This window comes from Stenella coeruleoalba, assembly GCF_951394435.1.
Source record: "Stenella coeruleoalba genome assembly, chromosome: 5".
NCBI lineage: Eukaryota > Metazoa > Chordata > Mammalia > Artiodactyla > Delphinidae > Stenella > Stenella coeruleoalba.
The window spans coordinates 63,169,928-63,458,285 of record NC_137150.1 but is presented as its reverse complement, the minus strand read 5'-3'; the positions used below and the strand labels follow the sequence as shown (position 1 = coordinate 63,458,285).

Sequence of the window (288,358 nt, the reverse complement as noted above, 5' to 3'; positions counted from 1 at the left end):
TGAGACCATATATGTAAAGAACATTGCCTCATGCCCAGCAGATGGTAAGCCACCAAGAAGTGGGAGGATTACCTCACAGTTATATAGTGGTTGGGTCAGGATTCAAACTGAGGACTGTCCTACTTCAAATTATGGCGTATGGGAAGTGGGGCGGGGCTGAGCATGCAAGTAGGGGCTGAGTTGTTGAAAGCTGTGAGGTAGGTAAGATGGAGATGGGGAACTAGAGTAACTGTGTCCTTTATAAGAGAAAGGAAACTCTAAAAGAGGCCACAGGCTATGGGCCAAGGTCAGAAGTTGGGCAGGAAAAGATCTGTTACCAAAGCCAGGATTATGGAGTAACACAGGCAGGCAGGACTGGCAAGAACAATTTAACACTCAGCAATTCTATTCTTAGGTATATATCCAAAAGAATTAAAAATATGCATCATCATAAAATCTTATACACGAAAGTTCATAACAGCATTATTCTTCATAGCTCCCAAAATCGAAACAATCCTGTCCGTCAACTGAGGAATGGATAAATAAAATGTGATATATCCATATGATGGAATATTGTTCATCAATAAAAAGGAATGAAGTACTGACACGTTATAATACATGGATGAGCCTTGAAAACATTATTCTAGGTGAAAGAAGTTGGACAAAAAACACCATACATTATATGGTTCCAAATTTACAAAATAGCCAAATCTGTAAAGACAGAAAGTAGATTTGCAGTTGCTTAGGGATGGAGGAGAATGGAAGAATTAGGAGTTATGGATAAAAGATGTGGGATTGGGACTTCCCTGGTGGCACAGTGGTTAAGAACCCGCCTGCCAATGCAGGGGACACGGGTTCGAGCCCTGGTCCAGGGAGATCCCACATGCCGCGGAGCAACTAAGCCTGTGCACCACAACTACTGAGCCTGTGCTCTAAAGCTTGTGAGCCACAACTACTGAGCCCATGTGCCACAATTACTGAAGCCCACACACCTAGAGCCCGTGCTCCGCAACAAGAGAAGCCCCTGCAATGAGAAGTCCGCGCAACGTGCGCAGCAACGAAGCCCCAGTGCAGCCAAAGATTAATTAATTAATTAAAACAAAAAAATCCACCATATTAAAAAAAAAAAAGGTGTGCGATTTCTTTCTGGGATGATGGAAATATTCTCAAATTGACTGTGTTTGGTTAAGACTCTAGTTGCAACTAACCAAAACCCAACTCCAGTTAGCTTAACCAAGTGTATGGGAGTTTATTATAACTCTATAGGGACATCTCACATAACCCAGAGACATTTAGAAATAAGCCACAGTTTTGATCATTTATGGAAGTCTTATTCTGAATTTTCTCTTAAATTATTCTCAAAGAGGTTATTTTTTACCTTTTTAAAGAATTTTTATTGGAGTATAGCTGATTTACAATGTTGTGTTAGTTTCAGGTGTTATTTTTCATCTTTTGAGTTAGATTTGAACTTTGGAAATGACCAAAATTTCTCAGAGTCCAGTCTGAGCCAAGGTGAATGAATGGTGTAGGAGTTAACCTCCTGTTTAAAACAAGATAAAGGAATGACACTGGAGCTGATTTCTGGAGAGGCATGAAGAAGAGAATCCTCTCAGCCATGATGTCCTGGGAGTGAAGGTGTTGTCCTAACTTGGGTCTGGCCCATTTACAGTGGAACAGGAAAGGCTACAAAAGACAGGGCACACTTGATTGCCTAAAGGATTTCTTTTTTTTTTCTTTCTTTCAGTTATATACATTCAAAGCAATATAACATGATTGTCTCTACTTCTTTAAAAGACAAAATGGATCATCTTGTAACACCAATCCTTCGCACACTTTTCCAAAAAAATTGAACTGGGGGGAACACTTCCAAACTTATCAGGCCAGAATTATCCTGACACCAAAGTCAGAGAAAGACCCTGCAAGAAAAAAAATACAGACCAAAGACCCTACGAGAAAAGAACTACAGACCTTACAAGCATTAATCCTCAACAAAGTACTACCAAACTGAATCCAGCAGCATATTAAAAGGATTATACTTCACAACCAAGTGGTATTTATTCTTGGAATACAAGGATGGTTCAACATGTGAAATGGACCAATGTAATATACCACATTAATAGAGTGAAGGGAAAAACCCATATGATCATCTTAATTGATGCAGAAAAAGCATTTGAGAAAATTCAACACAATGAATACTCAATGATAAAAACACTCAATGAGCTATGACTAGAAGGAAATTACCTCAACATAATAAAAGCCATATATGAAAAATACAAAGCAGATGTCATACTCAATGGTGAAAAGCTGAAAACAAAATTATGGTTGTTGTTTTACACGAATAAGTTTTGGGTGATTTGTTATATAATAATATATAACCAAAACAGAGTGAATAAATTGAAGATTCACCCCAGGGCTTATTACAGCACGTGACATGAGGTAGAAATCCAAGCTACTTCTTTCCCACAGTGACTCCAATGTCTCAATCCTTGTAAATTTCTTAAGACAGATGATGTTGTCTCATTTATATTTTGTTTCAGCATCAAATATAATGATTAATATATAAGAGGTATTAAAAATGCTTGTTGAATTGAATCTATATATTTACTTTGAAAATGTGTCACCTTCACTATACTGACCCTTCTCAAGCAAGATTTATCTCTTTCTATATTCATGCCTACCTTCATTTATCCCATTAGAGTTTTGTTGTTTTATTTGAATAAATCTCTTTGATTCCAAGTCAAGTCAATAAAAATTGTATTACTAATGTAAAAAGAAGATATTTATACTGTATTTCTACTATATGAAAACAGACCAGAGAAATATAATGAATTTTTATCTAATACTGTAAAATTCTCCTTCCATTTAAAATTTAAATACCTCTAGTAATTTAGGTTGACTTCCAATAGTATTAAAAGGTATCATTAAGAAAATTAAAAAAAAACAAGCTATGGAATGGGAGAAAATATTTACATTTACCTGATAAATGACTTGTATCCAGAATATATAAAGAGCTCTTACATTTCAGTATAAAAAGACACTCAATTTGCAAAATGGGCAGAAAACTTGAATAAATATTTCAAAAAAGGCAACTAAATTCCTAATAGGCAAATGAAAATATGTTCAACACAATTAGTTATTAGGGAAATGCAAATTAAAACCACAATGAGACACCACTTCACACCCACTAGAATGGCCATAATTATGAAGACAGACAGTAACAAGTGTTAGTGAGGAAGTGGAAAAACTAGAACCCTCATACATTGCTGTCAGGTATGTAAAATGGTTACAGTCACTTTGGAAAACAGTTGAACAGTTTCTTAAAAACATGAATTTGCTATACAACTCAGCCACTCCACTCCTATGAATCTACCCAAAAGAAATGAAAACAGGGATTTCCCTGGCGGTCCAGTGGTTAGGACTTGGCGCTTTCACTGCCGTGGCCCTGGGTTCAATCCCTGGTCAGGGAACTAAGATCGCGCAAGCTGTGCAGCATGGCCAAAAAAAAAAAAAAAAAAAAAGGAAAAAATAAATTAAATTAAACAGAGACAGTGTTTTAAAAAAAGAGAGAAAGAGAAATGAAAACACACGTCCACACACAAAAAAACATGTACGCAAATGATCATAGCAGCATTCTTCATACTAGCCAAAAGCTGGAAACCACCTAAATGTTCATCACGTGATGACTGAATAAGCAAAATAATATATATCCATACAATCAAATACTATTTGGTAAAAAAGGAATGTAATTCTAATACATGCTTCAACATGACAAACCTCAAAAACATTATGCTAAGCCGGATACAAACACTATATATAATATAACCCCATTTAAATGAAATGTCCAGAAAACACACATTTATAGAAACAGATGGAAAACCAGTGGTAGCCTGAGGCTAGGGGTGGGAGGAGAGATTAACTGCAAATGGGCATGAGGTTATTTTTTGGTGTAATGAAAATATTCTAAAACTGGAGTGTGGTGATAGTTGTACAACTCTATAAATTTATTAAAAACAAAAACAACAAAACACAGATACCTAATTATGTTAGGGTTTTAATCAAGAAAGGACGCTAAATTGTAATCAGTGCTAGCTAGCATGGCAGAAATCCCCATTTAGTCAGAGGATATGGCTTTTTAGAGAGAGAAGCAATTGTCCCCAGAGTAATCTATTCAGGAAATTCTGAGCCACCTTGTTAAAAAGGAATGTTCGATTATATATCTTATTGATGCCAACTGTGTCTTTGGAAGCAATTCTGGCTGTTAACTCCATTTATCCATTCAGCAAAAGTCATAGAATGCTTACTTATTTGCCAAGTATTATTTGTCAAGCTGGAGGGGGATAATAAAAAATGAAAAGGCATGGCTTGGCCTTTAACCTGCCAGCATTTCAAAACTTGCGGCTCCGTTAGGAGTTTGGCCCTTCTTCCTTTTCTAGCTACTATCCTCTCTCTTTGACTTCAGAGCCAAGATCCTTACTGTTTCCACTTTCTCAACTCCCTAATTCATTATTTTTTCTTTTCAGCAAAATTTCAAGCATAGAGAAGAGTATAGAGAAAAATATAATAAATATTCGTGTGCCTGGTTAACTCTTAATCTTTCAGATTTTTAGGTTTTAATCTTAGGTCTTTAAACAAAATAAAATATTACAGATGCATTTGAAGCCCCCTGTGTTCATTTCTTTTTTCACAGAGGTAACTGGTATCCTGAAATTGGTATCCATCATTTCCACACATATCTATATACTATTATTTGATGTGTATATGTATTCATAAACAATGCAATTTATAAACTTCAAATAAATGATGTGATACTTTATATTTTCCTTACAATTTGTGTTCTTCATGCAACATGTTTTCTGAGGTTGATTCATATTTTAACTTCAATTTCGTGTTCCATTATATGAATAAAGCACAATTTATTTTCCTATTCTCCTATTGTTGGACATTTAGGTTCCCATTTTTTTTTTCTCCATTGCAAACAGTGTTACAAAAACACTCTTATACATGTTTCTTTATGCAAATATCCAAGGTTTTATGGGCTGTACACCTAGAAGGGGAATTGTTAGACCATGGGGTATGTACTCATTTTCAGCTTTGGTAGACATTTCCAAATTTCTCTTCAACAACTGTTCAATTTACATTCTCACTAGAGGTACCTAAGAATTCTCATTAGTCTACATCTTTGCCAACATACGGTTTTATCACATTCAATTTTGTCTATATGAAAGATATAGAATGGTATCTCACTGTGGTCTTAATTTGCTTGTTCTGATTACCAGAGAGGTGAACATGTTTTTATATGTTTGATGGTACTTTAAAATTTCCTCCTCTGTAAGTTATCTGTTATTCTTTGACCATTTTCCTATTGGATTGTTTGCCTTTTTCTTATTGATTTGGGGTGTGTGTGTGTGTGGGGGGGGTGTGTGTGTTTTGTTTTTGTTTTTGTTTTTTTGGCCGTGCCATGCAGCATGCAGGATCCTGGTTCCCCAACCAGGGATCAAACCTGTGTCCCCTGCATTGGGAGCACAGAGTCTAACCATTGGACCACCAGGGAAGTTCCCTTGTTGTGGCTCTTTAATCTTTGTCCATTACATGTGTTTATCTTTTCTCAGTCTATTTTTTCCCTTCCTTGTGATGATCTTTGTTAAGCAGAATTTTAAAATCTTAAATGTTAAGAAACATAAAAACTTGCTCTTTGTGATTTGTGTGCTTTTTTATATGTTGTTAAGAAATCCTTCCTTAAATTATTTTTAATTTTGTTAGGTGTGCTAATGGTTTTATGTTAATTAGAAAAAGGTCCTTACCAAGTAGAAATGAATACTGGATTATTTACAAGTGAAATTAAATTATATCTAGAATTTCCTTTAAATTGGTTCATCAAAAAATGGTGAAGAATTGCAGATGAAACAACATTGGCAAAATGTTGACGATTATTTAAGTTGTAATAGGTACATGGAGGTTCATTATTCTACCCTCACTTTACTTTATTCTTGGTTTGTAATTTTCCATAATGGTAAATGTAGAAAGAGAGAGGGAGTGAAAAATTCCCTGCTAATTCCAAGGCATATTCTAAATCATTCGCTTTTTAACCTGCGGCAAACTGTCTTCTGTCCTCACTATTCCATTGAAACTGTTCTGAAAAAGCCACCAATGACACCAATGACCACAATGAATGGAATCTTCTTAGTTTACATATTGAGTTCTCTGTGGAATTTTAGAATGTTGCAATTCCTCTTTTTTCTTTTAGCTTTTTATTAATGGGAAATTTTTAAAACTATATAAATGGAGACACAATAGTATGATGAACTCCCGAGAGTTCATTATTGTCTTTAAGAATAATTAACTCATAGCCATGCTTATGTCATCTGTTCTTCCAGCTACTTGCTCTTTTCCCATATTATTTTAAAGAAAATCCAAAATATTTTATTTATAACTATTTAGTATGCATTACTAAATTTTGAGGACTTAAAAAAATTTTAAACAATGCTATGTTTTTTCAAGTAAAAAGCAAAATGGCTAGGAATATGAACAATAATTCCTTAATTCTATCAAATATTCAATCAGTGTTCAGTTTGCAATCATCTCAAATGTTGTGTGTATGTGTATGCTTTACAATTTGCTCGAATCATGATCCAAAAAAGTCCTCTACCTTGTGATTTGTTGATGTACTCAATTCTCTTTTACTCTAGGAGTTCTTCCTCTATCTCTCATTTCTCCTTGAAATTTATTTATTTAAGAAAATGGCTGCGGAATTCCTTGGTAGTCCAGTGGTTAGGATTCCATGCTTCCACTGAAAGAGGCACAGGTTCAATCTCTGGTTGGGGAACTAAGATCCTGCATGCTGCATGGTGCGGCCAAAAAAAAAAGGGCTCATTTGTCCACAATCTGTATTTTGCTGACAATATTCCCATGGTGCCATTTAACATGTTTCTCTATCCTCTGATTTTTATTTTCCCCTGTAAATTAGTAATTGGATAGAGAGGCCTGATCATGTTCAAGTTAAATTTTTTTGGCAAGACAACTTCATGGGTGGTATTGTGATCTTCCATTACAAGCACAAGATGTCTGGGTGTCTCCATTTGTGATGTTAGCAGCTTTTGAATATCAATAACTAGATCCATTAATTCATTAGGATTTCCAATTGGTGACATTCAAAGTCTATCATGCCTTTTTCATTCATTAGCTGGACTACTTTTATAAAGAAACCCTCTACTATATTATTTGGCTACCCAATGGTATAGTTCATAAAGGAAAAACAATAATAAATAATGTCTTTCCCTTTATTTAGCAGTTCTCAAAATAATAAATTGTGCACTTAAATCTTCCTGTGGTGACCAATCAGTTTTTAGTATTATCATGAACTGGGGTTGACAAACACATTGATGTGATGCACAAATTACCCCACCTTTGGCCAGTGGGAGGCCTGTTAAGTTGACTTCTAAGCCCTTCTGACAAGAACTTAGCTGTCTTTTTTATTTTTATTTTTTAATTTTATTGGAGCATAGTTGCTTTACAATGTTGTGTTAGTTTCTACTGTACAGCAAAGTGAATCAGCTATACGTATACATATATCCCCTCTTTTTTGGATTTCCTTCCCATTTAGGTCACCACAGAACATTGAGTAGAGTTCCCTGTGCTATACAGTAGGTCTTAGCAGTCTTTGCTAACTCTTTTTCTACTTGGAAATAGTATTTTAAGATCACAATCTGGGTATCAGTGTGCTCATTTTTACTTCTTGGTCATTGTTTTTAGGTCTTTAAAATGGAAAGAACTAGAAAATACTTTTTTTTTTTCGGCGGCACCCCGAGGCTTGCTGGATCCTAGTTCTGCCACAGGGATCAAACCCGCACCTTCAGCAGTGAAAGCATGGAGTCCTAACCACTGGTCCACTAGGGAATTCCCCAGAAAATAGTTTTTTCTAAGATAAATTCATCGTGAGTTTATGATGATATTTCCAATTCAGATTCAGGGTTTATATCTAACTTCTATCTTAATCTGTATTTTCTTTTTCCCACGCTAAAAATCCTGGTTCTCAGTAACACTGGGAATGATGCTAGACTATCACATAATTACTCGCTTTCTTCACCCCATAATACACATCTAACAGTCTCAGAATAACAACATCAACACTACTACCAACAATATGACCGCCATAAACAGTTTAAAACTCTTGAAGCAGTTCTTTTTGTCCTAAGGGTATAACCCACTGGGATAAGCAGTCATATTAACTATGTTTTAAACTCACTTGAAATAGATCCCCTCTGTGTGACTTCCCCACTATTTGGTTTACAGTTAAGTTCATTTGTTTTATTTTTCTTTCAATTTTTAAGAGATTTTTTTTTTTTTTTTTTTTGCAGTATGCGGGCCTCTCACTGTTGTGGCCTCTCCCGTTGCGGAGCACAGGCTCCGGATGCACAGGCTCAGCGGCCATGGCTCACGGGCCCAGCTGCTCCGCGGCATGTGGGATCCTCCCGGACCAGGGCACGAACCCGTGTCCCGTACATCGGCAGGCGGACTCTCAACCACTGCGCCACCAGGGAAGCCCAAGAGATTGTTTTTAAATCTTAATGTTGTTTTCTAATTATGTAAGATATTTACATAGTTGCTAAGTCAAATCTACAAACATTACCTTTCACTCCTCTCCTCTCCACTCTATTGCCCCCTCCTTCTACAGATAACCTTTCAAAACATGTTATGGCTTACCCTTCCATATTTTAAAAATATAAGCAGTTCTTTTACATAAATAGTTTTCACTCTGAGATCCATTTATTTGCTCTCTCCCGTATTTCTCTCTCAGTATTTTTTTGGTATTCAGGAAAACCACACCCACAACCCACCTTGGATCCCCTTGCAAAGAATGATGATCTAACTGGGAGAAGAATCAGGTGAAATTCTTGGGACCAATCAGGACCTCCTGCCAGAAAGGATGGGTCTGGGGTCAGTTGTCAGCACCTTGTGTATGGCTGGCTGAAGTGGAAAGGTAGCTAGAGATACTCCTCTTACAAATGGTCCATCTACCCCTGCCAGACAATTAACCGGAGGTTCCTCTAGACGGGTTTTGTGTTTTGTTTTGTTTTCCTCTGAAGATTTGCCTATTTGTAGAAACATAAGATCAGATTTCTGAAGAGATGCAAGAAATCACGTTTTTGGATTCTTGGCGGGTGGGCGATAAGGGACACTGGGTGTTCCCCTAACCCAACCCACTACTGCCCAGGAACTACTTTGGCTCCTATCTGTTTAATGGTTCCACCTGCCAAGTGGCAGTCTTGGGCGACCCCTGCAGCCTCCATGTGTATGAGGGTGGGCCATGGCCTGCTACACCCTGTGTTTTTGCTTCTTGCTGGGAGCTGGAATGGAAAGAAACCTAACTGTGTGGTCTCAGTTCTTGGAGGACCTCAAGGACTACACTATAAATAGACCAGATACTCTAGATTGCCTGCAGGGTTATGACCCTGGTTTCTAGCCCTTCACCCCATGATATAAAATCACATCAACTTTCATATTCCTACTGACTCCTCCAGGCATGTCTTCTCCTACCTTGTTCCAGTTCCTGTTCTACCCGGCCCTTGAAGACACCACCTCCTCTCTATACCCAGAAACCAACTCCACTGACCCTAAACAATGGATCTAAGTATTATGTGAGTTAGACACTAGATTCCTGGTGATGCCATTTCCAGCACCTGTTTGCTTGTGAGGGGCACAGGCTGGCAGACAGCCATGGGAACTGGATTACTGCCCCAAGCCCTTTGTTATCTCTAAGAGCTGGCTAGCCCTGGAAGGAGCAGTCTCTCCAGCGTCAACAAGGCCCTAGATGTCAAAACACCAGAAATACAGCAAATAAAAAGGCATGATCCAAAAAAAAAAAAAAAAAAAAAAGGCATGATCAATACACCCCACAGGCCAAGAACCAGATAGTTGGGATGCAAAGTAACAGATGGTAAAAAGAGAGAGCAATGGTGGATGCTCTATCAGGATTCTCCTTCTGCTCCCTTGTAAATGTGAGGCCCCTCGGGGTTCTATCCCAGGCCACTTTTCCCTTCTCACTGTACACTCTTTCCTGACACAAGCTTGTGTGTGACCATAGCTCCCTTTGTCATAATAAGCAGATAACTCCCTTCTCTGAATCCTTAACTCCAGGTCCATGTACCCAGGTGGCCACAGGACTTATATTCCTGGATGTCACCCTGGCATTTAAAACTAAATACCAATACCAGTTTCTTCCCCAAACTGGCTCCTCCTCCCACATTCTATTTCAGTTTGTGTCACCCTCATCCTCCCACATGTTTTACCTGGAAACCTGGAGGGCATCCTTCATTCCTGCTCTCCCTCACCTCCCTTTTCTTATCAGTCATTTAGCTCTATGATTCCATCTTCTAAATACCCAGCGAATGGGTCTGTTTTACCATCTCCACTGCCAATCCCCTGTACAAACTGCCATCCCCTCTCACTTGGATACAAAGTAACAACCTCCTAATTGGTCTCACTGCCTTCAGCCTTCTTTGCAATACAGATATACTTTCATTTGGGTCATGGAATCTGGGCTTATTTCAACCCAGATCAATCTTTAGATTTCAAAATATTAAAAATTTTAGTAGTTTTAGAATCCTAAATTAGCTCTAAATATAGAAAAGGATATAGTTGGCTCTTTCTTTGTACACTTCCCTGCTTATTGACTTGTTTCAGTGAGCATATATTCTTATGGTAATTTGAATGGAAGTTCCAATAAGGTATATTAAATGGGGGGCACATTGTATTTAAGTGGCATGAAAAGAAGACTGAGAAAGAATTGCCAGAGAAAAGGAGAATGTTATTACAGAAGCCAAGAGAGAGGTTCAAAGAAGAGGGGTGGTTAACAATGCCAGGACGTGGCCAAGATGCTGGCGTGGGAAGACCCTCCTCCCATGGGCACAGCAAAATTAAAACTATTTACAGAGCAGCTATGGATGAGAAAAACCAGAAGACTAGCAGAAAAGATGTACAGCTAAAGATATAAAGAAGGAACAACAATGAGACGGGTAGGAGGGGTGGAAAATAGCAAAAGGAAAACATGAAAATTGCAAAAAGAAAAATCTCATTGGTTAAGGCAAATATACAGTAAAGGAGGTAAATGAGCTAGGTATAAAGCTAGTAGGAAGGTTAAAAGACAAAAGTAGTAAAATCGGGGGGAGGGATAAATTAGGAATTTGGGAGTAATATATACACACTACTCTATATAAAATAGATATAACAACAAGGACCTACTGTACAGAACAGGGAATTATACTCAATATTTTGTAATAAGCTGTATGAAAAAGAATCTGAAATATATATATATATATATATATATATATATATATGAATCACTTTGCTGAATGCCTGAAACTAACAAAACATTGTAAATCAGCTATACTTCAATTTTTAAAAAAAGGTGAATAATAATCCAACAAGTAGATTGGAGGAATGGTATGAATAAAAGCATGTATCTTAAAAAAAAAGTAGTACAATCATTTATATTTGCAATAAGTAGTTAAGGGATACACAAAACAAAAAGATGTACAATATGATGTCAAAAACAGTAAATGTGAGCAGGGAGTAATAATGCAGGATTGTTAAAATTTGTTTGAACTTAAGAGATAAGCATCTTAAAATAATCATCCATACATATATAGCTATATATAGTATGGGGACTATAATTAATAACTATGTAATATCTTTGTATGGTGACGTATCATAACTAGACTTACCAAGGTGATCATTTTGAAATGTATAGAAATACCAAATCACTGTGTTCTGTAACAGGAACTAACATAGTGGTGTAGGTCCATTATACTTCAAAAACAAACTCAGAAAAAGAGACCAGATTTGTGGTTACCACAGGTGGTGAGTAGGGGAGGGGGAATTGGATGAAGGCAGTCAAAAGGTACAAACTTCCAATTATAAGTTAAATAAGTACTAGGGATGTAACATACAGCATGAAAAATATAATTAACACTGCTGTATGTTATGTATGAAAACTGTTAACAGAGTAAATCCTAAGTGTTCTCATCATAAGGAAAAAAATTTTCTTTTCTTTTTTCTGTGGTTTGGCTGGAAGTTGGCTGATCTAGTCTGGACTCACTTGGGTTTGGTTCCTACTTCAGGTTGAGTCCAGGTCTGCTCTACATGTCTCTCATCCTCCTTGTACCAGCAGGTAGGACCTGGAGCATGTTGTCTGAAGCAAAAAGTACTGGAGTAACACCTCTCTGTGTATTTTTAAATTTTTGTTTCTATATGAGATGATGGATGTTCAGTAAACTTATTGTGATAATCATTTCATGATGTATGTAAGTCAAATCATTATGCTGTATCCCTTAAACAGTGCTGTATGTCAATTATATCTCAATAAAACTGGAAGAAAAATTTTTTTAAAAGATTTTAGGTAAAAATAAATAAATAAAAATTGAAAAATTAAAAATAAACAATGCCATGGACTTCCCTGGTGGTACAGTGGTTAAGAATCTGCCTGCCAATGCAGGGGACACGGGTTCGAGCCCTGGTCCAGGAAGATCCCACATGCCATGTTGCAACTAAGCCCATGTGCCACAACTACTGAGCCTGTGCTCTAGAGCCTGCGAGCCACAACTACTGAGCCCACGTGCCACACCTACTGAAGCCTGCAGGCCTAGAGCCCATGCTCCACAACAAGAGAAGCCACCACAATGAGAAGCCTGCGCACTGCAACGGAGAGTAGCCCCTGCTCATCACAACTAGAGAAAGCCTGCTTGCAGCAACAAAAACACAACGCAGCCAAAAATAAATAAATAAATAAATAAAATCCCAAACCCTTTCTTTAAAAAATTAAAAAATAATAAAAATAAACAATGCCATATGTTGCAGACAGCATTCAAGTTGGATGACAACTGGAAAGCACTGTAGTTTGCCAGCTATGAAGTCTTTGGTGACCATGGCAAGTGTTCGTTCAGGTGGAACGGTAGAAGCAGAAGAAACTGCAGTGGGCTGTCAAATCCATGGGATGTGAGGAGGTGGAGATAATAACATTTGGCTATGAAGGGCAAGAAAAAGATTCGGTGATAGCTAGTGGAGAATGTCTTTGACAGAGAACATTTTTAAGGGTAGGCGAGATGAATGGTTTAATGAAGTGTTATAACCAGAAACAAAGCGGTGAGACTGTGGGGTCTTACCATCCCTTCAAAAGATTTTAAACCTTGTGGGACAGGGCCTTCCTCTACTTCATCAGCTACAGAGATGACTAGATGAAATGGATGGCAAGAGTAGTGATGTCAAGAGGCTGCAACAGCCAGGCTATCAGAGCCCAAGGTAGGGAGAAGTGCATGAGACTGGGAAGGCTGACATCAGCGCACCCAGCCTGGAGCCAAAGCAGAGGACAAGATCTCTTGCAGTGTGAAGGCTGGTGTCTCTAGCTTCAGAAAAGCTGGGGCTGAGGAATTTTTTAAAAACCCTCAATTATCAATACTAATGTATAATCCATCCTCTTTTGATTACATGCCTTTTTTGCCTGTGATTCACAGTAAGAAAAACATTTTTACACTGTGATCTAATACAAATGTATATAAGAAACAAAAATTGCATATATTCTTGCTATGAATAATAAAGAAAGAGTATCAATATAACAGCTTATATTAATTATTATTAATATTTAAATATAATATGGAGAAGTGACAAATAAATAGTATAAAAACAAAAATTGGGAAAGACTGGGACTTGAAAAATGTAAATCTTGTTTCTAGGTTCATATAACATGCTTAGTACTTTCCCTGATGACAACCAACAAACCTGGGTATGGGTAGTTCAAATATTTAAACAAAATACTTTTAAAGGTCAATTATTTAATTATTTATAATAACAAAAAACTAGAAATAACCCAGATATCCATTAAGAGGGAACTGGTGGAATTAGAGTATATACATACAATGGAACACCACGCAAATGTAAAAAGAGATGAAGACTACATTTACTATTGCTATGCAGTAACACCCAGGACATATTAATAAACAAAAAAGCAACCAAAAAAAGTGTGCATGGTATTTTAGAGGGACGAAAAGGACAAAGGAAGCAGGGATAGAAGCTAAACCTTTCTGACTATATCTTGTTTGATAAATTTGCCTATGAGATCATGTAAGCATTTTACATAATTAGAAAATATATAATTTAAAAAAGCAAATCCTAAAAACAAAAGCAAAATGAAATAAATAAACCTAACTGTATATTGAGTTGGTGGTACAACCACACAGATATGAATTGTTTCAAATGAGTTTAACACGTTGTAATCTGAGTGTATATTCTTAATGGGATATACCCTTAGGACAAAAAAGAAAAAGAAAAAAAAAAACCTTAAACTGTTTCCATTAATCATAATGTTTGTGTTAGTGTCAGTACTGTTATTCTAAGACGGTTGCATGTGTGTTGTGGGATAAAGCAAAAGAGTGATTATGTTGGTTTTTCAATGTGAGAAAAAGGAGAAATAGATTAAGGTAGACAAGGTTATATAAAAATCCTGTAGTCCTGAATTTGAATTGGAAGTATCACTATAAACTCACGATGTATTTTATCATTAAAAAAAGTATCTCTGGGACTTCCCTGGTGGCGCAGTGGTTAACAATCTGCCTGCCAATGCAGGGGACACAGGTTCAAGCCCTGGTCCAGGAAGATCCCACATGCCACGGAGCAACTAAGCCCGTGCGCCACAACTACTGAGACCACGTGCCACAGCTACTGAAGCCCGCCTGCCTAGAACCCGTGCTCCACAACAAGAGAAGCCACCGCAATGAGAAGCCCGCACACCGCAACCAAGAGTAGCCCCTGCTTGCCGCAACTAGAGAAAACCTGCGAGCAGCAACGAGGACCCACGCAGCCAAAAAAAAAAAAAGTATCTTCTTGGGAATTCCCTGGCAGTGGTTAGGACCCCACGCTTTCACTGCCGAGGCCCAGGTTCAATCCCTGGATGGCGAACTAAGATCCTGCAAGCCTCGCGGCAAGGCCAAAAAAAATAAAAGTATCTCCTAGGTATATCCATTGGAAAGGCCTAATCAAGCATTAGTGAGCACCCTACCCAGACTGTGGTATCCAAAATCCATTTCACACTTAAAGAAACCAGAGCTCTTTGGAGAAATGATTGATTCCATATCTGGGGCAGGAAATATGTGAATTGAGCCTGAAACATGTCAGGAAATCAGAAAGCCATCAAAGGCACCACTGTCCCAAAATGGGACAGTTTCCCAATTGCCCAAATTGTCCATGAGAATAGTAAATGCAGTTATTTGAAATACCCCAAATATGTTCACGAGTTCATAATAATCCTTAAAAAAACAAAACAAAACTCATTGGTCACCTTTGGAAGATGCTAGGGAACCAATTCATTATTTTTAAATCTCGTAATTAAAAAGGGAAAAAAGAGAAAGCATTTATCCCTACTTTTCCTACACAAATTGTACCTCAGTGTAAATAAACAGCTGATAAGTTTCTTTATAGATGTAACTCCAGCTAATAAATAAAGAAGAATGATATAATATTGCCATTTTGCAGACAACGATGTAATGGATCTTGGTATTGCTCACCAATGACTGCTAACACCACAGGAAGAAAGAAAACCAGCTATTATATACCTCCCGATAGAAATATACAACTGCTATTTACATCTTGCTCCTCCCCTTAAAAAAACTGAACCTTAATCTGATCAAGCCTCCAGAACTACCAATTTACGGGAAATAAAGGGGACAGAGAAAGGGTAAACAACACTACAAGGGCACAATCAACAAAATCCAAAATCCAGACGGAGGAAAATTCTGCAGAATAACTGAATTGCTAGGGAAAAAAAGAAAAGAAACAGGGGAGGGATATCTGTTAGGGTTCAATTAGAAAATCAAAATGACTTTGTGTGATATAAGGGATTTATTATAGGACTTAGACTTGACATAACTGGAAGGGCTGGTTAAGCACTCTGTGTAAGTCAGTTGCCCCTTCATCTGGTGCTGGGCCTGACATCAGGGAGGCTGATGGTTAGGAAGAGCAAAAACAACCTGGAACCTTTGTCTATGTCTCCAGGGAACCTGTGTTGGTCTCTCACCCACTCCAAGCCTCCAACTTTGATGATGTGGATGATCTACAGAAAAACTAGTGCAATTCTTAAGAGAGCTGCACGTAATCCTGATCCACTGACCATTATGTCCATCAGTTAAACTTGAATTTGCCTCTATATTTTTCATTTCATCATTTTTTACTATTAATCAATTTTATAGCATTTTATACAAGTTCAGTTAAAATGTTACAGTTGTCACAAACTTCAAATATGTTGCATTGATAATGATGCCTTTTTCTGAAAGACACACAAAAGTTTTACCTAAAATTCACTAAAAAGTATAAACAATTTTGCCAACAGCAATAAAATTATACTAAACTTTGCTTCAACCATACCTGCAACTGTATGTTAATCCTCCCATTATGATGATAGTCAAATTGGCCATTGTATACCATGGAACAAAAGAGCAAACGACCTGGTCCTAACCGGTTCATATGTTCGTCACACCCCTCTCTCTATGCCCACTCATTGCAACTGGGCAGAAGACTGGTGCAATATGCACAGTTTTTGCTAAGCGCCCGTATGATGAACTCCGATGTTTTCTATTCCATTATATTCTAGTATATTCTATTTCATTTAAAAATAAAGAGCTGGTTGAGAGCCACTAACTTGATTTCATAACCTGCTAATGGATTGTGGCTGGCAATTTGAAAAACACTGCCTTAGGCTGGGTTATATTTACATTATTAAAGTCCCCTCACCCTGCTTCTTAATGTTTAAATTCAGTTAACTCCTGAGTCTCTGTATCTTTGTCTTTATTCTCCATGTCTGTGGTTTTTGATTGCCACCACCTTACAGTGATTTTTACAGTTCAGGGATAGGATGGAAATTCTGAGTGTGGGTGATTTTGTAGATCATGACACGGTTTTCTTCTTCCTTCAAAAAGAAAAGTCAACATGACTAGGCAATAACTTAGTTCTGCTAGATTTCCTCTTATTCAGCATCTCAGGGACAGGTTTTTGGTTTTTTTTTAAAGAATCAATTTTATTTATTTATTTATGGCTGTGTTGGGTCTTCATTACTCGGTGCAGGCTTTCCCTAGTTGTGTCAAGTGGGGGTTACTCTTCACTGAGCTGCACGGGCTTCTCATTGCAGTGGCTTCTCTTGTTGGGCTCTAGGCATGTGAGCTTCAGTAGTTGTGGCATGTGGGCTCAGTAGTTGTTGAGCACGGGCTCTAGAGAGCAGGCTCAGTAGTTGTGATGCACAGGCTTAGTTGCTCTGCGGCATGTGGGATCTTCCTGGACCAGGAATTGAACCCGTGTCCCCTGCACTGGCAGGCGGATTCTTAACCACTATGCCACCAGGGAAGTCCTCAGGGACAGGTCTTAAAGTCATTCTTATCATTTGGTCTCTAAAAATTATTTCTCCTTTTCTGCTTGCAACTCATAAAACCCTATCTTTTTTTTTTCTTTAAACACCTGACAAAGAGATATCTTGAAAAGGTGTGGATGGATATTGTTCTGATTATTCAATTGCTGCATGAAACTGCAATTATTTTATTATGCTTATGGATTCTGTGGGTCAGTAATTCAGAGAGGGCCCAGCAGAGATGGCTTGTCTGCTTCACAATGTCTGGGGCTGCAGTGAGAGGAGACTCACATGGCTGGAAGATGAATCATCTGTGGGTTTCTGTACTCGTATGTCTGGTACCTGGCTGGGATGACTTGGGGCTGGGCTCAATGGGATCTGTCAGCTGGAGTGATTACATGTGGCCTCTCCATATAGCATGGGTTCCTCACAGCATGATGACTGGGCTCTGAGAGGGAGCACACAGAGAGTGAGCATTCTAGGATAACCTCTGTCAATTTCATGACCTGGCCTTAGAAGTTACCCAGTGTCACTTCTGTCAGACTCTGTGACTGAAGGACTTACAAACCCTCCCCAGATTCAAGAGCATAAATGCTGCCTCTTGGGGCAATATTTCAGAACCACCACAGGTGGCTGTCTCTGATGATTTCTGAATGGGATTTTATGTCTTCTCATTATTCATGCTCAGCTTTCTTTTATTCATTCAACAAACGACTGAGCACCAACCTTACATCAAGCACTGTTTTAAGCACTGAAGATACGAGAAACAAGAGAGATATGATTCCTACCCTCATGGAGCTGATTAAAAGTGGAGAGAGAGAGAGTAAACAAATACTCACACAAAGAATGCCACAATATTCATCTATTCAGCTACATTTTCTTACTTATTCCCTGATGATGATTTCCACATTGTTAGCCTTCTCTATTTCCTATAGACTCCATATTGTCTTTACTTAAACCTTTCTCACCTATGTTCTAGGTCTTTTAGTTTTTCTTGCATTGTTTTTTGTGTTGTTTCCTTTTTTATTTTTTTTTTGTGTGTAAACGCCCTGGGATAGAGGTTTCTGGGTTGGTCTTCCTTCTTTTTTTTAAAAATTAATTAATTAATTTTTGGCTGCGTTGGGTCTTCATTGCAGTGTGTGGGCTTTCTCTAGTTGTGGCAAGTGGGGGCTACTCTTTGTTGCAGTGCATGGGCTTCTCATTGCGGTGGCTTCTCTTGTTGCAGAGCACGGGCCCTAGGCATGCGGGCTTCAGTAGTTGTGGCATGTGGGCTCAGTAGTTGTGGCTAGCAGGCTTAGTTGCTCCATGGCATGTGGGATCTTCCCAGACCAGGGATCGAACCTGTGTCCCCTGCATTGGCAGGCAGATTTTTAAATTAATTAATTAATTAATTTTTGGCTGCCTTGGGTCTTCGTTGCAGCACATGGGCTTTCTCTAGTTGTGGAGAGCAGGGACTACTCTTGGTTGCAATGTGTGAGCTTCTCATTGCGGTGGCTTGTCTTGTTGCAGAGCACAGGCTCTAGGCACGCAGGCTTCAGTAGTCGTGGCACACGGGCTCAGTAGTTGTGGCACGCAGGCTTAGTTGCTCTGCAGCATGTGGGATCTTCCCGGACCAGGTCTCAAACCCATGTCCCCTGCATTGGCAGGTGGATTCTTAACCACTGCACCGCCAGGGAAGTCCTGGTCTTCTTTCTTGATCACTTATTTGCTCAGTGACATTCCCATTTGCATTTTTATTACTTTTCTTGATGTCTTTGGCTCATTTGTTCACCCCCTCCCCCCCAAATATTATAGGCCTACTGGTTTCAGGCACTGTTCTGAGCACATGGACACAGAACTCAGACACAGCTTTGCCTCAGACAGGAAACGCACTTTAGTGAAGGAGCATAGGCTCTGCTGTCAGGCACATCACACCTAGAATTGTAGCTTTATCACTTACTAGTTGGAACCTTACTTGATAAATTATATAGCCCCTTGTCCTCTTTTTCCTCCTAAGGATGATAATACTCCTCATATAACTAAGACAGTGCCTGGAACTTGGTAGAGCCTCAATATGTATTTACTGCCTCTAAATACAGGACTCAGTGGAAAACTCACAGTTAAATCAACACTTTCAATATAGTGTGAAAGGGTTAATACAAAGGGGGTATATTTAAGATACTTTGTGAACAGAGAGGTGCCACCTAGCCTAAGCTGGCATCTTGAAAAATTTCCCATAGAATAGTAATTCCCATCTTGGGGTGGGTAGGAGGAAGGAGTACAGAAGCTGCTGAGGGGAATTTCTGAATTGAAGAGCAAAGTCTGAAAAAATATATTCAATATTATAAGGCTATTTTATATTTAGAAAAGTGAAAAAAACTATTGTTTTCATAATTCAAACTACAAGAAGTAAATATAAAATCACCACAGATGGTAGAGATATTCAGAAGATAGATTATATATTCTGCATATCAGCAACTCTCAAAGGGGAATCATCAGAGTGTCAGGGAAGGCTGGTATGGGATGTTTATAGGATGTTTATATATATCACATAGGGGTATTTTTTTTTTTTTTTTTTTTTGGCTGTGCCGGGTCTTTGTTGCTGAGTGCAGGCTTTCTCTGGTTGCAGCCAGCAGGGGCTACTCTTTGTTGCAGTGCGTGGGCTTCTCATCGTGGTGGCTTCTCTTGTTGTGGAGCATGGGTTCTAAGCGCACGGGCGTAGTTGTAGCACGCGGGCCCCCGAGCGTGCGGGCTTCAGTAGTTGTGGCATGTGGGCTCAGTCGTTGTGGTGCACAGGCTCAGTAGTTATGGTGCATAGACTTACTTGACCCACGGTACGTGGGAGCTTACCAGACCAGGGATTGAACCCATGTGCCCTACATAGGGAGGTGGATTCTTAACCAATGGACCACCAGGGAAGTCCAGGGGTATGGTTTTTTAAAAGTTTGAGAAACTTTACTATAAGAGCTAGTGACTGAGCCTTGAATAATGAGTAGGAATTAGCCAGGTGGAAAAGAGAATTCTAGGCTGTAGGAACAGCCCTCATAAATGGTCAGGGGTGTGACAGAGCTGGGCTAGTTTGAGGACTACAAGTGGTTTTACATGGCTGTGAGTGAGCGGTAGAAGTGAGCACGGAGAAGTTGGCAGGGCCAAATCTTAAAGTACTTGTATGCTCTACAAAAAAAAATAACACTGGAGAGTTTCCTGGTGGTTCAGTGGTTAGGACTCTGTGCTCTTACTGCCGAGGGCATGCGTGGGAGACGCAGATTCCACAAGCTGCACGGTGAGTCCAGAAAACAAACAAACAAAAGAATAATACTGAAGGCAACTGGGAATCACTGAAGGATTCTGAGGGAGGGAGTGACAAAAGCAGATTTGCTTTTCTAATAGCATCTATAAATTTCCTTCCATAGTCATGATTTCTTCTTTAATCTCGCAGAAAGTAGTATGTGCAGGCTTATTGACAGTGGCCTGAGTCTTAGCTAGTAACAGTGCTCCTACCATCGTAGATGCCCTCTGTCCCATGCTGACTTTCTCTTTCTCTTAGACATTTCAGTACTTACTGATTGCAGAACTGGATCCAGATAGTTGTGCTGTTTTGAAGCTGATCTTAGTGAATTGTTACCTTTGAAGTGTCACTATTTTACATTTTTGGTGAGTTTACCTAGGAAGTTTCCAGTGCTGAGTTTACTGGGAGGTAGCGAGAGGATGTGAACATAATCTTAGGCTTACAGGTCCAGTACTTGATTCTGTACCTTGCCCTGTATGACTTTAAGCCACAACCGCTCTGAGCTTCAGTTTCTTCACCTGAAACATGGAACTAATGATAATCCCTGTGTAAACTTGTTCTGTGGATTAGAGAAAATGTTCTCTAAGTGCCTGAATCATAGTAGGTACTCAATTAATAGTCAACTTTGTAAATGTTGTCGTGCCCTACCCGTGTGTCTTCAGCACTCATTGTTCCCATGCAACCAACAGCTTCTCACTGCAAGCACTTGTGACTCTCTACCTGAGGGCTTTCTCTTGCCAACTCTTGCTTGGGGCAGGCTGGAAATGCCAAGAAGTTCATGCCCCCAGAAGCAGGCCTTTCAACCAACGATCAATAGGAATTGATATATTAAAACTTCTTTCTTTTTCCCTAGGACAAACTGAAGCCTATATTATATATTCTCCTAGAGGTCCCCCATGGACTGTGACTCAGTTGTTCTCGGTGGTACCTTCTTATTAAAGCACCCTATATTGGCTTCTTTCCCTTCTCAGTCTCACTTCTCTATGCCCCTCCCAGTGATCACCTCCCATATAAACTACTTGGCACTCAAATCCTTGTCTCATGATCTGCTACTGGGGAACCAAAGTGAAGACAATGGTAGCTATTATTCATTCATTCATTAGTTATTGAGTGCAATGTGTCAGGCACTGTTTCTTATTACTGCTCCATCCTCCTATAAACTGCTACACCTAGGATTCCTGTTTTTTTGAATTTTTAACAATTATATTATTAAAAAATTAAAGGAAAAATTTAAGGGAAATTATTTCCCATAAACTCACCAGCAGAGCACAAAAGCTCTTTTTATTTCTTCCTATTTGCTTCCATTTTTAATACATGTGTGCACATTTATTATAGTCGCAATTGTAGGTGCAATCTAGTATTCTGTGTTTTACTTTTCCATTTAGCTTCCTACCATATTCACTTTCTCTAGGCTTCAAAATTTACACTTTAATTGCTGCATTATATTCCACTACCCTATTGTAGGACATTGTGATGGTTAATTTTATGTGTCAACTTGACGGGGCCATAGAGTGCCCAGATACTTGCTCAAATATCATTTTGAGTGTTAATGTGCTTGGATGAGATTAACATTTCAATTGGTCAACAGACTAAAACAGACTGCCCTCTCTAATGTACGTGGGCCTCATCCAATCTGTTGAAGGCCTGAATAGAACAAAAAGGCTGACCCTACCCTAAGTAAGAGAGTATTCCATCTGCCTGACTGCCTTTGAACTAGGACTTTGCCTTTTTCCTGCCTTCAGACTCAAACTGAAACTTCAGCTCTTCCTGGGTCTACAGCTTGCCAACTCGCTCTGCAGATTTTGGGACGTGTCAGCTTCCATAACTGCATGAGCCAATTCCTTATAATAAATCTCTTTACACACACACACACACACACACACACACACACACACACACACACATTCTCTCTCTCTGTCTCTCCCTCTCCCTCCCCGCCCCCTTTCTCTCTCAGTTCTAGTTCTCTGGAGAATTCCAATAGAGGCATGGAGATTCTTTTTTATTTTTTCCAAATGTGGCTAGTACTACACATAAAGTCTTTATGCCATAATCTATTTTTTGTTTTTGATTTTATGAACAATACATGAACATTGTACAAACCGAAAAGATTTTCCTTCTTCCACAATGAAACTCACTGTTACAGACTTCTTGTACATCCCTTCAAGAAGTACACTATGCCTATATGACACAAACGACAGCATACTCCCCACACTGTTCTGTGCTTTTTCCATTCAATAATACACCTTGGTCTTCTTTCATGCCAGGAAATGCTGCTTCAGTGCTTCTGACCGGCTTGTTCCCTCAGCTCCCCTTGCTGCAATATTTTTGTGATAGCATCTCCCCAGCATAGGAACTCTCTCCCTCTCAGTATCTTCCTTCTCTACTCATTCATTTAGTCACTCTTTTAGCCACTTGTCAAATGTTTACTAAGCATTTACTCTGTGCTGGCACTAAGCCAGGCCATGGATAGAATGGTGAGCAAAACAGGCCATGTCCCTGCCCTCATGGAGTTCAGTCTAGGGAAACAGAAGTAATGGACCAAAAATTTCAGAGAAGCTAGGTGAGTGAATTAATGAAGGATGTTTGGAGTGCAAGGGACCACCACACAGGAGGGAGAACCTGGCCCAGAAAGGCTTTCTGAAGGAAGTGTCACCTTGCTGAGACCTGAAGAATGAGAAGGAGTTAGCCTAGTGAAGGACTGTGGGAAAGGTATCCCTGGCAGATGACAAGAGAGGGAGATGGCAGGAGAGGGAGCAAGAAGGGAAGAGGAGAAAGCTAAATATGGAGAATGCTAGTGGGCTGGAGAAATAAGTCTAGCAAAGTTGGCAGGTCCAGGCCATGGAGGTCTCATGGATTTTGTGCTGGAGCAAAGGGAAACCAAGGAAGGGTCTACTTTTTGTTAATTCCTTCAGTTTGATGTTTCTCTGTTCCTCCTTTTCTTTTAGATATTTGAACACTTTTAACCTACTGACTTTTTCACTATATTTTCTGCATCATTTATTAGTGCTTGTTCTGGGGATTACTGAAGGCACCCTTAAGAATTGAAGAAGACATAAATAAATGGAAAGATATTCCATTCTCATGAATTAGAGGAATTAAGATTGTTAAAATGTTCACACTACCCAAAGTAATCTACAGATTTAATGCAATCCCTATCAAAATTCCAATGGCAGTTTTTACAGAAATAGAAGAAATAATCCTAATATTTGTATGGAACCACAAAAGACTCTGAACAGCCAAAGCAATCTTGAGAAAGAAGATCAAAGCTGGAGGCACCACATTCCAGATTTCAAATTATATTACAAAGCTATAGTAATCAAAACAGTATGACGTTGGCATAAAAACAGATCCCATTGATCAACGGAAAGAATAGAGAGCCCAGAAATACATGGTAAATTAATTTACAACAAAAGAAGTAAAAATACACATTGGAGAAAGGGTAGTTCCTCAACAAATGGTGTTGGGAAAACTAGACAGTCACATGTCAAAGAATAAAACTGAACCCCTATCTTACACCCCACCCAAAAATCAACTCAAAATGGATTTAAAAGGTTCTATACAGTGAAGGAAACCATTAACAAAATGAAAAGGTAACCTATGTAATGGGAGAAAATTTTTGAAAATCATATATCTGATAAAGGGTTAATATCCAAAATACATAAAGAACTCATACAGCTCAATAGCAAAAAGACTATCTGATTTTAAAATGGGCAGAGGAGCTGAATAGACATTTTTCCAGAGAAGATATACAAATGGCCAACAGGTACATGAAAAGGTGCTCAACATCACTAATCATCAGGGAAATGCAAATCAAAACCACATAAGATATCATCTCATACCTATTAGTATAGCTATTATCAAAAAGACAAGAAATAACAAGTGTTGGCAAGGATGTGAATAAAAGGGAACCCTTGTGCACTGTTGATAAGAATGTAAATTGGTGTAGCCACTATGTAAAACAGTATGCAGGATCCTCAAAATGTTAAAAATAGAACTACCATATGATCCAATGAACTACCATATGATCCAATTCTACTTCTGGGTATTTATCTGAAGGAAACTAAGTCACTATCTTGAAAAGATACCTGCACCCCATTTTCCTTGCAGCATTATGTATAATAGCCAATACATGGAAACAACCTAAATATCCATTGATGGATGAATGGATAAAGAAAAAGTGTGCATGTATACACACACACACACACACACACACACACACGCACTCACTCACTCATTCGCACACACAAAGGGGAATATTATTCAGCCATAAAAAGAATGCAATCTTGCCATTTGCAACAACATGGATAGACCTTGAGGGCATTATGCTAAATGAAATAGGTCAGACATATTTTTGTCTTTTAAAGATAAAATTTCCCCTTTATCTTTTTTCAGCAGTTTGACTACAATGTTTCTAAGCATGGTTTTCTTTATGTCTACACTATTTCATTTCACTGACTTTCCTTCATCTGTAAATGTATATCTTTCACCAAATATAGGAATATATTAATACATTAAAAGGATTATATGCAATGATTAATATAGGAATACATTAAAACATTAAAAGGATCATACACCATGATCAAGTGGGACTTATCCCAGGGATGCAAGGATTTTTCAATATCTGCAAATCAATCAATGTGATACACCAGATAAACAAATTAAAGAATAAAAACCGTATGATCATCTCAATAGATGCAGAAAGAGCTTCTGATAAAATTCAACATCCACTTATGATAAAAACTCTCCAGAAAGCAGGCATAGAGGGAACATACTTCAACATAAAAAAAGGCCATTTATGACAAACCCACAGCTAACATCAGACTCAATGGTGAAAATCTGAAAGCATTTCTGCTAAGATCAGGTACAAGACAAGGATGCCCACTGTCACCACTTTTAGTCAACATAGTTTTGGAAGTCCTAGCCACAGCAATCAGTGAGGATAAAAAGAAATAAAACGAATCCAAATTAGAAGGGAAGAAGTAAAACTGTCACTGATTGCAGATGACACAATACTATACGTAGAAAATTTTTTAAATGCCACCAGAAAACTACTAAAGCTCATCAATGAATGTGGTAAAGTTGCAGGATAAAAATTAATATACAGAAACCTGTTACATTTCTATACACTAACAATGAAGTATCAGAAAGAGAAATTAAGGAAACAATCCCATTTACCAACACATCAAAAAGAATAAAATACCTAGGAGTAAACCTACCTAAAGAGGCAAAAGACCTGTACTCCAAAAACTGTAAGACACTGGTGAAAGAAACTGAAGATGACATAAACAGATGTAAAGATATACCATGTTCTTGGATTGGAAGAATAAATATTGTTAAGATGACCATACTACCCAAGACAATCTACAAATTCAATGTAACCCCTATCAAATTACCAATGGCATTTTTCACAGAACTAAAACAAAAATTTTTTAAATTTGTCTAGAAACACAAAAGACCCTGAATAGCCAAAACAATCTTGTACTTTTTTTTTTTTGGCCATGCTGCATGGCTTGTGGGATCTTAGTTCCCTAACCAGGGATTTAACTTGGGCCCACGGCAGTGAAAGTGTCACATCCTAACCACTGAACTACCAGGGAATTCCCAACAAAACAATCTTGAGAAAGAAGAACAGAGCTCGAGGAATCATGCGCCCTGATTTCAGACTATACTATAAAGCTACAATAATCAAAAGAGTATGGTACTGGCACAAAAGCAGACACATAGATCAATGGAACTGGATAAAGAGCCCAGAATTAAACTGATACATTTATGATCAATTAATCTATGACAAAGGAGGAAAGAATATACAATGGAGAAAAAACAGTCTCTTCAATAAGTGGTACTAGGAAAATCATACAGCTACATGTAAAAGAATAAAATTAGAACATTCTCTAACACCACATACAAAAATAAACTCAAAATGGATTAAAGACCTAAATGTAAGGCTGGACACTATAAAACTCCTAGAGAAAAACATAGGTAGAACACTCTGACATAAATCAAAGCAATTTATTTTTGGATCCATCTCCTAAAGCAAGAGAAATAAAAACAAAAAGAAACAAATGGGACCTAATTAAACTTAAAAGCTTTTGCACAGCAAAGGAAACCATCACCAAAACAAAAAGTCAGCCTATTGAATGGGAGAAAATATTTGCAAATGATATGACCAATAAGGGGTTAAAATCCAACACATATAAACAGCTCATACAACTCAAATCGAACAAACCAAACAACCCAATTAACAAATGGGCAGAAGAATTGAATAGACATTTTTCCAAGGAGGAAATACAGATGGCCAACAGGCACATGAAAAGATGTTCAACATGGCTAATCATCAGAAAAATGCAAATCAAGACAACAATGAGGGAGGGGCGATATTGCAGTAGCAGATTAAGAGGTACAAACTATTATGTATAAAATAAGCTACAAAAAAAAAGACCACAATGAGGTTATCACTTCACACCTGTCAGAATCGCTATTATCAAAAAGAACACAAGTAACGGGCTTCCCTGGTGGCGCAGTGGTTGAGAGTCCACCTGCCGATGCAGGGGACACGGCTTCGTGCCCTGGTCTGGAAGGATCCCACATGCCGTGGAGCGGCTGGGCCCGTGAGCCATGGCCTCTGGGCCTGCGCGTCCGGAGCCTGTGCTCTGCAACAGGAGAGGTCACAACATTGAGAGGCCCGTGTACCAAAAAAAAAAAAAAAAAAAGAACACAAGTAACAAATGTTGGCAAGGATGTGGAGAAAAGGGAACCCTCATACACTGTTGGTAGGAATTTGAGTTGGTGCAGCCACTGTGGAAAACAGTATGGCAGTCTCGCAAAAAACTAAAAATAGAACTACCATATGACCCAGCAATTCCACTTCTGGGTATATATCCGAAAAAAACCAAAAACACTAATTCAAAAAGATACATGCGCCCCAAAGTTAATGGCAGCATTATTCCAAGCATATTATTGCCACTATATGGAAGCAACCTGGGCCCATCCACAGATGAATGGATATAGAAGACATGATATAGGACTTCCTTGGTGGTCCAGTGGTTAAGACTCCGTGCTTCCAATGCAGGGGGCATGGATTCAATCCCTGGTTGGGGAAGTTCTGCATGCCGTGTGGCATGGCCAAAAAAATTAAAAAATTAAAAGGTAAGAAGGCATTTTTTATACACACACACACACACACACACACACACACACACACACACACAATGTAATACTACTCAGCCATTAAAAAAGAATGAAATTTTGCCATCTGCAGCAACATGGATGGATATGGAGGGCATTATGCTAAGTGAAATAAGTCAGACAGAGAAAGACAAACACTGTATGATATCACTTATATGTGGAATCCAAAAAATACAACAAAGTAGTGAATAAAACAAAAAAGAAACAGACATACATAGACAACAAATTAGTGGTTAACAGTGGGGAGAGGGAAGGGGGAGGAGCAACATAAGCATAGGGGAGAAAAAAAGGGTTATTATGGGAATATATAAAATCATGTGTGTGAAACTTTTGAAAATGGTAAAGCACTACAGAATTTAAAGAATCTTTCATTCAATAACAAATGAAATGGGCTTCCCTGGTGGCACAGTGGTTAAGAATCCGCCTGCCAATGCAGGGGACACGGGTCCAATCCCTGGTCCAGGAAGATCCCACATGCCGCGGAGCAACTAAGCCCGTGCGCCATAACTACTAAGCCTGCACTCTAGAGCCCATAAGCCACAACTACTGAGCCCACGTGCCGCAACTACTGAAGCCCACGTGCCTAGAGCCCATGCTCCGCAACAAGAGAAGCCACTACAATGAGAAGCCCATGCACATTGCAACGAAGCGTAGCCCCCACTCGCCACAACTAGAGAAACACCGCACGCAGCAACGAAGACCCAACACAGCCATAAAAAAAAAAAAAAAAAAAAATTATCTTCACTGGATATGGAAAAAATACGTTGTTTACTCATTCTCTCTTCCCTCTGATACACACACATTGGACTTTTTGTATTGTCCCATAAGTCCTTGGAGCTCTAAATTATTTATTTTTCAGTATTTTTTTCTCTTTGTTCTTCAGATTGGATATTCAAGCTCACTGGGTCTTTCCTCTGTTATCCAAAATTTACTGTCAAATCCACCCAGTGAATTTTTTATTTCAGATATTGTATGTTTCAGTTCTAGAATTTCCATTTAGTTATAGTCCTTATTGTTTTACTCATTGTGAGCATATTTTCTTTACTTCCTTGAACGTAATTATAATAGTTTTGAATTCCTGTATGCTAATTTCAACATTTGCGTCTTCTCACCATTGGTCTCTGTTGATTCTTTTCCCTTGAGAATGGATCTTCAAACTGTATCCTGGACCTTGTAAATGCTATGTTGTAGAGATTCTAGATTTTGTTATATTTTGAGAGACAGTGTGTGTGTTTTAACCAGCAACTAATTTGACTGAACTTGAACTGTAAATGCTATCTCTTGAATGGTTGCTCAAATGTCAATTCAATTCTTTTGTTCTTAGCTCAAGTCTGTCCGATGCATATGTATGTGGTTCAGGAGTCGACCAGAGATTTGGCCAGAGTTTATACACAGAATTAAGAGTACTCCCTCTGTGACTCTCTCCCTCCTGAGATTCCACTCTCCCCTCTACAGCACCTGGGATTTCCTTCAACTTTATCCTGTGGTGCTTTACACCAGAAAGGCAGCAAACCTCCCTCCGTTTTAGTTACTCCATGCAGTACTGACTGAGTCTTCTCTTAATTCAAAAAGCTTTGAAAATAAATAACTTACCCTGATGTCCCTTTTTTTCTTGAGTGTTGACTCCTCTCCAAAATCTCTGTGCTTTTGTATTTTGTCCAGTTTATAGTAATCTGTGGGAAGATTGAGTCTGTTAGGAGTTACTCAACCAAACACTTATGGACTATTCTTTTTTTTTTTGCGGTACGCGGGCCTCTCACTGTTGTGGCCTCTCCTGTTGCAGAGCACAGGCTCCGGACGCACAGGCTCAGCAGCCATGGCTCACGGGCCCAGCCGCTCCGCATCATGTGGGATCCTCCCGGACCGGGGCACAAACCCATGTCCCCTGCATCGGCAGGCGGACACTCAACCACTGTGTCACCAGGGAAGCCCTGGACTATTCTTATTTTGAATCATATGCTTAGGATAATTATCAGGATTGTGACTTATGAAAAAAAAAGTAAAATTTTCATGTTTCATATTTTTCTTGTTCATAAATATTTCTTATTAAATATTAATGAATATTTAGAGAGACTCCTTTAAATTTGTTTCTTTTTTCATTGCTTTGGCTGAAATAGTTTACCTAATATTTTATTTTCTTTGATTTTTCTCTCCTACAATTAATTTACTTTCTGGAAGTTTCATTTAGCATATGCTTGCTTTAAATAAAGATTCATATTTTAAAAAAGACATAGTGTTAACATTTATTTTAAATTGTGGAGGACAGAACATGGGAGAAGACATTTCTATCTGTCTGAATTCTCATCCTAAGTAAGCAGATGCCCTAGGATGCTGGGCCATAGAAAAGAACATTCTATACTTATTAAAAACTGAATTATAGAAGAATATTTAGTGATTTGGAAAACAGTTCATGGTATACTGCAAAATACAGCTGATTAAAAGAAGTATGATCTCATTTCTGTTAAAAAAAAAAAAAAGGTGGGGAGGGTATAAATGTGGGATCAGTGGTTGGACTCCACAGGTACAGTCCACAGACTAAGTCATAGTTCTCTAAAGCTCACACAAGGTGCCCATGGTGACTTGGTCTCAGAGCCTTCCAGCTCCATCCTCAAAGGTTGTTGAGCCTAGAACCCTCTACCCTTTACATCCACACACTTGCTGTGGCCTCATGATGGGCAGAATGTGTTTCCATGTCCCAAAAGAAAAGAACTTCCTTCTAAATTCTGGAGATAAGAATTTCTTCTCTTTTCTTCCTTGTTCATGCCTACTCTGGCCTGGCCCACATCAATTGTTTTTCCCAACCCTAGACTTGAGAGGTTTGGGGTTTGTGTTCCTTTTTTCCTCAGAATGCCATGCATTTCTATGTGAACTTCTCCCTCCTCATTTGACACTAGCTCTCATACCAAGTGATGAGGCAGTTTGCATTAAATAAAAGGCCTTTTTATACCCTTTAACCAGGTGGTGAGAACCTGTAGACCCTACCTTTGCATCACCAAATTTGGACTTATACTGACATATCAAGAGATTCAGTTTTGTTACTTAATACAAACATCCTTATGTTTCATATCAATCAGCCATAATAATTCTACATAAAATATAACAATCCACAATCCAATAACCTAAAACCATAATCATTTATTTTTCACTATGTATTTTCAGATTGGCTGAAATGTAAGCTTTAATCAGAAGGTTGGGTCTATGTTTGTCTACTGTTTCTCATCCTCCTTGGACCAGAGCTTACTCAAAATATACTATTCACATGGCAAAAGGTAGCAGTACAAAGAGAAAAGGCCCAATTTTTCCAGCCCATTTTAAGCCTTCCCTTTCATTATTTTCACCCTCAACCCACTGGCCAAAGCAAGTCATATGCCTAAGCCCAAAATCAAGGTGCTCAGAATACATTCTATCCATCATAAGGCCATAGCAAGGGGTGAATGTAAAATACTCCTACAGGACAGTGAATAATTGGGACCAATAACTCAATCTATCACACTTAGAGTACCATATTTGTGGGTTTTTTACACATGGTTTTCCAATTTAAGTAAGAGTCACTAGCTATTAGAGCAGACTTTATGAGCAAATAGCCTTGGGTTTGGATCTTTACTCCAGCACTTTGCTGGCTACGAGAACCTGAGAAAATTACCTCATCTCTCTGAATCATGGTTCCCCATAAATCATACTCAATTCCATCACCCAGATTTAAACCCTGTAAATATTTTGGTGTGTTAATTTTTTCTAAGCATATATTAATTTTCCCCACAAATTTGGAATAATATAATGTTTAAAAAAATTCTACTTCAAAATAGCGCTTTGCCAGACCATAAAAATTTTTTGAAAGAACAAATTTTTTCTCCTCCCCTCCTCAATTCCGGTCAGAGCTCAGGTCCTGGTGGTGGTAGAGGAGGGGATGTCTCAGCCTGTGCTCATGTCAGAACCACGTGGAAACCTTGGTAAAAATATGGATTATAAAGTCCGCCAGGCTTGCAAAGACAGAAACTGTGGAGCTGGGCCTCTGGGGTAAGACCCTTCCCCATTCTGGGCTTATTTTCATAGGCAATGGACAGGGTTAAATTCCTAAAGGGACCCAAGCCATTCTGGCTTTCCATCTTGGAAGTCACGGACACTCAGAATGATTATCCAAATGTTTTAAACTGACTGCTAGTTCAGGAAAAAGCATACTTTTTTAAATGCTGCATAATTTTTATCATATGGATGTCACAATTTATTTTCCTTTTGCTGGGCATTCAGGTTGTTTTCAATCTGTCAGTATCTCAGGTTGTTTTCAATCTGTCACTATCTCAAATAAGTAATGTTGTAATAAACATGCATAAATCTTTGACCACGTTTATGATTATTTCCAGTGGAAAGATTCCTAGAAATGTGATCCCTGAGGCAAAGGGTAGAAACATTTTGAAGGCTCTTGACAAGTACTATATTGCCAAATTTCTTGACAGACAGGTTATACTAATTTATTCTCACACTAGCATAATCTTTAGAAGGAGTTAGTGCTTTTAGATGAAACTCCAAAGTGATTGTTTTCACTTAGAGTGAGAATGTGAAACTGTCACAGAATAGAACAAATGTGGAACACTTAAATATAAATTTCTTTTAAAAAGTGAAGTTGAAGGAAGCAACGAAATTTTTGGATATGAAAGATGATCTAATTTTCTTTAAATATGCTAAAAATTGATGTCCTATAGAATAGCGCTCACAGAAAGTAAACCGCAAGGCTAAGGAAACCTTGCAAATAATCTTCAGAGATTTCCAGGTAAAGAAAAATCTGAATGACAAATGGAAGATAAAACAGGAAATAAAGCAGAATTTCTGCCAATTCACTTCTAAGAGAGGAAAAGAAACACAAAGACAAAATGAGTTCAAGCTAGAAAATAACATAAGAACAATATAGAGGGGTTTAAGAAACATATTGAAGGGAGAAATATTAGGGGGAAATGCCTGTGTTCTAATCAAAATACTGGAGACACACAGAGGTGATCCTACAAGACTTTGAAATCACCCCTTAAACTGACACTGATGTAGAGGGTGAAAACGCTGAAGATGAAGCTAGCAGTGGTGCTCAGAGAGCAGCCTATAGACACCCCCCCACCCCCCCAATCAGCTAACCCAAATGTCACCTGGGCTTTGCGAGCCCTGTCATCTCTAGATCAGATGGGCTTAAGCTCCACTGTGCCCAGCCAAGGTCCATAGCTCTACCAAGCCTTCTGCTGATTTATGAGGGTATGCTGTTCGGAGGGCCTTTCTGCCTCCCAGCTCTGGCTGGCTTTTCTAAGACCATCTCTGTTCCCCAATGTGGCCATATGGTTCCTTACTCCTCTTCCAACAAACCTCCACTCACGCAGACCATTAGTGTGTTCAAGTTCTCTAAGACATGTGGGTCTTGGGGAAGGGTCACATTGCCCATTAAGCCACAAAGCACTTAAAATTACATTTTAGGCTTCCTGGTTCATAAATGTCCTTTTGATCATTCCTTACTGGAGGTTTCTCACTGGCTTTTACCCCATGCAGGGCCTTTACTCTGGCAATCTCCTAGCCAACCCCTCCTCTTCTCACTCCTCCACCCTATAAAGAGCACCTTCTCCCCAACCCAGCCCCCAAGAAAAATTAATTTCCTGCTTCTGCAAGTGCAGCCTTTTGGTTCTTTTTGGTTGCCTGAGCCCTAGCCAGCCCTTATGCCCTAGGGGCCTATGATGGTATTTCCTGAAACAAAGACAGCTACTTTCCCAAGAATAATTCTGCTAATAGATCTTACCACTGAAAGACACCCTTACAAGGTGATTAGAACCAGTATTCTGCCTTCAGCAGGTAATTGAGAGTCAGAGATTAAGTGAATTGCCCCAAATTCATTAAAGTGAAGTAGTAAGGAGGACTAGACTCCAGGTTTTCTATTTCTAAAGCTGTGCCTTTTCCACGTCAAATTTACGTTAACCCCGTGATGGTGGTCATTCTTTTGTTTCTGATACGAGTTAATAACTTACTTCAGAAAGCCTGCTTTGGTCTCTTATCAAAAGCAGCATCTTTGTCACTGTTCTTTGTGCCTTTTGTTTGGGGCAACAGTTTTTAGGAGTAACTGAGTTGGACAATTCAAAATTCTTTACTGCTGGATTAAGAAAGTCAGAGAACTGTTAGAGTGAATAGTATCATTAACCTGTGGATACAGTAACTACCCCCTCAACCTTACCTCCTTCCTTTCTCTCAGAAAAGACAGACCAGATGAAAAATCTTAAATAGAACTGGGTATAATGCTAGTTTTAAAACTGAATCAGATTTCCCACTGACTTCCATTATTAATTTGATCGTGTCTTATCACAGAAAAAAGTTTTGCCTGTAAGACAAATAACATTTAAGACAGCAATAAGATTTCATAAACTAGTCTTTTAAAAAATAATTCAAGGGACTTCTCTGGTGGCACAGTGGTTAAGGATCCGCCTGCCAATGCAGGGGATACGGGTTCAAGCCCTGGTCCGGGAAGATCCCACATGCCTCAGAGCAACTAAGACCTTGTGCCACAACTACTGAGCCTGTGCTCTAGAGCCTGTGAGCCACAACTACTGAGCCCGTGTGCTGCAACTACTGAAGCCCACGTGCCTAGAGCCCGTGCTCCGCAACAAGAGAAGCCACCGCAATGAGAAGCCCATGCCCCGCAACGCAGAGTAGCCCCCGCTCACCGCAGCTAGAGAAAGCCTGTGTGCAGCAACGAAGACCCAATGCAGCCAAAAATAAATAATTAATTAAAAAAATAATAATTCAAACTAAACCACAAAGTACAGTTACTTTACTGAACCAAAACCAAATTGGTACTTTATGAAGCTTCACAAACTCTCCCTCTTCAGACTGAAGCACAGTAAAAAAGATGCTCCCTGCATCCCTGCAGGATGTCATCCTGCCTGTTGCATTCAGTCATCTGAGTGCAGCATGAGTCCAGGATAAATTCCCTTGGAGACTGTGGCAGGAGTTAGCTGTTTATTTCATTGACCTGGTGGAGGCTGCTAATAGCTGTTATTTGTTTTTTTAAAACAGCAACAAAGATAAAAAAATTTTATAAGCAGCTGCATGTGTGTTATTTAAAACTGTCCATCTGAATAATGGCAAACTTCTGACAAAAGCCACAGTTTTTGTTTTGGCATGGTACTTATATAGCTGTTCTTTTTGACAGTAATCAGGTAATCAGATCAGCTGCTTCTGAAGACCACTTCTGGTCTTGTGAAAAATGTCTTTCATGTAAAGGAGGGTGATTTTTTTAAAAAAAGATGATCCAGGAGGGTATATATCCAATTTGTCTAAAACAGGGAAAAGACTACATAGGTAAGTGAAAAAATTAGAGGTGCCTAGGATATAAAAATAGATATCTCCCATTAAAACCAGAATTGAATGTACCCATTATAATATCAGTGGTCACTGCTTTTTTAAGATTTAGAAAAAAAAAATCTCAAAAACCAATTAGCAGGGCTTCCCTGGTGGCACAGTGGTTGAGGGTCCGCCTGCCGATGCAGGGGACACAGGTTCGTGTCCCGGTCCGGGAAGATCCCACATGCCGCGGAGCGGCTGGGCCCGTGAGCCATGGCCGCTGGGCCTGTACGTCCGGAGCCTGTGCTCCGCAACGGGAGAGGCCACACCAGTGAGAGGCCCACGTACCGCAAAGAAAAAAAAAAACCAAAACCAATTACCACATGTGGTAATGATCCTAAAACAAATTATTGTGGCAAATGGCATCTTGTTCAATATGGTGGTGACTATAGGAATTTCACAAAAACATATAACTTCTCTGAGGATTATTCAGTTGCACAATACAGTAATATTTTCAGCCATGCCTCCTTCCTCTTCTCAGAAATATTGTAAGAACCAGAGGTAATTTCTCTGGCTTTGAACAAAAGGACTCACCAGTTTTATTTTACCTTGTACTAGGCAGTTATCTATTGTGCCTTCTCTATCAACATTACCAGAAAATACCAACAATGCTGGACTTCTAGAAATTCTGCTTAGGTTTATTTTAAAGTCATGTGATAAGTTTAGTACTTTATTTGGGCAAAACTGCTAATTAACAACTCTGGTTTGGGGATAATAGGTCTATTTCTTCCTTTGACACTCTCCCCTATCTCCACTTCCCCCCTTGCTTTTTGTGTATTTGGTAGAGAAAAGGTTAAAATTAAATCTATATTGGTACAACCACTATGGAGAACAGTATGGAGGTTCCTTAAAAAACTAAAAATAGAACTACCATATGATTCAGCAATCCAACTCCTGGGCATATATCCAGAGAAAACCATAATTCGAAAAGATCCATGCATCCCAATGTTCATTGCAGCACTATTTACAATAGCCAAGACATGGAAGCAACCGAAATGTCCACCAACAGAGGAATGGATAAAGAAGATGTGGTACATATATACAATGGGATACTACTCAGCCATAAAAAACACCAAAATAATGCTATTTGCAGCAAGATGGATGGACCTAGAGATTATCATACTAAGTGAAGTAAGTCAGACAAAGACAAATATCATATGATATCACTCATTTGTAGAATCTAATTTTAAAATGATATAAATGAACTTATTTACAAAATAGAAACAGACTCACAGATTTCAAAAACAAACTTATGGTTACCAAAGGGGAAATGTGGCGGGGAGGGATAAATTAGGAGCGTGGGATTAACATACACACACTACTATATATAAAATAGATAACCAACAAGGACCTACTGTATAGCACAGGGAACTCTACTCAATATTCTGTAATAACCTATATGGGATAAGAATCTGAAAAAAAGAATATATGTGTATATATAACTGAATCACTTTGCTGTACATCTGAAACTAATACAACATTGTAAATCAACTATACTCCAATAAAATAAAGAATATGAACTTATGTTCTTTGATATAGAAAGATGTCTACAAAATATAAAGAAAAAGGATGCTACAAAAGGATGTTATAAAATAACAGGCATGTATGTTGTACAAAATTGGCTTGTATAAAATTGTGTGTGTGTTTCCGATACATTTATGACTTATGTATCTGGTTGGCCAAAAAATGCCTTTGGCTTTTAAGTAAAAATAAAAGACATTTTTCATTTTCACCAAGAACTTTATTGAACGTTATTTATCCTTTTGTTCCACTACCTTCTGCCATTTTTCAGGCAACTTCATAATTCAATCTTCCCGAAACATCTTATCTTTTTGAGCAAAGAACTGTTCCAGGTGCCTTTTACAGTCTTCCAGGGAATTGAAATTTTTTCCATTAAGATAATTTTGTAAAGACCTAAATAAATGGAAATCCAAAGGTGCAACATCTGGTGAATACGGCGAATGAATCAGAACTTCCCAGCCAAGCTGTAACAGTTTTTGCCTGGTCATCAAAGAAACATGCAGTCTTGCATTATCCTGATGGAAGATTATGTGTTTTCTGTTGACTAATTCTGGATGCTTTTTGTCAAGTGCTGCTTTCAGTTGGTCTAACTGGAGGCAGTACTTGTTGGAATTAATCATTTGGCTTTCTGGAAGGAGCTCATAATAGAGGACTCCCTTCCAATCCTACCACATACACAACACCTTCTTTGGATAAAGACCACTCCTTGGTGTGGTTGGTGGTCGTTAACTTCGCTTGCCCCACGATCTCTTCCATCCCACATTATTGTACAGTATCCACTTTTCATTGTCCGTCAAAATTTGTTTTAAACACAGAATGTTTTCGTTACATTTAAGTAGAGAATCGCACGCAGAAATACGGTCAAGGTTTTTTTCACTTAATTTATATGGAACCCAAACATCAAAGCGATGAACATAACCAAGCTAGTACAAATGATTTTCAGCGCTTGATTTGGATATTTTGAGTATGTCAGCTATCTCTGCGTGGTATAACGTTGATTGTTCTCAGTTAATGTCTTGATTTGATCGCTATCAACTTCAACTGGTCTATCTGACTGTAGAGCATCGTCCAGCGAGGAATCTCCAGCGTGAAACTTCGCAAACCACTTTTGACATGTTCAATCAGTCACAGCACCTTCTCCATATACTGCACAAATCTTTTTTTTGTGTGTTTCAGTTGCATTTTTACCTTTCTTGAAATAATAAAGCATAATATGCCAAAAACGTTGCATTTTTCTTCCATCTTCAATATTAAAATGGCTACACAAAAATTCACCCATTTTGATAATTCTTTTTTTAAATGCATGCTGATAGGACAGTTGTCACAAAGACTCTAACAAAATTGTTTCAAATGAAGTCAAAGACAATTAAGTGCTACTAGAGCCATCTTATGGAAAAAACAGAGTGAACCTTTTGGCCAATCCAATATACATGTGTGTATGGATAAAGAGATGCCTAGAAGAATGTTAATCAAAATATTTTTCCTCTATCATAATGTTAAATAATAAAGTCATTCTCCTTTTGATAAAATAATAAATAAATAAATCTATATTAATATTCCTAAGCACCTTCTTTGGAGCTGGCACAGACGTTTCAGAAGCACACAGGCAAATTTTAAGTGTCCAGTGAAGGGGGCCTAATAGAACTGAGCAACCACAACCAACTTCGTTTCTCTAAATGACCTGCTGGTTTTGTCTAAGTCCAGTTCTTGGCCTTTCTAGGTCTAACGGCCATCCGTTGCCTGGGATCTCAGATAGTCTCATTTCACTCTGCTAGGACCAGATCACACTAAGAATCAGATTTAGTTCTGGGCATCACACACTTGCATATGCAATGGTGAGTGATCAGAGTGGTAAAGTGGGGGGCATGTTGAATGATTGGGGGAGAGGCTCTGAAAGAACTGGGAGGCCTGCTGGTTGATAACACTGAAGGGCAGGGGAGGAGACGGTTCTGTGTAGCTCCACAAACCATTACCACGAAGAATAGCGTTGCCTTGCCTCCCTGAGCCTCAGATTCTTCATTCACAATATAAGTTGGTGCGCTTGAAGATCCTGAAGATTTCTTTTAGCTCTAGATTGTTTTGAGCCTCTAGTTAGTGGGGAAAGTGATTTCAGCTCAATTCAAGGAAAAGCTTTCTTCCAATCAACCAATCTTCTGTTAACAGGCAGCTTCAGAACTCAATGGTGTTGAGCTCTCTTGTTAATGTGGATAGAGTCAGGGTGGTCATCCACCCTGAAGCCTGTGGCAGAATCTCCTGCATTTGCTGGCAAGATGGACCAGATTACTACTAAGGTCCTTTCCAACTCTGTCCAGAAACTGTCGTTTCAAGTAGCTGCCAGGAGAGCAACTCCCACTGGAGTGACTCTAAAGGGCTCAAAGTCAAGAAACTAGTGGGAAAATGGAGAGCCTGCAGTCTGCAGTAACACCCTAACCTGCTATCTACTGAGTGACAGGCCTCATGCCAGGTACTTGACATATAGCATCTTTAACTCACAGCAATTCCATGAGGTAGGTATTATTCTCGTAGGTATTATCCTTCTTTTGCAAAGTGGAATTGAGGCTCAGAGATGCTAAGTAACTTTATCAAGGTCACACAGCTAGTAAGTGAAAGTTAGGAAATTCAATTCTAGGTCTACTGATTTCAATATAGCACTTCCCACAATGCCTTCCTGTCTCAGAGGAGCAGGGTGCAATTCAAGGAGGCAAAGAGCATAGAGAAGGGGTATAACATCAAGGAAGCCAAACGCAGTATAAATTAGAAACCATGAACTAAAGACTTCCATTGCCTCTAGGCAGGAAGGGAGTGTTCACTTACAGGATGAGTTTGAGAGGCCACTGTACCAATAGTGATATTCAACTGTAAAACAAGAGGCTCATGGTGTTTCTACTGACATGACTGTTTTGAACTGAACGTTTATGTCCCCCTCTAGAGAATCTTCCAGGATTTTTTTTTTTTAATTTTATTTATTTTTGGCTGCCTTGGGTCTTTGTTGCTGTGTGCGGGCTTTCTCTAGTTGTGGTGAGCTGGGGCTACTCTTCATTGCGGTGCGTGGGCTTCTCATTGCGTGGGCTTCTCTTGTGGCGGATCACAGGCTCTAGGCGTACAGCACGCAGGCTCAGTAGTTGTGGCACGCAGGCTCTAGGGCGTGCAGGCTTCAGTAGCTATGGCACGCGGGCTCAGTAGTTATGGCTCGCAGGCTCTAGAGCGCAAGCTCAGTAGTTGTGGTACATGGGCTTAGTTGCTCTGCGGCATGTGGGATCTTCCCAGACCAGGGATTGAACCCGGGTCCCCTGCATTGGCAGGCGGATTCTTAACCACTGCACCACCAGGGAAGTCCCCTTCCAGGATTCCCTTACTAGGAATATTCTTGATCCCTCTTCAGGCATTTATCACTTTTCAACCTTTATTATAATTATTTGAATCATGTTCCCTTAGACCATAGATTCATTGACTAAAGTTGTTTTTTATTATTATTTTATTGTTTTATTATATGCCTTTGCCCTCTGCCTTCTGCTTTGGTTCAGCTATTAGAAAGCACTGGGAAGAGTGGGAGAAGAGTAAGATGATAATTATTCCCTCCTTGTCATGCTCTCAACCTGTCATGCTGCAGTGAGCAGTAACTATGTTCAACTCAAGTCCAAGGTTCTATTGGGCTGTCCTCTCCTACAGTTCACTCGGTTCCTTTAAATTGTCCCTTCCTCCTGTCACTCTTTAGGCCAAGCGTGGTAATGGCTCCCTGTTGCTGCTAGTGGCAGGGTGCTGCACCAGGCCTTGTTTATATCCTTTTACCCACCCACACCTCTAAACAGCACTTTTACTAATATTCACAATCACTCTGATTGAGTGTGCCATCTGTTTCCTACCAGGACCCTGACTAATATATGTACTAAAAGCCTCCTTAAAAAAAAAGGGGGGGGGGCTTCCCTGGTGGCGCAGTGGTTGAGAGTCCGTCTGCCAATGCAGGGGACACGGGTTCGTGCCCCAGTCCGGGAAGATCCCACATGCTGCAGAGCGGCTGGGCCCATGAGCCATGGCCGCTGAGCCTGCGCGTCTGGAGCCTGTGCTCCACAACAGGAGAGGCCACAGCAGTGAGAGGGCGTACAGCAAAAAAAAAAAAATTAAAAAAAGAAAAATCCTCTCACTCTTGTAGCTCTTTCCCTTGGCATTTATCTATGTATTTCTAACTAATCTGCCTGTACCATTCCTTGCCTTACCAATTTTAGCCGTTATCTATTGACTTCCCATTAAGGTCAATGACCTTTGGCTCTTCCCCATCTCTCTCCAACATAGTTAGAACCCAGTTTTTTAAAATTAAATTAGATTGGTGAGTGGAAAGATAGCCTTTGTTCTTAGATAGGATGATTTAACATCATAAAGATGCCTGTTATCTCTAAGTTAATTTATAATGTAATGTGATCTGAATGAAATACCAACAACTTTTTATGGAGCTTGACAAGCTGATACCAAACTTCATTTGGAAAAACAAACAAGAATAGACAGGAAAACAGAAAAATTTTTAAAAACTAAAAAAAGAAAGAAAGAAAGGAAGAAAAAAGCTACAAGGGGGACTAGGCATACTGGACATGAAACATACTATAAAGCCTTTATAATTAAACAGTGGGGTATGGACACATGAATAGATAGACCAGTAGAAAAGAAAGTCCAGAAATAGAACCAAATACATATGAAACTTTAGTGTGTGATAAAGGTGGCATATCAAAATACCTGGGCTGAAGGACTTTTAAATAAATACTACTGGAAAAACTAGTTAGCTCTTTAAGGGGAAAAAAGGTAAAATTAGACCCATACCTCATACCACACACAAGAATAAATTCCAAATGGATCAGGGATCTAAATTAAAAAATGAAACCACACAAGTCCTATTTAAAAAACAAAAAAATGAATGAATTCCTCTTTAACCTGGGTGTAGAGAAAAGCTTTCTAACTATAACTCAAAATCAAATGGAATGAAAGAAAATATTGATAAACTCGATTGCATAAAACTTTGCATGGGAAAAGTAACATCATAAACAAAGTCAAAAGACAATTAAAACCTGGGAGAAAATATTTATAACATGTATCACAGATAAAGGGCTTATATCCTTAATATTTAAGTAACTCATAAAAATTAGGCAAAAAATAGATCAAAATCCAATAGAAGAATGGACAAAAGACATGAGCAGAAAATGTACCAAAAAAGGAAATAAAGATGATCCTTAAACATATGAAAAGAAGTTTCTTCTCATTCATAATAAGAGAAATACAAATTAAAACTACACTGATATATCATCTCTCACCAATCAGGTTGGAAAAAATTAAGAATATAATCACACACCTTGTTGGCAGGCTGTATACACTGCATACACTGCTAGTGGGAATGCAAATTGGTATAATCTTTATGGAGGAGAATTTCACAAAATATATTTCAAACATACATGTGTATGCACGCATACTCTTTTAACCTAACAATCCCATTCCTAAGAATTTACCCTGAAGATAAACCTCCAACAGTACAAAAACACACACATAAAAGTTATTCACAGCATCATCGTTTACAAAATTAAAAAATATTGGAGGCCACTGACATGCATATATATGAGACATATGAGTAATATGGTGCTGTTAAAAGAAGAAAAAAAATAAGAAGATCTCTATGAACTGATATGATTGCCACGATATATTGTTAAGTGAAGATATCAAAGTGCAAAAGATTATCTGCAGTATGCTATTTTTTTTGTATGAAAAAGGGGGAATAAGAAATCATATATGTGTATGTTCATTTGTGCAAAAGGAAACAAAGGAAAGATAAACTAGAGACTAAAAAGATTGGTTACCCTCAGAGGATGTGTGGGGATGGGTTGGATAGAATACAAGGAAGGGGGAGGGATGGAAATCATTTGACTATACCTTCTGTGTTTTGGAACCATGTTAATGTTTTATATATTCAACAACAAAAAAAAAAAGAAAAAGAAAATCAACAAAGATGGAGGGAAAAACTAAAATGTACAAAAACAAACTAACCAAATTCCAAATGAATAAGAGAACCAACACTGAAGTGGGAAATAAAACTCAAGCGACTTTTGAACACTGTATTTGGACTGGACACTCTCAGGCTAAACAGAAAAGAACTCTAAACTAATAATAGTTAGAACCCTAGTTAATAGCCTTCTTTTTTCTCAGAAGTGTGGGTTAGCAATTCTGTGTATTCTATGACTGATCAAATAAGTAAATACATTGTGGTTAATGAGAGCCAGGTTTCTCACAGTTAAAGGAGAGTTACAAATAAGAAAAGTGGGAAGGAGGAGAAAATGAACCCTGCAGTGTTTCACTGGAATCAGAGGTATCAGTGTGAACTTGTGATTTTTAATACACATAGTAATAGATAGGTAAAGATAGACAGGTAAATATAGACTGGTATAGATCAGCTTGTGTGTGTATTTACATACATAATCTATTTCCTAGCTCTTTTGGCTGTCAGGGTCTAGAATCAACAATATTTGTGTAGCAATGATCATATCTGGCATGTAGATCTTGGGTTCTAAATACTGTTCTTTGCTAAAGGAGTACCAGGGCTCCTTGGTAAGTGGCTGATTATAGGACTGAGCAGAGAGAGTACAAACATGGAACAATGTCGTAAGTTTCCATGAGCCAGCTTGAAGAGGCTCTCACTGGTCAAATCTGGGACAGTCTGAGCATCAAAATACTTAATGACAGTAACAGTCTATAACACTTTGAATAAAACAGGAATCCATTAGTCTACACTGATATAATATATACAGAGGGAGGGGAAAGGAAAGCTCTTCCTTACGGAAGAAGGCCAACTAATAAATATAAAAGGAACGATGAAATTAGAATCACCATTTGGCAACTATAATGATAATAATTAATCTAGCCAAGAAACGATATAAAATTTTAAGTAACAGAGTATTTATATAGTTTCAAGGTATTGTCCCAAGAGATATTAGTAACTTTGCAACAGAGAAACCTGGGTGCACATACACCACCTTCAGAAAATGAACAAAGCTAACATCACCAAAGTTAGTAATGGGACAAATCAGCATCGTGCTCATCTCGATACAATATACAATATCACTCCTGCCGTATTCCTGCAAGAAAACCTATAACTTGAACCTAATCAAGAGGAAACATCAGAAAAACTCAAATTAAGGGGCACTGCACAAAATAAGAAGCCTCTTTCTCTACTCTCAATGACCCTCGTTGTCATTGACATGACAATGTCAATGTCATGAAAAACAAGGAACGACTGAGGAACTGTTCAGATTAAAGGAGAGTAAAGAGACAAAACAGCCAAATGCAACAAATGATTTGGATTTTCTTTTGCTATAACAAACATCATTGACACAACTGGTGAAATCAGAATCAGGTTTGTAGATAACAGTATTGTTTATTTTTGATCATTACACTGGGGTTATAAACAGACTTTTTTTTTTTTTTTAAAGTAGATATAAGCTGAAGTTATTTAGACACAAAGGGACATCCCGTCTGCAGTTTACTCTCAAATGGTTCAGAGAAAAAGATAAAAGAAATACGGTAGAACATCAACATTTGAGGAATCTGCATAAATGCTATATAGAACTACTTTGTACTATTCTTGCAAACTTCCTATCAGTCCAACATTTTATATATGTTATATATGTATCTATATATATTTGTATATATATAGATACATATAAGTATGTATATGTATAAACCAGAAAAACTTTTAGTTTTAAAAAATGTAGATCCCTGGGCCCCAGCTTTGAAATTTTCATCCAGGAGTTCGAGGGATGGGTGTTGGGAATCGGTATTTTAAAAGTTCTTCTGGTGATTACCACCATGCTTAATTTAGTTTGAGAATCATTCTGGGCCAGATAGAGTGATAAAAATTTTGTTACTGAAGAGGTAAAAAAAGATAACAAACATCCATTTACCTAGCTTTAAAAACAAAAACCAGTTACAATGAAAATTCCATGTGTGCCCCTCCATCTCCTAGTCCCTTTTCTATCCTCCAAGAGGTAACTATTATTCCAAGTTTGGAGCTTCCCTAGAGATCATCATTATGCCAAATTTGAAGTTTGTCATTCCCATGCATATTTTTATACATTTATACTATACAAATATATCCATATCAGCGATAGAACTGGTTTTGCATGTTTTCAAACTTTAGAAATATCATAAATATTCAATACATCCTTCTGAAATATAACTTTTCATTCAGCATGATATGGTCTGGTTTTTAACTGAAACATGTAGCCTATTTCATTTATTTCATCCAGAAGAGGGAAAAACCAATGATTCCAGAGAAAACAAATAACATGCATACCCTTTGACCTGATGTGTAATATTCAATTTATGACTATACCCTGATTTAGTTTTAAATCCATTTCCTTACTGGTGGACATTTGGGTTCCAGTTTTTCACTATCCCAGTGCTACTGTGAACCTTGTATGTTTCCCTGTGCACATGTAGCTCTTCAGAGGAGAAACTGCTAGGTCAGAGGGTGTGCACGTTTGTTCATTTTCTCTGCACTCACCAGTTTTTCCCTCTTCTGGATCCTGCATAGTCAGTCATCTATAGTAACAGGAGGGAAGGCAGAATCTATGGGCACAGGTGCAGGTATGTGGGCAGACATAGTGGGGATTCGTTGGAGTGCCCTTCTGATTGCTTCTATTTTCTCAGTGAAATAGAAAGCAAGGTTACCTGCTGAGACTGAGACCTAGAGTGGATGAAGAGCAACTGGAGAGTGTGAAGAGAGATGATATAAGAAAAGGCCATCTAGGAGAATGATTGCCAGGGAGTGCTAAGGGCCTGTATTTTCAGTTTTACTAGACGTTGACGTATTGTTCTTCAGAGTAATTGTATCAACGTATACTCTTGCCAGCAGTGGATGGTTGTTTCTGATGCTCCTAACCTTCACCAATACCTTGCCTCATCATAACTTTACAACTTTTGTCAATTTGATATTTGTGAATAGTTTTAATTTCCCATTACTCATGAGTTGAGTTTACTGTTCATTTGAGCTTCTTCTGTGAATTAGCCCATTCATATTCTCTCCCATTTTCTTAATGGTTGTCTTTTTCTGATTGATTTGTAAGTTCTCTTTTGCAGTTTGGATAATACATCTGTGTTTAAATTATGACTGCACAAATATTTTCACTGTTGAGCCTATGACCATTGCTCCTTTCTAGTATGACCATGTGTTTTTCCTAGAGTTAATGATTTCTTTGTTTTTCCATTTGCCTATTTTCCATATACCTGTGATTAATTTTTTCCAAATGCTCCAACATGCCTGCCATTCTATCAGAAATAATTACTATGCACTCATACATGAGTTCCATTCTTTTGTTCCTTGAAGTCCTCACTTTTCAAGCCATATATTCTCTTGTTCCAGCCTGTGCTGATTGCTCTCTGAAAGGCTGCATTGCTGGCATTCTGAATCTTCTATTCAGTCTCTTGGGCTGGATTCATTTCCCAAATCCCATGTCTTCTTCTTTCATGGTGTTGCTGGCACTTGTCCTCCAGTAGCTTCCCCCCAAATGGAGGCATGTCTGAATCCTTGCAACTATTTTTAAATTGATGGTCTAACTAGGTTTAGAATTCTAGACTGGAAATCATTTCCATTTGGTTGTGAAGGCATTGCTCTACTGCCTCCTAGAGTCCTTTGTTTTAGAAATACATTTCCATTCTCTTTCTAAATCCTTTTTATGTGACCTCTTTTCTCCCAGATGCTGGGTTTGTTTGGGTTTTAAGTTTTACAGTGCGTTTTTTGTTTTTTTTTTTTGCGGTACACGGGCCTCTCAAGGTTGTGGGCTCTCCCGTTGCAGAGCACAGGCTCTGGACGTGCAGGCTCAGTGGCCATGGCTCATGGGCCTAGCCGCTCCGTGGCATGTGGGATCTTCCCGGACCGGGGCACAAACCCATGTCCCCTGCGTCGGCAGGCGGACTCTAAACCACTGCGCCACCAGGGAAGCCCTACAGTGTGTTTTTGCTCTGGATCTTTTGTGTTGAGCCTTCAGTAAACCCCTTCAGTCTGGAGATCCATGTCTTTAATACTGGAAGGTTCTTGTTTTTGTTGTTGTTTTTCTGGCATTATTTTCTCTGTTCTCTTTTTCTCAAACTTATTCTAAAACAATATTTGGATTTAATTTTAGGTGTGAAGCAGATGCTTTTTTGTGTCTCTGTGCCTTTGCATACGCGATTCCTTCTACCTAGGACGCATTTCCTCTCCCATTCCTTCTCCTATCGTAGAAAATCCCTACTTATCTTTCAAAGTACATTTCCAGTTTCAGTTCTATGGTGATCCCCTCTCTGATCTTAGGCTGAATAAGACATCCTCTCCTCCTGTATGCTCACAAAGTCTTTTCTGGCGCCTCTAATGCCAAACTATAATCTGTTTATACACCTGCCTCCTCCATGATCATAAACTCCTTGAGCAGGATGATGTTTATCCATTTCTGGATCCTCAGTGCCTAACACTGTGTAATGCCATGAATGAATGAATTCAACAAGAGGTGAAAAATGAACATTTCTTCCTCCTGTATGTTAAGCGCCATGCAAGGTAGGTACCATCTCATACATTTTCACTTAATCCTTAGAGCAAACCTCAGATAATAATGGTTTATGCAACAAATATTACCTGGGTTCCTAGTACATGCCAGGTTTGATATTGGTGAAAGGATGAAAAAGCCAAGACCTCAAAAAGACTTTTTTTCTCATACAGTTTTTTTAAATTGACATGCAATTCACATATCATAAAATCCATCTGTTCAAAATGTACACCTCAGGGGTATCACCACTAGACAAGATATTTTTTTATCTGTATAAAGGAAATGCTGTATGTATCCTGGGGTCAAGTCAGAAGAGAAAACAGTTTACCAGGGGAAGAAATGCATTCCAGGGAAAGGGAGCAGTATGTGTAAAGGAGTACAGCTCTGAGATGGCCCAGTATTTGGAAAATATGAAAAGTGGAGGGGAGCTGGAGTTTATAGTGAGCAAGTAGGTTGGGCTATTTTATAAACGAGGAATCTGAAGTTCAGAGAGGTGAATTAACTCAACTAAGGTCAAACAATTTCTCTTCTGCCAACTTGGGAAAAAGTATCTAAACAGTTACCCCACCACCAATCATTCCCAACAAGCAGGCAGGTGCTGACACCACCAAATACTGTATTATCAAATACTGAATTGCCTCCAAACCCTTTAGCCTTCCAGGAAATAGGCTTCATTTTCTCTCCCAGCTCCTTGTATTACCTAGAACCATTGGCCACAATGACCACCATAATTAGTTGAACAAAAACATTTCCACTGTGGTTTTTTAGACTCCAAAGGTTAAGGCCATCACAGTGATACTGTCAGTAGGTGCTCTGTCCATGGACAAAATATTGGTCATGAAAGTCAAGATGAAGCCTTAATACTTCATGAGCTCTTTGTTAGGCTAACATGTGTTTGCCAATTATATTTCAAGCCCTCTGTATGACCATGAAAGAAGTCTATTTTTCTGGGCTTGTTTTCCTACTTACAAAGTGACATTACCCAGTCACCTCACCACCATCCTGCCCAAAAGAACCATTGGAAAACCATGAGGATCTGTACTGTTTTGAAATTCTTGAGGAAAAGGTTAATATATGCTTTTAAAAGTAATATGCCTAATATAAGAATTTTCCCAAATTTCTGACCTCAGTGCAACATTCATAAAATTTTTGCTTATTAACCTTAAATTCAGCCCGGATCAATCTCTATTTCATCTCTCTGGGAAGGGAGGAGGTAGGGGAACTCAGGAGAAAACACATAGAAAATAAAGTTTTGTCAAGCAGTGGCAATGACTTCCGGATTTCTGTTTTGCATTCGGAGGCTGTTCCATTCTCTATCATGTGAAAGAGCAACTAACTTTGCCTTCTAAGATAATGAACTGTGGGTGCTACAAATCAGAGGTGTGGTGGAAACACATCCCCCATCAGTTACCTATCAAGCTCTTCTCCAGCACTATGTTTACAAACCACCAGCAGGACAGAAGACACAAATTACAGCAAAGACCAGTTATTTTTCAGAAAAGAAATATGAAAGTGACCTGGTGAAGCAGGGTAGAAGAGTTCACCAGAAGCCAACTCTGCCAAGAATCTTTAGATGCTTGCTACCCACTAGAGAATCCATGCTAAAGTGTTTGCAGTAGGACCAAGGAATTGACATGTCTGAAAATATTATACACAAAAGTTTTACTAACCTTTCAGAGACCAATTATCCCTGCCACTCTTGTTTCTCTTTTAGAATGTGCAGTTTTGAAATACTGGAAGTAAAATAAAGCAAATAGTATGACGGTGACCATACCAATTATCTTTCCCCACAAGGAAATATTTTAAAGCTCATGAGTTCCTGGGGGAAAGAAAAGAAACAAGCATTAAGTGTGTGTCCACTGTCTCAACACACTACTCAGTTATCCTTTGTGTAGCCTTCACAACAGCCAAGAGTTGGTCACTTTAGCCTCTCTTTATGGATGAAGAAACTGAGGCTCAGAGATGCTGGAACACTTCATGCCACAACCCTGAGGTCTGAATCCTAATCCGAAAGACCTTCCACCGGCCAGTGTTTCCTAGACAAGGATCACCTGGGAGTACTTACAGAAAATACAAAATCCAGGCTCACAGTCAGTCTTCAAAGGAAGGGGCCAAGGAACGTGTATTTTTTAAATTATTTTTAAGAAGCCGTGCTCCCTCCACCCACTTGGTCAACAGGAGAGCTTGAGAAAGAGAGTACTTCACAACCCAGCCAGGAGACCATCCCTACATTTGTGGCTTCTCCAGCAAGAGACCCTCAACGCCCTCAAAATACATAAATAAATAACCAACCCACACTTCTCCCGTCAAACTATCACCTCTCCTAAGGCCCCCAGAAGTGCAGACCTTGGAATCTTCTTCTGCCCCTTCGCCTCTGAATCCTGCCCATTTTTCTCTTCCCTGTAGAACTTCATTTCCTGGCTGGGACCAGGCTCTAACCACCAGACTTCCAGCCGAGCCCCGGAACTCGCAACCGGTCTCCAGCCTGTCTGGCTCCTTCCCTAGCCCCTCGGCTCGGGCTGCTCTCATCCCAACCCTGCCTCTTCCGTCGGTCACGTTGTTTCCTCCGCTTGGAAGGACCTCTTTCCTCTCCGGGCCCTTCCCAATGCTCGGGGAACTCCTACACCGCCTGAGCGCCTCCACTTCCAGTTACCCTCGCCTCCCACCACCCCGGCGGGGGTACTGAACCCGGCCTCGAAGCCTAGCAGCAAGCGTCGGTCCTCCCGGCCGCAGTCCTTGCCCCCTCCTCGCTCGCCTCCCCACCCGCCACCTGGCTTCGCAGCGGTGGCTCGGGAAGCCCTAGGCACTTCCCAGAATAGAGAGCAGCTGCCAACGTCAGGCTGCCGCCGGCCGCGAGGTTCCGGGCGCACGCGGTGCGGGCGGAGGGGACGTTGCTCCGCTCTGGCCTTCCTTCTCCCCTCGCGGGCCGGGAAACTGAGGCCCAGGGCCGGAGCAACTTCCCCGGGGTGCAAGGTCCGTGAAGGCCCGGTCGGTCCTGGGCCCCAAGCGTCCCGACCCCCGTCCGCGCTCCCTCGACCACACGCGCCGCCCGGTTACCCGGGAGAGTGGGGCGGGGAGCGGGTCTCTGAGCGAGCGCTCAGCCCGGGAACGCGCAGGGAGCCGGACTCGGCCAACTCGCCGCGAAAGTTGTGGTCTCCCAGCCTGCCCTCGCTTCTCACCTCCGAGACACACCTTCCCGCCGGCCCTGCAGCCGCGCCCTCACATCCGGTCCACCTTGCGCACACCCCTTTCCACGCTCTCCCACAGCCCCTCGCCCTCCTACGCCTGCGGCTCCCAGCCGCTCCCCCTCGCGCATTCCCACCCGCGCCCGGGGCGCGCCTTCCCCTCCCCGCCGCTCGCCCGGCCTCCGCGCCGCGCCTGCCCGGGGTTCTGGCTCCCGGGAGCCCCAGCCCCAGGCCGCGACCCGCTTCCGCCCGCCCGGCGCGGGGCAGAAGTCCCGGTAGCCGCGCGGAGCGCTCGGAGCGCGGGGGGCGCGAGGCGAGGGGCGCAGCGGCGCGGGGCGGGGAGGGGGCGCTCGCTCGCTCACTCTCGGCTGCGCACACGCCCGTACAAACTCTCACACAGACACACGCGGGGTGCGCTGCCGCCGCCCGCCGCTGCTCCTCCTCCCGCCACCGCCTTGAGAGGGAGAGAGGGAGGCAGAGAGAGCGCTTTGTCCGCGCGCCGCCGCCCGGCCCGGGACTCTGCCCCGAGGAGGCAGCCGCGCCGAGTCCCCGCCTCCGCCTCTGCCCCCGGGCGGGCCGGGCCGGCCGCGGTGGGGGGAGCCAGGCTGAGGGTGGGGGTGGGTGGCGGGCGGGCGGAGGGCGGGGAGGGGGGGCGGAGGAGGAGGAGGGGAGACGAGGGCAGCGGAGGAGGCGAGGAGCGCCGGGTACCGGGCCGGGGGAGCCGCGGGCTCTCGGGGAAGAGACGGATGATGAACAAGCTTTACATCGGGAACCTGAGCCCCGCCGTCACTGCCGACGACCTCCGGCAGCTCTTCGGGGACAGGAAGCTGCCCCTGGCGGGACAGGTCCTGCTCAAGTCCGGCTACGCCTTCGTGGACTACCCCGACCAGAACTGGGCCATCCGCGCCATCGAGACCCTCTCGGGTGAGCAGTCGGCGCTGTCCCCCTCCCCCCGCCTCGCCCAGCTCAGGCCGGGACGGCGCCCGGAGGGAGGCCGAGCCCTGCGGGCGGCGCCCGGCGGGGGCTTTAGCGCCCGCACGTTCACTTCCACGCACCAGACCTTCAACTCTCACCGCCGGCCCGCTCTTGGGACGGCCCGCTCCCCTCCCCCCACGGCTCCGGACTCACCCCTTGCCCTCCCAGCCGCAGCCCTGGGGCGACCCCCGAGCCTCCCCTAGGGTTCCCGAGGCTCTCTCGCTCTCCCGGGGCACCCCTTGTTCCTCCGGCTCCCCGAGTTGCTTTCCAGAGTTCCCCACCCCCATCCTTAGAGAGCCCCAGTCTCCCCTTCTTCCCTGACCTTCCCGTCACCCCTTTTGTCAGGGACCCCCCTAAACCCTGAATGTCCTTCTCTCTTGACCGGACCTTACCCCTTCCCGTGCCTCGTGCCCAGGACCTCTCGCCCTCTGGCGTCCCCTGAGCCGCACTCTCCTTTCGAGCCCCCTCCCCAGCTCGCCCCGCGGTCCCCCACTTTTAGCACCCCCTCGGCGCCACCCTGACGATCCCCTCCGAGGTTTCGGGGCTCCCCCCACCCCGCCTTTGCACGACGGCACATCTCTCTCGGTCCTCTCCCGAACCTCAGTCCCTTCTCGCTTGTCTCTCAAGCGCTCCTATTTTTCTCTGAATTTTTTGTCCGATTTTATTGAGAAGAACTCGGGGCTGGGGGCTTTCCGCCGTCTGTCCCCCCGCCTCCCGCTCGGCCAGAAGCACCTTTTTACGAGGTGCCCTGTCTCAACTCGGTGGGGGCCCGGACTGAGAACCGAGAAAGAGGCGACCGGGGGGCCCGCGAGAGCGCTGGAGCCCAGACGGGAGACGGAGAGCGACACACACACACACTCGCGCGCGCGCGCACTCACCAACTCTCCCTCCCGCACACGCACCGCTCGGAGCCGCGCTCGCCCCCAGGCCACGAGCCTGCGCCCCCCGAACCTCGGCCCGGCCGGAGCCCCTTCCCCACTGGCGCGCGGGGTGGGGGCGGGGCAGCGGCGAGGCCAAGGTGACCAGAAGCAGGCGGGGACCCGGCTCTCGCGGAAGCGGCCCCCGGGGGGCTTCGGCGTGTCTCACCAGGGCCACCGGGAGGAGAGGGCAGGGAGGGGAGAGCAGCGGAGCCTTCGGAGCCCGGATTAGCGCAATGGAGAGGTGGGGGCCCGGAGAGGAGCGGGGCCGCGCCAGCCCTGCAGCTTGAGTTTCAAATGAGCTCATCCTTTCAAATTGGCGCCGCTCTTTATTAAATTTGTTTTTCCGGTAATGCCACCCACAGCTATACCTGGGGTCGGGATCCGGGCTCGCACCCTTGCCACCTCGTCCCGGGGAACAAGGCGACATGGGGCGCCCACCTTTTTTCTCCACTGGGAACCAAGTTTGCCCAGCTCGAGCAGGGTAGGAGACCCCTTGAGGGCGCCCGAAGGCGGAGCCGGAGCGTGGAGTTCTGTGCGTGCCCCTCCTAGCCCCCCGCCGGTTTGATCGCAGGAAGGTTCTGAGTGCTTTAATTTCTGTTTTAAAGGTAAAGTGGAATTGCATGGGAAAATCATGGAAGTTGATTACTCAGTCTCCAAAAAGCTCAGGTAAATAATATTTTGCTTAGTTTTTTTGTGTGATTGGTCTTACGTCTAAATAAAAAAAATACACTCAGTTTTTAAAAATGTGCTTGTATAGTTTTTTTTAAAAGGCGTTTGTTTGTTTTTGTAGTGGAGTTAAAATAGTTTAGAAAGCTACATTTTTTACTTTCATTATATAAGGTGTTTACTGTACTTGGAAAGTATCTGGTGCCTTATTGGGGGTGGGTGGCGAACACTAGCTGTGTTAAATTCGCTGGGACCGTTTAACTTGTTTATGAAAACTTGCCTCCCACCCGCCACTCCCACCCCTGCCCCCCAGCACAATGGCAACAAATGCTTGTCAAGACTTCCTGTGAGATGTTAAGAGTAAATATTTACTGTGTCAGCTAAATTGCTTAACTAAACTTCGCGATTATTGCGATTAATTAGTTTTCTTTTTTAGATACCTTAGTGTTGGATAATAAAATAATTCAGCAAGGGGTCGATATTTTTGCATAGTGCTTTAAACAAGTAGGTTGTTTGGATTAGGTGGCAGTTAAAAGCCAGACTTTTTTAGTCACAGAGACTACTGAATATTGCTTCTGAGCGTTTTCTTGTTGTTGTTGCTTTTAAGATATGTTTGAGGCTAAACAAATATCACTGTGAAATCTATAATTATATTTAAGTGCACTGTTGTTAATGAAGGACTAAAAAGTTTTGTGGAGGTTGGATTTCTCCACAGTGATTTGCTTACATGAGAATGTCTATGAGGAGAGAATGAGGGAGAACATCTTTGTTTAAAGTTTATTGTGGACTTTAAATTTGGGCCCTTTATTACTCATTCTAGATTTTTTTTCTGTGTGTCGTAACTTAGTTTATATCCCATTCACATACATTTCTTCACCATTAGTCATTAAGTAGCTGAATTGGAGACTCTAAGTGAAGTCTTTGACTTACCACCTTTACAGTTTGTGATTCTCAATAGTGTAACCATTTACTTGATTTTTGCCAGGATTGAATAGATTTTAAAACAAACTATCCCAATTGTTAAATACATAGATGTTTTGCTTAAAGGGTTTCTAAAAATGTGTGCACATTTCCAGATATGTTTTAACTAAGCAACAGAATATCTTTTGTTTGCCAATGATTCCAGTGGCATATCAGAAAACTAATTAATAACTTAAAAAAAAGAGGTAAAAATTATGATTTGCAGTTTCATGTGTAATATTAAGCTAGTTCTTCTCTAGGAAGAAATGTAATGTGCAACTGATTAATTTTTAAATTAAGTATTTTAAGTTTGTATGCTTTTCTTAAAAAATTTTTTTTGCTTGAGAAATCGAAGTTGAAGCTTTTTGATACATTAACTATTTACTGTAAGTTGAAATTACTCATCTTATAACACTTGAATATTGGATGAACATATTGAACAAGGTTTGAAAGAAGCACCCAAAATATTTGATGGGTTATGTTTCTATAAATATCTAATTCTGTTGGCTGTATAATTGTTTTGAGGGTTTTTTTTGGTTATAATTAGTAAAAATCGGTAGAATTTTATCTTTGGTTAGTTGGTGTCTCATTTCATGTTGCAAAGTATATTATTTAATGTTGCAATGTAAGTGAAATACTAGTTTATCTAAAGTTATTAACATCTCTTGAAACTTCTCACAAATATATTATGTTTTAACTTTTTTCTTTCAAAATACAGAGGTTATTTGCTGTTAGCTGGTGGGTCATTTAGATGATTTTGCTGTGTTTATAAGAGTTCAGAATTAAAAGCTTGTCCCAAATTTTTAGTATTAATTAAATAAAGAGCAATCTAGGACTTATACAGCTCTACTGGTACATGATTTCTTTGAACACTGTGGGTAATATGAAATACCTAGGAGGTAGATTGAAATGCGCTGTGTATGATTCACTACTCTGAAGATGTCTGACATGCCAAATGTATGCATAAGCTGCTGCTGTAGAGGGCTGCTTCATTTCTGATTGGATAGCTTTGATCTTTCTTCCTTTCCTTTATTAGTTTAAAATGCAGAAATTAGTTACTGGTACTGCAGGCTAAGGGAGAGAGAGCTGATGCCTGGTGTTGTGTACTGAGCTCAGACTCCTGGGAGGAGGCAGCTGTGTGTTCTCATGTACAGGGCTCCACCACGGAGGGGACTCTCAAAAACAGGGTACTGTGACATTTGAAACCAAAGCTTTTATGTTATATGGTGACTATTTTGGTGTTCTTTTATTGCACTTCCATGAAAATTAACAAGTTAAAAGTACATTTGTTGGCCTTCAGTCAGTTCTATATGTGGTTTTTGTGTTAGTAGAAGTGAAAATGTGAAGAAAACAATTCATCCTCATTGCTTGCTTACTTAAAAAACCATTCCACAAGTGAGTGCTCATTTTCTTTATATTGTTCTGATTTCTTTCTGTTCTCAAGAATCAGTTTTAATATCTATATTCCAAATAGATTTTTTTTAACCTAATGATACTTGGGAGGAGATGTTTTTTATCTTAAGTTATGAAAATATTGGCATGCCATTTGCTTACCAATTGGATCTTTTGTTAAATATCATTCTAGCATTATTTTATATGTGCTGTTTTTGTAGACAGACTAGATAATATTATTTTCTCAGGGTCACTTAAAAGTAGAAAACTCTTTTTTCTTTTGCCACATGTGCTTCATTCTTATTAAATGCAAATTATTGTAATGTAAACCATGTACAAACCATCTATTCTTCTTACTTTCTAAGTTGTCTTCAGGCTCTGTTGAATAAAAATCTTTGATTCTTTTTTCTGTATTCGCATTTCTTGGTAGCATATATGACTCAAAGATTTCTTAAGGAAGAAAAAACAGACAAAGGGCTGTAAAAGTTGTGGGAACTTCCTTGATAGAAATTTCATTTTTGATGTTGATGAGAGTTTAGTTTAAAAAAAATTTATATACTATATGTATCTACACACATGCACACACACACACATTACATAAATTGTTTTGAGCTAAGACATACGCTAACCTGAATGTGCTTTGTAACTAAAGTTGAATGATTCTGTGAGAAACAAAACTTTGAAAAATGCAATTTCTGCCCACTTCTAGGAAGTAACTAAGTGGTGCTAGACATGCTTTCACTGAGATGGTGAGAATACTATGAGGTAGTGTAGGGAAAAGCTATGAATTTGTCTTTCATGAGTTAAAAATCAGTAATTGTGTTCTCTCCAATGCAAATGAATTTGGTCTCCTATAGGAATGTTAAAGAAAACAGTATCTCAATTGTGTTTTGCTTGTATGTACTACATTGTGTATAGTTGAATTAAATACCAAAAAGAAAAAAAAAAAACCCAACCACCCAACCTCAAGCCCTCCCTGCAACAAAGGCTTTTGATGGATCAATTTTTAATTTTGTAACAACAGAAAAGACTTTATTAGGTTAAAATCATATGGTACCCTATTTCAAGAATTTGTTGAATTAGAAATTAAGGCCTGGATTTAATTGTATAGATTCCATGTGTGGATATTTTACATATATATATATGTACACACACATACACACACATATATATATTACTGTAAGGTTAGTTTTGATTTGACTTTGAGTTGGACATTTAGTTTCCCATTTTAAAAAAAGGCTAGTAATTTTTTTATGCCGTTCTAGGTAATGCCATAGAAAATTACACATTTTCGTGACCTTTAAGAGATAAGTGTTGGGATTAAAATAGAAGCAATAAAGAAAAAAGTTACTTGGTAATTCAGGTTTAAAATTCTAGTTTGTGTTTTTAAAAGACTGGTCATTGTTTTTTACGTTATTTGGTTAAATATTAAAAGCCATTGAAATCTACAAAGCGAAATAGATGTTATATGGGGCTTGATTTTCCAATTTGACAAATTCATAACAATTTTAAATTATATTGTAGTGATTTATAAAAGTACTAGATGGCTAAACACATGAACGTTAATTCTAAAAGGTGATTTGGTGATATGTAATACATTTGTCAAATTGTGTTTTTTTAAATAATGTTTCTTTGTAATTATGGCTGGGTATAAGATGACCAGTAAGGGATGATCTCAGAGTTTTGTTTTTTATTATGTTAGCCTGAGATTATCATTTATATAGAGAAGATGAGAGAAGATTAATAATATTTGTAGAACACCTTTTATACATAATGATCTAAAGCACAATATATTTTCTTTAAGAAGAAAAATTTTAAAGGATGTTATAAGATTTAGAACTAATACATATCAAAATCAACATTTCACTATTATTTTGAGTAAATGCTTTTTATTTTACAGAGGTTGTTCCAGTTTTTTAGATGGGGGGAATGTAAATGACATTGAAATGTGCATAAAAGGGTGGTAATTTGGGCACATTTATTAAAAGTCAGAAAGTTATGAAAATCAGATTTCTGTAAGAACTATTTATACATATTTGATACTTTCAGCTTTCTAAATATTTGCTGTCTCCTGCTGAATCACTCTTCCAAGTCTGCTAATGAAATCCTCAAAAGTAGATGAGCAATTGGTCAGTTGTTAGAGGACATAATTTGAGTTTAAGTGCATCAATCTCTGTGGTTCAGCGGGGTGTGTGCACATGGGGGTGTGTGTGTGTGTGCACACGTGCGTGTGTGTTTTATGGGAGACAGTAGTTTCAGACAGATGGTATCAAGAGGGAAGAGGAGGATATCTTTAAATTAAACAACAAATGTTCTGGATTTTAGTCCTGACAAGGCAAATGAAAATTACTAGGTGTTTGAACCTTGTGGTAAATAAAGGGAGTCAAGTGCAATAATATGTGCCTTGAGTGATGCATAACTCTTGCAGGTGTTTAACCTTGTGGGAGCCAGGGCACAGACACCTGTAGTGGCTTCTTCAGTGAGCATGCTACTGGAAGGACCATTCTGTGGGAAATTTACTCTCCTTCACTTTTGCTTGGATGTCCCCTCTCACTAAGAGAATTGGCAAATGATTCTGTGTAGGCTTTGATTTTCTATAGAAGATTTAAGATTTGAATATGGATTTTCATTTAGAAATTCTATACTGTGGAAGACAGTGTATTATTTTGCATAACAAAAGTACTCTGAGAGAATCAGTTTCATTAGAAGAAGCATAGTATTGAGCTGGTTTCTTTGGAGGCTGTTAAAAAAGTTGAATAATAAATTTCAAAAATATATTTTAAAAAATTATATTTAAATGCCACCAAAATGTCTTCAGTGTTCTTATTGGTGTTGAAGAAGAAAGTGGTGGGGTTTGGCTAAACCAATTTTTTAAACCAGCTTTCTAAAAATTTTAGTCAAAAGCATAATTTCCAAAAGTTATGATTAACTTCTTAATTTGAAGAATGGGAGAGTTCTGTTTAACAAAATTTGCCCAAGTAATTTGTTAGTCAAGGTTTGTCCTTTTTACACTCAAATTAAAGTTCAAGTTAGTTTGGATAGTCATTCAAAACACTATCACTGAAGAAAACATAATAGCAAATAAACAACAAACACCTACCAGTAAAGATAACAGTCTTTCCTTTCATTTATCACCATTAAAATATTTTTTTAAATCTTTTACTTTATAATTTGACTTCATGCTTACAAACTTGTAATTTTCATTTGGTGGCATGGACTGTAGGGGTTCTATTTTGGGCAGCAAAATTGCAGAGTGCTCAGAGCATTATTTTTAAGGTTTTTCTTTTCCTGTTTTGATCATGTACTTTAGTCTGGTCTTTCCATAAAATAGTGAAGAAAAATTATTTTCTTTTACAGCAAAATTCAGATTTTGTTACTTTGGCTTCCAAAGAGGAGGGAGAATATAATTACTGTTTCTTTAATTTGGTTTAGTGTTTGATGGCATGTTGAGGTGTTGAATAAGTAGACCAGAGAAAATGGATACTTTTGAATTAATAGCAGGCAATCAAGTCCAAAATGATGTCCATCATTTAATAGATATGTTTCTTCCCCAAGCCTCTGGTTCTCACTAAATAATAAGCTTACATTTTAGACACATGTTTTGTTTATTCTTGGATTTCCTATTTATTTATCTGTTCTATACTTTATTTCTTAAAATGTGAAGATTTAGTTAGAATTTTCCCATTCTGTTTATTATCAAGAATATTTCATAAAATAGGTATTTCAGTAAGTCCATTAAATGAAAATTAAGAGTTTTGATGCATGTTTTAGACTTTCTTCTATCTATCTATATCAAGGAAAATGTTGTACCTAATGACCAGGATAATCTGTATGGGACGATTGCAATGAGAATGATATTTTCAGTTTTTCTTATTATCATACAATTAATGTGTACCAACATGTGAGGATTTGCCCTATGGGGGAAGGTTGGACTTTTAATTTTTGTTTTAAATGTGATCAGAAAGGTAATATCATGATTCCATGTGTTGACATGTAAATAATACTAGATAAATGTATATTTATGTGCCTGCATCTCATATTCACATAGTACTGATAATATCTCAGCTTCTTCAACACATTATTTCATTTATTCTAAATAATAATTATGTGAAGAAGAAAGGACAGTTAATATTATTCCTTTTTTTAGATGAGAAAACTCAGTCTCAGAGAAATTTAATAATTTACCTAAGGTCACATTACTATTAAATAGTAAAGCTAGGGTTAGAACTTCTGATTCTCAGTCCAGCGTACTTCACCTACATTTACTTTGTTTATTAATTAAAGAAGTTATCTGAAAGTGTTGTACAGTTCAAAGGTTGCCATTCAAGAATGATGGAAAGATATAAATATAGATTTGTTTGTGAATCACCCTTTGCAATGATCTTATTCTTAATCAATCCAAATGATCTGTACTTTGTTATAGTTTTTAAGAAAAAAATTAGAAACAGAGGTCATTTTTAAATTACTGGCAGTATCACTGTGCTTGCCCATAGACAGAAGTGGGGTATGCCTAACCAAGAAGGTTGGATCTTGATGTTGTTGTTACATTGCTTTTTTTAGTGTTTGCATTCCTTGTATTATGACATAGGACATTGCCGAGAAAGATGTTTCAACAGCTGAGCCACACAGATTACACAGGTAGCCCTGGTCAAGACCGTGTGCCACATGGTAAAGGAAAGTCAAGCTCAAGGAATCACTTGGGTGGGTTTGTTCCAGGTTTCAGCCAATCCATTGCCAGAGGGCAGGACTGTTTCGTTTTAAGTGTTTTGCTGGTAGCTGCCAAGTCTTTCCTGAGATTTGGTGTCTCTCTCTGATTCACTTTCTGTACAGAATATGGCCTTTGGCCTCTCCTGTGGGAGTGAAATGAATGTTAATAGGATAGCATCCCTAAAGTTCTCTGAGTTCCTTATTAATGATATAGTCACTCAAAAGCATATACTAAATAACTAAGCATGTGAAGAACAGTCCATTTCCCCTTAATTGTGAACTTTGCCTACATTTATCCTCGTTTCCTTTAACTTTTGTGTAGTATCATATTTATGGTGGTGGTGGAAGGGAGGAAGGAATTATCAAGAAAAAGGTAAGTGAAAGAAGATTATTTCCAACTCCCTAGGCATTTCATTTCTTTAACTTAGTAGAGCCCAGAGTAGGGTATTGCATGTTCTGTGGAATTCTGACTCAGAAGATGGGGAAAAGGAAGAAAGGTAACTAATACTTGCTGAGTAGTTAATGTGCTAGGCATTGGACTAGGCCTTCTCCATATTTTTTTGTATACAGCCGAGAGAGATCTGAATTTCATCCCTTTCACAGATAGGGCTGTAAAGCTTTGGACTCCAAAGCAACTCCTTCTATTGACCAAACCTGCTTCAAAGAAGCAGTGGGCGTCTTACCCTTGCTTACCATCTAATTTGTATACAGTAACAGCACCCTAGCAATAAAGTAGGAAGTTGTGATAATGTGTACATAGGTAATAGAGTAACTTTGTATGTTTTTCCTAACTCAGAATTAGAGCTAAAGTTTACATGTATACAACAGATATGCTGAGGAAGATAAAGGACTGACTAACTGAAGTTAGTATATTTTTAATTTAGTGTAATTGAGAAACAACTGAAAGTGTTAGTCATAATTTGAAGAAACTTTCTTGAAGTAGACCTATAGTAGAGGCATTAGTAATTACTTAAAGATAAAAAGATTAAAAAAAAATCATTGTGGTTGAAAGTTAAGTGTAAAAAACATATGTATGCAGTGGGGTGGGGTGGGTAGGGAGGGTCTGTATTTTTGCCTTTGGCCCAGATACTTTTTTTAAATCCTGGAAAAAAACACCTCAGACTTTTTTGTGTAGGACCTAGAGTGTTGCACAAAGTGTGGCATGCTTTCATTTTTATCTGTATATTTTAAAAGTGTCTATGATTTGGAGATGGAAATACGGGATTCTTGAAAATTATCTTCTATAGAGTGGTTCATCTTATTAACATTAGAAAATTTTAAACCTTTTAATTAATTAATTAATTAATGGCTGTGTTGGGTCTTCGTTGCTGTGCACGGGCTTCTCATTGTGGTGGCTTCTCTTGTTGTGGAGCACGGGCTCTAGGCACATGGGCTTCAGTAGCTGTGGCTCGAAGGCTCTAGAGAACAGGCTCAGTAGTTGTGGCACACGGGCTTAGTTGCTCTGTGGCATGTGGGATCTTCCCGGATCAGGGCTTGAACCCATGTCCCCTGCACTGGCAGGCGGATTCTTAACCACTGTGCCACCAGGGAAGCCCTTAAACCTTTTTGACAATGAAAGATTCTGAAAGCACAGGGAGTAGAAAGATTTGTATATTCTTTTTGATACACTGCTTAAGCATATTATGCATTCATAACTTTTTTGTTTTTTTTTTAGTAAATAGGACTTGAGATACAATTATGCTACCAATGGAATGAGATATACAAGAATTTTGCTTCGTAGATATAGAGGTGGTGCTTTTTTGATAAGGTAATTTTATGAAAAACATTTTATTATAAGATGAAAAATAATGGCTTTTCTCAGTCAAGAGTATTATCAGAAAAGATTTTTATTGCCACATTTATATATTCTTTTTTACTCTTTCTCTTTGAAAGTAAAGCAAAAAACTGTTTCATTGAATGGTGGTTCTGTGGACAGGTTAACCTCAAACCAACTCACGAAATAGAGGCTATTTCTAAAACGCTTACGTGAGGACAGGCTGTATAGTTTTTGGTACGTGGAGACCTTTTACTTTAGTCCCTCTTGATCTTTGTGATTTTAACAATGCATATTTGAAAAATGGATGTTTTGTCTCTTCATTGTGTAGATAAGGTTTTGGAGTAAAAGTGTTTGTGCATCATTATATGAGAGAGTCGGAGATAGATGATGAAAGAGTTTAACGCTGAAAAACTGGAGTTTAACCTCTTCAATTATTAAGAACAGAGGGAGGAGAGAAGCAAGGAAGGAGGAAGAAAGGAGGAAAGGAAGGAAGGAGAGAAAGAGGAATGGAGGAAGGGAGAAAGGATACAGGTAGCCGTAGAAGCATAGGTGGCTGAACTTTGTTGTGCAGCTTGTACGGTCTGTAATTCCAGAGCATGTGAGAAAGACTGGTACTCACTGGTGGTGGGTGGGAGACAGTAAGTGATTCCATTGGTGGTAGCAGGACCAGGAGGCTCACACAAGTTGTTCTTTGACTTTTAAAAACCCTTAGAGTATGTGGTTGGCCTACCCCACAAACGGTCTTATATTTCTTTCTTTGAGGCCCTGCACTGGCCAGTTCCTCTCTCTTATTCTCCTTCCCCTTTGTACTTCTGCAGGGATGGCTGGGCAGGACTGGTGCCTGGTGTGTGGGGCCTGCCTCCAGCCTGGTGCCCCCTCGCTGGCGGAGTCTGGGGAAGTGGGGAGGCATGTGTGTGCTTGCTCAGTGTGCTGGAATGTATGGGCTCTGTGGCTCACGCTTCCTCGGAACGTGCCACAGACACGCTCCTCCATGGTCTCCACGGTCCTGGGGGTCAACCCTCATAAGCTTTTGTGAGTAGTTGAAAACTTGGGATGGAATTTCCCAGTGCTGAAAGTTTAGGCTACTGTTTTTCCCCCCTGAAGTGGATTTGTGTTTATTCTTTGTAAAGGAAAAATATCTACTAACAACAACCATTGAAGAACAGAAAAAAATTTGTGGGTGCGTAAATAACCTGGCTTTTCTCCTGGATCCAGCTGTACTCTTTTTTTCCCCTCTCTTCAGACTGATAGTGATGTCTTCAAATCATGGACACTGAATTTGTAAACTAAGCTCTTTAAAACTCCCCGAGTTGTGTCGCTGCTAAAGATGATGAAATCAAGGATCTTTAGAAACTAGGTTTTGTGTTTTTTTAAATAAATTTTATTTATTTATTTTTGGCTGCGTTGGGTCTTCCTTGCTGCGCATGGGCTTTCTCTAGTTGCGGTGAGCGGGGGGCTACTCTTCACTGCGGTACGTCGGCCTCTCACTGCGGTGGCTTCTCTTGTTGCAGAGCACGGGCTCTAGGTGCGCAGGCTTCAGTAGTTGTGGCACACGGGCTCAGTAGTTGTGGAGCACGGACTCTAGGTGCGCAGGCTTCAGTAGTTGAGGTGCACGGGCTTAGTTGCTCCGCGGCATGTGGGATCTTCCTGGACCAGGGCTTGAACCCGTGTCCCCTGCAATAGCAGGCGGATTCTTAACCGCTGCGCCACCAGGGAAGCCTGAGAAACTAGGTTTTAAGCTCAGATTTTTTAAAATATAGGATTTAATCTCCTTTCTAAGGAATAAAAAACAAACTGCTGGTTGGTTAATATTCTTTAAATTTTTTAGTTGCTTAATATTTTTTTAAAATTTAGATTTTATTTATTTTATTCTTCACTAAAGATTTGCAATGACAAAGGCGCTGGTGGCTCCATTATTTGAAATAAAGACAGGGATTTAGGTTTATGAAGTAGGTAAGTTAAAAAGGAATTTTGTTGTAAGGGTTATAAAAGAATTGAGAACAGGTGGCTGGTTCTGATGTAATTCTTTATACATCTTAAGAGGTTTGCCAGGGAAGAGTTAGCTCTTTGGTTCATTGATTTTTGTATTAATGGTTTGCCATATGTGTCTATTTCAATAGTGATTTCAAAACAGTAATTCTGATATTGAAAATGATTTGTGGCTTTAGTTCACCTATAACAATCATGGTCAAGGTGTTAATACCTGCCTTAAAAATTTCCAGGCCAGAGTCACATGTTTTATTCCCCACACTAGTGCTTTTAACAGAGTGTTCCACGGAGCCTTAGGATTCTGAGGAGATGCCAAATTTATGGGAAGAGGGAGTGGACATATGTACCTGGGGGATCCTGTCTTCTTACCAACCTTTCAGTTGGAAGACAGCTGCATTCGTTGTTGTTTTATATATTGGAGTTTGGTCTAGAATTTGGATTAGCAGAGGGGCTTGCTGCTTTGAAAAAACAGTTTGGAAGTATCTGTCCTATAGTGTGTAATTCTGGGCCTTGAGTCCATCCCTTCCTTGATCAGGTATTCTAGCAGATGCAAACCTCTTTCCTGAGGAAAGTTTAGACCCTGCCTCCCTTACTTGTGAATCCTGTGGAATGGCCTTCCATCTTCTGTCACTTTCGCTTTAGTAACAACTGTTTGCTTTGCCAACTGCATGCCAGACTACTAAATCTATGGATTTTTCTACAATCAACAGCACAGATTGTTTGCCCTTCAGGAACTTTCCAGGGAGCTCCTTGGGCAATAATTGTACTCTAGCTCTTGGCAGAGCCATTAGAGTCAACTGACTTTGTACAGTGATGGGTCTGGTGACATGGGACCCTCTCATTCATCAAGAACAAGTTTTTGCTTTAGGAGGTGCAAGCAGGATGGCCTTCCTACCCCTTCTTCAAGCAGAGCAGCCCTACTTTTATCTGGTGTGTGTGTTGGGCTTCCATGAACAGAGGTGATCTTCAAAATATTTTCACCTGGGTAGAGTGGATGCCCAACACATCAGAAGGGACCTGAGCCATTATACTCTAACGTGCGCTTTTTCAGTATCAGTCCTGCATGTATGATTCTTGTTCAAAACCAGGATATTACTTCCAAAAATATTATTTTTTCGATGATTTCTTAACTTATGGCCAAAGACTCTTGGGGGGAGTCCTTATAGTCCTGAGGGAGAGAGGGAGAGGGAGAGGGAGACTGGGACACTGCCCTTTGAGCTCTCCTCCATGCCCCTATGCTTTACCACTCTAACTTCCTGCAGATTGGTCTTCAAAGATTAATGATTTCATAATATGCACTCAAGTTTTATTTTATAGTAAGACTGTTCTAATAGACCACCATATATTTACAGGGGTCCACACTTAGATTCCTGCAGATGACATAAGTGGTGGCAAAGGGGGGTGTTCTATGGAGTGTAGGAGGGGTAGCTATTAGCTCCAACCAGAAATCAGAGTTCTTATTTTAAACATTTAAAATTTTCAACCATTGAAAAAATTTTGGAGACACTGTGAGAGTCAAAGAAGAGAGCAGATTCATCTGGCTCACGGGTTGCCAGTTTGCAGTCTCTGCCGCATGAAAGTCTGCATCCTCTTCAAAATATTGTCAAAAACACTCTGTTATGTTTAGTATCTCTTACCTTTAAGGCTGTCTGTGAGTGAGAGGGGAAAGTCCTTCTCTTGATAAACTGGATAAACTAGTATGTCTCTTATCTAATAATGATAGCTGTTTGGAAGCTCAAAACTAAAATTAGGTCTCAGAGCAACCATCCTTCGTCTAGTTTTCTGGAATAATTATTTTCTCCATTAAAGAGTACCCTATAGTTTTATCTTTATGTAGAGATCTTATTTTGCTTCTGTTGTATTTAGCCATCTAAAATCCTTTGGTAAATATAGAATTTACATATGCTGAATATGTGACACTCTTATAAGTTTATGTAGTATTTCAGAATACATGTTCATGAGAAAAAAGTAAACCTCTATTTTCATATAATTGGAGGAACATGTTTCCATATCAGTCTAAATTCTTCTCCAGTTAAACACTAGGCCAACTATAGATAATGTCTTAAACCATTTCCTAAGAAAATACGATTCTCATATGTCCAGCAAACATTTTAAAAAATAAGAACTTGAGTTCTGCCTATAAATCAACATCTGATGTAAGGCAGGTAGTTTGAAAAGCATAGAGTGTACTTGGTAGGAAAATTTGGTGGTGAAAAAAATGTGCTTTTAAATACGTTTGAAAAATGTTTTGGTTACTGTTGCACTTTCTTGTATTTAAGTTGAGGAAATTGAAAGCCATATGGATTCTGCTTCTGGGCCCTGGGTAAATACTCATTAAGGCCAAACTAAATGAGAACTGCCAATTGCCTAAGGGACCTTTTTTAAAAAAAAAGAAAAGAAAAGACAAGAAAAACAAAACACTTCTCTGACAGTTGGAATTAGCATTTTTTAAATGTATCTTTTTGTTCTATAATTTACATACATAATGAAATAGCCCATTAGTGATCACCATAATGGTGAGGTAAAGCCCTTGTCTTGGAGAACTGTTAAGTTAGCAAGTCATCTATGGTAAGGCATAATAGAGTGGACAACTTGGTGATAGGTAAGTAGATTGAATTGTGAGGTGAGAGTGATGCCATGGTAAAAAAACAATCTTGGGGAGAGAGTAGCTTTTAAGAAGGAAATCACATTTTGGGTATGTTGAGTTTGATGTCATGTGAGATATCCAAGTGGAGCTCTTCTGAAAGCGGCTACTTGATATAAGACTGAAAGTTAAGTTAGAAGTAATTATTAGAATTAAAGTATAGTTTTAATAGAATTTTTTTTTTCTCAAAGGCAATTTTGTAGAAGCTCTTGATCTTAGAATTTTAGAATAGCATATACACCATGATTTACTGGGGCTTTGAACAGAACTCATCAAGGGGTGGAAAGAACATGGATTTTGGAATCAAAATCACTGAATTTAGACCCCAGCCATGTTGCTTACTAGTGTTTCATCTTAGAGCCTAAATTTCACCTGTCAAATTGGATTCTAATACTAAATAATTAATGTTACTGTGTTGTTTATATAGCAATGTATTAACATGCATGACACATAGAAAAAACTTATAAATATTGATTCTCTCTCCATTTATTCACCTTCAGCTTGTACTAGAAGTAAATGCCTCACTCGAGGAAAAAAAAAGTTAGCAAGTCATTTATGGTAAGGCATAATAAAGTAGCATACAGGATCAGGGAGTTCAGGATTTTATATGTCTCCCCTCATTTGTGATGGATCTAAATGGTCATAGGTTCCACAAAAATAGCTAACTCTATTTCGGGGGCTGGTTTTTTGAATTTTAAAAATTTGAAGTTCCATGCGATCTGGGTCTTATTTTTTATTTCCACTGTTGCATCTTCAATGCCTGGAAATAGCTGCTCATTAAATATTTTTGAATGAATTAATTAAAATTTAAATCATAATTAAGATATCATTAATAATTTACTTTTCTTTCTTTCCCTCTTTTTCTCTTTTTTTCCTTCTTTATTTTCAAACAGGGCAGGGAGGATAGCAGTTCAAAGATTTTGCTTTTTTGTGAGTGGTTTTTTCAAACTTTTGACTTAATCTTTTGGCTTACATAGAATGAAACCTTCACGGACATTTTAGGTACGAAGTGTCTTTAAAACATGAGGTGAGCTGCAAAAGAGCAGTTGCACAGGGCTGCAAAACGAGTCTTAGAAAGCAAAGATTTAGATTTGTTGGAACCAGAATAGGATTTACAAATCAGTCTTCTTAAAAAAAAAAATAAAGATAGGTTCATCTTAGTACTATTAAATTCAGTATGATTACATGAAAATACAATTTTCCCTGTAGATATTTTTTTCTGTATAACCCAAATTGCATTAAATATCTGCTGAGAATCACAGAAGAAAAACCTGTTGGAAAAAAATGAAAGCAGCTGTCCTTCTGTTGCAAGATAATAGGTGGATACAAGAATCAAACTTAAGGTGTGTTTTTATATAGTAAATCAAACATGATCAGTTTAAGCAGATAGCCTCGAAAGTTATTATGGAAAAAACCGACAAGTACAAAAATGACAGTATTTACCAGTGGTTAAGATAATTCATAAGCAAGGAAGAGACTGATCTTAAATTAAGTGTTAATTGCAAAGCAAGATGCTGTCAAGTGCTGTGTATTAGTAATCTGTTACTGCATACGAATTACCCCAAAATTTAGCAATTTAAAACAACCAACACTTATTATGGCACACATTTTCTGAGGGTCAGGAACATGTAGCAGTTTAGCTGGGTTGTTCTAGCTCAGCGTCTTTCATGAAATTGCAGTCAAGTTGCCACCCGGGTCTGAAGTCATCCAAAGACTCCACTGGGCTGGAAGATCTGCTGCGAGGCTCACTCCTGGGGTTGTTGGCAGGCCTCCGTCTTTCTCTGCCTGTGGGCTGGAGGTCTCTGTTCCCCACAGTGTGGGCTTCTCCGTGGGTCTGTGCACAGCATGACAGCAGGCTTCCCTGAGTGAGTAATCCAAGAAAGAGTGACACCACACAGCCTTTTATGGCCTAGCCACTGAGTTGCACGTTGTCACTTCTGCCTTATTTTGTTTGTTAGATACAAGACTCTAGTTCTGTCCACACTCGAAGGGAAGGGACTACTCAAAAGGTGAATACCAAGAGGTAGGGATCATTGGGGACCATCTAGGGCTGAGTTAAGTCAATCAGGAAAAGTCAGCAAGTCAAAGAGAGATTTGGTTGATTTGGCACTTATACTGAAAAGAATAATCCCCTTGTATTAATATTTATAATTAGCTCCTTTTGGAGTGAAACTGGAATTCCTTATAAAACAACAGTAACAACAGTTACAGTTTACTGAATCCTTTTATAATTCTTATTTAATTTTCACAGAACCTTGTAAGTTGAGGAAGGCAGATACTACTATCCTCATTTCATAGATTAGAGAACTGAGGCCCAGATTGTTCAAAGTACTTAGACAGGGTCATATATTCAGTATTTAACCTGAGTTGTTTTTCTTTTGTTTTCTTTTTTGCCTCTTTCTGTTCCTTCCCCTGAAGAATGATTTCAGTTACTTCCATTTTATAAAACACAATTTAATTTTCCTCGTTCAGCCTTATCTAAAAGAGCTGATTTAAAAAAAAATGCCTAATTGAGAAGTTTAAAACACTGTTCTTGCTGTATCGATAAAGATGTCACTTTTCTGCCAGCAGCAAGAATCCTTTTTGCTATTTTTGTAACTGGGTGAGGTCTGATTTCTCCAAAATTGTGCCACACTGTGGTTAGCCGTGGTCTACGAGAGGAAAATATATTTACCCTTCTTTAAAATCATTGGTTTTCCAAGAAATATGCTATTTACTATACCAAATCTGAGTAAATCTTTCTCAGGCAAAAAGCAGTGGTCACTTTGATATCAGACAAGCCAGTTCTCTTCCCCACTAAAAATACAAAACATCAGGCCCTCAGATCTTTGGTACCTACCTTTGTTATACATTTATTTCTTGAAGATATTTGCTAGTGTTTTTGCATTGTTGTTAAAGCTAGATATATCCCTGTCAGTGTTGAATGATTCATTCTGTGTGAGGATTGTGCAAAACTCATGTAGACCTATCAACTTTGCCTATAGAATGTGCTAAATTACTTTGACTTCAGTAAAATATACTATTTTAATAGTGATGTCTTTAAATTTTTATTGAATCCCAGTGCTTACTTTATTTTCATATGCTTACTTTACTTGCATATACTTCCCATTACCCAATCAATCTTTTCTCTTTAAGGTCCTGATAACATGATAGTTAATGTGAAATGAAACTTTAAGGATTTACTATATACAGGGAAAAATATTCAATATCTTATAATAACCTATAATGGAAAATAATCTGAAAAAATATATAACTGAATCACTTTGCTGTACACTGAAACCAATACAATATTTTAAATCAACTATACTTGAATAAAAAAAAAATTAATTCTATTTTTAAAAAGCAAAAAAACTTACATTTAAATAACAGTGTCAAATCTCAAAATACCCAAAACTTTTTTTTTCCCCAAAACTTTAAAAAAAATAAATTCGGAATAAAAAAAGTAATGTTGGTTGTTTCCTTTTGAACTTGTATAGACTGAGGCTCATAGAATGTTAGAGTCCTTTAGGAGTGTCTGCTCTTTAGAAAAGATAGGTGCTTTCTGTATTGTTTAAAAAAACCAATAGTGGTAAATATAATATTAAATTTTCTTCACAGGTTATATATTCTAGTCCATCGAAGTTTATCTTTATCCTTTGCTTACCTTGCTCCCTCTTCTATGCTCTGAGTGAATTGTTGACCTCTTCATAGTTAAGAATCTTGATGCATTTTTCTTCATAAAACAATCAAATGATTATAGTATTAAAATTTTTTTTTTCTTTAGAGAGTTTAGGGAGAACATCCCAACTATCCTCAGTGGAGAGACTGAGTTTAAGATTTATTTCAGATTTTTATCACTTTCAAGTGTTAGGAGGTTAAAGGTGAGCATGAAAAAGGAATTCTGTGAGCTCAGAGGACCAACTGTGATATGTAACTCTACACTGTTTCTTATTATTGTTGGTTTTCCTAATATTTTGACTGCCTGTGGATATGCACCCAAAGAAATGTATTTTTTCTCATTCTTCCTCAGTGACTTTTCTTCTTGTTGTAATCCCAGCATGGGGGAGAGGGGACAGGGAAAATCAGAAGCCATCAGCAGGCTGAACACCCTCAGGTGACTTACTCAGGTCTCAGATAATCTCAGCTTTTCCTCCTTAACTTGCCCCACCGGTTGATTTGTTTTTCAAGTCAAGAAAAGCACCATCTGCAGAAGACGAGAACATTTCCTGTTTGGTGATCTGACAGAGCCCCTTTCCCAGGCCACCTCACGGAGCCACACAGGTGTCCCTGTCTACAGAACGGCTCACCACAGGAGCTATCCACAGAGTCCAGTTAGGACGCCACTCCTCTGAGTGGCCCTGGGTGTGTAGAGAGGCTCTTGAGTATAGCTCTACGGCCTTTGGAAACATACATGTTTCCTGGATTTTCAGAAATGCTCATGGACCAGTGCAAGTGGTATTTGAACCTCAGACATTCATGGTTGTGTCTAACAGCCTGGAGCCACACAAAGCAGAGTGAGTGTGGTTGGGTGTTTTTCATCACCAAATGCATCAGATCCTCTTGTCTGAAAACACAAGCAGTATCAGTTTTTCTGAATTTGGTTGATGCTGTTCAATTCTTGACCTGAGGTTATGGTTAGAATGAAATACATTGAGGCCTCATTGATTCAGACTAGTTGAGGTAAGGAAAAGATGAGTGATAATTTGTAGGATGTCTGAATAGGCAGATTTTTAAAAATTATATTACTTTCAATTAAAAATTGTAACCTGAGTAAACTAACAAAAAGTTGCTAGAGAACAGTCCTGCTAGACTTTCTTATTGAATAGAGAAAATGATTTATATATTCATGATATCAGTTATATATAAGTACTTCTGAAATGTGTTTAAACAGCTTATTCTCTTGAGTAGTTTAAATTTACCTCTTATGATTTTGTTTATATTGATTTCTTTGTTGAGTAAGCACTCCTTCCCTCTTTTTTAAAGAAAAGGTAAATTCCAGTTCTGTCCTATTACAATTAAAATTAATGGTAGTTCACTATTCAGTGAGCTGTAGTCTTGATTCATTTTAGGTTTTCAACGCCCTTGAGATGCAGATAGTTAATATATGGTTACCATCCTATTCTGGAAGAATTTAGGATGAAGCCTTCATAACTTACGCGTAACAGAAAGTGGTTAAAAATCCATCCATACAAAAGAAAGAGTTCAGTTTAAATCATGGCAAGCCAGTATTACTTAACTGATAGAAAATGAAGGCAATGTTGATCAGAATAATCATAGCTTAATAAAATGGAAGTACCTCTTTTTTTTCAGTACTTTTATTTGGGAAATATTCACCAACAAGAATTTAATAACCAATAGTACTTAACTTGGAGCTATTTTAACGTTTGATCATTTGCCATTTGACTCTGTACTACCCCTTAAAGGTAGAATATAAATACATTTTAGTTAAAAACATACATATATATATATATATAACTTCTCATATTGAGCCTAGCAAACTGCATTTGTCAGAAATAGAATGATAACCTCCAATATCTGGCTGTTAAGGAGAAGAGGCTGCCTGGGAGCTGTGTTCCAGTGGGAGAGACAGAGCCTAGGTCTGCTAACCCGTACTACGTTGGCACTCCAAAGGGTACTTTCAGCATTTAACTTCTACATTTATTTCAGTTCTTGTAACAACAAAACGGTGTTTGTGGGTGTTTTTATCTTGAGAAAAGCTTTTATTTCTGGAGATTTTCTGCATCGGGGTCTTTAGTGACCTAAACGTCATTGATAGTGCTTGTGTAGTTGGTGGGTGTATAGGAGGGATTCTGTGCCTAGTTGGTGATGTTGCATTAGGGTTTTGAAATTAACTGCCTGTCAGCTCTCAATTACTTCAGCTGAATCAACTGCTGAACATCAAATAATGTCTGAATAATTTTAAAAATGTTTCTGAGACTCACTAGGAATTCAACAAGTTTTTTCATCTTGGAAGAGCTTCACTTGAACTAAATAAACTATGTGTTTAGCCAGAGTGCAGGGCATAGAACATAGGATACAGAAGAAGCCAGCCCTCAGTCCCTGCATTAATGAGCTAGGCTCTGAGGAGTCTTCTCCTCTTATTCTTTCCAAATCTACAGAAACAACCATGCTAATACCAGCTTAATGTGCTACCATATTTTTGGTTAGTCAGGAACACTTCTTAAATGCCTGTGGTGTGTTAAGTCTGGAATGAGGGTGCTAATTAGAGGGCAAAAGACTGGTGGTCTGAACCTGACCTCCCCTCTGACCTGTATGCACCCCTGGGGGGGCATTAGGTTTACTTTCCAGATTACATTTTTTCATCACTTACTCCCAGGTATTCAGCAACGCCTATGTGTGAGGTGCTGGGCTAATTGTAAAAAAGTACAACGGTAGATAAACCACAGAACTTGCCTTCAGATTGGAAGTAAAAGTAGCCTGCAGTTCCTGATCACTCCTATAATGCCTGGGGACAAAGTCCAGATGCTTCCTCGTGGGGCAGGGAGTTCACTGCCCAGGTAATGTAAAATGTGTTGTGGGCAGTGGAAAACTGGCAGCTGGGTGGTCCCCTTGAAGATCCAGCTAAAAGGACCCCACCTGGGTAAAGCTCCCCCAAGTCCTTCTGTAACGCTGCCTGTCAGGGTCTCACTGTCACCTCAGCTGTTACTGTGTGACTGTGTAGCTGTGTGCACAGCAGTCCTGTGTGATAGTCTGTTCACTGCTCTAGGAAGGAAGGAATGATTTACTCATGGTGTGTGCCCAATCACCACATGGGAGGTGCTTACTCATGGTTGAATGGAATTGGGTCTGATTTTATCCTGGTTTAACTTCACTAACTGAAATTCTTAGGGAACAGTGCATTCTGATAACCTCAGTTACCTGTTTTGTTTTTTTTTGGGGGGGGGCGCTTTGGCCGTGCCACGTGGCATGTAGGATCTTAGTTCCCCGACCAGGGATCAGACCTGCGCCCCCTGCATTGGCAGTGCAGAGTGTTAACCACTGGACCGCCAGGGAAGTCCCAGTTACCTGTTTTATTTGATGGTTAAGCAGAAAATCTTTTTCTTTAGCTTGCACTGTTGAAAATCTTTTAAAGTTTTAGACCATTTCTTACTAAGGAGTGGTCTGATATCTTTATAATAAAATTAATTTAGAATAACTATTAATATTGTTCAACTAGAGAAAGTATAGGGCAGTGATTCTTAGTGTGGCCCTTGGACCATCGTGTGGGGACTTGTTAGAAATGCAGATTTTCCATCCCACCCCAGACCTAGTGAATCAGAAATTCCCAGGTGGGGCCCAACAATCTGTGTTTTAATAAGGCCGTTAGGTGATTCTGGTGCCCTTTCAAGTTTGAGAGCCACTGGTATAGGGTAACTGTTCTGAACCCTGGATACACATAACGTTTTAAAAAATTCAGTACCCTGAGCCCACCCCCATAAATTCTTCCTTCCTTCCTTCCCTCCTTCCTTCCTTCCTTCCTTCCTTCCTTCCTTCCTTCCTTCCTTCCTTCGTCCCTCCCTCCCTCCCTCCCTCCAACATCTTTATTGGAGTGTAATTGCTTTACAATGGTGTGTTAGTTTCTGCTTTATAACAAAGTGAATCAGCTATACATATATCCCCATATCTCCTCCCTCTTGTGTCTCCCTCCCTCCCACCCTCCCTATCCCACCCCCCTAGGTGGTCACAAAGCACCAAGCTGATCTCCCTGTGCTATGTGGCTGCTTCCCACTAGCTATCTGTTTTACATTTGGTAGTGTATATATGTCCATACCACTCTCTCACTTCATCACAGCTTACCCTTCCCCCTCCCTGTATCCTCAAGTGCATTCTGTACGTCTGCGTCTTTATGCCTGTCCTGCCCCTAGGTTCTTCAGAGCAATTTTTTTTTAAGATTCCATATATATGTGTTAGCATACGGTATTTGTTTTTCTCTTTCTGACTTACTTTACTCTGTATGACAGACTGTAGGTCCATCCACCTCACTACAAATAACTCAATTTCATTTCTTTTTATGGCTGAGTAATATTCCATTGTATATATGTGCCACATCTTCTTTATCCATTCATCTGTCGATGGACACTTAGGTTGCTTCCATGTCCTGCCTGTTGTAAATAGAGCTGCAGTGAACATTGTGGTATATGACTCTCTTTGAAATATGGTTTTCTCAGGGTATATGCCCAGTAGTGGGATTGCTGGCTCGTATGATAGTTCTATTTTTAGTTTTTTGAGGAACCTCCATACTATTCTCCATAGTGGCTGTACCAATTTACATTCCCACCAACAGTGCAAGAGCACCCCCAGAAATTCTGATTCAGTTGGTCTGCTGTGAGGGCTAGCATTGTTATTTTTTAAGTGCCCCCATGTGATACTGATGTGTAGCCAGAATTGAGAACCATTGCTGTAGGGGGTAGAACAGAAATTTGGAATTTACTCCGTATTAGCCTCTGCAGCTTGCTTAAAAACTAAAACCAAAGTAATGCTTCTTTCTCCTAAAAGTTGGACAAAGGAAAACTTACAGTTATATTTTGCTTAATCAGGGTTTTATTGAGTAGGCAGCCCTCACTTTTCATGGCATGGCATTAATAAAAACTCTCTCATAAAAGCAGGTGTTCTAAAGCCAGTGGTGTTTTCCCATAGGAACAATGTCATATCTGGGTGTTAACTTCCTGATCAAAGCCCTGGCATAAATAAATCATAGATGGGACCAATAATGTGTCATAAAATCAATGATACAATAATTATAAACCTCTGTGGTCATTTAAAATAATAAAATTATGCTCCAAGTCCAGTAAAATCAGCATAAGTGTAGTACACAAGCTAGCATCACCCCCAGAGGTCTTGGTGCTATAGAAAAATGCATGTGGTCATAAGAAACAGTTTCCTGGATCTGTTATGTAATAAATATTAACGCTATTTGTATGCACACTTAGAGTTTGGAGAGGAAAGATTTAGATAACCTGCCTCTAAAAATGTCCAAGGAAGCCTTGATGGACGCCTTTTCCCTCAGCAGCCTTACCTGGAGTCAGCAGTGTGTGCTGCTGGTGGAGGTGGTGAGAATGTGGGTGTTTCTATCCCTGAAAAGTATTTTTTCATGAAGGGACTGATCGAGGATTTCTCCTCTTGACCTTAGTTCCCTCAGAGTTCTGCCTATTAGCAGAAATACAGGAAGAGAATAAGTGATGTGATCAGTACACTTCACATTTGACTTAAAAGCTGCAGATTAATTGTTAAATCATTAGGGCCTGCTTTTTAAGAGAGGCACTTCAGATGTTCTCTTTGGGTTGGCCGGTTGGCACAGGCTTGTGAGAATCTGGGCAAACGGTTGGTGGAAAAAAGTACTAAATTTGGTGCCAGAAGACCCAGTCCAACCTGGCTGGCTCCTTACTGCCCCTGTGGCTCTCAACAGGATACTTCTCTGAGCTTCCATCTCCTTTCCTGCAGTGTGAGCATGAACACACCTAACTCACAGGATTGGAAGGACTGAATAGATTAATATAGATAATTGTACCCAGCATAAGAAGCTTTCCATGAAAGTTATTTTAAGTAGCTGAAATATTGATTGGTGAAACAGACATGAGGAGTCCTATCTGTATTTTGTCTTCTTGCCCCTGGAGTAGAAAGCCTGCTTCATGGTGAATACCCAAGCAGATAGTTCTGGGAACCTGGGGGAAGTGATGGGGAAGTATGTTTCTCACCCTGCAAACCCTTCCTGGGGAAAGAAAGTAATGTTCGCAGTCTGGGTCGTTAGGAAAGGCCCAAGAATGGATGGGGTTTGAAGTGTGTTGTTGGTGTCCTACCTGTAGCCAGGTGTGCATTTTGACTCAGAATGCATTGTCAGTTAGGGATCTTGGTAACAATAGGTTGCTCAGTAACTGAAGTGTTGTTTGGACCAAACTATTGTAGCACACTTTTCTTGGCAGGTATGCCCTGTTGATACTGAACTCCGTGTGCATTGATAGTTTTATATCAACTACTATAAAATAACCACAGGTTCACAGTGACTCAAATTAAGCCACAGTGACGCAGGTTACACAGGTACTATATTCTAGGAATTCTAAGGCAATTATCAAATAAATGTACTACTAGAGAAAATCATTGCCTATTATATTACATTAGTCATGATTTTTTTTACTAGCTCAGGATTCTTCTTCTTACTGCCCCTGGAACTCTTGTCTCAAGAATACACTAAGTTCTTTAACTAGAAACAGTTCTTTGAGCTCTAATATGCTTAGGAATTCAAAGCGAACTGAAGGAAAATAGAAAATGATTAAGGAACATAGTAATCCTCTAAGTAAGTTTTTCCATGGATTCATAGAACCCACAGAATCCATAGACCTTAGGGATTAACCTAGAGTACTCTCTCCTCCCTGTGGAAATTCACGCTCAGAGAGGTCAAAAATGTTACATTGGACAGTCATTCTCCTCACTATCATTACTGTGCTTTTTCTTCTACCTCACATAACTTCTAAAAGTTTTCTCATAAAATTTGTTTTTTAAGTAAAGCTAAGTTCAGGAACAAAACATTCAGTAATTTTTCATTTTCTTAAATCCACCAACCAAGATGATTTAATCTCTTCTTGGTCTCCTTTGAGACACATTTCAAAATAGCACTGATGTACGGTATGATCCAGCATTTCACTACGGGGTATATACCTCAAATAATTGAAATCAGGGACTCGAACAGATATTTGTACACTGACACTCATAGCAGCATTATTCACAAATGTCAAAAGCTGGAAGCAACTCAGGTGTCCATTGACAGATGAATAGATAAAAAGTACATCTGTATGCACAGTGTATATCTATACAATGGAATATTATTCAGCCTTACAAAGGAAGGAAATTCTGACACATATTGCGAAGTGGAGGAACCTGGAAGACATACAAAGTGAAATAAGCCAGTCACAAAAGGACAAATATTCTATGATTTCACTTATATGAGGCACCTAGACTAGTCAGATTCATAGAGACAGAAAGTAGAATGGTAGTTGCCAAAGCCTGAGGAATTATTGTTTAATAGGTATAGAGTTTCAGTTTGGGAAAACGAAAAGTTCTGGAGATGGATGGTGGTGATGGTACACAGTCACAACAGTGTGACTGTACTTTATATTACTGAACTGTATACTTAAGAATGGTTAAAATGGTAAATTTTATGTTACGTATATTTTATCACAATAAAAAAAGTGTTGGGTAAAAAAGGAGGTGACTTCCAAATAAAGTCAAGCCTTTGAAAAGCTTTTTTTAAAAAAACAAACAAACAAACAAAAAAAACACTGATAGGAAATGAACTCTGGCTGTTCACTGATACCTGAATGAGATGAGTCTGATGGAAGGAATGCTGACCTGGGCTCTGTCTAATTCTCTGTCTGTCGTTATCCAGCTCTGTGACCTACCCATCTGGCCATTAGTTTTCTCATCAGTAAAGTGAGGCTGTAGGCTGGTCCATCTCCAGCCTTCCTGCCTGCTCTGGAATTCTGTGAGTGGTCAGGTCCTTAGCAAAGAAATACTTGTTTAGGAACAACTTCCTGTGAAGATAAGGAACCTGGCACACCTGTGATATGAGGGCAGACCAGTTCTCTAGAACTTGTTTTGGCCAACGCTTGTCTCAGGCATGTTTGAAAATACAATAAGCATTTTATCAGTCCATCTTGCCTCCCTGCTCTCTAGGCAGGACCAGAACTCCACAGAGTTGTCAGATTCCAGAGCTATATCTTGGGGTCCTGTACCTGCTTTGACACCAGCCCAGAGTTTGGGGCTGTTTCTCTCAGTGCTTTTGAGTGAGCCCTTGTGGCATCAGAAATCTATTTCTTTATCACTGCCTCAAAGATGGGGGCTGTTCCTCCCAATTTGTCTTTATTTTCAGTAATCCATGGGAAAGGTTCTCTCTAGCCTGAGTGTTCATCAACATATGAATGGATGAACAAAATGTGGTATATCCATACAATGAAATATTATTTCGCCTTAAGAAGGAAGGAGATTCTGAAACATGCTACAACATGGATGAACCTTAAAGACGTTATATGAGTGAAATAAGCCAGTCACAAAAGGACAAATACTATATGATTCCACTTATGTGAGGCACCTAGAGTAAGCAGTCAGATTGATAGATATACAAAGTAGAGTGGTAGTTGCTAGAGGCTGAGTTGTTTCTTTTAGGCTTTGGAGCATATAGTTTGGTACCAAGTTAATCCTTCTCCTTAGGTTTCCCATAGACTGGAGCTTTGCTTTTACTAAGCACACAGAGATTGATTGACAGGCTGAAACTTACCTTTAACACAGTCTGAGTGCCATGCGTGCACAGCTTGTGGGTGTGTTAGGTGAGAGGAGGTATAGACAGCCTAGCATAAAAAATAGAAGCCATTGACTGGGCTAGTTGCTTATGTGAATTATTGTCCATCTCTTCACAGAGCTGTGGGGCAAGTGGTGGCAACTTCATTCCTCAGAAGAGGAGACTGGGCTTCGGGAAGATTGCCACTCTCCCAAGGCCACCAGCAAGAAACTTTAGATCTGAACTTACATCTGTCTGACTGCAAAGCCTGTAGTCTTTCTGCTGTACCACGTTTCTTAATATAGGAGGGCATATAACCGTGCTATTCAATAATTTAGAACTGAAAGATTATCTCCAATTCAAGAAGGCAGTAGTAGAATCCCTAGCTGGCCCTTTTTGTAATTTTCCTTGCTATAATGCTGAGATCTGAACAAGTTTGTGACTGTTGAGCCACGTTTGTGATAACCATAACAGAGTAGAACAATTCCTTAGTGGCTTTATGTGTTAGGACGTAGAGTATTCTCGCTTGGGTAGAGGAGGAAGAGTGGTGGGCTGCTTATGAGAGGGTCTCAGGTGGTTCAGAAACTATTGTGAGAGTCTAATGCTAGCCTAGTTCTTCATAGGCTGATTTATGGTTTTTCAGGAATGCTTACGGTGTGACCAGATACTCTTCACATTTTGTTTGCACCTGTGTGTTTTTAAATAATTGTGGCTCTTAATCTATTTTTAACTTCTACTCTAATTTATTATGGGATATGACTTGGACTTAAGCTTCCCCTTCCCATTCCACTCACTAGTCATTCAGTTAGACTTTACAAATCAATATAAGAAATAGAAAGAATACTACTTGATATTACTAGTTGAGGGTGTGTCGCCTTTGTGTGTCCCTCCTTTCTGCCCTGGCCCCATATTTTTTCCTAAGGCTGATATGGTAAATGACACGTAATTGGTGTTCCATGGGTGAATGGATGGATAGATGAAAGAGCTTGCAGTTTTTAGAGAATCATTGTTTATGACTTTGGTGACATCTATGCTAAATGAATACAATGCAGTCTTCTTTTACTTTTGGTATTGGGGAGAAAAGCAGATACTCAATTGCAAAATTAGCTAGATATTCTGTATATCTGGTGTTTTGGGGGGTGTCATAGTTTGATGGTATCTGAAAGCAATAAAGTGAGGATTGCTTTTTATCAGGATTTGTTATAATTTGATGAGTGATTTGTCTATGTGATCATGCGTTCAAACAGAGAGCAATAATAGTAATGACTTTAGTAGGTGGAATTCAGTATGAGAAAGTACACCTGGGTGTGATGAGGTTCAAAATTAAAGGTGCAGCCACTCCCATCTCCAGACACGTGAATGATCCATATCATATATCAATATATGTATAGAGGAATATCACACCCTCCCCTATCTTTCCTTCTCATATTTTCCCATTCTAGAAGAACCCCCATTGTCAAACCTGCCCTTTATTCTTTCTCTTTCCCGGCACCTCTGCCTGAGCAGTGCTCTAGTGGGAGAAGAGAAGAGGAATTAGGAATGTGGAGGCTTGTTCCTGGAACTATAGCATCCCTGTTAAAACATATTTTTCTGTAGAAACAATGTTAGGGATTAGGTTGTATGATACTGTAAGCTTTTAGTGGCTTACATTGTAATGGCTAGTTAGGATACTTAAGTGCATTTAAAAATCTCATTAGTTTCCCATGGTAGTCTCTCCCTTCCCACCTTGACAGTCCTACTGAAGGTGAACCTACTGCTAGACTGATAGGTCCTATGAAAGTTGGGTCTCTAGGTGATATCAGCTCACTCTGATGTGCACTGGCTCAGTCATATTTATCTGTGTGTCAGCAGCTGCTACTCCAGTGCCTGGCACATAGGACATGCCCCCCAGGACTTGATGAATTAGGTTGAATTTAAGAGAGAAACTTTTACCTTCTCTATTTTCATCCTTGTCAGTTTCTCAAGAACTTTCTCTTTTTTAAAAAATTTATTTATTTTAATTTATTTATTTTTGGCTGCGTTGGGTCTTCATTGCTGCACGCGGGCTTTCTCTAGTTGCAGTGAGCTGGGGCTACTCTCTGTTGTGGTGCGCGGGCTTCCCGTTGCGGTGGCTTCTCTTGTTGCAGAGCACGGACTCTAGGCATGCGGGCTCAGTAGTTGTGGCTCGCGGGCTCTAGAGCGCAAGCTCAGTAGTTGTGGTGCACGGGCTTAGTTGCCCCGTGGCATGTGGGATCTTCCTGGGCCAGGGCTCGAACCTGTGTCTCCTGCATTGGCAGGCGGATTCTTAACCACTGTGCCACCAAGGGAAGCCCTCAAGAACTTTCTTAGTTGAGCTCTTTATTACTGCTGGAATTCAGATTTATTTATTGATCCCTTTATTTACTTACTCACCAAACATTTGTTGATCACCTACTATGTGCCAGGTGCTACCAGGCACTTAAAGCATAGCAGTGGACCAGTGCAATTCCATGGCCTGTTCTCTTGGAGCTTATAATCTGACCATTGTCAGGAGGGCATTCACTGGGTCTGGGGTGGGACGGTTTTCTGTTAACTGCTGCTATTTTAGAAATGCATATACTGACTTTGAAATACCCTATGTGTCTGGACGTAAAATCTCTTTTCTTACCTTGAATATCAGTGATGAAGAGGTGACTTTTACAGTTATTCAAGTGTCCTTAAAAATAAACTAATGAAAAACAAGATGTGGGCAGTTTGCTTTTACACAGTCTTTGATTAGAGAGTAATTCTTATTTACCTCCTTTTAAAATGAAGTCTTAAAATAGTAATCTGAGGTATTAAGAAAACCTTTCCCAAATATTATGCTAATAAACTATTAATTTCTGAGTTTTCTATTCAGGCACACTTTTCCTTGTGCCCAGGACTAATTTAGTTGCATATTGTTTCTATTCATAGCTCCCCAGTCTTAGGTAAATCTGAGAGTATTTACTGGTGAATAGTTTCATATGGGGGAAAAAAAACCCAAAATCATGAACAGGAAAGGTAAGAAAATGACAATACAACAAAATCAGCAAAATAAAGGGTGATTGGGCTGGTGGCTGGGTTGGAAGAAAATGAAAAATTTTCTTGATATTCTCTTTGTGGTGCAAGATTTCTTTCCATAGATTATATAATTTACATGAGCTATTTGAAGGGATTACGTTCTTAACAGTTCCTTTAAAGCTCTTTATTATGTATAGCCCGAAGCCTTTCTTCACACTTGTTTCTTGATGCTCTGTAAAGGGGCTTTCAAGATAAAAATAATTCTATTTAAGGATTTTGGGGTTATTCATTTCTGTCTAAAAACAAAAATGCTTAAACAGTACATTATGTCAGATCTGCCTGTTTAAGAGATTTGAGCACACCTGGTAGCAAAGAGGTTTAACCTAGTTTCTAAGATGAAAACTCGAGATGGAGGAAGGATGAGGAACAGTCCAGGGTGAGTTGCAGAGCTGGTTACCTTTAGCCTACTTTCTCTGGGATGACGCACTTTATCCTTCCAGGTCAGGCAGACTCCTCGGCCCATGCATTAAGAGTCCTGGTTGCAGGTAACAGAAACTCACTTCATCCAGCTTAAGCAAAAGGGGGCTACTGTTTTGCCTACTTAACCACACTGCAGGATAAGCTGGATGAAGTGGATTTTAAGGACGTTGAGAACCAGGGACTTGAGCACAGCTGAGTATCTCTGGCTCCTCCATGCTTTCTCTCTACCTTTTGTCTCTTTTAGTGCTGGCTTCATTTTTCTCTTACTGCAGGTGGGCTGCCTCTACATGGAAGGTAGTACCATGGATCTGGGAGGAAACAGGATCCCTTTCCCCCAGGGAAGAATTCTGATTGGCCTGGCCTAGGTCACATGCCCAGGACAGTTCATACAGCCAAGGGGATGAGGTAGGCTTGTGTCACTTGTCCAGGGAGGTCACACAGACATTGCCTTGAAAGAATTGTTATAAACAGACAGCCACAGCAATTTTTTGCTTTTTTAATCCATATGGGATCCCGTTCCAACAACTGGTTAAGATTCTTTCCCTAATTCATGGAACGTGTTTTAAAGTCTTTCTTCTGTTCTTTTTATCCAGTTCTGGACTTTATGCCCAACTGAACTTTAGGTTCCTCTTTCATTTTATTCTGCGTTTTCACAAGAACACAGGCTAGCACCCTGTGCTGTAGTGTGTTCTTGAGAATTATGGTTGACTGACTGAATACCACTGGAATATGTATACTGAGGCATAAAATCATAAAACTTGAGCAGTGAAAGAGGTCCTTGATCCCATCTGCCTTCAGTTGTTTCACATATATCATGGGGTCTCCTAAACACAAAGGACTCAGAGGTAAAGAAGGGTGAGCATTTCTTCGATTTTCTAAATATGGGCCCTGTTTTAGGAACTGAGGATGGTGGGGTGAAACAGAGAGAAGGAAAGTCCCCTCATGGACCTTACATTTACAATCTAAGGGAAAATCTTGACAGGCTAACTAGGATGCCAAATGTCTTTGAGTTTTGGATAAAATCATACCAGTTTAGAGCTTATCTTTTAAGAATGGACTGACGCATGAATGGATCTGAAGCTCTGATTGTCAGATATGTGTTTTGGGATAACTGTTTAAGAAGCAAAACAAATTATTAGTAAATGATGTTTGTTCAGCAGATAAAATCTTTTGAAATACAGCATTTGTTGGAGAAAATAAATAAAAGGAGTACTTGATGGTGCGAATGACTAAGAGCTCAGTCTTTTAAACTGACAGCCTAGGCTTTAGACCTCAGCATTCCAATTGCCAGCTTAGTAACTTGGGCAAGTGGTCAGAGCTCTTTTAGCCTCACATTCTTTAGCTATAAAATGAAGATATCTACTTTATATGAGTTTGGGGTGAGTATTAAATGAAAGTTAAACAGTTAACTTTTATAAAAATCACAATTTTTTTATTGTAAAGTATACACAATATAAAATTTACTTTTGTAACCATTTTTAAGTGTACAGTTCAGTGGTATTAAATACATTCATTCATATTATCATGCGACTATCACCACCATCCATCTTCAGAACTCTTTTCATCTTGCAGAACTGAAACTGTATACCCATTAAACAATAATTCTGCATTTCCCTCTCCTAGCCCCTGGCAGCCACCATACTACAAACAGTTACTTTTTTATAAATGGTAGGATCTCAAAAAATGTTAGCTGTTATCCCTCTAGATCAGGAGTCAGCAAACTTCAGCCACAGGCCAAATTTGGCCAGTAGCCTGTTTTGGTAGGGTCCTTGAACTAAGAAAGGTTTTTATATTTCTAAAGGGTTGTAAAAACAAAACAAACAAAAACAAAATAAAGAAAAATATACCACAGAGACAGTATGTAGCCCACAAAAGCTAAAATACATATTTACTATCTGGTCCTTTACAGAACAAGTTTTCTGACCCCTGTTTTAGATCCCATATGCATTTTTAAAAAATTAATTAATTAATTAATTTTTGGCCGCATTGGGTCTTCATTGCTGCGTGCGTGCTTTCTCTAGTTGCGGTGAGCGGGGGCTACTCTTTGTTAACTTCTCATTGCGGTGGCTTCTCTTGTCGCGGAGCACGGGCTCTAGGCGCGCGAGCTTCAGTAGTTGTGTCATGTGGGCTCAGCAGTTGTGGCTCGCGGGCTTAGTTGCTCCTCGGCATGTGGGATCTTCCCAGACCAGGGCTCGAACCGGTGTCCCCTACATTGGCAGGCGGATTCTCAACCACTGCACTACCAGGGAAGTCCCCCATGTGCATTTTTTAAAATCATGGGGTCCTTTAAGAGTTTGATTTAAAAATGTGTGTGTGTGTGTGTGTGTGTGTGTGTGTGTGTACGTGTGGGTACACGTACCCTTCCACATATATATCTTATGTGGGTATATGAACATCTGTCCTAGATCATGAATTCTGAATGGGGCCATGTTGCCCTTAACGGGGTGAAATTGGTTCTTGGGGGGTGAAAAATCTTAGATACTATATAATTTGCAGCCTTCCAAAGGGCCACAAGGTATAAACAGATATATAGTGTTATCTCTGGCATTAACATTTCTTGGGGAGGGGAAGCGGGGGAAGAGCGATTAGAGCAAATGTCTACATAATTAGGCTCATTAGGGGAACAATAATGAAAAAAGGTTTGAGAAAGTGCCCAAGACTAAATTCTGGAAGACAGGGTGTGTGTCTTATTAGCCTCTGAATATTCCAGCGTTTAGCACAGGATCTAGAACATTTTCTTCAATCCGTTAAATTTGTTACAGCATAGTTGAATGAATGAAACCTCTGATCTAGTTCAGTGACCCATTCAGTCCAGAAATTGCTTTCCCAGCAAACTCTACAGCACTGGAAATTAAAAAAAAAAAAAAAAAAAGCTTTTTTTTTTTTTTTTTTTGCGGTACGCGGGCCTCTCACTGTTGTGGCCTCTCCCGTTGCAGAGCACAGGCTCCGGGCGCGCAGGCTCAGCGGCCATGGCTCACGGGCCCAGCCGCTCCGCGGCACGTGGGATCTTCCCGGACCGGGGCACGAACCCGCGTCCCCTGCATCGGCAGTTGGACTCTCAATCACTGTGCCACCAGGGAAGCCCAAAAAATTCTTTTTAACCTTTAAGAAGTTTGTCAAATGATTAATCTCTGTAATAGCAGACAGATGCTTCTTATTAGACTAGAATTCTTATTATTTTTTCTTATGTTTGTTATTGACCCAAAGTGAGTGTAGGTGTTGAAGTGTAAAGACCTCTCACCCTACATGTCCATGCAAGGCTCCTCATGGTCAAGTCAGCTCTAAATTGGAAAGAAAGCACAAGTGTATCACTATTTTACCTGAAAAATAAAGTTGGATTTAGAATATATAAACTTTGAAAGCAGCCGCTGAAGTGTCAAAGACTTGGGTCATCCTGATCTCACCTCCCAGGGAAGGACTGTGTCTTATGTATCCCTGTATCCCCAGTGCCTAGCATGTGATGGGGTGGTTAATGAATGTGTTTCTGTGCTGGCTGTACTGGTGCTATTTCTGCACATGCTTCATTGTACCCCAGAGTTCCTTCTATTAGCAGTTTTCTTTGCCCCAACTTTTTCTCACTTACAGACTCATTCCTGTAGATACAGTTCCCTCTATCTCACTTTGGTCCCAAGTACCAGTTGGTCTTTCTACCACTGTTGCAGGGTTTGATGATGATAAATAACGAGGGGCTATTCAGACAGCATTCAGTGTGCAGGGACAGTCTTCATGGCCTAAGCAGTGCTGATGGAGTCGTGCCCAGCCCTGTGGTTGACTTAGAGCATGGTGTGGTGGAGGATAATGAAAGAGGCAGTGCCAAGGATTCTTGCCTCCTGCTGGGGTGGGAGCTGGAAGTGGTGTCTGGGGAGAGGGACCTTCCATTCCAGCCTAGGCTCTGAGGGAACAGCATAGAGATCCAGCAGGCCAGTGTTGCTTAGATATCTCTACCACCATTTTCCAGGGGAATCAGGAGATAGCCACCAAAGTCACCTCAGTGAACACAAAACTTGTCTCCTCTTGTACTTTCTTTAACATTTCTGTTTCTGGCAGTCTGACCCCACTATATATATGTTTGCTTTAGTATAAACATATCAAAAATATTTTAAAACTTTACATGGAATTGACATTCCACAAGAATGAACTACGTTCATCCTGTACCCTGAGCCCACCACTGTGATTTGCTGGGAAGACTTACATCACAGAGAGAGAAGCATAGTTGAGCTATTGGCTGGGAACAGACAGGCATTAGCTGCTTTGGCCAGTCAGATCTTGGAAACTGAGATATTTTCACATAAAGTGATGTAAACCAAGAACCAGGTGCAGAAACCACTCTTATGTGGTTAGAGTGACAAAGTGACAGCCCTGGTTTATGTCCCTGAGTTTGTAATCAGCTGATGGCTCGGACGCTCTGAGTATCCTTTGTCCTGCCCTCAAGGATGAGAACTCCATTTGCTGACTGTGGCAATCTCAGTGGCCCTGGGGCTTCCCACCACTGTAAGCCCTTCACCTCTGCGGGGCTCCCTGCAGTCCTGGAGAGGCCCACCACGTTCTCCCTGCTGAGGGCTGGGGTGGAATTATGCCTTTCGTGGCCGTTTCAGGGCAGAAGCATCAGTCTATTTTCAGTAAGAATCCAAATGCTCAGAACCTATATATGTGAAGGACATACTTTTATTGCTCTTCATGGAGCAAGACTCTTGGTGTATATCTCAGGTGTCTCAAATCTGAATCAAATGTATGGTAACCTTTAACTTGGTCATTATAGTTTCACCATGACATTTTAGTGGAATTAAACTTGAACTAAAAATTATGTAATTAATTACAGCTTCTAATTGAGTCCAGTCTGCAACTTGATAACACAAGGCCCACAGCTGACAGGTGGTTAATCCCTACTGCATAACTTCTTCATATGTGTTCCTTAAGATAGGATTTAAAATAATAATCACAACAACAAGACTTTTGGTAAAAATCTTAGGTGGGTGCTATTTGGTGACCAAGCGAGAAAGCCAGTGACTGCCACCTCCCAGCCCTCAGCCTGGGGTCCTGGTCGACCTTCCTGGAGGCTCCCCTCTACTGAATTCCTGCAACCCATGAGTCTTGTACTTTGACTTATTCTAGTCACTGTGTGGACACAGTCAGTCATGTAGCTATTTTCAGACAAGACCAGCGTAGCTGTGCCCATTGATTTACATTCTGAGCTTCTGGTGATGGAATAAAATTACTAGGAATAACCATTTTTTGATGACCACCTTGTAAGTGCTCTGGTGGAGTAGAAAGCCCTTTTCAAGGGTTTTTCCTCAAAATTAGTGGGTGGTAACTATATAAATGAATGTGACCTTTAAAAATATGGCACATTAGAGGAAGACATGATCAAAAGATTAATTCCGGGCTTCCCTGGTGGCGCAGTGGTTGAGAGTCCGCCTGCCGATGCAGGGGACGCGGGTTCGTGCCCTGGTCCGGGAAGATCCCATGTGCCGCGGAGCGGCTGGGCCCGTGAGCCATGGCCGCTGAGCCTGCGCGTCCGGAGCCTGTGCTCCGCAACGGGAGAGGCCACAACAGTGAGAGGCCCGTGTACCGCAAAAAAAAAAAAAAAAAGATTAATTCCAAGCAGAGATGTGATGGTCAGTAAAACCCATTTCAAGACTTATGCAGACGTATGGTGCCACTGGCGTAGTTGAGTGTCAAGGTAGTAGAGAGAAGGGGTAGTCAAACAGACCAGTGTAGGAAATTAGTTGTGATCCCAAGCAGGTTTTAAATGTCTTCAACTGATTTTTAACTCATCCAGAAGAAAGAGGGGAGCACTAATAATTCTCTACGTAATTAAAAAGTTCCTGGCATGTGAAGTTCCTGGCACACAGACGGTGTATGTATGTATGTATGTATGTATTTATTTATTTATGGCTGAGTTTGGTCTTTGTTGCTGTGCGCAGGCTTTCTCTAATTGCCGTGAGCGGGGGCTATTCTTCTTCGTTGTGGTGCGCGGGCTTCTCATTGCGGTGGCTTCTCTTGTTGCAGAGCACGGGCTCCAGGCATGCGGGCTTCAGTATTTGTGGCACACGTGGCGCACACGCTTAGTTGCTCCACTGCATGTGGGATCTTCCCGGACCAAGGCTCGAACTTGTGTCCCCTGCATTTGGCAGGCGAATTCTTAACCACTGCGCCACCAGGGAAGCCCTAGAGGGTGTTTTTAAAAGTCCTCTCTGCTGGGGCAATCTCTTCCACTCTTCCCTCCCCAAAAGAAGAAGGAAGGACATGTCTTACTCTATTGAGTCAGGGTTTAAATTTAGCAAGTTCCCAGAATCGGTACATACATGTTTTAAATGGTTATGAGAAATATGCCTACTATTTGAAATGAGCTGTACTTGATTCATACTTTTTAACAATTTGTAAATTATGCCTGATATTTAAAAAAAAAAAATAGATTCTTTTTTTTTTTAGGCACCTAATTCATTTCTTAGTCATACTGTGAGCCCCCAGGACCTAATCCCACGAATGCGGCTCTGGTTAGAGCTCTCCATAGACCCTTTAATGCTTCAAACCCACTAACCTCATTTTGCACATTTCCCCAAAATAAGCACACACATACAATTTATGACCCAACTTTTGGGAACAATATTAAGACAAACAAAAAAAAATTCTTAGAAAGCTGTGAGATACTTAAAATAGTTTGATTTTTAAATGGTTTAGGAGCTTTTCCCGTAAGACTTTGTGCTCACTGCTATAAATAGAGGCAGGCATGTGTGTCCAGAGTAGCTCCTCTCTAGCCACAGTGCTTAAGAGGATCAAGAAGTCAGTTGTATTATCTTGATATCTAAGGTCCATTGTGAGCCTTTAACCTTGTTAACTTCAAACTTAAAAAAAAAAAAATTTTAACTTCACAAAGCCTATTAGTCAGATTGAGACTATTTCCCATGAAAAGCTTCCAGGTATGTGGTCACTTTCCTTTATTAAGGATAGACAACTAGATTCTCACTTTCCCCCCTGCTCCTTAGCACTATTTATATTGTCTCTAGGATTTTTCTAATGCACTATGGTAATTGTTAGAGCTGGGAGATGGGTACATAGTATCTCTCTACTTTTTTTTTTTTTAACATCTTTATTGGAGTATAATTGCTTTACAATGGTGTGTTAGTTTCTGCTTTATAACAAAGTGAATCAGCTATACATATACATATGTTCCCATATCTCTTCCCTCTTGCGTCTCCCTCCCTCCCACCCTCCCTGTCCCACCCCTCCAGGCGGTCACAAAGCCCCGAGCTAATCTCCCTGTGCTATGCGGCTGCTTCCCACTAGCTATCTATTTTACGTTTGGTAGTGTATATATGTCCATGCCACTCTCTCACTTTGTCACAGCTTACCCTTCCCCCTCCCCATATCCTCAAGTCCATTCTCTAGTAGGTCTGTGTCTTTATTCCTGTCTTACCCCTAGGTTCTTCATGACATTTTTTTTTCTTAAATTCCATATATATGTGTTAGCATACGGTATTTGTCTTTCTCTTTCTGACTTACTTCACTCTGTATGACAGATTCTAGGTCTATGCACCTCCTTACAGATAGCTCAATTTCGTTTCTTTTTATGGCTGAGTAATATTCCATTGTATATATGTGCCACATCTTTATCCATTCATCCGATGATGGACACTTAGGTTGTTTCCATCTCCGGGCTATTGTAAATAGAGCTGCAATGAACATTTTGGTACATGACTCTTTTTGAATTATGGTTTTCTCAGGGTATATGCCCAGTAGTGGGATTGCTGGGTCATATGGTAGTTCTATTTGAAATTTTTTAAGTAACCTCCATACTGTTCTCCACAGTGGCTGTATCAATTTACATTCCCACCAAGAGGGTTCCCTTTTCTCCACACCCTCTCCAGCATTTATTGTTTCTAGATTTTTTGATGATGGCCATTCTGACTGGTGTGAGATGATATCTCATTGTAGTTTTGATTTGCATTTCTCTAATGATTAATGATGTTGAGCATTCTTTCATGTGTTTGTTGGCAGTCTGTATATCTTCTTTGGAGAAATGTCTATTTAGGTCTTCTGCCCATTTTTGGATTGGGTTGTTTGTATCCGTCTACTTTTATACTATTTTTTTCCCCATGTAAATTAGAACAGACGGTTTTTTAAACTCAGTACTAGAATCCATCCTTTTTCTACTTTATGATGAGGATAAGATGGTAGTACTTTTTCAGTCTTATATCCTTGGGCATGTCAAGGCAAGGTGTTGGAAAAGAAACTCTAAATAAATAATTAGATATAAGATCCCAAATTGTACATATTATTTGAATTCTATTATTTCTCATGAGAGTTTCCAATCTGAAGCTATGTCAAAAACTGCCTGGAAGTGTAAGTAAGTATCATATTTAAGTATGGTGGCATGATAAATGTGGTATAATTGAAAGGACAGAGGACTTGGAATCATAGAGTGGGGGCCAGATTCTGGCTTTGCCACCTATTAGCTAGAGGGTCCTTGGGCACATAGCCCAACCTTTCTGAGTCTATTTCTTCAGCTATAAAATCAGGACAGTACGTGCTCTGCCTACTTCTTAGGAATTTTTTAAAGCTATTATTATCTGTAGGCTTGTAAGTTATTCATTTAGGTAGTGTGCATCATCATCTGTTGAACTAGGAACCTGGAATATGCAGCAATAGAAACAATCACATATATAACTTGTTCTCAAATAGATAATGGACAAATGAAGGAAATACAAAAATACGCAGAAAAATGAACATACCACTTTTGTTTGTTTAATTTTTTAATTTAATTTAATTTATATACAGCAGGTTCTTATTAGGCATCAATTTTATACACATCAATGTATACAGAACATACCACTTTTGAAGATATTTTTAAATAGTGCAAAATATACCCACTACCAGCTGTATGCATGTATTGAGGAAAATAGAGAAAATGGTCCATGCAAACAAAACTCATTTCTAAAAATCTGCAGTTTGTCAAAGATCTTTAGACTTTCTAATCCTTCTTTCTGTACCCTTACCCTGACCATATTTTCTCTATGTAAACTCATTTGGTGTGAGAAATCACGTAGCCACTTATAAAATATTTGTTCCACGAGTGATATATGAATGCATTCTCCTTTTAATAAATAAGCAAATAGGTAAAACATTATAATCGCCTTTTAACTCACCACCCCTAATCTCAGACCCCTTCATCTCTTTGCAAATGTAGGCACCGTTTCCTTTTTGATATCTGTCCTTCCAGACATTTTCTCTTCCTTTACACATGCATATGTATATCCAGAGAAAATACATAATGAAACTTTTGTTTTAAACAAATGTTGTTATACTAAGTGGAACATTCTGGAACTTGCTTTTTTCACTCAACAACATGTCCGGGAGAATTTTCCATGATCTGGTTCATACATTTTAACCTCTGCTGACTGTTCTGTACTGGCTTGTTTCACCATTCACCTATTGATGGGCAGGTGGTTGTTTCCAATTCCCCAAAAGATGCTGTGATAGACATCTTTGTAATATCCTATTTAAGTACGTGGGTGAATATTTCTCTAGCATAGGTACTGAGAAGTGGAATTACTAGGTCATAAATTATATACCTTTAAATTTGAGTAGCTAATGGCCAGTTGCCCTCCCAAGTGAAATGGACACTTTTTCACACTTGAGTTTCTTGCCCAGCTCCTCTGAAGTCACTTAGTTAAGAAAAATTTCGCAGAAGACAATTATGGTGATCTAGAGTAGACGAGTGCTTCTTAAACCATAATGTACAGACTACCTGGGGATTTTGTTAAAATGCAAATTATGACTCAGTAAATTTGAAATGGGGCCTGAGATTTTGCATTTCTAACAAACTCCCAGATGATACTGATGCTGCTTATTAGGGACCACACTTTGTGTAGCAAGGATCTAGAGAGCAGATCTCGCTCTAGCTTGTTTCCACATATTGCCTGGAAGTTGTTGTTTGTAATGGGTGTGTGTGTCCATGCATTAATGCATGGACATGAGTGTGTTTCTGGAGGAAGCTGTATTTTGCTATAAGAATGTGGATTCTAGTCCCAGATGGCTTGACTTTTATAAATTTATTTATTTATTTATTTAAGGCCGCGTTGGGTCTTCGTTGCTGTGCGCGGGCTTTTTTTTTTTAGTCGTGGCGATGGGGGCTACTCTTCTTTTTTTATAAATTTATTTATTTATTTATTTTTGGCTGTGTTGGGTCCTTGTTGCTGCACGCGGACTTTCTCTAGTTGCGGCGAGGGGGGGCTACTCTTCATTGTGGTACGCAGGCTTCTCATTGCAGTGGCTTCTCTTGTTGCAGAGCACCGGCTCTAGGCGTGCGGGCTTAGTAGTTGTGGCTCGCGAGCTCTAGAGCACAGGCTCAGTAGTTGTGGTGCACGGGCTTAGTTGCTCCACAGCATGTGGAGTCTTCCTGGACCAGGGCTCGAACCCACATCCCCTGCATTGGCAGGCAGATTCTTGACCACTTTGCCACCAGGGAAGCCCGGGGGCTGCACTTTGTTGTGGTGCGCGGGCTTCTCATTGCAGCACCTTCTCTTGTTGTGGAGCATGGGCTCTAGGCACGCGGGCTTCAGTAGTTGTGGCGCCCAGGCTCAGTAGTTGTGGCACGTGGGCTTAGTTGCTCCGTGGCATTTGGGATCTTCCTGGACCAGGGCTCGAACCCAGTCCCCTGCATTGACAGGCAGATTCTCAACCACTGCGCCACCAGGAAAGCCCTGGCTTCACTTTTAAAGTTAAATCCTGTGGCAAAATGTTGACGGTTGTAGAAACTGAGTAGTGGTGCATACAGATTTGTTGTACTATTCTTTCTACTTTTGTGAAGAGGATTTTGTAGAAATGCTCACAATACAGATTCTGAAATAAAGCAAAAGAAAGATTCTTTGAAATTTGAGTTGCTTCTAAAGATTTGCTGCTACGCCTTTCCTAGATTTCCTCTGGTGGATCATTTGGAAGTATTTATTTTAATCAGTGGTGTATTTTGACTCATGTGAGTTTTAATTTTACTATATCAAAGTATTTTTAGAAGTTTAAAAATAACTCTGAAAAGAGTTTTGTTCCATATCTGCCTACCTTAGCAGCTGCAGTCAAACCCCCTCGGCCTTTCCCATTCAGAGAGGATCCCACAAATTATGATAGAGATCATGCTCATTGCATGATGGTGTGTCTGATAGCATGATAGCATTGGAGGCACTTTAGAGTAGCCCCGGCGTCAGAATGCCCATGTTGATTCATTGGTGGTTACTTGGAACACTGTTGAGCAGGATTTTGAGGTCTTTTCAGGATTCAGCAGAAAAAAGATCTGTGATTAACTAGCGATGTCTGTCAAGGTGTGCTGGATTGGAGAATGATAGCTCAAATGCTGTGTATTGGTTGACCCTGGCTCAGTGAAAGCACCTGTTTTATAGTTGAGAAAATGAATTTAAATGATCTGCCTTGGGTTTGCAATTAGCAGAAGAGCTAATACTATAATACCTAGGTATCCTGATTCCTAGTCTAGTTCCCTTTCTATCACTCCACCCTGATAATGGGAATCTAACTATGCAGAAGAGTATTTGCATGTTGAAACAGCTTGGTAGAGTAAGAGCCATTTGCCTTTTAACTGGGCAGTCTTGGGCAAATCAGGTAACCCTGAGGAAGGGTACAGTTTCTTTTTATGGAGGTAACTATTTCTTTTCTTACTTTGGCCACTAGGAAGCTCAGAGCCAAACTTGCAACTTTACTGTAAAAACTCTGTAGTCCCTTTTGGCCTGCATAATTGTATCCTAATCCCATTTTCTCCCCCAACCTCCCTCTGTATGATCTTCTAATACCATATTTTCTTCATATTTCTTCTAATACCATATTTGTTTCATTTTTATTTCACTGTTTTATTGTATGTCTTTACCATAGATGCCTCAAATATTTGTGAAACAGATGGTATATAAATAAAGAACATTGGAATGTTTGAAAAAGTTGTTATTGACATGACTAATGAGGAAGAAAATAGTGCGGCAGTTCTGAGAAAATGTTGGTGATGTGTTGTAGCACTTGATTGGATGATTTTTGAAGGTCTGGATTGCACCTTTTGAGTCTGTATCTGCTCTTTCTCTCTCCCTGGTCCTCTCATCTCCCTGACCCATCCATCTTGGTCTCCTCCACCTCTGTCTCTTTCTGTGTGGCTTTGGCGGCACCCTGAGCAGTGATGGCTCATCTCTACGTCCAACCTCCTCACCCAGTTTCATAGATACACACCTGTGTTTCTGACTTCCTTCTTACCACATGGCACCACCTGAAGGTCCCACAAGTACCTTAACTCAACATCTTCAAAACTAAGCTCAGCATAATCTCCCCAAAACCCTCTCTGCCTCGATCCCAGTTGCACTACCATCCTGTTACTCCAATCAATAACCTTGTGCTGGCTCATTTTTTACTCTTTTCACTCTCAAGTTCTCTACATCTAATCAGTAACTAAGACCAGTCACTTTAGCTGCTAAATATTTGGGGAGTTTATTCTCTCTGCTCCATCCTTTCTGTAAGATGCTTTGAGGTTTTTAATCTATCCTTGCTCCTTCCCCTTTTGTTTCACCCATTCCAACCGATCCTTTGTCCTAAAGTTAAGGATCTACATTTATCTTGAGTCTAAGGTTCAAGTCACTGAAGCCTTTCGTACACTTGCCTTTGCTAAGCTTATTAGTCTTATGTTTTGCCATTGCCCAGAATGACCTTCCCTGTCCTCTTCCTTTGGTGCCCTCCAGTCTGATTTTTAAGGCTTGGCTCCTTCTCCCTTTCTTGGACCTCTCCAGGCTTCTTGCTTCTGTGCAGATTCTGTACAGATCTCTGTTACAACCACTCTGTGATATATTGTTGCATTTGATTGGATGCTGTTTGAAGGGCTGGATTGCACCTTTTGAGTCTGTATCTCCAGCGTTTAGCACCATATACATGGCACACGTGATAAGTTCTCATTAAAATGTTTGCTGAATGAAGGCCTTGCGTTCTTGGAATTCTTTTAGAAGACAAAGCTAGTGATAGTAATCACATCAACAGCTGTTGCTGCCATCATTTACGTGAGCTCTTACGTGCCAGGTACTGTTCTGAATGCTTTACATGTTTATCTTGTGTAACATCTGCATAATACTATGCAGTCAGTACTGTTATTATCCTTATTTTATAAATGAAGAAACTGAGGCACAGAGCTTAAGTAACTTGCTAGAGTTTACTGATAAGTGGTGGAGCCAAGACTTAAACCCAGGTTCTCTCTTCATCATCACATATACTGCCCGTGAGACTTACTTGTTTATCTGTGGGAAGGCAGAGCTTTGCCCGGTAGTTATTTCTTGAAGTCACTTCTACTTTCTTAGTCTGTAATTTTACATAAGTGAGGGAAAACAAGAGGACATTTGAAACCTGGTGAATGTCAGTGATATCATGTAAGCTCCATATCACAGGCTCCCTGCTTCCCTCCCTTCTGCTCTGAACCCTCCACACTCTCCCAGCTGTGAGAACTAGAATAAAGATGCTGCCACAGTTCTTTACTCTTCTAGAAAACACACATTCTGGAGCTCCTCCGGAAAACTTTGTTTAGCACTGTATTAAGGAGTGGTAGAGAGTGGCAGGCAGCTCTCACCCCAGCCCATCAAAAGAGATTTGTTTCTCCCCTTAATCAGCAAAGTCAGGACTTCCTGGAGGGGAGGGCCAGAGTGAGAAGAGTTCTGAGCTGGTGAATGAGAGCTGAAAAAGTGTTTGCCTTTGTCAGATCACTTACACGAATGTGTTCAACACATTAAAAGTGTGACACAAGGACTTTTAGGACACTTGTTTTTAGAGTACTCAGACCACAAGAAAGTAAGCTTAAGCTAATGAGTTCCATAATATGAAAGAAAAAAAAGTTTAAGTATTTAAGCCTAAGGAGTTACATTGAGGAATTAAAACAAGAAAGAGAAGTTGGCATGAGAAGATGAGGTGATAAAACGAATTGTAAGAAACCATAGGGATAAGGCCAGTTGCTCATTTATCTACTTGTGATGATATTTCTTTCTACCTTATAAATAAGCTTCTTCTTGGTTTTCCCTAACTTGGTTTTTATGTTGGGAATTTAAATTTATTTAATGTCTTTTTTTGTTGTTTTTATAAACTAAGTGATTTTAGACATAAACACTGAATCTTACTGCCATATATTTGGGGAAATGTTCTACTTTAAAAAAATCATCTGTGTCTTGATTATGTCTCCATTTAAATGTATAATCTGGACTTGAATTTTATGTAGGAATATTGATATTTATTTAGCATTTCTGCTTTAAAATCACTTAGAAGTCTAATAGATCATTTTATCTTAGCCAGAAACTCAAGCTCTATAGTCTAAGTGTTACAGTAGTGATTGTTCTCCCTTAAGAATATAGAGAATAGGACTGATCTATTTTACTAATCACCACACAGAGCAGTTAAATGGCTCAGTTACAAGAGCTGGAACAGTATCTAGGAGGTATAAAGATTTGGCCAGCTGTCTTTTTGCAGTTTTTATGCTACGCTGGTCTTTGCTTTTTAATTTCTGTAAGGGGATTTGGAGGTGTATGACATTGTTTGGCCTCCTGGGTAGCAATCACGTGTTTTGCCTCTCTTGGGAACGTGATTGGTCCGTAATGGAGTCATCAGGCCTCCCTGAGCACCTCTTTATTCCCTTGCTGACATCATTTAAATCCTAGATCTGGTGAACCAAGAACAAGGTCTTCTGCCCATTCATTAATAGACGGCCCGGCCAGTGACGTTATTGAGAGCAGACATTTGGAAGGATAAAAGAGAAGGGAAGAAAGAGAAATAAGGGGATTATCCCATTATGAAGATAGTAATGCAGTGCACTCTATACAACAGATATAGTACTGAAGTGCTTATGTATAAAGGGAAGATGAGACTTCAGTGACAGAAGCAGGGGGAATAGATATTTGGGAAAGGATGAATTTGGAAACCTTTCAGATACTGTGTGGAAGTATGGTAAAGACCAAACTCTGCAGGACTGAGTCTTCTCTCTTAAGCAAATAGAGTGTGTACACCGAATAAAACTTAGAATGGGGAAAACTAAGAAAGGCTCACAATATGCATTATTCAGCAAACATTTTGAGTATCTCCTATGGGCTAAGCTTTATTTTAGGCACTTAGGATATAATAAACACAAAAATCTCTGCCCTCGTAAAACAAACAATTCAATGTAGGGAAGCAGAAAATAAATACATGAAATGTGTGATTTAGAACCATTTGGTTCCAAGTAATAGAAGCAGAATCAAGCTAGCTTAAGCAGAAGGAATTGCTCTGAGGACGTTTCTGATTGGCTCTGTTTGGGATGGAAGTCGACTCCTAATCAGTCGGATATGGTCACAGAGACAGGGTTCCAGGGTATAAACATGGCTTCCAAGAGCCCACCCCTGGGATGAAGAAGCAGTTCCTGAGGGTGTAGGGTGCAGTATGAGCTGCTGAGAGTCTCAAAAACTATTATAGGCTATTATGTGTCTGTTATAGGTTCTCTACCTTTTCAGTTCCATTGTTTTCTTTAATTACCAAGAAGGAGTTTTACAATGCAAATAAGGTCATAAAATTTGAAATGTACCATCTTAAAAACTCCAAATATAAGACTACTTCAAACTGTAAGTAAGTAGAAGGAAAAATGAGAGCACAGGAAGAAGAGAAAAAGGTTGACTAACTGATTGAGATTATTGAGAAGAAACTTTAGCCAGAACCTTGGTTATCCAGAAGAGTTTTTGGAAAGTGGAAAGTTTGCCTCAAGGGAATGTTTTAGCAATTTTGGGTAGCAGTCTTTCTAAAATGGATTTCTCACTTTCCTGCTTCTTGGGCAGAGTATAAGGAATGTATTTTAATTGTAATATAGTGGTTAACTAAAGCTCTTTTCCAGTTGTGGAGGCCTATTTGTCCCTATTCTAAATGGCTCAGACTTCTTAGCTTTTTAATTTCTGTGACTGTGTCTTGGACTTTGAAAACGTTTCTACAATGTCATCTGTTATCAGTCTCTGTCTCCTGCTTGGTGACTACCTATAGGAGCTCCCCTCCTCTCACAATTTATATTCGCTGCTAATTAAGCCATCTCCCACTTGGATGTGACAGGTACTGTGGGAAACAGTAGACCTCAGGGTGAGTCTTGAGTCTGCTAACTTGCCAGGTTATACAAACAAGCCACTCAGCTTCTCAGAATCTTCTCTTCTTAATCTCTAACCTTGGAATAAATGGGACTTTCTCTACAGGGATATAACTAAAGGAGCAAATGAAATACTTGCGAAAATACTTTGCAATACATAAAATACTCTGTAAATGTAAACCACGACTACTGCTCACACCAACATGATGGTCTCTGTTCCCTGGTTTTGCCTGTCTTACCACATCCCGCTTTCCCTGAGAGAACTAGAGAGTTTCCTGTAAATCACCAGATATGTCCCTGGGGTTGGCTGGCCCTACTTGACCGGTCCTGACTCCTAACTCTGTGGTTGTACTCCTGAAGAACAAAGATACAGGCTTCTTTTTCTGATATCAATTATATACCCACCACCACATCCCTTCCTTTGAGACATAGATTCTCTTGGCATTTGAGCCTAAGCCGGAAACAGTCTCCCTGTTGTACTTACTGAAGGACGTGGAGAAAGGGGTCATTTTCCTTCTGGGGGTAGCTGGACCTTAGGCAGTTTGTGTAGACCTCTAGTCCACAGGGGCTGAATTTGGAAAGAAAAATGTAGTGGCTGCCACTATAGGTGTTGGCACTTTGTTAGAGATAAAATATGGAAAGATGGTTCATTCATCCTCTGTTTGCGGGTTTTGCCTAATAGGCAGTAAGCATGGCAGAGACATAGCACTCTTGGTTCGTGTGATTTTGTGACTGAGACAACATCATTCCTAATCTTTTGAGGCCATGGTTTCTCTATCTGTAAAATGGACTTGAGAGCAAATCAGGGAATGACCTTAAAACTGAATATACCCTTGTTTGGTCATGGCATTCACCAATTAGGAGTTACTGGTTCTTAGAAATGTTTGCTGTCTCCTCATGACTTTTTTTTTGTGGATTTGACCTTTTAAAGATGTTTATTGATCTGTCAAAAGCCTCAAAGTGAAAGTGATGCTCCACCACTAGGGGGCATTGCTGCCTTAGTCACATGATCTCAACCTACAAATTGCTGAATTTGAGGCTCCCTTCAATCCTCCACTTAAAATTTCTAGTACTGTATTTCTTTATATATGCTAAATATATACAATAATACAAAATACAATTAATAACTATATTTAAGTAATATTAAATAATTTTTTGAAGTATTTAAATTAACTTAAAAAATAAATATTTAACATACAGTTCTTCATCATCATTTTCTTGATCTTTACCAAGTTAACCTGTATCCTGGAGTAAAAAAATCTGTCCCAGCCGCATGGCACAGGGAGATCAGCTCGGTGCTTTGTGACTACCTAAAGGGGTGGGATAGGGAGGATGGGAGGGAGACGCAAGAGGGAGGGGATATGGGGATATATGTATATGTATAGCTGATTCACTTTGTTATAAAGCAGAAACTAACACAACACTGTAAAGTAATTATACTCCAATAAAGATGTTAAAAAAAAAAACTGGGCTTCCCTGGTGGCGCAGTGGTTGAGAGTCCGCCTGCCGATGCAGGGAACACGGGTTCGTGCCCCGGTCCAGGAGGATCCCACGTGCCGCGGAGCGGCTGGGCCCGTGGGCCGTGGCCGCTGAGCCTGCGCGTCCGGAGCCTGTGCTCCGCGGTGGGAGAGGCCACAACAGTGAGAGGCCCGCATACTAAAAAAAAAAAACAAACAAAAAAAACTGTCCCAGAGGTTTGTGGTTTGTCATCAACCTTAAGGTTAGCTCAGCATCATAGCACCTCTTAACAACATATCAGTGTCACCCAGGTTTCTTCTCCCTCCTTCATTTATGGAGACGCTGTGCATCTGGCCTAGGATGTTTTAATTAACAATAGAGATATTCTTGGGAAAGTTTTAAACTTTCAACTTCTTCCTTTTTTTTTTTTTTCAACTTCTTCCTTTTTTTGCAGAAGGTTGAGAGCTAAATAAATGTTTATATAGTGTCATAATGCCACTAAGAATATAAGAGCACTTTTGTCTCTTTTCCCTTAGTTATAAGGAGCAAGTCCTTTTTCTGTCACCTGAGTAGAAAGATGAAGCAGCCCCTCTTTGTGTTTTCCTCAAATCAGAGCATATTGTTTCTCTTTTTCATAAAATATCAGAGGCATACATAAGAACTGAGGATCTGACAGTCGTCCAAATTTCAGATTATTTTTTTAGGATAAATTCCTAGAAGTGGAATTACTGAGTCAAAGAGTATAAATATTGGGACCTTTGCTAGTTATTGTAAAATGGCTCTCAAAAAACGTTGTATAATATATACCACCCCCCAACAGTATATGAAAGTATTTTTTCACTGTAACACACTCCAGAATTGGATTGCTCATTTCAACAGTCTTATTTTTTTAATATTTTAGAACTATGAAAATTTTTTTTTCTAGATAGAGGATATCATTTAACCAGTATTTCCCAACACTTATTACTATCCAGGTGACGTATTATATTTAAAAATGATTCAGTGGTCCAGTAAATTTTCAAATGTTGCATACTTGTCCCTTTCTTGGAGATTTATGAAGCATACATGTGTATTAAGGCTCTGATGAGTCCTGCAGTAAAGAAATCTGCTTAACTTGGTATTTTCCAATTTTATTTATTTAATTACAGAATCCTTTTCTAAGAGTTACATTTGGTAATATCTCATGGAAACAGGATTGTACTTTGGAAGATGGTGATGGTGATGAAGATGGAAGTTGTTCCAGAAGTTTTTAGGACTCACTATAGTGTTATAAGGATTTCTTCTGACTTAAGTTGTTTTGGTTTGTGATCCTAGTTCTGGAAAATAGAACCCACAGGAGCTTGATTAAGCTTGAAAGAATGTACTGAGGTGTGTAAATAGACACAGAACTGTTGGGCAAGTTGAAGAAACAGACTCCAGGTTGAGCTTCCAGGAATTCCACTGAACTGGTCTGCCAAGGGGGCTGCTGCCTCTGCCACCATCAGTATGCTTCTGTCAGAGCTGCCTCTGCCAAGAGGGGAAACCTCTGAGTCCACGTTCATGCGTCTCCCCTAGCAGGAAGTGGTGCTAGGAAGTGTAGTGTTTGGGATCCTATTTTAGGAAGGAAGGATTTTACACTAGGGTGAACTCTCAAATATGGAGAGAATGTTTAAAAGACTTTGGTTAGCCACAGTTGGCTGACATCCAAGAGAACACAGTTGTATAATGTGAGCACCTCTGGACATGGGTCAGAAAATTGGAGTCTAGTCCTGGCCTAGCCACTTAGCAGCAACATGACCTTGGGTAAATTCACTTTCAAACTGTGTTCCCGTCTCTAGAGAGGAGATAATAATTCCTGCTTATGGAACTCAACGGCTTGGAGTAAAGATAAAATAAAAGTTATGAGTGTGAATGTACCTGGAAAAACTATAAAGTATGAAATAAGTGAGAGGTATTTTCACACCCCAGATATGTCTCTAGACCTGTGGTTGGCAAACTTTTTATGGAAAGGGCAAGATAGTAAATATTTTTGGCTTATAGGCCAAAAGTCTCTTTCATACCTGCCTAACTGCAGAAGCAGCCACAGACAGTATGTAAGTGAATGAACATGGCTGTGTTCCAATAAAATGTTATTTATGGACTGAAATTTGAATTTCGTATAATTTTCACATCATAGAGTAGTATTCTTTTGATTTTTTTCCACCATTTAAAAAATGAAAAACATTCTTAGCTTACAGGCTGTACAAAAACAGGTGGCAGTCTGGATTTGGCCTATGGACCATAATTTGCTAACTCCTGTCCTAGGACATTATACTTAAAATAAATATGCGTGTGTGTGTGTGTGTATACACACACACACACACAGAGATATATATAGATATATATATAGATATATATATTTTTTTTTTTTTTGGCCATGCCATGCGGCATGCAGGGTCTTAGTTCCCCGACCAGGGATCAACCCTGTGCCCCCTGCAGTGGAAGTGTGGAGTCCTAACTACTGGACCGCCAGGGAATTCCCTTAAAATATTTTAAAGTGTACAGTTGTGGGGGGTTTTTCCTTAATGTAGTAGCAAATAAATATGGGCGTTCTCTGATGATATTGTCTAAATAGAGAGTGTACTGTCTTTATTGCTTTTCAGGTTGGACTTGATAGGTGAGAACGTTGTGAAGGGTGAGTTTTCTACTCAGCCATTAGGTTCTTAGAACCTCTGCATTTCTCCTCTCTTGTCCTGTGCCTTTGGTTCGGGGATAGGCAGTGTGGGGGGGTGGGCAATCAGGTACTTCTTTTATGGGAAAAGCTAAAGTTTGCGTTGGGTGGCATTCCCTTTCCATGCCGCAATCCATGCTCCTCAAACCCATCCCGTTCCCTCGTACGGAGTGTTCTGTATTTAGGTTTATAGATTTGCTGCCTTGTGGATGGGAAGTTACCCCCCAAAATCTTACTGTCACTGTAGGCTCCTTATTGTCATTGTAAGCTCATTATTTGTATTGGAAAACCAGAAACAGAGTGTTTCCCTTGTTCTCAAGTCCCATAGAATTTCCTTCTGTCAACAGAAGCCTGAGATCATTTTTAAGTAAATCAACTAAGGTGACAGTGTATACTGTACAGCAGTTACAGCAGTGTGCTTCTGAACCAGCTTAGTTTAGAAGTCCTTGGTCATCCAAGTACTTCTCCATGCTTCCTTTTATTTAAATTTACCCTTCTCAACTTTTCTCCTTCTAGATGCGGGCAGAGAGTAGTGGGTTGTGTAGATATGTTGATATCTAGAAATGGAGAGTAGTGAGATGGGGGTGGCAGTGAGGTGGGCGGGGGAGATGTGTGGGTAGAAAAGGAAGAGGGTGATTGGAGGTGGTGTGTTTACCTTCCTGGGTGCACCTGCCACTTGGTGAATCGGGCGAGGCTGTGGTCACCTTTGGAGGATGGTGCGTGTCATGAGTATACATGTGTTCATATGAGCTTCACTTTCTTAGCTGCTGCCATATAGACTAACTCTGGGGTTTACTGATTCAAAGAAACTATATTTAATTTTGCTTTGCCTGTATCCCTTTTATTTGGGCTTTACTAAATATAGCTGGATGGGAGGGAGAGAGGGAGGGAGGGAGAAAACAGTGTGTAGAGCAGAAGTTAAAACACCCAGAACTTTGGCAGCTTTGGGACAGAAAAATAAAACTTTAAACCTGCTTTCTATTTTGAGGCCATCACAAGATGTTTTGTGCTTACGTTCATTCCTAAGTCATAAACGGGTAGGAAGGACTGGGAATTAAGTAAGTTATCGCTTGAAAAATATTAATTTGAAATTGAGTTAAAATTAGCAAAGGGAAGAAAGGGGAGGAATAAAACATTGGACTCGGCCTCTTTGGAAGCAAAATAATAAGCACCTCGTGGGGCTAGAGGAGGCATGCAAATTTCCTTCCAGTTTTTGGCTTCTGCTCCTTCACAGAGCCCCGTTGTCTCCGAGTACGGGGCAAAGCTGAGAGCTGTGAGAACTGACTTGGAAAGTAAAGCCTGTCAGTGAATTTTGACACAGGTCAACCTCTTCTTGAGGCTGTGATCTCAAAGTTGACATGAATTCTGACTAATAGGCAGTAGCTGTCATACCATGAGCTGTTTTATCGTAATATGATTATCGCATACTAGATGTGGTAATTGCCTATTTTTAGGCATTTCCCTATTGGGAATCGTGCACGATGAGGATGGTCTCTAGGAAAGCTTTCTCCATTCTCCCTGAGATAAGACCTCCCTTCCTGGAAACCTGCTGGTGCTTTGCAGAACATTCTCTCCACCCCCAGGGAGGTCTTTTCGGCGTGACTGAACACTGTTAGGGATGCTCACTCCTAGGCTTTCGCCTTGGGCTTCCCTCTCAGGTGCCACTTGCCCCATAGGACATGTTTGTGGGTCTGCCCTAAATAGCCAGACTGTCCTCTGACTTGTGTGGGTACAGAAATATAAGCAGGAGCAGCTGTGAATGTGTGCAAGGAAACCTCAGCTGGTCACTTGCATTCCCAGAAAGTGCACTTTGTACTTAGCCCACCTTGTAACCCAGCCTTCCTGAAGCATAGCCCTGATGATGTCACATTCATGCTCAAAAATCTTCCAGAGCTATATACATAGTGAAGAGCTTGAAAGGAAATGTGCCAGAATATTAACAATGGTTTTCTTCTGGTGACGGGCTTCTTCCTGGTGCTTTTTATTTACTTTGGGGTTTTTAGTCTTTGCCAGTTATTTTTACAATAAAGGTATAATACTGTTTTTTTGAGAAAATGTTGTTTTTATAATGATAAAAAGTACCATTTAAACACCTCCCAGTTGCTGATTATAAATCCCCTTACCCTGACATTCAAGGCTTTTGCAATATTGTTCCAATCTCTCCCACCTTACCTCCTCCTTTTTCTGCCCTACACTCCAAGTTATAGCAAACAGAGCCGCTCATGTTACCAAGTGCTTCTGGCACTTTGTCTTTCTTATGCCCCTCTCTGCCTTTAGAGAAGGTGAATCTCTAAAGATTTCGCCTTCTTTAGAGAGTATTTTTCATCACGTGCTCTTGTAAAAGACTTGGGAAAACAGAAAAACACAAGCAACAAAATCCTTAATGCTACTTCTTAGAGATGACTTCTGTTAACATTTAGATATGTCTCTCAGAAATATTTTTGAGTTCTGCAGCTGAGAGTGATCTAGCACATATTGAATGTGCCAACCCTAACCCCTAACCCTAACCCTAACCTCTATTCAAATACTATCAAAAATGTGCTTACTCTCAGATAAGGTGTTTCCCACACTTGTGTCTCTTTTTCACATGTTAAACCTAAATTCTCCACACACCCCCAAACACAGTAAAGCAAAAGAGACACCAACAAGCAAATTTGTCTTCATGCAGGCTATTCTAAAACCACAAATCAAGGTGGAATCCCTACTGCAGTTTGTCACATGGAAGAGGAAGTCCCAGTCCCTTGCTCTAGCTGTCAGGTGGCTGTGCACCCTAGAATAACACACTTTCCACTGTGTGCCCCCTTGGATTTAACACAGGAAATGTTACTTGACAAGTTGTACTTTCATGTTCTGAAACATGCTTGCATGTTGTCCTACAGCGGTGTTTAAACCAAAGTGTTTTTGTTGCAATGGAAATATTTCGATTAATGTTTATGGTTGGAACATATAAACAAAACTTGGGTCGAAATTAGTTGATTAATCATTGCATTCCTGGGTGCAGGAAGAGTTTTGTTGAACTCTATCAAGAGAAGGATTAATGTCTTCTGCCTGTGAGGTCCTTCCAGGCAACTTTTCCCTGGGAAAGCCTGGATTTTAATGTTACTTGGTACGGAAAAATATTCTGAGCAAAACAATCAATACCACCAAGTAAAATGTGCTGAATAGCCAGCACTTGGAATGGGGAGTACATCACATTTCTAGCAGTAAAGCTTCAGTTCTTGGTACTTCTTAAGTACACACACACACACACACACACACACTCTCTCTCTCTCTCTCTCTCTCTCTCAGTAAATGCTGTAATCCCAGGATCCCAGAGCGTGATACCTGCCATGTCTCTTTTCTTCTTTCTGTTTATTTCCCCTGACCATTAACTCTGTTAGGTTTACTTCTGTAAACCACTGAATCACCAACGTTTTCTTTACAGAATCTGCCCCCACACTTACACCTCTTTTTTGTATGTACAGGAATAAACTTTCCTCACTCATGTCACCTTTTATGCATTCGTATCCTTTATTAGGAGTCCTAGGACAGTATTTTTTAAAATACCAGCCTAAGCATCCATCATCAAAAGAAACTAATCCTAGCCAAATGGGAAAGATTTTCCTAGGCTTTTAAGATATGATAGAATATTACCAGAATGTCTGAAAGGAAATGGCACACATTTAAATCTTTCCTTGTTCCGAAGAAGTATTTGAATAAAGTACAAAAATTCTTGAAATATAAGCAAAAACAAATGAACAAAAGGAAAATTCAGGTCAGAGGGAAAGTTTGGTCAGAGAAATGTATATGATAATATGCTACACAGTTATAAAAGTTGGGCCACAAATTCAACTCTGGGCTTCCTGACAGCTAAAGCGAAAAGCAGCAGCTGATCCTCTGCTCCCAAATTAGGGGAAAGAAGGAGAAACCCCTGCCAAGGAATCTTGTTCTCATGAGTGTCAGGTACCCCTAGTACCTTCTGGGACAGTTGCTGCCTTGGTTGGGGGGCAAGCAGAGCCCCAAGCAATTTTAAAACAGCATAGTGTAGAGTAAGAATGTCCAGAAAAGGCAAAATCCATAGACACAGAAGGCAGACGGGTGGTTTACAGGGACTGGAGAAGGGGAGATGGGGAGTGATTGCTAATGGGCGTGAGGTTTCTTTTCAGAGTGGTGGAAATGTTCTAAAGTTAGATAGTGGTAACACTTGCATAACCCTGCGAATATACTAAAAACCATTGAACTGTATACTTTAAATGGGTGAATTTTATGGTATGTGAATTATATCTCAACAGAGCTATTATTCTTAAGTTTTTTAAATTGCAGTTATAAAAGATGGTTAAATAGCATACTGAAAAAAATCAGCTCATGAGTCTAAGATTCATGTCTTCCACGAGATGTGCACATCTTAGGGGCAGTGTCACAGCTGAGGAACTGCTTTAAGGGGGATTCGGTCATATTGGGTAGAAATTGTACTCTGCAATTTCTAAGTTTCTTTCCATTGTGAACATTCAATTTTTGACCACGTGTAAAAAGATGATGAGGTTATGAGATAACTTGGGATGTATTTGAACATATTTGATAGTATAAAAGAATTACTTTTCATTGTTAATGTATGATAACAGCATTGTGATGATTTTTTTTAAAAGTCTTTATCTTTTAGAGATACATACTGAAGTATTTCTAAATAAAATGCTATGATTTCTGGGTAGCCTTGAAAATAATCCATTAGATAGGGTTTAGATGAAAGAAGATTGGCCATATGTTGATAACTGTTAAAGCTGGGTTCATTACACTATCTCTTTACTTTTGTGTAAGTTTGAAAATTTTCATGATAAAATGTTAAAACAGTTTTTATCATTCTCTGTTAACTACCAAAAAAAAATCTAGCAACATAGCTAGGGTACTTGCTCATGAGAAATTATGCTATTTGCAGCACTTGTCTCATTTGCTGATTTATGGGTGACTTCTGAGAGATTGGAAGCCTGGGTACTGGCTCGAAGTCACACGTATAAGTAAGCATGAAATTCTAGTAAGGTCATCCACAGCTTTTTCAGCCTTCCTTGTGCTTCTCAGATACTGCATCATGGGTTTGTGGAAGGAATAGCTGCCACTCTTCAGACAGGCAGAGGAGAACTCTTATCTCTTCTCTCAAGGGTTTTTGCCCTTTACATTTCTTTGTCTCCTAATTTGGGATTTGAGTGCTAAAGTACTTAAATGTAATATCTTCTCAGGTGGGGAGGTAAATTTTTTTAGCAAGATGCTAAAGAATAGCATTTATCCTTGACTTCCTTGTGAACTTGAAGCCCATGGGGTGAAACCATGTACACACATACCCCTAAGACTGAAAATGGGTGTGGAAAGGGGTAACGTTGACAGTGACATATGTTTGTGAATGAACACCAGCTTCTCTTTTAGTACTTTTTTTCAGGTACTCTTTGTTCTCAAGGGAGATTGAAACTGGGCATTTGTATTTCCTTCTCTGATTCTCAAGATTGGAATTCTTGTTTGTAGAAACATTTATTACATTGTATCTCAGGTGTTACATGACACTAGAGGTACAGGTTCATTGTAACTGAAACTCATTCTTGCGTTCAGCACACGTTTGTGTGTCTACTGTATGTGGTAGGTATGTCCTCTTTGCCCTGCCGGGAAGCTGAATTCTTACGCTAGCTTTGGATTCCTGGCATTATCTTCCCTAAAGAACCAACTTTGGTTTTTGGAACAACAATGACTTTCTTGGAGTTTACAAGCCATTTAGCTCAAGGTAAAATAGGTGAAAGAACTTTAAAGTGCAGTAGGTGTTCTACCGCTGACCTATATATCCCCCCAAACAGTTTGAATCATTGAAAGCACCTAGTGACTACCATGTGACAGTAGTTGGAGATCTGTTTCACTTCATAAGTACTTAGCATAATGTTGCTTGTAACATCCGTGAAATTTCAATGTTACTTAAGACTTTAAAGACAGACACAGAGTTCCGAGGCCTAAGATAGCTTTATATATATTCATCTTATTTCTGTCTTTAAGTCAGGGTCTCTCTTGAGCTTGTCTTGTTTAATATGCAGCAGTGCTAATTAAGCACAAAGCCCAGCACTTTGAATACAACTACTGCTCTATTATTCTCCTTTGACCATAGCAACAACTTTCCACCTATGAACCGATCTGTGCCAAGTACTTTGCATGCATTATCTCATTTAATCCTCAAAGCAACCCTGTGAGGTAGGTGGCTCTACCCTTGTTTTACAGAGAAGGAAATCAAAGCTGAGCAAGGTCAGATGTCTTTCCACACGACTAGCTGTAAAGCTAGGAATCAAAACCAGGTTTTCTTAGTTCCAAAGCCCATGCTTTTTCCTGTAAAGTGTGTTTCCTCTTCTTGTTGTTTGGTAAATATTGGCTGAATTGATGCATATTTTGGATGTGTGACAGATCTTTTGCATATCTCCTAAATTTATATGAGATGAAATGGTTGAGTTTGTAAGGACTATCAAAGGCATTATATGAATGGGAATCTTTGACTAAACCTGTGTTTTGTTATCTAGGCATACGAAGGCAGAGGCCACCTCTACCGACTCCTGTTCCATTCAGAAGTGTGCTTTTTGCTGTTGCATCAGGGTTTTACAGAGTGCACTCGGTGCCTAAGGCTCACGTTCTCTATGGGAAAGAAAATCATTGTTCCTGGTCAAGTGACCAGTTAGCCCTGTTGGTTTTGGAGCATAGCTGTTAATGAAGGTTAGCCTCTCCTGTTAGCTTGGATGCATAAATGGCTGCTGTCACAGGCAGGTCAGGGTGTGTGTGTGGAGACAGATTGGATCTATAAGTACTAATCAAAAATCAATCAGCAAAGATTTACTGAGCATTTGTGACATGCCTGACACTATGCTAGGAGTGCTGAAGGATTAAAAAAATAAGGACATGTGAGATACAGCCTCTCAAAGGTTTACATCTAATCGGTGCAGGTATGACTTACGGAGGGACAGAAAGAAGTTGAATTTGAGCTGGACACTCAAGTATGAATAAAATTCAAGGAAAAGTTGAAGAGTGGAAAAGCGGGAAGGACATTCCAAATGCAGGAAAAAGGTGTCAAGTATAGTTTGGAAATACAAGAGTGCATATGTAAATATGCCCCTGGAATAGAATAGACCAGTTCTGCTAGGCCAGAGATATGGCTGGAATCATAGAGTATCTTGAGTGCTGACAAAGACATTCAGATTCTGTCCTGTAGCTACCTGAGTGTCTGATGGGCAGAGAGGTATATGATCAAAACAGGTGCCTGCGGGTGGGGTGGACTGACAGGTGGGGAGGCCAGTTAAGAGGCTACGGATTTGTTTAGGTGTTTGGGTAATAAATCCCGAACTAGGGTATTGGCTGAGGAAGCTGAAAGAAAGAGGCAGATGGAAGACATTGCGAAGAGAGAAGAGACAGAACTTGCTGAGTTAGTGACTGGATGTGCGAGTCTAGTGAAGGTAAGGAAGAGGAGTCCTCAAAGGTGGCCCAGTGATCCTGAACTGGGGATCTTAGGAGAAGAGCAATGCTGTTTTATTAAATGTAATATGGAAGTCAGAAGAGGGAGGTAGGTTTGAGGAGATAAAGTTTTAAATTTGAGGCACTGGTACATCAACAGGAAATGTCTGCTTAGCAATGGGAGAGGATGGCTGTGCCCTGCTGTCTCTTCTGATTGGGCAGTTGCCTTATCTGCATATGATACCATGGCAGACCCTCAGGTCCCCCCAGGCATGACTTGTTATGGGAAGTGATAAATTTAATTTTTATAAGGGATATATGAGTTTCTAGATAATGTGTGTGTGTATAAGATCTTTTCTCCATCTTTCCTAGTAACCTTGGTCCTCCCCAAATGGGAAGGACGACATATTCTTTGAAAGAATCTGAGAAATGAGAAGCAGGAGGCACAGACTTGGTGGGGCTGGTAGTGGGGCAGCAGAATGCACCACTGCAGGTACTTGACAGTCTTCGGGAGTGACATCAGTACTGGATATCCACAAAGGCCACGACTGTAGGTGCTTCCTGAGGTGACTGCTGCGTGAGCCCTGCTGCGTGAGCCCTACACTCACAATTGTCAGTTTTACAGGATCCCTTTGAGAGGCACAGTGTAAACAGAGTTGGACTTTCCCTCACACAGGATCTTTGATTCTCTAACAGCGTTAACTAATTAGAATATACTGTGTAAGACTTAGATTTACCTCCCCCAACCACTCTCAGCCCCCTGCATTCTCCCTGTAGTCAGTACAGAATTGAAGCATAGTAAATAGCTTATAGGTTTTGATTTTCCCTCTTTTCATTAAAAAAAAAAGTTTAACTGCTCAGACCTTGGGAATATATGTAAAGTATATTCTGATTTAATTTAATTTCATTGACAAAATTAAATTTCTCGTTAAAACAAAAATGGGGGGGGGGCTTCCCTGGTGGCGCAGTGGTTGAGAGTCCGCCTGCCGATGCAGGGGACACGGGTTCGTGCCCTGGTCCGGGAGGATCCCACATGCCGCGGAGCGGCTAGGCCCGTGAGCCATGGCCGCTGAGCCTGCGCGTTCTGAGCCTGCGCGTCCGGAGCCTGTGCTCCGCAGCAGGAGAGGCCACAACAGTGAGAGGCCCGCGTACCGCAAAAAAAAAAAAAAAAAAAAAAAGGGAAATGTTTCAGCTACATTGGAGTACAAAAGGGTAGGAATTTGTGGACCACCTGCTATCCAGTATTAGCATGTGTAGAAAATTAATAGAAGTATTTTTAATTAATTTAAATGTTTTTCTTTGATTACGTCAGCCTGCAAGTTTATTAGCTAATAATTCCTTCAGCTTTATCAGTCCAACAGTTCTGTCCTTGCACGTGGCCGAATGATGGGGAGCAGCGGTTGTCAACATGCATATTCACTCTGCTGGGTCCTCAGCATACACAGCATGTGTGAGAGAAAAGGCTCCGAGGGGTTAAATACGTTATTGCTCGGCCGTGTCATGAATCCCTTTGCAGCTGTTAACATTAATGTTATAGAAGAATATTTAAAAACTTGTACAAAACAGAAACAGATTCACAGACATAGAAAATGAACTTATGGTTACCGAAGGCGAGAGGATGGGGGTGAAGAGGGATAAATTAGGAGTTTGGGATTAACAAACTCCTGTATATAAAATAGATAAGCAACAGGGTCCTACTGTATAGCACAGGGAACTATACTCAATATCTTGTAATAATCTATAATGGAAAAGAATCTGAAAGAGAAAAAATATATATATTTCTGCTGTGCACCAGAAACTAACACAGCACTGTAAATCAACTATACTTCAATAAAAAATGAAAAATGTATAATTTAAGAACTTGTACAATATACTGAGAAAGATTGCAGAACAATAACAAATAGTATGATACCATTTTCATATATACATGTAGAACTGAAATAACATGCATCAGATTATTAACAGTGGTTATCTTGTGATAGAATCACTAGTGGTCTTAATTTTCTAATTTCTATATTTATTACTTTTATAATAAAAATGTTTAAAAAATGAAACGAATTTTTAAAAAGATCATGTGCACTGAATTACATAAATTTTAGAGGACATGCATGCATTCAGGTGCCATGGTGGTTTGCTTATCTTTGGATGGCTGAATTAAGGATGGCCCACACCTTTCCTCCCTTTATTTAAAAAGGCTGTTTTTTGAAGAGTGGTGAAAGAATTTAGGGCGCCTGGAGGACTTTGGGTGAAAGTACTCCAGGTAGACTTCTTACACCGGCATTTATGGAGGGTCTGGATTGGAGCGGAGATACCAGTTTGGCAGGAGGACCAAGGGATCCAAGAGGACTGTGAATGATGTTTTCTTGGGAGAAAGCTCTCTCTCCTGTCTTGGATATCTTGTTGAAATGTCTGGGTAGGTGGGAGTTGTCAGTAGAGGAAGAGTTCCTGGATTACAAGTGATCTGGGTAGAGAATTCTAGACATCCTCAGTAAAAACTGGGCATGATAACATTGACACTGAGTTTTCTCTGTGTTAGACTTTGGGCTAAGAGATTTAGATACCTTTTTATTTCATCGAATTCTTCATCCGCACTGTGAGTTGTAGTTATTGTTGTTATGGTTCCCACTTTATAGATGAGGAGCAGTGGCTCAAAGATTAAGTAACTTGCCCAAGGGCTCACACTTTAATAAGTGAAAGAGCCAAGATTTGAACCCAGGTGCATCTTATTCTGGAATTTGTACTTCTAGGGGATGGGATGCATGTCATCCCAGGCAAATTGCTTCCTAGGCTTCGGGAGTTGCTCTCCTTTGCCTTGGAAGGTCTCAAAGTCCAGAGAGGTTTGTAATACATAGACTAAAGATCAACAGATAATAAACTCCCAGTGTCAAAGGCAAAGTGTGGGCCTATGTGGGCATTTCCTGAAGGAACCTTTCACAATGCAGCTCTCCAGCGCTCTTGAGGGGATGTTACCCACAGAAAGGTAAGCATCCTCTCACCTTTGTACACTCCATGTAATATATAAGCCAGGACATGCTTCTCAAAGTATCGCCACCTTAGCATCAACTGGGAACTTTGTTGGAAATGCAAATTCTCAGGCTCACCCCAGATCTATTGTGTCAGAAACTCTGGAGGTGCGTCCTGTGTTAACAAGTCCTCCTGGGGATTCTGATGCAGGAATTGAGCTGAGATGTAGTCCCCACTTTTGAAGAGTTTAGAGTCACCTATTAAATCAGCAAGAGGGATAAAAGCCAAGATGCCATTGTGGTTTTGGTGTACTTTTAATTTTTGTTAAAGATGTGTGCTTGCCTGATTTATCTTAGGAACAGGCTCTTTTCTCTCTGAGCCAAGCTAATTCATGTTCTTGGCTTGATGTCAGGGACCTTTTTAACACAGTGCAATTTTGCTAATTGTAATAGTGCTTTTGCCTTTCAATGAGAGATCATATCCTGGCTGATTCCATGTCCAATTGTAAGTCCAATTTTTGTTTCACGCTGGTTAGTGAAACATCTTGAAGTTTTTTCTCAAAGTTACCCAGAGGAAGAAGTGATGGTCCTAACAGATAAATCTGCATTCAGAGTGTTACTAGTTTTCAGAGCTTTTCAATATGCACCTGGGAGGAAGTGGTCCAGGAATTACCCATAGAGATTCTAGGATAGACTGTCACAGAGTCTGTGTGAGGAATAGAGGCCAGTCTCTATTCAGAAAAGCAATTAGACCGTTTGTTAATTGTTTATACTTCTTATATCAACCCTAATTGCTTGTTTGAACTTTGGACGGCAGCATACATTATTGTCATTAGTGTCTAATCAGTAATTATGTGTATTAATTTCTCTGTGTTGAATCTTCAAGTGTTGACCCCAATTTCTTGGTTTTTTTCCCTCCTGACGTTTATTTTGAAGGCCAAGAGTCTAATAAATAAACAAATAGGTAATTATCCTTTACAACACAGCCTTGACATGTATGTGTTTAGGTTAAATACCATTCTCAGTATAGTCAAGCAGGAAAAGGGGGAAGTTCTTGAATGTCTATACATATTTTAAAATAATTTTCATGGCTGAAGAGAGGTAAGAGGACCTTACGGAATTTCTGAGGTTATCAGTGACATTGGAGTTCTTTGTGTCAAGATCGTGGGGGACAGGTTTCACCAGATGGGACTTAGGCTGAATTTTGAAGTGGGGACAACCAGCCCTTTTGGAACCGGGCTGTCACAGTGCAGGCGATGTGGGGAGGTTGGGGCAGGGTGACGGTTATATACTCTAAATCAAGAGTTGGGGAGGGCTTCCCTGGTGGCACAGTGGTTGAGAGTCCGCCTGCCGATGCAGGGGACACGGGTTCGTGCCCCGGTCCGGGAAGATCCCACATGCCGCGGAGCGGCTGGGCCCGTGAGCCATGGCCGCTGAGCCTGCGCATCCGGAGCCTGTGCTCCGCAACGGGAGAGGCCACAACAGTGAGAGGCCTGCGTACCACACAAAAAAAAAAGAGTTGGGGAATTCAGCCTCTAATGATTGTTACCTGTTATGCCTTACCGGTTCCTACTGTCCGTTGGGAATTTTTAGAAATAAAACAAATTCTGTAACCTGGAAGAGAGCTTCTATATAACCCATTATTGGAGCAGGGAGAAAACTGATATTTGACAAGTTTGACTTCCCACGATCGTAACAGCAACAGGCTTTGTGGTAGACTTTCCTGTTTGCCAGTTGCTGCTCTGGTGTTAAAGCACAGTGGTTCTAGTTGACTGAGACAGGCAGGTAGTACATCATGTATCTAATGGTCTGTCCATTACGCCAACCCACTATTCCTTCCTCTGTCATTTTTGCTGCTCCTGAGAGCAGTCTGAGTAGGACTCCCTAAAACAGTGACAGGAAGGGAACTTTTATTGACTACATTTGGGACACTCCCAACCTGTTAAAGAAACTAAAGTCGTCCACAGATTTTTTTTTTTTTTTAATCTGAAAGAACAGAGCACCTTGACCATAAATACCAAAGATCTCCAAGCCCAAGGATGATGACTGTACCAAAACATAAATGTTAGCATCTTAAAATCTAAATTTCTTCAAAGCAGAAAAAGGGTACCTATTTATAAATTATAAGTTAGAAGCTTCAAGTAAGCAGATAATTAATTTTGGAAGCATGAGAATCTTAGAAAGTTAAAACATAGTAATTCCATTGATACATAGCTGGGTAATTATCCTTAACTCCTAGTGATTTGGAAATTATTAATGTTGGCATTTTCTATGTCTCTGACTTATTTCCGTGTTTTACCTGGTTTTTGCTTTTGTTTATTTTTGATTTTGCTTTTTGCCCAATCATACTTCGAAAAGAAGGCAGGCCAGGAATGGAAAAGAGCCCACACTCAAATTTAGCATGGCCACATTTGGATACCTAGATCTTTACAGACCTAACTTTTCAACTTAAAAGCATCGAAGAGATCCTTTTCTGGTCCTGCTGCCAAACATTAGAGTATTTTCTCTTCTTCCATAAAATTTTTCAGGTAATTTCTACAGGAGTCCCTAGCTTGAGAATGTATCATTTAAATGAAAATCTAAATAAAAGTTAATAATAAATAGGTATCTTGCTTGCATAATATGTTATATGCTTCTTGCTGGCTTTATCCTCACTTCTACTCCACTCCCATATACAGTCTTCCTCATAGAGGCCCACAAAGCTTATAAATCAAATTATGTCTCGTACCCATGTTCGTGAGAGCTGGCTTTTTTTGATCCAGAAGGGAGAGACATTCAGTTTGAGCTAGGGTTCCCGTGCTAAAAAGACTAATCCTTCTGAATGATGATACTCTAGCTGGACACCCCAGTACTGCTCAGGACAATAATGAATCATCAATCTCTGCTGCTCTTGGGAGGACATGGAGTTGCTCATGTGAGAAGCAGCTCCACGACAGAGCAGCGCCTGCCACTGGGAGCATCTGCCTTTGAGATCACTGATGTTTGGAGCCAGCAGGTTTTATGTCCGCGGTTGCTGTGAGCAGTCAGGTGCACTTGGGCTTCGGCAGCTCTGGAAGGTGGCTTCCTATCCCTTTGAAGGCCCCCACTGACTCTGGATGTCCCCAAGCAAAATTTGTCATGCCACATAGACTATATTTTAAGTTATATGAAAAACGGGCTTTTTTTTTTTTTTTAAGAATCAGGGATTAGATTAGAATTGACTGGCGATGGGAGGTGGATTTCCTAGTAAACTGTAGCTAAACAGTTTTGCATTTTCAAGTAGGTTTTGGAACCACTGTCTCTGGAGTCCCTAGATGTTAGGATAGATTTGTTTTAAGTCTAGAGTGGTTTAGTTGTGGTTCTTCCTGAAGGAAGGTCATCTTACTAAAAGTAGGTTCTTGGCTCCTTCAGTTAGCAAGGATTGTAAAGGAATGGACGTGGCCTTGCCAAAAAGAAAACTTTAAGACCACCCACCAAACCAGAGGTAGGCTAGGACTTTTCTTCTATGTACAGCCTCCCACAGCTCATTTTTATTGCCACCCAGTGGCATTTGCAGTATTAAATGGTGCCAGTGATATTTCAACCTGTTGGGAAACAGCTAAACTGTGTACTGCAACCAGAGCTATTTGTTTGGTCAGCTCCTGCAGGCTCTCATTTTTGTGACCAGTGTTTTGTTTATGAGTGTCTTCTCCTCTATGGTTTCCGGCTTCAGTGACCAGAGGTGGGAGTTGCGGAGGCTCGGGGGAGAGGGCAGACAGAAGATGGTTGGACTCACTTCATTTCCTGAATCATGTTCAGCATTCTTCTGTGTCTTGGTTCCATCTTGGCCAGGCAGCACTTCCCACTAGTTTGTCAGACCAACTTTCCCAGCCGCCTCTGGGGGCAGGAAGGAAAACCACACCTTGCTCTGTGTCACCAGTTAACAGACAGAGTTTTGTTCAGTAAATATTTATAGAACCTCCCTACTAACCTCGAACCCTGCAACCTTGTACCTTTGAAAAGTTTATTCTCCCTGCCTGGTCTCCCAAGGAACTGTTTGGGCCTAGGCAGTACACCTCAGGGGGACAGCGATGGGGCCCTTCATCTCAGGCCAGACACCGCAGAAACACATCCCTCCTGATCTCAACCCTGAACTTGGTGGACTGTGCCCCATTTTAGGGGGAGAGAGTTCATGGGAAAGGGTCAGGGATGCGTTGTCTTTCACTATTATCCCCTTTAATTTGTCAGGTTAAACCTTTGTGATCAGAGGAAGTGTAGAGCAGCATATGGAGAGGAACAAGCCTCCGACCCAGTGAGTATCTCCTGGCTCTGCACACAGCAGTGGTAAGGTTGTCAACCTCCATGAGCTGTTCCTTTTCCCTGCAAGAGAGATAAGTGCTCTCTGGTAATTTTGGAAATAAGTTGTTAGATACACCCTGAATATCCAACGATAGGGAATTGGTTAAATACACTAGGGTTTATCTTTGCTAAGAAATACTATGTTGAATTTTTAATACTGTATAAAAATATGGTATGTTGAAGAAAAAGAGACATCACGGAAAACAGTATTCCAATTTTATAACAACAAAGAAGGGAAAGCATCAAGTTGTTAATAGTTTCCTTAGATGGGATTATGGGAGATTTATAGCCTTCTTTTCTAATTCCTACACTGAACATTTATCACCTTTTGTTTTTTGTTGCAGACTCTATCTATCATACCCAAAAGTACATAAAACACATATATGAAATTTAAAGAATGAGTCTAAAGTGAATACCCATGTCACCACTACCCAGGTCAGGAACATTAAAAGCAACATTACTTTTATCATTGGAATACTGACAATAAAAGTGTTATTAAAATCTGCTTTTCCTGAGCCCCTCACATGGCTGTGGTAGGAATAAAATAAGACTGTATATGAAAGTGCTTGTGCTTATTAAATCTTTTTAAAATCATTTTTTAAACATCTTTATTGTAGTATAATTGCTTTACAATGTTGTGTTAGTTTCTGCTGTATCACAAAGTGAATCAACTATATGTATACATATATCCCCATATCCCCTCCCTCTTGCATCTCCCTCCCACCCTCCCTATCCCACCCCTCTAGGTGGTTTATTAAATCTTAAAATGTCCATCGAGCATAAGGAGTTACCTCTTTCCTCTAAGGTGCCAAATATGACAAGTGCACATGAGCAATAAGTCATTGCTGAAGTCTGAGGCTGCTTGTGTCATACAGAGATTTGCACTGCAAATGGATCGTTTATACCACTTGTCCTATCTGCATGTTCTTCCCTCACAGGAAAGCCCTGAGGCACAGTCTTCAGCACTGGGAGAAGTATTGGTAACTGACTTGATGTGAAAACCTCTTTCCTCCATTTCAGGGTGAATACCTGGGTTGCTGCACATGGTGAAGGAGGTTGTGTGTATGTGTTGATGGGTTGGTTTCACCACACTCAGAATTCCAAGCAGTAATACTTTTTTTTTTTTTTGCTTTATTGTTGAAGTATCTAGTCTTTGATTGTTTGATTTGAAGCTCGATTGGAAGCAGGCAGTGAATTAATCATAATTTAATTTTTTCGCCTGTTACTGTTGTCAAGGCTGCTATATAATTTGTGGGGTAAAATACAGAAAGAAAATGTGGGGTCTCCTGATCAAAAAAAAAAAAACAGGAAAAAGTGTCATTACAAGTACTAAAATATAAAGCTTTTTCCTTTCTTCCATGTTCTCTATCTTGACTTGTCGTGATGTATTTTTTATTTGCTATTTAATGTCATTCTAAGTGAAGGAATATTAAAGATTTTCATTATTATTATGAATTTTACTGTTGACTTTTGTATCTTGCAATGCCAGTTTAAAATGTAAATATGTGGATTTAACTCATATGTGAAATCAGCAGAATTATACAATTTGTATTTTGCAGCTCATACATTGTTCTTACTAGAACAGTGGAAATACTGCACCAAACTAACTCAGCTGTTTTTATTTCACTTAATGTGTGCACATTCTACCAGTACTCTACATGTGGCTTACTGATAGTAAGGATTAATGGAAAAGGGACTATGGGTTGCCCTATCTTTTCCTTTCCTTTTACCATCATCCTTTCAGTGTAAGTGCTTGGCTTGCATGAGAAAGTAATGTGTGTAAGAAAGGATACTGTAGTCCTTCACTGGTCATTCATGTTTCTTAGAATGCCTTTGCCTTCTCTCTATGTTCCAAGCAAGTTCTGGTTCCAGTGGAAAAAGTGACGTCTTGGGGCTTTACCTCCACTCACTGCGATGTGAAGACATCACATCCTTGCCTTGTACTTGCTCTGAGTCTTGCTGAACTCGCACATGTGGTGGGCCCACCAGAAATCTCTGCTTAAAGGGCACCACAAATGCTCTATGCAAAGAGGGAGACAAAGAGTGGCAACACGCACATTACATATGTCTCCTGCTCACACACGCTCCATCATTCCTTTGGACTTTACTTACAAAACACAAATTCAAAGACAAAATATTAAGAATTTCTGCGTGGTGACAGGAGAGCATTAAACCAAGTGTTGGGGGCCCTTCTGAGCACAGGACCTGTGTGACTGCACAGGTCACATGCCCATAAAGCCAGACCTAAATATTGTTATTTTTGTAATCCTTACGATTGGATCTTGAAAACCTTCCCATGGCTTTCTATTCTGGGTTATGAGTCCTCCTTATCTGGAATCTCATGGGGCCCAGAATTCTGTCCAGCGTGAATTCCAGGTTTTCTTGACAATGACAAATAGCAGTTATTCATGGTACAAAGTACTGCTTGCTATTGATACCAATTCATTCTTTCATTATGTGTTTATCAGTCAGACGCATTAGCCCATGGATCCTGAAAAGGAAAGAAATGAAGTTGAGTCTAAAAGTCCAGGATCTTGGAACCAAGTCATTTTGCTGCACAGCAGAGATGGGCACAACATTGTAAATCAACTCTACTTCAATTTAAAAAAAACGAAAAAAAAAGTCCAGGATCTTGGGATTTAAGAAGTTTAATAAACAAAATTTATAATCAGTACCTTCACAATTGTACTTCTGTTGGCATATGTTACTGTTTGGTTTATACCCTCATTCATGAGCTGGTAAGATGTTTGCAAACCAATAGTTTCCTTTATTTTTTTTGAATTTTTGAATTTTATTTATTTTTTATATAGCAGGTTCTTATTAGTTATCTGTTTTATACATATTATTGTATACATGTCAATCCCAATCTCCCAATTCATCCCACCACCGCCACACCCCCCTCCCCACCACTTTCCCCACTTGGTGTCCATACGTTTGTTCTCTACATCTGTGTCTCTATTTCTGCCTTGCAAACTGGTTCATCTGTACCATTTTTCTAGATTCCACATATATGCGTTAATATATGATATTTGTTTTTCTCTTTCTGACTTACTTTACTCTGTGTGACAGTCTCTAGATGCATTCACGTCTCTACAAATGACCCAATTTCATTGCTTTTTATGGCTGAGTAATATTCCATTGTATATATGTACCACATATTCTTTATCCATTCGTCTGTCAGTGGACACTTAGGTTGCTTCCATGACCTGGCTATTGTAAATAGTGCTGCAGTGCACACTGGGGTGCATGTGTCTCTCTGAATTATGCTTTTCTCTGGGTATATGCCCAGTAGTGGGATTGCTGGGTCATATGGTAATTCTATTTTTAATTTTTAAGGAACCTCCATACTGTTCTCCATAGTGGCTATATCAGTTTACATTCCCACCAACAGTCCAAGAGGGTTCCCTTTTCTCCACACCCTCTCCAGCATTTGTTGTTTGTAGATTTTCTGATGATGCCCATTCTAACTGGTGTGAGGTGATACCTCATTGTAGTTTTGATTTGCATTTCTCTAATAATTAGTGATGTTGAGCAGCTTTTCATATGCATCTTGACCATCTGTATGTCTTCTTTGGAGACGTCTATTTAGGTCTTCTGCCCATTTTTGGATTGGGTTGTTTGTTTTTTTTAATACTGAGCTGCATGAGCTGTTTGTATATTTTGGAGATTAATCCATTGTCCGTTGATTCGTTTGCAAATATTTTCTCCCATTCTGAGGGTTGTCTTTTTGTCTTGTTTGTAGTTTCCTTTGCTTTGAAAAAGCTCTTAAGTTTCATTAGGTCCCATTGGTTTATTTTTATTTCCATTACTCTAGGAAGTGGATCAAAAAAGATCTTGCTGTGATTTATGTCAAGAGAGTGTTCTTTCTATGTTTTCCTCTGAGAGTTTTATAGTGTCTGGTCTTACATTTAGGTCTTTAATCCATTTTGAGTTTATTTTTGTGTGTGGTGTTAAGGAGTGTTCTAATTTCATTCTTTTCCATGTAGCTGTCCAGTTTTCCTAGCACCACTTGTTGAAGAGACTGTCTTTTCTCCATTGTATGTCCTTGCCTCCTTTGTCATAGATTAGTTGACCATAGGTGTGTGGGTTTAACTCTGGGCTTTCTGTCCTGTTCCATTGATCTATATTTCTGTTTTTGTGTCAGTACCATATTGTCTTGATTACATAGCTTTGTAGTATAGTCTGAAGCCAGGGAGGCTGATTCCTCCAGCTCTGTTTTTTTTCCCTGAAGACTGCTTTGGCTATTAGGGGTCTTTTGTGTCTCCATACAAATTTTAAGATTTTTTGTTCTAGTTCTGTAAAAAATGCCACTGCTAATTTGATAGGGATGCATTGAATCTGTAGATTGCTTTGGGTAGTATAGTCATTTTCACAATATTGATTCTTCCAATCCAAGAACATGGTATATATCTCTCCATCTGTTTGTGTCATCTTTGATTTCTTTCATCAGTGTCTTATAGTTTTCTGAGTATACGTCTTTTACCTCCTTAGGTAGGTTTATTCCTAGGTATTTTATTCTTTTTGTTGCAGTGGTGAGTGGGATTGTTACCTTAATTTCTCTTTCTGACCTTTCGTTGTTAGTGTGTAAGAATGCAAGAGATTTCTGTGCATTAATTTTGTATCCTGCCACTTTACCAAATTCATTGCTTAGCTCTAGTAGTTTTCTGGTGGCATCTTTAGGATTCTCTATGTATAGTATCATGTCATCTGCAAAGAGTGACAGTTTCACTTCTTTTCCAATTTGTCTTCCTTTTATTTCATTTTCTTCTCTGATGGCTATGGCGAGGACTTCCAAAACTATTTGTTGAGGATTTTTGCATCAATATTTATCAGTGATATTGGTCTGTAATTTTCTTTTTTTGTAGTATCTCTGTCTGGTTTTGGTATCAGCGTGATGGTGGCCTCGTGGAATGAGTTTGGGAGTGTTACTTCCTCTGCCATTTTTTGGAAGAGTTTGAGAAGGATGGGTGTTAGCTCTTCTAAATGTTTGATAGAATTCACCTGTGAAACCCTCCAGTCCTGGACTTTTGTTTGTTGGAAGATTTTTAATCACAGTTTCAATTTCAATTTCATTTTTAATCACAGTTTCAACTTTGGTCTGTTCATATTTTCTGTTTCTTCCTCGTTCAGTTTTGGAAGGTTATAACTTACTAAGAATTTGTCCATTTCTTCCAGGTTGTCCACTTTATTGGCATAGAGTTGCTTGTAGTAGTCTCTTAGGATGCTTTGTATATCTGCAGTTTCTGTTGTAACTTCTCCTTTTTCATTTCTAATTTTATTGATTTGAGTCCTCTCCCTCTTTTTCTTGATGAGTCTGGCTAAAGGTTTATCAGTTTTATTTATCTTTTCAGAGAACCAGCTTTTAGTTTTATTGATCTTTGCTATTGTTTTCTTTGTTTCTATTTCATTTATTTCTGCTCTGATTTTATGATTTCTTTCCTTCTACTAACTTTGGGTTTTGTTTGTTCTTCTTTCTCTAGTTCCTTTGGTTATAAGGTTAGATTGTTTATTTGAGATTTTTTTCTTTTTCTTGAGGTAGGATTGTATTGCTATAAACTTCTCTCTTAGAACTGCTTTTGCTGCATCCCAGAGGTTTTGGATTATCGTGTTTTTGGTGTCATTTGTCTTTAGGTATTTTTTGAGTTCCTCTTTGATTTCTTCTGTGATCTCTTGGTTATTTAGTAATGTATTGTTTAGCCTCCATGTGTTTGTGTTTTTTATGTTTTTCTCCCCTTAATTTATTTCTAATCTCATAGCGTTGTGGTCAGAAAAGATGCTTGATATGATTTCAATTTTCTTAAATTTACCAAGGCTTGAATTGTGATCCAAGATGTGATCTATCCTGGAGAATGTTCCATGTGCACTTGAGAAGAAAGTGTAATCTGCTGTTTTTGGATGGAATGTCCTATAAATGTCAATTAAATCTATCTGGTCTGTTGTGTCATTTAAAACTTGTGTTTCATTATTAATTTTCTGTCTGGATGATCTATCCATTGGTGTAAGAGAGGTGTTAAGTCCCCTACTATTATTATGTTACTGTTGATTTCCTCTTTTATAGCTGTTAGCAGTTGCCTTATGTATTGAGGTGTTCCTATGTTGGGTGCATATGTATTTATAATTGTTATATCTTATTCTTGGATTGATCCCTTGATCGTTATGTAGTGTCCCTCCTTGTCTCTTGTATCATTCTCTAAAGTCTATTTTATCTGATACAAGAATTGCTACTCCAGCTTTCTTTTGATTTCCATTAGCATGGAATATCTTTTTCCTTCCCCTCATTTTCAGTCTGTATGTGTTCCTAGGTCTGAAGTGGGTCTCTTGTAGACAGCATATGTATGGGTCTTGTTTTTGTATCCATTCAGCGAGCCTGTGTCTTTTGGTTGGAGCATATAATCCATTCACATTTAAGGTAATTATCAATACGTATGTTCCTATTACCATTTTCTTAATTGTTTTCGGTTTGTTTTTGTAGGTCCTTTTCTTCTCTTGTATTTCCCACTTAGAGAAGTTCCTTTAGCATTTGTTGTAGAGCTGGTTTGGTGGTGCTAAATTCTCTTAGCTTTTGCTTGTCTGTAAAGCTTTTGATTTCTCCATCGAATCTGAATGAGATCCTTGCTGGGTAGAGTCATCTTGGTTGTAGGTTCTTCCCTTTCATCACTTTAAATATATCATGCCACTCCCTTCTGGCTTGTAGAGTTTCTGCTGAGAAATCAGCTGTTACCCTTATGGGAGTTGCCTCCTATGTTATTTGTCATTTTTCCCTTGTTGCTTTCAATAATATTTCTTTGTCTTTAATTTTGTCAATTTGATTACTGTGTGTCTTGGTGTGTTTCTTCTTGGGTTTATCCTGCCTAGGACTCTCTGCACTTCCTGGAGTTGAGTGGCTATTTCCTTTCCCATGTTAGGGAAGTTTTCGACTATAATCTCTTCAGATATTTTCTTGGGTCCTTTCTCTCTCTCTCCTCCTTCTGGGACCCCTGAAATGCGATTGTTGGTGCGTTTAATGTTGTCGCAGAGGTCTCCTAGGCTGTCTTCATTTCTTTTCATTCTTTTTTCTTTATTCTGTTCCTCGGCAGTGAATTCCACCATTCTGTCTTCCAGGTCACTTATCCGTTCTTCTGCCTCAGTTATTCTGCTATTGATTCCTTTTAGTATAGTTTTCATTTCAGTTATTGTATTGTTTGTCTCTGTTTGTTTGTTATTTAATACTTCTAGGTCTTTGTTAAACGTTTCTTTCATCTTCTCGATCTTTGCCTCCATTCTCTTTCCGAGGTCCTGGATCATCTTCACTATCTCTATTCTGAATTCTTTTTCTGGAAGTTTGCCTATCTCCACTTCATTTAGTTGTTTTTCGGGGGTTTTGTCTCGTCCCTTCATCTGGTACATAGTCCTCTGGCTTTTCATTTTGTCTCTTTCTGTGAATGTGGTTTTCGTTCCACGGGCTGCAGAATTGTAGTTCTTCTTGCTTCTGCTGTGTGCCATCTGGTGGATCAGGCTCACCAATAGTTTTCTGAACTTATCTCCAAGAGGCTATTGTATTTTGCCCATGTGCCTATGATAGAACAATTCCTCAGAAAATATCCCCCAATTCTTTCCATTTGTAACTAATTTTGCCAGACACTTGAGTAAGTGGAGGCCACAAAACTTGGTAGTTAAGAGCCTAAGCTCTGATTGGGCATACCTGAGTTTATATCCTGGCTCTACCTCTTACTAGGCGTAAGACTAGGCAAGTCATCTATGGCTCTGAGCTTGGTTTCCTCACCTGTAAGGAGGCAGTGATAAGAGTAGCTAGCTCAAAGGATTGTGCCTGATGATATACAGAAAATGGGTTCGTTTGATGTTTGGCACAGAGTAGGCATTCAGTTTTAGCTATTACACTTATTAGTATAAAACTGAAAAAAAAAACTTCAAATGATGATGCTTGTAATTAGAAGCTAAATAAATCGGATAATAAATATATTATTAGATTAATATAATAATTAGCCTAGTCTTGTTCTATTGGCAACCCAACAGATAGAAATTAAATGCAAAGAAGAAAATGGTGCTGGTCTGTACCAGACTGTGAGCGTTTTGAGATGGGAAACGTGTCTTTCAGTATCCTTAGCTCAGCATATAGTAGGTGCTTGTTGATTAAACTGTGAACTTATAAATAGGTACATATTTTATTTTTCACCTCATGTGACATTTATCCTTCTAAATTTACAAACAAACCAAGCGATCTGTTTTTCAAGTCAGTCTAAATTGCGTGGGCTTAATGTGGGAATTTTGTGTGTGAGGATTCCATTTGCTTTTTGACAGTTGGAAAAAAGAAAAAAGGTAGGAAAAAACCAAACAGACAAATTTGAGTGATATATTCACTTTTTAAAAAAAATTTATTTATTTTTATTTTTGGCTGCATTGGGTCTTTGTTACTGCGCGCGGGCTTTCTCTAGTCGTGGCGAGCGGGGGCCACTCCTCATTGCAGTGTGCGGGCTTCACCTGTTGCGGAGCACGGGCTCCAGGCTCGTGGGCTCAGTAGTTGTGGCTCACGGGCTCTAGAGTGCAGGCTCAGTAGTTGTGGCGCATGGGCCCAGCCGCTCCGTGGCATGTGGGATCTTCCCAGACCAGGGCTCGAACCCGTGTCCCCCCTGGATTAGCAGACGGATTCTTAACCACTGCGCCACCAGGGAAGCCCCAGTATCTTTACTTTAATAAAGATTGGACAACTGGTAATTTTCCATACCTGAACACAAGCGTGACTTGTCAATCCTGGGCCCAGTAGCAGATGGCCTGGAGCCTTAGCTGCATTTGGGCTGCATCGTGGGGCTGGACAGAAACCGAAGCTCCGTGTGGTGGCTTACCTGGACTCAGGGGTTAGAGCCTTCCCCTATAGCTCCCTGGCTGGAGAAGCTGTGCCCATCACAGGCGCAGCATCAGAGATAAGCCTCTGCTCCTGGCCAAGCTCAGGTGCATTCCAGCAGGTGGTGGAGAAAGCCAGGCTGTCATTTAGATTCAGGGGTAGATCTGTTTGCCTTTGATAACAAAGCATTTAGGAAGATATTTGAGCCATAGGCACAATTTGAAAGGCTTAAATTTAAAAGAAAATAATAAAGTAATTATTAAGCCATTTTCTAATAATTGATAAGGGACCAGAGGCCCCTTTGTATGTGATTTTCTGCCAATTCTATTTAAATCCTCTGTAATGTAAACACTGGAGGATTAGTGACCTAGAGAGGTGTTTTGGACTTTGAAAATTCTGGGATAAGTTAGAGGCTTTTAACTAGTACAGTTTCAGTTGCCCCCCCCCCCCCCCACCAAGTGTGCTACTAAAATCCATATTCTGCAAGAGTCTGTTTTTCAGAACAGTTAAATCCCGGGCGTGGGTATTTATATCTGCTACTAATGACATATGAAAACACGTAAAAGGGCAGCTTTTAGGTGTGATTTTATTATTTGAAAATTATCTGATGCCATTAATAAATTCTTATGCTTTTTTATACTATTTTTAAGTTGGATTTTGTGTAGATCCAGTTGATTTATTTTTGTAGGAATGGAAAGTTATTTATCTCATTTGTATACCTTCCCATCTTACTTGAGAAACTATTTAAGGACCTTTAAGGATTAAATATCCTCTTAAAGCTTAAATTTAATTTTTCAAATTGCAGTATAGCTGACATATAACATTATATTAGTTTCAGGTACACAACATAATGATTCAATATTTGTATATATTGTGAAATGATCACCACAAGAAGTGTAGTTAACATTCAGCACCATATGTAATTACAAGATTTCTTTATCTTGTGATGAGAACTTTTAAGATTTACTTTCTTGGCATCTTTCAAATATGTAATACAATATTATGAATTATGGTTAGCATACTATGTATTACATCCTCATGACTTACTTATTTTATAAGTGGAAGTTCATACCTTTTGATCCCCTTTACCCATTTTGCTGACCCCCACCTTCGGCAACCACCAGTCTGTTCTCTGTATCTATGATCTTGGTTTTTTACTTATATGTTTGTCACATACATTGTTTTTCACTTATATGTTCACCACATATAAGTGAAGTCATATGGTATTTGTGTTTTTTACTTAGCATGATCCCCTGAAGATCCATCCATATTGTCGCAAATGCCAAGATTTCATTCTTTTTTTATGGCTGAGCAATACTCCATTGAGTGTGTGTGTGTAAACATACACACACACACCATATTGTCTTTATCCATTCATCTGTTGGTTGTTGGTGCACCCTTAGGTTGTTTCCATTTCTTGACTATGCTGCAGTGAACATGGGAGTGCAGATAGCTTTTCAAATTAGTGTTTTTGTTTTCTTTGGATAAATACCCGGAAATGGAATTGCCACATCATAGGTACTTCTATTTTTAAGTTTTTGAGGAACCCCCATGCAGTTTTCCAGAGTGGCTGCACCAGTTTACATTCCCACCAACGGTGCACAAGGGTTCCCTTTTCCAACACTTATTTCTTGTCTTTTTGATAACAGCCATTCAGACAGTTATGAAGTGATATGTCATTGTGGTTTTGGTTTGTATTTCCCTAATAATGATGATGTTGAATATCTTTTTATGTACCTGTTTGTCATCTGTATGTCTTCTTTGGAAAAATGTCTGTTCGGGTCATCTGCCAGTTTTTAATAGAATTGTTTGGGTTTTTTGTTACTGTTTTTATTGAGTTGCATGAGTTCTTTATATATTTTGCACATTAACCCCTCTTCACATATATGATTTGCACATATTTTCTCCCATTCATTTGGTTGCCTTTTCCTTTTGTTGATGGATTCCTTTGCTGTGCAGAAGCTTTTTAGTTTGATATAGTCCCACTTGTAAATTTTTGCTTTTGGTGTGAGATCTAAAAATCATCAACAAGACTGTTGTCAAGGAATGTACTGCCTATGTTTTCTTGTAGGAGTTTTATGGTTTCAGGTCTTACATTCAAGTCTTTAATCTATTTTGAGTTAATTTTTGTGTATGGTGTAAGATATGTCCAGTTTCATCCTTTTGCATTTGATTGTCCAGTTTCCCCAGCACAATTTATTGAAGAGATTGTCCTTTCCCTATTTGTATATTCTTGGCTCCTTTGTTGTAAATTAATTGACCATATATGTGTGGGCTTATTTCTGGGCTCTTGATTCTGTTCCATTGATCTATGTGTCTTTTTTTTTTTTAAAGTACATGCACAGACTCTAGACAATGCTATACTTTTTTTAAAAAAATTTATTTTTATTTTTGGCTGTGTTGGGTCTTTGTTTCTGTGTGAGGGCTTTCTCTAGTTGGGGCAAGCAGGGGCCACTCTTCATCGCGGAGCGCGGGCCTTTCACTGTCGCGACCTCTCTTGTTGTGGGGCACAGGCTCCAGACGCGCAGGCTCAGTAGCTGTGGCTCACGGACCTAGTTGCTCTGTGGGATCCTCCCAGACCAGGGCTCGAACCCGTGTCCCCTGCACCGGCAGGCAGATTCTCAACCACTGTGCCACCAGGGAAGCCCTGTGTGTCTGTTTTTTTTGTTTGTTTGTTTGCTTTTTGTTTTTTGTTTTTTTTTTTACGGGACGCAGGCCTCTCACTATTGTGGCCTCTCTCATTGTGGAGTACAGGCTCTGGACGCACAGGCTCAGTGGTCATGGCTCATGGGCCCAGCCGCTCCGCGGCATGTGGGATCTTCCCGGATCAGGGAACGGAACCCGTGTCCCCTGCGTCAGCAGGCAGACTCTCAACCGCTGTGCCACCAGGGAAGCCCATGTGTGTCTGTTTTTATGCTAACCCCATACTGTTTTGATTACTATAGCTTTGTAATATAATTTGAAATCAGGCATGTGATGCCTCCAGCTTTGTTCTTCTTTCTCAAGATACCTTTGGCTATTCAGGGTCTTTTGTGGTTCCATACAAATTTCAGGGTTGTTTGTTTTATTTTTGTGAAAAGTGTCTTTGGAATTTTGATAGAGATTGCGTTGAATCTGTATATTGCTTCGGGTAGTATGGACATTTTAACAATATTAAGTCTTCCAATCCAAGAACAAGAACATGGAATATCTTTCCATTTATTTGTGTCGTCTTCAGTTTCTTTCATTAACGTCTTACAGTTGACAATCTAATTTTTAAAGTTTGTATTCAACAAAATGGCTTCCTACCCATTTTTGTAAAAACAAAGTCTTCTGTGAAGGAAGCAGGAGTAATCATGCACTTTCTATTGTTGGATGAAGTAGCAGGAAGATTGCTGATTATTTTTTCCGTGGACAGAAATACAGCTGCAAATGATAGAGATGGAAAAAAATAAAACTACCCATGAGACTTAAACCTGGATTGCTAAAGCTCTATACAATAAAAATATTTTCTGGGAGAAGATGATACTGGCTGCAAAGACACAACAGACTCCTCTGCCTGTGTGACTCTCCTTCATTCTCCCTTCTCTGGTCCAGACCCCCTCATCCTTCAAAACCCAACTGAGATGTCACCACTTCCTTGAAGCCTCCCTGACTCCTCTCTGCTGCTCCTGGCTTTCTCTTCTGTGTTGCTTTTGTACTTTACACATACTTCACAAGGAAGGCGCACTTCTCACAGTGTCTGTAATTGTTGGTGTTTATCTTTTTCACTGGATTATGAGCCTTTAAGGGCAGGGTCCACGTCTATTTCAGCTTTATCTAATCCCCAGTATATTGCCTGGAAAGTAATAAGCACTCAGAGGTTCTCCTGAACAGTTAACAACCATAAGGCGACACCAAAATAGGTGCAAGTGGAGATATTTTGTGTTGGTAGAAATGAATTTTAGATTTTCTCATGTTTTTGTTTTATAAAAGCAGTCCATTAGATGGGGAAAAAAGGTAACACCAATGTTGGCAATGGGGTGCTGATGAGAGTATAAATGACACACCTTTTCTGGCACACTGTTTGGAAATTTGAAGCTTGAATATGGGCACACGCTTTGACCTAGTAATTCTGTTTCTTATAATGTATTCTAAAGCAATAATGAAGAATTCATCCCGTTATGACATTGAGCATAATCAAAATTACAGCAATTCTACGGCAAATATACTTAAAAAAAAAAGAAGGGTATAGCAGCAACAGCTTTCTGATTATATGTGATCCAAACCAAATTCCTAAGAACTTGGGATGATAATGATAACTTCTTAAAGTCCTTGTCCTTGTTTTATGTTCTCCCATATCATCCAGGCCGTTGTCTTAGGTATAGTAGATGTTCAGTAAATAATGAATAAATGAGTTCCTTAAATTGAAACAAAAAGCACCAAATACATTGAATAATGTAACCTTACTCTTTGCCACCACCAGATTTAACAACTCTTATTTGACACACTTGTCTCCAAGCTTATTTTTCTTTGTTTGTGCTTTTAAAATTATGCAAGTAATATGTGCACAGATCGTTCGTGCACAGTACTTTAAAATCTGCAAAGCGATTTTAATATTTTGTGTTCTCTTGATCTAATCAGAAGAGGTCGCACTCTCATTTATTTGATGGAAGGGACAACTGAGCCTGGGAGGAGAGCCAGGACTAGAACTACCACAACTTACTCCTGCTCCAGTATTCTTTGTATTATAAGAGGTTTTGGAGAACTTCTAGGAAACAAGGAGTACCTAGAATGTTTATTTAGGGAGAGTGTGCATCAGTTCCAGAAAGATGTTGACAGATGAGAAAGAATTTAAAGAGGAGCCAACACTGCGGAAGGAAGGACATAGGAGAGATGAAAGGAGCTAAATATGTATAGCTTGGCCAAAGGATGATTAAAGGGGATATGATAACAGTCCCTAAGAATGTGAAGGATGTAAACATCATGGAAAGAGAAAATGTATTTAGAACTGATCAAAGCAGTATATAAAAAGAAATAAAAATTAATGCTAAACATCACGAAAAGCTGTTTTCATGGAGAGACTTGTTAGCTTTTAAATTAGAATCCCAAGAGAAGTATCCACAGCCCTGTATAGGAGGCATTTATGACTGAACTATCCTGCCTACGTCTGGGGAGGGCTTTTCCAGTTTTAATTTTGATGGCTGAGATCATGGCCCTTCCTCATGGATTTGTCACCCAGTTCTGATTGCACAGTTTTGCATATCGGGGTCAAAAGAAAGAGTTACAGTCTCGTAGAAGCCAAACTCAGGCACGTCCCCAACATCATGCAGTCCAGCCTTGCAGAGACTGTCCCTGCAACCTAAATTAAAACCCTAAGAGTTTAGCTGATTTAACTCCGCTCTCAGAAGGTGACAGATTCCTCCTTTCATGGTGCCCCCTGCTGGAAATTTCATGTTGTGAGCAAGATACATAGGTGCCTGCTTACTGTAAAATTTAACAGCCACAGTGGGTAAGCAAGTGAGAACATTCCTGAGGGAGCCTAGGAGGCAATGTAGTCTTTTGTCCTTCAGATGCAGTAAGACAGTGCCATTACACGGATGGGGAATGATCTTGCATGTACTGTGTGTGTGTGAAGTTGTGTTCCCAGAAGGGGCACCAGAGCCCATGGGATGTCAAATAAAATCTCAGGTCAAAGCTGTAAAAGGTATTCACCTTTCATTGGGATGTAGCCACGGAATTATCTCTGCCCACAGGAGTCAGGCAAGAGAGGTGTCCAAACTAAACAGGAACTCAGAGGTCAGTCTTAAAAGGAGGAGTGTGATGTTTGGAATGGGAGGGGATCAGAGGTCTGTGGGGACCCTTGAAAGGAGCTGGAAAGAGTGGGCTACCCCACCTCCAAGCCCACATGATCTCTAGCGAAGCTGGGCCCAATGCCTTCTTAGGCACAGAAGTGCCAAAGTGACTTCAGCCAGGTGTAGGAGCAGCCAGCCTTCCTGCTCTGGTGAATTTGATCTGGCAAACTGAACAGGACTGGAAAAGGTGGTCGGGGGTCCCTGAGCGTCCTGTGACACTACCACGGAGAAAAACCTTCTGCGAGGGAGGAGAGATTCTAATAGACCACCCTTGCTGGAGTAGCCCAGCGCCCTACCACGTCAGCTGAGCTAGGACTTGCGTTATCAAAGTGGAGGTATGTAGTCTGTAAACTTATCTCCCCCCTCCCCGCCCCCGCTTTTGCAGTCTTTTCCTTTTGTGTCACTCTTCCCAGCCCCATTTATTCACTCATTTAACTAACTTGTTGAGCCCCTCCTGTGGTCAGTTAGAAGCCCATGTTGGTAAGGGGTGAATTATCATTTTGGTAGTAGGAACGAAGAGGAAATGGTGGATTTTGAGAGATATTTAGGAGCTATGGATGTGGGATTAGGGGGATGCTGGTTAGTAGCAGAGCTGTGACTACAACCTGGGTCTTCAGGTTTCTAGGGCAGGAATCTTTCCTCTCTGCTGTGTAAAGATTTTCATCTCCTCCCAAAGGAACTCTGTAATTTACCTTTTCTTTCCTGTCCATGGACTTGGCATTGAATTAACCATAGATACACAATGTTATAAAAGCAGAGGTAGGAGATCTATATACTCCTTAGCAACTTATATTTATGCTCTAAATTCTTTTAGATATAATTCGCTGTGCATATAGATTATTAAGGGATTTAAATGTATTTTCAAGTGTACATATTGTCATAAAATGCAATGTGACATAAAGCACATAAAATTAATGTTTTCTTTTAATAACTACTGTAATTAATAATTTTATGTGTCCTTTTGAAACAAGGACTGCCTTTTGTAGCTTGAGAGCTTACTGCGTTACGTGTTCTTCTGTGTGGTGACTGTACCTTCGTTATTACACCGTGAAGTGGGTGCTGCTCTCCACAGAACAGAGAGGAGACTGACACACACCGGGTTTGAATAATTGGCCCAGGTCACAGGTTAGTGGCAGGACTTGGATTTGAACTCACACAGTCTGGCTGCCAAGCCCAAATCCTTGACCACTGTGCTACACTGTTTCTTATGAGAGAGGGCCTTTGGAATTATTTAGCCTGAATCTCATAAGATATGGCCAAAGACATTTGAGATTATAGTTAATTTCCCTGTTGTAAGCAACACTTAAAATTATTCTAGTCCGTGTTAATGCTGGCTGGAATACTGTGGACAAGTGTCAGTGCACTTCTCACCTTATTGGAAACCCATAAAAGTAATTGCCAGGTGTTAACATACACTTTAAAAAAAAGAGCTTTAATACTGCAGAGGTGAGCAGAGCCTCCTTATCTGCCCAGTGTATGATTCTTTGCTCAGAAAAAGTAGAATGGATTGATAGAGGCACTGTATGATTGAGGTATGGGTTTTGATTATGCTCTTATAGGGAAATGAGGGAAATGTATATAGGATTTGGGAATCAGAGGATATTAATTTGAGCTTGGGCTCTGACATTTTTATCCCTCTGCCCTTGGCGAAGTCACTTTGCCTCTGAGTGTGTTTCCTCATCTTTAAAATGGGGTTGGTACTTTTCACCTTTCCCACCCTGACAGAGATAGTGTTAGAATTATATGAGATAATGTGGGTGAAAACGGTTTAACCTACATCAGTCTGTGCAGATGCTCGTTACCCCTGAGGGTCAGGAGTGGAGAAGAGATACCCGCGCAGAGGTGGGCAGCTGCCTGGAGGAACTTGAGGGTTTCCTTTGATTACTGTATTAATAAGGAATTGTGCACCCTCTTGTGGTGAAGTGAGGGGGTTAAGGGAGTTTTCTGAAAAGTACTTGAATATTGTTATTGTGGGGTTTTTTAAATTGTCACCAGAAATTCTTTCCCAGTAGTGAATGTACGCAGTCTTTCTCAACAAATCCTTAAATTGCAGTGTGAATAAATTGCTTAGTCTTTACTGTTTTCCTTGAAGTGAAAGATGATACATTTTTATCTACGATCTAAATATATATGTTATGTTTACCTCCATTTCTTTCTTGTTCCATTCATAGAGAGCCTTGCTAGGTTTTCTGTTTTCCTACTGTATTTATTTTGTTTTCCTTTGTGGTGTTTGCATTTACTTCTTGCCCTCTGATTTAATATCTGTTAAATTTTTAATACACAGTTAGGGCTTTCTCTGTTGCCTGTGCTAAGGGGCCTCTGGCACCCAGCACAGAGTAAATGCTCAATAAATGGTGTTGAATGGATGCTTGACAGTCTTCTTAACCATGCCTCAGTTTCTTTCCTCCTTTTACCCATGGGCACCCCCTTTTCCTTGACATCAGTTTTCCTGAAACACATAGAAATAAATTGAGGAAGTATGGCATTTCAGTCCTTTAACATTATTTTTCTGTTTCCTCTCAAGTAAAATGAGGGGGTGAGAACAGGTGATTTCCAAGGTTCTGACTCTGTAGGGATAAGGAAATTAGGAGGTCATCTAATTTGGCAGAGCTTAAGAAGGCTGTGAAACATCTTGTCTCTGTCAGCTGTATTACATCCTCAGTTCCTAGGTGAATAGAGGGAGAAGCAGCAGAACTAGGTAGAGCAAAAGGAAAGGCAGAAGGAAGGGAAGAGGCAGGATGAACAACAGGATAAGAGAACATTGTGCGTTGACGGGGGGGAGGTGAGGGGGGTTAACAGGACAGTAGCAGCATTCCAGAAAGAAGCTGTAACATCCTGAGCTATGTGAAAATTTTTCATAACTTATACACATTGTGTTGTGTGTCATGCTCACAGGGGATTATCTGATTCAACATCCTTTATTCCCACACATTGCTTACATTAAATTTTGGGGGAAAATCTTTTTCTCTAATTGAGTTATGAAGTCCCTGATCATATAGCAGTTCAGGCTACGGCAATGATTTTCTAACTGGCTTTGTGTGTCATTTTGCTAAAAATTTCTTCTTCAAACCTGGCTGCTTAAAAACATTTTGTTTGTTTTAGAGAGCTTGTGTCACTTGTATCACAGAGGGAGGCCGGTGTCTGCAAAGAAAGGGCCTTTCGGTGTGGGGAGGGTGCAGGGGGGAGCTTGCCTTGGATTTCGTCTTAGTTTACAATTCACACTGATGAAACTAACAGGAGATGTGATAGTGAGTCAGAATGTCAGTTAAATAACATACTGAGAAGCCCTCAAAAACCCTGCACTGTTCCTCTTGGCTAGCCAGCAGCAGCCTTCCCCTGGGGAAGTCAGGTTGCCTTTGGAAGATTGCTTGGTGCATGGTGGGGAGTCCGTTGGTTTCATTAATTGAACGGATCTTCTTTGAGTTTCACTCTGTGTGCCAAGTACTGAGCAAAGTGCTGGAATTAAGTCAAAAGTCTAGCTTTCAAGGCCTCAGACTCCCAACCTAGAGTCACATAAGCAAATATCTGAATGGCGAGCCTGGTGCTTTAGAAGAGGGCATATAGGGTACTTGGAGGCAGAGAGCAGAGGGGAGTACCTCCTGCAGTGTGGCTCCTTCCAGGGGAGTAGGCGTTCCCAGGGCCGGAGAGAGAGCAAGTATTCGCTGGGAACTGCGAGGAATTGAGAATGATCTTTAATGCTCATTAAGCCATAAAGCCTGATGAGGAATTGGATCCTTGAAACTTGCTTGCTGAGAAGTCCATGAAGTTCGTGGTGGCTAGTTATGATGCTGTCTCACCTGGAAAGTGATGCAGATGCACGGTCTATTCTTTCGGCTTCTCTTCTTCTAGGTCTTGTGCTGTACAACAGTGATTTTCAAACTTTTGGTCTCTGGACCTCTTTGTGCTCTTACAAATTAGTGAGGACTCTGAAGAGCTTTTGCTATTTACCATATCTGAAGTTAAAACTAAGAAAGTTTCAAAGTATGTATTAGTTCACTTTAAAATAACTATAATAAAATAATCGCATGTTAACATAAATAACATTTTATTTAAAATAACTATACAGTTGACCCTCGATAATGCAGGTCTTAGGGGCACTGAGTCCCTGAACAGTTGAAAATCCGCATTTATAACTTATAGTCGGCCCTCCATGTATGCCTTTCGGTTCCTCCATAACTGCAGTTCTGCATTTGCGGATTCAACCAACTGCGGATCGTTTAGTACTGTAGTATTCACTACTGAAAAAAATTCACATATAAGTGGACCCATGCAGTTCAAACCCGTGTTGTTCAAGGGTCAACTGCATTTTATAAAGCCAAAAAATTTAGTGACGGTAGTGGTGTTTTTTACCTTTATGTTTTTGTACATCTCTTTAATATCTTGCTTAAGAGAAGGCATTTAGGGCTTCCCTGGTGGCGCAGTGGTTGGGAGTCCGCCTGCCGATGCAGGGGACACGGGTTCGTGCCCCGGTCTGGGAAGATCCCACATGCCGCGGAGAGGCTGGGCCCGTGAGCCATGGCCGCTGAGCCTGCGCGTCCGGAGCCTGTGCTCCGCAACGGGAGAGGCCACAACAGTGAGAGGCCCGCGTACCGCAAAAAAAAAAAAAAAAAAAAAATGAAGGCATTTAGATTTGCCTATCTGCTTCTGCATTCAATATGATGTAATGTATTATTTTGTTGAAGTATTTGAAGAAAATCTGGGCTCACCCAGATACATAGTTGGAAAAAAGAGGAATATTTCAATAGGCCTTTCAGATAATTATGGATATTCTTTTTTGATACTGCACCAAAACTTGACAAGTAGTCGTTTCTTAAAGGTTAGTTGCCGTATGGTACCTGAAACCATATGGATGAAATTTAATATTCTGTTACATGAGAATCTCTTACTAATGCAGGGTTTTGTAACATTATACATTAGTTATTTGGAAAATATTGGTTCACTGGATTATTCAGATCTTCCATATGTTGACATGTTGTATTATACAGTATCAAAAAATCACAGTCATTACTACCATGTCCAGTCTTATCTCTAAAAATCTTTAAATATTGGGAAGCTGAAAACTAATAATGGTAAATACAAGTTTCCCCAAATTCTTATTTTTGCTTGAGAGGTCACATTTCATCATTAGCAACAAATACTGTCAGTTGTTTTCCTCAAGTGACAGGCTCACCTCATTCATTTTCAAAAATATGTCAGATACCCAGTTTTGAATAGCCATAGCTGTCAGTGGTTCTTTGAAGTAAAAATGGTGTTCTATGAGGAAGGCCGCTATTTCAGCTCAAAACTCAAACAACGACACAAATGCCTTGCCTTGAGGCAACATCTTACTTCAGTATGCAGAAGTGCTTTATGTGTACTTTACATTTTGTCATACAGAATATTTTAAAAGATCAGTACTCCAGGGTCAAGATTTTTTTTTTTTTTTTGCGGTACACGGGCCTCTCACTGTTGTGGCCTCTCCCGTTGTGGAGCACAGGCTCCGGACCCGCAGGCTCAGCGGCCATGGCTCACGGGCCCAGCCGCTCCGCGGCATGTGGGATCTTCCCGGACCGGGGCACGAACCCGCGTCCCCTGCATCGGCAGGTGGACTCTCAACCACTGCGCCACCAGGGAAGCCCTCCAGGGTCAAGATTATTAAAAACTAATAATTTTTACTGCTTATCAAGGACCCCTTTACTGAGAGTATCATAGCAATGAGAATACGATGATTATTAGTACAGTTTGGTGCCATTACCTTGATTCTTGTTAAGGTTCCAGCAGTTTTACCCACCATTGCTTTTGCACCATCTGTGCAAATATTAACACAGTGAAAAGGCAAATGACTTCTTGCTATTATTAGGAAAACATTTTTAGCCTTGTGGAACCCCTGAAAGAGTGTTGGGGATCCTAGGGATCTGCAGATCACATTTTGAGAACTATGTGGGTTAGTGGTGAAGAGCATGATGCAGGGTGCAGATTGCCTTTGTTTGAACCCTCTTTCTGTTGCTGATGAGCTGTGTGACTTTGGGAGGATATTGAGCCTCTCTGTGACTGTTGCCTCTCTGTAAAATGGGTGTAATAATAGTACCTGCCTGATTAAATGAGTTAATCTGCCTAATAGTTAACCCATTGATGGGTATTGGTGAAATTAATACCTAGTTGATTGGTTGATTGCTTATCTGAAGAAATAAAGGCAAGGTTTGCCCAGAAGCTGTCTCCTCCATCTGTATTCTAGGATGCCTGAGATGGCCACCATTATCATTCCTTCTTCCCCTTATGGTGGCAAAGTACGTATTAACTGAATGAAAACCTGTATGGTAAAAGGGGTAATGTATTAGCTAACAATTTAGCAGAGATTGGCACCTCTTGCCAACTGAGTCAAGGCTCTGATGGAATGGAGAAGGATAGTTAGTGCTTGATGAAGTGACAATGGTGGGGGAGGTCCAAGAGCAGTGAGGGGTCCCTCAGACAGCTGGAATGTAGCCAGAGAGTACTGAGCAAGGGCTCTTTGGGGAGGGGAGGACACTGGAATTGGTCCTGGTCTCTTCTTTCTTTTGTGAATTGCAAGCGTAGTTCAGGCATATGTTAATGTAAGTGCCCCTCCCTACACATTCTCCATTTCTGAGGTGCAGCCATCTCTGGGGCGGTACAATAAATCTCATTAGTTCAGACCTGGCTAATGTTGAACTTGTAACTGTTTCGAGGTAGACAGTGCAATGCACAGAAAAGAGCATGAGCTCTGTAAGGAGGCATGTCAGGTCTCAAATCCTGGCTCTGTCATAGCCCAGCTCTATGGCCTTGGGCAAAGGATTGAACGTTTCTAAGCCTCTGTTTTGTCTCTGTAAAATGGAGCTGCCAGTACCACTTGTGGAGGCATGAATATTAAATGAGATAGCTGATGGTAGGCACTCAATAAATATCTGTTACTTTCCCCATGCTGGATTCAGTTATCTTAAACTCCATCACTGTTATTGTATAATAAGGGCCTAACTGCTATTCAAACCATGTTATCATTGCCTTTTTACTTTTATTAAGAAACTTAAGTTTTTAGAAAAAATTAGATGTGGTATTGGAAGAGCTGCGATGCTACTTCTCCAGGGATTTCAAGTAACAATTCACAAAACCGTAACCCCTCCTCTGCTGTTTCTATGGACCTCTGAGGTGCTCTGATCCAGAACCCCTCTGCTCCATAGTACTGCCCGTTTGTTCAACAACTCAGCCTGGGAGTCACGCAGTTGCTGTGTCTTGGAGGCCAAGAGTCTCAGTCCAACCCAGCCACTTTCATGCTACGTCTGCCCAAGTGAAGAGGCAGAAGGAAGACGTGTGAGGAACAGCTGGCACACGGCCACCGCTCCAAGGTCCTTCCCCAAACGCCTGTTTCCTCCTGGTTACTACCCAGACTGACTCTTCCTCAGTGCCCTGATCGCCCTCAGTGTTCTTAGAATCCCCATTGTCCTTGGAATTTCTTTTATTGTTTCTAGAATCTGGGTGGCTGCACCTTTTTTTTTTCCCCCATATCCCCCTCTGGAGTTTTAGAGAACCTTATGGTTGTTAATGAATCGATTTTCACAGCCTCCCCAGAAACAAGCCTCTTCTGTGTTACAGATCAAAGAACCTATTACTGACACAAAAGGAATCCAGCCAACTGGCCTTCCCTGCATGGAAGGCAGGTCCTGTTCTAATCTTGCCTCGGCTTTTGACTTGCTGTGTGGCCTTTGTTTCCTCATCCAACGATAATATCTACCTCGCAGGACTGTTGTGGAGTTCAACAAATGCTAAGAACAGTTCCTCTGAAAGGCTGAAAGATAGGTGTCAGATCTACTGCAGCGCCAGGGAACTCAGAGCGTGTTACGTGTTACGATGATTTACTCTGTGCTTTATCTTTGTGAGGGTGGTAAGTGGAGATGCTCCTGTACCCACTTTATACCCTTAAAATGTGCATTTCACCATCTCATTTTAACAGTTCCCATCCACTTCCCTTCCAGACTCGTAGGAAATTGTCTCTCTGGTGTGCTAAGAGTCATTTCACTCTTCACGCTTGTGTGCATCTGATTCCACTTTTGGTTGGGGCAGAGATGCCCTCCTCTGACCCTGGGTCCCTTCCTAATCTCCTTTTTGGTTCCGGCTTTTTTTCCTCAATATTTTGTCCCTTTGACCTCTCTGCATTTGGCATTAATCATGATCATACCTTTCCAAAACTTAATTGTGATGTTCTGCTCCCGGGACCCTGCCTCTGTGACTGACCAGACCTGGTCCCACTCATCTCTTACACCCCTAAATAGAGGCTGAGGTTAAGACCTTTTCTCAGCATAATCTCAGAAGTAATCTCATCCACTGTCAAGGTTTTAAACAAAACCAGTGTTCAACTTCTGGTCCTAAATTTCTAACTTCATGCTTGATACTTCCTCTTAGATTATCCTAACATCATGCAGATTCAGTATATTTTAAATGGAATTTATTTTCTCTCCTCTTTCCCTACTGCCCACCAGGGAAAAAATTAGTCCCCTTTCTGGATGAACCTAATTATGTTAGGGGTTCCACCGTTAGTTCAAACCTTGCAGCCATTCGAACTCTCTTTTCTTGAATCCCCACATTTAATCTGTTCCCAGTAAACACTCCCCCTGCCCCAGTATTCAGGTTTGCATCATATAGAGCCTGCTATATGGTACCAGTGGTTTCTTACAAGGGCTCCCTGCCACCAGTCTCAACCCACTACAGTCAGGTTAATCTTCTAGAAACCTTCGTCTTGCCTTTTCACCACTCTCAAGTTCTTCCATGGCCCTCTATTGCCTTCAAACAATCATAGTGATTATCTGTTGCTGCTGTTTAACAAGCCCAAACTAAGTGGCATAAAAAAACCACCACTGTTTTAGGTTCATAGATTCTCCAGGTCAGAAGTTTGGAAAGGGCACAGTGGTTGGCTTTGCCTCTGCTGTGTGATGTATGGGTCCTCTGCTGGGAAGATTCAAAGGCTGGAGTGACTTGACGTCAGAGGGCTCACTTGCTCACATCTTCAGTGATTTGATGCTGGCTGTCGGATGGGACCTCAACTGGAGCTGTCAGCTGGAACAGTGGTCTCTCCGTGTGGTTGCTTGTGCGTCCTCCCAGTATGGTGGCTGGTTCCAAGAGCAGGCGTTCCTAAGAGGGGCAGGATGTGATCTAGCTTCGGGAGCCACACAGTATCACTTTCACTGTGGCCACGAGTCTGTCTGGATTCAAGGGAAGGGAACGTAGGACCCCATCTCTTGTGGGAGGAGTGTCAAAGTCACATCATAAGAAGAGCATGTGGGTGATTTTGTTGCTGTCGTCTTTGGAAAATCCATCACAAAGTCTAGCCTGATGTGGGAGTTCCTTTAAAATATCGCCCAGCTTTTTTTTTTTTTTTTTTTTGATTGAAGTATACTTGATGTACAATATTGTGTTAATTTCAGGTGTACAGCAAAGTGATTCAGTTAATTTTTTCAGATTATATTCCATTATAGGTTATTATAAGATATTGAATATAATTCCCTGTACTATACAGTAAATCCCTGTTGCTTACCTATTTTATGTATAGTAACCAGCTGACCTTTTAAATAGAATATGAGAGCACCTACCATTCACAGAACACTTCCTGTGTGGCAGGCACTGTGTCGAAAGACTTCCTGTGCATTCTCATCTAATCTAACAATTCTAAGAGTTTAGATGAGGGAACTGAATCAGGAAGCTTAACGCAGCTTTGTCAAGGGTCACCCAGTTAGTAAATAGCTAAGTGGGGCTTGAATGCAGAACCTTTGACTCCAGTCTTAACCTCCAGGCTATCCTGTCTCCACTTCTGTCAGGGCGCGCAGATGCAGGGAGAGAGAGAAAAGAGGATAGCAGTTATAAAAACTTACCAGGAATCAGGTTTAGTTTAGGCTCTGACCTCCCCACTTGGCCAGTTGCAGTCCTGGAGCGCTCACAACTCAAGGAAGCAAGACTCTCGTTGGCTGATGGCTCAGGCCACCTTGGTGCTCGGACCACACGTGGTCCCAGTGGACAGGAAGGGCTAGGGGGTGATCTCGTGACTGACTCTACGTCTCCCTCCACAGGCCTGGGCTGGGCTCTCTGGGAGGCTCTCTTCCTCTTCTGTTCTCTCCTGTGGGTTCCTATCTGGTCCTAGTGCCCACTTAGGACTCCTTGGCTCCAGCACGTTTGCTTTGACCTCATGCTCACTGAAGCCCCATTTAGAGTTACAGATATTTGTCTCTGCGTAGTTTGCCTTCTCTCTGGATTTGGCTCAACTGGATTCCCTGGGGTTGCCTAGCCTGAACCTGCTTACCTGGGCTGCCTCCCACCCTCACTCATGCTGTTTTCTCTGCAGGATGAATGTCCTTTGTCCCCCTTCTCTACCTGATGGTACTGACTCTCTTTTCAAGACTCAGCTCAGGTTCCTACCCACCTTCCTTAAGGCTGGTTATGGTCCCTCCTCTGAGCTCCCACAGTTTCTTGTACATTCTTCTAGAATGGTTTTTGTCCCGTTCTGTACTTGTCTGCTGTTTAGTTCCATGTGACCCTCACTAGTCTGGGAGCTCCAGCAGGGAAGAAACTGTGTGTCATTCATCTTGGAGCCCTTGGTGCCTGTTAAGAGCCGGGCATATCAATGATCCTCAGATCCTCCTGAGGAGGCTGGTGTGGTACCTGGAACACCGGTGCTTTTTTTTTTTTTTTTTTTTTGCTGTACATGGGCCTCTCACTATTGTGGCCTCTCCCGCCGCGGAGCACAGGCTCCGGACGCGCAGGCTCAGCAGCCATGGCCCACGGGCCCAGCCGCTCCGCGGCATGTGGGACCCTTCTGGACCAGGGTACGAACCCATGTCCCCTGCATCGGCAGGTGGACTCTCAACCACTGCGCCACCAGGGAAGCCCTACCAGTGCTTTTTATGTCTGTTAATGGGTTGACAGGGGTGGATGCTGCCAACAGAAACATGGGGGTGGGAAGAAGATTCAGGGATCTGGAGACTCAGAAGATGTGGCTTCTCATCTAAAAAACTTTGGACAAATCACTTCTCTGGAATGCAGTGTCGTTTATTTATGAGATGAAAGGATTTCCTTAAGGACCTTCCCAGTCCTAATACCCTGTGAAGTTAATTTTAAATGATAAGCTTTTGACTATAGACTGCCATGGAGCTAAGCAGTGAGTTCTATCCATTGAAAATATGACCCAATGTTATCATTTCCAAAGGATAGAAGTTTGGTTATTTGTGCAGTTTTGACTGTGCCCTGGTGGTGGGCTGTGGCTGACTAGATTTGATGGAATCATAAACATGGCCACAGTCCATGAAGCCTTTCTCCTTCCCACATAAACCTCAGTAGATCCTAATTCTCAAAGTCTCCACTGGATTTTATTGTCTTCTCTCCAGTTTAACCAACAAGAAACATTTCAACAATTTTCAACTCTTAATTAGCAAAAGCAAGACAGAATGACATATCCCTTTGGGGACAAGACAAAACTATTTTTATGGCTAACAGTTTTCCCTTGTAATGAAGTCTGGTCTTGAAAACACCCTAACATAGTAGGTTCTTGTAACTCGATTATAATTACATAATTATGTATAATAATGTGTATATGTTTTATGTATATGTATTATGTATACATGTGTGTATGTGTTTATATATCTGTGAGTGTATTTACATAATTATACAGGATCAGGCCTGAGTTCTCTACCCGCCAGACCCGATGTAAAGAGGCCATTCCTGTAGTTTTCCAGGGAGCTGTGAGCACAGCTGAGGGTCATTTCCCGGAGTCTCTCTGCAGCCTCCACCAGACTGATTATTCTTAGTTTGATTATCTTAGCCTGGATCATACAAGCCTCTCCCTTTACTTCCCTGTCTCCACCCTCCCGCCATATCACCTGTATCCAAGCTCACTATACCTCCTCCAGAAAGCACAAAATGACACAAATTTGAAAACTTAAACCTGCCAGCGTTGCCCCTCAGTAGAGGTTCACTTCACAGCCGGCTGGTGAAGGAGGTGTGAAGAAAGTGAAGAAAGGCAGTGCTGTCTTAAGGTGTGATTCAGTTCTTGTTGCAGTCACTTAAGTTTTAAAAACTAATCCACGAAGCTCTTATCTTGTATCTTGCTCCTGTAGTGTATCCTAACAGTGTCTTCTTGTGCCTCAATTTCACCCCCTACAAAATGGGGGTAAACAAACACTGCCACCCGGAGGTTTCCAAGGGCTGCCAAGGAGGCAGCGTGAACGGTTGGTGAATAGAAGGCATTATCTGCCACCCAGAAGAAAAGCACCTCCCAGACAGACCACAGGGCTGTCCTGCCTTGCCAAAGGAGGCTTCTCTGTAAGCAGGAGGAGTAACATGGGCGAATTGCCCCAGGCTCTGTTGGTCCTGATGACAGAGGGAACTTGCTAGGTGGGTGTTCATGTCTTTTCAGATGAAGGTGAGGAGGTGGGGGACAGAAAGGAGGAAGACAGGTGCACGAGAGGCTTGCTTGAGGTTTCAGTTGATAAACAGTGTTTTATTAGTCTGGAGGAAGCCAGCACGAAAGTACAGTTTTTAGAGAAGGAATTGATTTCCAGTAAAATTTGCTAGGGTGAGCACGTAGCAAAATTAAAAGTTTTAACGATAAAAATAAAATTCAGGGGAATTCCCTGACGGTTCAGTGGTTAAAACTCCGCGCTTTCACTGCTGAGGGCGCTGGTTCAATCCCTGGTCGGGGAACTAAGATCCTGCAAGCCGCGTGGTGCAGCCAAAAAGATATATATATATATATATATATATATATATATATATATATATATATATATATATATATATATATATGTATTATTTGTGTGTGTGTGTGTGTGTGTATGTATAAAATTCAGGGAGAGGAAAAAAACCTCAGTTGGAAGGAGAAAAGAGTATGAACATTCCCTTTCGTATGTGACATTAACTGGCTAAAATTCACACATTAATTTTTGGTAATTTCAAGATGCCTAGGGCGTCTCGTTCTGTTGACAGTACACAGGAAGTGGCAATTGGTAGTGCTTTGTGACATCTACTTGTTCACGTGCACATGGGTGCATGGTCGTGTACACACACACACACGCACGCACGCACAGCTTCGAGGCTTTCCTGGTGACCTTTCTTCTCTCTTCTTTGCCCAGAGAACCCTTGGAGTAATTTGCCAGCCCTGTACCAGCTGCACTTTGATGTGGCTTGACCGTTTGTGGACTACCTCTTCACCTCTTCACTCTACAGTTACACCCTGTTTGGTTTCAGAATTTGTTTCTGTTCATACAAAGCATAATCCCAGCCCTGCAGTGTAGCCCAAGGTGAGCAGTTCTAAAGCTCTGAGCCTCAGTTTCCTTATCTGCAGAATGAAGTTGTTCTGAAATCTGAAACTGAGGTTCTTCCACAACCTTTTGAGGATGTCAGCTGTAAGGTCTCATTCCCTCCATAACTGGGTGGGAGGAGTAGCTTCAGCAGCATGACATCCGAGTGACCTGTCAGCGTCCTCTCACATCATCCAGGTAAGAGCTGCTGGGAGCAACATGCTTAGAGTCCCAGTGGTTTGCTGGAGGAGCCAACTGTGTGCATCTCTTTGCAACTTTTGTTTGATGGCATCAAGTTAGTGGCTTTAAATTAGCTATGGTGAGAGTATTTACATTTTGGAAATTAACAAAAGCTACACATTGCCTCCCCCTCCCGCTTAGTTTAAGTATATACCAGTGTTTCTCTCATGTGAGTTTCTCTCTATCAAAGCTCACTTCTTTGTACTCTAGCCTTCACCCCCCAGTCAGCACTCTTGGTTGCTTCACGGTCATCGCTTAACCTTCTTTCTGCTTAACCTGTAGAAGCGTCCACGCATATGAGGCGAAGCACATGCGAGGAGAGCTGTCACAGGTATTGTTGAGCCTGTGGCTGCAGCAAATTTTCACAGCACTGGTGATAGCCAATTTTTTAATACCTCTATTCTAGTAAACCCAATCTACTTTATCTTTTATACTATTGTTAGTCAAAGATAGGTAGTATCTTACAGTTTTGTAGAGCTTTGTCACACCCCACTATCTCTGCCTCATGAATAAGTGGAATAATGAATGCCTGCCCTGCTCAAATGTCGGCAGTGATCTCCCTTAGCCTACTATATTAGCACAAACGCCTCACCCTATTAAATAAGACCTCCGCAGTTGTCCCGACTTAGTAGTCATCTGTCTCCCCAGTAGATGTACCCTGTTTTCCCTTGTCCAAACACAGTCTGTTATTTCCTCTCCCCACCCAAGCTCATCTCTGACCATCACAATCCTATCATGGTCCACGTTGATACCACCTGCAAGGCATGACTGGGGCCCCTGGTTTCCCAAGGACATGGCTCCTTTAAGCTGCGAAGGCCAGCAACTTTCAAAGGACTGGGAAGCCCAGAATAGCAACCCATAGGGGTGGTTCTTGACTTCAAAAGATGCAAGACCGTTATCTCTGGTGTTACCCTGCCCCTTGTTCATCTCTGCTTCTCCAGTTTTGATCATGGCTTTGCTCTTCCCTTCTTCCTACTTCAGTTTTCCACTCAGATTTCTTCCTACCCATCTGCCAGTTCCAGGAGGGAGTTTCTGACTGAATTTCTGGCAGAGTTATTGCTCTGGCCCTTGAACTATGCTCACACCCTCTCTTGGCCCTGATCTTCTCAATTTCAATGTCTGGCCTCCTGAGTCCAGGGCCTTTTTTTTTTTTTCTTTTTTGGTAAAGAGCAAGATAGTAAATATATTAGGTTTCTTGGCCCATATGGTCTCTGTCACACCTTCTCAACTCTGCCTTTCTAGTGGAAAAGTAGCTATAGACAATATATAACCAAACAGGAGGTTCAATAAAACTTTACTTACAAAATCAGGCTTTGGACTGGATGTAGCCCACCAGCCATAGTTTGCTGACCCCTGCCCTAGTCAAACATCTGTTAATATCTACTCCTGACACTTGTTCATAAAACTGTGTGCCAACTTGAATACGTGATGTTCATTAGCGTAGCTCGTGCAAGAGATCCTGTCTGGGACGTGCCCAGCTGGGAATCCTGCAGCCTCAGAGTTAAGGGTTCCAGAGAACATACTTGTCCTGTTTGCTCGACCCACAAAGGAGCACTGATTCAAAATGGGCAGAAGCACTTGTGTTATGGGGGCCAGTATGACATAGAGCAGCATTTCCCAAATTTCAGCCGTCTGTGTACTGCTTTCATGTTTTCTGCCGTTATCGCTACACCTGCCCTGTTAACTACTTAATGTTGTCTTTTGAAGTGGTCCCCCTTTAAAAAACTTAACCTAAGTTTACTTTTAAAAGAAACTTTATATTATTTATATAATTGAAAAACCAGTACCATTTGCAATAAATAGAAAGTAACCATAAAAATGAAATATACTGAAAACAATGTGTTTTTATTAAGTTCTAGCTACCGTTGCTTGTTAAGGTTCTGAGCCTAACATTTTTTTTTTTTTGGCGGTACGCGGGCCTCTCACTGCTGTGGCCTCTCCTGTTGCGGAGCACAGGCTCCGGACGCACAGGCCCAGCAGCCATGGCTCAAGGGACCAGCCGCTCCGCGGCATGTGGGATCTTCCCGGACCGGGGCACAAACCCGCGTCCCCTGCATCGGCAGGCGGACTCTCAACCACTGCGCCACCAGGGAAGCCCAACATTTTTTTATTTTTAGAGGGAGGTTGATTAGTATTGGAGAGGTGTTAAAGACTTCCAGCCTCAGACTGAGAGATTTTCCTTGATAAAAAAAGAAATATTAGAAAATAAATGCAGTGTGGTGCATTGTTTTTATTGCTGTATTTACTCACCTCCTGCAGACATTACATGGAACTCCATGTCCCATGTGACACCTAAAAACCCCTAGAAGGACAGGATTAGTGACTTGGGCATCAAACAGACCTGTGTTCACATTCCTGGCTTCACCTTAGATTCCCCAGCTGCAAAGTACGAACAGTACTTATCCCAGCTTCATTCATGGAGCAAGTAGGAGTCAGGTATTGGCTTTCTGGGCCCTGCTGGGCACCAGTGTGGGGCTTGTTTTAGGCACTGGAGTTGGTGTTGGTAAAGCACCCAGCACAGTGCCTGTCCCTCGCATGGGCATTATTGTTCCTGGAACCCCTGTGAATTCAGAATCTCTCTTACAGCTCTTACAATAGTATCTATGAGATTTCTGTAATTGGTCCTATTGCATCACAGCTGAGAGACCTTGGGCAAGTTACTTAAATTCCCTTCTGGTCCACTGACCAGTGTGAGAATTAGATGAGATGACGTGTGTAAAATTGCTTTGTAATGGTGAAGTCTGCACCAGGTTTGTCATTGGCAGTACCTTGGGTGGTGGGTTTTGTTGACCTGTCTTCCTCGCCTTTTTGGACTGAGTTCCCTGGAGGGCAGAGACTGTGGTTGTGGGCCTCTGTCTACATCTCCCCCCTTTGCATTTGCAGCTTGTGCAAAACTGTCCATGAAGGGAATGGAAAATGTCATTCCTGTTCATTCTCATTTCCTTCTCTCCTCTCCCTCCCAAGAATGGAATTTTTGGCTTTATAAACTAAGGAATCTCAGTGGTACCCGCTTCCCATCCGGAAAATACTGGTATGGTAGGCTAGGCTGTCCCCACCAGCACAGGCCTGTGATGAAAATGTGTCTACTTGTCCTCTGTTGACTCTAGGTGCTGCTTGGATTCCTGTGTGTCACCTCCTGCAGTGGCATTCTGCACCATTTGCCCTTTAGCTGGTTAGTTCTCTGCCGTTTCAAAGCTCACTCTCCACCTCCTGTGATCCTGCTGATTCATAGTCTTTCCCTTAGAACTCTTGTTTGTTATAGATGTTTTTACAAGTTCTTAGCCATGGGGTTCTTTTCTTCTAGCCTTTACAAACCATTTTTCTTGGCTCACAGATTAAAGTCTGTCTATCCATCTGTGTCATTGAGTAAAGATTTCTAAGACTTCTCTTGAGTCCTATTCTCACAGTAAACCACTCACAGCACAGAAATTCTTCCTTTAAAGGTTTTTTTGCCTGGACAACTTAGTTCTTATACACATTTCTATGGGAGGAAGAGGCATCTTTACTGTCCTTGAGGGAAGAGAGCAGGCAGGGCTGGAGAACTCTCGACACTAAGGAGGATTGTAGAAAGAGACCATCTGGCCCCAGAGAAATGAAATAACCTGCCACAAATAGCCCAGTCACATATCTGGGTGGTGGCCCCACGCCCAGCAGTCCTGATGCCTAGTCTGACTTTCTGCCCACGACCTCCCAGTAGACTGGGGTCTCAAGCGCTCAGGGAATGAGCTCCCTCTTAGAGCTCCATGGCCATCAAAGGGCTGCAAGGATCTTGGTCAGAGACAGAGGGGCCCTTTTACATTCAGATGACCTGGGCTGACCAAAGTGAATTGAAATGAGAGGCCCGATTACATGAGCTTAAAGGGCAACCACGCCTGCTGTCTGTTCACTTGTGTATAATCATCCCTTGAAAAGAAAAGTGCTGGATGGTGGGATGAACAAATCACAGTGGTGGGGCAGAGTCTGGCTGGGCTGCAGAAATGTAAACAGTGGGTTGTGATAAATGGCTATGAAGAAGACACTAGCTAAGGGCCGCAGGGGCACTGACCTTGCCCGTCTGGGCAGCTGCCCCTCAGTTAAGGTGAAATATTGATCCTGGCACCTGATCTTAACCAGACATGACCTGGAAATGAAGAATGTCCCCTTGTCCGCATTCTGATGATCCACCAGCACTGATGGGGTTGGCTTCCTCATGCACCACCATGGCCCTGAGTAAATACCCTCTCCCTAACCAGATCAGGGAGCTTGAGCAGCCAGGGGCGATATTCTCCCTGCACTTCACCTCTCCACCACCACCCCAAAAGGAACGTGGGAGGTGAACCCCTTATGAGGATGGGTTGGTAACGTAGTATGGTGGCCAACCCAGCAGTCCTGGCATTCAAACTAAGGCAGCCTACTCCCCAGAGAGCTGTGCTCTTTGCTGCTAGAAGAGGCAGAGGAGAGGCCTCTGAGTTTTGTTTCCTGTTAAATATAGAAAGAGGAAAAGGAAGAAAAAGAGGGAGATTCTTACTCAACACAGCGTATTTGTAAGATTGCACTACAGACCAAAGGCACATCAGTTAAATCAATGTTTCTTGGATAGATGCTGTAGAAAATATTAATAAAAGAATTCAAAACATATATTGGGCAGAGGAATCGTTATTAGAATAAGAAAATACTCTTCTAAGGGCATAACTTTGATGGAGGCATTATTCATGTGGATTAAAAAAATAACAGTTCTAGTACATTCATTTAAAAAAATCAGTGGTGGTATTTAATCATACCTTCCACTGACCTAAAGCACGCTTAATTTTTTTTAATACATTTATTTATTTTGGGCTTCATTGGGTCTTTGTTGCTGCACGCGGGCTTTCTCTCGTTGCGGCGAGCAGGGGCTCCTACTCTTTGTTGCGGTGCGAGGGCTTCTCATTGCAGTGGCTTCTCTTGTTGCGGAGCATGGGCTCTAGGCACGCAGGCTTCAGTAGTTGTGGCGCGCGGGCTCTAGAGTGCAGGCTTAGTAGTTGTGGCGCACGGGCTTAGTTGCTCCATGGCATGTGGGATCTTCCCGGACCAGGGCTCGAACCCGTGTCGCCTGCATTGGCAGACGGATTCTTAACCACTGCGCCACCAGGGAGGTCCCTTAATTTTTTGTGTGTGTGTGGTACGCGGGCCTCTCACTGTTGTGGCCTCTCCCGTTGCGGAGCACAGGCTCCGGACGCGCAGGCCCAGCGGCCATGGCTCACGGGCCCAGCCGCTCCGCGGCATGTGGGATCTTCCCAGACCGGGGCACGAACCCGCGTCCCCTGCATCGGCAGGCGGACTCTCAACCACTGCGCCACCAGGGAAGCCCGTCCCTTAATATTTTTAATGGATCTGTTTGTTACACTCTCAAGAGGTGTGGTGAATACCTGCTGGGAACAGAAGGATATTATAATGGTAGTTGGCAAGATGCTTTAATTTTCATCTGGAGGCACTTAATTTGTTGGTTAAGTGTACCTGGCAGCTCCATGTCAAAGGGAAGCGAGGAATTATCAGTAGACTGCCCCAGTAGTGAGGTGCACACAGCTATAGAATTATACTTGCACCTAAATTCTCAGGGCCACAAGGCTGTCTTCTCTGAGGAAGGGAGTCAGTTAAGAAGAAAACAGCTTCTGAAAAGAAAGTTAATGCTGATGGCTGTGTTTACGTTGTCTCCCAGTTTCTGAGTCTTGGTGAAAGGTTTATCACCTTCGTGGTCCCTGGAAGCGTGCTCTGCTCCTCTCAAACCAAGTGCCCTTGCTGCCCTGCCTTTGTACACCTCATTCCCTTGATTTGAAAGGCCCTCTAAACCCCTCTGCACTCTCTACTTCACCTTTGCTCTCCTGGCTCACTCTGCCTCGTACTGCTCAGACTCAGCTGAGGCATCACCTTCCCTGGAGGCCTTTCCAGGTTCTCCTCCTGTCTGCTCAGCCACTCGGCACCCCCCAGGCACCCTCCAGCGTGGTGCAGGCCTGTCTCACAGCAACACTGCATGCAGGGTGCACTGGCTATCTTCCTGCCAGATTGTGAGCTCCTCATGGTGGGGAACAGGCTTTTCACCTGTCTCTCTGGTGTCCCGCAATACTCAGTGAGGGTTTGTTGAATAAATGAAGTGAATGAAGTTAATCAGATCAGGAATCACCTGCCAGAATACAAAGAAGAGCAGGGAAGCATTCTGTGGAGTTTCCCAGAGTGGGTGAGGTGGGTAGGTTCTTTAGCATATGAAAAACAATCAGCTTCATTCATAGTTAAAATGCAAAAAAAGATAGTATTTTTCACCTATGAATGGGCAGAAATCAAAAATTGGAGAGCTGCGTTTTCATGTGTGGAGAAACAGTGTTGCATTTGTATGTTGACGTTACAAATGCACAGCCTTCTGACTCAGTGATTCCACTTCTAGGAGCTTATCTTCCAAGATACACTCACAGGTGTAAAATTAGGTAGATAGACAAGTTACTTGCTACAACATTTTTGGTTTTTTGGAAATAGCAAAAGGTTAGAAACGTATGTCCATCAATAGGAGACCAGTTAAATAAATCATGGTATATTCATAAAGTTGAATGTTGTACAGCTGTCAAAAAGAACAATACAGCTCTGTGTATGGCTATGACACAATCTCCAAGTGAAAAAAGCATATACAGAGCACTAACATTTTTTTTTGAGGGGGGAGAAAAGAATACACAGTCGACCCTTGAACAGGATGGGTTTGAACTGCATGGGTCCACCTATACATGGATTTTTTTCAATAAATATATTGGAAATTTTGGGGAGATTTAGGACAGCTTAAAAAGAAAAACCTCACAGATGAACCATGTAGCCTAGAAATACCAAAAAGATTAAGAAAAAGGTATGTCATGAATGCATAAAATATATGTAGATATACATATAACATACAAAATATGTGTTTATGTTATTAGTAAGGCTTCTGGTCAACGGTAGGCTATAGTAGTTAAGTTCGGGGGGGAATCAAAAGTTATAAGCAGATTTTCAGCTGCACGGGGGGCGTGGGTAAGTACCCTTAACCCCATGCTGTTCAAGGGTCAACTATATACGTATATGCTTTTGTGCAGAATACTCTGGAATGATGTTTAAAAACTGGTATCAGGACTGGAGTCCTGAAGGATAGATAACAGAGGGCAAATTTTTCTGCTGTGTTTTTTCTGCTTTGGTACCTTTTGAACTTTGTGCAAAGAATATATAGTACTTATTTCTAAAAAGTTAATTTGTTTTAAAGAAGCCAGTTGAGTGATAGATATGTGTCCAATTTTGCTGAGATCTGCAGAATCACTATATAAAATTCACTAGGAAGAGCTCCATGTAGTATAAACACTTTTCATCCTGATGTCTCACCACAGTCCCACCCCGCCTGTCCCCCTTGCCTTTGAAGTCTCTCTTACTCACCTGTTGCCTAGACCATTGGAGTTGGAAAGGGCCTTGGACAGTTATCTAGTGGTGTATGCATTTAATCAAGCTAACACTGCTGCTTTTCCAATAAATGTGTCATGTCTTTTTTATATATATATAAATTTATGTATTTTATTTATTTATTTTTGGCTGCATTGGGTCTTCGTTGCTGCAGGCGGCTTTCTTTAGTTGCGGTGATTGGGGGCTACTCTTCGTTGCAGTGCGCAGGCTTCTCATTGCAGTGGCTTCTCTTGTTGTGGAGCACCGGCTCTAGGCACGCAGGCTTCAGTAGTTGTGGCTCACGGGCTCTAGAGCGCAGGCTCAGTAGTTGTGGCGCACGGGCTTTGTTACTCTGCGGCTTGTGGGATCTTCCCAGACCAGGGCTCAAACCGTGTCCCCTGCATTGGCAGGTGGATTCTTAACCACTGCGCCACCAGGGAAGCCCTGTATCATGTCTTAAGTTTCTCTCACCTGCTGCTAAAGCATGTTACTTTAAAAATATGAATGTAGGCTTTACAGAGTTGTATAGATCAAAGTTGCAATAACAAGTAGAATATCAGTACAATACTAATTAACCAGCATCTGAATTATGGGCCAGAGCTCTGTTTCTATGTAGTGGAAACCTAAGCTTTGATACAGTGGTTTATGACATCAGTGGAATTCCTTGGAGGCAGTTATAGTCTCCTTATTCACAGTCCCATGCCAAGACCTATATACACCTGTAGGAAACGGACAAGCTCCTACTTAGCTGTGCCGTATACTCCATTCATAGTAAATTTCAGGAAATAACATTATACCTTCAAAATCCAGACACCAGAGATTGTACAAGAGTAACCCTGGCACTAGTGAAGATGTAAACATAAGGCTTTCTGCAATAAGGTAGAAAAGGGAAGAAATGGGATAAATTGTGGCTGCAGGGGTGGGTTGTGATATAGAGTCACAAATCCACTTTTTTTGGATTGTAAGCCATTCAGTCATAAAATAGTATGGACTCTGTCGGCTAACATATCTAGTGGGTTGTTAAAAACTGTGACCCAAACAAAATGCAAGATTTGTTGGGATGATTTTTTTTTTTTTTTTAATTCAGTCTCTGTAGCCTAAGGTCCACGGAGAGAGACACCTTTTCTTTCTGCTCCTTACCTTTTCTTTGTGACAGTTTTGTTTTGCTGCCAAAACGGAGTGAATCTTGGGTTTGGAAAGAAGCTTGTCTAACTGGCTGTCATCTTATCTCAAGTGCCTCATGTCTGAGGCATTAAGCAGGGAGGTTAAGTGACTGGCCCAGTATCCACCCGACAGCTTTGCCTGAAGTGGAGCCAGCATTCAAACCGTGGTCTCTGGCTCCCTGCTCAGCACATCTCCCACTCTGCTTCTTGTGGTGCTGAAACAGTGGTGGCCTTTGGTAATGATAAAATGTTTTATTAGGGGTGGGGAGAATTATTAGGTTAGAAAATCCAGGGACTATATTTAAATTTATATTTTTTCTTAAATCATTGTTCTCTTCTAAGAAATCAAGGCCTTATGGACATTAGTAAATAAAAGTGTTTGCATTTCCACAAGTATCTATGCTTGACTATTACAAATTTTGTATTTCTCACCAAGGAACAAAAGTACTCTCACTTGGGCACAATAATCAAGGTGCTCTTAAATGAAGGAGAAGAATAATCCATCAGTTTGCCAATTGTACATTTTAGCTTGTGAAATTATCCTGAAATGGGTCCTTTTAAGCCTGAATCCACAGGTGATTCTTTATCACCTCAGTAGCTTCTCTTCCAGTTCAGTGCTGGCTCCATGCAGTGCCTTCTAATTGATTATCTGATTGTGACTCATCCGGTGAAGTCAAATCCATTCACATTTCATAGGAAAACCAGGCACCAGCTCTCCTGGGCATATCAGGACCGACGCTGGGAAAAGGAGTTTGAGGGTGCTTCTGTCAAAATAACCCTAATGCCTACCTGTGTAGGGTGCACTACAGTTTATGGAGCGCTTTCTCATAATCCCCTGGGATTTGGGGAGGGACAAATGAGAGGAGAGTGCAGGAGCTTATCACAATGCTAAGGAGACTGGGACTCCGAACAGCTAAGGGGAGGCCACCAACTGAACTCTCTTCCCTCCCTCATTCATGCTGCTGAGGACCTGGCTCCCAACAAAGAAAGGAAAGAGGGTCCTGGTAGTAGAGGGCAACCAACCGTGCACTGCTTCCAGGGAAGGGAGAAGAGAGAGGAAAAGGAATTTGAAGCTGTGGTAGCAGGACCTCCCTTGGCCACCTGCTGAGCCAGGTAGGTTGTTCACCTTTATTCACGTCAGGTGTTGACTCCTATATAGGATACTTCCCAGTATTGGGTCCTGCTGGGGCCCACCCAGCTAATGGTACTGGTTTGAGAGGAAGTGATGAAAAGTCAGGAACCAACTGAGACAGATGCTCTGTTTACTGTCTTTGTAAGACAGGGAACTCAAAAGAGAGTGTGAACCAACAGCTGGGAGGAATTCTACTTTTAAGTGCCAGAGATCTTAACCCTATCATGTACATTCATTCATTCCTCAGATTTCCTGAGTGACTGCTGTGTCCACATCACCAGGTTAGAGCTGTTGAGCTGCAGGGGTAGGGATAGGATGTACATAGTTCGAGAAGGATATGAATCTTGCATTTCGATCGGCACCACTGGAAAAATTTCTGTAGGCAAAAGTCTAGTCTCTCAAAATTGGTTATAAATCAAATTTGTGTATTTGCAGTTATCTCCCTACTAATTTGTCTTATTTCAGAATTGATGTAAAAATATCTTAAGATGAATCCTCATTAGGATGATGAATCCTTTTAAATATAAGAATAATTTATATGCCATCTTTCCCCAGTTCGTCTGTTTTAAAAGTTGGCTATTTGGCAATAAAATAAAATAAATTTAAAAAGGGGAATTTCCTTGCCGTCCATTGGTTAGGACTCTGCACTTTCACTGCTGAGGGCCCGGGTTCAATCCCTGGTCTGGGAACTAAGATCCCACAAGCTGCGTGGCATGGCTCAAAAAAAAAAAAAGTTGGCAATTCTAGGTTTTAAAAAGTCTCATTGTATTCAAATCATGTAACATTAGCTCTAAGAGCTAACGATCTTCCTTTGTTTTTACATCAGCACTTTATGAGATATTGAAGACATTCACTGATTTGTTTTTCTTTGCATGCTGTGATTTTATTTTTTTATTGGTGGTGTTTGAGAAGTTTTTTCTTGACTCCTCTCCCAATTTTGAGAAATAACTTTTCCTCTGGTCCTCTTATTTTCTCCAGAGCTCCCCCTTTGTGTAGCAGAGGAAATCTCAGGGGGTTAAGTGCTAAGGGGCAGACCCGGGTGGGAAGGAAAGCTTCCCCTTTGTGGCAGTGCAGGTGTTCCACTGCTGTTATACACAGAAATGCCTGCCTCAGCTTTAACTTCCCCACGGTGGTTGGAAACAAGGACTTGTGTGATGCTCTTTACTACCTGCAATTACAGTTTAAGGATACTGTGCAGAAACAGGTGTTAAAGGACATTGGGTTCATGTCTAGCTAAAACCTAAAAATATGACTAAGAAAATGCAGGAATAGCCTTTTTCCTTGAGGACATAATTGATTCAAGGGACCAACTCTAAAGTACATTCTTTATTGAAATGTACATGTTGCATTAAACATGTAAAGTACATGTTTTATTGAAATTAATTAGAGAGCTTTAGGGTTGCTGAGGTCAGTGTTGTCTTTTCTGTTTGTTTACTCCCTAGAATATAAGCAGCATGCGGACACTTTTGTTTTGTTCACTACTCTACCCCAGAACCTAAAACAAGTGCGTGGCTAGTAACAGGTGCTTAGTGAACACCTGTTAAATGAATTTGGAAAAGCTTTTGGTTTAATCTTAGAAATCATCTTATTTCCCAAATGAGATAAAATGTCCAGTTTTTTTTTTTTGTTTTTTTTTTTGAGGTACGCGGCCCTCTCACTGCTATGGCCTCTCCCGTTGCGGAGCACAGGCTCCGGACGTGCCCGCTCAGCGGCCATGGCTCACGGGCCCAGCCGCTCCGCGGCGTGTGGGATCTTCCCGGACCAGGGCACGAGCCCGTGTCCCCTGCATCGGCAGGCGGACTGTCAACCACTGCGCCACCAGGGAAGCCCTAAAATGTCCAGTATTTAACCTCCAGTCAGAACATTTGGGTATGGGTAGTTCGGATTGTTCATAGTACCTAACCTTCAGTGTGGGTGAGATGTTCCTTTTGTGTGAGATGGTGAATGCTATTTGATTTACACAGCATGGGGAAGGAGTTCTCTCCTCCCTTTCTCTGCTTACTTGGGATTTAGAGCTATATTAGAGATGAACTTAATTTTTCTTAATCATCCTGACTATAATGATTAAGATCAAAGTCTTTTATAACTGCTGGGAGTAGTTCCTTCTTTTCAGAAGTAAAATGGCTGTTGGTTTATCACTCATTCCCAGACATTGTGGGCTCACAGCTTCTGGCTTGAATTTTTGTTAATTGTGACACTGTTTCTTCAGTATGTCAGGGCATGCCATTGTACTTGTTGTCTTCAGGGAAGAAACAGCACCTCCACATGAGTCATTACATCCAATCACAGGAAGGGTTTGCAGTGGCTACTGTGTCGGGAAATGTCTTCCCCTGCATTTTCCAGTCAACAGCCTGTTGCCTTGAGCTGATAAGCATAGACTGGAGTGAAAGAAATTGGCTGGGTTGAAGACCAGTCAGTGTCTTCACTAATCACGTGTTCTTCTTATAGTTGGAATACAGAATATGGGGTGGAGGGTGCCAGGAAAAAGAAGCCAGCTGTCAGCAACACATGCTCCTGGTGAATTTGCTGATTGCTGAGCACCTGCTCTATTCCAGATGCTACTTGAGCTGAGGAGGGAAAAAATGAAAAAGGCACAAGTAAAAAAAAAGGAAAAGGACAGAGTTGAGTGCTGTTTGGAGAACTCAAGAAAACAATTATTTGAAAATGAATTGGAGAGATGCTGAAAGGATGGCACAGTTGTTGGTGACGAGGCATGTGGCTTCATTTTCCTTTATAAAGATGGTTTTGTATTTACCCTGCACCACACAAGTAAAACATTTATGTACTCAAATTGTAACTTGTGTTGCATCAAGTTTATATATGTTTTTATCAGGGCTCAAAATATGATATGTAAATATTTGTTTTTACCCTGGTTAGTCTTAATTACAGATAATGAATTGAGGGCCTTATACGGGTAATCACTTCATTAGAAACTAATCACTTCATTAGAAACACAGTTTGCGGCTTCCCTGGTGGCGCAGTGGTTAAGAATCCGCCTGCCAATGCAGGGGACACGGGTTTGAGCCCTGGTCTGGGAAGATCCCACATGCCGCAGAACAACTAAGCCTGTGCACCACAACTACTGAGCCTGCACTCTAGAGCCCACGAGCCACAACTACTGAGCCCACATGCCACAACTACTGAAGCCCATGCGCCTAGAGCCCAGGCTCTGCAACAAGAGAAACCACCACAATGAGAAGCCCGCGCACCACAATGAAGAGTAGCCCCCACTCGCTGCATCTAGAGAAAGTCTGCGCGCAGCAACGAAGACCCAACGCAGCCAAAAATAAATAAATAAATTTTAAAAAAAAGAAGAGAAACACAGTTTGGTTTTGTTAACTGGCACCTTCATCACAGCACAATAAAATGCTTTCAATTCTTACATGGTTCAGATCTTGAAAAGCTGGAAGCTGACTTTGAGATCTTTCACTCACAGAAACTCAGCCTTACCTCTCAAGATCCCACCCTCCTGAATCCAAATGCCTGTTTGTACTCAGGCACACTTGAATGTCCTTTCCTTCTGAGAACTTTGTCTCCTGTCTGGGATTCACCCCACCCTTCTCCATTCAGCAACCCATATTTTGGGGAGGGTTCTCAAACTCTATCCTGCCCCATGAGATTCAGCACAGTGCTGACTGGGGCCAGTGATGATGAGCAAAGGCTTATTAGGCTCACAGGCAGGCACAGCTCCCAGTCCTGGGCCAGGAGAGCTGTCAACCAGGAGTCAGGAGTCAGCTGACCCTGTGAAGGAGTTCACTAATTAATACCTTTATTGCCCTCTCTGAAGGGCATTTATATTAAATAAATCTTCTGAGGAGCAAAGGGTGAACCACTATAGTGAAATTTCCAAAATAACCCTTCCTGGGAGAGATGTTTTTGGTCAGAGTCTACAATGAGGTTGACAGTGAGAGGGAAAACCTGGAAATCTATTCCTAAGACTTATTTTCCTAGCATTTGCCTGAGGTGGTACATCTTGTCCAAAATTCATTGAACTGAAGTATATACATGAAATGTAAATTTTGTCGGTGACTTGACATGACAATTCGAGTGACATTTTAAGAGCAACGATTTAAACTTGTAGACCGCGGTCAAAAATATTGCTCCCAGCTGTGAGACTGGACAGGGGATTCATCAGTACCTCAGTTTACTTATCTGAAAGTGAGGATAACAATCCTTCCTTCATAGGGGAGTGGTAAGGCTTAAATGGGATGCTTAGCACCCATTAATGTAAATAATAGTGGTGGCTTGGGGAAAGCTTCCTGCTAGAAACAGTGTGATGAATGTGTTGGGTGTCTCTCTGAAACATTAATAAACTCATCAAATAAAATAACTTGAAGGATGAGAAAGAAATAGTGTTCAATGAAGCCCATGGAGAAATTCTGGTAAAGCTAGAGCTAAAACTGTATTTCATTCTCTCTTGTCACAAAATGAGTTAACGAGTAGTATGGTAGATGGGAAAGATGGTGTTATCTGTAGGAAATTGTACACAAACCTTGGTAAGACTGGTCACGGTTTTCCTATGTCAGGTTTTTTTTTGCTGTATTTTAAAATACTGAAGATGTGTTTGACAAAGAAAAATATTTTCCCTGAATAATTATTTAGATTTTTTTAGTGTTCCTTCAGTTCAAATATTTCTATTTACCACTACTTCAGTAAAAGGAGCCCCCTTCACTAAAAACTGAATACGAATCAAAAAAGAGAAATTTTAGATATTGACTTCCTTTTTAAAGAGCTAAAATATTGAATATCTGAGGAATGTGATTATCTACTTTACTAGAACAGTGTATGGTGGTTTCAACCTACAGTCGAGCATACTGATTCCTTTTAACAGGAGATGATTTTAACCCTTCTAAAGGGTTTGTAGAATCCTGCAGTTGGAATGAAACTCAATGGTCATTTAATGCAAATTGTACTCATTGTACCTGACCCACTAGGGAAACTCCTTCACCATCTTGCCCAGGTGGAGCAGCCTGACCTGTCTTCTCATGAACATCTCATCATTATCTAATTACTTTTCTCCTTCTACCTCTTTCAAGAACAATTAAGAATTCCTGATGTTTTCCTCAAGAGGGAAGTCTGGAATTGTGTTGGCAACCTCTTAAAAAGTCAAGGCCTCTTTGAGAGGGGCTCGGAGGTAAATGAGTAAGTTACAAAGTCTCAGACTATTGCTTTATCATATTCACTGATTTCTTTTCTGTGATATTCAAGCAGTAGACTTTCAAGAGGTCCTGTCTCTGAATTCTCATGAAGCATGAGTGTGTTCAGGCCACTTGGGGGTTTATGGTTTTGCGGACCTGAGTTTATAGAGCAAGGGAATTTACTGAGTTCATAACTACAGTTCTCCTGGCTCAAACCCTTTGCAACAGGGCACCACAATAATATCTGATTTAATCCTTATATGATTTGGCCCATAACACTGCTAATATTCACAAGGACTTTACTCTGATCACATGTTTTTCTCCTTATAAAAAACCCCAAACCTCTTTTTCACTTTTCAACATTTTTTTTTTTTTTTTGCGGTACGCGGGCCTCTCCCATTGCGGAGCACAGGCTCCAGATGCACAGGCTCCAGACGCGCAGGCTCAGCGGCCACGGCTCATGGGCCCAGCCGCTCCGCAGCTGGACCGGGGCACGAGCCCATGTCCCCTGCATCGGCAGGCGGACTCTCAACCACTGTGCCACCAGGGAAGCCCCACTTTTCAACAGTTTTTATGTGGAAAGCATTTGGTTTTCTAATAACTGTTATAATACATTTATTTTAGATTCCATAGCGGCAGATGCAGTTCTTAATAATTTTGTAACAAAGTGACAACAGTTAGTTTCACTGATTAAGTCATGCCCTGTGTCCTCTGTGTGTATGTGTGTGAGAGAAAGGAGAGAAAGAATGAGAGGCGGGTGGGGGAGGGGATTACTGTAAAAGGCAGCTGAGTGCTGAATAGAAGATTGGCCGAGGCTATCACTGGTGATTCATCTGCTTCCCTGATTCATTGCTAGCCCTAGGTCCTAGTTCAATTTAGCACAGGATGTCCCTTGTACAGAATGTCCAGAAGTTTTAAGGGGAACTTTTAGAACTAATGAGGAATGGGAAGGAGAGAAAGTGCCTCAGACACTTACTAATGAGGACATGGGATGCAGGGGAATCTGATTATAGCACTAGAGAAGCGGGCATGGCCAAGAGCTCTGGTGGTTTCAGCCTTGGCTCTGCCACTGCCCTTGGAGTCGGTTAGCACACCTACCTCTAGATAATGTACATTCCATGGTGGTTTGATTTCCTTGCAAGAATAAAACCACAGTGTCATCTGATGGAGCTCAAAATTGCTATGGAAACAGATGGGACCTAGTTGGGTAGGATCTCTCACTGAACCCCAAAGGACTCTCTTATAGGATCCTTTTGCTTCCTCTGTTGCTTCTCTTGCCCACAGTTTTCCCGGACATCTTCTGATCCTTAGCTTGCCTAATTTTCAAATGGAATCTGAGATCCTATGAGGTGGGAGTCCACAATATATGTTAAGTCTTCCCTACTCAGGCCCCCAGCATGGTCAGTGCCTGGGCTAGAGTTCAGACTTGTGGTTAATTAAAACGATGGCATTATCCACCTCACAAGCAAACAGGCGTTTCACACACACACACACACACACACACACACACACACACACACACAGATGTGGGGTGATTCTTCAAAATAAGAGATTCCTTGACAATTAAATATGATTTTACTTCCCCAGCTGATTGCCCAGATATTTTAAGCAACAGATTCTACCATACACAATAACTTCTGCCAGGTCCTTGAAATTCATAACAGTGGACATCTAGTTTTATCTGAAGTTCACTCAGAGCTTTCCACTTCCTCTGGGCATCTACAGTACAAAGATAATAACATATTCATGAAAAGTACCCTGAGGCACTTACACGTTGAAGAGCCTTAGGTGAGCTGTGGTTAAGTTTTTTTTGTTTGTAGTTAAGATTTGATAGTCTACATGTGTATACCGTTGTCACCAATTAACCAGAATATAGAATCCATCAAAATGGCCAGTTCCTCAGCCAAGCAGAATAGCTGTTGGGCTATATTATTCTTTTCCTGGATGTGTAGAGACTGAACTACGTGCTCTTTTCCACTGAACACACTTACTTGAATATGAAAGTGGGAAATTCTGAGTTCCTGAATCCCAGAGCCTTGGGGAGAGAGCCTGTGTGTCTATATTAATAGCTTGACTGCAGGTCTTATTCTGTTTTCAGTTAAAATTTTTTTAAAATCAAAATCATGTTCCTTACTGCCTTTGTTTACTCTTGTTTTTAAGGTGGACTGAGCATGTTGAAGGCTCAGACCTGGCACGCATATAGACTACAGGTGTGACAAATTATTTTGGATGGAAGGGTAAGAGCCCAAAGTTTAGAGCAGTTGCTGGGGCAAGAGGGTTTAAAGATAAAGAGATGGGGAACGGGACAGTAACAGGGTCATGAATGGGAATTTGGATGTGGTGACAGGGAGTCATTCAAAGAAGGCAGAAGCAACCAGTCATATTTGTGTTTTAGAAAGTCACTAAGTGTGGGAAGGATGGGAGAGGAGGGGAAAGTAAGACAGACGGCAGGCCAGCTAGGAGCTGGCTGTAATGGTTCTGGGTGGGGAGGATGAGAAATGTCAATTATGTATTTTTAGAGAAGCTTGATTTCTTTTTTAAACTAAAGAAACGGTGAGGTTATTCTTTTTTTTTTTTTTTAAGGAACGAAGAGCTATTTTCTTAAAACCAATCACTTTCCTAAGTTATTGTGTAAATTGGGCTTGTTTGCAAGCAGGGCACACTTTTATGGATTTCAAAGGGAGAAAGATCCACATTTGTTGTTCGAGACTGAGCTGAGCACTGGGTTTCTTCTCTAAAGGAAAGAGGGGAAAGAAGTCTTCCCTCTCCCCTTTACTACCTGGCAAAGGAGAAAAGGACAGCCTGTGCCCTCCCAGGTAGGGTCCAGAAGGTCCGCCTCATAAACAGACAACAGCCAGAAATAGCAGTGCTTTTCCCAGACCCCAGAGTTCCATGTTCTCCTCTTCTGCTATGTGCTTGGCCTCTTGCTGGACAGGAGACTAGTAAACAAGAAGCCTGTCCTTGAGGAAATTTCCAATCCAGTGAGGACAGGATCAGCGCCAGCAGATAAGTGATTATAGCAAAGAGGGAGCTGTTATAAAAACTTAAGAGTGAGTGCACAGAAACAACTCTTTTTTGGAGATGCCCTGGAATTGTCTGCAAGTATGAGCTGGGTTTTGAAGAGCACACAGACATCCCTCCCAGGGAAAAAGGGGTTGGGCATCTTGGGTGCCCTGACAAGCAGGCACAGTGTCCAGACGATGTCATGGAAGTTAGCAGATCCCAAAGATCCTGGTCACTCCTGATCCTGAAAGACAGTCTCTCAGGATGTTCTCCCAGATGACCTGACTGAACTCCAGTTGAATGGGTTCTACTGCAGTGATCTCTATTTCCCCTTTTCGTTTCTGGGTTAAAATTTCGTTCCTGGGTTAAAATCCTGTTCTAAAATTAGAGATGCGACACACTAGCTTGTTAGAGAATCCTGCTTAACGAACGTTCCAGTTACTCAACTGATTGCCTGATGTGCAGTCCTCACACCAGATATTACAGGGAAGCATCATTGTTTTAGACCCATTCAGTTAGGATTCGGGATCATCTGGACTGGGCAGAGTTTTATTATTTACACCCTGTGAACAAAGGGGTTTGCCAAACAAATTAATACTTCGTTAAATAAGATTTCAAGAAGGATACCTAACCTGTTGATAATTATGGAGAAAATAAGAGGGTTTTTCTCTTTTTTTTAAAAGCGGGTTCCAGGATACTTTAAAGAAATGAATCTTTTCGATTCATGAAAGCAGCCCTGGTAGGAGTTTTAAGTGTTAATTTTTTAAAGTAAGTGAGACATGAACATGTCATTTTTTTTAAAAAGCAAGCAAGACAGAAGCAGCTAAAATAAAAAGTACATGTGCCGTTTTACCAACCAAATGTTTGTAGCTACCTTTTTCTGTGCATTTACATATATATACACTTAATGACATATAGTTTTGTTTTGTGCTCTTAAAAAACAGATCAAACCTAATCTGTAATTAGCGCTCATCTTATAACATTATGCCTTGAAGAGTGTCCTATGACCGTGGATACATGTCTACTTCATTCTTTTTTTTTTTTTTGCGGTATGCGGGCCTCTCACTGTTGTGGCCTCTTCCGTTGCGGAGCACAGGCTCCGGACGCGCAGGCTCAGCGGCATGGCTCATGGGCCCAGCCGCTCCACGGCATGTGGGATCTTCCCGGACCGGGGCGCGAACCCGTGTCCCCTGCATCGGCAGGCGGACTCTCAACCACTGCGCCACCAGGGAAGCCCTACTTCATTCTTTTTAACAGCTGTATAATGTTCAGTATTATGACTCTACTATGATTTACTTATTCATCTCCCTGCTTGTGGATATTTAGATTATTTGCATTCTTTGTCATAACAATGCAACAGTATCTTCCTCTATTCAAATCTTAGTGTCTATGCAGAAGTTTCTTCCCATAGGATTTCTATCAATAAGTTCTTGCTTAGCAGTTGTAGTCAATGTTTATTTATACTTGGAGATAACAAAAATATTCTTCTTTAGAAATATTCAATTTTCTTGTAAATTATGATGCCTTTTCTATAAATAGTTAGGCTTGTGACATCCTTTGTGGAGCATTCCATGTAGCCACTGTATGGGATGGTGTCAGCAGTTTTATTATGAAGTCTTGCCAAAGGCAGTGTCAGGAATGAGCCTTCATAGCACAGAAGCAGAAATTAGTTCCTGGTTCTTTTTTCGCCTTCCTATCCTGACACAAGATTAGAGGTTCTACAGAATGGCTTGTATAGTCATTTAGGCAGCTCTGGTAAAGCATGAATGCGTTCTCTTTTTTAAAAATAAAACAAGACAGAAGTAGTATATGGGATCTAGAACAGAGGGATGGGGTCCCCCTTAATTTAAAAAAAAGATCAGAGGAAACAGGAGCCCCTCAGTTCCTTCATTATTTGTTTGTTGTTTCCCCTGTCTGTGTACTTCTCTGTCTCTCTCCTTTTTCCTCTCTGCATGAATTGTAACATTTCTTTCTGTGGCTATTGCCCAGATTAAAGCCATGGAGAAATGTGTGGCTGCATATAGCAACTATTTGATACCTCTTACACAAGAAGGAAAGGAAAAGTAATGGGGCTACACTTTGGCCACCACATCTCTTCTCTTGCAACCCCCAAAGGCGATATTTATGGGATTTCAGTGCCAGGCCCTTCCATTGAAATGACCTCTTCTAATATTTAAATGCTGATTTGTGTTTTCTTTCTGGGATCTAACATATTCTCCAAAGATAGAAAAATTCTTATCTTCGTATTTCTATTCTTCTTTCTATCTAATTTTAACGCTTAAGTAAAAACAAGACATGATCTAAATCACTCAAAGTTATCAGATATCTTAGAAAAAAAGAAAAATCTTCTGAATAAAAAGGCAGGAGAAGGCCCACATATCCATCAATAGGGGATGGATATTTGGTACATCCGAGTAGTGTAAAATAGAATGAGGATGTTCTCTATCTGCCAATGTAGAAAGATCTTCAGGACATTACTGTTAGGTGAAAAAAACAAGATTCAGTGAGTGTGCAGAATATGCAAATATTTCTATAAGAAAAGGTGAAAATAGGATTGTATATTTGTATTTACTAGTATTTGCATAAAGGAACTGAAGGCTACACAAGCAACGAGTAAGACTTTTCATGGAATACCTCTTTAAAGTGTCCTGATTTTTGAATTAGGACTGTATTACCTATTAGAAATAAAAATAATTTTTGAAAAGGAAGTTCTGCATTGTTAGGTAAGATCCTCTTTAAACCTACTGTGTATGTATTCCATCTCTCATGTTTGAGCCTAGGTACCTTTTGGGGTAGGGTCACTTGCAGGACTATGTATGTTGAGGAGGAAGGGAATAATTCTATAATTAGAACATGTGTGGCAATTTAAATTCTAACTATTTTGGTAGGAAATTGAAAAGGCAGATTTGCATCTAACTAACCTGTTTCTTTAGCTTGTTCAGACTTCTTGGGTTTGTTCTTTATTTTTTTCCTCAAAGTAATTGAAAGTTTTATTTATTTGTTTAAAACAGCTGTGTTTTATTTTATTTTTTTTTTTATTATTTGGCTGCATTGGGTCTTCATTGCTGCGCGCGGGCTTTCTCTAGTTGCAGCGAGCGGGGGCTACTCTTCATTGTGGTGCGCAGGCTTCTCATTGCAGTGGCGTCTCTTGTTGCGGAGCACAGGCTCTAGGCCGAGCACGAGCTTCAGTAGTTGCAGCACACAGGTTCAGCAGTTGCAGCACGTGGGCTCAGTAGTTGTGGTGCATGGACTTAGTTGCTCCGTAGCATGTGGGATCTTCCCAGACCAGGGATTGAACCCGTGTCCCCTGCATTGGCAGGCGGATTCTTAACCACTGTGCCACCAGGGAAGTCCCTAATTGAAAGTTTTAAAACAAGCTGCTCTTTTTTTTTCTTCTTTTAATTTTTAAATTGAAGTATAATTGATTTACAATATTACATTAGTTTCAGGTGTACAGCATAGTCATTCATTTTTTGTGTGTGTGTGGTTTTTTTTTTTTTGCAGATTGTATTCCATTATAGCTTATTACAAAATGTTGGGTGTAATTCTCTGTGCTATACAGTAGGGCATTATATAATGATAAAGGGATCAATACAAGAAGAGGATATTGCACTCATTAACATTTAGGCTCCCAATATAGAAGCACCTAAAATATATAAAGCAAATACTAACAGACATAAAGGGAGAAATTGACGAATGGCTTAAAACAAGATGTTCTTGATTCACAATCAAAATCCCTTGCTGGTGTCTTGGTGAACATAGTGAGAAAGTAAACTCAAACTGTGGTCTTAAGCCTGTTTGTTGTGTCTGTGCTTTTATCTTTTACAGGAGCAGGAAAATTCAGATTCGAAACATCCCTCCTCACCTGCAGTGGGAGGTAGGCCAATGTCATTTCTATATTTATTATCTTCCTGCTCTCTTTCCTCATTTTATTTTTTAATGGGTTAATAAGGGATTTTCTCCCTTTTTTATAGTTCCCTTTCACATTTAGGAATTAGAGGTCCTCAGACTTTCCCTTCTTCAGTGCCCCTAATGTGCATGATCTGCCCTGAGTTTGGGGTCAGATTTGTCCCTTTCGTTGTGCAGGATGTGCACTTTGATCCCTTATGTTCTGTCTTCTCAGAAACCAAGCATCAACAGACAAACTGTGAAACAAAATACATACCTTGCTTGTGATTTTTATCCCATGATTTTATAAAAGATTTTTACCTTTCTAAATTACGATTTGGGGAAAAATAAAATAAATGGAAAACCCATAAGAATAGAAGGTTCTTTGTTAGTTTGAGCAAGTTTTTTGTTTATTTTGAATTAGTTGCTATGAATAACAGTTAAGACATATTTTCGGAGTTGTAAAACTTCTTACAAGATTGTTACCTTGAAATAAAATAAGCTAGAATATGAGGAGTGGCTTTACCGCATTATTGAAAACATACTGCCCCATGTTCCCCAACCCAAACAAAATCAAAATAGCCTTAAAGGAAACAGAATGTTTTGTCTAATGTTTTTATTCCTTTAAGAAAAAAAATTTTCATTGTGGAAAATTTTGAACATATACATATCTCATTACTTTGTAAAATAAGGAGATCCCTAAAGGAAAACTGAAGGAAGAAGGTTAAATCTTCCAGAAAGGAGAAGTGATCTTTGTACATTATTCTGCTTCTCATTTCAAAAGCAGCAAGTGGGTTCCAACCATCATGATGAACGTGATTGTTAACAATTACTAAGACTTCGAAGCTCTGCTGTGTTTCCTCAGTGAACAGATTACTTGAGAGCCAATAAGCACCTGAAAGTCCTGTACATTTATTCAGTTCTAGCTGCTTTTATGGAAGACCTGAAATTCTGACAGCAAAGCTTCTTTTTCAGGTGTTGGATGGACTTTTGGCTCAGTATGGGACAGTGGAGAATGTCGAACAAGGTAATAAGTGACGAAATTAGACTATTGAATTTTGAGAGGGATATTACCTGTTATTTCTTATAGGTCGGGTCAAATCCAAGGACAAATAATAAGTTCAAATTCCTTTGAAGCAAGCTTCCTAGAGTATATGTTTGTATATCTGTATGTGAGAGATGTCTATATCCGTCTATATCGATTTTTTCAAAGAATGGTTTTCAGGCTATTTTTCTTATACTCTTTAATGTACTCAAGCACTGGACAAATGCTGTCAGGGTGGGGGAAGCTTAATTCACTTAGAAGTAACTGGATTTACACTATTACAGCTTTCCTCTTCCTGGTTAAGAATAACATATCCCTAATATCTTGCGCAGAGTGTTTCTCAAGGTGTAGGACTCCTACCCCAGAATCGCCTGGAGTGCTTGGGAAAATGCAGATTCCTAGGGCTCACCGTAGACAGACCTACAAATTAAGACTACGGGGGAAGAAGTCATGAATCTGTATGTTCAACAAGCACCCCCAAGTGATTTTTGTGTGTACTCATTTGAGAGCCTCTGTCTTAGGAACAATGCTGTAAATCCCCAGAAAACATATATTCTTTTTCCTGCCGCCCTTATTTTTGTCTTCTAAAACATGAAGTGCTATGATTTTTAAAGAAAAAAAAAAAGGGTACCTCAGCTGATATCTTATGTAGCTATTTAAGAGTCCCTGAAAAGTAGATTCTAAGCTCCTGATAGGACAGGCAGTAACATGTGATAAAGATTATTTTTGCACTGACCTAGAAAGCAGACTATGAATTCAGTCACTTACTGACTGTGAGCCCTTGTAAAAGTCACTTAACCTTATTGGCTCAGTTTCCACATGTGTATAATGGGGAGAATAAATTTACCCTTCCTGTATCACTGAATAGTTGGGGCACCCAGAGAGAACCTGAATAAATATTTACAGACAGTGGAGTCATACATAATGGTTAAAGTTCACTTAGGAAAAATCACAGAGAATCCATTTTCTCATATGCAGTCTGTTCTATCCACCAGTATAATTAATATAATAGTTTTAAAGCAGTAGTTATTCAGATGCTCTCCACTCCTGAATATTAAAAATATTATTAGGCAGTTTCATACTGCTGACTGCCCATACCCAAAGGTGAAGGGAAAGAGCTCAGAAGGAAGACATGATTTACAAGGATTCTGTTTTCTCAGTTCTTGTTATTTCCCTCAAATGGAAAAGAAGACATTCTAATAAGGAATGGATTTAGTAGGCAGGATGACCTTCCAGACATGAACCTGTAGAAGTTACTAACTAAGACCATGTTATTAAACTTAGGACAGTGCCATGCAAAGAAGAAATACTCCAGGTCCCTGGGGGCAGTTCACAGCTCCAATGGCACCTGTGCCCTGAGAGCACCCAGTTTCTAGCTGCCTCACAGCTACGGGATAGAAGTACTGGGGTGTTGTTTTGTTCTGTTTCATAGGTGATTCCTGATTCAGCAGGAAAACATTTTCAGTAGGATTTTAAGGAGAGCTTTCATGTCCAATGAAATAAAGTATTTCAGTGGAGCTCAGTTTTTCCCAGAATCACAGGTCTGATTTCCTGAAGACAGATGTCTTTCAAGAACAAAGAATATGACTAAGGAGTAGAACAAAATCTGAGAATCTGAGACTTCTAGTGGATAGCTTTATTCGGGAGGTTCAAAGCCAGCCTTCCTCCCGTTTTGGAGTCTTCAACCTCATCTGTAGCACTACGAAGTGCAGATATGAGGCCTCGTAGCATTCAGTGTGTCAGCACCGAAAGAGGATGGTTGTGGGCTGCACATTCTCTATTTTGCACTATGAGGACCTCTCTGTGTATTAGAGAGCAAAACGAATACCCCCAGGCCAAGGCAAGGGCTGGGCTCAGCACCGGTGACACGTAAATCTCAGTGGCAGTTCCCTCCTGAGGATTATGCCTCCCCTCCCCATAAGGGCTGCAGCTACTTTGAAGTTATTGGATAACAGTGGTCTTTAACCTTTTTGAGAATCATATGGAAATTATAAGCCAGAAAAATCCATGTACCCACAATTTTGAATATTTGCAGGGAAGTGGGGAGGGTGAGTAAAGAATTCCTGAAGCTCTAACATGGATTCAAGATTAAGAATCCCAGGACTTCCCTGGTGGTCCAGTGGATAAGACTCCAGGCTCCCAATGCAGGGGGCCTGAGTTCGATCCGTGGTCAGGGAACTAGATCCCCCGTGCCTCAACAAAGAGCCTGCATGCAACAACGAAGATCCTGCATGCCGCAGCTAAGACCCAGCACAGCCAAATAAATAAATAAATAAATGTTTTTTAAAAAAAAGATTAAAGGGCTTCCCTGGTGGCGCAGTGGTTGAGAGTTCGCCTGCCGATGCAGGGGACCACGGGTTCGTGCCCCAGTCTGGGAAGATCCCACATGCCGCGGAGCGGCTAGGCCTGTAAGCCATGGCCACAGGGCCTGCGCGTCCGGAGCCTGTGCTCCACCACGGGAGAGGCCACAACAGTGAGAGGCCCGTGTACCGCAAAAAAAAAAAATAATAATAAAAAAAGATTAAGGATCCCTGCGCTATAGGGTTTTATTATTATTTTGAAAAGCACCTCTACTGTGGTTTTCTTGAATTATCCTCACCTTAATGTTGTTAATTCCAAGTCTCCCAATAGCTTAAATGTTTTAGTGGGGGAGGATGTGATTTAGTTATGTTTACTGGTTTTGGGGAAACCAGTATTTTTGGTTTAAGTTTACTGACTTAGATTGAGAAAGTTTTGTCTTGCTGTTTGAATTCATTTTTTATGTCTGACTTTGGAAGAAGAGGCAAGCAATTATGAATCAAGATAAAGCAACTCACAAGAGTGACCCCTTATTAACCACTCTTAGAATTTATGTGTTCTCTTCAGTCAAGTGGGTTGGAATTGTCAACTTTCTTTATTCATTGTACACAGTTACTAGATTTAACTCACACAGTCAGTCAAGGAGGTCTATCAGAGGGGAACAAAAATAGTAATAGTTCAACCTTATCCATGAATGAAGAATTAAAATTAAAATACTTTCTTATTATTTTATACATATATCCAGTTATTTTTAAATAAATGCAAATTATAACAAAACTCATAGTGGTACAATAAATTGATACAAACTTTTAGGAGAATAATCTGAAAACAATCATTAAAAAGCATTATGTTCTTTTACCAATTATTTTCTTTCTAAATTACTCTAAAAAAAATAATTCAGAAGAACACAAATCAAGTGATATTTGCAACAGTGGTGATTTTTATCAACACTAGTCAGAATAGCAAATACTGTGAATAACCCATTTGTCAACAATTAAGGAATGGTTAGGCAAAAGTCATGGCACATTTATTTGCTGCAATTTTATGAAGGCATTAAAAGTGAAAAATCCAAAGAAAATGTGCATATACATATACATGTGCAAAAGTGTTGATAAAATTAGTGAAAATGTAGTTTTGAGTTGTATATACAATGGATTACAAATGTGTATATACAGTTGATTACAAATTCCTATGAACGCGCATGAATAAAGAGAGAGATTCAAGTAACTCTAAGAGATAGGGCAGTGACGTTTTTTTGTGCATTTTTCTCTAAATAAGTTTATTTACATTAGCCAGAGGGTGGCAGCTTTTTTTTTTCTATGACAATGTAGTTTTTGCTTCTTTCCTAGTCAACACAGACACAGAAACTGCCGTTGTCAACGTCACATATGCAACAAGAGAGGAAGCAAAAACGTAAGTGGATTTGGGCTTATTTCCCTTCAAATTTGGGCGTGGGGGGGAGTGGAGCTTGTCTTTGAATTCCATTGAGTCCTGTATTTATAAACCTTTTCTGAAAAGATGCAGAACTTTGACACATCAGTGGAGCCCCAGGGCATTTATACCAGAGTGTCTGTTTGTTGATTGTACAGAGATTTTTATCTTGAAAAATGTTGAGCCTTGGTATCAAAACCGAGGTGGGAGCTGCATCTTGATATAGTCAGGAATAGAGGGCACCACGTCTGTGACATTGTGTCCACTAGAGTCTGCTTTGATGGCCACTAGGAGCCACTTCCACCTGGAGCTTCCTCCGTGCACCATGAGGAAGAAGCCCAGGCCCGCTTCTGTCCAAACTCATTGAATGGATGCTGAAACCTCATTTTCCCTCTATGAATATTAAAAGAGGGATCCACCTTAGTGACATCAGCCCAAGGGAACATTGTCATCTAGGAGTGGTTCATCAAAGAGCACCTGGCTCAGGTTCTTTTTCCTACTCACATTCACCTCCTAATCCCACTCATGGCTACATTGCTTCATTGTTGGTTAATTGTGAGCTTGGCTGTTAACACACATGGGACTGAATTTTTTTTAAAAAACAACAACAACAAAAACAAGTTCCTTTTTGTAGAGGGTCCATGAAGTGCCTGTCAGGTCATTGTAACTAGAATTATGGTCACATGTGGCATAACATCTGTATTGGTTACATGTCCCAGGATTATACTTTTATTTCTTTTTCAAGGTTGCCACACCCATGAATACATGGTTAACCCATTCTCCTACCACTAGTTTTCAAAATGTTCATGTTGCATTGAAAAAGGCAGTAGTCATTTGCTGTTGACTTTTGCACACGTATGTAAGCAGGATACATATACCAACAACTGAACCTTTAGAGTTCTTGTCCATCTGCTACTTAGGTAGGCCCTCTGTACATGATATTACTTTGTTGCTTTTATTGAATTCAAAAAGTGCTGCTTTGTAATAAATTCGTAAACCCTAAACAATAACATTGTAGAAGAGGGTTCATTTTTTCACATGCTGCCAAAGACACGTGAAAAAATGGTTGCACTTCGTGTATAGTTTTTAAGATGCAATAGTGGGATTTATCAAATTGATAAGTCTTTTAAAATCATAATACTTTGTACTTCTGAGGATTCAAGGAAACAAGTGCTCTCTTAGCTGCTATGGGATAGTACATGTTGAAACCTTTCCAGAAGGACACTGAGCAATAATGACTTAAAATGTTAGAATTCTGCCTGCTCTCTGACCCAGCAATTCCATTAGGAATTTGTCCTGTTTGCAAAGTTGTAGTTGCAAAGATGCCCATGACAATACTGTATGTAGTAGTAAAAGATTAGAAACATATATGTATATATATATATATATATATATATATATATAAAAAACAATAGAGAATCAGTTGCAAAAATGATGGCAAATCAATAGAATGTTAAACAGCCAGTAAAAACTAAATTGCAGGGTATTTAATCACTTGGAAAACTGTTTAGAGTATTAACTGTTTTTAAAGGTTATAAAGTAGTATGTATGGTATTAATCCATTTGTATACATAATAATATATTTATATTTAAGAAAGCTATAGGATGGGCTAGGATGTTTTTCTTATTTGTGCTTATCTACTTCTGAATTTTCAGTAATAACTGTATTACAATTAAAATTTTTAAAAAAGGACAATTTTATGCCAGTATTTTACAAAGAGTTTTTGATGATGGGGATACAGCCTTGAGTGGTGAAAAAAAGCAGACTGGCACATTGTATATCAAGTCTGACCAGGCCTGCACGTTGTAATTACGTGTTTAATTTGTTAACCACAAGCCCTGAGGGAGCAGAGATGGCACGTGTCTTGCTCACCGCTGCATCCTTAGTGCCGAGGACGGCACTCACGTAGGCAACTAGTAAAGGAGAGTGAATGAACCGGTCCATTGACCCTGGGGGGGTCTTCTCCAACACTGTTCTCTAACAAAGCTCACTTGCCCCTGCTGCATTTCAGAGCCATCGAGAAGCTAAGCGGGCATCAGTTTGAGAACTACTCCTTCAAGATTTCCTACATCCCGGATGAAGAGGTGAGCTCCCCTTCGCCCCCTCAGCGAGCCCAGCGTGGGGACCACTCTTCCCGGGAGCAAGGCCATGCCCCTGGGGGCTCTTCTCAGGCCAGACAGATTGATTTCCCGCTGCGGATCCTGGTCCCCACCCAGTTTGTTGGTGCCATCATCGGAAAGGAGGGCTTGACCATAAAGAACATCACTAAGCAGACCCAGTCCCGGTACGTGCCTCCGGGGCTTCCTTTGCTTCCTTCTGAGGGGTCCCCTGAGTGCTGGTGGGTCCCGGCCATTCCCAGGTTGCTATTGCTTGCATCAGCAGCGGGGGGCTGTGCTGTATGGGACTATGGCTTCTTTAAATGGAACTACTAACAGACTAACACAAAGCCCAGGGGCTTTAATGAGCTTTCATGCCAGTGACCTAAAGGTCATACCCTGAAACACTAATAGTTCATAAACAAGGTACTAATGACCTCACAGTCAAGAATTGTTCTCATAAGCTATCTGATACCTGTGAACACATCTACATGTTTTTAAAACAACAGAGGTATGGGGCTGAACTTTACGGGACCCTAGAACCCACGTATCTTAGCTCTTGCCTCCTCTCCTGCGTCAGAGCCCTGGGTGGTAGTCATTCTTTGAGACCACCTAGGGAGTCTCGCAAATAGCTACATAAAGGAAATGGGTGAGTCACTGTTACATTGAGCAATAAATAAAGTACATTAGTCTTATGTTTAGTTTTCTGTCTGTTTAAGGAGACTGAATTGGTAGTAGGAGTTGTAGTGGATAAAGTGACTTGTGAGGTTGCTGAGTTTGTGTGTTCATAAGACCACAGCATGATGTAATGAACAAAGCACAGGTCTTGAAAACAAAGACCCTTGTTCAAGTTTTACCACTTAATAGCTATATGATCTTAGAAAAAATGTTAAGGTCTCTGAGCACCAATTGCTTCTTCTGTAAGCCAGGAGTGTTGTGAGAATTAGGACAGTCAGGCAGATTGAAGGAAATTACAAAGCACTTAAATTACAAAGCACCAAATTACTGACAAATATTTGTTATTCACATGCCTAGTGCATTTTATTCAGGATATTGAGTGTCTTGTAACCTGAAAGAGAAAACACTGTTTTCTGCAAAGTGACTGAGTTACTTCCAAATAATGAACACTTACATGAGTCCCAGAGTTTAAAATCATAGGAGTGAAATGATGAGATAGTACAGGGGGCAAATACTATGTGGTGTTTCCTTTATTTTAAAATCAGTCCCCTTTTTTCCCAAGTTTTCTTCACTGAGAAAGTGATTTTTATTTGTATGTCTTTTTGTTCCAAAGATTATTTAAAGTGGCTTTATAAATGCAGCAAGGTTAGGGACTTCCCTGGCGGTCCAGTGGTTAAGACTCCACGCTTCCATTGCAGGGGGCACTGGGTTCAATCCCTGGTAGGGGAACTAAGATCCCGCATGCCGCGCAGTGTGTCCAAAAAATAAAATAAAGTAACTAAAAAAAAATCATTTAAAAAAATGCAGCAAGTTTAAATACAAGTGAGTTAGTTCTCAAAGTGTGTGCCCATTTTTTTAGAAAAAGGCCAGAGACTTGGATTTGGGCTTTCTGACAGCCAGAGTGAAAAAGGATACAATCAATTATGTGATTTTGAAAGTTAAAAACAAATAGAGCCACAACTACCCAAGGAAGTCTGATAAAGTCATCAAGCTTTTGAGCCATTAGTTTTTAAGAGCCTGGAAGAAGGCAGGCTGCCGGTGGCAAGGAAACCAAAAACTTAGGCAGAGAAAGGGCATGCCTCTGTTTTCTGTCCATACTCAGATACGTAAAGCTTGCTTGAATTTGGTGGAGTTGGATTAACATATGGCTTTTAAAAGCTGCAATCAGTTCAGAGACCGGCACTGTGCCAACGTACAGTATTATCCCGCTCACTTTACTCTTCACTTCTAAGATCATTGGAAAGACTACACAACATACTTCATTTACCAAACTGGCTTCATTACCACGTTGCCTTGGTGCCTTTGCCCAGTGGCACTCCTGTAAGAAAGATTCCCTTCTCAGTGGAGCTGCCGAGAATTTGGGTTTGGCACAAGACCCCCTGCACTGCTTGCCGCCTTCTTGGAGAATGGCATTGGTTGCAAACGTGCTCGTGACACTTCCTGGTCTGTCTGTGTCCTTGCTGTACATTGGCCAGTGCGACGCATTCTTGGGACTAGGATCCAGTCCCAGATGACGCTGTGCTATGGCTCCTGATTCTTTTCCTGCAGGGTAGACATCCATAGAAAGGAGAACTCCGGGGCCGCAGAGAAGCCTGTCACCATCCATGCCACGCCAGAGGGAACCTCTGAAGCATGCCGCATGATTCTCGAAATCATGCAGAAAGAGGCGGATGAGACCAAACTGTAAGTTTGCATGCAATGCACAGACCACTCAGCAGAAAAAAAGATTAGGTTGTCATTCATTTAACCCAGGAAAGTTTTAAAAAGCTGTAAATCTATTTCTCAGTAAAGAGAGCAGGGGAAAGATTATTTTTCAGAAATTTGTTCCTAAAGAGAATATGGTGGGAAATAGATCTTTTATGTTTATAACATGGCTGCTTCTCTACTTGTATGTTTCTCTTGGTGAGCCTAATGCTTCCATCACTCACTGGTAATAATTATTGGTAGGAACATATAGACCCGTGCTGTCCAGGGCCATGCAGTGATGGAAATGTTCTGTATCTGCACTGTTCAATACGATAGCCACTAGCCATGTGTTCCTGTTGAGTGCTTGAAATGTGACTAGTGCAATGGAGGAACTGAATATTTTATTTTAATCCATTCAGACTTAAATAATCGCATGTATGGCTAATGGCTATCATATTGGACTGGGCAGATACAGAAAATACATTGTTGTCAAAACCATCATTTACTATGCTGGAAAAGGGTTTTGTCACCATGCTCCTAAGCCACTTGCACTCTTAAAATTGGATTATGTTTCCTTAAATAGTAGAAACTGGTATCTGAGTGGCTACTTCATTCTTCTTTGTTTTTCTCTCTCCCCCTGTCCATTTCTTTTACAAAATATTTCTTAGGATTCCTGAGTGTTGTACCAATTTGAATGACAAATACAGTTTTTAGTAACTTGTATAATTTAGTAATACAAATTTATTAATTTGTATTATAAACAAATTAATGGTAACAGAATAGGCAATATAATAAAAAAGGCTGTATGTTTGTTTGGCAAAATCCACTTACAGGCATGTGTGGCAGTTTTAATAAAGAAGCAGTGAGGGGGCTTCCCTGGTGGCACAGTGGTTGAGAGTCCGCCTGCCAATGCAGGGGACACGGGTTCGTGCCCCGGTCCGGGAAGATCCCACATGCCGCAGAGCGGCTGGGCCCATGAGCCATGGCCGCTGAGCCTGCGCGTCCGGAGCCTGTGCTCCACAACGGGAGCAGCCACAACAGTGAGAGGCCCGCGTACCGCAAAAAAAAAAAAAAAAGAAGCAGTGAGGGATGAATTGAATATAAAACTGATTTAGCAAACAATGTCAAATAATAGTGTTCCAAAACCAAGAAGATGAAAGTAGTTCCTAAAAGAAAAACGTTGCAAATCTATTCTTAGATTTCATAAGGGACTCTAACATTTCACTTAACTAATTATTTACTATTTGGGGCTTTTGAAACCCCCCACATGCTGTGTCTTAATTTGAAGAAGCCCCTCCCTCGTCTAAGTTATTGAGAATTTTATAAATGTTACCCTCCTTGGTCCTTTGAGCTAGGTGTAAGCATCTTACAATATTCTGAAGAACCAAAAAGACTGATGTATAAATTGGATTCTTAAAGTATTCATGTAGAGCCAAGATAGAATTTGACTGTCTTTGAAGTACTTTTTTTTTGAGTGCGGCACCTTGCTGAGCACTGTGCTGGGTTGAGGCTACAGCCCTGAACAAGATCCAGTTCCTTTTTTTATCCAGTGGGAGAGACATCTGCTAAACAAATAATTACACCAGTAAGTAATTAAGCACAGCTATGAGAGGTGCTACAGTGGAAAACAACTGCAGGTAACTGGAGGCCCTAATCAAGGTTTTAGGGGGCAAGAAGAGATTTGAGGATTTCAGAGAAGGCCTCCCTGTGTAAGTGACATTTAAGCTGAGCCGTGAGGAAGATGAGTAGGAGGTGGAGGACGGAGGAGAATAGGGATTCTAAACTTTCTTTCTATTCATTTACCAAATATTTATTGGGTACATACTGTCTGTCAGGCACTGTTCTATGTGCCAGTGGACAAAGCTGACAAAAAAACCCTGCCCTCTGTAAGTCACATTCTAGTGGAGCTTCTTCAAACATCCATGTATTTTGAGGCAGTAGTAATGCATCTGTTCAATGCTTTTGGTCTCAAGTAACAGAAAACATAACAAGTGGCTTAAGCAATAAGAAACAATTATGCTGTCACATAATTAGAAGTCCTTATTATGTGAGAGTGACTGAAAGGTCAGTTGAATCATAGACTAAAAGGCCCATGACTTTTCTTTCTGCTTTACCTTCTTCAGGGTGTCTGATACTCCCCTGATGATGACAAGATGACTGAAGTGATTTCAGACCTTGGATCCCCACAGAAAACTATTTAAAAGTTGAAAGAGAAGGCATCCTCTCCTTGTCCCCCCCCGCCCTTTTTTTTTGAACTTCTTTTATTGTAAAAAAAAAAACAAAAAAAAAAACACCTATCATAAAATTTATCGTCTTAACCATTTTTAAGGGTACAGTTCAGTAGTGTTAAGTATATTCACATTATTGTGAAACAGATCTCCAGAACTTTATCATCTTACAAAACTGAAACTCTGTGCCTGTTAAACAACAACTCCCCTCTTCCCTCTCCCTCCAGCCTCTGGTAGCTACCATTCTATTTTCTGGTTCTGCGAATTTGACTCTTTTAGAGAACTCAGATAAGTGAAATCATACAGTATTTGTCTTTTTGTGACTGGCTTATTTCACTTAACATAATGACCTCAAAATGAATTCATGTTGTAGGATTTCCTTTTTTAAGGCTGAATAATATTCCATTGTGTGTGTATACCACATTTTGTTTATTCATTTATCCATTGATGGAGATTTGGGTTGCTTCTGCCTCTTGGCTATATGAATAGTGCTGTTTTGAAATATCTCTTTGAGACCCTGCTTTCAATTCTTTTGGATATATACCAAGAAGTGAGATTGCTGGATCATACAGTAGTTCTATTTCCAATTTTTTGAGGAACCTGTTTTCCATAGCAGTTGCACCATTTTACAATCCCACCAGCCTTTCACAAGAGTTCAAATTTCTCCACATCCTTATCAGATATATGATTTGCAGATACTTACTTCCATTTCATAGGTTGTCTTTTCATTTTGTTGAGTGTGTCCTTTGATGCACAAAAGTTTTTAGGTTTGGTGTAATCCTATTTGTTAATTTTGCTTTTGTCAACTGTGCTTTAGTGTTATATCCAAAAAACAGTAGCCAAGTTCACTATCGTGAAGCTTTGCTCCTTTGTTTTCTTCTAGGAAAATTGCACTTTCAGGTTTTACATTTAGGTCTTTAATCTCTTTTGAGTTAATTTTTGTATATGAAATAAGGGTCCAGCTGCATTCTTTTTTTTTTTTTTCGCGGTACGCGGGCCTCTCACTGTTGTGGCCTCTCCCATTGCGGAGCACAGGCTCCGGATGCTCAGGCTCAGCGGCCATGGCTCACAGGCTTAGCCGCTCTGCAGCATGTGGGATCTTCCTGGACCGGGGCACGAAGCCATGTCTCCTGCATCGGCAGGCGGATTCTCAACCACTGCGCCACCAGGGAAGCCCCCAGCTGCATTCTTTTGCAAGTTTTCCTAAGATAATTTTCGAAGACACTGTCCTTTTCCCATGATGTAGCCTTGGCACCTTTGTCAAAGATCATTTGACCATATATGCAAGGATTTATTTCTGGGATCTCTATTCTTTCCTCTTGGTTTATTTTTCTGTCTTGATACCAGTACCATACTGTTTTTTTTTATATAAATTTATTTTTATTTATTTATTTTTGGCTGCATTGGGTCTTCGTTGCTGTGTGCGGGCTTTCTCTAGTTGTGGCGAGCGGGGGCTGCTTAGCAGTTGTGGCACACAGGCTTAGCTGCTCCGCAGCATGTGGGATCCTCCCGGGCCAGGGCTCGAACCCGTGTCTCTCGCATCGGCAGGCAGATTCTCAACCACTGCGCCACCAGGGAAGTCCTACCATACTGTTTTGATTACCATAGCTATACAATATGTTTTGAAATCAGGAAATGTGAGTTCTTTTTCAAACTTGTTTTGATTATTCAGGGTCCCTTGAGATTCCATATGAATTTTTTTTAATAAATTTATTTACTTTATTTATTTTTGGCTGCATTGGGTCTTTGTTGCTGTGTGTGGGCTTTCTCTAGTTGTGGTGAGCGGGGGCTACTCTTCGTCGCGGTGCGCAGGCTTCTCATTGCAGTGGCTTCTCTTGTTACAGAGCACAGGCTCTAGGCATGCAGGCTTCACTAGTTGTGGCACATGGGCTCAGTAGTTGTGGTACACGGGCTTAGTTGCTCCATGGCATGTGGGATCTTCCCAGACCAGGCCTCAAACCTGTGTCCCCTGCATTGGCAGGTGGATTCTTAACCACTGCACCACCAGGGAAGCCCCTCCATATGAATTTTTACAACGAGTTTTTCTGTTTCTGCAGAAGTTGCCATTGGGATTTTGATAGGGATTACATCAAATCTGTAGATTGTTTTGGGTGGTGTGGACATCTGAACAACTTTAGGTCTTCCAGTCCAGGCATCCGGGATGTCTTTCCATTGATTTCTCTCTTTAATTTCTTTCAGCGTTGTTTTATAGTTTTCAGTGTGTAAGTCTTTTACTTCTTTAATTAGGCTTATTCCTCAATACTTTATTCTTTATGATTCTATTATAAATGGAATTATTTTCTTAATTTCCTTTTCGTATTGTTCATTGTTAGTGTATAGAAACACTACTGTTCTTTGTATGTTGATTTTATATCCTACAGTGTTGCTGAATTAGTTTATTAGTTCTAACAGTTTTCTTGTGGAATCTTTGTTTTCTACATATAAGATCATATCATCTGTGAACAGAGATAATGTTACCTCTTCCTCTCCAACTTAGATGTCTTTTATTTTTTTTCCTTAGCTACTTGCTCTGGATAGGACTTCTAATAGTATGTTACATAGAAATACTGAGGGCATCTTTGTTTTGTTCCTGATCTTAGAGGAAAACCTTTCAGTTTTTCACCATTAAATATGATGTTCACTGTGGGCTTTTCACAAGTGGTCTTTATTATGTTGAGGTAGTTTCCTTCTGTTCCTAAATTGTTGGGTGTTATTAATCATGGAAAGTTGTTAAATTTTATCAAATGCTTTTTCTGTATCAATTGAGATGATCATGTGGGTTTTGTCCTTCATTCAGTTAATGTGGTATATTATATTGATTAATTTTCATACGTTGAACCATCTTTTCCTTTCAACTTAAAGGACTCCCTTTAGCATTTCTTGTAGAGCTGATCTGATAGTAATGAACTCCTTTAGCTTTTGTTTATCTGGAAAAGTATTAATTTCCCCATCATTTTCAAAGACAGTTTGCTAGATGCAGTATTCTTGGTTGATAGTTGTTTTGTTTGTTTGTTTGTTTGTGGTACGCAGGTCTCTCACTGTTGTGGCCTCTCCCGTTGCGGAGCACAGGCTCCGGACGCGCAGGCTCAGCGGCCATGGCTCACGGACCCAGCCGCTCCGCGGCATGTGGGATCTTCCCGGACCGGGGCACGAACCCGCGTCCCCTGCATCGGCAGGCGGACTCTCAACCACTGCGCCACCAGGGAAGCCTGATAGTTTTTTCTTTCAGTGCTTTGAATATGTCATCCCATTCATTTCTGGCCTGCAAAATTTCTGCTGAGAAATCCATCCATAATCTTATGGAGATTTCCTCATATGTTACTAATCACTTTGCTGCTTTCAAGATTTTCTCTTTGACTTTAGACACTTGGGTTATAATGTATCTCAATGGAATTCTCTTTTGGTTTATCCCGGTTGGATGTTCTTGGAGCTTCTTGAATCAGTATGTCCATTTGTTGTCTCAGATTTAGAAAGTTTTCTGCCTGTTTTCTTTGAATAAGCTCTCTGCACCATCTCTCTCTTCTCCTTCTGGGATTCCAATGACATGTATTTTGATCCACTTGATAATGTTCCGTAAGTCCCTTAGCCTTTCTCCACTTTATTTATTTATTTTTTTTGGCTGCGTTGGGTCTCCCTTGCAGCGTGCGGGCTTTCTCTAGTTGCGGTGAGCAGGGGCTATTCTTCATTGCGGTGCACAGGCTTCTCTTGTTGTGGAGCACGGGCTCTAGGCACGCGGGCTTCAGTAGTTGCGGCACGCGGGCTGTAGGGTGCACGGGTTTCAGTAGTTGTGGCACATAGGCACTAGAGCGCAGGCTCAGTAGTTGTGGTGCACAGGCTTAGTTGCTCCGCAGCATGTGGGATCTTCCCGGACCAGGGATCGAACCTGTGTCCCCTGCATTGGCAGGTGGATTCTTAACCACTGTGCCACCAGGGAAGTCCCTTTCTCCACTTTTTAAAAATTCTCTTTTGTTTCTTCTCCTCTCACTTGATGATTTCACATGACTGATCTTCAAGTTTGCTGATTCTGTCTTCTGCCTGATCATGTGTGCTGTTGAACCCTTTTAATGAATATTTCAGTTCAGTTATTGTATTTTTCAGTTCTGTTATTTCTGTTAGGTTTTTTAATAGTTTCTTTTTCTTTGTTGATATTCTCACTTCATTCATGCATCATCTTCCTGATTTCATTTAGTTGTCTGTGTTCTCTTTTAGGTTATTGAGTATCTTTATGATCACTATTTTAAAGTCTTTGTCAGGTAGCTCATAGATCTGCATTTCTTTAGGGTCAGTTTCTGGAGTTTTATTTTGATCCTTTGATTAGGCCATGTTTCCATTTCTTTATATGCCTTATAACTTTTTGCTGCGATTTGAGCATTTGAAAAAAAAACACCTCTCACAGTCTTTGCATACTGGCTTTGTTCAGGAGAAGATCGTCACTAATCAGTCTGGCTGGAGGTTCTAGGACCTCTCAAACCATTTCTGATCTCTTTCACCCTCTGGCTTCTGACTATGGAACTGCAGCTCTAACAGTTCACCTCTGTTTTCAGCAGCTTCCAGACTCTGGCACCAGGCTTGTCAACTCTAAGTCAGGCGAGACAGAAACCAATCACTCGGGCAGCTCCCAGGCAAGCCAGAACGTGGGAATCATGGTCCAGTTTTTTGTTTCTGTCCCAGGGGAGGATCCCTGGTATGGAGGATTTCCTCCCAGTTTCCCCTTGCTATACTGTGTAGGGGAAGGAGCATGAAAGGCATGCCAAACGCCACAAAATTTCCTACCCCTTTTACTTGAATCCCTTTTTGGTTTTATAAAAGCCTGGGTGCTGTAGCTTCTCACCTGATCTCTAGAGTTCTTAGAGAGATAGTCTAGCCTATCTTTTGTTGTCAACTTGGTGTCTCAGTGGGAGTAGGAGGGCCTGTAGCTTCCTAGTCTACCATCTGACTGATGTCATTATCCATTGTGCCTTTTTTAAGAGCAAGGAGAACCTTCCTGAAATCACCCAACAGACTTAATTCTCATACCTAGTTGGCCAGATCTCTCTCATGGACCCATTTCCAACCAGTCACAACAAGGGAGTATAATTACCGTGATTTGGCGTGTGTTAATCAGAATTCACGCACCAGAGTTAGTGAAGGACCCAGCATCTCATAAAGCCCATGGCCACTTGGTACCTGAACAGAAATGGCTTCTATTTGTAAGAAACAAGGAGGGTAATAGCTCTTGGGAGGCAACCGTTGTGTTCACCTTAAATGTTAAAATGTGGCTTGTGTCTTTTAGAGCTGAAGAGATTCCTCTGAAGATCTTGGCCCACAATGGCTTGGTTGGAAGACTGATTGGAAAAGAAGGCAGAAATTTGAAGAAAATTGAACACGAGACAGGGACCAAGATAACAATCTCATCGTAAGCCTCTTGTTCAGATTAATTGTGCCCAATAATGGAGAATTTGAGCATTTTGATATATCCAACTCATTCATCTGCTTGAAAGTGGGAATGTAATCATAAGTGATATGGTTATATTCAACACCATCAAAACAAATACATAAATAGTTACCAGTCAAACATTTTCTACTGTGGATTTGATCTAAGTCACTACAAAGATTTGAGATAAGATGGCAGATATTCTGTGCCACAGCGTGTGGTGTCTTCTCCCTGTCTCCTCCACCAAGACTTGTTTGTGATCCTTCTGGGATTTTATTTTTCCTTTTGAAAAAAGGAAATTTCTCTCTTTTTCCTGGTGGCCAGCTTGCAGGATTTGAGCATATACAACCCTGAAAGAACCATCACTGTGAAGGGCACAGTTGAGGCCTGTGCCAATGCTGAAATAGAGATTATGAAGAAGCTGCGTGAGGCCTTTGAAAATGATATGCTGGCTGTTAATGTAAGTGCCTACTGCTTTCTTCTCCACTGGTTTTCACATGTATTTTCAGGCAGGACCCAAGCCTCTCTAAGCATAATTGCCATTCAGAAAGTGAAGAAGCACTTTAGAATAGGTATGCAGAGTTATTCATGTCTTCTTGGGGCAAGGGCATTAGAATAATCAGGAAACGAACTAGTAAATTATGATAAGTGCACTGGACAAAATAGTATGGAGTCAACGAAATCACAACTTGGAAGATTTTAAAATGAGGAATTGCTTATGATGTATTGTTAATTAAAAGAATATATAAAAGTATATATAACTAGGGTTATAATTATGTAAAATAATATGGGTCAAAATGCCTGGAAGGCTATATATAAAAATCAAAATAGCTGGTATGTTAGAAAAGTGGGATTTTTTTCCCCTATTTTCCAATTTTAAAAGTACATACTTTAAAAATAACTTCTGATTTTCATCTCTCACTGATCTGTTCTTTTATTTTTTAAATTAATTTATTTTTAAATTTTATTTATTTTTGGCTGCATTGGGTCTTCGTTGCTGCGTGCGGGCTTTCTCTAGTTGTGGCAAGCGGGGGCTGCTCTTCGTTGTGGTGCGTGGGCTTCTCATTGTGGTGGCTTCTCTTGTTGTGGAGCGCAGGCTCTAGGCGTGCAGGCTTTAGTAGTTGTGGCACACGGGCTCAGTAGTTGCGGCACGCAGGCCCTAGGGTGCACGGGCTTCCGTAGTTGCGGCACGCGGGCTCAGTAGTTGTGGCTCACAGGCTGTAGAGCGCGGGCTCATTAGTTGTGGTACACAGGCTTAGTTGCTCCATGGCATGTGGGATCTTCCCGGACCAGGGATCAAAGCCGTGTCCCCTGCATTGGCAGGCGGATTCTTAACCACTGCGCCACCAAGGAAGTCCCTGATGTATTTACGCCCAGTAAATGTTGTCATCCACCTCAGCTCTAATACTTCTAGCAGACTGATTTGGGTTTGTTCTTCCTGTTATTACTACTAGTTCCAACTTTTTAATGGAGAGACACCATTCTAAAGTTCATTCAGAAATCTTAAAAATATTTGTCCGTCAATCAAAGCACAAACTCAGCTCAGAGGAGTAAATTTTTTCATTTTTTATGGTAGTGATTTTTTTAACATATACAAAACAGGAAAGGATACTATGATAAGCTCTCATATGCCCATAATCCAACTTCAACAGTTACCAACTCATGGCCTGTTTTGTTTCATCTGAACCTTTATCCATATCCCCACCCACCTTGGATGACTTTGAAGAAAATCCCAGACTTTGTGTATAACATTTCACAGAAGAATAAATGTTGACAAAGGACTAGGTAGGTTAAACGCAGCCCCAGTTTCCTCACTGCAGCACTTTCCACAGGACCTTCTTACTCAGGTCAGTACTCTCTCTCCCACCTCACCCCAAATCCCCCCTTAGTAGCCCTTGTCACATCATAATTACGAGGCACAACGAGGAGAAGACTTCAGTGTGAACTTCTCCCCTGTTTGTGTGTATTTGTCTGTGAAAGTATCATCCGCTGATCTCATTTACTTCTTTGGGGATCTTGATATCTTATGATAAACAGCTCTTTCCATGAACACCTGGAAATGCTGCAAAGGGTCTGGGTGCTCCAGACATCTTCCCCTGAGCATATATATCACTTAGGTTCATTCATGTCTGGGCTAAAGTCATGCATTGATAGGTGAATAACAGAACTACTAAATCTTATACATGAATGGGATCAAGGTTAAGGATCCTAGCTCTCCTATTCCAGACATTCTAAAAGAAGACAACTTACTGGGTGACCCTAGAGCCACAGATAAGAAAAGAGAAAATGTTAGAGCTTTGCTTAGCGTTCAGGGGGCAGTGGTGGGACAGGTTGGATACAGGCCAGGGTGGGCGCTGCATCATTCCTCTGCCTCTGAAGGGGCAGCCTATGTGAGCATCCCCATATTTAAATGTGAAATTAGCAAGTGAGATGATCATGAAGCTGGCAACTAAATGGTAAAGAAGCCAAGGTTGTGAACCATTCTGAATATGGATAATGGAGTTTACATAAGTGGTATCTTAGTGAAGGGTCTGATCTTTCCCTGGATAGAGTTAGGAAAAACTATTAATCTAATATGTTTTAAACATATTCATCCAGCAAATATTTATTGAGTACTTACTATGTACCAGGCACTGAGCTCACAGCACTAAATAGGACAGTCTCTGTCTATAAGGAAACTGTGGTCTAAAAAGGGGAGAGGCAGCTACACAGGCCATTCAGATACCATGTGATGCCTGCTGTTGTAAGGAAACGTGGGCATGTTAGGAGAGCACCTTGAGCTGAGGCCTTTGGGGTGAGAGAAGGCTTCCTCGAAGAGGGGACACCTAAGCTCAGGTGAAACCCACATGACGAGTAGGATGTAGCCAGGTGAGGAGGGAGAGAAGCACATTTCTTGCAAGGTAGACAGTGTTGGGGGGGGGGTGGTCCAGAGGAGAGAGAGGAGGACGACCGGGCAGAGTGGAGGTAAAGGGTTAGCAGGAGAGATGCTGGTGAGGTGGCCTGGGTCCCCAGGAAGAGCCTTGCTTGCTGTGTTAAGATGTGTAGACACTCTCAAGGCAGCAGAGAACCTTTGAAGGGAAGCCACAGTCAGGTTGAGGTCTGGAGAGCTCACCCCTGCAACACGGTGAGGAAGAGGCCCACGGGGCCTGGGCGGAGCTGATTCATTAGGAGACCCTGGTGCCACCCAGGCAAGAGATGGAGGTTGACCCAGGCAAGCTGGACCTCTCAGGTCTCCTCCCCTCAACTTTTTCTCCATTTTTATTCCCAGCAACAAGCCAATCTGATCCCGGGGTTGAACCTCAGCGCACTTGGCATCTTTTCAACAGGACTGTCCATGCTGCCTCCGCCAGCAGGGCCCCGAGGAGCTCCCCCCGGTCCCCCCTACCACCCTTTCACTGTAAGTAGCTCAGTTCTCAGGGGTTTGCTCATACGCTCCTCCAGGCAGCAGCATTTCTCTGCCATGTTGAATCAGAGCCAGAGCCTTCATTTGGAAGCTGTGCTCATAAGGGATTGTAGAATGAATTCAACAGTTCTTAGGACTTCTTCCTAATGGACAGATTAATGTTACTAAACCATCTTCTAAGTATGTGCTCTTAAACATATAGTATATGTCATATCTGGGAAGGAAAGAGACTACTAGCAAATTCATTAGCTAGAAGCCTACTCATTGTAAAAAAAGGATTTGTTAGCTCAAATCAGAACCTTCATGAGTGTTGTTCACCTACTAAAATATTAGGGTACCTGGATGACTCATGTATAAAATTCCCACCTGTGACTACGACTCAAATTCATTATATTCTATTAATAGGCAGTTTTAAAAAGAAAATAACACAGTGTCTAGATTTCTAAACACTTAGCACAATGCCTGGCATTTAGTAGATTCTCAGTAAGTATTTATTGTTTGAATCATAATTAATAGTGGCAGAAGAAATGTGAACTTTCTGCGTTTTCTGCTTGTTCGCATTCTCAAGCATCATCAGGATCAACAGATTACCAAATTAGGGCTCAGGGTACTTGACAGCCTTTTTTTTTTTCATTCCTAATTCTTCTCCACACATACTACTTATTTTTTAAGCAAACTAATTTTCTCCCAGTGTTTATACTGTTTAAATGGGAAGAATCAGGTTGGAGAACATTAGCTTAACCACTTCTTTCTTTTGAGAGGTGGTCTCTGGTGTGTAGTAGGCATTGCAGTGTCGGAATTCCTAGTAACTCTTTGGGTCTCTGTAGAGAGGTAGGATGAACCCACTGTGCTGTTTTGTCAACAAAATACAGACATGAACTTGCACCCACATCCTTAGTCACAAAAACATACACATTCTGTCATCTTGTTTATATACAGCTCTTCTGAGTCATTTTTAAATCTCCATACCGTAGAGTTATATACATTTTCCCTTAAACTAAAGGATAGGGTCCAATATTGAGCTGTGTGTGTGTGTGTTAGAGGGAGCTGGGAATATGGCAGGAGGGAAATGGCCGCTGTTATAGTCATGTAGCTGCTCTAAGGAGGGAGAACAGCTATGAGAGGTGCATGTCCCCGTATCTTTGCTGAGATTTGAGAATGACCGAGCCCAGTACAATGAACTGGCATTTAGACACATCTCATTTCTTGGGAGAAAGACTGTACATACTGTTCCACAGAAGATAACTTCAGAAGCCTCTCAACCTAAGTAACGTAAATGGTGGGAGAAAAAAGATATAATACAATAGACCACTTCTAAAATTGATAATCTAAAAGAGAGGTCAGCAAACGACAGCCTGAGGCAGCCCACCACTTATTTTTGTAAATAAATACATCTGTGAATGTTTGTTTACGTACTGTCTGTTTGCTTTCCTGCTGTGATGGCAGAGTTGAGTAGATGCAGTAGAGACCCTGAGGTATGCAAAGCCTAAAATATGTATTTGGCTCTTTACGGAAGATTTTGCAGACCCCTGAACTAAAACAAAAAGAGAACTTTTCATATGATAGCAGAATATTTTCTAAACTTGAAAATAGGTTTTGCCATTTTGAAAGCTTCCTTCACATCTGAGATGTTTTACTAAAATAGTAGAATAATGATTTTACTGAAATAGTTTCTGTTCTTTATAAAATAGATTTTAAATAAAATTTCTTCTTTAAGCTAAAAGCCATGTAGTTCTGATCTTGAGCCCATAGGTCAAGATTAGATTCTAACCCAAAGCACACAGTTGCCCCAAATCTGCAACAGTACATCTCCTGCAGACCTCTCTCTCTGACAGCTGCAGAACTCAGGGCAGGCATGGAGGTGGCCATCGCCACCCACCTGTGCAGAATCTAGAACCTGTACTGCAGGATTGAGGGCTTCCCTAGTGGGCTCAGGCCTCCTGAGAAGGACAGGGTAGGATGGGGTGGTGGGGATACTTCAAATACTTATAAAATATTATTGCTTGCTTGTCACAAAGGCATTCAGATTTCAAGGAACTAGGTTATTTCCTGGTTGCTTTTGTGCATCACCAAACTCTAGCGCTTTTGCTCTTAGCATCCAAAGGTCAGGAAGTCTGTGCACCTCTTTGCAGCTGGCTCACACATGCACAAATTGGTCTCTCAACTCTGGAAGCTTCTAATGTATGTGTGTATGTATGAAAATTACCATTATCATTTTCTGGTTATAAAAGTAATATGTGCAAAGTATTTAAGAAGCAAATAATACAAGTGCAGGTTTTTTCTTAATCTAGAAATAATCAGTGTTTCTGTGTATATGTGTGGGTATATATACAATTTATATATACATGTATAATGTATTAAATATATAGGTGATGTGTGTGTGTGTGTGTGTGTGTATTCCAAATTTTCACTCTACAGTGGAAATCCTTGTATATATATCTTGGTTCTTTTATCCAGCTATTTTCTCAATAAATTCCTGGAAATAGACTTGCGGAGCCAAAGAATGTATAAATTTTATATGTAACTATAAAAATATAAATATTGATAAATGATAAATTTTGATACATAAAGAATATACTACTTTTCCTTCCTATCTGGTATGTGACAGAGAGGTGTTTTTTTCCTCCTATACTCACTACCAATGTAATTATTCCTTGCAATCTGATACTTTAAAGGGTGCTATTATGAGATTTAACACTGGGGCTTATTGGCCATTTTTTCCCCTCTCTAATGAATTGTCTTTTTGTATCCCATGCCCATCAGTCTATTAAGAGGCAGTATAGATTCTGGAGTCAGGCTGCCTGTATTTGAATCTCTGCACTATATCACTTGTTATTTTTAACAAACTTGGGCAAGTGACTTAACCTCTTTGTGTCTCCATGTCCCTGTCTATAAGATGGGGGTAATAATAGTACACATATCGTGGGGTTGTTAAATAAGTAAAAACCTGCACACAGTAATTGCTATGTAAATCTTAGCTGCTGTTGTCATTTACCGCCATCTTTTTCTTAATGATTTGTAACAGCTAATTACATATTAAAGCTGTTAACCATTTGTCATGTTGTAAATATCTTCCACCAGCTTGTCATTTCTTTTTGCTTTATTTGTGGTGTCTTGTGCCATAGTAAATTCTTTTTTTGGCTTAATTTTTTTACCTTTTTTTTCTTTATAAAATTAATTTTTATTAGAGTATAGTTGCTTTACAATGTTATGTGAGTTTCTGCTATGCAGCAAAGTGAATCAGTTATACATATACATATATCCACTCTTTTTTAGATTTCCTTCCCGTTTAGGTCACCACAGAGCATTGAGTAGAGTTCCCTGTGCTATACACTAGGTTCTCATTAGTTATCTATTTTATGCATAGTAGTGTTTATATGTCAGTCCCAATCTCCCTCTTCCTCCCACTTCCCCTTCCCCCCTTGGTAACCATAAGTTTGTTCTCTACATCTGTGACTCTATTTCTGCTTCACAAATAAGTTCACCTGTACCATTTTTTTATATTCCACATATAAGCGATAATTTGATTTTCTCTTTCTGACTTCCTTCACTCTGTATGACAATCTCTAGGTCCATCCACATCTCTGCAAATTGTGCCATAGTAATTTAAAATAGATACTTTTTGAACAATCGAACTATGCTGTGTGAAGTAAATAGTAAACGTTTCCCTTCAGTCTTCCTTCTCTTACCCAAATTTCACCCAGCAACCACTCCCCAGAAGTATAGCACTATTATGTTTTAAAATATGTTTTATGAGTGTATATAATCCTATAATCATATTATTCCAAACAAATGGAATCATGCCACACACAATGAATTACTGTGTTTTTTATTTGTTTGTTTCCATTTTTTACTTACTGTGGGCATCCTTTCCATATTTAGAACTAATTCTCTTTGATGGCTATGTAGTATTCCATTGTATGAAATTTACTATAATTTTTCTACTGAGCATACTATTTTTCTACATTTGGGTTGTCTCTAGGCTTTCTCTCCTACAAATAGTGTCAAAATGAATATCCTTATACATAAATGTGTGAATATATCTAAAAGTAAATTCTAAGACTGCAATTATTGCATCAAAGGGGAATGTATTTTAAATTTTCACATTTCCCTTCAGCAGAACTTACGCAGAAATTTTAAGAATTAAGATAGTTAAATCAATGATGTTTTCCTTTATGGACTTCTGGCCTTTGTTGTTATGCTAAGAAAAAGCCTTCTGCCATCTAAGACTATAAAATATTCTCCCAAGTTTTCTTACAGTAATTTTGAGTTGTTGCTTCTGGGGGATCATAGTTTATTATTCACAGGGAATTTATCTTAACTTGTACTTTGAGATAGGGATCTAACGTTATTTTTTTTCCAAATAGCCAGTTTTCCGAAAGTCACTTACTGAGAAATGCACCATTTCATCACTCAATTTGAAATGGCAGCTTTGTTGTTCGCTTAATTCCCACTGAGTCATATTCCTGGGCTCTATTCTGTTCCATTCATCTTTTTGTCTACACTTCAGTTACTATAGTTTTATAGCATCTTTGACAGTTTCAACAATCTTTTTTTTCCTCAGAGGTTGAATTGGAAAGATGGTCAACTTATACTATACTTGGGAAAATTAATATGTAGGAATTTTCTGTTCCTTGAAGATTTGATACAATCCATCCATAAAAATTCTGGGCCTAGTACCTTTTGTTTGGAGAAAGATTGATCATTTATAACCTTTTCAATTTCTTATATTTTCCTATGAAAGTATTCATCTCTCTTTTCATACTTAGTGACACAAAGCTGTGCAGAGCAAACTGTTGCCTTTTAAAGCTGCGAACTTGCGAATCTCTCTCTCTTTTAATTCCTAACATCATATATTTCCTTTCCGTTCTTTTTCTTGATCAAATTTACTAGGGATTTTTCTTTTAATTTTTAAGTAGTTAAGGGTTTCTTTTTTGTTATCCTATAATTGTTTCCTGTACATTTTGTACTCAAAGAATGTTATTGGAACATCTCTGATTCTTGTGGTCTTGCTCATGCATGATCAAATTTTGGAAATCATGGGCACTTGGAAAGATGTACCTTCTCTGATGGACTCAAAGTTGTGTATATGGCTGTAAAATCAAGCTTTTAATTGGTGGCTTGTATCCTCTATTTTATTATTTTTATCTCTATGACTTACTACATTTTGAGAGCAGTTTACTGTTCTCCCACTATGATTATGATTTTTCAAATTCTTTATTTCTAACAGATTTTTGTTTAATGTATTTTTATTATATTACTCTATAAATAACCTGGAATTTTAGTACAAATTATTAAATTTTCTTTCTAAGTCAATACACAGTCTCATATTTCACAGTTATTTAGAATTAACTAAACTTTTCTTACTGGTCTCTTTGCTCACTACAGATGGTTTCTTGAATTCCATATCCTCTTATTTTTTGAGTTATTTGTTTTCGTTTCTTTGTTTTTCTGGAGTAGTTCCTCAAACAACTTTTTTTTCAGGAATAATTATGTAAGTAGTATAATTTCTAAGCTTTTCTATACCTGAAAATGCCTCCCCCGCCCCACTTCATATGTGAATGAAAGTTCAACTAGGTATCTAAAAATTCTAGGGTCTTAGTTCCTTTAGAACTCTGAAAACATTGTTGCTACCAGTCTGATTTCTCTTACTTTAGTAGGTAACTTTTTTTTTTCTTTTGTCTAAGTTTTTTGCCTTTTGTAGTATTTTACTGATACCCTTGGAAATCAGAAATCTGACTCTGAGCCCTTTAATCTGAACATTCAAGTTTTTCATTGGTTCAGGAAAACCTTCTGCGTCTGTAATTAATTTTAGCATTGCCTCTCTTCCCTCCACTCCATTTCCTCCTGGAGTTTCCACTTTATGGAGAGAGAGTAGATCTTCCCACTCTACTCGTCTTGTCTGAGTCCTTCCTCTTGTTTTGCGTGAGTTAATCTTCTTGTGCACTGATTGGCTTTTCAAGAGTGTCCATGCTGCTATTCGTATGACTTCTATGGAGTTTTTACTCCACAAGTCATGTTTTTAATTTCTAAGATCGATCTAGTTCTCTGATTGGCTTCCCTCATAGCAGTCTACTCACATATTAAAGCACTGCCCTCTTGAATCTCACTGAGAAATAAAGCAGACTTTTTAGAAGAGCTCTCCCTCTTTCCTGAATTAATTCACTGAGATCATTTTCTTGCCTTGCTCAGCTTTGCTCCCCTCTTCCATGCTGCTGATTCACTGTATATGTCCAGTGAGTTTTAATTGTCCATTCATGTACTTAAACTCAGCAGAGGGCATATTAGAATCCTTAGGGGAGCCTTATCATAACTACACCATGGGCCCCACCTGAACTAATAAATTTGGAATGTTCCAGAGGAGGGCAGTGTTGGGTTAAGATCTTGGGACGCAGAGTCAGACACAGAGATCTGTGCCCAAACCTTGGCTCCACCTCTTGCTAGCTTACCAATTCCTGGTCCGCCTCAGCTTCTGAGGTGGTCCTCTGAGAGCTCACAGGGGTGATAGGCAGGGGCTGGAAGGAGGCACTGGACAAGCTGGGATAGAATGGTGCACCTTCTGAATCTTGAATAGCTCTGCCCATGACTCTGACCAAGTCCACTCCCTTCCTCCCATGTCCGTATCCCTGGTTCCCAGGGAGAGCACCTGCCGTCTTTATAACAGAACTCTGTCATCACACTATGGCTAGTTATATTTTTGAACCTAATTTGTATGCCTGACCCTTGCCCTCTTTACTACCCCTTCAACACCCCTCTCTCTTTCTGCTCCCTGATTTCTTCATGATTCAGAATATCACCTAAATGATACATCAAATGGTCATACACAACAGCTAGGAACTGAGGACCCTGCAGTTCTTCCAGAAAGAGCAGGGCCAACTTAAAATTGAATTCCATTCTAAATGTTCATGAGTATGTTTGATATATACGCCTCTACTACCCCCAGCCTAGTCAAGCACAGAGGAAACGCAGACACTAGTTGCCCTCAAACGGAATTTGAAATGAACCAGTGGATAATAGTGACCCCCTGCACCCTTGCTGCCTCTCCTTTTGGGGGAGCATACCTGGCAGGGGCACCTTCACCATAACCTCTTCTCCCCCCCCATATCCCAAATCATAATTCTTTTGAAACACTCAAAAGTAAAGTAGCTTCTCCCTCATAAAATACGTGGGGACCCTCAAACTGAGACAGTAAAAGCCCAGTTGCCATTTTAGGGTTGTGGTTCCATCCCGCCCACCCCACTCTGGGGCCCCAGTTTGTCAGCTGGCTACAGCCTGCTTTCCCATTAAAGAGAACATTTATTTAAGTCATGACAGGTTACTTTTTGGTCATTATGACTAAGCTTCTCTTCCAGTTGAGGTTGTGGACTCCATGTAAGCATGGGGGTGGGGGGAATGGAAAGTGTGCTCTGATAAGTGATAAATAAGTACGCACTTAACACTCAGTAGTTCAAGCCATACGGTGCCTGATGATGGATTCTCCATTCCTGTGACCTCATTGAATGCCACGTAACGTCCTTCAGGGGCATCCATTGTACTTTGGGTCAAATCCACGTCCAAATCAAGGCCCACGGAGCCCTCCCTGCGTGATCTCACACTACCTGCCTCCCCATGCCATCAGGCTGTTCTCTCAGTTGCTTTCACCATACTGGCCTCTTTTCTGTTTTCCAAACAGACCAACCCCTTTCCTAGCTCTGCACCTCTCAGAACCCTGCTTAGAATGTCTCTTCCCTAGTGCCTTGCATGGGGCTCCATCTCCTCCGTGGGTCCCAACTCAGAGGTCACCTCCTCCAAGAGGCTTCCCAGACCCTCCAGCTGAAGTTGCCATCCCACTCATCTCGGCAGCTACCCATCCTCATAGCCTCCTGTTCGTTTCTTTCACATGCTTGTCTGCCTCGCCAGTAGAACCTAAGTTCTGTGGTGGCAGTGACTGACCTTTTTTGTCTCAATAGCTGTGTCCCCAGCACCTAGAGCAGTGCTTTGCTCAAATATCTTTTGGATGAATGAGTAAACAATTGAATGAACTCCCACAACAGTATTGTAAGCTCTGGATATTATTTTAATCCACTTGTGGATGAGGTTCAGAAAAGCTGAATAAATTATTCCAAGTTGTATAGAACTAGTGATTCAGACTCAAGTCTTCTGGGTCTTCTGACTCCAAAAACCAACTTATATACACAAAGGCTAATGACAGCCTCAGCTAGAAACAAGTTCCTGATTGCCGAGTTTTGGGGTTCTTTCTCCACAACAGTTTTCCAGCTGTAACTCATGAATAAAAAGAGGACTGGGGAATTCTTTCTTTTTATCCTTTTATAGTTCATCGCCTCCCCTCACCCAAGTGGTAGATCTAAATTTGATATAGTGTTTATATTGGGAGTATTTGAACCCAGAATGGAGCTACACTTGTGGTTTGTCTATTTTGAGGCCAAATCACAATTCAAAAGAATTATTTCTGCCGAGAGCTGAAGGAAAAGCTCTCCAGGCGAGAGGAGGGCAGAAGCATCCTTTCCCCAAGGTAGAGCTTTGTCTGAGCAGAAAAGCTGCAGGAATTCTCCCTGACCCGCCGTGGCCCAGGAAAGGGACCTGCACTGAGAAGAGTCTGGAGCTGATGCTCTTCAAGAAAGAGGCAGGCCCAAGTGAGCCAAACGTCTTCACTCAGCTTCCTTTCGAAAGTGGACGTCTGCCAGAAGAACGCTGATCTTATAGCCCCCTCTTGTGGCCTTGAGGTGTCACTGCAGCCTCTTTCCAAGTCGTGAGAGCAGAGGCTTGCATTACAGGATCGTTCCCTTCCTTTGGCAAAGCTCTGTCCCCTGCAGGTGCTGTGGACACTCAGAGCACGCTTGGAGGAAGTTCCCCACCATGTTCACATCTCTTTTCCCCTGAAGTCCACTATCCAAACTCAAAAAGAGGAATAGTTTCATTTTTGTCCCTAATGAGTCCAAAGGCAAAGTTATGCTCTGGAACTCAGAATCCAACTGGACATTCAGGAGACAGAGGATACCAGGAGATTTGTTCAAGGACCCTCAAATGAAAGCTAGGTCCCCTAACTTCAAGCCTCCAACTGGTGTCTGACCACTGCTAGATGGCCCCTCAGGGATTGGTTCCATGGTGCCCAGAACTGTCCACCTCCCTTCCTGTAATAGGCATGTCAGCATTTACTTGGCCTTATGTGTAACGCACAGTGAACTAGACATTGCTGACTCTACTTAATGTCCTGCCCATAAAATATATAAATGCAGATGTATTCCTGTCTTGCAGGACTATTGTGAGGATTAAGAGAGCTTATGGGGAATTCCCTGGTGGTCCAGTGGTTAGGACTCCACGCTTTCACTGTAGGGGGCATGGGTTCGATCCCTGGTCGGGGAACTAAGGATCCCACATGCTGCGTGGCACAGCCAAAAATAAATTTATTTTTTTTAAAAAGAGTTTATGGATAAAGTATCTACCACAATGCCTAGGACACAGTAGGTATTCAGTAAAAAGCAGCTACTTTAAAAATTAACGCTACTTTCCTAATAGCTCTGTTTTCTTCTACCACATCTGCCTTCCTGTCCCCTGCTTCCCCCTCCCCCTCCACAATACGTATTTATTCATTCATTTTCTCTCCTCAGTTTCGTTTTCAATTTCTCTATTCTCAGTCTCTCCATTCCTTCTGAGATTCTCTGGGCTCTCACTGACCTGACTTCCCAGGAACACTTTGCTTATTTAGAGTAACTCTTGGATTTGTCCTGGCAGTCTCTGTTTCTTTAATCTGTGGTTCATAATTCCTCAGACAGTTGAAACCACTGGCGCTTCCTCTCTGCCTGAGGGCAGGTTAAAAAGTGCGTGAGCATGTGCCCTCCTCTGGTGGGTTCCTGGGAAGCCTAGACCATGACTCAGCTTGGAAATGATGAATATCCAGCCCAGCCAGTGCTCCGTGAGGGAAGGAAGCAGAGATCCGAGCTGCAGAGGCACAGGTGTGCCTTTAGGACAGCGCGGCCCGGTGGTGGTGCCGGGAGCCTGTGTTGTGTGTGGGAATCTTGCCTCCCTGGGTTTGGTGAGCGGCCCTATGGGCCCTGCTGACTGACGGTTTCTCTCCTGCTGCAGACCCACTCCGGATACTTCTCCAGCTTGTACCCCCCTCACCAGTTCGGCCCGTTCCCGCATCATCACTCAGTAAGTGCCCACAGTTCAGCCCCATCTGCCACTCGTCCCTCTCCTGTGGCCGGTGCCGCTCAGTCCTTGGCAGACTGACCAGTGCATGCTCACGGTGTGCGTGCCGGGTCCCCTGGTTCCAGGCTGTCCTGGGAGTGACACATTGCAGGGCATCAGCACACCAGACCGCCCGGCACTCAAGGGCACTGAGCGGCCCTTCAGCATCCTGCTGGTGCTCACAGATCCCACAGGTGGCCGGAAACTGGTGCAGAGGAGCAATCAGCAGGTCAGATTAGGAGGTGGTGTTGGGCTAAAGAACAGAGCCTCCAAAGTTCTTTAATAAAGTCTAGCAAGTGGGCCGTGTCATGCCCACAGACCCCTACAGACAAGAACAGCAAGGGCCCCTGGCGGGCTTGCCTGTGTCTCTGGGCCGTCCCCTCGCAGCCTGTTCGGGGCAGGTTTAATTACACTCTCGTTTTGAACCCAGTCCCCCTCCAGTGAAAATGCCGCTCCTGCCCACTAGGTGGGAGGGCAGCTCTCCATTCCTGCTAACAAAGTGCCTCAGGCCAGGTGTGCTTAATAGCTACTGATTCCTTGGATGAAGACGCAGGAGAAATACACATCACATTTGAACTTGACAGAAGGCCCATGGACAGACAGCTTGCTGTGTCCAGCAAATTCAGAGCTGCCCAGGAGGAGTTTGCACTCTAGTGGTTGTGTAGTTGGTGTGGATCCTGTTCAAGTTCATCCCTCCAGCTTCCCCCCTGCAGCGCCCTAGGCCCCAGAAGAAGCCCATGCAGCATCCGGCCATTGCTCCGTTACTGCTGAGTGCCTGAAGGAGCAGCCCCAGTAGGAATGATGTCGTCTGTCTTGTCTTGTCCTGTCCTTCCAGTATCCAGAGCAGGAGATTGTGAATCTCTTCATCCCAACCCAGGCTGTGGGTGCTATCATCGGGAAGAAAGGGGCGCACATTAAACAGCTGGCCAGATTCGCCGGGGCCTCCATCAAGGTAAAGCCGCTCTTGACAGCTGCCCCTGTCCCACCCTCTTCCACCCCCATCGCCACCCCATGTCCCTTGTTCCTTCTGTCCGTCCCGGGCAATTCTTACACCATCCATAAAATCCTCCAGGACCTGGAAAGCCTGCCTTCCGGACTATTCCCATGTGCACTCATCTTTACCTCTCTCACTCCTTTTTTGTTCCACTAACAAATGAATTAGGAAAAAATACTAGTAATACGTAAGCCAACCTGGTCCTCTTTGGGCTACCATAGTCCTCAAGATAAAGCAAAGGCTGAGGATTCTCCCAAGTGAAGGGAGTGAGCCTAAGGAGAGCGATAATTTATATTCAGCAGTTGTCAGTGCTTTGATGCTTTAGTTAGTCTCCATTTCAGAAACCTTTGAACTTTGAAACAAAGAGCTTGAATGGAAAACTCTTTGAAAGGCAGTGATGAAGCCGCAGATAAACAAAAGCCGGTGACATAACCTGAGCCGCGGCCTCCCGGTTGAGGAGAGAGGTCAGGAAGGAGGGCCCCTGATTCACCCGAGTGCAGACACAGCTGCAGTTACATTCCCACCGCCTGTCTCCTGGAGCACAATGGGAAGAGTCGGCAGAGAAGCTGAAAGGGGAGGATTATTCGACCCTGGTCCCGCTCCAAGCCCAGCTATCAGCGCTGACTCACGGGCAGAATGCTGAGCACGTCCCAAGCCTCGTGAAACGCTGTCGGAAACAAGAGTTCCCGTTGTTACGTAAAATAATTTGCTGCCATGGGACAACCCGGAATTCCGAACAAGAAGTCTCATGACTTGGAGAGAAAGAATGCTTACACTTTCTCCCTAAGAAGAGCTGGAATTTCTCCCACAGCAAGTGTGCTGGAGAAAAAACAAAAACAAAACATTCTGAGTAGTGCAGAACAAGGATTGCAGTGATACCATGAAAGAATTTTATGTAGGTAAATCATTTCCCCTCTCGGTGCTCGTTTATCTCACCTGCAAAGCCCGCAGATTGGAGGAGAGCCCGAGGTGGGGGCAGACGGTGGTGAAGCACCCGGGGCCTTTGCACCCGGCAGGCTTGTTGCAGGTGAGACCCCAGCCCAGGTACTGACTGGCTGTGCTGGGCCCGCCCTCTGTGTGGGACAGGTAAGGTATGGACGACCACTGGGCTGGCTGCACCCTGAGGGCCATTCTCAGTGTCCGGTCCTGTGGTCTGAGGTGCGATGCAGCGCAAGGGACAGAATGAGACAATTTCAACTAAAAGGGACTTGAGGGATCATTTCATCAAATCCTCTCTTTTTCCCCTGAGAAAAGGGAGACTGAGAGAGGGAACGGGAGATGGCCAAGGCACGCAGGTGGCAGGACTGGCTCTTAGATAGCAGTTCTGCCGACTTGTAGGCTACAGGGTACTTCCCAGGACTAATCGCAGCAATAACTCTCCACTTACCATTGCCCATAAGGAACTAGGGCCCAGTGTTTCATTGACATGTCAGTGGCCGCAAAGCTAAAGAATGTGAGGGCTGAGGTTGGACCGGGCTATCCTATTTTTGGTCCAATGTTTTTTCAACCTGAGTGCTATACCAGAGTCATTCCAGCAAGACTTTGGGAAAGTAGAGAAGGATCAACCCCTTGGGCTTCCCCCACAGCATCCCCATAGTCTCTCTCTGTCCCAGCAGAGTTGAGTGGTGGCATGACTTCTGTGATGGGCAAAGACAGCCGGGGACAGAATGGGCTCTGGCTCTCTCCAGAGTAGTAGAGAAAAAGAGAGGAAGCCAGGGAAACCAAAGATTGGCAAGAGACATATCCTACTTTTTAAAGTCAATCTGGTTTTTGTTAGATTTCCTTTATCTTGACGGTTCTCTGACAGCATTTGTCTCTAAAGGTGATGATCTCACTAATTCCAGAGAACCACCCCCAATCCTGCTCTACCAGTCTTCAGGGGCCCCAACTAGAGGCACATTTGATGCTGCTGGGGCGGGGGGAGAGCTTTACACTGACACGTGGGAGCAGAGTGCTGGAAGGGGGTGGGCTGAGTTGGGATCGGGTGGTGCACGCAAGAGGTGTTTCAGTTACAGGCGGGAGCTGAGCCCCTGTCGCCTGCCTTTCCTGCACATCATCTGGCCGACAGCCTTCAGAATGCCACACACAATTCCTGATCCTTGTTTCAGCCCTGCTCACCCGTGATCTTGGTGGTCACCTCATCTTTCTGCATCCCATTTGCTTCAGTCATAAAGTGGAGTCCTCATTCCAGGTCCTCTCAGGGAGTTGGCCTGGGGAGTGCTATTCCAGAACTGCAGGAGCACACGTGCGGCTCTCAAGAGTTCTGGGCTGGGCTGTGAATACTAGGTAGTGGAGAGACGGGGGGCTTTCTTTCAGGATCGGAACAAGGCAACTGTGAGAACTGATGGGGTCAACGTGAATTATGAATGAGCCTTTCAGCCCTTCTTGATTTGGGTGGATAAGAGCTGGGAACCACTGTGTCCGTGCTCCTGTCACTCTCATTTACTCTTGGAAATAAGGAGCAGATTTAGTGCCACCTATGGTTGTAGAAGTAGAGATGAGGGTTCCCACCAGGGATCTTAAGGGCCAGTCTGTATGCAGCCTGCTGGAGGCTCTCAGTCCCCGGGACACGTCTGTTTTTTGGCTGAAGCTGCTGCCCTGCAGTTGAAGGCTGGCAGGTGGTCAGCCCACAGCCAAGGGAAGACCCCCCCCCCCAGGAAGCTCAGTGGTCGGTGACCAGTGTCTCACGTTCATCCTCGTGCCACCAAGTAGTCAGGGCCAGATCTTCTTTGAAGGTCTCATGGACAAGGTCAGCACAGGCCTTGGGTCTGTCTTCATGGTGAAGCTGGGACAGCGACACAGGACCCTGAGGCCTGCAGGTGCAGCCTGGCTTAGGACATGTACTGAGAGAAAACTAAAACCCTGTGGAGGTGGAGGTCTTCTTGCGGGAGCCAAGACTGAGACACAGTGGTTCAGAGATGATAACTTCAGACACGCCCCGTCAGTGGTGAATCATGTTCAGCTGAACAGCTCTGTCTCGGGGTTGGGGTCTCTGGGTGGTGTGTAGGACTTTATGAGGTGCATTTGTGTACTAACCTCACTCCTGGCTCATCCCTAAGTGCCTGGTGTACTTTTAGATCATTTAAAAGTAACTTTATGGGAATTCCCTGGTGGTCCAGTGGTTAGGACTCCGCGCTTCCGTTGCAGGGGGCACAAGTTCCCTGATTAGGGAACTAAGATCCCACAAGCCACGTGGCATGGCCAAAAAAATAAATAAATTTAACTTTAATTATGCTACATTGTATTTATTTTTAAAGCTACCTTAAAAGGTTTTTGAAATAAGGCAGGGTATGCGGGGAAAAAAATATGTAAAGAGGATCTAACAAAAAGATGTTCGGTTGTTCCATCTTGAGTTCTGTTACAAAAGACGTCAGAGTCACAGAGTGAGCGCTAGGAGGTTTTGAGCTTGCCAGGTTCAACTGCCATGTTTCATCTGTGGGGAGAGGAGGGGTTTGTAGAGCGCGCACTGGAACCAGGGTGTTCTCGTGCTTGCTCTGGTGCCATCGGTTGATTTCGTGTGCTACAGAGGAGCTGGTCCTAGTCACACCTGTCACTAACGGCCCTTTCTGCAGGCTGACTCCAACTTAACTCCTCTGTGGACCAGCCCTTCCTCGCTTCTGGGCCCTTGGTGGGCTAGTGGAGCTCCTTGGTGAAAGGAGGCTGGTCACACTGCTGGTGGGGGCAGGGACAGGCAGTAAGTACTAACTTGTTTCCAACTATTCCTGGGTGGCCAGAGACCCAAATTTGATACTGGGCACTACGGTCATAATCTCCTAAGACCCAGAGTGGAAGCAGCAGGGGCAGACAAAGCACCAGGTACAAAGGTGTGAGTCTTATAATCTCTTGCTAGTGGGTGTGCCATCCTCTTAGACAAGGAGGAGGAGCTCGGGGAACAGAGCCAAGCAGTAGCATTTCCCTCTTGCTTTGTGAACTGCAGATTGCCCCAGCAGAAGGCCCAGACGTCAGTGAAAGGATGGTCATCATCACCGGCCCACCTGAAGCCCAGTTCAAGGTCAGTGCCAAGAACCCCCTCAGCCCTGTAGCCCTGGATACAGGGCAGCCTGTTAGGGAAGGCTGAGGGCCTTTAGCAGGCGCAGCTGCCCCAGAGCCAGGTTCAGGCTCTTCTTTGGAGGCCCAACCTCCATTTCCCTTCCTTCTATAGTCCCACCCACCCTGTCTTCCCCCCCTCCAGGCTGCTCCCTCTGTGTGGAGCCCTCCTTTCCCTTCTTTCCCCTGGAAAAGTGGACTCTCTGTCAATGCCCAGTTAAGATGGCATCTCTGATCCCATTGGTCGTGGTTTTGAAGATGGGGCATAAACATGGGTGTGAGGGGAAATAGCACAGTTTGTTGGAAGTGTTGGGGGTGGGGGGCGGTGCACTGTTTTAATTTTTATTTTATATTGGAGTATAGTGCACTTACAATGTTGTGTCGGTTTTAGGTGTACAGCAAAGTGATTCAGTTATACATATACATATATCCATTCTTTTTCAGATTTTTTTCCCATATAGGTTAGTACACAATATTGAGTACAGTTCCTTGTGCTATACAGTAGGTCCTTGTTGACTATTTTATATATAGTAGTGTGTATATGTTAATCCCAAACTCCTAATTTATCCCTCCCCCCCACGTTTCCCCTTTGGTAACCGTAAGTTTGTTTTCAAAGTCTGTGTCTGTTTTGTAAATAAGTTCATTTGTATCATTTAGATTCCACATATAAGTGATATCATGATATTCCTCTTTCTCTGTCTGACTGACTTCCGTTAGTATGATAATCTCTAGGTCCATCCATGTTGCTGTAGTGGTATTATTTCATTCTTTTATATGGATGAGTAATATTCAATTGTGTGTGTGTGTATATATTTATCTTTTGGTTGGAACATTTAATCCATTTACATTTAAGGTAATTATCAATATGTATGTTCTTATTGCCATTTTGCTAATTGTTTTGTATTTGTAGGTCTTTTTTCTTCCCTTCCTCTTTTTTTTCTTGTGATTTGATGACTATCTTAATGTTGTGTTTGGAATTGCTCTTTTGTGTGTGTGTGCTCCTGTTGTAGATTTTTGGTTTGTGGTTACCACAAGGTTTTGATATAGCAGTCTGTGTGTGTGTGTGTGTGTGTGTGTATGATTGTTTAAAGTTGCTGGTCTCTTCATTTCAAATGCATTTCCAATATCCTGCATTTGTACTCTCCTCAGGATTGCTGGTTTTGATATCACATTTGTGTGTGGATGATTTCCTACCTTTACTGTATGTTTGCCTTTTACCGGTGAGCTTTTCCATTCGTAATTTTCCTGTTTCTAGTTGTGGGCTTTTCTTTTCCACCTAGAGAAGTTCCTTTAGCATTTGTTGTAAAGCTGGTTTGGTGGTGCTGAATTCTCTTAGCTTGTGCTTGTCTGTAAAGCTTTTGCTTTCTCTGTTGAATCTGAACAAGAGCCTTGGTGGGTAGAGTATTCTTGGTTGTAGTTTTTTCCCCTTTTATCACTTTAAATATATGGTGCCACTCCCTTCTGGCCTGCAGAGTTTCTGCTGAAAAATCAGCTGATAACCTTCTGGGGATTCCCTTGTATGTTATTTGTTGCTTTTCTCTTGTTGCTTTTAATATTTTCCCTTTGTTTTTAATTTTTGTCAGTTTGATTAATATGTCTCAGCATGTTCCTCCTTGGGTTTATCCTGTATGGGATTCTCTGTGCTTCCTGGACTTCAGTGAGTGTTTCCTTTCCCATGTTAGGGAAGTTTTTGGCTATTATCTTTTCAAATATTTTCTAGGGCCATTTCTCTCTTCTCCTTCTGGAACCCCTGTAATGCAAATGTTGGAGCATTTAATGTTGCCCCAGAGGTCTCTTAAATTGTCCTCATTTCTTTTCTTTTTTCTTTATTCTGTCCTGTGGCAGTGATTTCAACCAGTCTGTCTCCCAGCTCACTTATTTATTCTTCTGCCTCATCTGTTCTGCCTTTGATTCTTTCTAGTGTATTTTTCATTTCAGTTATTGTATTGTTCATCTGTTTGTTCTTTAAATCTTTTAGCTCTTTGTTAAATATTTCTTGTATCTTCTTGGTCTGTGCCTCCATTCTTTTTCCAAGATCTTGGATTATCTTTACTATCATTATTCTGAATTCTTTTTTCAGGGGGATTGCCTATCTCTAATTCACTTAGTTGTTCTTCTGAGATTTTATCTTGTTCCTTTGTCTGGAACATATTTCTCTGCTGTCTCATTTTGTCTGACTTTCTGTGTTTGTGGTCTCCGTTCTGCAGGCTGCCAGATTGTAGTTCTTGCTTCTGGTGTCTGCCTTAACCCCTGGCTGAGGTTGGTCCAGGGGCTTGTGCAGGCTTCCTGGTGGGACGGACTTGTGCCTGCCCGTGGGAGGGTGGAGCTGGGTCTTGTCCCTCTGGTGGGCACAGCCGTGTCAAGGGGTGTGTCGAGAGGTGGCTGTGGGCTCAGGATGACTTTAGGCAGCTGTCAATGGGTGGGTCTGTATTCCCACCTTGTTGGTTGTTTGGCCTGAGGCCTGCAAGCACTGGAGCCTGCAGGCTGTTGGGTGGGGCCAGGTTTCAGTACCAAGATGGCGACCTCAGGGAGGAGGCATACTCACGCTGAGAAGTATTCTGTGGGGCCCCCGCCACCAGTGTCCTTGCCACTGCAGTGGGCCACAGCCAACCCCTGCCTCCCCAGGAGACCCTCCAAGACCCACAGGTAGGTCTGGCCCAGGCTCCTGTGGAGTCACTGCTTTGTCCTGGGTCCCAGTTCACATGAAACCTTGTGTGCACCCTCCAAGAATGGAGTCTCTGTTTCCTCTAGTCTTGCAGAGCTCTTGCACTCAAGCCCCACTGGCCTTCAAAGCCAAATGCTCTGGAGGCTCCTCCTCCAGATGCCAGACCCCCAGGCTGAGGAGCCTGGCATGGGGCTCAGAACTCTCACTCCTGTGGGAGAACCTCTACAATATAATTAGCTTCCAGTTTGTGGGTCACCCACCTGGTGGGTATGGGATTTGATTATATCGTGAAAGCACCCCTCCTGCCATCTCATTGTGGCTTCTTCTTTGTCTTTGGATGTAGAATATCTTTTTTGATAGGTTCCAGTTTTTTTTGTCAATGGTTGTTCAACAGTTAGTTGTGATTTTGGTGTTTTCGTGAGAGGTGGTGAGCTCAAGTCCTTCTATTCCACCATCTTGTCTCCCTTCCCCTGCATTGTTTTGTTATTGCCTTTTCACCCCTAGGAAAATTATAACTTGAGTTTTCTAAAAGTCAGAAACATTTATTTGTAAAAATATAATTTGTATTAAAAATATTTAAAATGTGAGAAAAAGATTAACACGTGTAAATGTTCAAGAACAATAATCCTTCAACTCATGAATGGATAAACAAAATGTGGTATATCCACATATTAGGATATCATTCAGCCATGGAAAGAGTGAGATTCTGATGCATGCTATATCATGGATGAACCTAGAAAACATTACACCAAGTGAAAGAAGGCAGACACAATTGACCACATAATATATATTTCGTTTATGTGAAACATCCAGAAAAAGCAAATCCAGAGACAGAAGGGTAGTTTAGTGGTTGCCAGGGACTAGCGGAAGGGAGGAATTGGGACTGTCTGCTAACAGGTATGGGGTTTTATTTGGGGGAATGGGATGAAAATGTTCTGGATAGCAGTGGTGGTTGCACAACCTAGTGAATATACTAAAAACCACTGGAGTGTACACTTTAAAGTGCTGAATTTTAAGTTACGTAAGCTATATCTCAGTTTTTTTACAAGTGCTTTTAGGGACTTCCCCGGCAATCCAGTTGTTAAGACTCTGCACTTCCACTGCAGGGGGCACGGGTTTGATCCCTGGTTGAGGAACTAAGATCCCACATGACATGCGGTGCAGCCAATAAATAAATAAATTTTTTTTTAAGTTCTTTTAAAAAGAACAAAAAGCTTTTGGCTACACTGGCTCTGGAGTTAAACATCAAAGAGCAAATCCCATCAACACCACCCTTGCCTCCATCCTTTAATAACCGGAGGCCTGAACGTATCGTGGTGGGAGGAAGTTAAGAATTCCCTGAACAAATTCATTCAACCAAACATTTATAGTTGCTCAGGATACAGAAATAAGACATGTAGTTCCACCCTGACCCGATACACAGAAAGCTTCCTGTGCGATCCATGTGCAAACCTGAAGACACGGGAGTGTCTGTGCATGTCTGCAAGGTACACTCCTTGGGTGTGGCAGGCATGCACCCACTGGGTCTGAGCGAGCTGAGCAGACCCCGGGGAGCATGGGGCTGGGGCTGTACCATTGCCTGGACTCACTGGTTCCTGTAGCAGTGCTGCTAAAGCAGGCTGACGTGTCTTGCTCTCTCAGGCCCAGGGGCGGATCTTTGGGAAACTGAAAGAAGAAAACTTCTTTAACCCCAAAGAGGAGGTGAAGCTGGAAGCCCACATCCGAGTGCCCTCCTCTACAGCTGGCCGTGTGATCGGCAAGGGTGGCAAAACCGTAAGTGTGCTCTGAGCTGGCTTTGTCTCCTGGCCTGACTTCCCTCAGACCCCCACTGACTCTTCAAGGACAAAAATGTAATTAGCATCATCCAGAGCTGAGGGCCCCAAATCCACAGTGCTGAGCCAGACACCGAAACACCAGGGTCCTGGGTCCAGGAACACTGCATCTAGGCTATGTGCTGGGAAATGAAGACAGGGAGGCTGCCTCCTGCCCTGTAAACCCGCACACATAGCAGCAGGAAGACGATAAGGAGAAGAGTCCCGCCCAGAGTATACAGACATACCTTGCAGATATTCTGGGTTCCGGTTCCCGACCACTGCAGTGAAGCAAGTCACAGGAATTTTTTTGGTTTCTCCCTTCACAGGTGAATGAACTGCAGAACTTAACCAGTGCAGAAGTCATTGTGCCTCGTGACCAAACGCCAGATGAAAATGAGGAAGTGATTGTCCGAATTATCGGGCATTTCTTTGCCAGCCAGGTACCTGTGCTGTGAGGGTCCAGTCTCTCCTGCTAATCTCTTTGCAAGTCTTTAAGTTCTTGGTGACCTGTCCGGTGGCCCCAGGCCGTGCACACACACCCCCACCCTGACCCCCATGCACAGATGGAACAGGACAGGGGCAACTGTTCCTTGGCTCACCACTGCTCTCCCAGGCCTGCTGGAGGAGCCTGAGGAAGGGTATAGAGCTTTGGAGTCAAGCCAGCACAGTTCAAGCCTCTGAAATGCTGAACTGCGGGCTCTCCTGTTCCCTCGTCCTCCCGCTCAGGCCTCAGTCACAGCCTTCCCCTGCTGGGAGCCATATATCAGGCAAGGGCCACCCTTGGGCCCTGAGGACCAGCCTAGGTGCCAGAATTCCACTATTATGGGTTAAACGCTCATGTCAGGAGACCCTTGTTTCTCTTTCCTCTCCTCTGCTTCACTGTGACAACCCCCATTAGGACTCAGGGCCCCACACAGCTGCTTCTCTTCCAGTCAGAAGGGCTAGTGACTCAGAATCACGTGACCTGGTTCTTTTTGATGCTTTTTTGTTGTTGGGGGAGGGGGTTGGGTTTGGGGATAGAGCAGTCCAGTCCCTGTCCCAAAGGAGCAGAGGCAGTCTAAGCCAACACTGCAGGTTTGTCTGAGCGTCAGCCTGCGCTCTCAGTGCCGTGCCTTTGCCAGGACCTGCCACGCTGCTGTGCCCTGCACCCCACCAGCACCCTTTGAGACCATGCCTGGGGCTCTCCCATCCCAGCTCTTCCAGTGTTCCGGGCGTGGGTCTCAATGTCTGGGCTCCTGTAGGCGTTCAGTCTGCAGGGTTCTCCCTGCAGTGGGAGCAGCAGGGTGGGTGAGGGGACAGGTTTGGGTTCATGTGTTTTCTCCACTTGTTCAGGGTAGAGTGTCTGGCCCGTTTCTCACTTTCTCCCCATCCCATTGACCGTCCATCTTCCCTTGCCATACACCACTGTCTCTGCAGTAACTCTAGGAAGGCAGGGAGGAGGTGAAGCGTTGGACGTTGGAGCATGTGTTAGCTGGGAGGGAGGATGCCGTCTGACCTCTACAGGTTCCCTAGTCACTAATGCCCTGGTTCTGCTTCCTGGGGTCCCACCCTCTTACCCTCCACCCAGCAGCCTCGGCAGGGTGGGGGGTGGGGAACTCTGCCACTTTACTTCCAGGCAGAAAAGGCCTAGAGTCAGGGCCTCAGTCGGTAGATGACACTTTTCTGAGTTTACCGCCTCCTTCCCCCAAGTCCCAGCCCTGCTTCCCCACACCCCACTGCTTGTCCTCAGAACTGGGTTCCTTTTCTCCCCTGTCCCCCTCCTCTCCCTTGCTGCAGACTGCACAGCGCAAGATCAGGGAAATTGTACAACAGGTGAAGCAGCAGGAGCAGAAATATCCTCAGGGAGTTGCCTCACAACGCAGCAAGTGAGGCTCCCACAGGCACCAGCAAACAACGGATGAATGTAGCCCTTCCAACACCTGACAGAATGAGACCAAACACAGCCAGCCAGATCGGGAGCAAACCAAAGACCATCCTGAGGAATGAGAAGTCTGCGGAGGCGCCAGGGGCTCTGCAGAGGCCCTGAGAATCCGGGGGGCCAGGGAGGAGGCGGGAGGGCAGCCGTGCCGGGGCCCGGCCTCCCAGCTCCCCCAGGGCCTCTGCAGGCTTCCCAGCCATCCACTTCACCATCCACTCGGGTCTCTCCTAACCCCACCACGCTATCCCTTCTAGTTGAACTAACATAGGTGAATGCGTTCAAATCAAAGCAAAATTCACACCCTTTTCTTTTTGCGGAAAATTGTCTCTGTACATGTATGTACATATTAGAAGGGAAAGATGTTAAGATATGTGGCCTGTGGGTTACACAGGGTGCCTGCGGCGTTAATATATTTTAGAAATAATATATCAGATAACTCAACTAACTCCAATTTTTAATCAGTTATTCTTTTTTCTTTTTAAAGAGAAAGCAGGCTTTTCTAGACTTTAAAGAATAAAGTCGTGCTTTGGGAGTTCTAACGGTTTAGTAAGGAGCTTCAAGGCCACCCACACAAAATTCACCCAGAGGGAAATCTCGTCGAAAGGACACTCACAGCAGTTCTGGATCACCTGTGTATGTCAACAGAAGGGATACCGTCTCTCTGAAGAGGAAACTCTGTCTCTCTTCATCCCTGTCTAGCTCACACACCCATTTCTCTTTGCTTCACAGGTTTTAAACTGGTTTTTGCATACTGCTATATAATTCTCTGTCTCTCTCTGTTTATCTCTCCCCTACCCCCTCTCTCCCTCCCCATCCTCTCCATCCCCATTCTTGTTAATTCCCTCATCCCTCTGTCTCAATTCCCATATCTACGCACCCCCCAGGCAAAGCAGTGCTCTGAGTATCACATCACACAAAGGAACAAAAGCGAAACACACAAACCAGCCTCAACTTACACTTGGTTACTCAAAAGAACAAGAGTCAATGGTACTTGTCCTAGCATTTTGGAAGAGGAAAAACAGTAACCCATCAAACCAACCAACCAAACAAAGAAAAATTCCACAAAGAAAGAATGTATTTTGTCTTTTTACATTTTGGTGTATAAGCCATCAATATTCAGCAAAATTATTTCTTTCTTTTAAAAAAAATATGGAGGAACATAGCAATTTACACGAGGTCGTTGGCCCAGGGCGTTAAATTTACAGATTTTTTTAACGAGAAAAACACACAAAAAAAAGCTACCTCAGGTGTTTTTTACCTCAGCACCTTGCTCTTGTGTTTCCCTTAGAGATTTTGTAAAACTGATAGTTGGAGCATTTTTTTATTTTTTTAATAAAAATGAGTTGGAAAAAAATAAGATATCAGCTGCCAGCCTGGAGAAGGTAACAGTCCAAGTGTGCAACAGCCGTTCTGAATTGTCTTCCGCTAGCCAAGAACCTATATGGCCTTCTTTTGGACAAACCTTGAAAATGTTTATTTAAAAAAAAAAAAGTGACAAAGAAAAACAGAGAGAGAATATTGGAGATGTCCTGAATTTCAATAGGGTACGCGCCATTAGGGCTTTTTGCGCTAAAGGATGAACATGTACTGGTTTATGTGAACAAGCCATTTTACCACCAGACTGCAATGCCAGTTTCCTCTACTGCAAACAGTGTTCTGTGACAAAAACAAAAACAAACAAAAAGAAATATATCCAGCTAACAAGATCCTGGTGTCTTGGTCTCTTATTTTACTAAGTATCACCCATCCCAAAGTGTCAGCTGAATTCCACCTCTGAGGGGACTTCAGGGAAATGGGTGGCATATACCGTCAGGTCTGGGAAGCTACACTGAGGAGGCTGGCTTCTCCAGGCAGGTCTTTGGGAGAGAAGCTAAACTAGGTCAGTGGTGCTCAGACAGTGCTCCTCAGACCAGCAGCACCAGTATCACCTGGGAACGTGTTAGATATGCAGGTTCTCAGGGTCCACCTTGGGACAGAAATTCTAAGGGTGGAGGGTGGGCCCTGAGCAGTCTCCGTCAGTGAGCCCTCTGGGTGATTCCGATGTACACTGAGGTTTGAGAACCACAGAACTATAGAGAGCTGGATACTGCACAGTAACTAGGTAAGGCCATCCCCTATCTTAAGAAACTTTAAGCCTGGCCAGGGAAGGAGCTTGCTTTTATGTGGGGAGAAGGAAGAGGATAATATGCCTGACAATTTAAGGGAAGAGGTACTTCCTTCACCCCTCCCCAGAAGCCCAGTTGTAAGTATGTCAGGAGATGTGGTGAGTAGGCCTGGACATCCCTTCTATCCTGGTTAGTTTCCCTCCAAATTTGCCTCAAGACAATCTCGTTTTCTCCAACATGGAGCTATGGAAAGGAAGAGGTTGTTTGCAAATTGGAAGACGATTCCAGCATAGAGAACTTAAAAACATGAGAAAAAGGATCGATAGAATAGAAATTTGGAGGGGTTTCAACAAAAGGAAATGATTAGCCCTAGACAGAAGTCATCTTGACAGGTAGCAAGGGTAGAAGAAAACACTGGACTTCTAAGGGAAGCAGGGGAAAATTGATAACCTGGCATCAGCTAGGATGTGAATGACTCGGTGACTGAGTAGACATAGGATGAGGACTTACGGAGTATGAAAGCATTTGGCCTAGTCTTATTCCTGTATCCCTGGGGAAGGACATGGGCAACAGGCATCCCCATGTGAATGACGATGAGGGAAGCCCACAACTGTAGAAATTCAGAGACCAGCCTAAATTGTACACGCATCCAAATCTTTCACTGTCTTAAAGCCTAATGGAAATATCTTTGACCTGCTACCGCTAATGTCTAATACCACTGCTAGCAAATCTCCTGATGTTTACTGTCAGCTGTTGCCACCTTTTATTTCTTCTCTACATTCCCCTTAAGGTGCTGGTGAATTAAAATGAGACTTACCCCATATGCATGTTAATTTTCTATTCTAGCTCACATCAGCCACAAGTCACTGTCTCTCTAGAAGCCATGAGTGCTCTTAATAGCTCTTGCTCTCACAGAAACAGCCAACATGAGGAGAAACCTCATGGAACAACTATATTCTAACTTGACCTCGATTCTCCTGCGTTCTCTTGTAAAAGCAGGGATCCAAGGTACTTGGTTTGTTCCCATTTTAAGAGCTAACCTAATCTCAGATGTGGCTGACAATAAACAGTGAAGAATATTCCCTTTTGCCTCCAGTAACCTCTAGTGATCAGGGCAAACTCTGAATGAAAAACCAAACTCAAACGGATCCCTGTATCAGTTTATCTGTAATTGCAACAATTCCTAATATGAAAGATTCCCGACTTCTGTGACTCCTGAATGTCCCTGATTCTCGATAGCTACAAAACTGCTTCCAGTCACCCTCACTGAACCTGGCAAAACCTTTTCTCAACTCTTAAGTTCACAGAACAGCAGTATTGGGAAAGGATTTTCGAGGTCATTTGGTCCACTTTCCTAATATGGAATAATGTCCTCTAAACTCTCTCCAAAGTCTGGCCACCACCTCCTCCCCCGGCGAGGAGAAACGCGGCTCCTAAGGCAGACAGTTCTGTCGTCACACAGTCCAGCCTCCTAGATCTTCCTTCCACTGATCTGAAATCCGCTCACCCCACAACCACCACACACTGAATCTGCTACATGTTACTTAGGACAACGCCCCTAATGTTTGAAGACAGTTGTCTAGTTCTCCCTTTACTCAGTTCCTCCAGTCATCCCTCATCGCTGGGACTTGCTTTCCCTCGGCTGTGAAAAATCATTGTGGTGGAATACAGCTCCACCTCCTGCATCCGGCACCTTCAAAACCCCAGTAACTGGCTGTCAGCATGGGAGGCCTTGCTCAGCAAACAGAGCAAGGGGCTGTGAAGGGAACTTAACCAGGGCATAGCTCAGCTTTGCCCTAGGGCAGGCCTGAAGGCAGGGATGGGTGCCTCTTTCCCTGTACCAGATCTCTATCAGTCTCACTTTCTCATCAGGAGAATAAGAAAGCCCAGGCCCAGACGTTTTCTCCCTGGTTGCCTGTACACTAGCTAAATAACCTTGTGCATATCACAGCCTCCTGGAGGCCTGTCTCCTCATCTGTAAAATAAAAGTTTGAACACAACAAAGTCTTTGATTCTAACTGATGTATAAGAAGGGACTCTCAAGTCAAAAATGGCTTCTGGTTAGCAGCCTTCAATGTTCCTTCTTAAAATTTCTCATTAAACATCAAGAAAGAGGACTTACTCGTGGCGCAGTGGTTAAGAATCTGCCTGCCAATGCAGGGGACACGGGTTCGACCCCTGGTCCGGGAAGATCCCACATGCCACAGAGTAACTAAGCCTGCGCGCCACAACTACTGAAGCCTGCACGCCTAGAGCCCGTGCTCCACAACAAGAGAAGCCACCGCAATGAGAAGCCTGCGCACTGCAAACGAAGAGTAGCGCCCAGCTCACTGCAACTAGAGAAAGCCCACACACAGCAATGAAGACCCAACGCAACCAAAAACAAATTTATATATTTAAAAAAAAGAAAACATCATAGGGCTGGGCCAAGGAGGAGTAGGAAGACCGTGAGCTCACCTTCTCTCATGGGCACAGCAAAATTACAACCATTTACAGAGCAGCTATCAATGAGAAAACCCAGAAGACTAGCAGAAAAGATCTACAACTAATAAGGAACCAGAAAAAGATGGGTAGGAAGGGTGGAGTTGCAATATTGTCAAGACCCACACCCCTGGGGGGGTAACCTACAAATGGGAAGATAATTACAATTGCAGAGGTTCTCCCCAAGGAGCAAGTGGTCTGAGCCCCACGTCAGGCTCCCCAACACAGGGGTGCACTACAAAGATGAGCCCCCAGAACATTTGGCTTTGAAGGCTAGTGGGGCTTACTTTTGGGAGATCCAGAGAGACGCTACTCTTAAAGGGTGCACACAAAATCTCACATGCTCTGGGACCCCGTGCAGAAGCAGTAATTTGAAAGTAGCCTGGGTCAGACCTACCTGCTGAACTTGGAAAGTCTCCTGGAGAGGCAGGGAGCAAGTAGAGCTCACCCTGGGGACAGACACTGACAGCAGCCATTTTTGAGAGTTCCTTCTACCATGGGGACACTGGTGCTGGCAACTGCCATTTTGGAATCCTCCCTCTAGCTTGTTAGCCTCGGGACCCAGCCCTACCCCCTCCCACCAGCCTGTAGGCCCAAGTACTGGGTCCCCTCAGGCCAAGCCACGTGGGGACACAGTCCCACCCATGAGCAGCCAGGCTGCCTTAAGACCCCCATAGCCCAGAGCCATCCCTGAAAACAGCTCTGTCCACCAGAGGACCCAGGACCTGAGACACTTAGTACACAGGCACTGCACTCAGGACTTCCAAGACCCTGCAGCCAGAGACCCTGGGAGCCAGCTCTGCCCACCAGTGGGCCAACACCGCAGGACCTCCTGGGCACTGACCCCACCCACCAGTGGGTAGACAGCAGGAACAGAACCACCATGCCCCACAGCCTGCCTTGTCAGGACTCAGACAATACACCAGTAGGACAGCACCACCCTCAGGAGCCCCAAGCTCCAGCCCTTTCCATCAGCAGGCCAACATCTCCTTTGGGACACCTTGGGCACCTCAGCCAGAGGCCTGTGGATCCAGCCCCACCCACCAGTGAGCTGGCAATAGCTCTGGGAGCCCCTGGGCTCTGGCCCCATGCATCAGCAGGCCAATACCACCTCTGAGATACCATGCACTATTCAACCAGCCACCCCGGGATCCAGCCCCACACACCACTGGGCCAGCACTGGCTCTGAGACACCCTGGAACCTACAGTGAGCCATTTCAGGAACTGGCCCCAACCACCAGCAGGCCAACACTATATCCAGGAATGCTAGCTCTGCAACCACCCACCCCAGAACCCAGTTCTGCCCAAGAGTGAGCCACCACTAGCCCCAGGGCCCTCCAGGCTTCTGTAGCCAGCCACATGACCTGGCCCTGCCAAACAGTGGCTGGCAGCCTCCACACAAGGCAGACCCTGGCAACCAACCAGACCAGGGGTCAGCAACTCCTACCAGACAGCCCACAATAACCAGCCCTCTATAATAAAATGGCCCACACAGCCCACGTAGGTTAGGAGCACATCTAGAGCATACAGTACTGGTGACCAGAGGAGAGTACACTTCTGGGATGCATAGGATGTCTTCTACAAAAGGCCACTTCTCCAAGGTCAGGAAACGTAACCAACCTACCAGACACATAGAAATAAAAACAAATTCAGAAAAGTTAGGTGACACAGGAACATGTTATAAAAGAAGGAACAGGATAAAACCCCAAGAAGAACTATGAAGTGGAGGTAGGCAACCTATCAGATAAAGAGTTAAATTTTTACAATCATAAAGATGATCAAAGAACTCAGGAGAAGAATAGATGAACAGAGTGAGAAGTCAGAAATTGCTGGGAATTCCCTGGCGGTCCAGGAGTTAGGCCCTGGTTCAATCTGTGGTCAGGGAACTAAGATCCTGCAAGCTATGTGGCATGGCCGAAAAAAAAAAATTAGAAGTTTTAAACAAAGACTTAGAAAATATAAAGAAAAACCAATCAGAGATGGAGAATACAATAACAAATGACTGAAATGAAAAACACACTAGAACGAATCAACAGATTGAATGATACAGAGAAATGGATCAATAAGCTGGAAGGCAGAGTAGTGGAAATCACTGATGCTGAACAGAAAATAGAGAAAAGAATAAAAGGAAATGAAGTCAGCTTACAAGACCTCTGAAACAATATCAAAATGTTATAGGTGGCACCTCCCTGGTGGCACAGTGGTTAAGAATCCACCTGCCAATGCAAGGGACACAGGTTCAAGCCCTGGTCCAGGAAGATCCCACATGCCACGGAGCAACTAAGCCCATGTGCCACAACTACTGAGCCTGCATTCTAGAGGCCACAAGCCACAACTACTGAGCCTGCGTGCAATAACTACCGAGCCTGTGTGCGACAACTACCAAAGTCCGCACACCTAGAGCCCGTGCTCCACAACAAGAGAAGCCACTGCAATGAGAAGAAGCCTGTGCACCGCAACGAAGAGTAGCCCCGCTTGCTGCAACTAGACAGCCCAAGTGCAGCAACAAAGACCCAACACAGCCAAAATTTTTTTAAATAAATAAGTAAAATAAATTTATTAAACAAAAAAAAAATTTATAGGTGCCCCAAAAGGAGAAGAGAGAAAGGGGCAAAAAACATATTTGACAACACAATAGCTGAAAACTCCCCAAACCTGGGAAAGGAAACAGACATCCATGCCCAGGAACTACAGAGAGTCCCAAACAGGATCAACCCAAAGAGGACCACACCAAGACACACCATAATTAAAATGCCAAAAATTAAAGATAAAGAGAGAATATTAAAAGCAGCAAGTGAAAAGCAATGAGTTACATGCAAGGGAACTCCCATATGGCTGACTTTTCAGCAGAAACTCTGCAGGCCAGAAGGGAATGTCATGATATATTTAAAGTAATGAAAGAGAAAAACCTACAACCAAAACTACCCAGCAAGGCTTTCATTCAGATTTGATGGAGAGATCAAAAGTTTTACAGACAAGCAAAAGCTAAAAGACTTCAGCACCACCAGATCAACTTTACAAGAAATGTGAAAGGGACTCTCTACATGAAAAAGAAAAGACCATTAGAAACATGAAAATTATGAAAGGAAGAAAAGCACACTGGTAAAGACAAATATACAGTAATGATAGTAAACCAACTATGTAAAAAGCTAGTAGAAAGGTTAAAAGACAAAAGTAATAAAATCATCTGTATCCACAATAAGAAAGGGATACACAAAACAAAAAAATGTAAACTATGATGCCAAAAACAGTAATCACTAGGTGAGGGGAGTAAACATGCAGGGTTGTTAAACTGCATTTGAAGTTAAGAGATCAGCAACTTAAAATAATCACACATATATAGATGGTTATATATAAATCTCATGGTAACTACAAATGAAAAATCTATAATAGGTAAACAAACCCAAAAGAGAAAGGAATCCAAACATAATACTAAAGATAGGGGTTTCCCTGGCAAGGTTAAGGCTCCATGCTTCCACTGCAGGGGATGCAGGTTCGATCCCTGGTCGGGGAACTAAGATCCCACATGCTGTGCGGTGTGGCAAAAAACAAACAAAAATACCCTCCAAAAAACTAAAGATAGTCATCACATCACAAGGGGGGAAGAGAGCAAAAGAAGAAAGGAACAAAAGTGAACTACAAAAACAACCCCAAAACAATTAACAAAATGGCAATAAGTATATACCTATCAATAGTCACCTTAAATGTAAATGGACTAAATGCTCCAACCAAAAGACACAGTGTGGCTGAACAGATACAAAAATAAGACCCATATGTATGTTGCCTATAAGAGACTCACTTCAGATCTAGAGGCACATACAGACTGAAAGTAAGGGGATTAAAAAAAAAGGTGGAGAGATCATCCAAATAGAAAATTGGTCTTAAATGACATGTTAGACCAAATGGACTTAATAGATATATATAGAACATTCTATCCAAAAGCAGCAGAATACAAATTCTTTTCAAGTGCAACATGGAACATTCCCCAGGACAGATCACCTGCTAGGCCACAAAACAAGCCTCAGTAACCATATCAGGCATTTTTTCCAACACAACATTAAGAAACTAGAAATTAAATACAAGGAAAAAACTGCAAAAAAACCCACAACACATGGAGACTAAACAATACACTACTAAACAACCAACAGATCACTGAAGAAATCTAAGAAATCAAAAAATACCTGGAGACAAATTAAAATGAAAACACAACGTTCCAAAATCAATAGGACACAGCAAGAGCAGTTCTAAGAAAGAAGTTTATAGTGATACAAACCTACCTCAGGAAACAAGAAAACGCTCAAATAAACAACCTAACCTTATACCTAAAGGAACCAGAAAAAGAACAAAGAAAACACAAAGTTAACAGAAGGAAAGAAATCATAAAGATCAGAGCAGAAATAAAGAGACCAAAACAAACACCAACAACAAAAAAAACATTAAAAAAAAATCAGTGAAACTAAGAGCTGGTTCTCTGAAAAGGTAAAATTGACAAGCCTTAGCCAGACACATCAAGAAAAAAGAGGGCCCAAATCAATAAAATCAGAAATAAAAAAGAAGTTACAACTAACACCACAGAAATACAAAGTACTGCAAACAGCTATATACCAATAAAACAAAAAACCTAGAAGAAATGGATAAATTCCTAGAAATGTACACTCTCCCAAGACTGAACCAGGAAGAAGTAGAAAATATGAAGAAACCAATTACCAGTAATGAAGTTGAATCAGTAATTTTAAAACCCCCAACAAACAAAACTACAGGACCAGAGGGCTTCACAGGTGAATTCTACCAAACACTTAAAGAAGCATTAACACCTATCCCTCTGAAACTATTCCAAAAAACTGCACAGGAAAGAACGCATCCAAATTCATTCTACAAGCCCAGCATCACCATGATACCGAAACCAGACAAAGATATCACAAAAAAGAGAAAATTACAGGCAGATATCACTGATGAACACAGATGCAATAATCCTCAACAAAATATTAGTAAACTAATCCAACAATTCATTAAAAGGATCATATAACATGATTAAGTGGGATTTATCCCAGGGATGCAGGTTCAATATCTGCAAATCAATCAAAATGTGATACACTATACGAACAAACTGAAGAATAAAAGTCATATGATCATGTCAATAGATGCAGGAATAGCTTTTGACAAAATTCAACATCCATTTACGATAAGAAAAACTCTCCAGTAAGTGGGTATAGAGGGAACATACCTCAATAAAGGCCATATATGACAAACCTACAGCTAACATCATACTCAACAGTGAAAAGCTGAAAGCATTTCCTCTAAGATCAAGAACAAGACAGGGATGTCCACTCTCATCACTTTTATTCAATATAATATTGGAAGTTTTAGCCACAGCAATCAGACAAGAAAAAGAAATAAAGGAATCCAAACTGGAAAGGAAGAAATAAAACTGTCACTGTTTGCAAGATGACATGCCACTATACATGGAAAATCCTAAAGACGCCACTAAAAAACTACTAGAGCTCATCAATGAATTCAGTAAAGTTGCAGAATACAAAATTAATATACAGAAATCTGATGCATTTGTATACACTAACAATGAACTATCAGAAACAAATTAAGAAAACAATTCCATTTACCATCACATTTTATTCCTAGAATAAAATACCTAGGAATAAAACTAACTAAGGAGGTAAAAGACCTGTACTCAGAGAACTTAAGACACTGATGAAAGAAATCAAAGATGACACAAACAGATGGAGAGATATACCATGTTCTTGGATTGGAAGAATCAATATTGTTGAAATGACTATACTACCCAAGGCAATCTTCAGAATCAATGCAGTCCCTATCAAAATACCCACAGCACTGTTCACAGAACAAGCAAATAATTTTAAATTTATATGGAAACCCCAAAAAGGCAAAACAATCTTGAGAAAGAAGAACAGAGCTGGAGGTAACTTGCTCCCTGACTTCAGACTATACACAAAGCTACGGTAATCAAAGCAGTATGGTACTGGCACAAAACCAGACACATAGACCAGTGGAACAGAAAAGAGAGCCCAGAAATAAACCCACACACCTATGGTCAATTAAACTACAACAAAGGAGGCAAGAGTATACAATGGAGAAAAGACAATCTCTTCAATAAATGGTGCTGCGAAAACTGGACAGCTAAATGTAAAAGAACGAAATTAGAACATTTTCTCACACCATATATAAAAATAAACTCAAAATTGATTGAAGACCTAAATGTAAGACTGGAAACCATAAAACTCCCAAAAGAAAACATAGGCAGAACACTCTTTGACATAAATCAGAGCAGTGTTACTTTGGATCTGCCTCCTAAGGCAAAGGAAACAAAAGCAAAAATAAACAAATAGGACCTAATTAAACTTAAAAGCTTTGCACAGCAAAGGAAACCATCAACAAAACAAAAAAGACAACCTACATAATGGGAGAATATATTTGCTAATGATATGACTGATAAGGGGCTAATATCCAAAATACATAAACAGCTCAAACAACTCACATCAAAAAAAACAGATAAGCTGATTAAAAAATGGGCAGAAGACCTGAATAGACACTTCTGCAAAGAAGACATACAGATGGCCAATGGGCACATGAAAAGCTCAACATCAGAGAAATGTGAATCAGAACCATAATGAGATATCACCTCACACCTGTCAGAATGGCTATCATCAAAAAGAACACAAATAACAAATGTTGGTGAGGATGTGGAGAAAAGGGAACCCTCATACTCTATTGCCACGAATGTAAACTGGTGCAACCACTGTGGAAAACAGTATGGAGGTTCCTAAAAGAACTAAAAATAGAACTGCCATATGACCCAGGAACTCCACTCTGGAATAAAAGAGAACACTAATTCAAAAAGATACATACACCACAATGTTCACGGCATTATTTACAATAGCCAAGACATGGAAGCAACCTAAGTCCATCAACAGATAAAGGGATAAAGAAGACACACACACACACACACAGGAATATTACTCAGCCATTTAAAAAAAGAATGAAATTTTGCCATTTGCAACAACATGGATGGACCTGGAGGGTATCATGCTTAGTGAAGTAAGTCAGAGAAAGACAAATACTCCATGTTATCACTCATATGTGGAATCTAAAAAATAAAACAAATGAATATAACAGATACAGACTGAGATATAAAGAACAAACCAGTGGGGAGAGGGAAGGGGGGGAGAGGGACAAGATAGGGGTAGGGGATTAAGACTTACAAATTACTATGTATAAAATAAATAAGCTACAAGGATATATTGTACAGCACAGGGAATAGCCAATATTTTATATAATAATTTTAAATGCAGTATAATCTATAAAAATTTTAAATCACTGTGTTATACACTTGAAACTAATATAATATTGTAAATCAACTATATTTCAATAAAATAAATTTTTAAAAGTCATATTTTTTCCTAGTTGCAGTGCATTTCAGGGTAACCAAATTAGTTGAAAAGAAGTTTTTCTTTTATAGAAGAATTCAAGGTAATTAACATAGAGAAATGATAGAATTAGAAAATCACCATTTTGTACCTCTTAATAATGGATCATCAATTAAATTTAAAACCAAGAAGAGAAAGATGAATAGGAACTCTGACAGCCTGAATTACAGATCAATCTTAGCACCAGTAAGTGGAACAAGTAGACATTATGCGTCATGTGATACAATACAGTATGACCACTAATGAAGTATCCTTGCCTAATAAATTCAACCTGAATCTGATCAAGCCTCTAGATCAAGCTTACCAGTTTACATGAAATACAAGGGATAGAGGAAGTAGTTAAAAACCACCAAGGAGTTGTAAGCCAAATTTAGAAGTGGGATTTTCCGCAGGAACACCCGGTTTCTCTAATAAATAATAGTACAAGGAAGGAGACTACTGTTGAATAAAAGAGACTCAAGAGATATAATAACCAATGGCAACGTGTACATTTTACTGGATCCCATATTACTGTTCTGAGACTGCTGTAACTACCACAGATTTGATGGACTTAAACAGTAGAAATTTATTCTCTCACAGTTTTGGAGCCAGAAGCCTGAACTCAAGGTGTCATCAGGGCCAGGTTCCCTCTGAAGGCTCTTCCAGCTCTGGTGGCTCCAGGCTTCCTTGGCTTGTGGTAGCATCACTCCAGTCTTGCTTCTGTAGTCTCATTGCCTCTTCCTTTTTTTTTTTTTTTTAACTCCAAACACAAATTTATAAATTAGAAAGCAACAGGGCTTCCCTGGTGGTGCAATGGTTGAGAGTCCACCTGCCGATGCAGGGGACACAGGTTCGTGCCCTGGTCTGGGAAGATCCCACATGCCACGGAGCGACTAGGCCCGTGAGCCATGGCCGCTGAGCCTGCGCGGCCAGAGCCTGTGCTCCGCAACGGGAGAGGCCATAACAGTGAGAGGCCCGCGTACCGCAAAAAAAAAAAAAAAACAAAAAGAAAGCAACAGAGCCTGTCCAGCCAATCATTAACATTTGGGTGTCTTTTTCCAGATTTTGGTTATACCTAAAACTGGGTATAAAAATAAACACTGCCTAGGCCCATTTCAACGCCTCCGCCTTATTCATCTCAAAAATGTCTGCTTCTTTCTTATATGTCATGTGATTGCATTTACGGCGCACCCAGACAATCCAGGATAAATTCCTTTTCTCAAGATCTTTAATCACATCTTTTGCCAAAGAAAGTTATACAGGTTCCAAGGATAAGGATGCGGACATATGTTTTGGGGGGCCACCATTCAACCCACTATATATCCTGATTAGAAGAATGTAATAAAATGTTTTAATCATCAGGGAAACTTGAATGTGAACTATTAGATGGTACTGGCAAATTCTTACTAATTTTGTTATGTGTAAAAATGACAAAGGCTTTTTTTTAAGTTATTATATGTTAGGGAGACATTCTTAAGTATTTAGGTAGAAAGACATGTCTGGATTTTGCTTTAATATACTCCAGACTCTCCCCCTCCCATGAAAAAAAGGTGAATCAAGATTAGCCACATTTTAGTATAACTGCGGAAAGGTGGTGATGATTGTTTATGTCTTAAAATTTCCATAATAAAGTTTTTTGTAAAGTAGTTGAATAAAGATAAAATTGTCCACTAAAATGAGACATTAAGTCCTTCAGAATGAACTTATCCAGAAGACCTACACATGAAAAATATTATAAAACTTAAATCAATACAGGTAGAAGTCATCAGCCTGTGCCAGTCAAAATACTAATGGGTCGATTTTTATCTCTGATTTTTAAAAAAATACATGTAACTCTAATTTAGAAATTTTAATTCTAAGAACTTCTCCTAAGAGAATAACTGAAAACACTGCAAGACAGTATGTCTAACAATACTGATTAAATAAATTATGTTATAACCATATGCTGGAACACTACACGGCAATTAAGATGTCAATATTTATTGCCGTGAAAATATGTTCAACATAAATTAAGTGGAAAGGGGGTTATATAGTCACATAGTGTGATTCCATATTTGTTAATAACAAAAAATATATATATACTTGCACAAGCGTGCACAACACACACACTTATTAATACACACGTGACAGAGTATATACCAAAAGCTAGGATATATACCAGAATGTTAATGTTAAGAGTTATTAACTCTGGGTGGTGAGTTTACAGAACTCTTATCTTTAACTTCTATCAGTATTTTATTTTTCTACTATGAACACCTATTACTGATACAATTAAAGAAAAATATAAGTGGCACCACAGACTATGATCACCACATGCCCTTAAGGAGGCAGTGTGTGTGCTTGGCGGGGGGGCTGAGATGGGGAGAGGGGATACTTCCCCAATGTATATTTGAAGCATATGCTTCCAAGAGCTCTATGTTGCTTCTCCTGGCACGTGCCAAACTGTATTTCACAAAACAGTTCCACAGGTGTCAACACAGAGGGCTCAACGTCCATAAGACAATAATTTATTACATTTGCCATGCCTCCCCAGGAGGAAAAGACATGGTACACACATTCACTGGGCCATAGAACTCTTTGTTTTACATCCTACGTAGAAGTAATAGGACTTCTACTGAACATATTTCATGAAATTCCAATGTAAAAACCTGAAGAACAAGGATTGTTTAACCACGTATTTCCATTGAAGGTCTGAAAACTTCTGGCCCGTTTTCCTAGATTTAGATTGATTCATTTCAAAACAACCCCACATTTGTTGTATTTTTGTGGTCTCAAGCATTATAGTTTTGAACATAATTGCATTTTGCTGTCAGTTCATTTAGAGCAGTGTTTTTCAAACTGGATTTCTATCCATTAGTGGGTTGAGAAATCAATGTGGTGGTCACAACTCACCTTAAAAAAATTTTTGTTTAAAGAAAACTATCAATGTAGTAAGGATAAGTAATATTTTTTGTAAAACTTTTGTGTCCATATATAATCACATAATATATGCATGTATGTATTGGTCACAATACATTTATTACTATGAGTTGCAATCAAAAATATTTGAAAGCCACTGAATTAAAGAGATCAATTTATTGATAAATAGATAAAATCAACACCTATTTCAAACACCCAAACCCTTCCTTGTATATATTAGATAAATTAAAAAAAAAAAAATCACCAAAGCAATAGACACCTAGATCCCCAACTTATAAACAATTACCAAAAATTTGTTTGAATATGGGTACCTAGAGCTTTTCTTAAAGAAACTATCATAAAGAGATTAGGTTCCCAATTAGTTCACAAAAGCCAATTTTTAAAAAAAAATTTTATTTATTTTTTTGGCTGTGCTGCTCGGCTTGTGGGATCTTAGTTCCCCAGCCAGGGATTGAACCCATGCCCTCGGCAGTGAAAGCACAGAGTCCTAACCACTGGACCACCAGGGAATTCCCTCACAAAAGCCAATTTAAACTGTGTAGCTTAACTATAGTACTAAGGTTGTTACAAACTTAAATTTCTCCACCATATTTATTTATTTATATCTGAAGTTCAATATATCTTCAAGGACACATTCTCCCTGCACCCACACCTTGGTCCCAGCACCAAGCAACGCCTCACAGTGCAGGCAAACATCCACCATTCAACATGGCATTCCCCAAGCTGTGCTTAGGAGGAAAAGATCAGAAGTTCTAACAGCCTTAGGTAACTGAGGTAGAATAAGGGGCTCTCCAGACATCTTCCATATGCCCCAAGTCTGTTTCCCTCCCACCCTCCTCCTGGCTCAAAGGTCAAAAATGAGAAAGTCATTTGCTCACCAACAGTTGTGGGGTTTTTTTTCTTCTTCATCAATCTTTAGGAGAGACTGCCTACTAAAAAAAGAACAATGGTTCACTCCACCTTTTTTTCAGACCCCCAAACTACTGCAATAGAGATACAGATATCTTTCTCACTGGCTTTAATGTTAATAATTTGCTACTGATAATTAGCAAATTATCAGTAGCTGGCGGCTTTTCTCATAAACTGTTTAGGTATTAAAATTCTATTACCAACAAGTATCTGTACAGAGAAATGTCAGTGCCTACAGAAGCATGGCTGTGTTATCTCCTATTAAATTCAGAAACTCAGGGTTAAGTAGAATGGCATTCTCCAACTTGACTCTCTGTTCTCATCAATTCATTATGTCCTAGAAGATTATTAAGAGCTATCCTGAAGAATCACATTAGTGGAAAGCTCAGTGAATGCTGCTCTAAGAAGCCCCTCCAAATACTTGTAATACAAATACATTAACCCCCAGCATCACTCATTTGGGCTGCCATTCCTAAAAGGATTTACCCCACATGGAACAAATCTTAACCAAGGTTCTAAATTCTCAGGTGAAACCTATAGTGCCAAGTGGGAACCAGGCATTCAGTGCATTGCTGACCCAGTAAATCTCTGGCCTTTCTTGGCTGTGCCCGCTGCCTGAACCCAGTACTCACTGGCACAGCTCCAGAAGCCTCAAGAAAGGAACGGAGGCTGCAGGCAGGGTTCTCTGTACAGCCTAAGCTTGAGGGAGACTCAGCCCAACTGGCTCACTCTTTAATCATCACCTAAGCACACGTCCTCTGGTTTGACCATCAAGTAGGCCCAGCAGTTTCAATCCTCACCAGAGGCCCCAGGTCTTATACCAAGACTTTTACACATCTCAGGGAAAACTGCCTGCAAGAGTATGCCTCTGTAGGGCTTCCCTGGTGGCGCAGTGGTTAAGAATCCGCCTGCCAATGCAGGGGACACGGGTTCGAGCCCTGGTCCGGGAAAATCCCACATGCCGTGGAGCAACTAAGCCCGTGCACCACAACTACTGAGCCTGCGCTCTAGAGCCTGCGAGCCACAACTACTAAGCCCATGTGCCACAATTACTGAAGCCTGCACGCCTAGAGCCCACGCACTTCAACGAAGAACAGCCCCTGCTCACCGCAACAAAGCCCACACACAGCAACGAAGACCCAATGCAGCTAAAATTAAATAAATAAATTAAAAAAAAAAAAAAAAAGAAAGAGTATGCCTCTGCGACCAGAAGCCAGGGCCTCCAGATGGCAGACATGTTGATTCATAGCTAACAGATGCCCAGTTTTTCTGGTTTGACCTCTTACTTTTGTGAACGAGGAGAAGTGTGGGAGGTTTAAGTAGGGAAAGGGTTAGAAATCAGCGTATACTTTTCAGGTTCTGCCAGACAACCTTTTATTACATCAGAAAAGCAACACTAGGCACTAGATCTTGCAAAATATGTTCTGACCAACTCTAAACTTTCTGAAATTAAATATGCATAACCACTGTAAGGTTTTTAATGAACAAAACAGTTAAATACAAACTTTCATAGGCAAAATAGACTACTGTATAACTGGCAACCTCAGAGCCAAGTACTAAATTTTCTTGCACAGGTTTCAGTGGCGGTGGAATGGGGAGATGTAAATACTAATGAGTACAAAACTTAATTTTGGCTTTATATATAGAAAAAAAAACTTTGAGGAAAATAGCTTTAAACTGAATAGTATCTTTTGAAATAAACAGCTCAGGCCAGCCCTTACATATCTGAGGCTTATACTCAACCAGATCTGGGATGAAAATGAAGATTTAGGGTTTACAGTGACTTCAAATCCAGTTTTAAGAGTAGCTAAGTCACCTCATTTCCAGAAAGGGAAGTCTCTTTAGGATGACCATGACACTCTTCTGAAGACACTTGGATAGCCAGAGTTCCTTGGCCACAGTTCCACTTTTCCACGACACCGTGCCAATGCTGTAGTGTGGAACTTCCTCTGAAAGGCAACCAGAGCCCTACACCACAGCGCTTCTCCTGGCATTTTCAAGCCTCAAAAGAAAGAAGACCTCCTGCTTCAAGTTGGCAGTTACTACTGCTCCAGCTAGAGAAGTTAATTAACCCTTCCGCCCCCCACTGATTTCCCTCCTGATCTTCAGCAGGGGCAGCTTAACATTCCTTTCAGAAATAAATAGTTCAAATGAGAAATTTAGAGTTAACTTCAAAAGAGCAGCAGAAAACAGCCACTGCCCATTATGTTTGCAAATGAGTGAGTGAATGAATACACATGAACAAACACACAGAAAAATCATAGACTAAATCCTGCATTTCCCACATTCACAGGGAAAAAAAAAAATCTTAAAAAAGTATTAATTAGTGTTTGTTCTTGTGTGGGTTGATAGTCCAGGGCTCTGAGCAGGCATGGCCTTATAAACAGGGTTGCAAGCAGCCCTCCACACACCAAGTCAGGACTAGGGTGCAGAGAGGGGCCTTCATGCACTTCTAACAGCTCAGTACCTGTGAGAGAACAGAGGTGATGCAGGGACTTTTTAACCCACAATGCATGAGGTATATGGAAACGTCCATCTGTGAAAGAACCACCAGCAGCGGGAGGGACTGCGGCAGGGTGTTCTCACAGCAACTGCTGATGAAGGATTTCCCACACCATCTTCTTCCGGAACAGAGGCATCTGGTGCTGCAGAGAATCCACAAGTAACACATACATCACACATGAAAGTGCCCAGCGTCAACAACCTTTAGTTGTAGCATGTAAATAAAGTAGGATGTCAATGTCCTTTGTGTAAGCCTTGACTTTTCCACATCATGGTACAGACTTACAAAGCCATAAAGAAAGGAGGTTATTTGTATTATTATATGTATCATAAGCATTTTTCCGTGTTAAGGAAAATCAAAGCAGGATGCAGAATTATACAATAGAGTCCAACAACAACTTCATAACAAAAACGTGTACCAAAAAGGGAAATAGCTAAGTGGCGGCACAAAAAGTAACTTTTCTACTTACCTGTATTTCAAAACATTCTAAAATTAACATATTCTGCTCTCTTATGAGAAAAACATGAAGTCTATTTAAATAAAGAAAAAAACAAACCTGCAAATTACTCTGTGCTATACCAAATGTTGTCCATGGCCAATTCTGTTCAAATAGCAACATCCCCCCTTCAAATCTCATGTGATTAGGTTCAGAGAATTAATAACTCCTTCTTTAGAAGCATCAAAGAATTAGAGGCTTTTCTTAATATATTATTCTGCTTTAACTGATAATCACTACATGGTCCAATTTTCAAAGCAACAACATGCAAGACAAATCCAAAATCACCTGTAACTCTTTTTGATGAAATCAGATACCCTTGAGGTACTCCTGGAGTTTCCTTATAAATAGTTGGATATACCATTTTACTATAAACTAGTGTGAAGAGGCCTAAAAAGTCTTAACACATGGATTCATAAATTATTTTAAATAGCTCAAAACTTGTAGTAAAAAATTACATATTTATTCTTAGTAAAACTGCTGAAGCTAACCAATTTTATTAATTCAGCATGGGAGCCCTAGTTAGTTCATGTTGTTCAAAAGCTTAGAATGGGTTATTATTAGTCCTACTATTCAATATGTACAATTTGGTAGCTATCAAAATGAGGTCTGTTAAAGCAAACTATTTTTTAAAGGAGGTTGTCCTTGGTTGTAAAAAGACTGAGAATCCACTATTACAAACATAAATACTCAAGAGTTCTCAACATATTTGAATTTCCACTCAAATGCAGAGCTATGGAGAACCAAAAATAATCAGAACAGAAGGGAAAATCAGCATTCATAGTTACATCTTAGACCTGCAGCTTAAGTTCTCACAAGGCCTGATTTCCCCATGCTGTTACATATTCTGATGTGCCTCCTTCTTTGGCTAAAAATATTAGTAACACTCAAGAACCAGTGAACACTGGAGTTCAGAGATATGCAAATTGCCCCACTGGTCACCAAAGACTAGGATAAACGTGAGAGCAGATACAGTGACAAACCCTGATACTAGCAAGAGTAGGGCTATGGCCAAGGTTTACAGCAATAATAGTAGCACAACTACCATTATTAACAGTTTAATGTGTGCCAGGCACTGGTAACATGCTCTGAGTTTATCTTGTTTAATAACAAGTAAAAGGATGAGGAGGGGTCTCCACTCACCTGAGTAAATGTGATAGGTTTGTCCCTAGAGATATAATCTGCATATTTACAAGTAAACATTCCACAATCACTCCCATTCAACTGTTGAGGAATCTCCTAAAATTACAAAAAAAGAAGAGAGGAAGGGGTGAAATTTCATCAAATACAAACTCCTTTGACTTTTTCTAAATATTACTGTGGACAAACAATATTATAAAGGTAAATGTTAAATCTGGTATTACACAAACACACAAACACAAACACAATTAGTCTTTATGTGGCATAAAAACCCAACCCATGACAATGGAGTATGTGAGCCTCATGGAAAATGTTTTTTAGAAGGAAAGAGAAAAGCAAAGTGAGAGTTCAATCTCTCAGCTCTCATATAAAGCAAACTGAAAGAAGGTTTATTACCAGGAACAGGAATTCTAGTCAGAATTGTTTCAAAGGCATTCATAAATTTTGAAAATGGCTAAGTGTGGTTCAACCAGAGATATGCTTACAATACAACTAAACTATTTCCTAACTGCAGAGTCTGACTTGTCTTCCCTAGCCGGAAAACTAAGACTACTGCTTTGGACCCCCACAGCTGCAAGCAGGAGAGAGAAAAAAGACTCTTTATAGGGTTTAACCAGTTAGGAAATCTTGCCATGATGTTCAGTTCTGTCCTGAAAAAAAAAACCACTACTGCTTGCAAGCAGCACTTAAAGGCACCATAAACCAAAGGTGGTGGATTCCAAGCCCAGGTGAAGTAAACTCACACATTCCCCAAGCCCGTGTTGCACTAATCTTGGCCAGCCCCTTACACACTTTGGCTGTCAGTTATAAGGGGAATAGGAGAGTCTAATTCCACTGCTGGAAAACATACTAGATGACAACAACTCAATTTTTATTCAAAAAATACACATGATTATTGTAAAAAGGAAAAGATTGAAAATGCACACCACCCATACATATGGTAGGTACCTCGAACTTCACTCCTGAGCCCAGCATCAATCACAGAGTGGAAAGAACTTTAGACTCCACCACACAAATGAAGAGAATTTGTCTTCTTTATTACATTTCCCATTCCAGAACACAGTTCCTCATCCTAACAAACTCTTCTTTTATCTGTGCTTTCCTCAGGAAATCTCAACACTTACTCTTCTAATTATTCAGCTTAGAAATGAAAATGCTTTTGGATAAAGATAGTCAAGCCATTATATAGAGGTTAGGGCTAAAATTGAACTAATGTAGCTTACTTTAAAAAGGAGCCATTAGGGGACTTCCCTGGTGGTCCAGTGGCAAAGACTCCATGCTCCCAATGCAGGGGACATGGGTTCAAACCCTGGTCCGGGAACTAGATCCCACATGCCGCAACTAAGAGTTCACATGGGCTTCCCTGGTGGCGCAGTGGTTGAGAGTCCACCTGCCGATGCAGGGGACACGGGTTCGTGCCCCGGTCCGGGAAGATCCCACATGCCGCAGAGCGGCTGGGCCCGTGAGCCGTGGCTGCTGAGCCTGCACGTCCTGAGCCTGTCCGCAATGGGAGAGGTCACAACAGTGAGAGGCCCGCGTACCGCAAAAAAAAAAAAAAAAAAAAAAAAAAAAGAGTTCACATGCTGCAACAAAAGATCCCACTTGCCGCAACTAAAGATCCAGCAGGGGACTTCCGGGAAGATGGCGGAAGAGTAAGACGCGGAGATCACCTTCCTCCCCACAGATACACCAGAAATACATCTATCTACATGTGGAACAACTCCTACAGAACACCTACGGAACGCTGGCAGAAGACCTCAGACCTCCCTAAAGGCAAGAAACCCCCCACGTACCTGGGTAGGGCAAAAGAAAAAAGAATAAACAGAGACAAAAGGATAGGGATGGGTCCTGCACCAGCGGGAGGGAGCTGTGAAGGAGGAAAAGTGACCACACACTAGGAAGCCCCTTCGCGGGCGGAGACTGCGGGGGGCGGAGGGGGTAAGCTTCGGTGCCACGGAGGAGAGCACAGCCACCGGGGTGCGGAGGGCAAAGCGGAGAGATTTCCGCACAGAGGATCCGAGCCGACCGGCACTCACCAGCCCGAGAGGCTTGACTGCTCACCCGCTGGGGCGGGCGGGAGCTGGGAGCTGAGGCTGGGGCTTCGGTCGGATCGCAGGCAGAGGACTGGCAGCGTGAACACAGCCTGAAGGGGTTAGTGCACCACGGCTAGGCAAAAGTCTGGACCTGCCGAAGAGGCAAGAGACTTTTTCTTCCCTCTTTATTTCCTCATGCGCGAGGACAGGGGATTCAGCGTGCTGCTTAAAGGAGCTCCAGAGACGGGCGCGAGCCGCGGCTAACAGCGCGGACCCCAGAGACGGGCATGAGACGCTGGGGCTGCTTCTGCCGCCACCAAGAAGCCTGTGTGCGAACACAGGTCATTATCCACACCCCCCTTCCGGGGAGCCTGTGCAGCCCGCCACTGCCAGGGTCCTCTGCCGCAGAGGCGGGGCCAAATCCAAAGCTGAGCCCCGGGAGCTGTGAGAACAAAGTAGAGAAAGGGAAATCTCTCCCAGCAGCCTCAGGAGCAGCGGATTAAAGCTCCACAATCAACTTGATGTACCCTGCATCTGTGGAATACATGAATAGACAACGAATCATCCCAAATTGAGGAGGTGGACTTTGAGAGCAAGATTTATGATTTTTTCCTCTTTTCCTCTTTTTCTGAGTGTGTATGTGTATGCTTCTGTGCGAGATTTTGTCTGTATAGCTTTGCTTCCACCATTTGTTCCGGGTTCTACCCATCCATTTTTTTGTTGTTTTTTCCTCTTAATAATTATTTTTTTATTTTAATAACTTCATTATATTTTATCTTACTTTATTTTACTTTGTCTTCTTTCTTTTTTTCCTGCCTTCCCTCCTTCCTTCCTTGCTCCCTCCCTCCCTCGCTCCTTTCTTTCTTTCTACTTCTACTAATTCTTTCTTTCTACTTTTCCTCCCTTTTCTTCTGAGCCGTGTGGATGAAAGGCTCTTGGTGCTGCAGCCAGGAGTTAGTGCTATGCCTCTGAGGTGGGAGAGCCAACTTCAGGACACTGGTCCACAAGACGCCTCCCAGCTGCACATAATATCAAACGGCGAAAATCTCCCAAAGATCTCCATCTCAACACCAACACACAGCTTCACTCAATGACCAGCAAGCTACAGTGCTGGACATCCTATGCCAAACAACTAGTGAGACAGGAACACAACCCCACCCATTAGCAGAGAGGCTGCCCAAAATCATAATAAGTCTACAGACACCCCAAAACAAACCCCCAGACGTGGACCTGCCCACCAGAAAGACAAGATCCAGCCTCATCCACCAGAACACAGGCACTAGTACCCTCCACCAAGAAGCCTACACAACCCACTGAACCAACCTTAGCCACTGGGGACAGACCAAAAACAATGAGACCTACAAACCTGCAGCCTGCAAAAAGGAGACCCCAAACACAGTAAGATAAGCAAAATGAAAAGACAGAAAAACACACAGCAGATGAAGGAGCAAGATAAAAACCCACCAGACCTAACAAATGAAGAGGAAAAAGGCAGTCTACCTGAAAAAGAATTTAGAATAATGATAGTAAAGATGATCCAAAATCTTGGAAACAGAATAGACAAAATGCAAGAAACATTTAACAAGGACCTAGAAGAACTAAAGACGAAACAAACAATGATGAACAACACAATAAATGAAATGAAAAATACTCTAGATGGGATCAATAGCAGAATAACTGAGGCAGAAGAACGTATAAGTGACCTGGAAGATAAAATAGTGGAAATAACTACTGCAGAGCAGAATAAAGAAAAAAGAATGAAAAGAACTGAGGACAGTCTCAGAGACCTCTGGGACAACATTAAACGCACCAACATTCGAATTATAGGGGTTCCAGAAGAAGAAGAGAAAAAGAAAGGGACTGAGAAAATATTTGAAGAGATTATAGTTGAAAACTTCCCTAATATGGGAAAGGAAATAGTTAATCAAGTCCAGGAAGCACAGAGAGTCCCATACAGGATAAATCCAAGGAGAAATATGCCAAGACACATATTAATCAAACTGTCAAAAATTAAATACAAAGAAAACGTATTAAAAGCAGCAAGGGAAAAACAACACATAACACACAAGGGAATCCCCATAAGGTTAACAGCTGATCTTTCAGCAGAAACTCTGCAAGCCAGAAGGGAGTGGCAGGACATATTGAAAGTGATGAAGGAGAAAAACCTGCAACCAAGATTACTCTACCCAGCAAGGATCTCACTGAGATTTGATGGAGAAATTAAAACCTTCACAGACAAGCAAAAGCTGAGAGAGTTCAGCACCACCAAACCAGCTCTACAACAACTGCTAAAGGAACTTCTCTAGGCAAGAAACACAAGAGAAGGAAAAGACCTACAATAACAAACCCAAAACAATTAAGAAAATGGGAATGGGAACATACATATCGATAATTACCTTAAATGTAAATGGACTAAATGCTCCCACCAAAAGACACAGAATGGCTGAATGGATACAAAAACAAGACGCATGTATCTGCTGTCTACAAGAGACCCACTTCAGACCTAGAGACACATACAGACTGAAAGTAAGCAGATGGAAAAAGGTATTTCATGCAAATGGAAACCAAAAGAAAGCTGGAGTAGCAATTCTCATATAAGACAAAATAGACTTTAAAATAAAGACTATTAGAAGAGACAAAGAAGGACACTATATAATGATCAATCCAAGAAGGGATCAATCCAAGAAGGGATCAATCCAAGAAGAAGATATAACAATTGTAAATATTTATGCACCCAACATAGGAGCACCTCAATACATAAGGCAAATACTAACAGCCATAAAAGGGGAAATCGATAGTAACACATTCATAGTAGGGGACTTTAACACCCCACTTTCACCAATGGACAGATCATCCAAAATGAAAATAAATAAGGAAACACAGGCTTTAAATGATACATTAAACGAGATGGACTTAATTGATATTTATAGGACATTCCATCCAAAAACAACAGAATACACATTTTTCTCAAGTGCTCATGGAACATTCTCCAGGATAGATCATATCTTGGGTCACAAATCAAGCCTTGGTAAATTTAAGAAAATTGAAATTGTATCAAGTATCTTTTCGGACCACAATGCTATGAGACTAGATATCAATTACAGGAAAAGATCTGTAAAAAATACAAACACATGGAGGCTAAACAATACACTACTTAATAACGAAGTGATCACTGAAGAAATCAAAGAGGAAATCAAAAAATACCTAGAAACAAATGACAATGGAGACACAACGACCCAAAATCTATGGGATGCAGCAAAAGCAGTTCTAAGAGGGAAGTTTATAGCAATACAATCCTACCTTAAGAAACAGGAAACATCTCGAATAAACAACCTAACCTTGCACCTAAAGCAATTAGAGAAAGAAGAACAAAAAAACCCCAAAGTTAGCAGAAGGAAAGAAATCATAAAAATCAGATCAGAAATAAATGAAAAAGAAATGAAGGAAACAATAGCAAAGATCAATAAAACTAAAAGCTGGTTCTTTGAAAGGATTAACAAAATTGATAAACAATTAGCCAGACTCATCAAGAAAAAAAGGGAGAAGACTCAAATCAATAGAATTAGAAGTGAAAAAGGAGAAGTAACAACTGACACTGCAGAAATACAAAAGATCATGAGAGATTACTACAAGCAACTCTATGCCAATAAAATGGACAACCTGGAAGAAATGGACAAATTCTTAGAAAGGCACAACCTGCCAAGACTGAATCAGGAAGAAATAGAAAATATGAACAGACCAATCACAAACACTGAAATTGAAACTGTGATTAAAAATCTTCCAACAAACAAAAGCCCAGGACCAGATGGCTTCACAGGCGAATTCTATCAAACAGTTAGAGAAGAGCTATCACCTATCCTTCTCAAACTCTTCCAAAATATAGCAGAGGGAGGAACACTCCCCAACTCATTCTACGAGGCCACCATCACCCTGATACCAAAATCAGACAAGGATGTCACAAATAAAGAAAACTACAGGCCAATATCACTGATGAACATAGATGCAAAAATCCTCAACAAAATACTAGCAAACAGAATCCAACAGCACATTAAACAGATCATACACCATGATCAAGTGGGGTTTATTCCAGGAATGCAAGGATTCTTCAGTATACGCAAATCAATCAACGTGATACACCATATTAACAAACTGAAGGAGAAAAACCATATGATCATCTCTATAGATGCAGAGAAAGCTTTTGACAAAATTCAACACCCATTTATGATAAAAACCCTGCAGAAAGTAGGCATAGAGGGAACTTTCCTCAACATAATAAAGGCCATATATGACAAACCCACAGCCAACATCATCCTCAATGGTGAAAAACTGAAAGCATTTCCACTAAGATCAGGAACAAGACAAGGTTGCCCACTCTCACCACTCTTATTCAACATAGTTTTGGAAGTTTTAGCCACAGCAATAGGAGAAGAAAAGGAAATAAAAGGAATCCAAATCAGAAAAGAAGAAGTAAAGCTATCACTGTTTGCAGATGACATGATACTGTACATAGAGAATCCCAAGGATGCTACCAGAAAGCTACTAGAGCTAACCAATGAATTTGGTAAAGCAGCAGGATACAAAATTAATGCACAGATATCTCTGGCATTCCTATACACTAAGGATGAAAAATCTGAAAGTGAAATCTAGAAAACACTCCCATTTACCATTGCAACAAAAAGAATAAAATATCTAGGAATAAACCTACCTAAGGAGACAAAAGACCTGCATGCAGAAAATTATAAGACACTGATGAAAGAAATTAAAGATGATACAAATACATGGAGAGATACACCATGTTCTTGGATTGGAAGAATCAACATTGTGAAAATGACTCTACTACCCAAAGCAATCTACAGATTCAAGGCAATCCCTAACAAACTACCACTGGCATTTTTCACACAACTAGAACAAAAAATTTCACAATTTGTATGGAAACACGAAAGACCCCGAATAGCCAAAGCAATCTTGAGAACGAAAAACAGAGCTGGAGGAATCAGGCTTCCTGACTTCAGACTATATTACAAAGCTACAGTAATCAAGACAGTATGGTACTGGCACAAAAACAGAAATATAGATCAATGGAACAGGATAGAAAGCCCAGAGATAAACCCACGCACATATGGTCACCTTATCTTTGATAAAGGAGGCAGGAATGTACAGTGGAGAAAGGACAGCCTCTTCAATAAGTGGTGCTGGGAAAACTGGACAGGTACATGTAAAAGTATGAGATTAGATCACTCCCTAACACCATACACAAAAATAAACTCAAAATGGATTAAAGACCTAAATGTAAGGCCAGAAACTATCAAACTCTTAGAGGAAAACATAGGCAGGACACTCTATGACATAAATCACAGCAAGGTCCTTTTTGACCCACCTCCTAGAGAAATGGAAATAAAAACAAAAATAAATGGGACCTAATGAAACTTAAAAGCTTTTGCGCAGCAAAGGAAACCATAAACAAGACCAAAAGACAACCCTCAGAATGGGAGAAAATATTTGCAAATGAAGCAACTGACAAAGGATTAATCTCCGAAATTTACAAGCAGCTCATGCAGCTCAATAACAAAAAAACAAACAACCCAATCCAAAAATGGGCAGAAGACCTAAATAGACATTTCTCCAAAGAAGATATACAGACTGCCAACAAACACATGAAAGAATGCTCAACATCACTAATCATTAGAGAAATGCAAATCAAAACTACAACGAGATATCATCTCACACCAGTCAGAATGGCCATCATCAAAAAATCTAGAAACAATAAATGCTGGAGAGGGTGTGGAGAAAAGGGAACCCTCTTGGTGGGAATGTAAATTGATACAGCCACTGTGGAGAACAGTATGGAGGTTACTTAAAAAACTACAAATAGAACTACCATATGACCCAGCAATCCCACTACTGGGCATATACCCTGAGAAAACCATAATTCAAAAAGAGTCATGTACCAAAATGTTCATTGCAGCTCTATTTACAATAGCCCGGAGATGGAAACAACCTAAGTGTCCATCATCGGATGAATGGATAAAGAAGATGTCGCACATATATACAATGGAATATTACTCAGCCATAAAAAGAAACGAAATTGAGCTATTTGTAATGAGGTGGATACACCTAGAGTCTGTCATACAGAGTGAAGTAAGTCAGAAAGAGAGAGACACATACCGTATGCTAACACATATATATGGAATTTAAGGAAAAGAAATGTCATGAAGAACCTAGGGGTGAAACAGGAATAAAGACACAGACTTACTAGAGATGGACTTGAGGATATGGGGAGGGGGAAGGGTAAACTGTGGGGAAAAAAAAAAAAAAAGATCCAGCATGCGGCAATAAAGATCCCACGTGACGCAACTAAGACCCAACACTGCCCAATAAATTTTTTTTTTTTTTAAAGAAAAGGAGCCATTAGGGCTAAAAGATGTATGCTTTTATTTTATTTTATTTTTTTTCCCGGTACGCGGGCCTCTCACGGTTGTGGCCTCTCCCGCTGCGGAGCACAGGCTCCGGAGGCGCAGGCTCAGCGGCCATGGTTCACGGGCCCAGCCGCTCCGCGGCATGTGGGATCCTCCCGGACCGGGGCACGAACCCGTGTCCCCTGCGTCGGCAGGCGGACTCTCAACCACTGCGCCACCAGGGAAGCCCTGCGTTTTTTAATTAATTAATTATTTTTTGGCTGCATTGGGTCTTTGTTTCTGCAAGCAGGCTTTCTCTAGTTGCAACGAGCGGGTGCTACTCTTCGTTGCAGTGCGCAGCCTTTTCACTGTGGTGCCTTCTCTTGTTGTGGAGCACAGGCTCTAAGTGCTCGGGCTTCAGTAGTTGTGGTGCACGAGCTCAGTAGTTGTGGCTCGCAGGCTCTAGAGTGCAGGCCCCGTAGTTGTGGTGCACGGGCTTAGTTGCTCCGCGGCATGTGGGATCTTCCCGGACCAAGGCTCGAACCCGTGTTCCCTGCATTGGCAGGAGGATTCTTAACCACTGTGCCACTAGGGAAGTCCCAGATGTATGCATTTTTAAACTCTGAATGAGATTCAAATCTGGCAAGATCCAAAGCACATTCACAAATAGCACACCTGACTGTTGAGGACTCACAGCATCGGATGCTTAAGATCTAAATATACAAATTTCTCAGATAAGTTTTGAACAGGAGCTTTAAAATTTCCATTAATGCCAACCAAGAAAAGTAGCTGGCTTGAATTTATTGTGTTGTGTTTTTTTCTCAATTTTTTGAGACATGCAGATATTTAACATTTATAGTTTAAGAAACAAGATAAAGGCTTAAAAGCAAACAACTTAAAAAAAAAAAAAGCAAACAACTTGGTTAAATGAATTTCTGAAGATTTAGAAGTGATCATTCTAACGATGTACACCTCAGGAGAATGCATGCCTAAGGATGAGTGAGTAAGGGGAGGAAGGAAGCCAAGTCTAAATAATACGCTACTGACAGGAAATGCAACAAAGTATTTGAAATACAGATGATCACCACTTACATGTGGCTTCATGCTGTAGTGGGTCCACTCTAAAACATTCAGGTCAATATTTCTTTTGGTCTTACTTTCATCCTGTAAATACTGACTGAAAAAACAGCAAAGAAGGAATATACTGATGAATCCCTGTGGAGACTTAGCATTATGACTACAAAGACATAATGATGTTTAATAGACCTGCCATTCTCAAAGCCATCTCTGTTAGATTTTTTTAAATATGATTGTTTTTGGCTTTTTACATTTTATTTTGTGTTTTTTCTGATTACAAAAATTATATATGGTTATATTTTAAAAATTAAAACATAATATGTAAAATGCAAAAGACCCCATAATAACCACTATGGAAATATTTACTATTAATGGTTTGCTGTTTGTTCGTCTAGTTCTCTACTCCACCCCATTTTAAAACACACATTTTATTCTATTAAAAAAGTACTTCATTCTATTACTTGCTTTTTCTCACTTAAAAATAGATAGAAAACAAGACATCTGGCCTGGAGTCTTAAAAAGAAAAGGCACTGCCATGGAAAACAAAAAAAAATGTAGGAGGCTATTCTAAACTAAGGGAGACTAAAGAGACATTACTTACATGCATGAACCCTGACTAACTTCCTGGATTAGGAAAAAAAGCTATAAAAGATACCTGACGATATCAGAACATGAATCATATATTATTACACATTAGTGGTTGTCAACTTTCTTAAGTGTGATAATGGCATTGTGGTTATGTAAGAGAATTTCCTCATTCCTAGGTGATATATACTTAAGTATTGAGAGTGATTTAATTTTATCCAAATCTCCAGAGGGTTACCAAATTTAACAAAGGCATCTCAGTTCTCATCCTAACCTACATAAAAGGGAAACCAGTGCTATGCTAGGGCATGCGCTCACAACGGGAGCAGCAATATCACCCCCAGAGAGGTGAAAACTGGTTCTTAGAAGGCAAAAATCTTAGATATTTCAATGGTTTGTAGCCCTCTAAAGCTCAACCCAACAAACAAACAAAGTCTCTTCCTTAATACTATTTTCTCTTGTCATGGAGAAATTAAATTAAAAAAAAATTTGTAGTGGGGAGGTGATAATGAAAAAAATTGAGAAAAGTTGGACTAGGGGCATCAGGAAAGGGAGGGGGCCTCAGATACCCAAAGAAGCTGAACTCTTCATATATTAAAAAAGAGGGGGGGGGGAAGAAAAGTATGAATGTTATAAAAGTATGGTTTTTTGGTATCCTATTATAAGCAACAGACAAAATTTTGCTGTATGATTCCAATGAAAACATTCGTAAGTATGTGATTATATGTACGTGTATGTGCACACGTATGTATGTATGCACATTTTACATACATCTTAAGCAGAAAAGACTAGGAGATAACTGCTTTATAAACAATTTGTATCTTATGATTTTAAAAAATTTCTTCTCTACATTTTTTATTCAAGATAAACACCCATAAATAAAAAGGATCTTTTACACTAAAACAACATCAAAAAAGAAAGAACTGAATTATTGTTAACTTTTCTTCACATCATTCAACAAGAGTTCCTTACTAAAGTATCCTTATTAAAATTATCCAAGTATCCTTACTAAAATTAAAAACTGGAACCTGCAATTGCTTCCAGTGGTCATAAGTGTTTCAAAATAGACTTATTTCACTGATTTGCTTCCTCTCTGTGAAATTCTTCTCATCACTTTACATAGCTAATAGACGGCTATGCTTTAAAGGCAGGTTTCTAGCAATTACTATTAAAACAGTTACCTACAAACCATGTTTTAACTTAAAAATTACCTCCAGGTTCTATGAGATGAACCAAACCATCATGGAAAGCACAGAGACATCAGTGAGTGGGCTTAAGAATTCAGAGAACTAATGTATCAATCCCAGAGAAATCTAATTCAAATCACGGGATTCTCATCGAATATATTTTACATTATGACATATGACAAACTTGTTTTCAGTGATGCTATTAAATAAGATTTCTCAGTTAAGATCAGATTTTGGGGTTATTTTTAGACAAAAAGATGGATTCAGGTCAAGTTGTGAACAACTAGGAAGAGAGCTCTCACTACACATTAGACTACCATCCACCAGAGGATGGAAAGAAAGACCACTTAACAAAGGGCACACTGAGGCAACACTGAAGTTTTTAAGCCTTTACTTACAGGAGAATCTCACAGATCCTGTGGCCCTTTTGTCCCATAGAATCCAGATATTTAAGACACTTTTTTCTTAGGTCTATCACCTATAATGGAAAAATGCAACATCCAGAAACAACCGTCAAAAAAAATGAGAATTTTATTTCTAAAAAGATAAGCATTTAAAAAAATATATGTACCAACATGAATGGATTTCTAAGACACATTTTTCATAAAACATCACAGATGATATGAGCTCCATGTCTATAAAATTATATTTTTCTATTCCTAGAGAAAGGCATAGAAACTTATTCCTTAAAACATTAGTGGTCCTCTCAGAGTGATGAGACTTTTTTTTTGCCTTTTTCTTTATACCTTTACTACAATAAACCCGTTTTCATCTCGTAAACAAAAGTAATAAAATAACCCACATGTATTAAAATTCCTATTAAAAATCAAAGCTCCTCCACTACAGACTGTCTTGTAGCTTTCTAAGTTGTTCAACTCAAGAACTAAGAAGGGACTCTGCAGAGTATGCCTTTAACATATACTACAGGACTCTCACTAGACAGAAGAGTCGCCTTCATTACCAGCACACTTCATTTTATTGTGCTTTGCAGACACTGTATTTTTCACAAATTGAAGGTCTGTGGCAACCCTGCATTAAGCAAGTCTATCAGCGTCATTTTTCTAACAGTGTTTGCTCACTTCATGTCTGTGTGTCATATCTTGGTAATTCTTCACAACATTTCAAACTTTTTCATTATTAATATACTTGTTATGGTGATCTGTGATCAGTGACCGTTGATGCTATTGTGAAAAGATTACAGCTCACTGAAGGCTCAGATGATGGTTAGCATAAAAAGTATTTAGCAATAAGTATTTTTTAATTAAGGTATGTAGATTGTTTTTTAGATATAGTGTTATTGCAGACTTAATAGACTACAGTGTAGTGTAAACATAACTTTTATATGCACTGGGAAACCAAGAAATTGATGTCACTCTCTATTGCGATATTTGCTTTACAGCGGTGGTTACTATGCCTGCATTTAACAAAACAGTCATTATCCAAACTCCAACAATTAAACCTCTCGACTTACCACCAGGCTCCAATGTACCTTCCGATGAATAGGCACCAGAATAAGTTCCTGTTCAAAGAGATTGACCCCTTTGGTCCATCTTTTCACTGCTTGGTAACCCCCAGACTTTAATTTTGGATAGAAGAAAGTACTGAATGCATAAAGTGCTGGATACCCTTGTTTTTTATTTCTTTCCACCAGGAGATTCATGTAAAAATTAATGACCTGTAATATCAAGAGAGTAAATGTTAGAATATGGCAAGTATATTATCAAAACTAGATTTCTACCTAACTCAATTAGGATGAATTAGAAAATAAGCTGAGGGAAGGGAAGGCACTAAGGAAGGGGATAAAAGGGCTGTCTATGACAGAAGATGGAAAACAAAAAATGATCAGTGCAGGGACTTCCCTGGTGGCGCAGTGGTTAAGAATCCACCTGCCAATGCAGGGGACACGGTTCGATCCCTGGTCCGGGAAGATCCGCCGAGCAAATAAGCCTGTGTGCCACAACTACTGAGCCTGCATGCCACAACTACTGAAGCCCACGAACCTAGAGCCCGTGCTCCGCAACAAGAGAAGCCACCGCAGTGAGAAGCCAGCACACCGCAACAAAGAGTAGCCCCCGCTCACCGCAACTAGAGAAAGCCCGCACGCAGCAACAAAGACCCAAAGCAGCCAAAAATAAAATAAATAAAATAAATGTATTAAAAAAAAATGATCAGTGCAAAATGGGAGGGATTAAGAAGGAATGAGACTGTACTTTTGAGGCATGTGAGTAAGAGAGACAAGAGAAAGAACTCAAGGAGAAAGTCTGCAACAATGAAAATGTATATGTAACTATATCACACACAAAATATGCAAAAATATTAACTGGAAGTGAATTTTACTATATATAAATTACACCTCAATTAAAAAAAATTAAATGGAAGGAAATACACCAAAACATTAGTATTTTGTTTACTTTTGAGTTGTGCCACTTTCAAACGATAATGTTTTTCCTTCACTTTTCCTGTATTTTCTAAATTTTCTATAATAAACATATTACATTTATAATGTGAAACAGAAACATGCTAATTTTACAAGAATGTGTTTATATGTCACTAGTCATAGCGGGGAGGAAGGAAGGCAAAGGGAGAAAATGCAGGGGCTGAGCAGCTGGGTAAAGAACCAACTGGGAAATTGGCAAGAACCAAGAGCTACCTTTAGCTAAATACATAAGGATACAAGATGACAATTGGACAAATTTTACAGTTATCACTCAAATGAAATAAAGAAAAAAATCACATAGTGTACATACAGTGATCAATATATTCCTTTATTATTGAAAAAATAAACTGGCTCCTATAAGAATTCATCTAAAATAAAGTATCGCTTGCTTCCTTCCATTTATCACTTGCACCCAGGATTTATAAAAATCTCACTTAAGGCTAGTAAGTGGTGGATGAAACAAAGCACAAATGCAGAAGAGGGAAACATTGCTAATTAAAGGCAGCAAACAATCAGAATTAATCATGTTTTTAAGGTTTAAGATGTTTTTGTTTTAGAAAAACTAAAGCTGCTTTACCAGCCCCTTTTAATTGTGTAGAAACCACTATGGTTACAGACAGAAAATGACTAAGCATAATGATAGTCAAAGGGGGAAAAAAAGACAACTTACTTCATCATTGAGCCAGTGATAGTTCTTCAAGGTCTGGATATCTCCTCGAGTGATTCGTAATTTGAAAGCACTACTTAGGATCTCATCCTGTGGGCCATGGCCTAGAGCATTACTGATTTCCTTTTCCATGTCCTGAATTACAAAGTCCAGAGGTTGCTACTTTAATATGGAACCACTATCAGATACTGAAAGTCTGAGATTGAAAAAAGCTTTTCAGGGCTTCCCTGGTGGTGCAGTGGTTGGGAGTCCGCCTGCCGATTCAGGGGACACGGGTTCGTGCCCCGGTCCGGGAAGATCCCACATGCCACGGAGCAGCTGGGCCCGTGGGCCATGGCCACTGCACCTGCGCGTCCGGGGCCTGTGCTCCGCGACAGGAGGGGCTGCAACAGTGAGAGGCCCACGTACCGCAAAAAAAAAAAAAGCTTTTCATCTCTGTAATACCTGACCCTTAAGAAAAACAGATCATCAAATACCTACTAAATTGAAGTAGGAAAGACTTTCAATTTAGGAGCACAAAGCAATCTTACTACTAATGGTTATAAAAAATGCTAGTTCAATTATTAACTTCTGAAAACAATAATTTGATAATAATATTTAAAGTATACTCTCAATTATCCCACTACCATGTGGGATACATGAGCCAAACATGTACCAGATGCTTGAAGCACACCATTAATCCCTGCTTGTGGGGAAAGTATTATCACCATTTTATAGAAGAGGTAAAGCTCAGAGAATTTTGGTTACATGGTCAAAGTCATATAATGATTAAAAGGCAGAGCCAAGATTTGAACACCGGAGTGTCTCACTCCTTAGCCTTTGCTCCTTTCACAATACTATAAAAGCATTTTCATACTTTCCTTATCTACCTCCTGAACTTTTATTTTAAAACATCAAAGTAATAAAATTAGGAATCAAAGAGATCATTCTATCTACTTTTGACATGAAGAGAGTAAGCAGAAACTAGAAAACTAGGCAGCAGTCTAGCAACTGAGACCTTATTGAATAGATGGCATCATTCTGAAGAATTACAAAGAGAAATGCATATTTAAGCTATAAGCCTGAATCTATAAACCAAATAGAAGTTATTTCATCCAAATATTTTCCATACTGCTCCCCCCCACTAAACACAATTTTGTAATTTTATGGATCTCTCTCTCTCCACCTGCATGTCCAACATATAGTAAGTGCTCAATAAATATTCACTGAATAGGACTGACTACCACAACAATGGAGGAGTCAAGATGTGGGCTCACCTTTAAAATGAGAATTTTTAACTACCTTCATTTCCTTGTTTTCTATAAGTTTTTACTTACAGAAACGTTTCAAATACAGTATCATTGAAAGGGACATTTTAGTGAACCATAATCGCTTAACAAAAACCTCAATGAAGGGGAGTTCCCTGGCAGTCCAGTGGTTGGGACTTGGTGCTTTCACTGCCTGGGCCTGGGTTCGATCCCTGGTTGGGGAACTGGGATCCCACAGGCCATGCATCTTGGCCAAAACTAAACAAATAAAATTAAATGTTTAAAAAAAAAAAAGAACTGCAATGAACTCCTTCCTAATGTCAAACCCATACAGTGTAACTCAAAATATTTTAAGTTTAGAAAAAGAATCTACAAAGAACCCATTATATTCCAAGATATGTGACAATCCTGTCTACTCGCATTTGCTGAAATTAATCTAATTCCTTAGGCCACTTTCACAGATCACTAATGATCAGTGTAGCCAGTGACTGACCAGCCCTTGGGCATGATTTCCTTCATACATACATTCCCTAGCCTGGAGAAACTCTTCAAAACAAAACATTCACTCAAGTCTTAAATAACTGAGGTTATTTAAAAACATGCCCCTTATTCTGATCAACACAAGAAACAAGAAACAATACCTCTGTAAGTTCAAGAAGATCATCTGTCCTTTTATCCCTCTCTTTGCTTGAGCAATTTTTTTCTTTTGTCTCAAGTATTGACATCTTCCTCCTGAGTAAGCCATTGCTTCCACTGCCCAGGCGCAGTCGGGCTGACACTTCTTCAGATAAGTCAGGTTCCAGCTGGAGTCCCCTCCTCTGATCAAAAAAGTTCCCATATTCTACTGACATGTTTGATATTTGCACGTATAAACATACATAACACATGAAATATAAAACAGCACCATTATCTTGAAAGAAAAGAGAATTAGTAAATCCCCAAATGAGTAAAGTAGATTAAGCATATCTGCCTGTCCCTGGAAGAAGGAACAAAAATGGTTCAAGACCTAAGGCTCACAACAGGACACCTCAGTTATAAACCATGAAGCAGAACATTTGTTTTCCCTGGAGGTAGCAAGAAAAGTATTTTCAGTTTTCTTATTTCAATTAAAAATAATATAGTTAAAAGACATTTTGAAAAGCTTTAAAAAAGCAAAAAATATGACCCATAATCCCACCACTCAAAATAAACCACTTCTATCCTTATACCAAGTAAACTTGTTCTACTTCATCCTTTTAAAAAAGTAATTATATATTATAGAAAAATGCACAAAACATTAATGTGCCACTTAATTCTTGTAATATTAACACCTATGTAACCACCATTCAGGTCAATAAACAGAATTTTGCCAGCATCCCAGAAACTCTGATAAGAATCTTTCCTTATCATGACTCTACATAACTGTTAATACTGAACTTAAGTCATCTGGTAGGCAAATTTATCTAAAATTAGGAAATTTATTTAGAAATAGAGCATTGGGGGCTTCCCTGGTGGAGCAGTGGTTGAGAGTCCGCCTGCCGATGCAGGGGACATGGGTTCGTGCCCCGGTCCGGGAAGATCCCACATGCCGCGGAGCGGCTGGGCCCATGAGCCATGGCTGCTGAGCCTGCGTGTCCGGAGCCTGTGCTCCGCAACGGGAGAGGCCACAACAATGAGAGGCCCGTGTACCAAAAAAAAAAAAAAAGAAATAGAGCATTGGACTAGAGCTACACTCTCAACACACGTAGCCAGTGCTCTTTACTCTAGCTAACTGCCAGGTATACTGGTCCTAGGAAACCAGTAGCTGCTGGCCCTTCCACATGGTCCCAGATCGCAATGCCTTCAGGTTCAGCAAGGATAGAAGCAGGATGTAGTCTTTAGCCAGGTAACAAATACATTAGAGAAGGGAACAATCTAAGACTTAGGACTTAAGATCATGACTTAAGACTATGACTTAGCCTTAAGACTAGTTCTTATGAAGATATCAAATGGGAAAAGAGAATCTTGATCAGACTGATACTTAACACAAAGCAGTTCCCTAAACTTTGGTATTTCTATTACCTAAAATATGAAATAATCTAAAACTTCAAGTTTGCATTTAGTTTAGGAATATAATTCTTTTGGATGTGGAGTGCTTAGTAAACACTTTGCCACTATTACTTAAAATGTTGGTATTGCTATGGAGATCATTGGGACACTTCTTATTCTGATACTTATATAGAAAATGTAAAATCCAATTAAGCAGAAGATTGGTAATATTTTCAAATAAATATGAAATCTTGAATCTGAAAAGTGCCGAACAACCATTTTCCCTAAAGATGTATGGTTTTAAAAAATTCTCCAAAAGAAGCCAGGCAACACAGATAAGGGTTGGGATGGAGGCAAGTTAGTCTCTCTTACAAAGGTCGCGATAGCACAGAGATAAAAATCTTGCAACTCAGAAGAAAGCCAAAGGTGTGTATCCTCAATGCCTGCTGCTTCTTCAAAGAAAACAACGGAATTAGAAATCAAAGTAACGTATATCGTATCTTATTTTTCATGGGCCCAAAATTTTAACATAAGTCAGGTGAAAGAGTAAAAGACATAAAATTTAACTAGGGTTTCTACTTACACCTTCATTTTCTAGTCTGATTCCAAGTGTCTTCTCTGTATCAGAAAGTTTCCCCTTTGAACACCTGAGGAAAAAAAGTGAGAGATTACAGACTGGATGACTGTAATCTGATACATATTAAACTAGTTTCAGAAAGAAGATTTAATAATTGTAAACAAATATTGCCTTGAGTTTATATAGTCCTCTAAACCAAAGGTTAGCAAAATTTTTCTAAAAAGGATCAGACAGTAAATATCTTAGCTTTGCAGGTCTTATGGTTTTTGTCACATCTTCTCAACTTGCATTGTAGTTTAAAAGTGGCCAAAAGTAGTATGTAAATGAGTGAGTATGACTGTGTCCAATAAAACTTTACTTACAAAAACAGGCAGGTGGACCAGATTTGGTCCATGGGCCATAGTTTACCAAACTCTACTATAAATGAACCAACATCCAAAATCCTAAGGCACACAGAACTGCCTTCACTGTTCATATACTAGAGATGCTGACCACCAGAGATGCCCACTACACCCACGCTCTTATCTAAGCAGTACCTATGCCTCCCAACCTCTAATGCCTAGGGGAGAAGGGCACCCTCCCAAGCTAGGGTGGACATCTGACACAAGAGCTACCTATGTACCCACATATGCTGACCAGCTACCAGAGCTGAGAAGAGTTCACAATTCCTCAGACATGGTTACTCATAAATATAGTTTATAATATGTCAATAGATGGAGAGATATACCATGTTCTTGGATTGGAATAATCAACATTGTGAAAATGACTCTACTACCCAAAGCAATCTACAGATTCAGTGCAGTCCCTATCAAACTACCACTGGCATTTTTCACAGAACTAGAACAAAAAATTTCACAATTTGTATGGAAACACAAAAGACCCCGAATAGCCAAAGCAATCCTGAGTACGAAAAATGGAGCTGGAGGAATCAGGCTCCCTGACTTCAGACTATACTACAAAGCTACAGTAATCAAGACAGTATGGTACTGGCACAAAAACAGAAAGATCAATGGAACAGGATAGAAAGCCCAGAGATAAACCCACGCACATATGGTCACCTCATCTTTGATAAAGGAGGCAGGAATGTACGGTGGAGAAAGGACAGCCTCTTCAATAAGTGGTGCTGGGGAAACTGGACAGGTACATATAAAAGTATGAGATTAGATCACTCCCTAACACCGTACACAAAAATAAGCTCAAAATGGATTAAAGACCTAAATGTAAGGCCAGACACTATCAAACTCTTAGAGGAAAACATAGGCAGAACACTCTATGACATAAATCACAGCAAGATCCTTTTTGACCCACCTCCTAGAGAAATAGAAATAAAAACAAAAATAAACAAATGGGACCTAATGAAACTTAAAAGCTTTTGCACAGCAAAGGAAACCATAAACAAGACCAAAAGACAACCCTCAGAATGGGAGAAAATATTTGCAAATGAAGCAACTGACAAAGGATTTATTTCCAAAATTTACAAGCAGCTCATGCAGCTCAATAACAAAAAAACAAACAACCCAATCCAAAAATGGGCAGAAGACCTAAATAGACATTTCTCCAAAGAAGATATACAGACTGCCAACAAACACATGAAAGAATGCTCAACATCATTAATCATTAGAGAAATGCAAATCAAAACTACAATGAGATATCATCTCACACCAATCAGAATGGCCATCATCAAAAAATCTAGAAACAATGCTGGAGAGGGTGTGGAGAAAAGGGAACACTCTTGCACTGCTGGTGGGAATGTGAATTGGTACAGCCACTGTGGAGAACAGTATGGAGGTTCCTTAAAAAACTACAAATAGAACTACCATATGACCCAGCAAACCCACTACTGGGCATATACCGAGAAAACCAAAATTCAAAAAGAGTCATGTACCAAAATGTTCATTGCAGCTCTATTTACAATAGCCCGGAGGTGGAAACAACCTAAGTGTCCATCATCAGATGAATGGATAAAGATGTGGCACATATATACAATGGAATATTACTCAGCCATAAAAAGAAACGAAATTGAGCTATTTGTAATGAGGTGGATAGACCTAGAGTCTGTCATACAGAGTGAAGTAAGTCAGAAAGAGAGAGACAAATACCGTATGCTAACACATATATATGTAATTTAAGAAAAAAGAAATGTCATGAAGAACCTAGGGGTAAGACAGGAATAAAGACACAGACCTACTAGAGAACGGACTTGAGGATATGGGGAGGGGGAAGGGTGAGCTGTGACAAAGCGAGAGAGAGGCATGGACATATATACACTACCAAATGTAAGGTAGATAGCTAGTGGGAAGCAGCCGCATAGCACAGGGAGATCAGCTTGGTGCTTTGTGACCGCCCGGAGGGGTGGGATAGGGAGGGTGGGAGGGAGGGAGACGCAAGAGGGAAGAGATATGGGAGCATATGTATATGTATAACTGATTCACTTTGTTATAAAGCAGAAACTAACACACCATAGTAAAGCAATTATACCCCAATAAAGATGTTAAAAAAAAGAAAGAAAATAATATGTCAAAGAAAACTTAGAATAAACTGAACCATGTACCTCTTTTCACTTCTCACTGAACATAGAGGTCCCCTTGTTTCAACAACTCTATCTGTGAGGATGATAAAAAAAAGAAAAAAAAGCATTTCCTTTATTAATCAATCATATAGCTGGAATTTCAATTTACGGTTTCCAAAGTATCAAGATATTAATTTACACTGAAATGCTAAAATGGGTTCTAAAGACATTAGCCTCCATACAAATTAATTTGCTTAAAAATGCATAAATCTCTTTCTCCTTTAAGTATTATCTTTAGTGTAAACTGACTAATATCTGCTCATCTGGTAAGCTATCATTTAGTGTCATTTAGTGAACAGCAAGTGGAGAAATACAAGGAAATTAATATAAGGAATACAAAGAAATTAATGTTAGGCTCACAAAATATACACTACGATATAGAAGCTAGGAATAATAATCAAGAGGTATTTTATAAATTGGCTTTATTTTGAAATAGCATTTTTAATAAACTACTGGTACTGGTAGTATCCCATCAATGCCCTGGGGTCTGATAATGTTTTAAAGTTTGGTACACCATCTTTTACTAGTATGTCATTTTTCAATTTTATATGCACTTGAACTAAGTTCAATATATTAAGACTATTAAGATAGAGCTAAATCTGGGAACTCACATTGTTTTGGAACAAACTGAGTTGTTCTGACTCCATGACTTTGCTCTTGCCCCCAGCCTTTGGTCTTTAATGTGTCCATCTGACTTCTTTGAGAACTTAGAAACACAAAAAGTGAAGAAGATCAGATACAAAAGGAAAATCTATTATAAGTATTCATTATCTCTTTCTGGTAAGCTTCTCCAAACAGGAGTTATTGATAACCCAGAAACGTCAAATTACAAGAGAAAGGGTGCAACATAGCATCATCTGGGACTAGGATAAAAGGAGTCTAATCCTGATTCTAATATTCCAGCCAAGTTACCTAACCTCCAGTTTCTCCATTATAAAAGTGGATGTTCTCCATCCCCAGCACCACCTTGACTGAAAAAATCTCAGCATGATAACACCCAAGTTAAAAGATGAAAAATTTTAAACGATATACTGAAATGGATCCCAAAACAACACATTAAAAGAACATAAGAAGAAAAAGAACAACAACCAAAAAAACATAATAAGCAAAATAGTTTGAGGATTTTGCTGACATGACAAAACCAATAGTTCATGAAGTATACTGCTGCTTCCAACAGTGGCTAGTCAAAATGGAAAAAAATATGAACATTCTGATTGACTAAACTGAATTTCTTTTTAAATAAATTTCTTTATCTATTTTTTGGCTGTGCTTGGTTTTCGTTGCTGGGCGTGGGCTTTCTCTAGTTGCAGTGAGCAGGGGCTACTCTTCAATGCAGTGCACGGGCTTCTCATTGCGGTGGCTTCTCTTGTTGCGGAGCACAGGCTCTAGGCACGCGGGCTTCAGTAGTTGTGGCACAAGGGCTCAGTAGTTGTGGCTCACGGACTCTAGAGCACAGGCTCAGTAGTTGTGGCGCACGGGCTTAGTTGCTCCACGGCATGTGGGATCTTCCCGGACCAGGGCTTGAACCCATGTTCCCTGCATTGGCAGGCAGATTCTTAACCACTACGCCACCAGGGAAGTCCCTGAATTTCTTTTTAAAGTTCACAACCAAAGTGAAAATTCCCAAAGTTAAAATTCTTGTTATTTCTGCATTCAACAAGCTAGATAGTCTCGTGACTTCTTCACCTTCAACTTACTGTTACATAATTTCTGGGACTCCCCTCTGTGTATTCTCACACCGCTTGTTAGAATTATCAAGTAGACCTCAAACCTGAGCTCACATATTTTTTGTCCCCTTGTTTACAGGGAAATAAAAGCCCAGACATCAATTCCTTCTGCCATTCTCATCTGTTTGGTCAACTCAGCACAGTTAATTAACAAGCAGTCTTGTAAGGAAAACTTCTTATGACCTGGGATGAGTTTAATCTTGTCTCTAGAGTGGAAGATTTCCGACTGTGCTAAGATGCATCCACTAGGATGCCTCAGAGACTATGTGTACGTGGCAGGGGTGGGGGTGGGGGCTGGGTGGGAGGAGATGAAGGGAGGGAAGAGCGGGGGAGATGAGGGGGAAAAAGAGAGGAAGACAGAGGTCATGAGAAACTTGTGTTGGGGAGGTTGAAAAAACTCTCTGCTCCCTGGGAACCTGACTTCAACCAGTGAATCCACTTTTCTGTGTCAGAGTTTTATGTAAGAGTTCACTTGAACAAAAGCTAACAGAAAATTCTATTTTGTAAAACCACTGTTCTATATAATCCATCAGTACAGACAAATTACAGGGCTCACTCTCTCAATATTAATCTCTTTTTTCAACAAAGCCCTTCCCACCAATCCCTTCTCCAAAAATAAGGAAAAAGATGTCTGGCAAAGCATTGATCTTGGTAACGCATCTTTACCTATGATGAGTTGAAGTAACAGGAGGAACAGTGTTTCCATGACCACCTTCTTTAAGTCGCTCCAATAACCTTCGGTATTTCTCTCTCTCCTCTTTTTGAACACCCTAAATAAAAGAAAGCATTTAGATAACTACCAGCACATCAAACCTATAATTAAATCATAAACAAAGACTAAGAGGTCAAATGCAGCTCATAGATGTGTTTCATTCGCCAGCACAGTGTTTTTGTATTTTAGTGTTCTTTTAATTCCTTTAATTACCAACTTTATAAATTAAAAAGAAAAATCCAGTAACATCTGGTCTCTTTTGAAACACTGTATCAACAATCTGGAGCTATGTAAGACTATTTATTCCCTTTGGTCACCTATTCACTCCAGCCCATTTCACTCATTTACATTATCTGCTAGACCTTGATAGCATCTGAGTTTTTGACAGTGAAACTGGGTAAACCACAAAAAACTCAGCAGAAATAATCCACTTGCATATTCAGAACATTCAGCTTCCGAAACAGAACTGGTCTTACCAAAGTCACTAACGACCCTCTATGGCCAGATCCAATGGACACATTTTCAGCTCTTCTGTCAATTGACCTCTCTCTCCAGCATCTCACCCTGCTAACCTCGCCTTGCCTTCCTGGACAATACACTTTCCTGATTTCTTTTTTTTTTTTTAATATTTATTTATTTTCTTTATTTTTTTAGCTGTGTCGGATCTTAGTTGTGGCACGCGAGATCTTTGATGAGGCACATGGGATCTTTTGTTGCGGCACGCAAGCTTCTCTCTAGCCCTGGCGTGTGGGCTCCAGGGCGCGTGGACTCTGTAGTTTGTAGCACACAGGTGCTCCCATTGAGGCGCAAAAGCTCAGTAGTTGTGGTGCATGGGTTTAGTTGCCCCGCAGGATGTGGGTTCTTAGTTCCCCAACCAGGGATCGAACCTGCATCCCCTGCATTGGAAGGCGGATTCTTTACTACTGGACCACCAGGGAAGCCCCTCTCCTAACTTCTTCTTATCTTCTCAGTCTCCACTGAAGATTATTTCTTCTGCCTCCCTGTAAATGTCGATGGTTCTGCCCATTACCTTTTCTCACAGTACATACTCTCCCTGAATAATCTCTTCAGCTCCCTTGATTTATCTAACACCAATATGCAGAAGATTCAGCAATGTGTCCCTAAGCTTGCCTTCTTCTCAAAACTCCCATATATCCAAAAGTCTACGGGACAGGTCTTCTTGCGTGTTTCACAGGCACTTTAAACAATGTACATAACTGAAGTCATCACCTTCCCCTAAACACATAGGGTATCCTGGTCAGTGACACATATTTATCCAAGATTGAAATCTGGGACTCAGGCTCTTCCATCTAACCTTATATCACACTTAACCAGTAAGTATGTCCTTGCTAATACTACCTTCTAATGTTTCTAGAATATGGCCTGTGTATACCCCATACATATCTGCTCAGTCCCATCCCTTATTTCTTATCTAGGAGGTACTGAAGCCTACTTTAATACCTCTGCTTAAAATCCCCTCCAGGGCTGCAGTCCATTCCTTTCTCTGCCTACTTGCTTGCTGATTACAACAATTAATGTATAAGCTCCTAGAGAACAGGGACCATATTTTATTCAATTCTGAATTGCTGAAAACTGGCAGAGCACCTGGGACCCAAATAAACATTTCTTTGATGAACTAAGCCAAGTGGCTCAGAAAACCATCTAGCAAATTGCAATAGGTGATGGTCCGGGGGAAATGCCAGAGACAGGAATAGTTCTAAATTCTCCTGGAATAAGTGAAGACTTCAAGAGGGAAGGGAAGATTGTTGATGAAGACATCATGCTAGGTGCCCTAAAAATGGAAGGAAAAAGCAGACATGTACACCATTTACTTCCCTTACTTAGTCACAGTTATTACAGCTTATACAAGAAACAAGTTAGAATAATTCAGGCACCCAAAGAGAAAGAATCTATAATTGTACCTTTTCCTAATATGATTCCTTTTTCTTTCCTTTACCTGAAAATTGACTACATATATACAGAAGAATACATATAAGCATTGGAGTCAAATAGGGGCCAGATATAGAAGGGAGACTGGGAAATTTACAGTCCCTGTACACCCATTTATACCTTTTGTATTTTGTACCACAGAACATATACTATTTATCCCCACCCCACCCAAATTCCTAAAATTGCTTTTAAAAGAGATCAGGCTAAAAGGGCTTACCTCCTCCACAGTACAACGGGGACGCCTCAGACCCTTGCCACCCTCTTCAGAAATCATCTCTGTTACAACCTGTTCCTGAGGCTTCCACGTTAAGGAACTCTCCAGATTGCCTTTGCTATGGCGACGGCCACCTGGTCTTCTATTATAGGCTTCTGAGCTCAAAGTAAAACTGAGAGGAAAAAAAAAGAAAAAGTTATTCCCAAACGGCTTCAATTGCTGGAATTTAAGCTCCAGACAATCCTGTGATTAAGCTGTCTCAGGTTAAGCTTGCTCCTGGCAAATCAGACAACCACCATTCACAAAAATTAGATCTCTAGAGCAGAGGGCACCCCAGAATTCTGCTATGGAATGTCTATTCCCAGTCACCAGGGCTTCCACATGAAAGCCTTTGCCTTTTTCCTCATGCCCAATTTTCCAACTCCAACCCTGGCTTAGCTCGCTATTACACAACATACCCTCCTCTGGTACTACACTTTTCCTTTAGTCATTTGGCACCATTGAAATTAACTATTGGTGTGATTGATTAATTATTGGTGCCACTGTGGGACTGCATCCCACACTAAACTTTAAAGTCCATGAAAACAGAGATTTCATCGTTCCACCACCGTATCCTGGTACATGATCTAAGCCAAAAGGCACTCAATCAGTATCTGCTGAATACTAAATTAATGAATACTAAATTAATAAATGCTAAAGAATGCGAAGCCATGAAGCCCTCACCTAGTCACTGTTGCTGGTTGATAGAGCCTGCCTCTCTTGCCATTACCGATAATGGAACAAACTGACATCATACCTCTCTTGATGTGAGGTTTAAGAAAGGACACATCACATATGCAGTATTTTTACCAAAAAATTTGCATAATCTAAAATAAATCATGAGTAAACATCAGACAAAATTAAGGGATTCTACAAAAGCAATGCTTTGTACTCTTTAAAAATATTCATGCTATTACAGACAAAGAGAGGCTGAGGCGTTGTTCCAGATTAAAGGAGATCAAAGAGACATGAAAATTAAATGTAATACATGATCCTGCCCTGAATTGTGGGCCAGAAAAAAAGAATCTCTATAATAGAGAAATTTAAATAAGATTATATAATAGTACTATATCAATGTTAAATTTTCTGATTTTGGTAATCTGTGATTATGTAAGTGAATGTCCTCATTCTGAGAAATAAACACACTCAAGTACTTATGATTAAAGGGGCATGAGTCTAAGACTTACTCTCAAATGATTCAGAAAAAAATATTATGTACATATAACAGAGAATGATGAAGCAAACTGGAAAAATGATAACAACTGGTGAATCTAGGTCAAATGTATTCACCTACAGAGTTTCAAAATACTGTACATGAAGCAAAAACTGACATAACTGGATGAGAGAAATAGTCAAGTCCACAATTACAGTAGGAAACATCAACACTCTATACTCATCAATCAATAAAAAAGTAGACAGAAAATCAGTAAGATCTGTAAAACATTATCAGCAAACTATTAATAAGATATTTACAGAACACTCCACCCAACAATAGCAGAATACACATTCTTTTCAACAAACATGGAATATCCAGACTGAATATATTCTAGGACATAAACAAATGTTAACAAATTTAAAAGGACTGAAATCGTACTAAGTATATTCTCTGACCATAATGAAATTAAACTAGAAATCAGTAACAGAAAGATATCTGGAAACCCCCAAGTATCTGGAAATTAAACAATATAATTCTACCCTTCTAAATAATCACAGGTTAAAGAGGAGTATGAATGAAGAGTAAAATGAAGAGTATAAGCCTGATTGTAGAATTAACCTTAGTTTCAGCTTAACCAGTTTTCTCATAATTACATTCAGATTATTGATCTTTTCAGAAATACTACATTAGGTGATGATGTCCTGTTCAGTGCAATGTATCTGGAGGCCAGGATGTGAGTTTGCCCACTCTGGGTGATTTAAACTTTGATCCTTTGGTTAAGGTGGCGTCAGGCAGGTTTCTCCACTCTGAAGTTACTATTTTTCCCTTTATAATTAGTAAGTCATTTGTGGGGAAAAATTCTGAGTTTATGTAAATATTCCATACTTCATCAAACTTTTACTTACTAGTTTTAGCTCAACTGACAATTCCTGTATATATCAGTTATTACTGAGACAGTTAAAAGATGGTGATTTTCTAATTCCATCATTCCCTCTACACTTACTAGCTGGCATTCTACTATAAAGACCTTTTCCTCCCACACTATGTATTTATTTATTAACATGTGTATTCTTGTCTTTATTCATCTGATGCTTAAATTGTCCCCAACTGGCCAGTGAAAGCCCCTTCAAGTTTCCTCCTGTGTCATGTTGATAATGTCCCCAGGTTTTTAGGGCTCCTTTAATTGCTGGCACAGGACGTTCCACAATCATTTTTTACTTTATCTCTCCTAATCCTACAATCAGCCATTTAGCCACCTCCAGGGAGCCTTACTTTTTATAGTTAGTGTCTCATTTTCAAACATGAGTGGACAGCCAAGGATTACCAGGTATTTGAATAAGAACTCATAAGAAAGATAAAACCAAAATAAACCGAAGGGGGAAGAGTAACTCAAAGGAAGCAGACAAAGCAAGGAGGAGAAGAAATTTTAAAATAATTAACAGCTTTAGAGAGATAAGAAAAGATATTGTATCTCTATAATAAGAATTCGATGGTTGGAGAAAGAAAAAGCCATGGGGAATAGGAAGTGGGAGGATGCTTACAACTTAAAAACTATGAAGCCAAAAAAACCCACAAAAGTATACATATATGTTTATCTCAGTGGTAGAAGAATTTTTTAAAAAAAGGGTAAGGACAAAAACAAAAGAGAATATATACAAAAATTAAATTAGATCAATCCATAGGGTCCAATATCCAAGCAACAGAAGTTCCAGAAAGTGGGAACACAGAGAGAAGAAAATTACTAATAAAATAATAACAGTTCATTGTATACATGATTTCTGCACTGTTCTGAATGCATATTATACTTCAAAAAAAAGTTTAGAAGTGAGTGACAATTCTTTTTTAAAAGGTTTTAAAGGGCATTCCCTGGCAGTCCAGTGCTTTCACTGTCGAGGGCCTGGGTTCAACCCCTGGTCGGGGAACTAAGATCCCGCAAGCCACATGGTGAGGCCAAAAAAATAAAAATTAAAAATAATTTTAAAAATTAAAGGTTTTCAAAATCAGATTATATAGGCATATGATATATAGGCATATGATAGAAAAAGTAACACACACTTGAGTACGTCTCTCACCAGCTGTATGATATTTGGCAAGTTACTAACCTCAGAGTAGTTACTTAACAAGATTACATAATAGAATAAAAGTAAGAATGCCTAGCAAGAGTGAGGACCTAAAAATTACTAAGTTTCCATTTACAGAAAGGCAGAACTTAACACTTACCCAAAGGAAGGCAGGACTCTGCGTGGCTGATCTCGAGTTACTGTCACTCTGATCTTTGGATAGTCACTTATTCCATTAGGAGATTTATTACCTATTTTTGAAAACCATTTGTAATTGTAAAAGAAAAACAAAAAACACACACAAAAAAACCTGTGAACAGTCTGCATTAGAAAAGAAAATCTGGACTTCCCTGGTGGCACAGTGGTTAAGAATCCATCTGCCAATGGAGGGGACACAGGTTGGAGCCCTGGTCCGGGAAGATCCCACATGCTGTGGAGCAGCTAAGCCCGTGTGCCACAACTACAGAGCCTACGCTCTAGAGCCCGTGAGCCACAACTACTGAGGCCTCATGCCACAACTACTGAAGCCCACGCACCTAGAGCCCATGCTCTGCAACAAGAACAGCCACCAAAATGAGAAGCCCACACAGCACAACAAAGAATAGCCCCCACTCGCCGCAACTAGAGAAAGCCTGCTTGCAGCAACAAAGACCCAACGCAGCCACAAATAAATTAAATTTAAAAAAAAGAAAATCTGTGAGCAGTCTATACTGTAGAACTAAATATCTTATTTTTTTCAAATTCTATTACTTTCTAGCACACATTTTGTAAAAGTTAAAGGAAAAGCTTAGTCTGTCTTTGCTCTCAGGTAAGTAGTAACAATTCACAGGAAAGCTTTACTAGTTTTGCTTGCTGGGGCCAACAAAAGGCATGAAGAACTCAATGATTATAAACTCTGTAATCTAATCAAATTGAGTAAATTTTTCAAACTGTTTCTTCTTCTCAAGAAAACAGAAGTATTTTTAAATGAAAATCTGCTTTGTTACTACATTTCCCTGGAAGCTTCTAATACCTACCTGTGAGATGGTTACTATACCTCAAAAAAGGGTAACAAAATTTTCGTCAGCCACATTATCTGCTGGAGCTACTACAGGGGTTTGGAGTCCCTGAGGACTCCAAAATGCAAAGAGGTCTAAAGCTCAAAGTTTTTTCTTAAGTCAGTAGCAGCAAAACATGAACTGACCTGCATTCATTTGTTTGTAAAACCTGACTTGAATCAATGTTCAATCCTGTTGGGGTTTTTTTTTTTTTTTTTTTTTTTTTTGCTGTACGCGGGCCCCTCACTGCTGTGGCCTCTCTCGCTGCAGAGCACAGGCTCCGGACGTGCAGGCTCAGCAGCCACGGCTCACAGGCCCAGCCGCTCCATGGCATGTGGGACCTTCCCAGACCGGGGCACAAACCCGTGTCCCCTGCATTGGCAGGCGGACTCCCAACCACTGCGCCACCAGGGAAGCCCCTGTTGGGGTTTTTTAAATAATATTCAATAAACAACTAAAAAATGTGGAATTCCCAAACATATCTCCAAGCATTTCCGATTTGAGATTGTGGATTTCTTTATATAAGAAATCTGCCCTAGGAATACCCATGCTTCTCTGACTAGGCTACACAAACCCACAGAAATATAGTGCTGGTACTTCAGGCACAAGATAAATCTACCATCCTCTCTATATGTCAATTTTCTGAACCCACAACTTCTCTAAAAGCTCTTTTTCCCCCTTCCTCTCAAACTTTACAAGCTTATCTGTGTGGCAGAGATCACAATCATTTTCAGGACTCTGGCTTCTTCCTATTTTTCCCCACCAGAGCATTTTATATAGTATATATAATAATTACAATTCAATTTCGGGGTCTAAGGATGATATAGAGGTTCCTAATCCACAAAACCATGAGAACTGGGAACCTAAGGTTGCTCCCCCATCAGATGATGTCCCTCAAAGGCAGGGTTTTATGAGTTTGTTATTTTATTATGTTGTTATTTTGCTATTTTGTTATTAAAGGTTTTATTATTCTATTATTTTGTTTTGTTATTTTGCTACTAAAGGTTTTATTATTTTGTTATTCCTGATAACTTAGCACAGTGTCTGACAGAGTAAGCTCTCAGGTAACACTTTTTTTTTTTTCTTTTTAATAAATAAACCCTGATCTAAGTCACATTAAAGACACCGATAAAGCAAACAGGAAACATAACAGTAAATTCAAAGACAATACTAAAGGAAAGCTATTTGCTTTTTAGAATGGTAGGGAGAATATATCTGTGTTCTCATCTGAAGCCAAATCAGTGTTTTCCTTTCACATTCCCAAAACTCAGAGAACACAGGCAGGAGGAGGTAGGGAAGCAGAAATGTTCTGGACCACCTCACCCAGTTTCAGCATGTTGTTCCAGGATCCGGAATCTGTCAGTTCAGAAGATGAAGAGTTCGAAAATACCTTAAAATCAAAAAGAATCATCTCTGTATTCACTCTTAGAATTTAAATAAGTCTTAATATGAAAAAAAAATCACTCTATTGGTGATGATTTAGTTACCTCACAGAAACTTCATCAATAAGACCAAAGGTTTAATTTGTGAAAACTCACAAAATGATGTAAAAAGTAACAATTCCAGATTCTTTACACATACTTAAACAAGAAAACCAGATGTAGAGTTGACTCTTGAACAACAAGGGTCTGACCTCTGTGGATCCAATTAAATGCGGATTTTTTTCAACAGTAAATACTAGTGTACTACATGATTACTGGTTGGGAATCCACGGATGCAGAACCTCAGATATGCAGAACCAAGGATCTGGAGGGCCAACTACGTGAGTTTTTGACTGTGTGGAGAGTTGGGGCCCATAACCCAAGCATTGTTCAGAGGTCAACTGTATTAGTAATTAGGCTCCTTATAAATATTTTTTAAATGTGCAATTTCTTAATCTTTCATTTTTTTGATCTCTATATCAAGGCTAATTAAGACATGAACATTTCGGAAAGAAGTCATTCTACATATTAATTCCTAAAAAGAGAATATTTCTAAAATTTAACTTTAATGGTTAAGTACAAAGACCAGTAGCCCCAGTGAAGCCTTATCCCCACTGACCTCTCCTGAAGGGACAACATTCCGTGTTCCATTACAAGCAGAAGTCACCATGGGCTTTGTGGTCAGCTGGAATGGGAATCCAAATAAGCTGGCAGCATTGTAGAGACTGTTTTTCACTTGGTGAATAAAGCAACCTAGGAAGTGTAATATAGATTACATATACATATATAGAGTACTTAAACTTTTAGCAAAAAAAAAAAAAAAATTATATCTTAGAAAAGGCCTCTCTCAATTTTTATTAGAAGTCCTATCTTCAACCATTGAGAGAAAAAGGTACCTGTAAAAATAATTTTTCTCATATCTGAATAACTGTAACTCCAGCATTAGCATTTTAGGGTTTTTTTTAGTAAAATATCTAGGAGGTTACAAAAGCATGAAACCATCCTTTTAGCAAATCACATACTGATTCACAAAAAAAAGTCCTGAAATGACAGCTTTTAAGCAATGAGTTCCCCAAAATATATACTGTAAAATAAATCTTTTCCAAAGACATAAGGGCATAACTTAGACAACCTGGAACATATAGTTACTAGGTATGGCAGAATTCTAGGAAGCATTACCATTTACTCACTGGTTTGTCCTTACTTCTCAGGCAGGTTAACAATATAGCTGTCCTAAACAACTACTTACTACCTTGGCTATATCCAGGATGGAAGTTAGTGAAGTATAAGATATGTGGCTCCTAAACGTCTAAGGAGGAAACAAAGCTATGCCTCTACTAGAGAAGATGTGTTGGAAGATCTCAGACTCACCCCTCCCTGCCACCAAAAATAAAGATTACAAAATAAGTAAGCAAATAAATAAGGGGGAGGGGTAGATTTCAATGCTTTCCCCACTTCCTCCTTTTATCACACTACGCACTTCTCACTTCCTACACTGCTGATTTGTTTTCTACAATTTCCTTTCTATTTCCTAATTAAGGTTTTCTAAAGCACTAGTTTGAGATAAAAGGGTCATCATCTTAACCATATTCTGCTTTAGAGAAAAATACCCTGAAAGTGCAATGGTGGCTTTTAAACATCAAGCACTCCAGAACATATAAGATATAAAATACTTTCCAGGAAGATAGGGGAATAACTTAAACAACAAGAAAGATGTGCAAGATGCATAAAGGAGAATCCAATTTGAAGTAATCTGTCACTATAGTTAGAAGTACCAAAATTTGCAAATGCCTTGTTTCTCATTTTAGGAACTGGAGAGAATTCCAGGTTATCCCTCTAATAATGTTGAGGGATATCACTTACATTCTACTGTGCTATAAATGGGAGAAAAAGAACTTTAGGGATTGGTGCTTATCATCCAGATTGGCATCCAGACTCCAAACGGCAGGAAGTACTCGTAATAACATAAATGCGTAATAACATAAGTGCGCACAAAAAGTATTGTGATATTTATTTTCCCATAAGTTTTGTCAAAATCTGAGTATGCCCCAAAATTATGTCAAAAGAGCTCATTGATTAAAAGAAAAAAGCAGGCAGGAAGGCCCACCTCATCTGTAAAATGAAGATAAGACCATCTTATTTTGCTGAGACTAAGTAGATCGCTTCAGATCCCTTTCATCTGTAAGATCATGAGTCTGCAATTCTAAGCTGCTTCTTCTTTTCACTCTTCCTTTTTTTGTCTCCAAAGCAGCCAACAGACTCATACTGTCCAATATAGGAGCCAGTATCCACAGGTAGTTACCTAAGTTTAAATTTAATTAAAATTAAATTCAGTTCCTCAGTTGCACAGCCCCACTTCAGGTGCTCAATAGCCATCATCTCAGAGAGTTCTATTGGCCAGCACTGCTAGAGACCTCTACAAACTCTACCAGAAGTATTATCTCTGGTACCCACTGCTTCCCCCTTGGCTTAGGTTCCCTTCTATAGTTTCTAGTCAGAAAATCTTAATATATATTTCATGGAAATCATAGACGGAGAGAACCTTAACATACCAGAATTATTTCAGGAACCTTCTCTAATACCACCATCAAAGTTTTTTGCTTTCTGTGTTTAACCACATACAGCTGTTTATTTATATTTTTCTATAAAATTGACTCACTTTTTTTTGCTAAACAAATGTATTTGTGAAAGGTAACTTTATATTACTACTGTTGATGTAAAGCAACCTTATTTGCCTTATGAAGAAATGAAAACAACAATATTAAGTTCTAGCTGGGCCTGTTAAAAAAGGGAAGATTAGCATGTATTAGACAAGTTTTAAATACATACTAGCATTAAATCAACATGTTTTCTGCTTAAAATAATCAGAAATTTAAAATAACTGAAAAGGATACAACATTTTTAGTTTATAACATAATTCAGATGATACTTAATGCTATGAATGTTGTATCTCCTAAAATCATTTATTTCTTGAATTGGTATCTATCCTGTGCTTTGGGAAATACTGTCCTAATGAATTCAGTATAAATTCCTGGCATTCAAAGTCCCTCTGTATTTTGAACTCTCTCTTTGGTCAACTTTTTCACTAAGTTCTATTTGCTATTTCCTGAATTACACAATTTCCCATACTGTTCCCTCTGCCTAGAATGCTTTTCCTTCCTATTGCTCTCTGTCGATACCCTATCTATCCTTCAAGACTCATTTCACATATTAGATCCTTCATCAAATATTTACTGAGACTCTTTTTTTTGTGTGTGGTACGCGGGCCTCTCACTGCTGCGGCCTCTCCCGTTGCGGAGCACAGGCTCCAGACGCGCAGGCTCAGTGGCCACGGCTCACGGGCCCAGCCACTCCGCGGCATGCAGGATCCTCCCGGACCGGGTCGCGAACCCGTGTCCCCTGCATCGGCAGGCAGACCCCCAACCACTGCGCCACCAGGGAAGCCCTACTGAGACTCTTAACCAGAAGAAAATTGGACAGTATTTTGTTACTACCTTTCTTATATCACTTATCATATCCTCATAGACATTAGTATTATTTAAGTACTTGTCTTAAAACCCCCCACTATATAATCATACACCCCCTACAACTTTAAGGTCCTTAAAAACAGAGACCCTGTCATACTCATTTTTGTATTTCCTGTGGAACAGAACACATTGCTCAACAGTAAGACAGGCTCAATAAGCACTCATTGGATTTAAATGAAGTCTTAACACAGACATGTCCACTCTACCTCATCCGGAGGTAGATTCAAATTCACATGCATTTTTGAGAAAGAGGAAAATATTACTATAGTATTCCACTGTGCCTTTTCCCTTTACTCTAATCTAGTTTTATTCTCTTCTACCAAGCAATGCCTAGCCCTTCAGATATAGGGAAGTAAACAATTTGAGGCAACAGATTACAGTGGTTCACTCAGCTATCTGAACTAGACGACTCAGTTTGAAGTAGTTTTTACAGTGTTTTCTCCCCCAAATTTAAAAAGCACCTTTTCTTTATAGGAAGATTTGAAAATGTGAAATGCACTTTCAACATACAGGCTTATTTATCTGGAAAGATACTTACGTCTCTGCTAACACTGGTTACCTCTAGTGAAGATAACTGAGTAGAAGAGGGACAGGAAAGAGACTTACTTTTCACTGTATGTACTTTTTATCTTTTGAATTTTGTCCACACATAAACTTTTCTTATTTAAAAAACTAACTTTTAAAATTAATATTTAATACCTAATCTCGGTCTTTTGGCTGGTATTTCATCAGTGTCCACTGTAGAAAGCAGAGTGCTGAAAAAAGAGAAAAGAGATATATATGCATATATTCATATACACACATATGCACTCCTACAAGTAGGCTTACTGTTCGTGCAACACACCTCCTTCCATTCACTTTGTCATAAAATGAGATCCAACTAACGTTTATGCTATAAGTAGGCCTTTATCATTTGAGGATGTAACACTATGGTTTCAACTATATGAGATCCAAAACTCCCTATTATATAATAATCTGTAGTCTGGCTAAAGTACAAACAGGAAACTGGTCAGAAATCACTTAACTAGTAAATGAATATAGGTAAAAGCTTAGGACCATGCTATTCCTTTTCTCGCCAGAAATGATTTAAGAACAAATAATATCCTTTTGCAAGATGACACCCTCCCCAAAAAAAGTCACTTTCTACTTCAGATAGAAGTAGACAATACAAGAAGCCTCAAAAGATAGTTCTCAGCCAGAAAAAGGTGTTATATTTAACCTCATTTTTATCATGGAAACTATATTACAGTGATAACAAAGAATTTGGAAATTCAGGAAATTTTTGGACCTATACCTCAAGAATGTTAAAAGTTCATGGTATAATCATCCTTCTAAAGATGATTATGAATGATCATATTTACAAAAAAAATGAACAGAATAAATCCCAGGAGAATACCATTCAGTTCATAACTTTAAACATCCCAACAAGACTTCCTATCTTCATCTGGACTGAAAAATGGCTTACATTTAAAAGAGTTGTTTTAGATAAAGGATGTGGTAAAGACCAGGAGTTTGACCTACAGGCCACTATTTCCCTGACCAGCAGAGATTCGCAGTAAAAATAAAGGACAGGGGAGAGGAAATTCACATTTCCTTATTCAATAAATATGTACCAAGTGCCTATCACACACCAGCCTCTGCACAAGGCCCTTGGGTCAGAATATACAAACACTACCCTTATATACCCTAAGCATCATTCTAGGTACTTTACAACTTGTTGTCAAATGATCCTTATATCAACCCTACAGAAAGGTAGAAAGAATACGTTAAAACCTTGCCCTCTCTGGAACACATGATGGAATTTAGCTCACAGCCAATTCATCAATGATCTGAATTCTCAGACTCATACATTAAGTAATCATCTTGTTTTCTCAAGCTCCAAGAAACCATCCTCCAATGATCTTGAGGCTTAATAAAAAAAATGAAATTAACACTTGATCATTAAAAGTTGGGAGGTTGGGCTTCCCTGGTGGCGCAGTGGTTGAGAGTCCGCCTGCCGATGCAGGGGACGCGGGTTCGTGCCCTGGTCCGGGAAGATCCCACATGCCGCGGAGCGGCTGGGCCCGTGAGCCATGGCCGCTGAGCCTGCGCGTCCGGAGCCTGTGCTCCGCAACGGGAGAGGCCACAACGGTGAGAGGCCCGCGTACCGCAAAAAAAAAAAAAGCTGTGAAAAGTTGGGAGGTTATGTATAGAATTGGTATGGTACTTTATTCTCTAGATTAATTCTTAGGGAAGGGGGTAGACACTATGAAATGGGACAAACCAACAGGTAAATGCTGAGAACAACTTTTAGTTTCCCAAAAATTTTAACTGAATTTTAGAGTACAGACTAGTGATCTTTTTAAAGGAATGAAGTACCTACTTTTTTTTTCTCATACACTAATTCTAAAGCACAGAATCACTCTCCCTCCCCAGCAAAACACACACACACACACACACACATACACACACACACACACACACAGTTGGACAGTTGTTTCAAAACAAGACAGCTGCTGTCTCTTGGTGCTAAGAGAACAGTAAGTGTAATCGAAAGGGCTCTGGGCAAGCTGTGAGTCTCACTTAACTGCACTTATTGCGCACAGATGACACTTGGGAGTGTGCCTTGTAAACAGGAGCCACACAAAGACAGTATTCCTTCAATTTTCAGTTTTCAACCTAAGAGCAGCAAAATATGATACAGCCCCATTTGTTGACAGCAACCAGCCTGGACTCTGACAAGAGAGATCCTAACCATCACCGACCAGTAGCTCCTTCCATCATCAGGATTCGCATCTGCACAGCGCGGAGGAGCTACTACGTCACCAGGGCATCCGCGACACGCACCTCTACCGCCTCCGCCCAGCTACCTGTTTCTGCCGAGCGGGGCCTGCCTGCCAGGCCCGGATCAGCGCTATGCCGGCCGAGCCCGGGGTGGGGGAGGGGAACAGCCAGGCCGGCGCTCGGGCCCCTCTCCTCTCACCTGTTCGAGCGCCGCCTCTTCAGGAGGGCCCGGGCAGGAGGCACCGGCCGATCACAGAAACGGAAAATGGTGCCGAGAATTCTAACCAGCCATTTGTACATACCAGGCCCAAGCAGCAGCGGCGGCCGACACACCCCGAGACGCAAACCCCAGAGCTGTCGCCGCCGCTGCCGCCTTCGCTGCCTCGGCCACCAACGCCAAAGCTCAGTCGCCGACTTGTGACGCAGTCCTAGGGCCCACAGATACAACGTCACCTGAGCTACAGGACGCCTCCGCTTGCCACCGCTTCTCACGTCACCTCCTCCCGCCCGACCGGAAAGCATCTTCGCCCTCAACCTGCGCAGGCGCAACCTAGGTCCCCACCTCCCGAGCCTAGCAACCAGAATGCCCGCGGGATGGTCCCGGCCCAATCGCTAACGAGATCGCAAGGGCTGTGGGCGGGGTTCTCTCTTCGGCGGAGCCAGTCCTGAGACTGCCCGCGGGACAAGGCTCTCGGGCCGCACGTGAGGGTTCTCCACCCGGGAGAGGGTTCTCCACCCGGTTCTCCTCCCAGCGCTGAAACACAGTAGGTGATCAGTAAATGTTTGAGTGCACCAAATAAAGGTTAGTCAGGTTAATTAACAAACGTTTACCCTGCTAGGCGCCCTTTACTTTTCACATACTTTATGTCTGGTATTTTACACGCAGTCACCTTCATTTCTCCCAGCAACCGCAGGCGATGCGGAGCCTTGTGCCCATTTTTAATAAGGAAATCCAGGCATAGAGCGGTTAAGTAATTGTCAAAAAGCTAGCTAGTGGCACAGCTGGAATTTGAACCACAGTCTGTAACAGCGCCACAGTCCCTCGCCCTTGAAGTCCGTCGGCAGAAACATGATTACAAATTACAAGATAATTGGCTGTAAGTAAACTATACTTCAATTAAATTTTTTAAAAGATAATTGGCTGCTGTGATAAAGGTGGGTAGAAAGTGCAGTAGGAGCCAGAGAAAGGAAAACCGTCGGCTAGGGAAGTTAAGGAAAGGGCACAACTAAAGGAAGGCTTCACAGAAACTTAAGGATGAAAAGCTACCTGTGGCCTACTAGTAGCTACTAGTCCCCCCACCCCCACCCCGAGCCGGCAGGGAGTGCTGCTAATTATTCTCCCTCTCTTATCTAGAGGTCCTACTTCAGGTTAATTATCAACAACAGAAAAGGACCCTCCCTCTTACTAAAGGAAAATCCACTCCCCTGGCCCAATACTCCTGGGAATCCTGAAATGTTTTTATGCCCCACGAATCCATCCCTGAATGCACTTGATCCTTAATCTGTGATTCAATTAAGGTCAGACTTCTAGATTTGCTTGAACTTCAACACAGGCACTCCCCAGTAAGCCTCATCATTTGCTCAATAGACATTCTTCCTAGATTCTTTCTGCAGCAAGCCACCCACTAGAGCCCCAGAAGAAACAGCTACCCACCTGTGGCTACCACCGCACTGGCCTGGGGGGATGGGGGCAGGTCCTAGAGGGTAGAAGCAAATCCTAAGTGTGAACATGGGCTCCTCCCTCAATTCCCTAAAATTTAGCTAACACCTGGCTGTTACAGATAGTTTGGGAATAATAGGAGAATTATTAATATAAAGCTGAGAAGATTCAGAAGTGGCTATTACAAGTACAGCATCTATAGCCCATTGCCTCCCAAAAGGATTCTGGGCCCCTCAAGGTCATCTCTCCACTCTTCTCAACAACTTCTACATGTCACCAACAGAAGATAATTTCCCTTCCACATTTGCATCTACCCGTTTCAGGCTGGACTCACAAGTTAACTTAAAAGATTACCATTGGCATTATTATGCAGGGCAGTTCAGCTGTGTCCCAACTGCCCATTCCACTATAGAAGTAAGTCTTTGCTTTTGCCAAACCAAGAAGACCACTCAAGTATTGGGAAGGAATTCTCCAAAACAAAACAGTGGTCTTCATTAAAACATAAATCAGAAAACTGCAAGCTGCTTTAGTTAGAAGAGCAGCTTCTCCCAGGTTCTGGCCACCAAGATTTAAGAAACTTTGGCATCAAGTCTCAGAACAGACTACTACGACACCACAACACAATTTTTTTTTCTTTTCCGGACTCATTAAGAGCACCCTCACATACCCAATACTGAAACAGGTCACCCGCCATGAAAAGTGGGAGGGCTTTGGGATTACAAACCTCAGTCCGAATCTCTGGACCTCATCAGCAAACTAACTCTGCCAGCCCCTCTGCGCACATACACCACCTCTGTGTTCTCCTAGTTCTCTAGTCACGCTCTGAAATGGAGAAAGAAAGGGGATTCAGCCTTACAGTCGCTTCTGCCTGCGTCTTGTCTGCCAGTTGGTGCCTTCGATGTCCTGTCGTCCACAGTAGAGGCGTGGACCACTGCCCATCCACCGACCAAGGAGTGGGATTATCCTTAACCCCAAATCCAGTACTGACGGAGCCATTCCCAGACTCAGGAACTCTTCACTGGAGGCCCAGAGGAGAATCCCAAAATCACACGTAGTAACAAGGATGCTGAGATTTCTGCCCTTGGTTTGGATAACTTGCACCCATGTACCGCCAGAGGAGCACAACCTCATTGCTTTAGTTTTCATAGGGTATCCTAACCAGTTACTCTAATTTTCTAAAAAGACCTCTTCTTCCTCCTCCTTCAGAGATCCTCTCCTTCAAGCCTTTCCATGGCCCCTCCCCCATCTTCCTCAAAACCTACCTCACAGAACAATGAAGACCCAGCCCTCCAATCCATTCTTTAGTCTTGCAAATTTTCCCTTTGCCAGCATTCTTGAAGTGTTAAAAGATCTCCTACCAATTTCGTTTTTGCTGACCCCTGTCAGAAGAGAGATCTGGGCCATTCGACTGAAGCGGGGTATGAGCCCATAGATGAGGTGTTGTTGGTTTGGGCCTAATGTGCCTAAAATCTAACATAATTCACCACCATGAAAATTGACTTCCTTCTGGGGACCAGCTCCTCTGGTACTCAAGAAAAGCGAGCCCTTCTAATAATGTGACTTTGATCTTATTCAGTCTGTCCAATAACTTTGGCCATATTATGCCAAAAGCAAGTATAGCTTTCCATGTCCTAGATTTTATTACAAAATTTGCTCACATCAACTACAAATGGCTTGTAGTTGCCTCATGTAGAGAAATAATAGCATCTGGCCCTACCTAAGCCTATTTCCTCATCTGCAAAACATAATTCACCAAACCCGTCTCTCAGATCTGCGGGCACATTAAATGTGTTGATGTATATGAAGGGTCTACTTCAATGCCCAGCATAGCTAAGTGCTTAATGTTTCTCTTCCCTCTCTTTCCTTCTCATATCTAATGAGTCATTTAACTTGCTAGTTCTGCATCCTATGTTTTCTACAGATCTGCCTGTTCCCCTCTCCAAATGTTACCAAGACTGTTAGCCTTGAGCTTTAATCCTCCCCCTTCAGCTGCAGGGAGGTGTTGTCCTAGTCTTACAGGAAACCACCAGAATAGAAAAACAAGAGCCCACCAAACCAGTTAGAACCAACTACGTCCAAGGTGGTAGAAAACCTGGCCTTCAGTAGACCCTCATTATATGCTCATTGTAATACATTTGCATGGTAAATAACACACCTGATAGTTGACAATTGCCACAGGAAGAGCCAGAAGAGCCCATAAAAGGACTGAAAACGGGTGTTGTAAAACTATTGTTGTCCCAGTTCCTAGCATACCGCACCTCTGTTCTCAGATAAGTCATAAATATTCCTCTCTCTCTTTTTTTTTTTTTTTTTTTTGCTGAGCTGCTCAGCATGCGAGATCTTACTTCCCTGAACAGGGATTGAACCCATGCCCCCTGCAGTGGAAGCATGGAGTCTTAAGCACTGGACCTCCAGAGAAGTCCTCCTCCCTCACTTTACTCAGTTCCCTCCTTTTACCTCGACCCTCCTGTATATATGGTGTCTCAAGCAGGTTGAGAATTTGATTTTCTTTTCTTTTCTTTTTTTAAATAAACATATTATTTTGGAGTAATTTTAGATTTACAGAAAAGTTACAGAGAATACAGACTTCCCTTATACTCTTCACCCATTTGCTTCTACTACATAACTGTGGTACATTTATCAAAGTAAGACAGTAATACTGGCACATTACTATTTTTTTTTCTTTTTTTTTTTGAATTTTATTTTATTTTTTTATAGAGCAGGTTTTCATTAGTCATTCATTTTATACACATCGGTGTACACATGTCAATCCCAATCGCCCAATTCATCACAACACCACCACCAACCCCCGCCGACTTCCCCGCTTGGTGTCCATACGTTTGTTCTCTACATCTGTGTCTCAGTTTCTGCCCTGCAAACCTGTTCATCTGTACCATTTTTCTAGGTTCCACATATATGTGTTAATATATGATATTTGTTTTTCTCTTTCTGACATACTTCACTCTGTATGACAGTCTCTAGATGCATCCACGTCTCTACAAATGACCCAGTTTCATTCCTTTTTATGGCTGAGTAATATTCTATTGTATATATGTACCACTTCTTCTTTATCCATTTGTCTGTCGATGGGCATTTGGGTTGCTTCCATGACCTGGCTATTGTAAATAGTGCTGCAATGAACACTGAGGTGCATGTGTCTCTCTGAATTATGGTTTTCTCTGGGTATATGCCCAGTAGTGGCATTGCTGGGTCATATGGTAATTCTATTTTTAGTTTTTTAAGGAACCTCCATACTGTTCTCCATAGTGGCTGTATCAGTTTACATACCCACCAACAGTGCAAGAGGGTTCCTTTTTCTCCACACCATCTCCAGCATTGTTGTTTGTAGATTTTCTGATGATGCCCATTCTAACCAGTGTGAGGTGATACCTCATTGTAGTTTTGATTTGCATTTCTCTAATAATTAATGATGGTGAGCAGCTTTTCATGTGCTTCTTGGGCATCTGTATGTCTTCTTTGGAGAAATGTCTATTTAGGTCTTCTGCCCATTTTTGGATTAGGTTGTTTGTTTTTTTAATATTGAGCTGCATGAGCTGTTTATATATTTTGGAGATTAATCCTTTGTCTGTTGATTTGTTTGCAAATATTTTCTCCCATTCAGAGGGTTGGCTTTTCATCTTGTTTATGGTTTCCTTTGCTGTGCAAAAGCTTTTAAGTTTCATTAGGTCCTATTTGTTTATTTTGGTTTTTATTTCCAGTACTCTAGCAGGCAGATCAAAAAAGATCTTGCTGTGATTTATGTCAAAGGGTGTACTTCCTATGTTTTCCTCTGAGAGTTTTAGTGTCCGGTCTTACATTTAGGTGTCTAATCCATTTTGAGTTTATTTTTGTGTATGGTGTTAGGGAGTGTTCTAATTTCATTCTTTTCCATGTAGCTGTCCAGTTTTCCCAGCACCACTTATTGAAGAGACTGCCTTTTCTCCATTGTATATCTTTGCCTCCTTTGTCATAGATTAGTTGACCATAGGTGCGTGGGCTTATCTCTGGGCTTTCTACCCTGTTCCATTGATATATATTTCTGTTTTTGTGCCAGTACCATATTGTCTTGCTTACTGTAGCTTTGTAGTATAGTCTGAAGTCAGGGAGTCTGATTCCTCCAGCTCCGTATTTTTTCCTCAAGACTGTTTTGGCTATTCGGGGTCTTTTGTGTCTCCACACTAATTTTAAGATTTTTTGTTCTAGTTCCATAGAGAATGCCATTGGTAATTTGATAGGGATTGCATTGAATCTGTAGATTGCTTTGGATAGTATAGTCATTTTCATAATATTGATTCTTCCAATCCAGAAACATGGTATATCTTTTGATTTGTTGGTATCATCTTTAATTTCTTTCATCAGTGTCTTATAGTTTTCTGCATACAGGTCTTTTGTCTCCCTAGGTAGGTTTATTCCTAGGTATTTTATTCATTTTGTTGCAATGGTAAATGGGAGTGTTTCCTTAATTTCTCTTTCAGATTTTTCATCATTAGTGTATAGGAATGCAAGAGATTTCTGTGCATTAATTTTGTATCCTGCAACTTTACCAAATTCATTGATTAGCTCTAGTAGTTTTCTGGTGGCATCTTTAGGATTATCTACGTATAGTATCATGTCATGTGCAAACAGTGACAGTTTCATTTCTTCTTTTCCAATTTGTATTCCTTTTATTACTTTTTCTTCCCTGATTGCCATGGGGAGGAATTCCAAAATTATGTTGAATAATAGTGGCGAGAGTGAACATCCTTGTCTTGTTCCTGACCTTAGAGGAAATGTTTTCAGTTATTCACCATTGAGAATGATGGTTGCTGTGGGTTTGTTGTATATGGCCTTTATTATGTGGAGGTGGGTTCTCTCTATGCCCACTTTCTGGAGAGTTTTTATCATATATGGGTGTTGAATTTTGCCAAAAGCTTTTTCTGCATCTACTGAGATGATCATATATGGTTTTTATTCTTCAATTTGTTAATATGTTGTATCACATTGATTGATTTGCGTATATTGAAGAATCCTTGCATCCCTGGGATAAATCCTACTTGATGATGGTGTATGATCTCTTTTAATGTGTTGTTGGATTCTGTTTGCTAGTATTTTGTCGAGGATTTTTGAATCTATATTCATCAGTGATATTGGTCTGTAATTTTCTTTTTTTGTAGTATCTTTGTCTGGTTTTGGTATCAGGGTGATGGTGGCCTCATAGAATGAGATTGGGAATGTTGCTTCTTTGCAAATTTTTGGAAGAGTTTGAGAAGGATGGTGTTAGCTCATCTCTAAATGTCTGATAGAATTCACCTGTGAAGCCTTCTGGTCCTGGACTTTTGTTTGTTGGAAGAATTTTCTTTTTTTTGCGGTACGTGGGTCTCTCACTGTTGTGGTCTATCTCACTGCGGAGCACAGGCTCCGGACGCGCAGGCCCCGTGGCCACAGCTCATGGGCCTTGCCACTCCGCGGCATGTGGGATCTTCCTGGACTAGGGCACGAACCCGCGTCCCCCGCATTGGCAGGTGGACTCTCAACCACTGCACCACCAGGGAAGGCCCTGTTGGAAGAATTTTAATCACAGTTTCAATTTCATTACTTGTGATTTCTCTGTTCATATTTTCCATTTCTTCCTGGTTCAGTATTGGAAATTTACACCTTTCTAAGAATTTGTCCATTTCTTCCAGGTTGTCCATTTCATTGGCATAGAGTTGCTTGTAGTAGCCTCTTAGGATGCTTTGTATTTCTGCGGTGTCCATTGTAACTTCTCCTTTTTCATTTCTAATTTTATTGATTTGAGTCCTCTCCCTCTTTTTCTTGATGAGTCTGGCTAAAGGTTTATCAATTTTGTTTATCTTCTCAAAGAACCAGCTTTCAGATTTATTGATCTTTGCTATTGTTTTGGTTGTTTCTATTTCATTTATTTCTGCTCTGATCTTTATGATTTCCTTCCTTCTACTAATTTTGGTTTTTGTTTGTTCTCCTTTCTCTAGTTCCTTTAGGTGTAAGGTTAGATTGTTTATTTGAGATTTTTCTTGTTTCTTGAGGTAGGCTTGTATAGCGATAACCTTCCCTCTTAGAACTGCTTTTGCTACATCCCATAGGTTTTTGATCATCATGTTTTCATTGTCATTTGTCTCTAGGTATTTTTTGATTCCCTCTTTGATTTTTTTACTGATCTCTTGGTTATTTAGTAACATATTGTTCAGCCTCCAGGTGTTTGTGTTTTTTATGTTTTTTTCCCTGTAATTTACTTCTAATCTCACAGAGTTGTGGTCGGAAAAGATGCTTGATATGATTTCAATTTTCTTAAATTTACCGAAGCTTTTTTTTTGACCCAAGATGTAATCTATCCTGGACAATGGTCCCTGTGCACTTGAGAAGAAAGTGTAATCTGTTGTTTTGCGATGTAATGTCCTATAAATATCAATTAAGTCTATCTGCTCTCTTGTGTCATTTAAAGCTTGTGTTTCCTTATTAATTTTCTGTTTGGATGAACTGTCCATTGGTGTAAGTGAGGTGTCAATGTCCCCCATTATTATTGTGTTACTGTCGATTTCCTCTTTTAGAGTTGTTAGCAGTTGCCTTATGTATTGAGGTGCTCCTATGTTGGGTGCATATATATTTATAATTGTTATATCTTCTTCTTGGATTGATCCCTTGATCATTATGTAGTGTCCTTCCTTGTCTCTTGTAACATTCTCTATTTTAAAGTCTATTTTATCGGATATGAGTACTGCTATTCCAGTTTTCTTTTGATTTCCATTTGTGTGGAATACCTTCTTCCATCCTCTCACTTTCAGTCTGTATGTGTCCGTAGGTCTGAGGTGGGTCTCTTGTAGACAGCATATATATGGGTCTTGTTTTTGTATCCATTCAGCGAGCCTGTGTCTTTTGGTTGGAGCATTTAATCCATTCACGTTTAAGGTAATTATCGATATATATGTTCCTATTACCATTTTCTTAATTGTTTTGGGTTTGTTTTTGTAGGTCCTTTTCTTCTTTTGTGTTTCCCACTTAGAGAATTTCCTTTAGCATTGTCGTAGAGCTTGTTTGGTGGTGCTGAATTCTCTTAGCTTTTTCTTGTCTGTAAAGCTTTTGCTTTCTCCATCGAATCTGAATGAGATCCTTGCTGGGTAGGGTAATCTTGGTTGTAGGGTCGTCACTTTCATCACTTTAAGTATATCATGCCACTCCCTTCTGGGTTGTAGAGTTTCTGCTGAGAAATCAGCTGATACCCTTAAGGGAGTTCCCTTCTATGTTATTTGTCATTTTTCTCTTGCTGCTTTCAATAGTTTTTCTTTCTCTTTAATTTTTATCAATTTGATTACTATGTGTCTTGGTGTGTTTCTTCTTGGGTTTATCCTGTATGGGACTCTCTATGCTTCCTGGAATTGGGTGGCTATTTCCTTTCCCATGTTAGGGAAATTTTCAACTATAATCTCTTCAATTATTTCTCAGGTCCTTTCTCTCTCTCTTCTCCATCTGGGACCCCTATTATGTGAATGTTGTTGCATTTAATGTTGTCCCAGAGGTCTCTTAGGCTGTCTTCAGTTCTTTTCATTCTTTTTTCTTTATTCTGTTCCACAGCAGTGAATTCCACCATTCTGTCTTCCAGGTCACTTATCCGTCCTTCTGCCACAATTATTCTGCAATTGATTCCTTCTAGTGTATTTTTCATTTGTTATTGTATTGTTCATCTCTGTTTTGTTGTTCTTTAATTCTTCTAGATCTTTGTTAAACATTTCTTGCATCTTCTCGATCTTTGCCTCCATGCTTTTTCCGAGGTCCTGGATCATCTTCACTATCACTATTCTGAATTCTTGTTCTGGAAGTTTGCTTATCTCCACTTCATTTAGTTGTTTTTCTGGGGTTTTATCTTGTTCCTTAATCTGGTACATAGCCCTCTGCCTTTTCATCTTGTCTATCTCTTTGTGAATGTGGTTTTTGTTCCACAGGCTGCAGGATTGTAGTTCTTCTTGCTTCTGCTGTCTGCCCTCTGGTGGATGAGGCTATCTAAGAGACTTATGAAAGTGTCCTGATGGGAGGAACAGTGGTGGGTAGAGCTGGCTGTTGCTCTGGTGGGCAGAACTCAGTAAAACTTTAATCTGCTTGTCTGCTGATGGGTGGGGCTGGGTGGGTCCCCTCCCTGTTGGTTGTTTGGCCTGAGGTGACCCAACACTGGAGCCTACCCGGGCTCTTTGGTGGGGCTAATTGAGGACTCTGGGAGGGCTCACACCAAGGAGTACTTCCTATAACTTCTGCTGCCAGTGTCCCTGTCCTCTCTGTGAGACACAGCCACACCCCACCTCTTCAGGAGACCCTCCAACACTAGGAGGTAGGTCTGGTTCAGTCTCTATGGGGTCACTGCTCCTTCCCCTGGGTCCCAATGCACACATTACTTTGTGTGTGCCCTCCAAGAGTGGAGTCTCTGTTTCCCCCAGTCCTGTGGTTGTCCTGCAATCAAATCCCACTAGCCCTCAAAGTCTGATTCTCTAGGAATTCCTCCTCCCATTGCCAGACCCCCAAGTTCAGAAGGCTGATGTGGGCTCAGAACCTTCAATCCAGTGGGTGGTCTTCTGTGGTATATGTTCTCCAGTTTGTGAGTCACCCACCCAGGAGTTATGGCATTTGATTTTATTGTAATTGTGCCACTCCTACCATCTCATTCTGGCCTCTCCTTTGTCTTTGGATGTGGGGTATCTTTTTTGGTTAGTTCCGGTGTCTCCCTGTCAATGGTTGTTCAGCAGTTAGTTGTGATTCTGGTGGTCTTGCAAGGAGAAGTTGATTTTCAAACTAAGTTCCTACTTCTCCATTCTCTGGCCATTGATTAAAGCCTGTGCTATTTCAGTCTTAGCATCCATTTTGTTATTGGCTGTGTAAATCTGAATGGAAAAAGAACCCTCCCTGCTAAGGCAGGGGGCTTTGTCTGGGCTAGGGCCCAAGTGGGGGTGAGGTAGAAGATAGATGGGCCCCTGGGACAAACAGCTGTGTTTGTCAAGTGGAGTAAAATTAAAGCTTTGTTCTCACCCAGACACTCCAAGGACAAAGGTAATGGCAGAAGCTGAGCTCTGCTGAAGTAAAGAGATAAGATGACCACTGCTGAGGTCAAAGAAAATTTCCCTGTCTGCACATGTGCAGGAAGGCTACTTGGGGGTCAAAAAGGAAGGAGGTGCCACCCCATAATAAGTGTGGACATGCACCCACAGACCTCTGCAGTGGGATCCATCTTAGCAAAAAATTGCACACGTGTAAATTGGTTCAAGATGGCAGAGTAGAAGGACTTGCACTCACTCCCTCTTATGAGAGCACCAGAATCATAACTAACTGCTGAACAATCATCAGCAGGAAGACGCTGGAACTCACCAAAAGAGACACCCCACATCCAAATACAAAAGAGAAACCACAATGAGATGGGAGGAGGGGTGCAATCACAATAAAATCAAATCCCATAACCACTGGGTGGTGACTCACAAACTGGATAACGATTATACCACAGAAGTCCACCCACTGGAGTGAATGAAGGTTGTGAGCCCCACGTTAGGCTTCCAAACCTGGGGATCTGGCAATGGGAGGAGGAATTCCCAGTGAATCAGACTTTGAAGGCTAGCAGGATTTGATTGCATGACTGACAGGACTGGGAGAAACTGGCGTCTCCACTCTTGGAGGGCATACACAAAGTAATGTGCACATCAGGACCCAGAGGAAGGAGCAATGACTCCACAGGAGACTGAACTAGATGTACCTGCTAGTGTTAGAGGGTCTCCTGCAGAGGCGGGGGGTAGCTGTTTCTCACCATGAGGACAAGGATACTGGCAGCAGAAATTCTGGGAAGTACTCCTTGGCGTGAGCCCTGCTGGAGTCCGCCATATAGCCCCACCAAAGAGCCTGTAGCCTCCAGTGCTGAGTTGCCTCAGCCCATACAACCAAAGGGAGGGAACTCAGCCCCACCCATCAGCAGACAAACGGATTAAAGTTTTACTGAGCTCTGCCCACCAGAACAATACCCAGCTCTACCCACCACCAGTCCCTCCCATCAGGAAGCTTGCACAAGCCTCTTAGATAGCCCCATCCACCAGAGGCCAGTCAGCAGAAGCAGGAAGAATGACAATCCTGCAGCCTGTGGAAGGAAAACCACATTCACAGAAAGAGAGACAAAATGAAAAGGCAGAGGGCTATGTACCAGATGAAGGAACAGATAAAACCTCAGAAAAACAATTAAATGAAGTGAAGATAGGTAACCTTCCAGAAAAAGAATTAAGAATAGTGATAGCGAAGGTGATACAGGACCTTGGAAAAAGAATGGAGGCAAAGATCAAGAAGATGCAAGAGATATTTAACAAAGTCCTGGAAGAATTAAATAAAAAACACCTAGAAGAATTAAAGAACAAACACACAGAGATGAACAGTACAGTAACTGAAATGAAAAATACACTACAAGGAATCAATAGCAGAATAACTGAGGCAGTAGAACAGATAAGTGACCTGGAAGACAGAATGGTGGAATTCACTGCCACGGAACAGAATAAAGAAAAAAGAATGAAAAGAAGTGAAGACAGGGCTTCCCTGGTGGCTCAGTGGTTAAGAATCCGCCTGCCAATGCAGGGGACATGGGTTTGAGCTCTGGTCTGGGAAGATCCCACATGCCTCGGAGCAACTAAGCCCATGTACCACAACTACTGAGCCTGCGCTCTAGAGCCTGTGAGCCACAACTACTGAGCCCGCATGTGACAACTACTGAAGCCCGCGTGCCTAGAGCCCGTGCTCTGCAACAAGAGAAGCCACCGCAATGAGAAGCCCACGCACCGTAACAAAGAGTAGCCCCTGCTTGCCGCAACTAGAGAAAGATTGCGTGCAGCAATGAAGACCCAATGTAGCCAAAAATAAATTAATAAAAAATAAATTAAAATACAGAATTATAAAAAAAAAAAGAAAGAAATGAAGAGAGCCTAAGAGCCCTCTGGGACAACATTAAACGCAGCAACATTCGCATTATAGGGGTCCCAGAAGAAGAGAGAGAGAAAGGACCCAAGAAAATATTTGAAGAGATTATAGTCGAAAACTTCCCTAACATGGGAAAGGAAATAGTCACCCAAGTCCAGGAAGTGCAGACAGTCCCAGGCAGGATAAACCCAAGGAGAGACACACTGAGACACATAGTAATCAAATTGACAAAAATTAAAGACAAAGAAAAATTATTAAAAGCAACAAGGGAAAAACGACAAATAACATACAACAGAACTCCCATAAGGTTAACAGCTGATTTCTCAGCAGAAACTCTACCAGCCAGAAGGGAGTGGCACGATATATTTAAAGTGATGAAAGTGAAGAAACTGCAACAAAGATTACCCTACCCAGCAAGGATCTCATTCAGATTCGACGGAGAAATCAAGAAAAAGCTAAGAAAATTCAGCTCTACAGCAAATGCTAAAGGAACTTCTCTAAGTGGGAAACATGAAAGAAGAAAAGGACCTACAAAAACAAACCCAAAACAATTAAGAAAATGGTAATAGGAACATACATATCAATAATTACCTTTAATGTGAATGGATTAAATGCTCCATCCAAAAGATACAGGCTTGCTAAATGGATACAAAAACAAGACCATATATATGCTGTGTACAAGAGACACACTTCAGACTTAGGGACACATACAGACTGAAAGTGAGGGGATGGCAAAAGATATTACATGCAAATGGAAATCAAATGAAAGCTGGAGTAGCAATGCTCATATCAGATAAAATAGACTTTAACATAAAGAATGTTACAAGAAACAAGGAGGGACACTACATAATGATCAAGGGATCAATCCAAGAAGAAGATATAACAATTATAAATATATATGCACCCAACATAGGAGCACCTCAAAACATAAGGCAACTGCTAACAGCTATAAAAGAGGAAATCAACAGTAACACAATAATAGTGGGGGACTTTAACACCTCACTTACACCAATGGACAGATCATCCAGTCAGAAAATTAATAAGGAAACACAAGCTTTAAATGACACAATAGAGCAGATAGACTTAATTGATATTTATAGGACATTACATCGCAAAACAACAGATTACACTTTCTTCTCAAGTGCACACGGACCATTGTCCAGGATAGATTACATCTTGGGTCACAAATAAAGCCTCGGTAAATTTAAGAAAATTGAAATCATATCAAGCATCTTTTCCGACCACAACTCTGTGAGATTAGAAGTAAATTACAGGGAAAAAAACATAAAAAACACAAACACCTGGAGGCTGAACAATATGTTACTAAATAACCAAGAGATCAGTGAAAAAATCAAAGAGGAAATCAAAAAACACCTAAAGACAAATGACAACTAAAATATGATGATCCAAAACCTATGGGATGTAGCAAAAGCAGTTCTAAGAGGGAAGTTTATAGCAGTATAATCTTACCTCAAGAAACAAGAAAAATCTCAAATAAACAATCTAACCTTACACCTAAAGGAACTAGAGAAAGGAGAACAAACAAAAACCAAAATTAGTAGAAGGAAGGAAATCATAAAGATCAGAGCAGAAATAAATGAAATAGAAACAACCAAAACAATAGCAAAGATCAATAAATCTGAAAGCTGGTTCTTTGAGAAGATAAACAAAATTGATAAACCTTTAGCCAGACTCATCAAGAAAAAGAGGGAGAGGACTCAAATCAATAAAATTAGAAATGAAAAAGGAGAAGTTACAGTGGACACCGCAGAAATACAAAGCATCCTAAGAGGCTACTACAAGCAACTGTATGCCAATAAAATGGACTACCTGGAAGAAATGGACAAATTCTTAGAAAGGTATAAATTTCCAATACTGAACCAGGAAGAAATGGAAAATATGAACAGATGAATCACAAGTAATGAAATTGAAACTGTGATTAAAATTCTTCCAACAAACAAAAGTCCAGGACCAGATGGCTTCACAGGTGAATTCTATTAGACATTTAGAGAAGGGCTAACAGCCATCCTTCTCAAACTCTTCCAAAAAATTGCAGAGGAAGGAACACTCCCAAACTCATTCTTTGAGGCCACCATCACCCTGATACCGAAACCAGACAAAGATACCACAAGAAAAGAAAATTACAGACCAGTATCACTGATGAATACAGATGCAAAAATCCTCAACAAAATACTAGCAAACAGAATCCAACAACACATAAAAAGGGATCATACACCATGATCAATTGGGATTTATCCCAGGGATGCAAGGGTTCTTCAATATACGCAAATCAATCAATGTGATACACCATATTAACAAATTGAAGAATAAAAACCATATATGATCATCTCAATAGATGCAGAAAAAGCTTTGAGAAAATTCAACACCCATATATGATAAAAAACTTTCCAGAAAGTGGGCACAGACAGAACCTACCTTAACATAATAAAGGCCATATACAACAAACCCACAGCAACCATCATTCTCAATGGTGAAAAACTGAAAACATTTCCTCTAAGGTCAGGAACAAGATAATGATGTTCACTCTCACCACTATTATTCAACATAGTTTTGGAATTCCTCCCCGTGGCAATCAGAGAAGAAAAAGAAATAAAAGGAATACAAATTGGAAAGAAGAAGTGAAACTGTCACTGTTTGCAGATGACATGGTACTCTACATAGATAATCCTAAAGGTGCCACCAGAAAACTACTAGAGCTAATCAATGAATTTGGTAAAGTTGAAGGATACAAAATTAATGCACAGAAATCTCTTGCATTCCTATACACTAATGATGAAAAATCTGAAAGAGAAATTAAGGAAACAATTCCATTTACCATTGCAACAAAAAGAATAAAATACCTAGGAATAAACCTTCCTAAGGAGGTAAAAGAACTGTACTCAGAAAAGTAGAAGACACTGATGAAAGAAATCCAAGACGACACAGCTGGAGAGATATAGGATTTTCTTGGATTGGAAGAATCAGTATTGTGAAAATGAATACACTACCCAAAGCAATCTACAGATTCAATGCAATCCTTATCAAATTACCAATGGCATTTTCTGCAGAACTAGTACAAAATGTCTTAAAATTTGTATGGAGACACAAAAGACCCTGAATAGCCAAAGCAATACATTTTTTATTTTTTTAAATTTTTGGCTGCATTGGATCTTCATTGCTGTGCGCGGGCTTTCTCTGGTTGTGGCGAGTGGGGGCTACTCTTTGTTGCAGTGTGCGGGCTTCTCTTGTTGCACAGCAGAGGCTCTAGGCACACGGGCCTCAGTAGTTGTGGCATCTAGGCTCACTAGTTGTGTCACGTGAGCTCTAGAGCACAGGCTTAGTAGCTGTGTTGCATGGGCTTAGTTGCTCTGCAGCATGTGTGATCTTCCTGGGCCAGGGTGCGAACCCATGTCCCCTGCATAGGCAGGCAGATTCTTAACCACTGTGCCACCAGGGAAGCCCCGCTAAAGCAATCTTGATGGAAAAAAACGGAGCTGGAGGAATCAGACTCCCTGACTTCAGACTATACTACAATGCTACAGTAATCAAGACAATGTGGTACTGGCACAAAAACTGAAATATAGATCAATGGAATAGGATAGAAAGCCCAGAGATAAAGCCACACACCTATGGTCAACTAATCTATGACAAAGGAGGCAAGGATATACAATGGAGAAAAGACAGTCTTCAATAAGTGGTGCTGGGAAAACTGGACAGCTACATGTAAAAGAATGAAATTAGAACACTCCCTAACACCATACACAAAAATAAACTCCAAATGGATGAAGGACCTAAATGTAAGACCGGACACTATAAAACTCTTAGAGGGGACACAGCGGTGAGTCAGAATCTGTTTGCAAGCACAGAGAAGTTTCTCCAAGTTATGTGGGTACAACAATGGACACCCAGAAGGACGTTCAACTCCCAAATCAACAGCCAATGATATATATCTGTGGAGAATGTCACACAGAAAATGAAATAAAATCAAGGGATCCAATCCGATGCACAGAATGTGGATACAGAATAATGCACAAGAAAAGGACTAAAAGATTGGTGTTTTTTGATGCTCAATGAAACACGAAATTCAGAGGAATATCTTCATTTGCATTTGGATTTGCTGTTAATATTGTATAGCTTTTGATTAGTGTACTTTATGAATACAACTATACACACATGTTTTCATTTTAAAAGCCCTATTGTATTTAGCTATCTACTAATAGTTTATATAAGGATATTATTTTTTGTTCTGTTACATGGTTTGTAATTTAATTTTATATGTAATCTGACACACAATGAAGGTTAAAGTGCTTCCCCAAACTACACTTTAATCAAATTCTAGAATCATCTGGCACCTTTGTTAAAAATGAAGTTTGCTAGGGCCCTCTAAAGGTCTGATTAAGTAAGTTCCTAGGAAACCACTGTTTTACATCACCAATTGTTTGTAAACTTTCCAGCATCATTTTGTATAGAGTATACCAATGCACTTACTGTCAGTGTGCATAGCTCATTTTGAGTTAAAATTTTCATTTGTTAACTTGGCATAGGCCTTTCTGTATTTGTATATAATGCTTGACTACTTTTAAAATCTTTGGCAAGGGAAAATAAACTTTAATGGTTGCTTTCTGTAAGGCAAAGTCAACCCGAAGTAAAGTGGATGAAGCAGACTATTAAGGCAGGTACAATTTCCCAGGTGTAATCAGCCATTAAGGTAAAAAACTCTGCTTTCAGGATATTAAAAAAATGTGTTGGTTTACACTGAATTGTTGGATGACTGTTTAAAGCTTTTGCCTTGATCTTAGGGATATGGATGCTCAGGTACTCCATCTGTTCCAGGATTCGATTAGGTATATTTCAACTTTGTTAATAGCTTTGTGTGTCTCTCACATTCAAAGTATTAACTGTACCATTTTAAAAAAAAAGAGGTATTTCTACTACCATCCTCAAATAGTAAGTTCTATAAATTTATTATGTGCTGTACAAAGTACTACCATACTCAAGATTTTTAAAGAGTGCTTCCTTGGTCCAGGTTTTCCTGGACCGTGGCTTTCATAATCTTGTAATTCTGCCATGTTCCTTCTTGAGCTTGTCCTTTCTATACAAGAGTCCCAGTAAATATCTCTTTACAACCATAACAACAACAAAACTCTTAGAGGAAAACATAGGAAGAACACTCTTTGACATAAATCACAGCAAGATCTTTTTTGACCCATCTTCTAGAGTAATGGAAATAAAAAACAAAAATAAACCAATGGGACCTAATGAAACTTAAAAGCTTTTGCACAGCAAAGGAAACAGTAAACAAGACGAAAAGACAACCCTCAGAAGGGGAGAAAATATTTACAAACGAAGCAACTGACAAAGGATTAATCTCCAAAATATACTAACAGCTCATGCAGCTCAATATGAAAAAAACCAAACAACCCAATCAAAAAATGGGCAGAAGACCTAAATAGACATTTCTCCAAAGAAGACATACAGATGCCCAAGAAGCACATGAAAAGCTGCTCAACATCACTAATTATTAGAGCAATGCAAATCAAAACTACAATGAGGTATCACCTCACACTGGTTAGAATGGGCATCATCAGAAAATCTATAAACAAGAAATGCTGGAGAGGGTGTGGAGAAAAGGGAACCCTCTTGCCCTGTTGGTGGGAATGTAAATTGATACAGCCACTATGGAGAACAGTGTGGAGGTTCCCTAAAAAATAAAAATAGAATTACCATATGACCCAGCAATCCCACTACTGGGCATATACCCAGAGAAAACCACCATTCAGAGAGACACATGCACCCCAATGTTCATTGCAGCACTATTTACAATAGCCAGGTCATGGAAGCAACCCAAATGCCCATCGACAGACAAATGGATAAAGAAGAAGTGGTACATATATACAATAGAATATTACTCAGCCATAAAAAGGAATGAAATTGGGTCATTTGTAGAGACATGGATGCATCTAGAGACTGTCCTACAGAGTGAAGTAAGTCAGAAAGAGAAAAACAAATATCGTATATTAATGCATATATGTGGAACCTAGAAAATGGTACAGATGAACCGGTTTGCAGGGCAAAAATTGAGACACAGATGTAGAGAACAAATGTATGGACACCAAGGGGGGAAAACAGCAGGGGGGTGGTGGTGGGATGAATTGGGAGATTGGGATTGACATGTATACACTAATATGTATAAAATGGATGACTAATAAGAACCTGCTGTATAAAAAAATAAAAATAAAATAAAATTCAAAAAATAAAACATTTCTATACAAAAAAATAAATAAATAAAATTTTTTTTAAAGTTGCGCACACATGTTGGGGAGGGTCCTAGGACCAGTCAGGTGTGAAAAAAGAAACAAGATAATTAGCCAAAGGTAAACAAAGACCTGGAAGGACTGTCCTATTTAAATATTAATTTAAATCACCTCATTACTACACTCTTTGTTCAGGATGGCCATAAGCTTTCTCTCTGGGTATGTATTTCTGCCTAGTTTCTGTCTTAAATAAACAAACTTTATGCTCTGTGTGCTCTCCCATACCTTGTACTGTGTCTCTAATAATAAACTTCGTACCTATTTTTACAGTTTTTGCCTCCTTGAAACATTCTTGCTTTCAACTGGGGGAAAGGGCCAGGGCCACTTTCTTTCTAGCCTCTAGTCCCTGGTGGTCTAGCGGCTAGGATTCCTGATTTTCATCCAGGCTACCCAGGTCCAATTCCTGGGCAGGGAACTAAGATCTCTCTTCAGGACTGCTCACTGCTGTCTCTCCGAGATCAATTAGACCAACTCAGTAACACAAACCCATCAAAATCACTGTCTTTCAGGGCCTGATCATTTCTCACATCATTGCAATAGCTGCCTCTTCTTCTACCCTGTCCTTTTTTTTTTGTTTTTGCGGTACACAGGCCTCTCACTGCTGTGGCCTCTCCCGTTGCGGAGCACAGGCTCCGGACGCGCAGGCTCAGCGGCCACGGCTCACGGGCCCAGCCGCTCCGCAGCATGTGGGATCTTACCGGACCGGGGCACGAACCCGTGTCCCCTGCATCGGCAGGCGGACTCTCAACCACTGCGCCACCAGGGAAGCCCTACCCTGTCCTTCTATGTATTTTCAGGATCTCTCTTTTTCTGTCTTTTGTTGTCATTGTTGTTCTTTTGTTGCTTTTTGTTTTTGTTGTTAAGGAAGGTAAATTTATATTATTGTTTTTAATTTTTTTTTGTCTATTTATTTATTTATTTTTGGCTGCGTTGGGTCTTCGTTGCTGCCCGCGGGCTTTCTCTAGTTTTGGCGAGCAGGGGCTACTCTTCGCTGGCGGTGCGCGGGCTTCTCACTACAGTGGCTTCTCTTGTTGTGGAGCATGGGTTCTAGGCGTGCGGGCTTCAGTAGTTGTGGCACGCAGGCTCAGTAGTTGTGGCTCACAGGCTTAGCTGCTCCGCGGCATGTGGGATCTTCCCGGACCAGGGCTCGAACCCATGTCCCCTGCATTGGCAGGTGGATTCCTAACTACTGTGCCACCAGGGAAGCCCTGTTGTTCGTATTTATTAAGGAAAGTAATTTATAAGTTACATTTCTAGTTTTCTGTTACTGAATCACTAAAAATGGTTTGGTTGACTTTCACCAAATTTGGGAGGTTTGTTTGGAGTAAGTCTGACTTAAAATATGTGGCAATGCTAAAATTTACTTTGGATGGCCCTAGGGAGAACCTCAAAAAGAGAGACAGGTATCTCTGGGAGCAGCTGAAAGTGAGGTGCAGCCAGAAGAGGAGGAAGCCACCTGGTAAGAAGTACTCTCTTAATTTAGACAGCGTGAGCCCCTCAAATGGTTCACAATGGTTCCAAATGGATGCCCAAGCCATAAGTCACAAGGATAGACCTTCCAAATGCCTGGAGTAGACTTTTCCATAGAGTCTTGTACAGAGAACTTTGTGTGCATGCTCCAGGGAATAACTGTCCAATGAAGGTGCAGGATTCTCAAGACGAATGCTTGGGAAGCCAGCTAAATAAAAGTAAACCCCCCCCCAAAAAAAAAGTAAAAACCAGACTCTAATATCAGTATTTTAAAACAAGAGTTTAAGGTCCAAGTAAATCTAAAAAACATGGTACCAATGGACTTTAAGTATTGAACATTCCCCTGAAATTTTTGTTGATCTTTTTTTCTTAATGAAATTTTAGTAAGTAAAAAGCATTTTGCCTCTGTCTTGCCATTGTGCAAGGCCTTGCTAGAGCAGTCTCTCTTTGAAATGTTCTGAGCAGCACTCCAAAAACAAGCGGTTACTGAGAGCAGTGGACTTGCACTGATTTTGTTCAATACATTGTTTGTAAGGAAGTCATGCTTTCTAAAACAAAGTAGCTCTATTCAATGAAAAATACTTCTTAGGCCAGAAAAGTAGTATGTAGACATTTTCTTTCTTTTTTTGTAATGAACTACCAAAAAAATTATTCACATAATAATGTTAGTAAGTTAGCATAAATATATTATTTTATATTTATATTATTTATTACATTTATTATATATGATCATATAATATTTATATTTGTTTGTATTATTAAGTAATAGTAATACATTAACATATAAATAGGTGAACAAGAAAAAAATCTAGTTCCCATTGTCTTGAAGATAAAAAGCCAATATCCTAAGCATGACATAAAGTTCTTCACAACCTGTCTTCAAATTACTTTATCATTTCTTATTCATACACACCGAACTCTCAATCCACACTTCTTTTATGCCTCCAAGTTCATTCCCTCTGCCTGGAATGCCTTGCTTCCTCCTTCTTCACCTGGTAAACTGCTGCCTAGTCTTTGAAACCCAGCTCAATATATACACTACCAAGTGTAAGGTGGATAGCTAGCGGGAAGCAGCCGCATAGCACAGGGAGATCAGCTTGGTGCTTTGTGACCGCCTGGAGGGGTGGGATAGGGAGGGTGGGAGGGAGGGAGACGCAAGAGGGAAGAGATATGGGAACATATGTATATGTATAACTGATTCACTTTGTTATAAAGCAGAAACTAACACACCATTGTAAAGCAATTATACCCCAATAAAGATGTTAAAAAAAAAAAAAAGACTCTTCCTGTGTGAAACTTTTCCAGTGGCTCCTCCCTGGGATTCCTAGCACCTCACTGCTTTCTCCTCAGTTCCCCTATGGAATGTGTACCCAAATCTCTATATTATATTGCATTGTAGTAGTGGTAGCAGCAGCAGCAGCAGTAGTAGTAATAGCAGTAGAAGTAGTAGTAGTGATAGTGCTGTGTCTGTCTCCTTGAGGGAAGGAGCCATCTCCTACTTTTTCCTTATTATATTTTTAATGGAAGCTCAAGAAATGTTCAATAAATGAAGGAATGAAGAAATGAAACAGGGACTTCCCTGGTGTTCCAGCGTTTAAGACTCCATGCTCTCAATGCAGGGGGCCCAGGTTTGATCCCTGGTCAGGGAACTAGATCCCACATCCAC

The 288,358-nt window shown here is 40.7% G+C and overlaps 3 protein-coding genes across 9 annotated transcripts; 2 read left to right on the top strand and 1 right to left on the bottom strand.

Annotated features, from left to right (window-relative positions):
• The first annotated feature begins 51,092 nt into the window (after positions 1 to 51,092).
• On the top strand, positions 51,093 to 210,008 carry IGF2BP2 (insulin like growth factor 2 mRNA binding protein 2). 3 transcript variants are annotated; one of them, XM_079922531.1, is made up of 17 exons: positions 51,093 to 51,351; positions 52,928 to 52,988; positions 166,985 to 167,033; positions 168,020 to 168,071; positions 171,737 to 171,800; positions 173,831 to 173,903; positions 173,991 to 174,103; positions 176,142 to 176,276; positions 183,780 to 183,902; positions 184,245 to 184,380; positions 187,189 to 187,317; positions 197,407 to 197,475; positions 198,347 to 198,463; positions 202,443 to 202,517; positions 206,859 to 206,990; positions 207,358 to 207,471; positions 208,808 to 210,008. In XM_079922531.1, exons 1-17 carry the CDS (start codon positions 51,174 to 51,176, stop codon positions 208,898 to 208,900), a joined length of 1,713 nt encoding a protein of 570 aa, XP_079778657.1. In that variant the 5' UTR covers positions 51,093 to 51,173; the 3' UTR covers positions 208,901 to 210,008. The 3 variants fall into 3 exon arrangements, with proteins under 3 accessions (XP_079778657.1, XP_079778656.1, XP_079778658.1); XM_079922530.1 differs by having other exon boundaries at positions 173,831 to 174,103; XM_079922532.1 differs by lacking the exon at positions 187,189 to 187,317 and having other exon boundaries at positions 173,831 to 174,103.
• A 14,730-nt stretch (positions 210,009 to 224,738) lies between these two features.
• Positions 224,739 to 268,787, bottom strand: SENP2 (SUMO specific peptidase 2). Of its 5 annotated transcripts, XM_079921840.1 has the most exons (18): positions 268,713 to 268,787; positions 267,983 to 268,025; positions 264,265 to 264,320; positions 260,658 to 260,791; positions 259,941 to 260,007; positions 257,741 to 257,831; positions 254,329 to 254,497; positions 252,116 to 252,219; positions 250,334 to 250,428; positions 249,705 to 249,756; positions 247,160 to 247,223; positions 245,211 to 245,387; positions 243,326 to 243,457; positions 241,690 to 241,893; positions 240,617 to 240,696; positions 238,462 to 238,546; positions 228,945 to 229,040; positions 224,739 to 227,447 (listed from the first exon to the last, which is right to left on the bottom strand). In XM_079921840.1, exons 4-18 carry the CDS (start codon positions 260,706 to 260,708, stop codon positions 227,385 to 227,387), a joined length of 1,530 nt encoding a protein of 509 aa, XP_079777966.1. In that variant the 5' UTR covers positions 260,709 to 260,791; positions 264,265 to 264,320; positions 267,983 to 268,025; positions 268,713 to 268,787; the 3' UTR covers positions 224,739 to 227,384. The 5 variants fall into 5 exon arrangements, with proteins under 5 accessions (XP_079777966.1, XP_079777965.1, XP_079777969.1 ...); XM_079921839.1 differs by lacking the exons at positions 267,983 to 268,025; positions 268,713 to 268,787 and adding an exon at positions 266,528 to 266,881; XM_079921843.1 differs by lacking the exons at positions 267,983 to 268,025; positions 268,713 to 268,787 and adding an exon at positions 266,631 to 266,652.
• A 13,959-nt stretch (positions 268,788 to 282,746) lies between these two features.
• LOC307187214 (DNA-directed RNA polymerases I, II, and III subunit RPABC4-like) lies at positions 282,747 to 283,077 on the top strand. The gene has a single exon (XM_079923020.1). The coding sequence runs from the start codon at positions 282,806 to 282,808 to the stop codon at positions 282,980 to 282,982; it is 177 nt and encodes a 58-aa protein (XP_079779146.1). The 5' UTR covers positions 282,747 to 282,805; the 3' UTR covers positions 282,983 to 283,077.
• The last annotated feature ends 5,281 nt before the right edge of the window (positions 283,078 to 288,358 follow it).

What these genes read in the sequence shown, in the direction of transcription:
- LOC307187214 (XM_079923020.1), top strand. Translation starts at nt 282,806, where the DNA reads ATGGACACCCAGAAGGACGTTCAACTCCCAAATCAACAGCCAATGATA.
- IGF2BP2 (XM_079922530.1), top strand. Translation starts at nt 51,174, where the DNA reads ATGATGAACAAGCTTTACATCGGGAACCTGAGCCCCGCCGTCACTGCC. An exon ending in TCAGTCTCCAAAAAGCTCAG is followed by an intron (nt 52,989 to 166,984) that starts GTAAATAATATT and finishes TATCTTTTACAG; the next exon opens with GAGCAGGAAAATTCAGATTC. An exon ending in ATGATATGCTGGCTGTTAAT is followed by an intron (nt 184,381 to 187,188) that starts GTAAGTGCCTAC and finishes TTTTATTCCCAG; the next exon opens with CAACAAGCCAATCTGATCCC.
- SENP2 (XM_079921839.1), bottom strand. Translation starts at nt 266,850, where the DNA reads ATGCTTTCCGGTCGGGCGGGAGGAGGTGACGTGAGAAGCGGTGGCAAG. An exon ending in TCAGACTAGAAAATGAAGGT is followed by an intron (nt 245,388 to 247,159) that starts GTAAGTAGAAAC and finishes TTTTTTGATCAG; the next exon opens with AGGAGGGGACTCCAGCTGGA. An exon ending in ATCACTGGCTCAATGATGAA is followed by an intron (nt 241,894 to 243,325) that starts GTAAGTTGTCTT and finishes TTGATATTACAG; the next exon opens with GTCATTAATTTTTACATGAA.